General features: G+C 43.5%; 11 protein-coding genes and 1 pseudogene across 25 annotated transcripts; 8 read left to right on the forward strand and 4 right to left on the reverse strand.

Moving 5' to 3' along the window:
- Positions 1 to 1,288: 1,288 nt before the first annotated feature.
- Positions 1,289 to 18,962, reverse strand: LOC112257564 (sushi domain-containing protein 2). 2 transcript variants are annotated; one of them, XM_024431221.2, is made up of 16 exons: positions 18,706 to 18,961; positions 17,740 to 17,938; positions 17,459 to 17,610; positions 17,145 to 17,312; positions 13,896 to 14,070; positions 7,594 to 7,795; positions 5,920 to 6,005; positions 5,562 to 5,830; positions 5,246 to 5,389; positions 4,983 to 5,141; positions 4,346 to 4,594; positions 3,984 to 4,167; positions 3,733 to 3,827; positions 3,441 to 3,617; positions 1,950 to 2,046; positions 1,289 to 1,805 (listed from the first exon to the last, which is right to left on the reverse strand). In XM_024431221.2, exons 1-16 carry the CDS (start codon positions 18,767 to 18,769, stop codon positions 1,745 to 1,747), a joined length of 2,481 nt encoding a protein of 826 aa, XP_024286989.1. In that variant the 5' UTR covers positions 18,770 to 18,961; the 3' UTR covers positions 1,289 to 1,744. The 2 variants fall into 2 exon arrangements, with proteins under 2 accessions (XP_024286989.1, XP_024286990.1); XM_024431222.1 differs by lacking the exon at positions 1,289 to 1,805 and having other exon boundaries at positions 1,959 to 2,046; positions 3,397 to 3,617; positions 18,706 to 18,962.
- A 13,677-nt stretch (positions 18,963 to 32,639) lies between these two features.
- LOC112259325 (polypeptide N-acetylgalactosaminyltransferase 9-like) lies at positions 32,640 to 59,505 on the reverse strand. The gene is made up of 10 exons (XM_024434038.2): positions 58,855 to 59,505; positions 41,766 to 41,955; positions 41,500 to 41,666; positions 40,837 to 41,011; positions 39,299 to 39,496; positions 38,606 to 38,723; positions 36,099 to 36,284; positions 35,746 to 35,979; positions 34,024 to 34,191; positions 32,640 to 33,907 (listed from the first exon to the last, which is right to left on the reverse strand). The coding sequence occupies exons 1-10, from the start codon at positions 59,093 to 59,095 to the stop codon at positions 33,761 to 33,763; spliced, it is 1,824 nt and encodes a 607-aa protein (XP_024289806.1). The 5' UTR covers positions 59,096 to 59,505; the 3' UTR covers positions 32,640 to 33,760.
- Positions 59,506 to 75,166: 15,661 nt separating this feature from the next.
- LOC112257565 (autism susceptibility gene 2 protein) lies at positions 75,167 to 103,240 on the forward strand. 5 transcript variants are annotated; one of them, XM_024431226.2, is made up of 19 exons: positions 75,167 to 76,343; positions 90,116 to 90,322; positions 92,302 to 92,394; positions 92,523 to 92,549; positions 93,606 to 93,635; positions 95,446 to 95,494; positions 97,158 to 97,482; positions 97,588 to 97,802; positions 97,929 to 98,158; positions 99,018 to 99,062; positions 99,283 to 99,387; positions 99,505 to 99,558; positions 99,647 to 99,676; positions 99,776 to 99,847; positions 100,032 to 100,170; positions 100,538 to 100,609; positions 101,146 to 101,229; positions 101,323 to 101,554; positions 101,734 to 103,240. In XM_024431226.2, exons 1-19 carry the CDS (start codon positions 75,993 to 75,995, stop codon positions 102,761 to 102,763), a joined length of 3,390 nt encoding a protein of 1,129 aa, XP_024286994.1. In that variant the 5' UTR covers positions 75,167 to 75,992; the 3' UTR covers positions 102,764 to 103,240. The 5 variants fall into 5 exon arrangements, with proteins under 5 accessions (XP_024286994.1, XP_024286995.1, XP_024286991.1 ...); XM_024431223.2 differs by having other exon boundaries at positions 75,168 to 76,343; positions 97,585 to 97,802; XM_024431225.2 differs by having other exon boundaries at positions 75,168 to 76,343; positions 97,585 to 97,802; positions 100,035 to 100,170.
- Positions 103,241 to 115,604: 12,364 nt separating this feature from the next.
- On the forward strand, positions 115,605 to 133,757 carry foxred1 (FAD-dependent oxidoreductase domain containing 1). 2 transcript variants are annotated; one of them, XM_024431230.2, is made up of 11 exons: positions 115,605 to 115,899; positions 120,699 to 120,832; positions 121,382 to 121,492; positions 121,965 to 122,083; positions 122,991 to 123,085; positions 130,743 to 130,844; positions 130,967 to 131,043; positions 131,548 to 131,708; positions 131,937 to 132,066; positions 132,345 to 132,446; positions 132,742 to 133,757. In XM_024431230.2, exons 1-11 carry the CDS (start codon positions 115,758 to 115,760, stop codon positions 132,994 to 132,996), a joined length of 1,428 nt encoding a protein of 475 aa, XP_024286998.1. In that variant the 5' UTR covers positions 115,605 to 115,757; the 3' UTR covers positions 132,997 to 133,757. The 2 variants fall into 2 exon arrangements, with proteins under 2 accessions (XP_024286998.1, XP_024286997.1); XM_024431229.2 differs by having other exon boundaries at positions 115,607 to 115,899; positions 120,699 to 120,919.
- Positions 133,758 to 135,823: 2,066 nt separating this feature from the next.
- Positions 135,824 to 147,415, reverse strand: cry5 (cryptochrome circadian regulator 5). Of its 2 annotated transcripts, XM_024431232.2 has the most exons (11): positions 147,291 to 147,415; positions 146,607 to 146,839; positions 146,096 to 146,290; positions 145,721 to 145,839; positions 144,054 to 144,208; positions 143,687 to 143,827; positions 143,380 to 143,547; positions 142,986 to 143,126; positions 140,549 to 140,700; positions 137,272 to 137,495; positions 135,824 to 136,058 (listed from the first exon to the last, which is right to left on the reverse strand). In XM_024431232.2, exons 2-11 carry the CDS (start codon positions 146,819 to 146,821, stop codon positions 136,003 to 136,005), a joined length of 1,566 nt encoding a protein of 521 aa, XP_024287000.1. In that variant the 5' UTR covers positions 146,822 to 146,839; positions 147,291 to 147,415; the 3' UTR covers positions 135,824 to 136,002. The 2 variants fall into 2 exon arrangements, with proteins under 2 accessions (XP_024287000.1, XP_024286999.1); XM_024431231.2 differs by having other exon boundaries at positions 135,824 to 137,495.
- A 2,618-nt stretch (positions 147,416 to 150,033) lies between these two features.
- On the forward strand, positions 150,034 to 159,031 carry LOC112257570 (BTB/POZ domain-containing adapter for CUL3-mediated RhoA degradation protein 3). 3 transcript variants are annotated; one of them, XM_024431233.2, is made up of 7 exons: positions 150,036 to 150,616; positions 154,167 to 154,380; positions 154,620 to 154,789; positions 154,931 to 155,017; positions 155,129 to 155,181; positions 156,064 to 156,259; positions 156,403 to 159,031. In XM_024431233.2, exons 1-7 carry the CDS (start codon positions 150,614 to 150,616, stop codon positions 156,619 to 156,621), a joined length of 942 nt encoding a protein of 313 aa, XP_024287001.1. In that variant the 5' UTR covers positions 150,036 to 150,613; the 3' UTR covers positions 156,622 to 159,031. The 3 variants fall into 3 exon arrangements, with proteins under 3 accessions (XP_024287003.1, XP_024287001.1, XP_024287002.1); XM_024431234.2 differs by lacking the exon at positions 150,036 to 150,616 and adding an exon at positions 150,696 to 150,953; XM_024431235.2 differs by lacking the exon at positions 154,931 to 155,017 and having other exon boundaries at positions 150,034 to 150,616.
- A 273-nt stretch (positions 159,032 to 159,304) lies between these two features.
- Positions 159,305 to 177,240, reverse strand: LOC112257280 (annotated as a pseudogene).
- Positions 177,241 to 182,306: 5,066 nt separating this feature from the next.
- LOC112259326 (forkhead box protein N4-like) lies at positions 182,307 to 189,748 on the forward strand. 3 transcript variants are annotated; one of them, XM_042326678.1, is made up of 9 exons: positions 182,307 to 182,504; positions 182,818 to 182,885; positions 186,116 to 186,401; positions 186,507 to 186,617; positions 186,763 to 186,914; positions 187,065 to 187,161; positions 187,279 to 187,492; positions 188,161 to 188,508; positions 188,684 to 189,748. In XM_042326678.1, exons 1-9 carry the CDS (start codon positions 182,469 to 182,471, stop codon positions 188,908 to 188,910), a joined length of 1,539 nt encoding a protein of 512 aa, XP_042182612.1. In that variant the 5' UTR covers positions 182,307 to 182,468; the 3' UTR covers positions 188,911 to 189,748. The 3 variants fall into 3 exon arrangements, with proteins under 3 accessions (XP_042182612.1, XP_024289809.1, XP_024289807.1); XM_024434041.2 differs by lacking the exon at positions 182,818 to 182,885; XM_024434039.2 differs by lacking the exons at positions 182,307 to 182,504; positions 182,818 to 182,885 and adding an exon at positions 183,338 to 183,736.
- Positions 189,749 to 195,397: 5,649 nt separating this feature from the next.
- On the forward strand, positions 195,398 to 221,837 carry LOC112257572 (protein phosphatase Slingshot homolog 1). Its single transcript, XM_024431236.2, has 16 exons — positions 195,398 to 195,491; positions 195,673 to 195,834; positions 197,388 to 197,425; positions 206,006 to 206,106; positions 208,187 to 208,251; positions 208,344 to 208,465; positions 208,560 to 208,628; positions 209,548 to 209,613; positions 210,057 to 210,251; positions 210,451 to 210,544; positions 210,669 to 210,797; positions 210,997 to 211,043; positions 212,715 to 212,861; positions 213,102 to 213,302; positions 219,521 to 220,151; positions 220,450 to 221,837. Exons 2-16 carry the CDS (start codon positions 195,763 to 195,765, stop codon positions 221,542 to 221,544), a joined length of 3,072 nt encoding a protein of 1,023 aa, XP_024287004.1. The 5' UTR covers positions 195,398 to 195,491; positions 195,673 to 195,762; the 3' UTR covers positions 221,545 to 221,837.
- Positions 221,838 to 230,969: 9,132 nt separating this feature from the next.
- Positions 230,970 to 260,259, forward strand: LOC112257573 (coronin-1C-A). Of its 4 annotated transcripts, none has more exons than XM_024431237.2 (11): positions 230,970 to 233,665; positions 239,118 to 239,317; positions 253,962 to 254,084; positions 254,899 to 255,028; positions 255,227 to 255,408; positions 257,119 to 257,238; positions 257,969 to 258,073; positions 258,190 to 258,335; positions 258,475 to 258,532; positions 258,716 to 258,961; positions 259,240 to 260,259. In XM_024431237.2, exons 1-11 carry the CDS (start codon positions 231,070 to 231,072, stop codon positions 259,357 to 259,359), a joined length of 4,026 nt encoding a protein of 1,341 aa, XP_024287005.2. In that variant the 5' UTR covers positions 230,970 to 231,069; the 3' UTR covers positions 259,360 to 260,259. The 4 variants fall into 4 exon arrangements, with proteins under 4 accessions (XP_024287005.2, XP_024287008.1, XP_024287009.1 ...); XM_024431240.2 differs by lacking the exon at positions 230,970 to 233,665 and adding an exon at positions 235,155 to 235,386; XM_024431241.2 differs by lacking the exon at positions 230,970 to 233,665 and adding an exon at positions 237,066 to 237,183.
- Positions 260,260 to 262,571: 2,312 nt separating this feature from the next.
- On the forward strand, positions 262,572 to 265,916 carry LOC112257574 (uncharacterized threonine-rich GPI-anchored glycoprotein PJ4664.02). Its single transcript, XM_024431242.2, has 2 exons — positions 262,572 to 262,723; positions 263,251 to 265,916. Exon 2 carries the CDS (start codon positions 263,261 to 263,263, stop codon positions 264,503 to 264,505), a length of 1,245 nt encoding a protein of 414 aa, XP_024287010.2. The 5' UTR covers positions 262,572 to 262,723; positions 263,251 to 263,260; the 3' UTR covers positions 264,506 to 265,916.
- A 2,298-nt stretch (positions 265,917 to 268,214) lies between these two features.
- Positions 268,215 to 271,544, forward strand: LOC112257575 (transmembrane protein 119). The gene is made up of 2 exons (XM_024431243.2): positions 268,215 to 268,569; positions 270,314 to 271,544. The coding sequence occupies exon 2, from the start codon at positions 270,326 to 270,328 to the stop codon at positions 270,899 to 270,901; it is 576 nt and encodes a 191-aa protein (XP_024287011.1). The 5' UTR covers positions 268,215 to 268,569; positions 270,314 to 270,325; the 3' UTR covers positions 270,902 to 271,544.
- Positions 271,545 to 272,667: the final 1,123 nt, after the last annotated feature.

A 272,667-nucleotide genomic window follows, 5' to 3' on the forward strand; every position in this document is an offset into this window, starting at 1 on the left:
GGCTATGTGGGGTGGCCAGTCCTCTTCTGGCTGTGCCAGGTGGAGATTATAACAGAACATGGCCAAGATGTTCAAATGTTCATAAATGACCAGCATGGTCGTATAATAATAAGGCAGAACAGTTGAAACCCGACACATAAACTACTGCAGCATAAATACTGGAGGCTGAGACAGGAGGGGTCAGGAGACACTGTGGCCCCATCCGAGGACACCCCCAGACAGGGCCAAACAGGAAGGATATAACCCCACCAAGTAGTTGGTGGATGAATCCGGCAACAGCAACAATGGGGTTTATTCAATGATTGGCCTCTGCAGTCTTGTTATATACTGGTGCTCTTTGTCCTCTCCATAGTAATCTTATCGCTCTGCCATGTGCAGGGACAGCATGTGCATTCACCACAGAAACTGCTAAGCAACCCCTGAGTTACAGTATAAACAGGGGGGGGGGGGTTACAGCCTCAAACTCCAAAACATTACCTTTCTGTTTACACCACTGTTGGAGCTTTGGTATACTCAAATACCTAATATGCTCATAAGGTTATTTTGCAGTGACTTCAACTTCTATGTACATCTATGGGCATGTACATTCACTCACATGTTGACCCTGTGGCTCCTACATCTGAGGGAGTGATGGAGTTCTAATAGAAAGACTGACACTATAGAGACGAGGTGGAGAATTTTGATATGATGAGCGTGTAGGTCTGTCCTCTGGGTTTCCCTGCTTCAATGAATCTAATAAGCCTGCGCCAGTGTATCAGATGATCTAACATAATGTCAGCACCTCAAGCCCTCTCCATTCATTATGCTCAACTCCAGTCTCTTGGGTGAAGTTCTACTTGTTTATGTTTCTCTCCCACGTAATCGATAACTCAATGTTATTTAACTAGGCAAGTCAGTGAAGAACAAATTATTTTTTACAATGACGGCCTACCCTGGCCAAACCCTCCCCTAACGTGGACCAATTGTGTGCCGCCCTATGGGACTCCCGAACGGTTGTGATACAGCCCAGGATCAAACCCAGGTCTGTAGTGACACCTCTAGCACTGCGATGCAGTGCCTTAGACCACTGGCCCACTCGGCCCCCTAAACTCCATTTTACATTTACATTTGAGTCATTTAGCAGATGCTCTTATCCAGAACGACTGACAGGAGCAATTAGGGTTAAGTGCCTTGCTCAAGTGTACATCGGCCAATTTTTTACACCTAGTCGGCTTAGGGACTCAAACCAGTGACCTGTCGGTTACATAAATAAAACATCTGTCATAAATAATTCAAACAATGAACCTCACACCTGACTCAATCAGTACCGTGAGTGTGCAGTGATACCATTTATTAGTATGGTAGTGGAAGAGATATCATGAATTTCATTGCTGATATTATTTACATGCAATACATTCATATTTTGCATTACAGAGTTAGAAGTGTGGATATATGCATGTCATTAGGTACAGTACTGTTTTAAATCAACAGGTATTGTGTTTTGCCATATAACCAGATACATTATGGTGCAATTAACTCTACTTTCACTATCAGCAGTAGAACAAATGTATATGTTTGCAACTCTAACCTTGAGACATATGTGAGTCCTTTATGCAAAAGTGGGTTACATACAAACATTTATGGAGTGTGTCTATTGAAGAATATAGCCTAGTACTGAAGTTTACTGAAAGGCTTTCTGTGATGCAGTCATTCTCTGTGCTGGTATTCTTAAACCAACTGTTCTATGGATCCTGCAGAATGTCCATTAGAAAACCACCCTGATCTGATCTTGACCATCATCTGACACAGCAGATGCTGCAGTTTCTCTGAACAGAAAAATAAGAAGACATGTTTAGCTGCTGTAGCATTGAGGTCACAACCTTGAAGGTACATGTATAGTGTTAAAGGTGTATTTTTCAGAGGAAGTGTGTAAACAAAAATGTAAGGCACTGAAGATCACTATACCCTACCTTTTATGTTGTCTGCTGTTGATTATGAGTGTTACCATCATTAGGATTAATGCTAGTGCTCCAATAACTGAACCAACCACAATTCCCCTGAGATTATCTGCAAAACAAAGAGCATATACTGTAGTTTAAGTGTGGCTTTAGAGGGAATGATAAATCATTTTGTTGAGAGAGGGTTGTGAGGGCTTTGAAATGCTTCCCTTTTTGATAAAGGAGGAGCGATTATCAGCTTGTCCACAGTCAAAAAGGAGAATGCAAACCTTTGATTTTCAGATACTCAATTTCATACCTATGTTATTCATGATGGGGGGCCTCACGCACTGTAAATAATAGTATAGTGACTACAGCATCCTTCAGTATCATAACAGTACTTTAGCTAGCCTATGCTGTGGATATTTAAATAATTGTGTCAATTATACTGTATGTGATGATTCAAACTCAGTCTGGTCTCATTGCCATAGCAATATGCTCCCATATCTGTCCCTGCCAACTCATGTCAACGGTATTAGTGGAGAGGTTGTAAAAGGGGTTTCAACAAAGCACATGAATCGGTGGTGAAGTTATGATTTTTTTAATAATTTGGGGAAATCAAAAGACAGGACACGCCGTACATAAAAAGCAGCTGATTTCAAACATTAAGCATGTTCAAGTTGATGTGACCTCACTGGCAATACACCCATGATATTGATCCTCAGCCAAGATTGATTTCATTTTGCAGTAACGTTCTAGTGATAATTTGTTACCAGAATTATAGAGCATTTTGCTGTTGATTTTAGTGATAATTTTTACCAGAATTATAGAGCATTTTGCTGTTGATTTCAGCGATGATAAATACATTTTTACATTTACATTTTTGTCATTTAGCAGACACTCTTATTCAGAGCGACTTCCAGTAGTGAGTGCATACTGTGGCGTACAGCAGGTCAGCCACCAGGGGGAGACTTGTCGAGGCCTGGTGACAGACGGAGTATAGCTCACGAGGCGATGGCCCCATCTGCTGGACGTGACAGGTCTCGACTGGCTCTCCTGCCAGGACTAATTGGGGCTGATTGGGGATTGGTGAGTAATCAAGGGCTGATTGCTCACCAGCTGTACAAGTCCCATAAAGCTGCCAGAAGGGCAGCACACTGGGGAGAGACTGGAGGAGGAACGGACTCCTGTATAGTTGGGGGCGGTAACAGGATAGGGTTCATTTTTTTTGTTGTTGATCGCCACAGGATACAGCTAGACCCGGAGCCCCGGAGAGGGTCTCTTGGGGGAGACCTATTCTTTTGGACTATTATTTTAATAAATACCTTTGAAACTGAGCTAATCCTACTCTGTCCATGTCCGATCTGTGTAAATGTTTTGACCAAACCCCCTGGTCTGCCACAATACATTTTCATACTGGTATTTCCTACATACTAGGAGCATATATCATGTTGCTGTTGATTTCAGTGATGATTCATACCAGTAGCAGAGAATTTTGCTGTTGATTTCAGCTATGGTCCATACCAGCCACGCAGGTCGTGGTTTCACCAGACCATTGACCAGTCCCCAGGCATGTGTGCTCCTCTGACCCCCAGAGGACATAGCCAGAGTCACAGGACAGCTTCACCACAGCTCCCTGTAAATATCTGGTCCCCTCCTTCTTTCCATTTGTGGGTGGAGAAAGCCAGCCACAGGACACCACTGTAGAGAATGAGATAAGATGGGCTTAATTTACTGCTATATTAATTCTATGACTAACGGTGCAAATGTGCTTATGTTCATTGTTTGTTATTTTGTTATACAGTAGGTTACCTACCTGGCTCTAGATCCTCCACTACAGACCTGTGGCTCTGAAAAGATACCCTGGTGGCATTGCCCATCTCCAGACTACGAGCCATCAGCGTATCATATCTACAATGCAATTATGATAAGATATTTCAAGCAATAAACAGAAGAGAACATTATGTCTCTTTAGCTATAAAAAAGTATAGTGTCTCAGTGTACTGTGTGTGATAACAGAAGATGGCAGATGTCTGGCTAGATTCCTCTGATCCATGCTTGTCGTACCTACAGTACAGAGAGCCCTCTCCAGAGCACAGCTCAGAGGCCTGGCTGCCGAGAGGATCATTTGGATCCTCGGGGATGGAAAACACTGGACGGAAACTGGCGTGGTGTTTTGGAGCATGGAGATATGAGTTCAACAAGTGTTCCGAATCGTACGTGAAGAGCGTGGACTCGTTCAATATAGCCCCTGGAAAAATGTAAGTACTGAGTAAAAAATGTATTGACTGCATTTGTTGTGCACATGACAACTGTGTGCAATTGCATTATGAGTACACTGAACCTTAGTTAGTGATTAACAATATCTCTGTAATCTGTCTGGAGAACATGTATGATATTAATTAGATGCAGACTTTGTATTTACTCACAGCTTGCCCCGAAATTAAACAGCCCCTCTGCATTGCCTTGATCAGACTCAGTCTGACCATCACTGGTAACCAGGTCATCTTTGGGATCACCGTTCATCTTTCCTAACAGTCCACGGGTAAAATCCTTAAACACCTCTGGTAGAAGCACTGTGGTTGTCATGGTTCCCCCTCTCAGTCTCAGTTCCACTCCAGCTCCAGAGGGGAACATGACAGTCACATTTGTAGGGTTGGGCGAAAATACAAACACACCTGGGAAATAAGTATGATAGATCCACATCTTAGAATTGCACATTTTTCTTATCTTATCTGGTTGACATTTTAGAAAATAGAATCTCCATTCTAGATTCTACATCCACATTTACAGCTCAGTGCAGACTTGGTGAATACTGATGTCAAACATTTGAACTTGAAATTAAAGTTGAATCATTCTCTTTACGCAGGGAAGCTAGGACTTTAAAGCAGTTGTAAATATGTGTTAGTAATTTCACAAGGGCACAGACAGCCCTTATATCTCTTCATCAGTGAGCCAGCTCAGCCTTATCTCTGCTGCATTATCTCTCCACTGCATTGATTATTTTATGAAAACAATAGCTCTTCCATGAATCCAAAGGTCAATTAAAAAAGCCCAAGGTCTCACCCTTCAGATCCATCCAGCTCTGCTCAGAGAAGGAGAGGGAGGTTTGGTTCTGCAGCACCTGTAGGTGGTCCTGAGGGTTTCCGAGTCGCACCTCAATGATGTCAGAGGTCCCCTCTCTCATGGCAACCGCTGACAGCTTTGTTGCTTTCACCATGCTGCCTGTGAAATTAATGTTTATGAATAATAATCAAAGTAATAATAATTTCTTGATAATGAATTTCTTGTCTCTTTCATTCTAACTATAGGTTTTCTTAAAAACTCACCATTTGTCAGTATTACCGGCTCTGTTCTGCCCTGTATTGTCAGTTCCTTGCTTTCTGAGACCATAATGGTGTATTCCCCCTTTCCATTGAAGGAGTAACTGACGCCATCAAATGTTATGAAGTGGGGGTCTCCAAACACCACACCTAGTGATAAAAATCCAATACCATTATTATAAATTATTCTAAGATGACATTGAAATGATAGTAAATAACAGAAAAAAAGATCTACATTTTAGACACTGTATAATATTATGTTCAGACAGCTGTAATGTCGTGAATCAGACAGTCATACTATAGACCAGAGCCATTTTCTCACCTGCTTTTGGTACTTGGTAGGTCCTGCAGTCACTGGAGGGTCTGCGTTTGAAGTAGTAGTGACAGTTGTCAGACCACAGGCAGCAGTAGTAGAAGCTGAGGACATCGTAGAGCCAGTGGGAGAACCCAGGGACTCTGGGGGGCTTTACAAATGGAGGTGAGCCCCAGTCATGGGCTCTGTCTGGGGTACTCCCGCCAATGGAGTCATCTGTCAAAACCTGGGCCCCCGTGTGGTCATAGCAACACTGCTGTCCTGCTGCAAACTTGGGGCTGTCAACAGTGAATATGAAACACAGGATACAAATAGGCCTTGAGGACTCTTAATGACTGACAAATCATTAGATTGTTATGGGACTTACCTGGCTTGTATGGCCCGCACACAGTGCACACTTCCTGGGTGGTAGGTACACACACTCCCCTTCTCCATATCACAGCCATAATCTGTCTGTGGGTGAAAGGAAAAGCATCAATTAAAATGCACAAAGCAAACTGTATCATACTCTTTTCTTTTACTGGTATCTATCATACATGTAAAGCAATACTGATGTATGCTGTGCCTGCACTGTTGGGAGCACAAACATATTAGCCTTTACTGATCAAGGTACAGGTGTAGGATCTTAATTTGTGCCAGTTTACAGCAGGAAAATAATCCTGCAGCAACAGGAAATGTGAATTATGTGGATTGTAATTAATGGACATATTTATAGAGGTTGATACATTCAGCCGATGTGGGTAAGACCTTTAAAAACAGGTCAACATTCACAAGGCCGCATGCGCTGCCCAACTGGCAAGTGTCTTCACTGACATTTTCAACCTCTCCCTGTCTGAGTCTGTAATACAAGCATGCTTAAAGCAGACCATCATAGTCCCTGTGCCCAAGAACACCAAGGTAAAATGCCTAAATGACTACTGACCCGTAGAACTCACCTCTGTCTGCTCACATCAACATCATTATCCCAGAAACCATAGACCCACTCCAATTTGCATTCCGCACCAACAGAGCCACAGATGATGCAATCTCTATTGCACTCCATACTGCCCTTTCACACCTGGACAAAAGGAACACCTATGTGAGAATGCTGTTAATTTACTACGCTGATCCCCAACACGGGCGAGTGCTCAGTCCCCTCCTGTACTCCCTGTTCACTCATGACTGCACGGCCAGGGACGACTCATAAAATCAAATTCTTTGACAATTATTAGGGCCTTCCTCTGACACCGCCTGGTATAGAGGCCCTGGATGGCAGGAAGCTTGGCCCCAGTGATGTACTGGGCCGTTCACACTACCCTCTGTAGTGCCTTGCGATCAGAGGCCGAGCAGTTGCCATACCAGGGAGTTATGCAACCATGCTCTCGATGGTGCAGCTGTAGAACCTTTTGAGGATCTGAGGACCCATGCCAAATCTTTTCAGTCTCCCGGGGGGGTATAGGTTTTGTCGTGCCCTCTTCACGACTGTCATGGTGTGCTTGGACCATGTTTGTTTGTTGGTGATGTGGACACCAAGAATCTTGAAGCTCTCAACCTGCTCCACTGCAGCCCCGTTGATGAGAATGGGGGCGTGCGCGGTCCTCTTTTACCTGTAGTTGACTAGTAGACTTTTTGCATTGCTCCCCCCCCACCATCTTCTATGCTGCTGCTACTCTCTTTTATTATCTATGCATAGTCACTTTAATAACTCTACCTACATGTACATATTACCTCAATTACCTCGACACCGGTGCCCCCGCACATTGACTCTGTACCGGTACCCCCTGCATATAGCCTCGTTATTGTCATTTACTGAAGCTCTTTAATTATTTGTTATTATTTTCTTACTTTTTTGGGGGGTTGTATTTTCTTAAAACTGCACTGTTGGTTAAGGGCTTGTAAGTAAGTATTTCACTGTTATATTGGTGCATGTGACAAATACAATTTGATTTGATTTGAAACTTCAGAAGCATTTTTAAACCTCAAATACGTGGACTGTTCTCCTGCAACATGGTGATCAAATTAAGATCCTACATCTATACCATAGTTTACTGCTTTGACTTACATGAAACCTCCCAGTGTCTGCTCTAGCCTGAGCCAGTGTGCATGGACAGTCAATAATTTCAGAGAGGAAGTCTGGCAGTGTCTCCTCCAGCTGGTCCCAGGCTTTACACTTATCCAGTGCCCAGACGGCTGAGTCCTGCCTGAACTTGTCCTCCAGATGCCAGGCTAGAGCATGGTCCTCAGTCCACACTGCCTGGACATTCCTATAGGACATTCATATCACGGAGACAGTTTATCTGTATGACTATGTCTGCATACACTGATGGAGCCTACTCAACTTATTTGCTCAACTTTATGTTGAACAAGAACTTTATTTTCTTCATTTTAAGCCAACATGTATGTGGTTGATGACAAGTTAGCTAACGCAGTTACAACAACATGTATGTGGTTGATGACTAGGTAGCTAACGCAGTTACAACAACATGTATGTGGTTGATGACTAGGTAGCTAACGCAGTTACAACAACATGTATGTGGTTTATGACTAGGTAGCTAACGCAGTTACAACAACATGTATGTGGTTGATGACTAGGTAGCTAACGCAGTTACAACAACATGTATGTGATTTATGACTAGGTAGCTAACACAGTTACAACAACATGTATGTGGTTTATGACTAGGTAGCTAACGCAGTTACAACAACATGTATGTGGGTCGGATGGCGCTGTGTTAAGAAGCAGTGCGGCTTGGTTGGGTTGTGTATCGGAGGAAGCATGACTTTCAACCTTCGTCTCTCCCGAGCCCGTACGGGAGTTGTGGCGATGAGACAAGATAGTAGCTACTAAACAATTGGATACCACAAAATTGGGGAGAAAGAGGTTAAAAAAAATATTATAATAAAACTTGTCCTCTTGCTCAGTTGTGCACCGGGGTTACCACTCCTATTTCTATTCTGGTTAGAGCCAGTTTGCTCTGTTCTGTGAAGGGAGTAGTACACAGAGTTGTACAAGATATTCAGTTTCTTGGCAAATTGTCACATGGTATAGCTTTCAGAAACTGAAGATCTCGTACAACGCTCTTCACAGAATAGCACAAACTGGCTGATCAAGACTCCCACACGCTCCATGAATGCCCTCCAAACCTGGGACGTGAACTGGGGACCCCGATCAGAAACTATGTCCTCAGGCACCCCATAGTGCTGGAAGACGTGTGTAAGCAGTGCCTCCGCAGTCTGTAGAGCCGTAGGGAGACGGCAGGACTTAGAAAACCGATCCACAACGACCAGGATCGTGGTGTTCCCCTGTGACGGAGGAAGATCGGTGAGGAAGTCCACCGACAGATGTGACCAAGTCCGCTGTGGAACGGGGAGGGGCTGTAAATTCCCTCTAGGCAGGTGTCTAGGAGCCTTACACTGGGTGCACACCGAACAGGAGGAGACATAAACCCTCACGTCCTTGGCCAAGGTGGGCCACCAGTATCTCCCCCTAAGACCCCGCACCCAATCCCTGGATGACCAGAGGAGGGTGACGTGTGGGCCCACCTGATCAATCTGTCGGCAACACCAAGTGGGACGTACCTCTGACCAGCTGGACATTGTGGTGGAGTAGGTTCTAACCGTGACAACCGCTCAATGTCCGCATCCACCTCCCATACCACCGGTGCCACCAGACAAGAAGCCGGAAGTATGGGGGTGGGATCGATGGACCGCTCCTCGGTATCATAGAGACGGGACAGTGCGTCGGCGGCCTTAGCGTTACGGGAACCTGGTCTATATGAGATGGTGAAACGAAATCTGGTGAAAAACATCGCCCACCTTGCCTGGCGAGGATTCAGTCACGTTGCCTGGCGAGGATTCAGTCTCCTAGCCGCCCGGATGTACTCCAGATTACGGTGGTCAGTCCAGATGAGAAAAGAGTGTTGCGCCCCCTCAAGCCAATGTCTCCACACCTTCAGAGCCTTTACCACAGCCAGCAACTCCCAGTCACCCACATTATAGTTTCGCTCCGTCGGACTGAGCTTCCTCGAATAAGAAAGCGTAAGGGCTAAGCTTCTGTGACGAGCCCGAGCGCTGTGATAACACGGCTCCAACACCAGCCTCGGACATGTCCAACTCCACTATGAATGCCAAAGAGGGGTCCGGATGAGCCAATACGGGAGCATCGGTAAACAAAGCCTTCAGACGACCAAAAGCTCTGCCCGCCTCCGCCAACCACCGCAAACGCACCGGCCCCCCTTCAGCAGTGAGGTAATGGGAGCAGTCACCTGCCCAAAACCCCGGATAAACCTCCGGTAGTAATTGGCAAACCCTAAAAACCGCTGCACCTCTTTTACCGTTGTCGGAGTCTGCCAATTACGCACGGCCGCAATGCGGTCACACTCCATCACCACCCCAGATGTGGAAATGCGATACCCCAGGAAAGACACGGCTTGTTTGGAGAACACTCATTTCTCGGCCTTGACGTACAGGTCATGCTACAACAGTCGCCCAAGTACCATGCACACCAGAGACACATGCACGGCGCGTGTCGGGGAATACATCAGAATGTCATCGATATAAACCACCACACCCTGGCCGTGCATGTCCCTGAGAATCTTGTCTACAAAGGATTGGAAGACGGCTGGAGCATTTTTCAACCAATACGGCATGACGAGGTACTCATAATGACCAGATGTGGTACTAAACGCGGTCTTCCACTCATCTCCCTCCCAGATACGTACCAAGTTATACGCGCTCCTGAGATCCAATTTTGTGAAGAAGCGTGCTCCGTGAAATGACTCCACCGCCGTGGCGATGAGAGGTAGCGGGTAACTGAACCCCACTGTGATGGAATTTAGACCTCTATAGTCAATGCACGGACGCAGACCTCCCTCCTTCACAAAAAAGAAACTTGAGGAGGCGTGGAGGGCCGAATGTACCCCTGTCCCAGAGATTCGGTGACATATGTCTTCATAGCCACCGTGACAGGGGATACACGTGACTCCTGGGAAGTGCGACGTTTACCTGGAGGTTTATCGCACAATCCTCTCGTCGATGAGGTGGTAATTGGGTCACCCTCTTTTTACAGAAAGCGATAGCCAAATTGGCATATTTGGGAATATGCACGGTGGAGACTTGGTCCGGACTCTCCACGTCGTTGCACCGATGGAAACTCCCACACAACTACCTGAGCACACCTCTGACCACCCCTTTAGAGCCCCCTGTTTCCACGAAATTTGGGGATTGTGATAAGCTAACCAGGGAATTCCCAGCACCACTGGAAACGCAGGAGAATCAATGAGAAAGAGACTAATCCGCTCCACATGACCCCCCTGCGTCACCATGTCCAGTGGAACGTTGGCCTCCCTGACCAGCCCTGACCCTAATGGTCGACTATCTAGGGCGTGCATGGGGAAGGGTTGGTCCATCTGAACCAAGGGAATCCCTAACTTAAAACTTATTATGGGCTGAGATCCCGTTAACGGGATTGATATGGCAACAGCCAGTGAAAGTGCAGGGCGCCAAATTCAAAACAACAGAAATCTCATAATTAAAATTCCTCAAACATCTTATACCATTTTAAAGGTAATCTTGTTGTTAATCCCATGACAGTGTCCGATTTCAAATAGGCTTTACAGCAAAAGCACCACAAACGATTATGTTAGGTCAGAGCCAAGTCACCGAAAAACACAGCAATTTTTACAGCCAAAGAGTGGAGTCACAAAAATCAGAAATAGAGAGAGAATTAATCACTAACCTTTGATGATCTTCATCAGATGACACTCATAGGACTTCATGTTACACAATACATGTTTGCTTTGTTCGATAAAGTTCATATTTATGTTAAAAAATCTCAGTATACATTGGCGTGTTATGTTCAGTAGTTCCAAAAACATCTGGTGATACAAGTGCTATATATGGAACTTTAGATACACTTCTCCTTAATGCAACCGCTGTGTCAGATTTCAAAAAAGCAAACCATGCAATAATGAGTACGTCACTCAGAGACCCAATAAGCCAAAAATATATCCGCCATATTGTGCAGTCAACAGAAGTCAGAAATAACATAAATATTCACTTACCTTTGATGATCTTCATCAGAATGCACTCCCAGGAATCCTAGTTCTACAATCAATGTTTGATTTGTTAGGTAATGTCCATCATTTATGTACAAATAGCTACTTTTGTTAGCTTGTTCTGTAAACAAATCCAAAGTCACGAAGCGCGTTCACTAGGAGCAGACGAAAAGTCAAAAAGTTCCGTTATAGTCCATAGAAGCCTGTCAAACGATGTATAGAATCAATCTTTAGGATGTTTTTAACATAAATCTTTAATAATGTTCCAACTGGAGAATTCCTTTGTCTGTAGAAAAGCAATGGAGTGTGAGCTACCTCATGTGAATGCGCGTGACCAGCTCGTGGCAATCTGCCAGACCATTGACTCAAAGAGCCCTCATGAGCCCCTCCTTTACAGTAGAAGCCTCAAACAAGTTTCTAAAGACGGTTGACATCTAGTGGAAGCCTTAGGAAGTAAAACATGACCAATATCCCACTGTATCTTCAATAGGGAATGAGTTGAAAATCCACCAACCTCAGATTTCCCAGTTCCTGGTTGGATTTTTTCTCAGGTTTTTACCTGCCATATGAGTTCTGTTATACTCACAGACATCATTAAAACAGTGTTAGAAACTTCAGAGTGTTTTCTATCCAAATATACTAATAATATGTATATATTAGCAACTGGGACTGAGGAGCAGGCAGTTTACTCTGGGCACCTTATTCATCCAAGCTACTCAATACTGCCCCCAGCCGTAAGAAGTTAAGCGCGAACCCACGGCCCATAAAATTCCCCGCTGCGCCTGAATCTACTAGCGCCTTATGATGGGAATGGGGGGGAAACTCAGGAAAGGAAATCAACACATACATATGACCAGGGAGCTCTGGGTGAGCCTGGTGCTGATTCATCTGGGGTGCCCGAGCAGTGCTCTGCCTGCCCTCTCGACTCCCAGACGAGCTCCTCCAGCACCGGTCGGCAGTGTGCCCTCTCCGACCACAACTGGTGCAGGAGGAGGCTCCTCTTCCGGTCGCCCTAGCTGCAGCACCCCCTAACTTCATTGGTGTCGGAGCGGGAGTGCTGGGGGATGGAACGGACAGAACCCGATCTGGACTTCCGCGAGCAGCCAGCAAGTTGTCCAGTGAGGGTGGTGTCTCAACAAGCTAGCTCCCTGCGGACGTCCTCCCGCAGGCTGCACCTATAGTGGTCCATCAGGGCCCTGTCATTCCACCGGCGGCCAGGGTCCGAAACTCCAGCGCGAAGTCGCTCCTCGTTGCCTGCCTCAGATGAAACAGACATTCACCCTCACTCTGGGTAATGGTCCCTCGCCGAGTCTGGACCCTCCCACACCGCGTTGGCCCACTCCAGGGCTTTGCCCGAAAAGCAGGAGACGAGGACGTTGATACTCTCCCCTCCCGAAGGAGTCAGATGAACGGTCGCCAGGTAAAGCTCCAGCTGGAGCAGGAACCCCTTGCACCCGGCAGCTGTCACATCCTACTCCCTCGGGAGCGCGAGCCAAATCCCGCTGGGTCCGGACGCCGCAGGAGAAGTTGGTGGTGCAGGCTAGAGAGTTGCTGAAGACGGGGTAGGGAGGCCGCTCCTCTCACATCTCTCCATTCTCGCCATCACTTGATCCATAGCCGTCCCCAGACGGTGTAAAACGGAGGTATGCTGGAGCACACGCTCCTCCATGGACGGGGAGGGCGCGTCCGCTCCTGCTGACTCCATGATTTTTCGGTGCGGGATTCTTTCAATATCTCCCTAGGAGAAGTGGGTGTGGAGTCAGGCGCAGGACAGCAAGAATTCCAAGAAGGGCGTTTTATTACTGTCCACCAACAAAACAGGTACAGGACCACAAAAGCAGCCCCTAGAAAACAGGAACGCAGTCCTCTGACTAAACGAACTTGTGGGAAAAACAGTCAAGTGAAATAAACTTGCTTAACAGGGAAAAACGTAACCCAAGCCAACGACAGTAACACAAACAATCCTGCACAAAACCTAGCGGGTAGGGGGAGATGAAATACCCCACTGATTAGCCTAAACTAGACACAGGTGAACACAAGACAGACAAAACCAAACGAAAAAGAAAAGGGATCGGTGGCAGCTACTAGGCCGGCGACGATGACCGCAGAGTGCTGCCCGAACAGGGAGAGGAGCCGCCTTCAGTGGAAGTCGTGACACTTTTACTTGAGTCATTTTCTATTAAGGTATCTTTACTTTTAGTAGGACAATTGGGTACTTTTTCCACCACTGGTAGGTTGTGCTGCAAAAAAAATGCTGTATGGTATTTTTGTTATCAGTTTAAATGTGAGTGTGTCAAATCTTTTGCCGTACCATGCTCCATCTGGGTGAGTACTGGGGCTGATGCGTAGACAGCCGACCTCCCAGTCTGAGAAGGGCTTCCCTGCTGTCTTGGGCACAAATCTGAAGGCACCACTGTTAGGCTGGTCCCTCCCAAGAGAGTACAGGTACTCCCATTTACCCTGCCAGGACTCTGAGTAGGGATCCCCTATGACATGAAACATCCATGAGTATCCTTGGAATGCCAAAAATCCTGAAATTTCTATCCCTAAATTTAAATGGTTTTGACAAGATAGAACTGCCAAAGAGGGCGGAGTTGCAATCTACTGCAGATATAGCTACTATCTACGTCTGTGCCCAAATAATTTGAGCTTCTGCTTTTAAAAATCCAACTTTCCAGAAACAAGTCTCTCAGCATTGCCGCTTGTTACAGACTCCCCTCGGACCCCAGTTGTGCCCTGGACGCCATATGTGAATTGATCGTCCCCCCCATCTATCTTCAGAGTTCTTACTGTTAGGTGGCCTAAACTGGGACATGCTTAACACCCCGGCCATCCTACGATCTAAGCTAGATGCCCTCAATCTCACACAAATCATCAAGGAACCTACCAGGTTCAACCCTAAATCCGTAACCATGGGCTATATCATCCTGACCAACCTGCCCTCTAAATACAACTCTGCTGTCTTCAACCAGGATCTCAGCGATCACTGCCTCATTGCCTGCATGCGTACTGGGTCCCGGTCAAACGACCACCCCTCATCACTGTCAAATGCTCCCTAAAACACTTCAGTGAGCAGGCCTTTCTAATCAACCTGGCCCGGTATCCTGGAAGGATATTGACCTCATCACGTCAGTAGAGGATGCCTGGTTGCTCTTCAAAAGTGCTTTCCTCTCCATCTTAAATAATCAATCCCGTTTCAAACAAATGTAGAGCTAAGAACAGATATAGCCCTTGGTTCACCCCAGACTTGACTGCCCTTGAACAGCACAAAAACATCCTGTGGCGTTCTGCATTAGCATCGAATAGCCCCCATGATATGCAACTTTTCAGGGAAGTCAGGAACCAATATACTCAGTAGGTTAAGAAAGCTAAGGCTAGCTTTTTCGAACACAAATTTGCTTCCTGTATCACTAATTCCCAAACTTTTGGGACACTGTAAAGTCCATGGAGAATCAGAGCACATCCTCCCAGCTGCCGACTGCACTGAGGATAGGAAACACTGTCACCACCGATAATCGATCATTTCAAGAAGCATTTTTCCACAGCTGGCCATGCTTTTCACCTGGCTACCCCTACCCTGGCCAACATCTCAGCACCCCCTGCAGCAACTTGCCCCCCCACCCCCCGCTTCTCCTTCACCTGCTTCTCCTTCACTGGATCCCTACAAATCAGCTGGGCTCGACAATCTCAACCCTCTCTTTCTAAAATTATCCGCAGAAGTTGTTGCAACCCATATTACTAGCCTATTCAAACTCTCTTTCGTAACGTCTGAGATCCCCAAAGATTAGAAAGCTGCCGCGGTCATCCCCTCTTCAAACGGGGGAGACACTCTAGACCCAAACTGTTATAGACATATATCCATCCTGCCCTGCCTTTCTAAAATCTTCAAAAGCCAAGTTAATAAACAGATCACCGACCATTTCAAATCCCACCGTACCTTCTCCACTATGGAATCTGGTTTCTGAGCTGGTCATGGGTGCACCTCAGCCAGGCTCAAGGTCCTAAACAATATCATAACCGCCATCGATAAAAGACAGTACTGTGCAGCCGTCTTCGTCAACCTGGCCAAGGCTTTCGACTTTGTCAATCACGCATTCTTATCGGCAGACTCAATAGCTTTGGTTTCTCAAATGACTGCCTCGCCTGGTTCACCAACTACTTCTCAGACAGAGTTTAGTGTGTCAAGTCAGAGGGCCTGTTGTCCGGACCTCTGGCAGTCTCTATGGGGGTGCCACAGGGTTCAATTCTTGGGCCGACTCTTTTCTCTGTAAATATCAGTGATGTTGCCCTTGCTGTTTGTGATTCTCTGATCCACCTCTACGCAGACGACACCATTCTGTATACCTCTGGCCCTTCTTTGGACACTGTGCTAACAAACCTCCAAACGAGCTTCAACGCCATCCAACACTCTTTCCATAGACTTCAACTGCTTTTAAATGCTAGTAAAACTAAGTGCATGCTCTTCAACTGATTGCTGCCCGCACCCTCCCACCCGACTAGCATCACTACTCTGGGCGGTTCTGACCTAGAATATGTGGACAACTACAAATACAGTTTAACCAGACACCTAGGTAAGATTTATTTTTAAGCATCTCCAATCCAAAATTCAATCTAGAATCGGCTTCCTATTTCGCAACAAAGCCTCCTTCACTCATGCTGCCAAACATCCCCTCGTAAAACTGACCATCCTGCCGATCCTTGACTTCAGAGATGTCATTTACAAAATAGCCCCCAACACTCTACTCAGCAAACTGGATGTAGTCTGTCACAGTGCCATCATTTTTATCACCAAAGCCCCATATGCTACCCACCACTGCGATCTGTGTGCTCTCGTTGGCTGGCCCTCACTACATATCCGTCGCCAAACCCACTGGCTCCAGGTCATCTATCAGTCTTTGCTAGGTAAAGCCCCGCCTTATCTCAGCTCACTGGTCACCATAGCAACACCGACCCGTAGCACATGCCCCAGCAGGTATATTGCACTGGTCATCCCCAAAGCCAAAACTTTCTTTGGCCACCTTTCCTTCCAGTTCTCTGCTGCCAATGACTGGAACGAATTGCAAAACCTCTGAAGCTGGTGTGTTATATCTCCCTCTCTAACTTTAAGCATCAGCTGTCTGAGCCGCTTACCGATCACTGTACCTGTACACAGGCAATCTGTAAATAGCACACCTGACTGCCTCATCCCCATATTATTACTTACCCTCTTGCTCTTTTGCACCTCAGTATCTCTACTTGCACATCATCATCTGCACATCACTCCAGTATTATTGCTAAATTGTCATTATTTTCACCTCTAGGGCCTATTTATTTCCTACCTCCCTACTCTTCTACATTTGCACACACTGTACATATATTTTTCTTTTATTTTGTGTTATTGACTGTACGTTTGTTTATATGTAACTCTGTGTTGTTGTTTTTGTCACACTGCTTTACTTTATCTTGGCCAGGTCGCAGTTGTAAATGAGAACCTACCTGGTTAGATAAAGGTGAAATAAAAATTTTAAAAATGCACTGACAGCAAATGGTAAGATGTTGGAAGGACTTAGCTGTTACTCACCTTTCTCCATGTATCCCCAGAGCTCTATGTTGACCTTTTCTGCTCTGACCTGTGAGGTGTTCCATGTCATGTCCAGCGGGCCTCCAACTTTTGGGGTGCCGTAGTACTGCCACTGGGTTGCGTTGATTATAGTAGCTTTGAAACTGGGATCTAACTTTCCAGGATGGACTGTAGATTAAAAAACACAAACGGAGTATCGATGCATTTTACTGTAAGTTGGTAAGAAAGGGGTATTGACATTTTAAATAAGTGTATCTGGTCGAATTTTGTGATAAATAGCTGCCATATATCCGTGCTGCACAGGCTTTCCCTACCTGATAACCAAGCTCCATGTCTGCTGAAGGTTGTACCATTGTCTGTAGAGATCTGAAAAGGAACCAACCCTGTTTCATACAGTAGAGGTGATATGCAGTGGCCTCTGCTGTCTGTGTCCACATAGCCCACCGTTTTGATTTCATCATTGAACCTTCAATTAGAAAGACAGTTTTCAGTCGATTTAATATGCATATCTACCAGCCATACATTCACAGAACTTAGAATGTAAAACTCAGCAATATGTTAGGTAAGTGAAGTGAAATGAGTGTTTTGCATCTACCAGCAGATTATTTGGGAGCTCTCATTAAAAGTTGCTTTGAGGACAACAAAGTCAGTTCCACCAAATATTGATCCGGAATATGGAGTGACATCGACACAGTACTCCCCATAGTCCGCACAGCAGTTATCGAGGGATACACAAGTGGCATGGCAAGAACAGGATTCTAATTTGCCACCACATTTTCCTTCACATGACTGTCCTGTAAGAAAAATATAAAATTACATGTGAAATGAGAGTGGAGAAAAATAAAGTGTGGTGTTACAGTATAACACAACCAGTGGTGTAAAGTACTTAAGTAAAAATACTTAAAAGTACTACTTAAGTCATTCTTTGAGGTATCTGTACTTTACTATTTATATTTTTAACAACTTGTACTTTTACTTCACTAGATTCCTTAAGAAAATATTGTACTTTTTTACTTCATACATTTGACACCCAAAAGTACTCTTACAATTTGAATGCTTAGCAGCACAGGAAAATGGTCCAATTCATGCACTTATCAACAGAATATCCTTGGTCATCCCTACTGCCACTGATCTGGTGGACTCACTAGACACACAGGCTTCGTTTGTAAATTATGTCTGAATGTTTGAGTGTGCCCCTGGCTATCCGTAAACTTTAAAAATCTAAATAATTGTGCCATCTTGTTTGCTTAATATAAGTAATTTGAATACACTTAAGTATATTTGAGCAATTACATTTACTTTTGATACTTAAGTATATTTTAAACCAAATACTCAGACCTTTACTCAAGTAGAATTTTACTGGGTGACTTTTACTTTTACTTGAGTCATTTTCAATTAAGGTATCTTTACTTTTACTCAAGTATGACAATTGGGTACTTTTTTCACCACTGAACGCAACTACCAACCAAGAACCTTGAGCTGCAACATATTTTTTCCCTTTTCAAGTCGCATGTGGAACCACCATTAATAGATTTAGTATGACAAAGTTTCCACTACCTACCAGATATCCTGCTACTGGAAACAAAACAGATGAAAATCACAGCCAAGTAAGAGGCTCTTCCCATCCTGATGTTTGACTGTTTGTTTACCAACAGCCTGTCCTTGATACTGTACTATGCAATGTACAGAGAGGCTTCCAGCTAGCTGCAAATACTAGATTTTTACCAATATGATTTACGGGTTGTGCTCAACAGTCCAGTGTCACATAACCTTTCGGTAACTAACATTTACAGGCATCTTTGTTGAGAAATGGTAGCAAAGGTCATTATGATTACACAGTTCTGCATGCTTGTCCTCAGTTGACTAATTCACTCAACAGTGTTTGTGTATTTTGGACCCTATTTTCACAGTTGAGTAATAAGGCTGTATGTTGGGCGTGGGTGGCTCTACCTGCCATACAGATTAAAAACCTCACAAAAGAAAAAACATCAGCACCTTGAACTGTGAGTGAGCTGATGAAGAATATCATTACAAACTGTGGAGGTGACAAGTAATTCCCTTTTTCCATGGTAATGCATTAATTACACACCACAGTGAGAATAATACATTCTTCTATTGGCCTGTGTTAACTCAAGTTATTCACAATTTCTCATTATAAATACGATTGATTTGTCACGATCGTTGTCAGGGAAATGACCGGACCAAGGTGCAGCATGGTGAGCGTACATTTTTTCTTTAAATGTCACCAACCACCAACCATCAACCATCAACCAACAACCACCAACCATCAACCACCAACCATCAACCACCAACCATCAACCATCAACCACCAACCACCAACCATCAACCACCAACCATCAACCACCAACCATCAACCACCAACCACCAACCACCAACCACCAACCATCAACCACCAACCATCAACCACCAACCACCAACCACCAACCATCAACCATCAACCATCAACCATCAACCATCAACCATCAACCATGACGCTCCGTGAGACTATACATGCATCAAACGAAGACAACTACCCACAACTAAGGTGGCAAAACAGGCTGCCTAAGTATGATTCCCAATCAGAGACAACGATTGCCAGCTGCCTCTGATTGGGAACCACACTCGGCCAAACACACAGAAATAGAAAACATAGAATGCCCACCCCACATCACACCCTGACCTAACCAAATAGAGAAATAAAACGGCTCTCTAAGGTCAGGGCGTGACATGATTCATAACTTTGGGTGCTGTTAAGCCATCTGTCTCCCATGTGATTGATTGTGGTTACTTAGCACCACCAACACGTTTGGGGCATTTTCTTGTACATCTCCCATACTCTACATAATAGAAATGTATCATTCAGTCGTAGATTGTGTCTTGATCTTTATTTTCTGTCAAATGTATTAATCTCTTTAGCCTGTCGTTTTTAGCAGGCTGTCACGCCCTGGTCGAAGTATATTATGTTTGTCTTCATTTATTTGGTCAGGCCAGGGTGTGACATGGGTTATTGTGGTGCGTTTTTGTCTTGGGGTGTTGTGGGGTGTCTAGCATAGTCTATGGCTGCCTGAGGCGGTTCTCAATCAGAGTCAGGTGATTATCGTTGTCTCTGATTGGGAACCATATTTAGGCAGCCATATTCTTTGAGTATTTCGTGGGTGATTGTCCTTATTGTTCATGTCTCTGTGTTTGTTTGCACAAGATAGGCTGTTTCGGTTTTCACGTTACGTTTATTGTTTTTGTATAGTTTGTGTTTTTGTCTTCATTAAAGATGTATCGAACTAACCACGCTGCATTTTGGTCCGACTCTCTTTCACCTGAAGAAAACCGTAACAGAATCACCCACCACACCAGGACCAAGCGGCGTGGTGACAGGCAGTGGCAGCGGGAGCAGCGAAAGGAGGAATGGACATGGGAAGACGTTTTGGATGGCAAGGGTTGTTACACTTGGGAGGAGATACTGGCTGGAAGAGATCGCCTCCCATGGGAACAGGTGGAGGCACTTAGGAGAGCAGAGGCAGCCGGATATAGGAGCCGGCGATACGAGGGAACACGGTTGGCAAGGAAGCCCGAGAGTCAGCCCCAAAAATGTCTTGGGGGGGGAGCTCAGGGAGAGTGTGGCAGAGTCAGGGTTCAGACCTGAGCCAACTCCCCCTGTTTATCGTGAGGAGCAGCGATCACAGGACTTCTGGACTTGGGAGGAGATATTGGACGGAAAAGGACCCTGGGCACAGCCTGGTGAATATCGACGCCCCAAAGAAGAACTGGAGGCGGTGAAAGCGGAGAGGCGCTGGTATGAAGAGGCAGCACGGCGACGCGGATGGAAGCCCGAGAGTCAGCCCCAAAAATGTATTGGGGGGGGGCTCACAGGGAGTATGGCTACGCCAGGTAGGAGACCTGCGCAAACTTCCTGTGCTTACCGGGGGGCTAAAGAGACCGGGCAGGCACCGTGTTATGCTGTGGAGCGCACGGTGTCTCCAGTGCGGGTGCATAGCCCGGTGCAGTACATACCAGCTCTTCGTATTGGCCGGGCTAGAGTGGGCATCGAGCCAGGTAAGGTTGGGCAGGCTCTGTGCTCAAGAGCTCCAGTACGCCTGCACGGTCCGGTCTATCCAGTGCCACAGGAGACGCTGCCGGAGTCTCCTGCCTGTCTAGCGCTGTCAGAGCCTTCCTCCTCTCCAGCGCTGCCGGAGTCTCCCGCCTGTCTAGCGCTGCCGGAGCCTTTCTCCTCTCCTGCGCTGCCGGAGTCTCCCGCCTATTCAGCGCTGCCGGAGCCTTTCTCCTCTCCTGCGCTGCCGGAGTCTCCCGCCTGTTCAGCGCAGCCAGAGCCTTTCTCCTCTCCTGCGCTGCCGGAGTCTCCCGACTGTTCAGCGCTGCCAGAGCCTTCCTCCTCTACAGCGCTGCTGGAGTATCCTGCCTGTTCAGCGCAGCCAGAGCTGCCAGCCTGCATGGAGCAGCCAGAGCTGCCAGCCTGCATGGAGCAGCCAGAGCTGCCAGCCTACATGGAGCAGCCAGAGCTGCCAGTCTGCATGGAGCAGCCAGAGATGTCAGTCTGCATGGAGCAGCCAGAGCTGTCAGTCTGCATGGAGCAGCCAGAGCTGCCAGTCTGCATGGAGCTGCCAGTCTGCAAGGAGCTGCCAGTCTGCAAGGAGCTGCCAGTCTGCACAGAGCCGCCAGAGCTGCCAGTCTGTAAGAAGCCGCCAGAGCTGTCAGTCAGCGTGGAGCAGCCAGAGCCGCCAGTCAGCATGGAGCAGCCAGATCTGTCAGTCTGCCAGGATCCGCCAGTCAGCCAGACTCTTCCAGATCTGCCAGTCAGCCAGACTCTTCCAGATCTGCCAGTCAGCCAGACTCTTCCAGATCTGCCAGTCAGCCAGACTCTTCCAGATCCGCCAGTCAGCCAGACTCTTCCAGATACGTCAGTCTGCCAGGATCCGCCAGTCAGCCAGACTCTTCCAGATCTGCCAGTCAGCCAGACTCTTCCAGATCTGCCAGTCAGCCAGACTCTTCCAGATCCGCCAGTCAGCCAGACTCTTCCAGATACGTCAGTCTGCCAGGATCCGCCAGTCAGCCAGACTCTTCCAGATCTGCCAGTCAGCCAGACTCTTCCAGATCTGCCAGTCAGCCAGGCTCTTCCAGATCTGCCAGTCAGCCAGACTCTTCCAGATCCGCCAGTCAACCAGACTTTTCCAGATCCGCCAGCCAGCCAGGATCTGCCGGATCCAACTACCTGCCTGAGCTTCCTCTCAGTGCTGAGCTTCCTCTCAGTGCTGAGCTTCCTCTCAGTGCTGAGCTTCCCCTCAGTGCCGAGCTTCCCCTCAGTGCCGAGCTTCCCCTCAGTGCCGAGCTACCCCTCAGTCCCGAGCTGCCCCTCAGTCCCGAGCTGCCCCTCAGTCCCGAGCTGCCCCTCAGTCCAGTGGGGTTCTGGGTGAGGACTACTAGGCCATGGTCGGCGGCGAGGGTGGACTATCCTAGGACGCGAGGGGGAGGAACTAAGACATTGATAGAGTGGGGTCCACGTCCCGCGCCGGAGCCACCACCATGGACAGACGCCCACTCGGACCCTCCCTATTGTTTTGATGTGCGCCCGGGAGTCCGCACCATAGGGGGGGGGTTCTGTCACGCCCTGGTCGAAGTATATTATGTTTGTCTTCATTTATTTGGTCAGGCCAGGGTGTGACATGGGTTATTGTGGTGCGTTTTTGTCTTGGGGTGTTGTGGGGTGTCTAGCATAGTCTATGGCTGCCTGAGGCAGTTCTCAATCAGAGTCAGGTGATTATCGTTGTCTCTGATTGGGAACCATATTTAGGCAGCCATATTCTTTGAGTATTTCGTGGGTGATTGTCTTTATTGTTCATGTCTCTGTGTTTGTTTGCACAAGATAGGCTGTTTCGGTTTTCACGTTACGTTTATTGTTTTTGTATAGTTCGTGTTTTTGTCTTCATTAAAGATGTATCGAACTAACCACGCTGCATTTTGGTCCGACTCTCTTTCACCTGAAGAAAACCGCAACACAGGCAATGGCCAGGGATCTACACATATTTCGTTTTTATAGTTTTCAGAAGCTGTAAGCTTTGATGTATTACTTAATAGGTACAAGGAGATGCTGTTGAAAACCGACTGACCTCCGCTTAAGGTATTCAATTATCCTGTACATGTGTCCAGAGAGTGGTAAACCACCCACCAGACCAATACACTGTAAGACCTCTTTCTCATGAGCCAGTCCCCAGAGGAGGCCAAAACTCCATGCTGAAATCATTGAAGTAAACATACAATTAATGGCATGCCTTGTTTTAAAGCAACAGTGCTAAAAACACTTTAAAGGTTATTCACACAGTGAACTCTGTAATTCATGGCACTCCAAACAGTGCATGAAATAATAAAATTTTTCTGCTGTTTCAAGTGATATGATTGTACTGTTACACCAATCATAAATATGTTTGATTTTGGTTTGTCAGTTAAAATCTCTTATAAAAAACAGGTTATGATGCAACACTTTTCTAATCAGATTTTGTCTCTCAGCCCCTAGATGTCTGTAGCCTACATTATCCATTATTGATCATAATGGTGCCATGTGGGAGTCAGTTAGTTGCCTTGGTAACCTCTGTAGCTAGCGAGCCCTCTTGAGACTTGGCGGGAGGTACAGTTCTTAGACTCAAAAACCTGACTCTGAATTAAGACACAATGATGATGTGTAATTACCAGTGAATAGCTAATGAACTCCCTTGGAAAAATCTGAGACTTAAAGTAATTTTTGTGTCTTGCTTGGATTAATCACTTTTACACTTTCATTTAGTCTGTTTGAAGAGAAGATGCAAACAGCCAACTTCATAAGTACTACCCTCCACTGCTCTTTTAAAGAAGGGATTCAGAGTACAAAAAGACAAGCTCTGCTCACTTACACAAAGGCAAGAAGAAGAACTCCACACTGGCAAATTTTGACTTAATATGAGCTTTCCAAATGTAGCTGGAAATATGATAATATATTAAATTCGGTTTTGAAGATTTAAACAAGATTTGCATGTGAATGTGTCATTCATTTAATATCTTATTTAGGGGAAATCAACAGATCAAGGATCACAACTAATGTAATCAAATGTTCTACATTCAATTTGTTCCTGCAGCCTTTATCATCAGCTACCTCCACATATTCAGAAATGATGAGATGGCAGCAGTGACAGATAGCCTGCTGTTGGAGATGATGAATTTTACCTATGGGGGAAACTGTTGCCTTCAGCAAGGAAATCTAATTAATACTGATAATCAGTGAGTCATTCAGGGCAGAGCCACAACGTTTTTTTTGTTGCCTATTTTGCATATTAGTTTTACATTAATACGTGTCAATCCAGCATGACTTCCAGCATCCAAAAAAAACTGGAAACTCGGGAACTGGGAAGTCTCAGACTTCAGTGAGTTCAAGACAAGTGGGAACTCGGATAAAACTAGCTCCGACTGGGAAAATACAGAAAATTATTTTGAACGGTCATCCAATTCGGAATTCCAAATTGGGATTTCGCTGTAAATTTCAAAAGTGTGAACAAATAGTTATATTGACTACGTCCGTCCGAGCTCACTCATTAATATCTTGATCGAAATTACAGATTGCTTTTTATCTGCTCGCTGTCCCCTTATGCCATAGTTTGTACATCTCAGCTGTCGGTAGAAACCACATTTGTTTAGGCAAGTCAGCCATATCAGTTATGTTTTTTTTAAAGGCAGTAAATGAGGCTGAATGAACTGTTTCGCTGCCAGACAAGGCTCCGCTGATAGACAGGTGTAGCGGTGGTAAGGTGTTGGGACTACTTTTGGGACTCTGCTGTTGGGACAGCTTTATGTAGGCCCTAACAGTTTGTGGGCACCGTTTGTCATCAATAGAGTCCAATTCATATATAGTTTAGTGTTGTGTAGTGGCTTTACTGGCATGCATCTAAAAAATATATCTCTCAAGAGCATATGGTATGTTGACACTTTTCAGAAATTGAACAGTAAACACAGTCCATCATAGAGTTTGGAGCATCGCTCCATCGGGGTAGTGTATGACATAGCTCTAGTCTAGTGTAAACCCATCTATCTGTCAAGTAGAGGGGAATGGGATGATGCTATCCTAATATCAATCAAGGCCAGGAAATTGCTGTGTCTGTCTTCTGTTGGCACACACAGAAGATGTGATGTTACTGGACTTTGATGGATGACATGATGATTCACAGCTATGGACAGGGTTAAGCAGCATGTTGTTTTTGTCACTCATTTTACATTTAAGTCATTTAGCAGACACTTATCAAGAGCGACTTACAGGAGCAATTAGGGTTACATGCCTTGCTCAAGGGCACATCGGCAGATTTTTTGGTCAGCTCGGGGTTTCGAACCAACAACTTTTCTGGTTACTGGCCCAACGCTCTTAACCCCCAGGCTAACTGGAGAAATATCTCAGCGTTCAATATTTCTATACTAGAGGCATTGTACATGTAATTACAAAGTTATTGGCTGTGTTATGTTATTATAGTCAGCTTTCCTGCAAGAGGATGATATTAAAGCAAGTCTCTGTGTATGGGATGCTTAAGCAATAAGGCACGAGGAGGTGTGGTATATGGCCAATATACCATGGCTAAGGGCTTTTCTTATGTATGTCGCAACGTGGGGTGCCTGGATACAGCCCTTATCCGTGGTATATTTGTCACGACTTCCGCCGAAGTTGGTGCCTCTCCTTGTTCGGGCAGCGTTCGGCGGTCGACGTCACCGGCTTTCTAGCCTCCACCGATCTACATCGTTTATGTGATTCTGGATTTTTGTTCTCCTTGTTGGAAGATTATTTTTGAGTAAAGTTACTATTATTACACATCTCTGTGTCCTGCGCCTGAATCCGCCTTACCCACATCACCTAGACTGACAATATTGGACATATACCACAAATCCAAAGGTGCCTTATTACTATTATAAACTGGTTACCAACATAATTAGAGCAGTAAAAATACATATTTTGTCATACCCTTGGTATACGGTCTGATATACCACGGTTGTTAGCCAATCAGTATTCAGGGCTCGAACCACCCAGTTTATAATTTTATTTTATTTTATTTTATTTCACCTTTATTTAACCAGGTAGGCAAGTTGAGAACAAGTTCTCATTTACATTTGCGACCTGGCCAAGATAAAGCAAAGCAGTTCGACACATACAACAACACAGAGTTACACATGGAGTAAAACAAACATACAGTCAATAATACAGTATAAACAAGTCTATATACGATGTGAGCAAATGAGGTGAGATAAGGGAGGTAAAGGCAAAAAAAGGCCATGGTGGCAAAGTAAATACAATATAGCAAGTAAAACACTGGAATGGTAGATTTGCAATGGAAGAATGTGCAAAGTAGAAATAAAAATAATGGGGTGCAAAGGAGCAAAATAAATAGATAAATTAAATACAGTAGGGAAAGAGGTAGTTGTTTGGGCTAAATTATAGGTGGGCTATGTACAGGTGCAGTAATCTGTGAGATGCTCTGACAGTTGGTGCTTAAAGCTAGTGAGGGAGATAAGTGTTTCCAGTTTCAGAGATTTTTGTAGTTCGTTCCAGTCATTGGCAGCAGAGAACTGGAAGGAGAGGCGGCCAAAGAAAGAATTGGTTTTGTGGGTGACTAGAGAGATATACCTGCTGGAGCGTGTGCTACAGGTGGGAGATGCTATGGTGACCAGCGAGCTGAGATAAGGGGGGACTTAGCAGGGTCTTGTAGATGACATGGAGCCAGTGGGTTTGGCAATGAGTATGAAGCGAGGGCCAGCCAACGAGAGCATACAATGGTGGGTAGTATATGGGGCTTTGGTGACAAAACGGATTGCGCTGTGATAGACTGCATCCAATTTGTTGAGTAGGGTATTGGAGGCTATTTTGTAAATGACATCGCCAAAGTCGAGGATTGGTAGGATGGTCAGCTTTACAAGGGTATGTTTGGCAGCATGAGTGAAGGATGCTTTGTTGCAAAATAGGAAGCCAATTCTAGATTTAACTTTGGATTGGAGATGTTTGATATGGATCTGGAAGGAGAGTTTACAGTCTAACCAGACACCTAAGTATTTGTAGTTGTCCACGTATTCTAAGTCAGAGCCGTCCAGAGTAGTGATGTTAGACAGGCGGGCAGGTGCAGGTAGCGATCGGTTGAAGAGCATGCATTTAGTTTTACTTGTATTTAAGAGCAATTGGAGGCCACGGAAGGAGAGTTGTATGGCATTCCAAAGAAGGGCCAGAAGTATACAGAGTAATAATAATAATAATAAATCAAATCAAATCAAATCAAATTTTATTTTATTTGTCACATACACATGGTTAGCAGATGTTAATGCGAGTGTAGCGAAATGCTTGTGCTTCTAGTTCCGACAATGCAGTAATAACCAACAAGTAATCTAACTAACAATTCCAAAACTACTGTCTTATACACAGTGTAAGGGGATAAAGAATATGTACATAAGGATATATGAATGAGTGATGGTACAGAGCAGCATAGGCAAGATACAGTAGCTGATATCGAGTACAGTATATACATATGAGATGAGTATGTAAACAAAGTGGCATAGTTAAAGTGGCTAGTGATACATGTATTACATAAGGATGCAGTCGATGATATAGAGTACAGTATATACGTATGCATATGAAATGAATAATGTAGGGTTTGTAAACATTATATAAGGTAGCATTGTTTAAAGTGGCTAGTGATATATTTACATCATTTCCCATCAATTCCCATTATTAAAGTGGCTGGAGTTGAGTCAGTGTCAGTGTCAGTGTGTTGGCAGCAGCCACTCAATGTTAGTGGTGGCTGTTTAACAGTCTGATGGCCTTGAGATAGAAGCTGTTTTTCAGTCTCTCGGTCCCAGCTTTGATGCACCTGTACTGACCTCGCCTTCTGGATGATAGCGGGGTGAACAGGCAGTGGCTCGGGTGGTTGATGTCCTTGATGATCTTTATGGCCTTCCTGTAACATCGGGTGGTGTAGGTGTCCTGGAGGGCAGGTAGTTTGCCCCCGGTGATGCGTTGTGCAGACCTCACTACCCTCTGGAGAGCCTTACGGTTGAGGGCGGAGCAGTTGCCGTACCAGGCGGTGATACAGCCCGCCAGGATGCTCTCGATTGTGCATCTGTAGAAGTTTGTGAGTGCTTTTGGTGACAAGCCGAATTTCTTCAGCCTCCTGAGGTTGAAGAGGCGCTGCTGCGCCTTCTTCACGATGCTGTCTGTGTGAGTGGACCAATTCAGTTTGTCTGTGATGTGTATGCCGAGGAAATAAAACTTGCTACCCTCTCCACTACTGTTCCATCGATGTGGATAGGGGGGTGTTCCCTCTGCTGTTTCCTGAAGTCCACAATAAACTTTCACCCTCTGGTATTGCACATACTGTGGCATCCTTCTTGACAAAGTTATTGCATTTGCATTGGCGCAAAAGTAATATCCTTTGACACTGCCCATGTTTAATTGATGATGGGTGCAGTGCACATGAAACAGGAATTGCATTGCATCTCAGTGAAGGTGTGCTGTATTCAACTGAAATGGATGGATTAGTGATTTGAAGGCAGCTCTTCCCCTCTGCTCAGCTTTCAACCAAGACCATGTTCCACACTGGAAAAATAACTAACAAAACATCAAAGAAGTGGATCATGACATCTACAGTTTGATAAAGGGATTGTAATGTTTTAGCTAAGCTACTTTATTGGACGTGCTTATTTTCAAGGAAATATTCATTTTGTTTGATTTCATGCATGGTTGGTTGTTTTTTTAATCTGAAAGAGAATAAACAAGCATAAAATTTTGACTTATATTAAGGGAAATGCAATTTTAGACAATGAGCACATCAACCAAATATCTTTTGACAAAAACAATACTGTTGTGCTTTGTGTTCCGTTGCACTCTAAATTTAGAAGTGCGGTTGTATCCAATTTTGATTTCTAGTAAATCCATACACTGTTCCAGACACTTTTGGAAATGTTTTTTTTTTTATTATTCAGTCATTCAAAATGTATTAGCAGAGTTACTTATAAAGATGCAAAATCTCTTATATATATATACACACACACACACACAGACAGATTGGGCTCAAATAGCTGGAGGGGCTTTTAGATGTGGCTCCAGGCTGTGCTGACAGGCTGTGGCCAAGTGGCAGTGTGCCATAGTACTCTGGGTATCAGGTCAGAAATCCTCTCCCCTGTACCCACTAACACTGCCTGCTGGGCACTGATAAGCCTGCTCCAGCCTCCTAGCTGGTTCACCCAAGCTGTGCCCCATCATCCTACTATGGGCAATGATTCCAGGGTTTGGACATCAATAGATCACTGTAGGACTTACCTCAGAGGTGAAGCGCTTTCGCAGAGTTATCTCAAACTGCTCCAACAAAACCACTTGTAACATTTATCACTTTTAACATTTAAGATAACATTTATCTTTTGTAGACTTTGGCTGTTTATGTTTCTTACTGAAATATATAGACTTTCTGGAAAAACATGGCACTGCAGAACAACAGGTACTGAGGAGTGTAAAAGGGAACTGTGCTTGCTTTTATCATAGTGTAAAGATATCCACTGCCAGTTCTATTCTGACACCTTGGATAGTGGGGGTCACGGCCGTCCATTATCAACAGAGACCCTAGAGCAGTTAGGGTTAAGTGCCTTGCTCAAGGGCACATTTTCACCTTGTCAGCTCTGGGATTTGAACTAGCAAACTTTCAGTTACTGGCCCAATGCCCTAACCTCTAGGCTACCTGTCGCCCCTTCATCACAGAATGGAAGTGGAGGCCCCTTCCATATCTTCCAGCATAGCATGATGAGCGATTGCTTATTGTAACGGCTTATCTCCCAGTAGGGAACAAGTGATTAGTCTTCAGTCTGAGGCAGCTTTCATTCCTCTACGCAAGATTAAAGCCCAGCTATCACCCTCTGTATCTCATGATACTCGTGCTTTCATTAACATATCATTTTCGCTCTAGCCTCATTTTAAGGCTTTGTAGAGATACAGATGCAGGAAATGTAAAACTTGTAGTGTATTTGAGGTTTAAAAAGGCTTCTAAAGTTTTTCATTTCCACTTAATTTTCCCCTTAATTGTCCACTTTTTGTCCACACGCAGCTTTGTGTGGGTATGTGTGAATGCACTTGTGTCTCTGTATGGAGGCCTGCTCTTACTGTAAAGTCCAAATAACTAGAGGTGACTGTCACAAGTGGAAAGGCATGGCCTATCCAGCAACCATAAAGAGCCCTTTCACAATCTCAGCCCCTCTCCATCACACTCAAGTGCTAAAAGCAATTACAACAGCACTCTGTTTGATTGAGCTCTCTGTCGATAGCCTGTCAGTCACAATCAACCTTTCCATTTCTGACCCCACTTTTACTCCCCCGCATCACATCCAGACCTGTTCAGATTTGGACACACGAGCAGCCCCTCTCATATAAAGAGATAAGACTTTGCCTTGTAGCACCATTCACTTAAATCAGTTAACTTTAAATGCAAAGTCTGGCCTGTACGTGCTGCATTTATGCCATTAGTACTTTCAGAGGTGTTGGTGATAGGTCTCGCTGGATATAGGACTCAGGGACCAAGACTTTTATGAAACAGACCCCAATAGTGATTAGAAATCTTAAATTTGATGGCTCAGGACTGAATCTCCACTGGTGTACAGATGGTGGAAAATGACAGTTGGCGTAATGAAACATCATCTGACATGACACATCTCATCATGCCTCCCCTGTGCTGGATCACAGAGATAACAGAGCATATTCACATGCTGCCAGACTGAAACACTTACATCTAAAACGTATTCAGAGAGCCTGGAAACTCAAGGTCAGCTATGTGCATAAATTAATGTGGAACCAACTCTGGAGCTGGGAAACCAACACGGCCCACTCCAAAGGACTGTGGGCTCTCATTCTCCGTGGCCGACGTAAGTAAAACATTTAAGCGCGTTAACCCTCGCAAGGCTGCCAGCCCAGACGGCTTCCCTAGCCGCGTCCTCAGAGCATGAGCAGACCAGCTGGCTGGAGTGTTATATTCAATCTCTCCCTATCCCAATCTGCTGTCTCCACTTGCTTCAAGATGTCCCCCATTGTTCATATACACAAGAAAGCAAAGGTAACAGAACTAAATGACTATTGCCCCATAGCACTCACTTCGGTCATCATGAAGTGCTATGAGAGGCTAGTCAAGGATCATATCACCTCCACCTTATCTGACACCCTAGACCCACTTACACTTGCATACTGCCCCAATATGTCCACAGACGATGCAATCGCCATCGTACTGCACACTGCCTTATCCCATCTGGACAAGAGGAATACCTATGTAAGAATGCTGTTCATTGACGATAGCTCAGCCTTCAACACCATAGTACCCTCCAAGCTCATCATCAAGCTCGGAGCCCTGGGTCTGAACCCCGCCCTGTGCAACTGGGTCCTGGACTTCCTGACGGGCCGCCCCCAGGTGGTGAAGGTAGGAAACAACACCTCCACTACGCTGATCCACAATGGTGCGTGCTCAGCCCCTTCCTGTACTCCCTGTTCACCCATGACTGTAAATACTTATTTTCCACCATCATTTGCAAATAAATTCATTAAAAATCCTACAATGTGATTTTCTGGATTTTTTTTCTCATTTTGTCTGTCATAGTTGAAGTGTACCTATGATGAAAATTAGAGGCCTCTCTCATCTTTTTAAGTGGGAGAACTTGCACAATTGGTGGCTGACTAAATACTTTTTTGCCCCACTGTATATATATACTGAGATCATGTGACAGATCATGTGACACTTAGATTACACACAGGTGGACTTTATTTAACTAATTATGTGATTTCTAAAGGTAATTGGTTGCACCAGATCTTATTAAGAGGCTTCATAGCAAAGGGGGTGAATACACATGCACACACCACTTTTCCGTTTTTTTTATTTTATTTTTATTTTTTGCAACAAGTAATTATTTTCATTTCACTTCACCAATTTGGACTATATTGTGTATGTCCTTTACATGAAATTCAAATAAAAATGCATTCAAATTACAGGTTGTAATGCAACAAAATAGGAAAAACACTCATGTACTAATACTTTTGCAAGGCACTGTATTCGTGTTTCAAAAAAGAAGTGTATATATTTGGCCTGGCAAAGCGGTTTTATGCGCTGACTGAATGGAAGCTTTTTAATCCGCTGGTCTCAGCTGGCCTCGGGAAGAAATTAGGAGTCCTCACTGTCCAAGACCGAGTCAAGACCTAGTACAAATATATCCGATATCGAGACAAGACTGAGACACTCAATATGTGGTCTCGAAAACGGACTGTCTTGAGTACTACAACACCACTCTTATTTACAATAAAATAATTCAAAATGACAATACACTATTTACCATTAATTTCTATTGGGCACAAAATCATCTGAAACACAACCAAAAAAACAGCAAATGCATCCAAATAGCATAAAATTAAAGCTGACAGTATGCACTTTAACCTCATAGCCATTGTATCATTTCAAATCCAAAGTGCTGGAGTACAGAGCCAAAATAACAACATGTTTGCCACTGTCCCAATACTTTTGGAGCTCACTGTATGTATTGTATTGTCATAGAGTAAAATTGTAATGATTGCATTTGCCTAGGTACTCACTTGGTGAAAGCCACATGCCTTTAAAATGAAATAATTAAATAACCTAACAAATCACTAACAAATACAGTCATGGGTAGTAACTCTACAATTCACTCAAATAAATATGCAAATTAGGCTTTACACCAAACAGTGTTAAAATCCAAAAATGATATACTGTAACAGTTGTTAATTTCTTACACTGAGAAAGTGTAACAGCATCAGCACAAAGCAAAGGGAGTCCAGTTTACTCTAAATCAGGGCTGTCTAACCCTTTTCCTGGAGAGCTACCCTCCTGTAGGTTTTCGCTCCAACCCCAGTTGTAACTAACCTGATTCATCTTATAAACCAGATAATTATTAGAATCAGGTGCACCAGATTAGGGTTGTCGCAAAAATCGAGAGGACGGTAGGTGTCCAGGTACAGGGCTGGAAAGCCCTGCTCTAAACCAAGTGTTATGTTTTACACTGTTGCGTATTTTTCTACAATAGAGCTATGCAAACACCACAATCAAGTTCATTTGAACACTTTAAGAGTTGAATGGGGAGCACTGCAACAGTGTTAAATCTTTAACACTTTCATAAGTGTTAACTGAACACCAGTTCAATGACACTCATGTCTTCACTGAAAATAGTGTAAATTTTACATTTCATAGTTAAATGTACACCATTGATTTTGCTGTGCGTTTATACTAAATCCTTCAGTATCACAGACCACAAATCTCATTGTCTTAGAGAATCTCTGTAGTGGATATGGTACATTCTATGGTTCTTCGTAGGGATATGTATCCTCCATTCTTTGTGATGACTTGGTCGTGAAGTGCTTGAGATGTTGAAGGTTGGTGTTAAGATGCTTTTGAAATTCCTTGACCTTTAAAGGGACAGACAACAGAGTCTATAGCCTCAATCCAAAGGAACACAATCTTTGTGAAGAGGATAGTACAAGTGCTACAAGTTAAGGATCCCATGTCCCTTTGTAGACATCAGCTGGCCTGTACATGGTGTACCTCCTTTTGAGTGTGAGACCACCCTCAGTGTCGTGGAGGTTTGATCCAGTTCCTAATAGTCCACTTCTGACCAGAGCACCTCTGGACCACCAGGCGCAGGCCGAAGCTGGCCTCTCTGAACATCTCTACTTCCAAACAACGACCAGTGTCTCTGCTGATTATTGGGCCATTCTACAGAGGGAAGAGGAACAAGCGGTGATTATTATTACAGTATGAACAGGCAATATAGATTTGGCAGGCAGGATTCCTTGTTTCCCCCCCCCCCCACAAGCCATGACATTTTTTACCTGAGTAAAGTCCCAAAGCCTCTGTGATGAGCGTGACATTCCCTCACATTTATTTAGACTTGGCGTCCTCCCTCGTCCCTCATCCACCAGACACTTGGTGTTGGGCAGGAACGTAGTGGAGCCCAGGGGACCTAGCTGCAGAAGCCCCGCTGAGGTGTAACGGGCCAGCTAAAAAAAAAATCACGTCAATGCCCGGTAAACGTCAATATAAAAGGTTGTACACAAATTCTTCCTATGCAAGCACCCATATAGTCGTTGGACACAATTGTGTACATAATACTTGAGCTGTCTCATGAGAAAGATCATTCTTGACGCATTGAGTACAAAGGTAAGTAATAGTGCCTCTTGAAATATTTGCTGTGTAATTGGCTGAAATAATAGCTAATGATAATGTATCCTTGGTATCACAGGAATGTGTGCAGGTATCAACACCATATGTATTTGGACAGTAAAGCAAAATTATACTCCAGCATTTTGGATTGGATTTGAATCTGAGCCTCGACACAATCCTGTCTCGGAGCTCTACGGACAATTCCTTCAACCCCATGGCTTGGTTTTGCTTTGACATACTCTGTCAACTGTGGAACCTTATATAGACAGGTGTGTGCCTTTTCAAATCATGTCTAATTAATTGAATTTACCACAGGTGGACCACAATCAAGTTTTAGAAACATGAAGGATGATCAATGGAAACAGGATGCACCTGAGCTCAATTTCGAGTCTCATAGCAGATCCTCATAGCAGGAATCCTTGTTTCCCCACAAGCCATGACATTTTCAAGTTTTACCTGAGTAATGGCCCAAAGCCTGTGATGAGCGTGACACTCCCTCACATAGACTTGGTGTCCGCCCTCCTCCCTCGTCCACCAGACAGGGTCTGAATACTTATGTAAATAAGGTATTTCCGTTTATTGCAATCATTTCACTTTGTCATTATGGGGTATTGTGTGTAGATTGATGGGGGGGGTTATTTCATTCATTTTAGAATAAGGCTGTAATGTAACAAAATGTGGAAAAAGTCAAGGGGTCTGAATACTTTCCGAATGCATTGTATATATGGCGTTGACTGTATGTTCCATGCAGGGGAAAGCTCAATTGTTTATGAGTTTAATGGACCACACATACCTTTGTTTTGAGTGCATGTTTGATAAATGACACCCAGTGATCCTATCTGCCGTGTTAATTGCACACAACTCCTAATATTTAATTTCATAAGCCACACGTTAGCTTCAATCCATTCACAGTGAAGGGCACGGGTGATTACAGAAGCCAGGGTTTAATTATTCATAGTGAACAACACTCAGGAAACTAGATGCCAGAGAGGATGTTAGAGCCCATCACAGGTGCTGCTGCACTATTCTGAGTAGAGGGATAGCCTAACCTTACAGTGTATAATTGGCTTCTGTCAAGCATATTCATTTGGAATTCACAGAAATGCCATGCTAAAGCAAGCTAGATAACATCACAAACAACCACTGTGAGATGAACAATGGAAGGGCTTGAAAGCAAAAGTGCAGGGATGGATGATGTATTGTGGTTTTGTGTGAGGGGGCGGAAGTGATTTACGTTTTCTAATGTAAGCGCTTGTGTAAGAGAAAGCCAGAAGATCATATTTTCCCCCAGCTACATCTAAACAGGAAGAATCCTGGAATATACCCTACTTGTGTCACAGTAAAAAAAAAAAAAAAAAAATTTATAGTTAAACAGCATAAGATCCCCTGACCTGAGATGTCATGCCATGGCACGGGTAGAGAATTGGACTGCTGTCATCATCTGGTCCTTGGTCTAAGCAATAGCCACCGGCCTTGCTGTTCCGCACCTCACCGTAGGTGATGGTGTCGTTGTACACTCGCATCTCTGGATACACATTCTGCAAGTACCACTGGAAACTGCGACATTGTAATTTCTTCCTCAAGGCGATTCTCTCAGAAACATCTCCAAAATCAACCCCAGGGTTCTGATTTGTTAGAAAACAATTCACAGCACCAAAAACAATGACCAATTAAGATCAGAAGTTAGTAGACGCAATTGAGCTGTAAAATATTGTTCCCGTTTAGGGAACTACACTAGACTTACATTGATGGGGATATTCCAGGCCATGTATACATGGGATTTGTAGTCATCCATCCATACCTCGGCTGCCCTCAAGGCATTGCGCTTGGCATAGTAATCAATGTCGTTGTTGTAGGGTTTCTTGGTGCGTTCAATGTGTGCCACCCGAGCACAAGGTAAAACCTCCATACTCCCTCCGCACTGCCATACCTAAGCAATAACATAGACAGTTCAAGAAAGAAAAATAAAGAAAGACCAAAGCCTGCACTGAGCACAATAGCAATATAGTATTGTATTCTAAAAATAAATCTTGTTGAGAGAGTTGCAGAGGCAACTGCCCACAATTGCTTGGACATTTTTCAGACAAAGGGTCACTTTATTGTGTGTATTATACTGTGCTGGTGGTGTTGCCAGAGAGTTGTTTTTTAGAGTACCTCTCCATACTCCAGCGCTGTGAGCACATCACAGAGACTTGTTTTTTAGAGTACCTCTCCATACTCCAGCGCTGTGAGCACATCACAGAGACTTGTTTTTTAGAGTACCTCTCCATACTCCAGCGCTGTGAGCACATCACAGAGAGTTGTTTTTTAGAGTACCTCTCCATACTCCAGCGCTGTGAGCACATCACAGAGAGTTGTTTTTTAGAGTACCTCTCCATACTCCAGCGCTGTGAGCACATCACAGAGACTTGTTTTTTAGAGTACCTCTCCATACTCCAGCGCTGTGAGCACATCACAGAGAGTTGTTTTTTAGAGTACCTCTCCATACTCCAACGCTGTGAGCACATCACTGAGGGTTGTTTTTTAGAGTACCTCTCCATACTCCAGCGCTGTGAGCACATCACAGAGAGTTGTTTTTTAGAGTACCTCTCCATACTCCAGCGCTGTGAGCACATCACAGAGAGTTGTTTTTTAGAGTACCTCTCCATACTCCAACACTGTGAGCACATCACAGAGAGTTGTTTTTTAGAGTACCTCTCCATACTCCAACACTGTGAGCACATCACAGAGAGTTGTTTTTTAGAGTACCTCTCCATACTCCAGCGCTGTGAGCACATCACAGAGAGTTGTTTTTTAGAGTACCTCTCCATACTCCAACGCTGTGAGCACATCACTGAGGGTTGTTTTTTAGAGTACCTCTCCATACTCCAGCGCTGTGAGCACATCACAGAGGGTTGTTTTTTAGAGTACCTCTCCATACTCCAACGATGTGAGCACATCACAGAGAGTTGTTTTTTAGAGTACCTCTCCATACTCCAGCGCTGTGAGCACAGCTCTGAGAGGTACCTCACAATAGTATTATATGGCTTAAATCTCTTTTGATACAATCAACTCTCTCTCATTTATTGTTGTGCTGTCTCCCTCTTCCACTCCCACTGTCTCTTCTACCTGGACCACATTTTTTGAATTTTATTCCCCGCTGACAGTAATAGGTGCAAACATGGGCTCTTCTCCTCCTCTCCGTACCCCTCCCTCTCTCCACATCCATCTCTCTCCTGCTGTCTCCTGTGTGTCCTCTTGTTTCCCACACAATGCCTCTCACGTCATAACGATCATGTCTGGGGCAATGAAGTGTAAAATATGCCAACGAACCAGCCTGTGTGCCAGTGGGACGCTGGTAGGTGACTGCAGAGTTCTGGATCACATTAAATTCTCAAACTGGGACACAACTTCCACACCAATGTCACTGCAGACTTTTTGACTGTCTATAAAACCAAAATAGTCCTCTCCCAAAAACATTAAACTATCTCAGTAATAGTATTGCAGAGTAAAGGAATCCTGGGTACAGGCCTTTTGTGAAATAAAGAATTCACAAATCACTTGACAAATGTTTTTGGTGCACTACAAGGGCATGTTTTTGTTATTCAGCAGAATACCAGGTGCCATGGTGCAGGATAACTTTCATCCATATTCATGCCAACTGGTCTCCCTGTATGCTTAGAGCCTAATGACTACTTAATGTTCTCAGCAGAGCCACACAGAAAACATGATTGCAACATGAAGGGAGAGAAATTAGTCAGAACAGCCCCATATGTTTCAATAACAAGACATTGATGTCAAATCACCGGAAACGATCAGAATTAAGTTATTTTTGGACCTCCTCGTGTCAATGATAGGATGGATTTTTCCATTGTGCTCACTAGTAAAACTGAACTTGTTTTGAATCATACTTCAGATAATGGCAGCTGATCCCGTTTAAAAAGATTTTGAAATCTATTTGGATCACTCAAATGAAAATGAGGCCAAAATCAATAGAATAATTTGCTGTAGTTTACGTTCAAATTAAATCACACCCACATCCTTTTTACTGTGACGGAGCTTAATTGAACTTCATTCATGACTTCCAGCACACAAACACTTAAACTCTCCAGTCACAAAGACCTAATGATTTTCTCGCTCTATAATATATTTGTACTAGGCTAACACATCATGGATCACAGGGTTTGCATTTTACCAAGCTTAAACTAACGGATTACTTTACACAACTTTTCCTCAGTTCTTAGTTTAAGCATGTACCACTTAGAAACTTACCCTCATGCCCAACTCAATGTTCTCTCCTCCATACACCTCCATGCCTGGGTCTAGAAGGCCAATCTCTCTAAAGTATTCTCTGTTCACCACAAAGGAACAGCCAATCATGGCAGGGGTCCTGAACAGGAGAAATCACATCTTGTATAACTGCCCAGTACAAAAGCGAGTTGTAAAATATTGTATATTTTAAGAACATATTTTTCAAGCCCTTTACAGTAAAACAACATACATCAGAGTATTGCACCAGAGTGCTGCCAAAGCACCTGCCCCCTGTCACGCCCTGATCTGTTTCACCTGTCCTTGTGATTGTCTCCACCCCCTCCAGGTGTTGCTTATTTTCCCCGGTGTATTTATCCCTGTCTCTCTGTGCCAGTTTGTCTTGTATGTTCCTGCTTTTTCTATTCTCTTTTTGCTAGTCCTCCCGGTTTTGTCTCCTACCTGTTTTTGGACTCTGTACCCACCTGCCTGACCATTCTGCCTTCCTTGACCTCGAACCTGTCTGCCACTCTGTACCTCCTGGGCTCTGAACTGGTTTTGACCTTTTGCCTGTCCACGACCATGCTCTTGCCTACCCTTTTGGATCATAATAAATATCAAAGACTCAAACCATCTGCCTCCCGTGTCTGCATCTGGGTCTCGCCTTGTGCCCTTATAGCCCCCAATAATATCTAAGATATATATTTTTCCCCATACCTGATGGGGGCCGTCTGATCTCCTCTGTCCAGCCAGGCCTGAGGGGGTATGATGTACATACACCACAGGCCCCAGTTGTAGCCATGGGCTGCGTTAGCATACTGCTGCACCTCAAACGTGTTGTGCTTGATGTTGTCGATCGACGGCAGAATAATACGTGTTCGATCCTCCCTTATTCTTGTTAGGATTGGCTCTGCCCTATCAAAGGAGGAAAGGAGACACATTTTAGTTACATGTTATACCTCTATAAATGTTGTAATATCAGGAGTGTGAGATGTTTACTGGTAACTGTAAAATATCAACCATACTCAACAAGTAGTCCGGATCCAGACCCAGAACAGGGTCAATACGGATGTTTTTAGGAACTCAGTCAGGCTTTCAACTTACTGCTGTTGAGCGTTTTAATTGTACCATGAACAGGGTGCAATTTCACAATGTGGTAGGCATGGGCAGTTTTCCTCTTGTTATGTCATTCTCTGACAGACCTTAGAGAGCTATTTATAGCCTGTCAAAAATGTCCATTTAATCAACTAGCTCATGTTAGATAGGTAGGCCTAACTTATCTTCATCTTGTAGGCTATGTATCATAGCCACATTGGCCAGATTAATTGCCCAGGAGCCTTGCCAGGGGACCCCATTGATTTTGCTGAGTCAGCCAGGTATCATGTCAACACACAAGATACGGAACACGCAAAATATGTAGAATTGCAGGAAATGAGCTTTAAATCTGCAACATTTTCAAACTGGGGGTTTCATGACAGTAAATCATGTTTCTGTCATCTCATCTGTTCCCAGATGGAAAACGGGACCACCGCAGTCTGTTCAAATATTTCATCATCATCAAAACATCCTGACGTCTCACTGCTAGCAGAGGGAGGTGCACTTCTCATCTTTCCTTACACTTGACACCTCCTTTCCCATTTCACGCCTGTTCCAGAGATCAAAACCAAATCAATATTAATGTATGTAGCTAGCAGTTCTCTGTATTACGGCTGTAGTGAAACGCTCAGGCTGATGGCCTCACATGGGACACATGGTTCTGTTTTTTAAGTGTCAAACTAATTTACTGATGCATTCAGAGAGAATTTTCCAATGCGGTCATAACATTAGCAAAGAGTGCAAATAAGGATTCTACATTTCACAGCTGCAATATCATTTTAGAACAAATAGGGATAACCTCTGAGAGTTAGTGTAACTTTTCCTGAATGAATTGCTCTTTCCAAAGTGGCGTGGTGAAGATGGATTGCAGTGACTACTGTACCTCCTTGTCTTTCCATTACTGAAGGAAAGGAATACCTCTGATATGCAAATAAGAGTGCTCTTGTTCTGTCAGACTGTCTTAAGACTCAGATGCACAAACTCTATCAGCAGGTAATGAATTCCAGGCTTATAATAGTACAGTATGTTGCTACATATTGGAGGACATATGAGTGTTGCACCGCAATGTTGGGAAGAATCTGCATCTGATTGATTGATAATGCATGAGATTATTTTAAACTCCTTTTCAATCTGTGGGAAAATGAGAATCTCTTTCTCACCATGCTGTGTTGAACTCAACATGTGCGTCAAAGAAGCCAACAACTGGTGCAGTGGCTGCTTTCCATCCAAGGATTCTGGCCCGTATAAGTCCCTCTCGTCTGCTATTTCTGACAATTTTCACTAGGCCTGGATAATTCTTATTCACATACTGATCCAGGTTCAGCTTTAGGTCCACTGAAAAAACAAACAAAGAATCAAGTGTTGGAGCAAAAACTAGACAACAATAGTTTCAGGTAGGTCTCTCTCACTCACCCTCACACACACACACACACACACACACACACACACACACACACACACACACACACACACAGTCTTGTATAACTAACCTTGTGGGGACAACCCACAACCCACTAACCACTAACCCTAAACATTACCATAACCCAAACCCTAACCTTAACACCAAAACCTAACCTTAACCCAAACCCTAAATCTAAACCTAGCGCCTAACCCTAAAACTAACCCTAGCTCCTAACCCTAAACCTAATTCTAACCTTAACCCTAAACCCCTTAGAAATAGCATTTGACTTTGTGGGGACTACCAAAATCTCCCCAGATGGTCCAATTTTTATTAGTTTACAATTCTTGTGGTCCCTACAAGTATAGTTAAACACGTCCACACACATATATACACACGCGCACTGGAAAAGCCCTTGAGTTACCACTGTCACTGTTGTCGTCCACCAGGATGATCTCCTTGAGGACGTATGCAGGTGTGTGATTGACCAGGCTGTTGACTGACCGTAGGATCACAGACAAGGCCTCGTTTACAAAGATGAATACCACCGTCATCTGAGGGAGGTCTTCTGGGTAAGTCATCAGCTTGCACCTGTCAACACAATTTAGTGAGAAGCTGTCACATCAGTTCCCTAAACTCAAATGTTATCTTCTTTGTTTTCAAGCTGTGAGGGCAGGGTTTAGGACCTACTTTTTCGGCCTGTAGTCGGGAATGGATCTATCCAGAGGGATTTGATTGCTCAGCTGTGCATTGTAGCCATAATCTTTGTACTTTCCCCCATCTGGGTCACGGACAGGGTTTCTCAGGGTTGCAGGGTTCCTGGCCTGCCCCTGTCTCAGACCCATTTGTCCCTCCAGCAATCCAACCGGCTTTCCCAGCCCTGTGGAAATTCAGAGGATAATGTTAGACTCATTTTGCTGCCAGCAAGCTGTTACACCTTTCATCTCAATTCGTCAATCATTTGAGCCGTCTCTTTCCCGTTGAGAAACTAAACCAAATGTGAGCATCTAGATGAATTGGAGAGTTGGCAATAGAAGTGTAGACAGGGGAAATAATTGACATGTCTACTGACTGACTCCAGCACCTTCCCTGTTAAAGATAGGATGCCGTTGGATGAAATAATACTTAAAATCATCTTCAGAAACTCCCAGTCTGACTGACAAAGAGGAGAGCCAGGTAGAAGGAAGCTCAATGTTGTTATTATTATTCTTTATCTAGACTCTACTAGTGGAGAGGAATACACAACAAGGGGACAGGATGATTGACTTGTAATGTGAGTAGAATATCTTATACTGTCAGTAGTACAGCAGGACCTGGCATCTTGCTAATCCAATTTCTGAACTGATTATGCATTTAAACACTGATAATAAGTGTCAAAGTGACATGGTCCAATCTTAATTATTGAATTAATTAATTGATTAAATTCGCTTGTCCCTTGAGGTGGATTTTAGAAAGCAAATGGATCAGACACCACATTGGATCCTGAAGATTAATCTGTAAATGTGGTATACAAATGTAGGATCTTAATTTGACCTATATTGTCACAGTAAAATAATCCTGCAGCAACAGGATTTGAACATTTATTCCATAATGTTGCTTGACCGGTGGTTAGGCCATTAGCTGGCCAAAAGTAGGCTACGTGAACAGTGCAATACTGTTAATATAACCGTGTGTTAGTGCGGGTTTTCAGAGAATTTATGTAAATCCCGAAGCTCATCTGCATATCCTGCAGTTCAGGAAAATTCTCAGCTACAAAAGAGTGATCAAATTATGATCCTACATCCTTAATAGTCAAACCCTTTGGATCCCGCGACGCAGTTAGCATCAGTTGCTGGGACTGCTAATCTCCGTTCAGTGATCCTGCCAATCAAGGACAGGTCTGATGAGCTATTTGGCATTGCAGCTATGTGTTGCAGCTAGCTAGTTGCATATCAAGCTAGCTGGGTTTTCTTGAGGGCTTGAACACAGCCCGCAACGCGGTTAGCCATTGTGGCGGTGATCGTGGAAAGCCCGGGTTTTGTGGCTGCCTAGATCCCTGCTGTTTGTTGTTTTCAATCTTCCCTGTGACCTGCTCTGTCTGGAACTGCGAGGAGTAACAGCATAATCTACCTTGCTAGCTACCGTGACAAAGACCAAGGCCGGCTGGAGTACCGTTGAGGTCAGTGGTGACTCTCTGTCACAGGTGAAAGTGACAAAAATCACAGGTCAAGGTGACAAAAATATAAATTAATTGATTAATGGACAACTGAATGTACATTTTTTTTCTCTTACCTTGCTTGCTCTTTTCAGTATTATATGCTAACATCAGATAACATTCATATATTAGCCATTTCTGAGACTCACTTAGTGTCACGCCTTGGTCTTAGTATTTTGTGTTTTCTTTATTTATTTGGTCAGGCCAGGGTGTGACATGGGTTTATTTTGTGGTGTGTTTTTGTATTGGGGTTTTAGTAGGTATTGGGATTGTGGCTGAGTAGGGTTGTCTAGGAAAGTCTATGGCTGCCTGAGGCGGTTCTCAATCAGAGTCAGGTGATTATCGTTGCCTCTGATTGGGAACCATATTTAGGTAGCCCGGGTTTCACTGTGTGTTTGTAGGTGATTGTTCCTGTCTCAGTGTTTTGTATTCACCAGATAGGCTGTATAGGTTTTCACGTTCCGTTTGTTGTTTTTGTATCATTTCGTATTCATATTCATTAAAGATGTATATTATTAACCACGCTGCATTTTGGTCCGACTCTCCTTCGACGGAAGAAAACCGTAACAGAATCACCCACCACACCAGGACCAAGCAGCGTGGTGACAGGCAGCGGCAGCAGGAGCAACCAAGGTTGGATTATACGACTTGGGAGGAAATAGACAGGTGGGCGGTCGACCCAGAGAGAGTGCCGGAGCCCGCCTGGGATTCGCTGGAGCAGTGCGAGGAGGGCTATGGGAGAATGGAGTTGAAGAGAAAAGCACGGCGGCGCAGAAAGAAGCCCGAGAGTCAGCCCCAAAAGTTTATTGGGGGGGGGGGCTCAGGGAGAGTGTGGCAGAGTCAGGGTTCAGACCTGAGCCAACTCCCCCTGTTTATCGTGAGGAGCCAAGGAGGAGACCAGAACCAGAGCCGGTGTTGGAGGTGAGTGAAGCAGAGACTGTGAAGGAGTTAATGGGGAAAGTGGAGGAGAGAGTTATGAGGGAGTTGCTAGTTTGGTGCTTTAGATACGATATTCGCCCGACGGAGCGTGTCGGGGATTTGATGGCACCTGGGTCAGCGCTCCATACTCGTCCTGAGGTGCGTGTTAGTCGGCTGGTGAAGAGTGTGCCAGCCTCACGCACTAGGCCTCCTGTGTACCTACCTAGCCTTGCACGTCCTGTGCCAGTCCTGCTCTCAGGCTATCCAGTACACCTTCACGGTCCGGTCCATCCTGTGCCACCTTCACACACCAGTCCTCCGGTGGCAGCTCCCCGCACCAGGCTTCCTGTGCGTGTCCTCGGCCCAGTAGCACCAGTGCCAGTACCACGCACCAGGCCTTCAGTGCGCCTCGCCTGTTCAGCGCTGCCAGAGCCTTTCTCCTCTCCAGCGCTGTCGGAGTCTCCCGCCTGTTTAGCGCTGTCGGAGTCTCCCTCCTGTTTAGCGCTGCCAGAGCCTTCCTCCTCTCCATCGCTGCCGGAGTCTCCCGCCTGTCTAGCGCTATCAGAGCCTTCCTCCTCTCCAGCGCTGCCGGATACTCCCGCCTGTTTAGCGCAGCCAGAGCTGCTAATCTGCATGGAGAAGCCAGAGCTGCCAGTCTGCATGGAGCAGCTAGAACTTCCAGTCTCCATGGAGCAGCCAGAGCTGCCAGTCTGCATGGAGCAGCCAGAGCTGCCAGTCTGTATGGAGCAGCCAGAGCTGTCAGTCTGCATGGAGCAGCCAGAGCTGTCAGTCTGCATGGAGCAGCCAGAGCTGCCAGTCTGCATGGAGCAGCCAGAGCTGCCAGTCTGCATGGAGCAGCCAGAGCTGCCAGTCTGCATGGAGCAGCCAGAGCTGCCAGTCTGCATGGAGCAGCCAGAGCAGCCAGAGCTGCCAGTCTGCATGGAGCAGCCAGAGCTGCCAGTCTGCATGGAGCAGCCAGAGCTGCCAGTCTGCATGGAGCAGCCAGAGCTGCCAGTCTGCATGGAGCTGCCAGTGCTGCCAGTCTGCATAGATCAGCCAGAGCTGTCAGTCTGCATGGAGCAGCCAGAGCAGCCAGAGCCACCAGTCAGCCATGATCTTCCAGATCCGCCAGTCAGCCAGGATCTTCCAGATCAGCCAGTCAGCCAGGATTCGCCAGTCAGCCAGGATCTGCCAGAACCACCAGCTAGCCAGGATCTGCCAGAGCCTACTACCTGCCTGAGCTTCCTCTCAGTACTGGGCTTCCTCTCAGTACTGGGCTTCCCCTCAGTGCCGAGCTTCCCCTCAGTGCCGAGCTTCCCCTCAGTGCCGAGCTTCCCCTCAGTGCCGAGCTTCCCCTCAGTGCCGAGCTTCCCCTCAGTGCCGAGCTACCCCTCAGTCCCGAGCTTCCCCTCAGTCCCGAGCTTCCACCTCAGTCCCGAGCTGCTCCTCAGTCCAGTGGGGTCCTTGGTGAGGGTTATTAGGCCAAGGTCGGCGGCGAGGGTCGCCAATCAAAGCACGCGTTACAGGGGGACTAAGACTTGGTTGGAGTGGGGTCCACGTCCCAAGCCGGAGCCGCCACCGTGGACAGACGCCCACCCGGACCCTCCCCTATGGTTTAGGTGTGCGGCCGGGAGTCCGCACCTTGGGGGCGGGGGTTCTGTCACGCCTTGGTCTTAGTATTTTGTGTTTTCTTTATTTATTTGGTCAGGCCAGGGTGTGACATGGGTTTATTTTGTGGTGTGTTTTTGTATTGGGGTTTTAGTAGGTATTGGGATTGTGGCTGAGTAGGGTTGTCTAGGAAAGTCTATGGCTGCCTGAGGCGGTTCTCAATCAGAGTCAGGTGATTATCGTTGTCTCTGATTGGGAACCATATTTAGGTAGCCCGGGTTTCACTGTGTGTTTGTGGGTGATTGTTCCTGTCTCAGTGTTTTGTATTCACCAGATAGGCTGTATAGGTTTTCACGTTCCGTTTGTTGTTTTTGAATCATTTCGTATTCATATTCATTAAAGATGTATATTATTAACCACGCTGCATTTTGGTCCGACTCTCCTTCGACGGAAGAAAACCGTAACACTTAAATAATTAATTTGATGATACAGCAGTAGCAATACAATGATATAACATCTACAGAAGAGACAGAAATGCTTATGGGGGAGGTGTTGCTGTATATAGAGACATATCACTGTAATGCTTAGAGAAGATCTTATGTCAAGTGTTATTGAAGTGTTGTGGTTGCAGGTTCACTTGGCCCATCTAAAGGATTTTCTTTTGGGGTGTTGCTATAGGCCACCAAGTGTGAACAGTCAGTATCTAAATAATATGTGTGAAATGCTTGAATTTATGAAATTGCTTCTTTCAATTATTGATAAACATGCACCTGTTAAAAAACTGATTGTTAAAACTGTTAAGGCTCCATGGATTGATGGATTGATGAGGGATGTTAAACTGTATCGTTGAAAGAGATGGGGGCAAAAGGAGTGGATAATAAGTCTGGCTACACATCTGACTGGCTGACTTACTGCAAATTGAGAACTGATGTGACTAAACTCAACAAAAAGAAGAAGAAACTGTATTATGAAGCCACGATCAATGATATAAAAATATTGGAGTACTTTAAATGAAATTATTGTCGGAAAGACAAATTCAACTCCATCTTTCATTGAATCAGATGGCTTATTCATCACAAAACTATTTGATGTTGCCAATTATTTTAAGGATTTCTGTCACGACTTCTACCGAAGTCGTTGCCTCTCCTTGTTCGGGCGGTGCTCGGCGTTCGACGTCACCGGTCTTCTAGCCATCATTGATCCTTTTTTCATTTTCCATTGGTTTTGTCTTGTCTTCCCACACACCTGTTGTCAATCCCATTCATTACCTGTTGTGTATTTAACCCTCTGTTTCCCCTCATGTCTTTGTCAGAGATTGTTATTGTCAGTGTAGTGTGATTGTTTGTATAGGTGCACGTCGGGTCCTCGTACCCATGTTTTGTGTTTATGTACTTAGAGTGTTATGGAGCATACTCCGTGGACTTTATTAAAAGACTCCATTTTACACTCCATTTGATTCTCCTGCGCCTGACTTCCCTGCCACCTATTACACCTATGCATGACAATTTCTTAATTGGCAAAGTGGGCAAATTTAGGCAGGAAATGCCAATAACGAACTGTAAGCCATTGTATTCATGCATAAAAAAAATTAAAAATTAAAGAAAAGCATTGCAAGTTGGAATTTGCAAAGTTAGTGTGGGATAGTTGGAAAAATTGTTATGACAAACCTCCTGGCATTGACAACTTAGATGGAAAGCTACTGAGGATGGTAGCTGACTCTATAGCCACATTTTTTTTAAATAATATGTTTATTATTTTCCAATAAAATAAAATAATTTTAAAAAGACAGCAATACAGACATTTACATTAATTGTACTGTTGAATGGGATGGCTAATTTAGAGGACAAAACAAAACTTAACTCAGACATATGTAAAATAAAACAAAATCCTATTAGGTGGTACAGGTATAAAAATACAGCATATAGTCATTACAAGTAGTGTAGTTAAGCCAAAAATAAATATTGTGTGGAGTACAGCGGATCATCAACCCAATGAGACCACACCACCCTGCATACCACTGCTGGCTTGTTCTGAAGCTAAGCAGGTTTGGTCCTGGTCCGTCCCTGGATGGGAGACCAGATGCTGCTGAAAGTGGTGTTTGAGGGCCACTAGGAGGCACCCTTTCCTCTGGTCTAAAAGAATATCCCAAGGGCATTGATTAGGGACATTGCCCTGTGTAGGGTGCTGTCTTTTGGATGGGACATTAAACAGGTGTCCTGACTCCCTGAGGTCATTAAAGATCCCATGGCACTTATTATAAGAGTAGTTAACCCCGGTGTCCTGGCTAAATTTCCAATCTGGCCCTGATACCATCATGATCACCTAATAGTCCCCAGTTTACAAATGGCTCATTCATCCCCCTCCTCTCCCCTGTAACTACTCCCCAGGTTGTTGCTGTAAATGAGAATGTGTTCTCAGTCAACTTACCTGGTAAAATAACAGATAAAAAATGTATCCAGTATCAGCTGCCATATTTTGTAAAACATTGGACTTCTATTGGAGGTATTGTATCAAATCTTTTCCATGTGTATTACATTCCCTAAATCCTGTAACCACATTTCAAAGGTAGGTACATTCTCCAATTTCCAACATTGCAATATGAGTCTTTTTGTTTGTAGAGTACAAAAAGAGACAGCCTTTCCTCCTGGTTATTCCCATCAACTGTACCAAACAGAGCAATCAATGGGTCTGGGTCTAGAACTCTATTGAAGATAAGTAATCAAAAATGAGAGCCCAGTAAGCATGTAACTTAGGACATGTCCAAAATAAGTGGGTCAACGTCCCCTCATCCTGCTTGCATCTCTCCCACAGTGGTGAGGTGTCCGGGAATATTTTATGCACTTTTACTTTTGAGTAATGTAACTTGTGTATCACCTTAAACTGTACAAGGTTGTGTCTGGTATTCACTGAACTGTGGTTAATATTCCTGAGAGCTTCTACCCAGTCCTCATCTGGGATTTCTGAACCAAGTTCTTGTTCCCAAGCCCTTTTAATAGTGTCTGTGGATACCTCTATGTGGGCCTGTAGCACATCATACAGTCTAGAGGCCGACCCTTTTGAATGGGGTTTGACAAGGATCAAGCTATCTAATGTAGGACTATTTGGCTTAATGCCATACTGTGGGATATGTGTCCTGAAGAAATTCCTGATTTGGAGGTATCTGAAAAAATGTGTTGTTGGTATGTTAAACTTATCATGTAAGTTGTTGAAATGAAGCTAACTGACCATCGATGCATAAGTTACCAATTGTTGTGAGCCTCTTCTCCCTCCACCCCTTCTCCCTCATCCAATGCAGGGTAGAAAGCGTGATTCAGGCAAATCGGGCTGTCAATGTATACAGTGGGTATGTTAAGAAAATACTTAATCTGTTTCCAGATCCTAAGAGTATGACAAATGACTGGATTAGAGTCATAAGTGGCTTTTTTCACATATGATGGACTATTAACAAGTGCCAGGAGTGAGGAACCTTGACAGGAGGCCTGCTCAATCAAAAGCCATGAAGGCATATCATTCTGTCGCATGCCAGGTAAACTTTCCCTCCAGAAAGACACAATATTCAGATTAGCAGCCCAATAATACAGTTTGAAGTGAGGAAGGCCAAAGCACCCCTCTATCTTGTACTTGCATAAATGCTTCTTTGAATTTCTGGCTGCCTTGTTATCCCATAAAAATGGAATTACTATTGAATCCAGTGTCTTAAAATAGCTTTGTGGTATGAATTTGGGTAGACATTGGAAGAGGTAAAGAAACCTGGGCAGGACAACCATTTTAATAGCGTTTATACGACCAACCAAGGAGATAGGCAGAGTTTTCCAAAAATCTGTATTTTGTTTAAGCTGATACATTTTCATTTCCCAATTCGCTTTCGCAGGCGGAATGACTGCGACATTTCCTGGGTGGTTACCACGGACGCCATTGGATGTGCATAAATAATTCTTATCCAATTAATTAAATTCCTTTCCAAACCCGAAATGCTATAGAACCGTCATCATATACTTCCACTCAATCTGATCAAACGCTTTCTCTGCGTCAAGAGCAATTACCACTGCCTCAACTTTATGATCATGATACATTACGTTGAAAAGGCGTCTCAAATTGTAGTATATATGTCGGCCCGGGATAAAACCTGTCTGGTCAGGGTGTATGATGTCAGAATTTTTTTTTTTTTAATTGGTTTGCCAATATCTTTGTCAACACCTTGTTTTCTATGGGGATTAAAGACACGGGGCGATAAGACGACATCTCCATGGAATCTCTATCTTTTTTCAAGATCAGTGCTATTGTAGCCTCATACAGTGTTTGCGGGAGTTTGGCATTTTCTTTGGATTGTTTAAACATTCGCAACATAAGTAGAGAGCTAGACTGGCGCAGTACTTCTTATAGAATTCTATTGCATATCCATGGGCCCAGCGGCCTTGCTGTTTGGAAATTGTGCTATCGCTATGTTAATTTTCTCTAAAGTTATCCCAGCATCGAGTACATTAGCTGCCCCCCTGTCTAGTTTAGGAAGTTCACATTCAGTGAGAAAGCGTTCCATAGTTTGTGGATCAGTAGCCTCGCATTTTGATTGATATAGCTCTGAATAAAACTGCACAAAGCATTTATTAATATCCTGCGGATTTGTTACTATTTTACACTTCTTGTCTTTTATTTTGTGAATAGCTCTAGATGCCGGTACATGCCTTAGCTGTCTTGCTAATAATTGATGTGGTTTGTGACCCAGTTCAAAATAACTTTGTTGCATTCTAGCAAGTAAAGAGCCCACCCATTTCGGAAGGATGGTAGTGTATTCATATTTCAACTTTGTGATCTTCTCAAGGACTGCATTCGAGGAACCCGTCCTTAAAATGTTCTCCTGTTCCCCTTATAGCCACATTTTAAATCTGAACATAGAGGAAAGTCTTTGTCCTCAGGCCTGGAGGGAAGCCAAAGTAATTCCGCTACCCAAGACTGGTAAAGCGGCCTTCACTGGTTCAAACAGCAGACCTATAATTTTTCTGCCAGCTCTTAGCAAACTGTTGGAATAAACAGAACTTGCTTTTTGGAGTGTGGTGTCAAAAAAGCAGAGCATATCTTTATTACAAACAGACCTCTCCCCATCTTTACAACCATTGAATCTATATGTTTTGACCAGGCCAGTTTATAATCTAAGGTAACGCCAAGTAATTTAGTCTCCTCGACTTCTTCAACAGCCACGCCATTCATTCCCAGATTCAGCTGATGTCTAGAACTCAGGGAATGATTTGTACCAAATAAAATGCTCTTCATTTTAGAGATGCTCGGGACCAGTTTATTACTGGCCACCCATTCCAAAACAGTCTGCAACTCTTTGTTAAGGGTTTGAGTGACTTCATTAGCTGTGTTTGTTGATGCATATATAGTTAAATCATCAGCATATTTGGACACCAATGCTTTGTTTAATGCCAGTGGTAGGTCATTGGTAAAATAGAAAAGAGTAGAGTGCCTAGAAATCTGCCCTGCGGTACACCACACTTTACATGTTTGACATTAAAAAAACTTCCATTAAAGAAAACCCTTTGGGTTATATTAGATAGATAGCTCTGAATCCACGATATGGCAGAGGTTGAAATGCCATAACACATACACTACCATTTGAAAGTTTGGGGTCACTTAGAAATGCCCTTGTTTTTGAAAGATTTTTTTTTAAATTGTCCATTAAAATAACATCAAATTGATCAGAAATACAGTGTAGACATTGTTAATGTTGTAAATGATTATTGTAGCTGGAAACGGCAGATTTTTTATGGAATATCTACATAGGCGTACAGAGGCCCATTATCAGCAACCATCACACCTGTGTTCCAATGGCATGTTGTGTTAGCTAATCCAAGTTTATCATTTTAAAAGGCTAATTGATCATTAGAAATGTCACGTTCTGACCTTAGTTCTTTTGTTATGTCTTTGTTTTAGTACGGTCAGGATGTGAGTTGGGTGGGTTGTCTATGTAATTTTTCTAGGATTTGCTATTTCTGTGTTTGGCCTGGTATGGTTCTCAATCAGAGGCTGCTGTCAATCGTTGTCCCTGATTGAGAACCATATTTAGGTAGCCTGTTTTCTATTGTGTTTCTTTGGTGATTATTTTCTGTTCTGTGTTTGTATTTCACCGTTCAGGACTGTTTTTATTTCGTTCTCGTGTTTTGTTGTTTTTGTTCGAGTATTCGTTTTCATTAAAAGAGAATATGACCACGCTGCACCTTGGTCCTCCTCTCTATCTCCCAAAGACGAGCGTTACAAGAAAACCCTTTTGTAATTATGTTAGCACAGCTGAAAACTGTTGTCCTGATTAAAGAAGCAATAAAACTGTCCTTCTTTAGACTAGTTGAGTATCTGGAGCATCAGCATTTGTGGGTTCTGTTACAGGCTCAAAATGGCCAGAAACAAATAACTTTCTTCTGAAACTCATCAGTCTACTCTTGTTCTGAGAAATGAAGGCTATTCCATGTGAGAAATTGCCAAGAAATTGAAGATCTCGTACAACGCTGTGTACTACTCTCTTCACAGAACACAGCAAACCTGCTCTAACCAGAATAGAAAGAGGAGTGGGAGGCCCTCTCTCTTGCTCAGTGCACAACTAAGCAAGAGAACAAGTACATTGTGTCTAGTTTGAGAAACACATGTTAGTTTAACACATGTTAGACTGAAGTCGAACAAAACAACCCCCACAATCTTTTCATCATCAATCTCTCAGCCAATCATCAGTCATTTGTGTAAGTGCTGTGCTTGTTGAATGTCTTTCTCTATAAGCATGCTGAAAGTTTGTTGTCAATTAGTTTACTGTATAATATCTGGTCAAACTCAATTTTTTCCAAAAGTTTACTAAGGGTTGGTAACAGGCTGATTGGTCGGCTATTTGAGCCAGTATCTTTACGGAATTTAAAATTACAATGCTTGTCTTTCATCATTTGGTCAGATATACTTGGATGTGTAGTGTCAGCATTTGCTGCTAGCATGTTATGCGTAAGTTTGCTAATCTTGCCAATTTAAAAAATCATTTAAAGTAGTTGGCAAAATCAGTTGTTTTTGTGATGAATGAGCAATCTGTTTCAATGAATGATGAAGCTGAGTTTGCCCTTTGATCCAGAATTTCATTTAAGGTACTCCAAAGCGTTTTACTATCATTCTTTATTTCATTTATCTTGATTTCATAGTGTAGTTTCTTCTTCTTTTTATTTCGTTTAGTCACATGATTTCTCAATTTGCAATACGTTTGCCAATCGGTTGGGCAGCCAGACTTATTTGCCATTCCTTTTGCCTCATCCCTCTCAACCATACCATTTTTCAGCTCCTAATCAATTAACAGTTTTGACATTGTAATCAGAGGGCTGTTATAAATACTATGCATGCCAGAGACTGAGAGACTGACTGCATCACTTCTTATTTTTATAAGAAACATTAATGTGTTGAAAATCCAAAATTGTTTGCATAGTCCACTTACACACAGCTCTGACACACACACTTACACCACCAGACATGCTACCTGGGGTCTTTTCACAGTCTCCAAATCCAGAACAAATTCAAGAAATTATATATAGAGCCATTATTGCATGGAACTCCGTTCCGTCTCATATTACTGAAATAAACGGCAAACCAGGTTTCAAAACACAGATAAACCAACACCTCACAGCACAACGCCTCTCCCCTATTTGACCTAGACAGTTTGTGTGTATGCATTGATATGTAGGCTATGTGTGCCTTTAAAAAAATGTATGTAGTTCTGTCCTTGAGCTGTCTATTAATGTTCTATATTATGTTGTTTCATATTTTGTGTGGACACCAGGTTGAGTAGCTGCTGCTTTGCAACAGCTAATGGGGATCCTAATAAAATACCACAAATACCAAATACCAAACCTGCTGCAGAAATGTCACCATCTGGCTTGAATTTCATCACTGATATATAAACTTTATATCTAATACAGTTGAAGTCGGAAGTTTACATACACTTAGGTTGGAGTCATTAAAACTTGTTTTCTCAACCGCTCCACAAATTTCTTGTTAACAAACTATAGTTTTGGCAAGTCGGTTATGACATCTACTTTGTGCATGACACAAGTCATTTGTTCAACAATTATTTACAGACAGATTATTGCACTTATAATTCACTGTATCACAATTCCAGTGGGTCAGAAGTTTCCATACACTAAGCTGACTGTGCCTTTAAACAGCTTGGAAAATTCCAGAAAATTATGTCATTGCTTTAGAAGCTTCTGATAGGCTAATTGATATCATTTGAGTCAATTGGAGGTGTACCTGTCGATTTATTTCAAGGCCTACCTTCAAACTCAATGCCTCTTTGCTTGACATCATGGGAAAATCTAAAGAAATCAGCCAAGACCTCAGAAAAAAAATTGTAGACCTCCACAAGTCTGGTTCATCCTTGGCAGCTATTTCCAAATGCCTGAAGGTACCACGTTCACCTGTACAAACAATAGTATGCAAGTATAAACACCATGGGACCAGGCAGCCATCATACCGCTCAGGAAGGTGACGCGTTCTGTCTCATAGAGATGAACGTACTTTGGTGCGAAAAGTGCAAATCAATCCCAGAACAACAGCAAAGGACCTTGTGAAGATGCTGGAGGAAACCGGTACAAAAGTATCTATATCCACAGTAAAACAAGTCCTATATCGACATAACCTGAAAGGCCACTCAGCAAGGAAGAAGCCACTGCTCCAAAACCGCCATAAAAAAGCCAGACTACAGTTTGCAACTGCACATGGGGACAAAGATCGTACTTTTTGGAGAAATGTCCTCTGGTCTGATTAAGCAAAAATAGAACTGTTTCGCCATAATGACCATCGTTATGTTTGGAGGAAAAAGGGGGATGCTTGCAAGCCGAAGAACACCATCCCAACCATGAAGCACGGGGGTGGCAGCATCATGTTGAGGGGGTGCTTTGCTGCAGGAGGGACTGGTGCACTTCACAAAATAGATGGCATCATGAGGAAAGGAAAATTATGTGGATATATTGAAGCAATATCTCAAGACATCAATCAGGAAGTTAAAGCTTGGTCGCAAATGGGTCTTCGAAATGGACAATGACCCCAAGCATACTTCCAAAGTTGTGGCAAAATGGCTTACAAAGGACAACAAAGACAAGGTATTGGAGTGGCCATCACAAAGCCCTGACCTCAATCCTCTAGAAGATTTGTGGGCAGAACTAAAAAAGCGTGGAGGGAGACCCACAAACAAGGAGGCCTACAAACCTGACTCAGTTACACCAGCCCTGTCAGGAGGAACGGAACAAAATTCACCCAATTTATTGTGGGAAGCTTGTGGATGGCTACCCGAAACGTTTGACCCAAGTTAAACTATTTAAAGGCAATGCTACCAAATACTAATTGAGTGTATGTAAACTTCTGACCCACTGGGAATGTGATGAAAGAAATAAAAGCTGAAATAAATGATTCTCTCTACTATTATTCTGACATTTCAAATTCTTAAAATAAAGTGGTGATCCTAACTGACCTAAAACAGATCATTTTTACAAGGATTAAATGTCAGGAATTGTGAAAAACTGAGGTTAAATGTATTTGGCTACGGTGTATGTAAACTTCTGACTTCAACTGTATATACAGAAGGGAAGAACAAGTATTTGATACACTGCCGATTTTGCAGGTTTTCCTACTTACAAAGCATGTAGAGGTCTGTAATTTTTATCACAGGTACACTTCAACTGTGAGAGACGGAATCTAAAACAAAAATAAAGAAAATCACATTGTATGATTTTTAAGTAATTAATTTGCATTTTATTGCATGACATAAGTATTTGATACATCACAAAAGCAGAACTTAATATTTGGTACAGAAACCTTTGTTTGCAATTACAGAGATCATACGTTTCCTGTAGTTCTTGACCAGGTTTGCACAGACTGCAGCAGGGATTTTGGCCCACTCCTCCATACAGACCTTCTCCAGATCCTTCAGGTTTCGGGGCTGTCGCTGGGCAATACGGACTTTCAGCTCCCTCCAAAGATTTTCTATTGGGTTCAGGTCTGGAGACTGGCTAGGCCACTCCAGGACCTTGAGATGCTTCTTACGCAGCCACTCCTTAGTTGCCCTGGCTGTGAGTTTCAGGTCGTTGTCATACTGGAAGACCCAGCCACGACCCATCTTCAATGTTCTTACTGAGGGAAGGAGGTTGTTGGCCAAGATCTCGAGATACATGCCCCATCCATCCTCCCCTCAATACGATGCAGTTGTCCTGTCCCCTTTGCAGAAAAGCATCCCCAAAGAATGATGTTTCCACCTCCATGCTTCACAGTTGGGATGGTGTTCTTGGGGTTGTACTCATCCTTCTTCTTCCTCCAAACATGGCGAGTGGAGTTTAGACCAAAAAGCTCTATTTTTGTCTCATCAGACCACATGACTTTCTCCCATTCCTCCTCTGGATCCTCCAGATGGTCATTGGCAAACTTCAGATTGGCCTGGACATGCGCTGGCTTGAGCAGGGGGACCTTGCGTGTGCTGCAGGATTTTAATCCATGACGGCGTAGTGTGTTACTAATGGTTTTCTTTGAAACTGTGGTCCCAGCTCTCTTCAGGTCATTGACCAGGTCCTGCCGTGTAGTTCTGGGCTGATCCCTCACCTTCCTCATGATCATTGATGCCCCACGAGGTGAGATCTTGCATGGAGCCCCAGACCGAGGGTGATTGATCATCATCTTGAACTTCTTCCATTTTCTAATAATTGCACCAACAGTTGTTGCCTTCTCACCAAGCTGCTTGCCTATTGTCCTGTAGCCCATCCCAGCCTTGTGCAGGTCTACAATTTTATCCCTGATGTCCTTACACAGCTCTCTGGTCTTGGCCATTGTGGAGAGGTTGGAGTCTGTTTGATTGAGTGTGTGGACAGGTGTCTTTTATACAGGTAACAAGTTCAAACAGGTGCAGTTAATACAGGTAATGAGTGGAGAACAGGAGAGATTCTTAAAGAAAAACTAACAGGTCTGTGAGAGCCGGAATTCTTACTGGTTGGTAGGTGATCAAATACTTATGTCATGCAATAAAATGCTAATGAATTACTGAAAAATCATATAATGTGATTTTCTGGATTTTTGTTTTAGATTCCGTCTCTCACAGTTGAAGTGTACCTATGATAAAAAATTACAGACCTCGACATGCTTTGTAAGTAGGAAAACCTGAAAAATCGGCAGTGTATCAAATACTTGTTCTCCCCACTGTAACTTGGCAGTCAAAACATAATTTGTCCATCTAAGAAACATTGCATGGTTTAAACCATCGCTCTCCCAGCCAGATGCAGAGAAACTCATCCACACCTTCATCGTCTCCTGGATCGACTATGGCAACGCTCTGATCAAGGTTTTCCAGCTAAATCATTTCAGAGGCTACAACTTTCCAGAATAGTGCTGCCAGAGTGCTGACCAGGACCAAGAAGTCAGCCCACATCACCCCCATCCTTGCTGAACTCCACTGGCTACCGGTTAACTACAGGATTGACTTTAAAATCATCCTCCTAGTGTTTAAAGCCTTGAATGGATTGACTCCCACCTTTATCAGCGACCTCATTTCTATAAATTAGCCACCTCGCCCTCTTCGCTCCAACAACTCCCTACTTCTTCAAGTCCCCAAGACACGTCTCCATATTATGGGGGACAGAGCCTTCTGCTCCCTTGCTCCTTGCCTATGGAATGCTCTCCCTGACCATCTGAGAGCTGCTTCATCAATTGGATCTTTTAAAACGGCCTTAAAATCAGGGGCACATCTTTGGTTTTAGAAGTGGGGGGACATACATTATTATTATTGTTTTTTATCCAACCAGATAAACATTCCATACAGCCTACCTCGAGCGCTCTGAGGAGTCCGCATGGTCCTAAAGTACACCGTTGCTTCGTTTTGTATCACATTCCAATGATACAACTGGGCGGGACAAAAATGCAATTTCAGAATGTGGGGGGGACATGTCCTCCCGTCCCCAGTGAAAGTTGCACCCCTGCTTAAAACAACATATTTCTACTGACTTTCTATTTTATAGTCCTAATCTGGAAAGTCCTTTTAGGATTCAGAATTGCTATTTCCTGCTTTGATTCTAAATGTGTGATGTTTATATCGTTAAAAAAAATAGTATTCATTGTTTGTATTTTTGCCTATGTAGAGCTTTGAGATAACACTAATGAAAAGCAGTAAACAAATGAAATGTATTATTATTTATTTATTATTATATAACCTCAGGACAGTGGGGTATAGAGATTTCTTCTTGGGTGACTTTGTTATTCATTAATTTTAGTCCTTAGTCCTTGTGCAGTAAAAGAAGAGGTGATATTGTCCTTTACAATTGTTTGGAGCAAGATTGAGACCCATCTATTAAAGCTGACACACCATCCATTCTTCTAAACTGCTTTGTAATGGATTTTAATTATACTCCTCAAAGAGAATGTTATTAAATATTTTCGGTGCTAAAAAGAGGGACCATGGACATTAACTATGGAGAGCGACTGGATGTGCAGGCTTTTGTTTCCAGACAGTCCTCTAACACACATCTGATTCAGCTAATCAAGCTGCTGATGAGCACCTTATTAGTATCTTCCAGTAAGTATTGGCCACTCCTGATCTAATAAAAAATACATCATTATGGCCAGTCACACAGTGTAACTGTAATAGTTTTAATGATCCACAATTAATTGTTATATAAAACAAACTATAACTCTCCATATGGATTAGACTTGTATAATCCTAGTATTTTGGAAGGAAAACCGCCCTTTGTCTAGGTTATTTTTGGATGATTGAAAAGCAGGGTAGACATGTGGGCTGAAAGTGATGCTGGGAATGGTACTGTAAATATGGATGAGGTAGATGCAGGCCAGGTTGATCAGTTATTCCAAGATAAGAAAAGTACGATACCCATTGGGTTGTATGGCACCTGAGATGCACCTGAGATGTGGCAAATCCATGAAACACTGTCAAATGCATGATTTACTTGAAGCACTATACCATTCATGAATAAAGCCCTGACATGGGGTGAAATAAAGTTACACCAAGCTGACTCTTGATGTTCATGATCACATCAATCAATCATTTACCGTTTAATTGATGGTAGACCACGTCCTCGAGATGTTCGAGCCTTTGAAGAATTGCCTGCTTGTCCACAAAGTTAGTGATTTTTCCATTTCTACGGTTAGATCTTTGCTCAGTAGTCCTGCCGTTTTTCATGAATTCCTCTGAGCGATCCTGAATTCTGCAGTAAATCGAGAACAGTATAATGCCCACAAAAACGCAGATGTTTAAAGTCAACAAAGTTTTTATCCGCCGTGCCCCAGCCATGAAATCGAGAGGAATCCGTCAGCATCTACCCATGAAAGAATAACACGTGCACTCCAAGTTTAATGGCCAATCTTTGTGTATGTGTATTGGCACGTAGTCTCGTCATAGCCACCTCAGTGCTCCCGCGCATCAAAGGAGCTGTCCATTCAGCACCATCCTCGCCGCAGCGATAAGAGTGGGCAAGAAGGCTGTCAAAAACAATAAGCCAACGTAGAATCACATTTCCATTCTATTGCCCAGGGCATCCTCTCCAAATTGGTTCAAGAGAGAATATATTTTCGGGCGAACTCCTGCCCCCCAACTGATAGCTTACTCAGCGACTGATTGCTTACTCCTTAGCAGCATGGCAGTAAATCTCGCTCCAGTGCGCTAAACGCGGGGCTTGTTTCCAGATGTCAGTAGTACAATCGACGACAAAAGAAGCTAGTGTAGTCTAGGCTAATACCTCATCTGGGTCTCCTCAGTCACCCCACTTGAGATCATTTCATAAAATCATGAACAAAACACCAAGGCGTTACTAATGAGAAGTGAATGTAATCCTTAATCGCATGTTACCTTGCTCGCTTGATGAAGACTGTTACGCAAAGATAAAAGGACTGACATAGGCTACCAGTAACCAAGGTATGTCTGATATCGCCCCGATACACTCTGTTTCTGTACAGAGAGATGGAAAGCATCCTTGTTACAGTTCTCTCTCTCTCTCTCTCTCTCTCTCTCTCTCTCTCTCTCTCTCTCAATTGCTAAAATACAATTTCTGAAACCTTGCTCCATTTCCTGAAAACATTAAACACAAAACCTCATCTTCAAGCACTATTTACATAACCTCTGAAAATGAAACATTCGCCTCAAAACAGTTTTTGTTCAAAATCAAACACTGCTCTCAAATCATAAACAAAGTGATCAAAATAATATACACTCTCAAGCAGTCAGTAAACAATACACCGACAAATAGAAAACACATTGTTCAAAACATACAATTCTCAGGGAGAAGTAAAATTTTAATCTAAAAAAAATATTCATATTTTTCCTTCATTGTCTTTTGATGAACGAAAACATGTTCTATCATAGTAGCTCAAAATTGATCAGAAATTACTACTCTGCTTTGCTCTTTGCAATTTTGTTTTTTTGTTCTTCCTCCTCCTTGTACCCCTATTTTTACAGTACGGTACCCTGCATCTCAAAAACTTGTCCTTTGTCACTGTGATACTGTAATTCTTGTTCTTTGTTGATATGAGCCTGCAACCAGTCAAAATCTATTGAGCAGTCAGTACTGTTAATAAATGGAAAGCACAATGTTCAGGGCCATACAATTTGTCCATTGTACAGTATACAGCCTACAATGCACTGTACTACAGTATACAATAATAAAAGGGACAAAAATCAAAGGAGTAAACATGTGATCAATGTGCTTCTTCTTGTCTTTGGGCTGGGTCAGGCCAGAGCACTTCGCCGACATCACAAGCAAATATTGTCCCTCCTGAGGGAAGAAGCCTCTTGTGTGCCGTATCCAGCCCTGACATGATTTCTTACCTATACAGTATCACCACAGGCTAAATCCATGGCTTGCAGCAGATTTACTCTGGTGTAGGGTTGTCTATCATACACTTTCCATCTCCAAGAAGAGAAAAACTCCTCAATCGGATTTAGGAAAGGCAAGTATGGAGGGAGGTACAAGTTCATAAACGGCCCATTGATGTTAAACCATTCCCTTACCTGAGCAGCTCAGTCCCACACTATCACATAGGTGGGAAGGGGATTCTCATTTAGCTCTTGACCCTGCTGCTCTTGAACCTGCTGCTCAAATAAAATATCTCTTAGATTGGCAATAAATCTTAGAAGGTGCTGGGTGTTATATGGCCCGAGTGTAACATGGTGATGTAGAACACCATGGTTGCTGATAGCAGCACAGATTGTGACATTGCCACCTCGTTGACCAGGGACTTCAACAATGGCCCGCTGTCCAATCATGTTTCGGCCTCTCCTTTTTGTTAGATTGAAGCCTGCTTCATCGACAAAGATGAACTCATGGGGTCTGTCCAAGGATTCCAAGTCAAATATTGTCTGTGTAGAAATACAATATACTGTATGTAGGATTTTGTAAGTTGTACAGATACAGTGCTATACTGTAGAGTACAATTAGGCTTCTAATTCACATACATTGTATGTACTGAAGAGTAATGTCATTCACATAGTATGTGTTAGTACTGTAGACAATCTGGATTACAGTAAATGTTTCTGAATGTACACTTACTTGCACATACTGAGCTCGCAGTTCTTTCACCCTTGGTGAGTTGCGCTCAAAAGGTGCTCTGTATACTTGTTTCATTCGCATCCTGTTGCGATGGAGGACACGGTCAATTGTGGAAATGCTCACACTGTCGATTCCCTGGAAGTGTGTGTTGTCTTGTATCACTCGTTCCTGGATTTCTCTGGGTCGTATTACATTATCTTGAAGGACCATGCCAACTATAACAGCCTCTTGCTCCCGAGTGAATATAGCTGTCATTCCTCCTGCATGTGGCAGCCTTGCAATTCTAGAAAAAGTAGTTGTGCTCGTAACCGGCCGCGACCGGGAGGTCCGTGGGGTGACGCACAATTGGCCTAGCGTCGCCCGGGTTAGGGAGGGGTTGGCCGGTAGGGATATCCTTGTCTCATCGCGCACCAGTGACTCCTGTGGGGGGCCGGGCGCAGTGCACGCTAACCAAGGTTTCCAGGTGCACAGTGTTTTCTCCGACACATTGGTGCGGCTGGCTTCCGGGTTGGATGCGCGCCGTGTTAAGAAGCAGTGCGGCTTGGTTGGATTGTGTATCGGAGGACGCATGACTTTCAACCTTCGTCTCTACCGAGCCCATACGGGAGTTGTAGTGATGAGACAAGATAGTAGCTAAACAATTGGATACCACGAAATTGGGGAGAAAAACGGGGTAAAATAAATAGAATAACAATTGAAAAATTGAAAAAGTAGTTGTGCAGTTACAAAACATATTCATGCAGTACAATACATACAGTGATTAACTTTACAAATGTCTATTGAAACAGCTGCATATAGTGTAGTACAGTAGATTTGCAATTACAAATATACAGTAGTATACTGTACCTGTTCTCTTCTCTGAATGTCCTTACTATGGTGGACACAGAAAATCGGCTCAAATTGGGTTGCACTCTAAGTCCTGCTTCCCTCATTGTCAGTCCATGGACAAGAACATGGTCTATAACTGTTGCTCAAATTTCATCAGATATTTCCACTCTTCCTCTTCCTCTTCGTCCTCCTCTTCCTCTTTCTTACCCTCCTCCTCCTCTTCCTCCTCATCACCCACCTCACATGCACACTCGTCCTCATCCTCTCACATTGTTTCTTCTATCCATTCTCAGACTTTCTCCTTCCCACCTTCAACAACCTGTTTGCTCTCTGAACTGGCTTATATTGGTTGTGTCGCATCATTTGAAACAGGTTAAATCAATTTTGAGTGGTTGTGTTCAATCAATGACATGTGTTCTCTATTTGTATTTGTTTGTTGCCACTTGTGTTTACCAGTATGGATGACATGTGCATTAGAGTGCAGAATGTGTTTTGAGAATGAGAATGTGTTTAGAGTTTTGCTGAAAAGTCTAAGTGAGATCTGCAAATTGTGTTTTACCATGTGAAATGGTTTAAGGTATTGACAACAGACTGCATAATTAGCTAAATGAGTCCAGGCAACTGAGAACTTTGTTCAACCAATGGGTTTTAGTGTTTTAGCAATTGAGAAAAACTGTAATCTGGTGCAATTTGTAATTTTGCAGCTCAGACTATTTAAAACTGAGAATTATTTATAGGAAACACCAAGAATAAAGCCAGGAAGGTACACAATGTCATTCTGGGGCGGCAGGTAACCTAGTGGTTAGAGGTTGCTGGATCGAATCCCTGAGCTTGACAAGGTAAAAAAAAAAATAATAATCTGTCGTTCTGCCCCTGAACAAGGCAGTTAACCCAATGTTCCCTGGTAGGCCATCATTGTAAATAAGAATTTGTTCTTAACTGATTTGCCTAGATAAATAAAAGTCAAATCTGTGTAGTTTTGCTGCTGTTGTTTTTTGCTTTATACTAATTTCCCAGGGCACCCCACATAAAGCAGGCGGGTGCTGAATGTGCGTTGCTATAATTACACAATCCACCCAGAGGCCCAAACTGTTCCTCAGGGCAACAGTCAATAGTCTAGACAGGGGGTATGTGGGGCCTCAAATCATATAGAATAAATAAAGCTTGTCCCAGGATATCCAAAGATAATAACAAACATCCAAGGAGGGAAAATAAATATCCCCATGTGTAAAATTGCATAATGCTTTACATTATAAAATATGTCAGCTAGAAGTAAATGACATTGCAGTAATGAAGGACTGAAGCCATGTCCTGTTAAATAATGCTACAGTAGCATTATGCATCGAAGAAGCTAGAATTTCTTTTTTTTTAAATAGAGACATGGCAATACTTCTATTTACTTGACCAGAATTATCCAAGAACTGTCATGGTCTGAGTACATTCATGTCATGGAGTACATTCATGTAATCTTTACAATCTGATAGGTGGATCTGGCAAATCCCTTATTTGCATCTAATGACATTAGTAAAACTGTTATTCCTTTGCTTGGTGAAATTGACCACATGGAAATGCAAACAAACCAAAATTGTCCATAAAGAATATTAATGTACAGCTTAACAACCAGCAGCATAAATCTGACTTCATACGATCGTTTACATGTTGGGTAAAAACTGCTGAGGGCAGCTTAATGTTTCTAACAAAAGTTGATTTGGGACCAAAGCAGTATTTATTTTAAGCAAAGTGATGAATGAAAATGTCTGCACAGAACAGAAATGCCAACTGTTGATATTTTCTTACAGAATCATGCGATGAAGGGCACAGGACAATAGGCTAAGGCAAAGAATCTTCCATTAAACTTGTTGTTGTAAAATTAAATATATAATACACTGACCTTTAGCAACATAAATTGTCCCTTAAGATATATTTCACACTCGCAAAAGGCAGCCTGTCTGCACATTTTACAAGTTGGTTTGGCATTTCTATCTTAAACCATTCAAGAGCAATATCCTGGCCTTTCCATTTAGGAGCTATTCTGTAAACCAAAACTACACTTCATTGCTGAAGAATACCCCATGGAAACTCACAACACCACCCTGAGTATATCTTAAAAAGCCACAGCGGAGGTGACACTGGGTATGGCTGCTCTCTCTCTCTCATTGGCCTTCCCACTGAATCCATCCAAACACATTTCCCAGGCAATCCTGCCTCTGTATTAGGAAATGTCCAAAGCCATCACATCCTATTCAGAGCCAGTGGCAGCCTGAGTGCCAGACATGCTCTCTTAGCCAGATTAACAGCTTCATGAGAGCCATCAGGCTGCAGCTGCTGTGGTCATACAGCACATTATACAGCACAGGCAGGAGAAAGATGGTGTGAATAACAATAAAACAGGTCCTTGCCTCATTGCAATAGGCAAACATTGTTTAGGAAGTCTGCCTAACATGTTTCAATGACATTTTTTTCTTTGAACTCTGAGAAGGGGGTGGGAGACAATTTGCAGACAATCTGAAGTTCTTTCTTTTCCTTGATCAGAGTTTTGTAATAAATGTATTGTTTTTTTGCTTAGAAAATATTTCTTCCATATCGTCCTTAAAGGCCCAGTGCAGTCAAAAATGATTTTGCTGTGTTTTACATACATTTCCACACTTTGAAGTTGAAATAATACTGTGAATTTGTTAAAATGAGGCCTGCAAATTCAGCCTGTTTTGGGTGGAATGGAGTTTTGGCCTGACTGGCATTAAATGAGTTAATAGGCTAATAAGAGAGTTCCAAACTGTTCTACTATTAACAGCTAGTTTTCCCCACTCCGACAGTCCTAGCAAATTTCTTGCTTGCTTTCTTGCTTTATTTTTTACTGTTTTAATTGAACCCTTGTGTGGTGGTCTATGGGACCCATTTTCAATGTTTACTAAAAGAAAAGTGATACAATCAATAATTTTTTTAACCCAGTCTCATTAGCCATTTTCTGTAAAGAACATTTAAAATAACACATTTTCATTGAGTGCACACTGTGCACCCCCCTACACATTTATAGTACATACGAAAGTATTAACGGACCTCTGAGACTATCACAGTGCAGGTGCATTTATACGGAGACTTGATTACACACAGGTGGATTGTATTTATCATCATTAGTCATTTAGGTCAACATTGGATCATTCAGAGATCCTCACTGAACTTCTGGAGAGAGTTTGCTGCACTGAAAGTAAAGGGGCTGAATAATTTTGCACGCCCAATTTTTCAGTTTTTGATTTGTTAAAAAAGTTTGAAATATCCAATAAATGTCGTTCCACTTCATGATTGTGTCCCACTTGTTGATTCTTCACAAAAAATACAGTTTTATATCTTTATGTTTGAAGCCTGAAATGTGGCAAAAGGTCGCAAAGTTCAAGGGGGCCGAATACTTTCGCAAGGCACTGTATGTGGTTGTAACGGCTCTCGTCGGTGGAAGGAAGAGTGGACCAAAGCACAAAGTGTTCATGATATTTATTTTCAAGAAACACTCAAAAAATAACAAATCCCCCCAAAAAACAAAAGCGAACAGTTCCGTCAGGCACAGACACTAAACAGAAAAAAACACCCCGCAAAACCCAAACTGTAACGGCTGTTGGAAGGAGAGGACCAAAGCGCAGCGTGGTACGTGTTCATACTTTTATTAATGGAACTGAACACTGATTAACAAAAATACAACGAGACCGCACAAAACCAAACCAGTTCTGTCTGGTGCAGACACAAAACAGAAAACTACCCACAAAACCCATGTGGGAAAAAGCTTCCTAAGTATGGTTCTCAATCAGAGACAACGATAGACAGCTGCCTCTGATTGAGAACCACACCCGGCCAAACAAAGAAATACAAAACATAGAAACTGAACATAGAATGCCCACCCTAGTCACACCCTGGCCTAACCAAAATAGAGAATAAAATCCTCTCTATGGCCAGGGCGTGACACAAATGGAAAATCACAACTTATATATGATCCCCAATCAGAGACAATGATAGACAGCTGCCTCTGATTGGGAACCACACTCCAAAAAAACAAAGAAATAGAAAACATAGATTTTCCCACCCGAGTCACACCCTGACCTAACATAGAGAATAAATAAGGATCTCTAAGGTCAGGGCATGACAGTGGTGTTCGGGTCTACTGTAACCGAGGGTAATAAAAGTGTGGAAAAATGGGTGTGTAGGTGAAAACATGTCAAAATGAAACAAAAAGGTTTGCTGTGTGCCTTGACTCTTCCTTCCTCCTCCCAGGGCCTGCTGTTTCAACATAGCCCCAAGAACCTGCCTGTCTCTCGCTTTTCTCACGCTCTTTACCCTCTGTAGTATGTGAAACTATACAATATCTTGCGGGAACTGTCGTGGAGGATCGTTACAAAATGTAACACTTACAAGAACTTGTGAATTCAATGTAGGCTTTTAATACAAACATATCAGAAGCCTAGATGGTCCGCGGAACACACCCTTTTCCAAAGCACTGGCTCTGTTTTTATACACATAGAACATATGAGTCCATCCCACATGCAAATTAAGTTACTTCCCTCAGTCCATCTGCCACCATTATACCCCAATCTGTGCATCCTGCTTGTTCACGCCCAATAACGCCCATATCTGCTTTCAGTTAAGTTATAATGGTGGCAGGACCTCTTCATGTCCCAAAAATAATACATGCCCATCTTATCCTATGGGCCCCTTATGTTTAGCTTGGTGTGTTCTTTGGTATGTCTGTCCTTATTAGGACTAGTAGACTATGTGTCTCTTCTCTTCATGTCCTAAAAATATATGCCCTATGTCTATAGTCCATCCGTTGGTCATTTGGCTGACCACCTCCTTTGTGTGTCCCTCTGACCTTGGTATATCCAGCTGTCCTATGCTCTCATGGCCTTACTTTGGTTTCCTGTCCTATACAATAGACAATGCATTTTACCAGAATGGCAAATGCACTCTAAGTGTATCTTCCTCTTGTGGTACAGTATTATGTTTGTCCCTATATGTACAGCTTGCTCCCACAGAACCTGCACAGTGTTATTATAATACATTATTTCAATACATTTTAAGAAAATTCTGTATTTTCCCACACTCTACCCCAGCGATGTACAAATTTGGGGAGGGACACAACAAATAAATAGCTTTGCATGTGTGGCTCCTTACCACAGTCAATCAGTATGGCAAAAATAATCTCTGCTCAGAGGATCTGAGAAATAATCTTTGTAGAGAGAGAAGCTAGTGTGGAAAGAACGTCTTCCACTTTGGAAGATGAAGAATTTTCTGAATATGAGGATCTTGTCTCTGTCAATTCGGAGTCTGACTCTCAGCCAGCCCCAGGACCAGCCCATCAGCAACCAGCTCATCAGCAGCCTGCAGGAGGAGAAATATGGATGTCGAAAAATTGTGAGATTGAATGGTCTTCTAGCCCAAGGAATGAGCCACCCCGCATGGCTGCCAATGTGATAAGGATGCAACCAGGGCCGACGCGGATGTTGGTTACTCATGTGCAGGACATAAAGTCTATTTTTGAACTGTTCATCCCAGACACCATCCAGAAAATCATTCTGGACTGCACTAATATGGAGAAAGTGTGTTTTTGGAGAGAGATGGAAGGAGATGGACCAAACTCACTTTCATGCATACTTTGGAGTTCTTATCCTTGCTGGTGTTTTTAGATCCAGTGGGGAATCCACAGAATCCCTGTGGGATGCAGAAACTTACAGAGAACTTTTCCATGCAACAATGTCTCTGGAAAATCTCCACATTATTTCCAGGATTATCTGCTTCGATAACCGAGACACCAGACCAGCTCGGCGGCAGAGAGACAAGCTAGCTGCAATCAGGTCAGTGTGGGACAAGTGGGTGGACAGCCTTCCCCTGTTTTACAACCCTGGGCTACCGTTACTGTTGATGAGCAGCTTAGCTTATGCCATTTAGGGGACGCTGCCCCTTCAGGCAGTACATACCGTCTAAACCCACAAAATATGGAATCAAGATCTGGGCTGCTTGTTCATATGCATGGAACTTGCAAGTGTAGATGGGGAAGCCAGATGGAGGAGCCCATGAGAAGAACCAAGGGATGTGGGTTGTCCTGGACATGACACAGGGACTCCGTCACATCATAACTTTTTTACTTTGTATAAGCTGGGACAGGAGCTTCTCAAGATGAAGCTGACGATGGTAGGAACAGTATGAAAAAACAAGCCAGAGTTCCAACCTCAGCTGTTGAATACACGGAACAGGCCTATCAATTCCTCTAAGTTTGTGTTCACGGCTGACACGTCCCTAGTGTCCTATGTGCAAAAGAAAGGCTGAAATGTGGTACTCATGAGTACGCTGCATAGGGATGGGATAATCTGTGGCCAAGAACATGAAAAACAGAAATCATAATGGATTACAATGCCACAAAAGGAGGGGTGGACAATTTACAGCTACAGCTGCAAAATAAGAACCCTATGCCACCCACTTGTGATATTCTTCAACATCTTGGACATCTCGGCATACAACACATTTGTCATCTGGATGACATTGAACCCTGATTGGAACAGAGGGAAGCTCCAGAGGAGACGGCTCTTTCTTGAGGAGCTGGGCAAGGCATTGGTGAGACCTCAAATCCAGAGAAGGCAACATATCCCAAGGACCCCAGCTTCTGCAGCCATCACGAGGAGGATTCAGGAGGAGGATGCTGGTTCTCCATCCGCCCAACCCACAGAACCAACAACTCCAGTAATGGAAGAAAGTGTGTGATGTTGTTGCATGTGTGTGTCTTACTCTCCTACCTGGGCCGGCTGTAACAATTTATGTGAGTGAGTGAGATGTTGGTAAAATTCCTGAACTAATTGTTTTGATCATTCTAGATTGTAGCCAGTAGCAACAAGAAGAAGCGCTGTGATGTGTGTGGATCCAAGAAGGACAGGAAGACGCAGTACACGCATCAAGTGCAAGAAATACATTTGCAACACACAGAGTAAAACTCTGTCCCTCATGTCGTGTGTAGACCGGCCTTAATTTGTGTTCTATGTGGCTCATTTATTATTTCCATAAAATGCTGTATATAAAATTTGCCATTCCAATTTGTTCAGTTCAAACCAAAAAACATCAATAGTGATGAAAACCTTGTTTCATTAATATTTGTTCAAGATAAACATGATTTATTGCACCCATGTCTTGATTATAATAGATTTTGTTTACAAAAATCACATTATTTAAAAAAACGAATAGTGGTTTTATTGGTCAACATGATCTAGCAGAGGTAAATGGCAAATATTAACCATGTATGCTGTCTATATTGCTTGTAATTGATATAAGTCAACATCTAAGTATCAAGAATTGTTATATAAATTGTTATGGCTGTAATGTCTTAAAAACCCAATACTGTTGTGGGTCCATCAGACCCGCGAACGTTGCGTGAATAACAAAAACATGAACATCACACAAGGGTTAAAACAATCACAGTAAGGTACTTAATTGTTACCCAGAAAGGATTAGATATTGAGATAAAAACGTCTGCATAGGACCTGTAACTAAAGATGACAACATTATTTAGATTATGTTTCTGTCAGGTATTTCTGATCGATGTTGTGCAATGTGCGCACAAACAAAGGTTTCTACAGGATAGCGTGGAGGCTGTGGTTAAACCATCCATCTCGAAGTAAAATGTACAATTTAAAGGTTGGACAACTTGATCCAACAGCACAATAAGTGACATGGGATAGACCTGTGCTGCCCTCTACTGATAGGCATGTTTCTGGTTACTCAAAGGGTTTTCAAAGAGCCAGCTATTACACCAGCAGAGGACAGTGTAACACAAAATGAAATGGCTGTGGTGACTGGGCCCTCTTAGTAATGTATAACGTTCTGTGCCCTGTGATCCTTCAGGTGTGAAGTACGACAGAGAAAACAAGGCTCACTCCAATGTTCCTTGCTGTTTCTCACAAAAGGTGGTTTCAGCTCTGTCCCTTGTTTGTTCTGTGTTTCATATCATTTCACTGCAAATCATCAGTCAGATTGGATTAGAAAGTAGACAATTGATCTCATCACAAAGGTTAATCTGGAGTGTGCTTTTATTACTAGAGTGTGCTTTTATTACTGGAGTGTGTTTTTATTACTGGAGTGTGCTTTTATTACTGGAGTGTGCTTTTATTACAGGAGTGTGCTTTTATTACTGGAGTGTGCTTTTATTACTGGAGTGTGCTTTTATTACTGGAGTGTGCTTTTATTACTGGAGTGTGCTTTTATTACTGGAGTGTGCTTTTATTGCTTTCACATTGCATTGGCATCTGGGAATGACAACAAGAAAAGGAGACCCTCGGTTGATAAAAAAAAACGTATATGTGAAAGACCATAAACAGTTAGCATCACCATTGCATCCAATTCAATAGAAGGATGGAAATAAGAGTACAAGGAAGCAAATTGACATGAAAAGCCCAGTGCAGTCAAAAAAGTGATTTTTCTATATTTTATATACAGTGCCGGTCAAAAGTTTGGATACACCTACTCATTCAAGGGTTTTTCTTTATTTTTACTATTTTCTGTATTGTAAAATAATAGTGAAGACATCAAAACTTTGAAAAAAACACATATGGAATCATGTAGTAACCAAAAAAGCGTTAAAACAATAAATCAATCAAATGTATTTATAAAGCCCGTTTTACATCAGCCGATGTCACAAAGTGCTGTATAGAAACCCAGCCTAAAACCCCAAACAAGCAATGTAGATCTAGATGGACGTTGGCTAGGAAAAACTCCCTAGAATGGCCAGAACCTAGGAAGAAACCTAGACAGGAACCAGGCTCTGAGGGGTGGCCAGTCCTCTTCTGGCCGTGCCGGGTGGAGATTATAACAGAACATGGCCAAGATGCTCAAACGTTCATAAATGACCTGCAAGGTCAGATAATAATAATCACAGTGGTTGTAGAGGGTGCAACAGATCAGCACCTCAGGAGTAAATGTCAGTTGGCTTTTCATAGCCGATCACTCAGAGTTAGAAACAGCAGGTGCGGTAGAGAGAGGGTCCAAAACAGCAGGTCCGGGACAAGGTAGCACGTCCAGTGAACAGGTCAGGGTTCCATAGCCGCAGGCAGAACAGTTGAAACTGGAGCAGCAGCATGACCAGGTGGACTGGGGACAACAAGGAGTCATCAGTCCAGGTAGTCACCCACCCAAAGGCATGGTCCTGACACCAGGGCATCTCCCCACGGCACAAACCCGAGGGAGGTCCTCTGAGAGGAATGGAAGAGCACCAAAAGTGACTCAGCCCCTGAGGGGAGCATAAAATCCCAGTGGAGAGAAGGGAACCGGCAAGGCAGAGACAAAATCCAGAGCCTTTCCGTTCACCTTCACACCCCTGGGCCAGGACACCGGATGAGACTTAAAGTTTGAGAGAAATAGGCAGACCATTCCATAAAAAGCGCTATAGTAGAAAGACCTGCTGCCAACTGTTTGCTTAGACTGACGATGGCCTATCCCTCCGACCAAATCAGAAAGATGGATAGGAAACTAACTTTGTAGGTCAGCAGTAAAACAGCATAAAAAGCCTGGCTAGTAAAAAGATCACATTTTTTGGTTCTAGTCAAGATTTTTGCAATGTTATGAAGAAGATGGAAAAAAACTAGTCTAATCTAGAAGTAACAAAAGCATGGATTAAATCATTTTTACAGAAAGTTTTGATTTTTATGTTGGTCTTGAAAAAGAGAGATCAGGGTCCAGAGTAACGCCAAGGTCCTTCACAGTTTTATTTGAGATGAATGTACAACCATCAAGATTAATTGTCAGATTCAACAGAAGATCTCTTTGTTTCTTGGGACCTAGAACTAGCATCTCTCTTTTGTCCGAGTTTAAAAGTTTTAAAAAATCTGCCATCCACGTCCTTCTGTCTGAAACGCAGGCTTCCAGGGAGAGCAATTTTGGGGCTTCACCATGTTTCATCGAAATGTACAGCTGTGTATCGTCCACATAGCAGTGAAAGTTAACATGATGTTTCTGAATGACATCACCAAGAGTATATAGTGAAAACAATAGTGGTTATAGTGATTTGTCAGAAGATAAACCATCCACAGAGACCAACTGATATCTTTCCGACAGAAAAGATCTAAACCAGGCCAGAACTTAAACAAATCAAAATATATTTTATATTTTAGATTCTTTAAAGTAGCCACCCTTTGCCTTGATGACAGCTTTGCACACACTTGGCATTCTCTCAACCAGCTTCACCTAGAATGCTTTTCCAACAGGAGTTCCCACATATGCTGAGCACTTGTTGGCTGCTTTTCCTTAACTCTGCGGTCCAACTCATCCCAAACCATCTCAATTGTATTTAGGTTGGGTGATTGTGGAGGCCAGGTCATCTGATGCAGCACTCCATCACTCTCCTTCATGGTCAAATAGCCTTTACTCAGCCTGGAGTTGTGTTGGGTCATTGTCCTGTTGAAAAACAAATGATAGTCCCAGTTCCACTAATATATGCGTATCACTGCATAATGCTGTGGGGACCATGCTGGTTAAGTGTGCCTTGAATTCTAAATAAATCACTGACAGTGTCACCAGCAAAGCACCCCCACACCATCACACCTCCTCCTCCATGCTTCACGCTGGGAACCACACATGCGGAGGTCATCCGTTCCACTACTCTGCGTCTCACAAAGACACGCCGGTTGGAACCAAAAATCTCAAATTTGGACTCATCAGACCAAAGGACAGATTTCCACCAGTCTAATATCCATTGCTCTATTTCTTGGCCCAAGCAAGTCTCTTCTTATTATTGGTGTCCTTTAGTAGTAGTTTCTTTGCAGCAACTCAACCATGAAGGTCTGATTCACGCAGTCACCTCTGAACAGTTGATGTTGAGATGTGTCTGTTACTTGAACTCTGTGAAGCATTTATTTGAGCTGTAATCTAAGGTGCAGTTAACTATAATGAACTTGTCCTCTGCAGCAGATGTAACTATGGGTCTTCATTTCCTGTGGCGGTCCTCATTACAGCCAGTTTCATCATAGCGCGGGATGGTTTTTGCGACTGCACATGAAGAAACTTTGAACGTTCTTGACATTTTCTGGATTGACTGACCGTCATGTCTTAAACTAATGATGGACTGTCATTTCTCTTCGCTTATTTGAGCTGTTCTTCCCATAATATGGACTTGGCCTTTTACCAAATAGGGCTGTCTTCTGTATACCACCCCTACCTTGTAGAATTGACTCAAACGCACTAAGAAGGAAAGAAATTCTGCAAATGAACTTTTACCAAGGCACACCTGTACATTGAAATGCATTCTAGGTGACTACCTCATGAAGCTGGTTGAGAGAATGCCAAGAGAGTGTAAAGTTGTCGTCAAGGCAAAGGGTGGCTACTTTGAAGAATCTTACTACATGATTCCATATGTGTTATTTCATAGTTTGATGTCTTCACTATTGTTCTACAATGTAGAACATTTTAAAAATAAAGAACAATCCTGGAATGAGTAGGTGTCCAAATGTTTCACTGATACTGTATATTTCCACACTATGGGTTTTGGAATAATAATGTGAAATTGTGAAAATGATGATAATGCCCTTTTAGTGTAAGAGCTGTTTGAAAAGACCGCCTGACAATTCTGCCTGTTTTGGTGAGATCGAGTTTTGGCCTGTCTGGTGACATCACCAGGCAGTAAATTAGTTAATTGGCCAATAAGAAAGAGAGTTACAAACCTCTGCCAATTACAGCTAGTTTTCAGTTTTCCCCACTCAGACCACTTCCAGACAGTCCTAGCAAAATTCTTGCTTGAGAAATGGCTCTTTGCTAAGAAGCTATTTTTTTTCTGACCATTTTAATTGAAAACAATCACAGTAAGGTACTTAACTGTTTCCCAGAAATGATTTGATATTTAGATAAAAAATAGCTGCATTGGGCCTTTAATAAGTATTGAATGGACTCCTGGTGCCCTGGGGAGGTTAGAACCTACTGTTCCAGAACATGCATGTCTCATTTATCAATACTCTCGAGCAGCCTAGTGGTGCACTCAACTTACAGGACCTTTCTAAATGGAGCACTTTATTAGGGAAAACCCACAGAATCTGTCAGTGCACCACTAGAGATCTAAGACACTTGGGAATGTAGTAACTATTGCACTATACTATACAAATACAAATATATATCACTATACAAATATAGGAAATCAAAAAGGTTTACTTACACTCAGAGTTTGAAGGACGTTATGTGATAACAGAGCATCATGTAGAACTGCAATCATAAAGCTGTTATCTGATCAACTTTGTTCAGAAAGAGGACAACCAAGAGGATGATGAGAGCATATCCATGCTTCATGCATCTTTTAGCATTCTGCTAACGTTCCTATGGGAGTGATGCAAACCACAATAAAGGCTGGATGTTACTGATAATGGCGACCTGGGGAAGCTTTTCTACTATTTCCAATTCCTAAGGCAATTGTAGCAGGACACTTTGAACACTACTTTCCAGTGAATATGTACTGTAGGTCCTACAGCTATGGGGGGTTGATTTGTTTTCTTGGCACAGGAATGCCAAGCATGCTTGTGCATTAGGATTAAGTCTACCATTAAGTCTACCATATAAAGAATATTAATTTAACACTGCCTTTTAACACACACCTTAGGCTCAATTTTTCCTATTAGCAATAGGCTATTATGCAACATCAATAATGCATATAGAAAAACAGTTTTGTTTGCATTTATTCGTAACGAATTCTGAAATATATGATTCACATTTCCTCAAAACCCTTTGTTTCACCATCATGAACTAATTTTTCCAAGAATCAATCTGTATGCTATTCTCAGCATAGGCTATACTCAGTTGTAATAACCTGGTAGTCATGATAACTTCTATGTAATACTGTAACAAGAACAGAACGAACTTTTTTAAGCAGTTAATATAGTAGAAGTAGAGTTCCATTACTCATCTCCTCCCGTCAGTGTCAAGTCGATGATCATTTCAGACACTTCCGTGCAGAGGTGGCGGAAATACGTCAGTTGTTCAGGGTATTGGGATTTACTCTAGACTACAAACGAAAATGCAATGTAGAGCGAAGTGGGGAGTGGGCTTTAAATCTAACGTGTCTCTTTAACACCATTTACCCAACGATTTACTCAAGCTCAACGGGACATTCGAACCAAGGAACCAATCATATCAACTAAGGAACCACTGAAAGAAGAATTCGAGGCTGGATCTATTATGAAGACCGAACCAGGATAAAGGCGAATCGTTTTCAGGCTGAGGTTTGGTCACTTTGGCGTGAAGATTGACAAGCTTTAAACAAATAGCCTGCGCATGGATGGTTTTATCTGTCAATGGATGGACAATTATTCACTTCACGGAATTGATTGCGTTGTGTGGATTATTAATGTGGGATCTCGTTTGCATTTCAAAGCCCATAAGTAACAATTAATCGGGCAATCAAAATTAAAAAGAGGAGTTATTTGGGCTATTTATATTTTAATTGGATTAACTGGATCCGTCTAGCCAAGCACAACCGTTTTGGGGGAAGGCTATGGCAGTGGATTGACCATGGATTGGGCGGTGATGGAAGTAGAAGAACCGTCGGACATGATACAGCGTCATAGCTTTGTCTGGCAGCTCGCGCTGTAGCAGCCAGACAACAATTGTAACAAAGTTGCAGAACAAGTCAATATTATTGTGAGTCTTGGTGATGCCATTAGAAGGACAGCCGCTGTTCGCATTCTAATCGAAACCATCCTTCGAAAATGTTCTTGTCTGGTTTTGTTATTGTTGGATAGATGATTCTCTCAGATCGTTGTCTGAATTGTTTATTTGATTTGTAAAACAAAGCAAGGGCTCTTCTGCGCACTGTTACTTTCCATGGACATAGAACACATTTCGCACTGTCTTGTGGTATTCGCCTCGTCTCGGAGTTATAAAATGGACGGGGAAATAAAGCGCAGCCGGAGGTCCAGATCTCAACGAGACCGCGTGCGGAGAAGGGATGCGATTGACAGGAATGATCAAAACCGGAGTCCATCATCTGGCACCGACCGGGGGCAAAGTCCGTTCAGAAAAAAGGCCCTGTGTAATTATGGAAAAATGACCAACTTGCATTATGTCCGACCCCCGCGTCCCTCTCGGAGAAAGAGACGGGGGTCAGTGTCTCAGGAGGAAGACATTATTGATGGCTTTGCCATAGCCAGCTTTATCAATCTGGAATCTTTAGAGGTAAGAACGTAGGGCTATGTGTGTGTGCGTATATAGATATTGACACATGTTTGTTTATTTGGACATGATTCATAAGTAAATAAGTCTCTTAAATCACCATGTGTGGGCCTCATGGCTCATGGTCTCTGACAGGTTCATGTGCAGTTTACCCAGTTGTCTCCATTGTGAGTTAATTTGCAAATCTTGTGTAAAGATGTATAATAACCATTGTAACAATGTGTTGGCTGTCTACACTGTAATTACCTACCTGCCTATGTAACAAGGTTTTAGGGACCTTGGATATTGCTGTAAACATACTGGTTTGCAGGGTCAATATGCTGTGAGGGTGACAGCTGATGATATGCTGTTAGGTTACTGTTGATTTATCCCAACATCAACCATTATGATGCTATGAGGTGTCACTCAGTCCATGTGTTTCTATAAATCAGACTCACTTTCATTCCAGCAGATGTGTTTCTGGAATACAGATAATTATGGGTGCACACTGGCTGGTTTGGTCAATGTCATGATAATTGCTAGTGTTTTTCAGAGAAAAACGAGTCGATTTTGAATATGTTCTGATTTGCTGGTTGTACACAAATGGAAAACCAAAAAACTCTAGGCCTACGCTTGACCCATTATAAAGAAAGCTGCTCTCTTGCTCTTAAACGCTCCCAGGTGCTGTATTCATCAGCTGGTTTTAGTTTTAGTGTGCCCCCTCCTGCCTCACGGCATGTCCACACACAGGGACATGTGTTTTGAAAATAGATGCAAAAGAAGCAATAATAAAAGCATCAGAGGCTTCTATGTTCAAGCAAACCAAGTGTGTGGAATGATTGAAAATGACCTTTTCTCTCAGTGCTTTCCGCCAGATGGTGACTACCAGTAAACATGATTAATGGTACTTAAGTGACACTGTGTAAAAGACAAACTGGCAGTAAAAAGCCAGAGCTGACTCAAAGTGAATGGTGCATATGTACCAGACATAAGACTCATTATCATTATGATACTGTCTGAATCCTGTTATGACATTCACATTCTAGAAAGAGAAACCTATTGTTATACCAAATGTCACGGGCAAAAAAACAAAACATAACACAATACAATCAACTCTCATTGATGGTGATGACGATCATTATCTATTACCGTCAACCATTGCTTCTCAGAGTTGTAAACTCAAGGATTTGCTTTGCTACGTGATTACACTAGAGCGTGCCAGTAGAGGAAATGAATGTAGAAAGAATGGAGTTTGGTATAGATGCCGGAAATTAGGTCTGAGGTTAAAACAAGTTTAGGTCTTATACATTTTGTTTTATGAGATAATATCAGTCAGTTAATAGTACCTTTATTAATTATGAAGGCTTTATGTGCTATATGTGCTTGTTCCTCTGTGTCCAAATCACTAAACACTTAAAATGGTCCAAACACACACGCACAGTCGTGAAGAAGGCGCGACAGTGTTTATTCTCCCTCAGGAGGTTGAAAAGGTTTGGCATGGGCCCTCAAATCCTGAAAAGGTTCTACAGCTGTACCACTGAGAGCATATTGACTGGTTGCATCAGTGCCTGGTATGGCAATAGCACCACCCTTGATCGCATGGCGCTACAGAGGGTTGTGCGGACAGCCCAGTACATCACTGGGACCGAGCCGCCTGCCATCCAGGACCTCTATATCAGGCGGTGTGAAAAGAAGGCCCAAAAATCATCAAAGACCCCAAACCACCCAAGCCATAGACTATTTTCTGTGCGGCGCACAGCAAGAAGTACCGGTGCATCAAGACTGACACCAACCAGTTCTTGAACACCTTCTAACCCCAAGCAATACGACTGATAAATAGCGAACAAAATAGCTACACGGACCGAGTTTACCTTGTATCTTTATTGACCTTTTATTTCAGTATTTGCACTGTTGCCTAGCCCCCTTATCCCTATACATATCTACCTATAAAACAACCTCATTCATTTCCCTGTGGTGGCAAACGAGCCATGGCAGAGTTATTGCGTACAAACAGATGCCATTGCTATTACACTCACACTGTAGTGTAGTCACTGTAGCCATGATGGACCAGCTTACCGTACATGAATCACTGTAGAAACAGCTGCTGCATACAGCTGTTGCATATTGCCAACATGATTCCCACAACATTCTGGATGAGGATGACTGTAGACTTATGACTCCAGCTCAAAATGACCCTGACCTGGATTGTAATAGAGGAGGCTTACATAATTGTATAATGATTGTTGCAGTGAGTGAGTGCCGTAACCTAGACGGTGTAACTCACCAGGAAGGGATTCTTGGATGTGCTGGCCCACTGTATGTTTGTTTGACTTCATTAGCTCTGTAACCAGCGTGTCTGGCTTGTCATTAGTCTAGCTTTATGTATGAATGGGTGACGCCTGCAGCCGCTCTACCCTTTAAACTGTGAAACGTTTCTTTGTCACACAGTCTGTTCCCTTTAATAAGGCATGCTTCCTTTCTCTAGCTCTGCTAATAGAGCGACTCTCTCCCCACTCTCCCACTTTTATGATGATTGAGCTTCTAGGATTCCACCAGATAGAATTTCATTAATACTAAATCTAGGATTAGTCATTTATAGTGTGAGCTGTCAGACTGTTACAAGTTTTTAATATCCTACTGCATTAAAGCCCCACGTAGACATTTTGACACCCTGTTTGCGTAAGTAGAATGATATGTTTGATGTTCTCTCGGAGTCCGTCCTTCCGGTCAGGAGTGTACTCTACTGTACACCCCAGAGGTGATGTCCTCTAAGTAGCTGTTTGATAAGCACTACCAGTGTGTCAAAGGCTAAAGGTTAATTTAATAGGCTGCAACAGGTGAGAAACACTGTCACAGAACATTCTACGCCCATAGCTCTAAGTTAATTTAAAAAAATGTTTGTCTGTTTTGCTGTATTCAAGATTACGGCTAAACTTGTACAGGCAGTGGCCACAGTGGTCTAATTTTCTCAAGAAGCATATAATTGGAATATTACAGCTGTTGATAGGTAAGTGCTTCTTTATGACAGCCATGGCCCTGCTGCTTAGTTAATGTGCGCCAGCCTCCCAGTCCTCTGGCCCAGCTCTTCAGGCAGTCAAGAGGGGGAAAGGCTGCTGCTCCACAGCTCCTTGTCTCTTTGTGGTGTTTGTCTGTCTGTTTGGATAACACTCTTTAAAAGCTTGTGTGGACAAGATTGAGGAAGTGATTGGCTTTCAGGGGCCCTACAAGGATTTTTAAACAAGTAGGTGTCACTTGTCTGTGTATGTGAAAGTGTTCACTTGGAGCTGATAATAGGCTGTGCTTTTGCTTTCATCCCTTTTTACAAGTAGAATCAATGTTCAATGTTCTAGTTCTAGGAACACTGAAATGACCTCTCCATGGACATATTCAGTGTGTCTGAATGTGCACTCATTGACATACCCTCTATGTTATCTGGCCTGCCATCCCCCTAGTCGGGGCGGCAGGGTAGCCTAGTGGTTAGAGCGTTGGACTAGTAACTGGAAGGTTGCAAGTTCAAACTCCTGAGCTGACAAGGTACAAATCTGTCATTCTGCCCCTGAACAGGCAGTTAACCCACTGTTCCTAGGCCGTCATTGAAAATAAGAATTTGTTCTTAACTGACTTGCCTAGTTAAATAAAGGTAAAATAAATAGTCTCCACAACAGCTAGCCTCTTATGTCCAAGGATTACCTTCTCTTCTTTTAAGCATGGTGGTAGCACAATGACTTCAGCCAGCTGATGCTGAACGTTTCATGTTTTACCCCTGTTCGCTGCAGTTCCACATAATGGGAAAACTCACAGTTGTAAAAGTGAATGCGTGTGCGTGTGTAAGACAGAAAACAGGCTGGCTCGGACTCCGACTCTTCCTGCCATAAAACCTCTCTCCTAGCCTTTGTTCTGCTGCTTGTCCGCTTCTGCTGTAAATAAACCACCAGTCTGCCTAAACAGCCTGGAAATGACATGGAACACCATAATGTCTGTCTGTTGCAGTGTGCTGACAGACAGAGAGGCAGCAAGTTTTATTTAGAAAGTGAATATGTAGAACAGGGCTGGCCCCAGGCATATCTTTTTTATATATATAAAACATAGGAACTCAATTGGGGACTCAACTTACTGTTGAGTTTAAGAATAGTTTACACCAAGTGCAATTTTGAAATCAGCAGTTTTTCTCTTGTTATGTCAGTCACTGACAGTCACTCAATTAGACATGTCAACTACCAATGTTTTGATTCAGCTAAACTTATAGTAATCATGGCCGAATACCAACCCTGGCACATAGCGCATGTGCCCAGGGGCCCTGACCTCCCGGGAGCCCCCATTGTTTTTGTTAGTCATTCTCACTGAGATATTATATTAACATGGTAGAAGTCATGGCAAACTTTGTAGAATTGTTTGTTATATATTGCTACATTTTCTCTCTGCCTCATGGCAAAATGTGTAGAATTGCCAAAAACTTGCATTAGAAAAACTGCAGCATTTTCTCTACGCCCCATGGCAAAATATGTAGAAGTGCAGGAAATTATCTTTAAAACTGCAAAATGTCTCTCCACCAAATGGCAAAATGAGTCGAATTGTATGAAATTTGTTATACAATTTTTACATTTTCTCTCCACCCCATGGCAAAATGTGTAGAATTGCAGGAAATGAACTTAAACATTTTCGCACCGCCGTCAAAAGGGAGGCCACTAAAATGTTTTGCCGCGACTTGGGGGGCTCCCGAACCAAATCTCACTTAGGGTCCCCAAAAGGCTAGGTCCGGCCCTGATGTAGACTGTGCTGCTACTTACTGCATGACCTCAATCCACTGGCTAAATAATGACTGTTGGCCCCATTTTGTGGCTAGATACTATTTAGCCCTGATAAGTAGGGCTATCTGCTGAATATGGTACAGTTCCAAATGTAGTTTAGTTCCAATTCAGGGGCAGTGCAAACAACACTCTTTTGTTTTACACTGTCTTTCAATCTCTGTCCCTCTGTTTTTGGCCTCCCCTTTGTGTCTGTTGGATGTTGAGCTCTACTGCTTTGTAGTTAGGTTAGGGTTCCACTACAATGCCCATAGCTGAGGAGATTATCCCAGTATAATGTCTGGAGGCCACTGTGAATAGGCTCTCTGAGGAAAAGGCCTGATTAGTTACTGATGGTGTGTAATCTAATTGTCTTAGTACCTGGCAGACGAGGAGAGCAGAGGCATTAATCAAGCTACTATATACAGCTGTCAAGGATAGCATGTTTTATTACATGTCCTTTTTACCCAAATATACACTGAGTGTACAAAACATTAAAAACACCTTCCTAATATTGAGTTTTGCCCCTTTTGCCCTAAGAGCAGCCTCAGTTTGTTGGGGCATGGACTGCGAGGTGTCAAAAGCGTTCTACAGGAAGGTTGGCCCACGTTGAGTCCAATGCATCCCACATTTGTGTCAAGTTGGATGTCCTTTGGGTGATGGACCCTTCTTAATACACACAGGAAAAACCCAGCAGCGTTACAGTTCTTGGCACACTCGTACCAGTGCCCCTTGCACCTACTACTATGCCCTGTTCAAAGGCACTTAGATATTTTGTCTTGCCCACTCACCCTCTGAATGGCACACATACACAATCCATGTCTCAGTTGTCAAATCAAATCAAATCAACTCAAATCAAAATTTTATTTGGCACATACACATGGTTAGCAGATGTTATTGCGAGTGTAGCGAAATGCTTGTGCTTCTAGTTCCGACAATGCAGTAATAATCCAACAAGTAATCTAACTAACAATTCCAAAAAAAACTACTGTCTTATACACAGTGTAAGGGGATATGGAATATGTACATAAAGATATATGAATGAGTGATGGTACAGAGCAGCATAGGCAAGATACAGTAGATGGTATCGAGTAAAGTATATACATATGAGATGAGTATGTAAACAAAGTGGCATAGTTAAAGTGGCTAGTGATACATGTATTACATAAGGATGCAGTAGATGATATAGAGTACAGTATATACTTATACATATGAGATGAATAATGTAGGGTATGTAAACATTATATTAGGTAGCATTGTTTAAAGTGGCTAGTGATATATTTTACATCATTTCCCATCAATTCCCATTAATTGGTGACAAGCCGAATTTCTTCAGCCTCCTGAGGTTGAAGAGGCGCTGCTGCGCCTTCTTCACGATGTTGTCTGTGTGAGTGGACCAATTCAGTTTGTCTGTGATGTGTATGCCGAGGAACTTAAAACTTACTACCCGCTCCACTACTGTTCCATCGATGTGGATAGGGGGGTGTTTCCTCTGCTGTTTCCTGAAGTCCACAATCATCTCCTTAGTTTTGTTGACGTTGAGTGTGAGGTTATTTTCCTGACACCACACTCCGAGGGCCCTCACCTCCCCCCTGTAGGCCGTCTCGTCATTGTTGGTAATCAAGCCTACCACTGTTGTGTCGTCCGCAAACTTGATGATTGAGTTGGAGGCGTGCGTGGCCACGCAGTCGTGGGTGAACAGGGAGTACAGGAGAGGGCTCAGAACGCACCCTTGTGGGGCCCCAGTGTTGAGGATCAGCGGGGTGGAGATGTTGTTGCCTACCCTCACCACCTGGGGGCGGCCCGTCTGGAAGTCCAGTACCCAGTTGCACAGGGCGGGGTCGAGACCCAGGGTCTCGAGCTTGATGACGAGCTTGGAGGGTACTATGGTGTTGAATGCCGAGCTGTAGTCGATGAACAGCATTCTCACATAGGTATTCCTCTTGTCCAGATGGGTTAGGGCAGTGTGCAGTGTGGTTGAGATTGCATCGTCTGTGGACCTATTTCGGCGGTAAGCAAATTGGAGTGGGTCTAGGGTGTCAGGTAGGGTGGAGGTGATATAGTCCTTGACTAGTCTTTCAAAGCACTTCATGATGATGGAAGTGAGTGCTACGGGGCGGTAGTCGTTTAGCTCAGTTACCTTAGCTTTCTTGGGAACAGGAACAATGGTGGCCCTCTTGAAGCATGTGGGAACAGCAGACTGGTATAGGGATTGATTGAATATGTCCGTGAACACACCGGCCAGTTGGTCTGCGTATGCTCTGAGGGCGCGGCTGGGGATGCCGTCTGGGCCTGCAGCCTTGCTAGGGTTAACACGTTTAAATGTTTTACTCACCTTGGCTGCAGTGAAGGAGAGTCCGCATGTTTTCGTTGCAGGCCGTGTCAGTGGCACTGTATTGTCCTCAAAGCGGGCAAAAAAGTTATTTAGTCTGCCTGGGAGCAAGACATCCTGGTCCGTGACTGGGCTGGTTTTCTTCTTGTAGTCCGTGATTGACTGTAGACCCTGCCACATACCTCTTGTGTCTGAGCCGTTGAATTGAGATTCTACTTTGTCTCTATACTGACGCTTAGCTTGTTTGATAGCCTTGCGGAGGGAATAGCTGCACTGTTTGTATTCGGTCATGTTACCAGTCACCTTGCCCTGATTAAAAGCAGTGGTTCGCGCTTTCAGTTTCATGCGAATGCTGCCATCAATCCACGGTTTCTGGTTAGGGAATGTTTTAATCGTTGCTATGGGAACGACATCTTCAACGCACGTTCTAATGAACGCGCCCACCGAATCAGCGTATTCGTCAATGTTGTTATCTGACGCAATACGAAACATATCCCAGTCCACGTGATGGAAGCAGTCTTGGAGTGTGGAATCAGCTTGGTCGGACCAGCGTTGGACAGACCTCAGTGTGGGAGCTTCTTGTTTTAGTTTCTGTCTGTAGGCAGGGATCAGCAAAATGGAGTCGTGGTCAGCTTTTCCGAAAGGAGGGCGGGGCAGGGCCTTATATGCGTTGCGGAAGTTAGAGTAACAATGATCCAAGTTTTTTTCAGCCCTGGTTGTGCAATCGATATGCTGATACAATTTAGGGAGTCTTGTTTTCAGATTAGCCTTGTTAAAATCCCCAGCTACAATGAATGCAGCCTCAGGATGTATGGATTCCAGTTTGCAAAGAGTCAAATAAAGTTTGTTCAGAGCCATCGATGTGTCTGTTTGGGGGGGAATATATACGGCTGTGATTATAATCAAAGAGAATTCCCTTGGTAGATAATGTGGTCGACATTTGATTGTGAGGAATTCTCAATCAGGTGAACAGAAGGATTTGACTTCCTGTATGTTTCTGTGATCACACCACGTCTCGTTAGCCATAAGGCATACGCCCCCGCCCCTCTTCTTACCAGAAAGATGTTTGTTTCTGTCGGCGCGATGCGTGGAGAAACCCGCTGGCTGCACCGCCTCCGATAGCGTCTCTCCAGTGAGCCATGTTTCCGTGAAGCAAAGAACGTTACAGTCTCTGATGTCCCTCTGGAATGCTAGCTACCCTTGCTCGGATTTCATCAACCTTGTTGTCAAGAGACTGGACATTGGCGAGAAGAATGCTAGGGAGTGGTGCACGATGTGCCCGTCTCCGGAGTCTGACCAGAAGACCGCCTCATTTCCCTCTTTTACGGAGTCGTTTTTTTGGGTCGCCGGCTGGGATCCATTCCGTTGTCCTGGTTGAAAGGCAGAACACAGGATCCGCTTCGTGAAAATCATATTCTTGGTCGTACTGATGGTGAGTTGACGCTGATCTTATATTCAGTAGTTCTTCTCGACTGTGTGTAATGAAACCCAAGATGACCTGGGGTACTAATGTAAGAAATAACACGTTAAAAAAAACAAAAAACTGCATAGTTTCCTAGGAACGCGAAGCGTGGCGGCCATCTCTGTCGGCGCCGGACTTAAAAGTCCTTCTTTAACCCGTCTCCTCCCCTTCATCTACACTGATTGAAGTGGATTTGGGACATCAATAGGGATCATAGCTTTCACCTGGATTCACCTGGTCAATCTACATTATGTCATGGAAAGAGCTGTTCCTAATGTTTTGTACACTCTGTGTATGTTGTTGCCCAGATTTACCCTCTACCACAGTAGCATGTGATACTTTGAGGTAAGTTATGAAAATACATTTTTCTCAATAATCTTGTCTGAAGAGTGAGTGTAATGAGGCTCTCAAAAACTCCTGATGTTATGTCGTTGCCTAGATCAGCTTTTGTCAGCTGAACATCTAGTCAAGCTTCTGATCATAATCACTTGTCTGACTGTCTCCATCTCATTTTCCTGGCCTGCCAGTGCAAATAACATATTGAGTTGATGAACAGTAAGTCAGACAGGATTCTGATGACGAATGATATTGACCGATTTAGCGTACCTCACTCTTATGAATGGCAACATCAGTCTATAAAATCAGTGAGTGTCCTTGAATGGGTCTATACTGGGATGAAGAGTTGTAGCTGTGCTGTACTACACAGAGAAAGAGAAGCTCCATGATGAAATCACTAATCGCTTTACACAGGTATGTGGGGAATTTCTTCCTCTGAGAATGGAACACAGCAGCTGTCCAGGGACTGTAGATAGTCTAGATACTGTGCTATGTGGACAGAATGTACTGTAGTGTTTACAAATTAATCTAGGTGATAATAAACTGGATCCATTTTCAGCCCCCTCGTCTTTATCATTACTGTAGGTTGAGACAAGAAAAGTGACATTTATGTTCTATTACAATTTCATAATGTTTATATTTTTGGCCACTAGTACCTCCTTTAAATATGTTTGACATTTATGTGACAAAGTACACATTTAGACTTGTACGGCAAAGCCATGGCAGTGTGAATTTATTCATGACTTAAGTCCATTACTGGTAAATAGATTGCCCGACTCCCATAATTCAGTGGCAGGACCTGCTGTGACCTCAGGCTGTTGGACAGGCAGAACCTGTCGTGGGAATAGAGTGTTAAGTGTCTAATTACCTCTACCACTTATTTGTGTGTCACACACATTGTGGGAAATGACACGCCAACTCCATTTCAGCATTCAAATAATCCAGTCATTATGAACCTATTGTATCTGCAACCTCTCACAGAAGTCAGGGCCATTTAAAGTGAATCATGTACCAGAAGATGGTGGCCTATAGTTGCTTGTGATCGAACAATTCAGAATGACAGAAAGAGGTCTAGCTGGGAATGGATGGAGTGCTTGATCTATGGATAGGCTGTTTGCAGTATTATCTCTGTTGTGGTCAGGAGGATAAAGACATAAATAATCATGCATATCAATTCAGATTATCTACAGCCATGACTGTATCTCCTCATGCCTCTATAGGACTTACGCTGTTTAACAGCTAAGCAGCACCGGTGTTATCTGTTGACCTGTAGCTTTACACACAGCTTAGGAATCCATCATGTACTTTATCTAATGGAGCAACGCCCATGAACATCAGATCTGCTGGGTCCACATTCATACACTGTAGTGCTTTAAAAAATGAACATAGGAAGGAATATATTTCACTATAACAGATCTATTACTCTAATAAAGGCATGTTAGCCGATGCTATTAACTTTATACAATTAACTGACTGACTCTCTGTTGTACCCCTGCATGTGTTGCACCTTTGCAGAGCAGTTAATGGAGGCTGAAGCAGCACTTATTGTGCCATTAGCTGATTGTATGCCCTTTGCACTGTCTTCCCGCAGACACAAATTGGATTTGAATAGCTTAACATCCCCCCTTGTTTGTCTGGCCTCTTGTATGTCATGCCCTTTGTGGAACATTTGCAGGCCATACCCAGGGCATGTTCAGATGCCTAGTGAGAGCTCATATGTAACATCTGACTGCAGAGGCTGTGGAACATGAGCTGTTAATAGCTTGATTCTCATGAACTCTGTTAATTGAGGATAGACTGTGTTATAACATGCATGTTACTGCTATATTCACTGGTGGCTTCATAGATGGTGAGAGGGAATGGATGGAGGTACAGCTGTGATAGTGGAACTTGATGAGAGCCTTCCATCCACTGAATCCTTTGTAAGCCACTGGACTTTACCTGGGATTTAGATCCAGTGTTCTTTCTCAAAGCCATTCACACCCCAAACCCTAACCTGGATTTAGCTGGATTCACCCTATTGTATTCAGTGTAGCTGGCAAAACGTATCTACCCCAGATTATTTTCACCCACACTCTCTCATCCTCCCCTTGTTTGGCATTTGGTTTTGGATATTTCTCTCTCCCTCCTTTCTCCCCCTATCCCCCTGCCTCTCCACAGATGTGTACACCTGATGCTAATTCAGAGTCAAGCTAACAGGGATTGTTTTTATCAGAGTCTTGGTAACAGTCCAGGGAGCTGGAGAAACAGAATAAGACATCATTTACCTCACGCCACTAGTCTTTCAGCAGAATGAATATTAATATCACTATGGCAATGGTTCTGGAGATTAGCTCAAGGTAGGGCTTTACACTTGTACCATTAGATCAGTTGTTTTCAGTTGTTTTCATGGATAGCTGAAGCTGCAGGCAGGGGGGACGCTCAGCGGGGAATGCTCACAGTTCACACTTGATGATTAGTTCGTTTCCATTGAACAATAATACCTAAAAAGCCACCAGCATAGGGGTTAATTTTAGGGGTTAATTTATTGCATTGCTCCATTCAAATTTTTTTATTTTTTATTTCACCTTTATTTAACCAGGTAAGTTGAGAATAAGTTGTCATTTACAACTGTGACCTGGCCAAGATAAAGCAAAGCAGTGCAACACAAACAACAACACAGAGTTACTCATGGAATAAACAAACATACAGTCAATAACACAATCTAAAGTCCATATACAGTGTGTGCAAATGAGGTAAGATAAGGGAGGTAAGGCAATAAATAGGCCATTGTGACAAAATAATTACAATGTATCAATTAAACACTGGAGTGATAGATATGCAGAAGATGAATGTGTAAGTAGAGATACTGGGGTGCAAAGGAGCAAAAAAATAAACAACAGTATGGGGATGAGGTAGTTGGATGGGCTATTTACAGATGGGCTATGTATAGGTGCAGTGATCTGTGAGCTGCTCTGACAGCTTGTGCTTAAAGTTAGTGAGGGAGATATGAGTCTCCAGCTTCAGTGATTTTTGCAATTAGTTCCAGTCATTTGCAGCAGAGAACTGGAAGGAGAGGCGGCCAAAGGAGGAATATGCTTTGGGGGTGACCAGTGAAATATTCCTGCTGGAGGGCATGCTACGGGTGGGTGCTGCTATGGTAACCATTGAGCTGAGATAAGGTGGGGCTTTACCTAGCAAAGACTTATAGATGACCTGGAGCCAGTGGGCTTGGTGACAAATATGAAGCGAGGGCCAGCCATACAGGTCGCAGTGGTGGGTAGTATATGGGGCTTTGGTGACAAAACGGATGGCACTGTGATAGACTGCATCCAATTTGCTGAGTAGAGTGTTGGAGGCTATTTTGTAAATGACAGCGCAGAAATCAAGGATCGGTAGGATAGTCAGTTTTACGAGGGTATGTTAGGGAGCATTGTTGAATGATGCTTTGTTGCGAAATAGGAAGCCGATTCTAGATTTAATTTTGGATTGGAGATGCTTAATGTGAGTATGGAAGGAGAGTTTACAGTCTAGCCAGACACCTAGGTATTTGTAGTTGTCCACATATTCTAAGTCAGAACCGTCCAGAGTAGTGATGCTGGACGGGCGGGCAGGTGCAGGCAGCGATCGGTTGAAGAGCATGCATTTAGTTTTACTTGCATTGAAGAGCAGTTGGAGGCCACGGAAGGAGAGTTGTATGGCATTGAAGCTCGTCTGGAGGTTTGTTAACACAGTGTACAAAGAAGGGCCAGAAGTATACAGAATGGTGTTGTCTGCGTAGAGGTGGATCAGAGAATCATGCACAGCAAGAGCGACATCATTGATTTATACAGAATAATAGACATTTGTGTCTTAGATTACCTGTAACTGATTTTTGTTTGTGTTTATTGCTTGCCTCCACTGTGCTTGATGACATGTGTATCAACACCAATGGTAAACCCCCCCGCAGGTCACTGGTGTTATTCCGGGCACAGGGCATTTAGCTCAGACTGCCAGACCCCACATCCACAGCCTGACAATGGGCAGCAGCTGGCCGCCCACATTCTAGTCTCACAGGCTTGCCTCATAGGATATGAAAGCCTGCTCTCATATACTAGACATAACATAGTAAACATACATCTGGGACACTCAAATTAGTATGATATGTTACATTTGGTGTGGTTACATAAGACAGATGGTTACTTAAGGCAAAAAACAAAAGTAGGGTGGTTAGTCATGGGTGGAGGGGTGGGCGTATAGCACGTACGTCTAGCAACCTAAAGGTTGCGAGTTTAACCCTAACCCTAACTACTTAGCATGCTAGCTAAACCTTACCCTAACCTTAACCCTTTAACCTAACTCCTAAACTTAACCCTAACCCTAACCCCTAGCCTATCTAACATTAGCCAGCTAGCTAACATTAGCCACCTAGCCACCTACTGTAGCTAGAATTCATTAACATATGATACATTTCGCAAGTTCGTAACTTAAAATATGATTTGCAAATACGTAACATATTGTGTGTTTTGCGAATCATAATGTATAATACAAATAGTAATTCTTAACATGTCATACAAAATGGGTAATGGAAATCCACAAATTAATACATACCATACAAAACTTAACATATAATACTAAATGGAGTGTCTCGGATTTACGTACAACATAATACGAAATGCTCTGAGACCAGGTTGGATATGACCTCAATACACAGAGCCATGCCCAGAAGCATCATGAGTATGGTTTTAGTTCCATTTTTTTAAACTTTAAGATTGGTTTTTATTTAATTCTTAGAGGTTTCAGCAAGGATTCCCTTGCCGCCTTGTCATATTGACTCATTCTAAGCATTATCATCATCCACACCAAGGTCTCTTTCTTTCTGTGCTGTAGATATTAAGCCTCTTTTGTGTTTGTTCTTTCGTAGTTGGCTCTGAGGAAGACCTCAAAGAGCCTGAGGTTGCAGGAGGGTAAGGAGAAGTGGGAGAGCCAGATGCTGAAGAAACGAAAGGCTTCTGAAAGGGCTGAGATCCCTGTGAATGTATTCACTGACAATGGAGCTGACTTTGAACATGAGCAGTATGGAGAGAAGGAGCAGGGGAAGGGGAAAATCAACTCAAAGAAGAACAAGCAGGTAGCCTATGGATCTGTGGTATTAACCTTCATTATATTTCGAATGAATATGCTCTACTACAAACCAAAACCTGTCTACCTGGTAATGTGTGTGTCCACATGTGTAAGGGTTTTGCCCAGTGAAGTAATGAGGTCTTACAGTTTGTGTAGCTTAGAGTCTAGGCTTGTTTATTTTGAGTTCTTTCTTTCTGTTGCAAGTCATCCACTTTCAATCCCACAGTTCTATTTTTCTAATGGTGATCCTGTTTCTATCAGTTGTAAACAAACTTTCTCCATTATTAGGTGTTCATTGTTGGCACCAGCCAGTCAATGAACTCTATCAGGTTAATTCCCGAAGCTTCCCATCCTGGTCTAGTAATTGCCTTGCACAAGCCTGTCTGTTGTGCATGAAGTCAGGAGGGAGCCACACAGGAAATGAGGGCCAATAAAGAGCTATGATGAGATAAGGTGCTTTGTGAAGAGCTTCCTCCTCAGCCCAGGATGTGTCTGTGTTTGTAACAGAGAGCACACCAGGTACACACACACTTAGGCTCGCTTCCATATCAGTCTCTGGCCTAGCCAATTCCCCTACCCTTATCTCTGTGTGTAGACCAGATACTACTTGTTGTAAGGTATCGCCTTGTAAGGTATCGCCTAGATGGCCCCTGGCTTGTGGATGTTTCCTCTACTGAACAGTATGCAAAACAGTATGTTGGATAGTAGCCTCCTTTGCAATAGAGGAGAGATCTATGATCATGTTTGTTTCAAAGAGTCCTTTGTTCCTTGAATTGATTGTTTATCTAAGCACATTGTAAGTAGATGGAATCTACTTTACGAAATGGATGAAACACTTGATTCAATCAAGAGCAGTTCAATTGTGTCATTGAAGAAACCTCTAAAGTGTTCTCTAGAAAGTAGAGGGACTTAAGATAACATAATCTCTTCTGTTTCACCTCATCACCAGAAAGATAGTGTATTTTACTACAGCTCATTGCACATTGACAACGCACACTGGCTGTGTCAAATCAAGTCAGGACTTTTTGCTGAAGGATGCTAGTTTGACATATTCGCAGCAACTGTGAAACATCATCTATGCTATTTAAATAAATCGGTTTCACACGAACACCCACACACAGAAATAGACAGTGTCCTGGGCTGGACTGTCAAAGCAGGGAAGTGTAGCAGCCAACAGAACACTACAGGAACGGGCTGAATGCTACAGTAGCAGTAGCTTTAAACCAGGGCTGCCCAACCCTCTTCCTGGAGATCTACCGTCCTGTGGGTTTTCAGTCCAACCCTAATTTAACACACCTGGTTCTACTTATTAGCTGCTCAACAAGACCTTAACTAGCTGAATCAGATATTCTAAATTAGGGTTGGACTGAAAACCTACAGGACAGTAGATGTCCAGGAAGAGGGTTGGGCAGCCCTGCTTTAAACCATCAAACCTCAGATCAATACCACATTATTATACTGTTCCTGTGTCATCATCACCACGTGCTAAGCTTTCAGTCAATATCGTTTCTGTCTTGTTTTGTCCAGAAACAATTAGTTCTTTCCTGAATCAATGTTTGAATATGCATTATGCTTCATGGATCTGTCATTTAAGGTTTCCATTGCAACACAATTGTGTGTGTGTGTGCGTGTGTGTGTGCGTGTGTTATGTGTGCGTGCGCCCATTTATGCATGCGCTGTGTACCTGCACCCATGTTGCCGTCGGCTCTCAGATGGGCCAGAGCATGGCCTACTGCTAATTGCCCATCACGGGCAGTCAATGAGTCTGGGCATCAACTCTGCTTGTTTTAAATCAGGTTAACTGTGTCATTGAAATGGATGTCCTCACTGACGTGTAATCACTCACTGATGTCTGTAATACGATAGTGCCCTCTGGTGGTCCAGATTCTCTTCTGGGCTGATAAATGTACTGTCTACCATTTCAATGTAATATAGATAACCATGGACTCAAAGAACGGAAGATAATTAGTCTATCATGTTCCTCAGGTGAAGGGGCTTCTAGGAAGGCAAGACAGAGCTGAAGTCACCAAAACACAGGGCACACATCAGAGAAGCAACTCCAAAGGACACCATAGTGAGGTATGAGCAGTGTTGTCTGGATAAAGATATGTTTGTGTGCAACAACATCCTATTGAGTGATTACAGAAGGCCTTTATCAGAATCTATCATAAGCCCTTGCTCATTAACATTATCCTTCCTTTCCACAGAGTTCATTCTCTGGTCGGGGATATTCGGTGAGTGACTTCAATTCTTTCTGACAGAATTAATGTCCAGGATCTGCCTATAGTCATTCTCAGAGTATGAGGGCAAAACCGGGTCAGTGATTATCTTTACCATTTTGAGAACAAGAACAGTCTGTGACAAAATGTTCTCAAAAGCTAACAGGCTGATATTTAGTAATGTAGCTAAACAGGTGTCATGTCAACATGGATTAGTGATTTGTGGATCTGAGTAACCTTGACATGTTGACAGTGAGCAGGGCTTGAGTCATTAGGGGAGTGAGGCAGAGAGACACGTGTTGTCAGTGGTTTCAGTATAAATTGACTGGCTGATACAGTAGCTCACAGTTGTGCTGCTGTGTCGTCTGGCATGATGAATCCCTTAGAGCAGACAGATCAGTTCACACAGCAGTTAAACACATGTCTGTCACTAGGAACGAGGTAACATACATAATGTATAATAATATCCTCTCTCTCTCTCTTGATTTGTAAACAGACTGTTTTTGTGATATTACTACTAGACATAACCACAGCTTTTAGTCCTAATCTAACCAGGATTATTAGTTGATCTCAATGGATCTCAATGTTTCTTTATGCATTATTTGTAAATACAGCACATATTTATCAAGATTTCATTGAACATACTAAATTAAATGATTGGAGTCAAGTTTCTTAATCCACAATCTTGTTTTCATGGAATAGGATATTGTAATGAAAGCTTAGTTAATGAAGATAAATACTGCTGTGGAAGCTTACTGTAAACACCCATCAGTCACTCGTATGACTACTGCCTCTAGTCTCGTATCCTCTGCTGTTCTCTCCCTGCCAATAGAGTAGGAGTAAACACGGCAGTGTCACTCAAAACACAGGTCATGACCTTGAATCAAGGTCTCCTTATAATCTCTAGACAAATAATAACACTTTTTGTTCCTGTGGGTAATATTGATATGACTGTGGAGGCAGATAGCAGAAATGTGAACAACTCACTTCCAGTTTGAGTGTTTGTGATTGATGAAGGTGTTGATACATTCTCATGAATTAATGCTGTGTTTTACATCCTTTCTCTCGCAGTGTGACAGTGAGAGTGACATCGATGACAAGGCAAGATAAACATTCTCACTTTTCACAACTGTTATCACTGATAATAAGGTATCAGTGCTCTACTATTCTGTCATTCAGCCATGTGTAACAGCTTCTGTTCCTCTCCTCGCCCCAACCTGGGCTTCAACCAGAAATCCTCTGCACATCGACAACAGTAACCCTGAAGCATCATTACCTATCGCTCCACAAACGCCGCGTCCCTTGTAGAGCAATGGAAACAACTACTTCAAGGTCTCAGAGCGAGCGACGTCACCGATTGAAACGCTACTAGCGCGCACCGCTTACTAGCTAGCCATTTCACACCGGTTACACATGTATTCCCATCTGCGCTGTCAGCTGGCCAGGCTTTATTGTACTGAGAGGAAGGGGGTCCTCCAAATGCCAGGCAGGGTTGTGATGGGAGTCAGGTCTTTTGGCTGACCTTTTTATTTACATCAGGGCAGCGTAAACAGTGTGTGTGATGTCTTTAGTCTTGTGTTTTATTACTGGTTTGTGAGTGTTAGGTTCAGTCTGTGTGTCCCGAGGACATTATACTAATTTAAACTTGTTATAAATATCTATATGTTAATAATACCAGCACTCTTTGATTTCATTATTGGATTTGATCTAGGGAATTTGTGGAAGTTAACTTGATTACACTGTGAACATCATTAGACCTTTTTACGAAAGTCAAGATGTTCTGATAATAACAACTAGTCTCTGTATTTCCTCCATATGATCTATTTACTTTGTCAGCAACCTCAAATTAAATCTGGAGGCTCCAAAACTGAAATTGAACTCATGAGGTCATATAAACCAGATTACAGTATTGTGGCATTTTGCTAGGTTGTTAATCAACTGAGGGATTCCAGGAATAGCTGTAAATAAGGTCCTTACATTTGCAACACCAAAGGAATTTCAGCTGAGTTCAGACCCAGTAAATCAACAATTTGATGTAGCAATTAAGTCTGCTCATTTTGATTCGTCTTTATTTGATTCCATTAGTCCATAATCAGGTGGTTTCACAGCGTCCGTATGACTTTGCAAAGAACATCAAGTTTAAAGATGAGAAATACACAGAACATCATATATTCTCACCACATATATTATTTAAATGAAAATGGCTGATTAGTCTAGTTTGTGTGTGCGTGTCTGCGTGTGTGCGCGTATGTGTGTGTGTCCTTTGCTGCCTGTTATTAGAATCTGGCCAATATTCAGCAATTTAATCAGAAACATACGGTTGGTAATGTAATTTATTGATTGTAATAAGATACTCACTAACTTAATTTGTCTCATCCACTTTCTAATGAGTTTTTCACAAGGTAAATGTCATGGACATTTATGTATATTTCTAGTGAGTGCTCTTACAGGAAAGATATGACTGATTACATGAATTACCTCTTAATATGTAATCTATGTTGAGATGCTTTTTACTATCCTGTCAAAAATATACTTGCATTGAGCTGTCACGTAATACATTAAATTATTTAAGAATGGTTTCGATTGAATCTCATTCAGTTTCATTTTGAAACTTTCCCTCGTGTCATTGGACTGGGTTCACCAAGATTTATGTCTCACCTTTTGTCCCTCTGTTCTCATTTACATTCATTGGGAACTTGAACACACCCCCTTGAGTGACGAAGTGCACATCGAGTCTGGGAGTGGAACAAGAGCCAGTATACAGAACAGTCCTGTTGATAGAGAGCTGATAAAGATGGAAAAGCAACCACTTTTCTGGACAGTTCCACTACCGGCACCTTCAGAATCCTAATTTAGCCTCTAGCTAGGCTAACGTATTTGTTATTTCCTTTCTTTTCTCATTCTAACTCAGGTTTCAGGGATTGTGTCTGATAAACTCTTCACACTAAGGAAAACTACTGGTAAGAATATTTCCTCTGGATTCTGGGGTATTCAGCGTGTTTGCTTTTGACTCTCTGTCCTCGTTTAGCTGTTGCTATTTACAGAATAGATATGTGTCTCTCTTAGTGACATGCTTTTTATGGCATTCCATTTCTGTTCACTCGAATAAGGGAATAATCCTCTTTAAAGCCACACAGTGGTCAAGTTGTTGGCAAAGTGTTATGGCCTTTGTCATTTTAGGATCCTCACACACTTGCTCTTAATTACACAATGTGGGTATAATGTTACTCTACCCTGTGGAAAGTCTCTGCTCTAGATTTATTATATTTAAAGTAAAACCGAATAATGATGCAATGTTTTGTCAGATATATTTGTGCAATTGAGTTGAGTGATTTGAAATAGTTGATAAATGTTTTCTACAAAACATTTTAGCTATGAATTGGATTGAACCTCTACTCCCAGTGGCTTAGATGCTTTGTTGGGGCTAGGAACGGGTTAGTCACACTTCATGCTCAATGAGACTATTGGCTCAAGCAATTTTGTAATCTACTGCAATGTTCCCTATTGTCATCCTTACCATCGCCATCAATTCCATATTGTGATCTAACAACAGCTGAAATTCACAAGAGGTTGGTGGCACCTTAATTGGGGAGAACGGGATGCGGTAATGACTGGAATTAGTGGAATGGTATCAAATACATCAAACACATGGTTTCTAGGTGTTTGATGCCATTCCATTTTCTCCGTTCCGGCCATTATTATGAGCCTCCCCTCTGCAGCCTCCTGTGCTGAAATTCAACAATGAAATACAATTTTCACCCAAAAGAATGGTGCTGAAAGCAACATCACTGAATGGTATTGTTCCCATTCAGCAATCTTTACTGACTGAGGTGTTTGGCCGTATAGGGGCAGCTTGATAGATTGTGTTCCCTTCAAAACCCACGATTTCTCAAACTAAAACTCATTTGGCCTGTAAAAGCCAAAAGGAGACGCACATCCAAGGTCAGGCAGCATAAAACCTGCTCTAATCCCACTGGCTGGCTGGTGGTGAGAACCTTTTAGAGCTGAGCTAGGGGTTTAATATGTCTTGTGTGAACGTGATTAGGAGCTCCCCATTTAACTCTCACTTCCTCCAAGCTGCTTGTGGTGGGCTTTAGAGAGGGCATTTGTTGTTTGCTTTGGAGGTCTCTTCAGTCTCCCAATAAGCCGTCTGGAGTTCAGGCTATTGAACGTTATGATTACGAATAATGGTAAACACACCACTAGTCTCTCCCCAGGGCCCTCAGCTCTTGTCAGAGCTCAAAGACTGCAGGGAATAGAGACTAAGGTTGTGTTTGGTGCTGGGAAAATAGGCCGTTTGTTGAATTTAATGATCATTTTCTGGCAGTGAATGGAAGATCTATTGGTGCAACTAACAAATTGTAAGCACTTTGTAGTATGAACATGCTAATTTTTCCAAGACACACTGGCTGTTACGAAGCTGCTCGTTGTTGCCTCATTGTTGTTTCTAGATGTAGGCCTAGTACAGCAGAGATTAGAAGCTATTCACCACTCTGACTGAAGGTTGTTTCAGCTAAGTATGGACACATCAATATCAGTATTTATCTGAAGTGGGAAAGAACATTAAATTACTAAGTTCTGTCAAACTGTGGTTGATAGCCTATGTTCTCTGGTTGCTAATAGACATAGGTGTTGACCAGAGGGATGAAGCGAAGGTGTGCAGCTCTGCCAGAGTGTCAGGTCTACAACGCAGCCAAGAGCAGAGCAGCGACACGCCCCTCGATCTGCCCGCTGCCAGCCCCGCCCCTGGCGCTCTGACCGATGCCAGCCCTGTCCCTGCAGCTCCTCTCACCACCACCCCACCTCCTGCTGTGTGTGTGAAGAAGGAGAGGACGTCCCCTCACAACCCGACCATGCCAACTCTGCCAGGGCAAGGCCTATCCCAGGTCAAGAGAGAACCATTGTCACATCACCAGGGTCATCCCCTGTGCATTGGTCTCCACAACAGGTAGGACATGGCATTGACCGAACTTGTTCAAACCATTTAATAATACTATATCCTAGAGGAGGTTGATATTTATTTACAACTTTTCCTTCCTCCTCTCCACAGCAGCATAGAGGGGTCCCACAAGCGAACCCTCCCCCCATCCCCCCACTTCGGGCGCCATTCTTCTCCCTTGCCAGCCCTCCCCCTGTCCATCTCAGAGCTGTCCGCACCCCACTTCTTCCTGCCAGGTCATGGGCATCGCCACCCTGCCATGTTCACTAGTCCTGCGGGATTAGCAACCAGCGGTATTGTAGGACGGTCCACTCGAGCAGGCTGCTCAGGTAAGAGGCATGAACAGTAAATGAGATTTAATGTACAACAGGTGTAGGTTGTGAGAAAGGGTGAGTAAAGAGCAGAAGTCATCATAGAGTATGACGTTTAACCTCGCCTCTCTCCCCCCACAACAGAGCATGACCTGCTTCGCCAGGAACTGAACAACCATTTCCTGGCACAGACTGCACTTAGAGGGGCAGGCTCTGAGCCACCTCTACTGAGGGCAGAATTCCACCAGCACACACACCAGCACCAACATCAGCACCAACACCAGCTCACCTTCTCACCCTACCCCAACGGGTTGCCTCCTCCACCAGGCATCGTCTCTACACCCCCAAATATGGGTCGCACAGCTGCCCTGAATGTAAGTCCAGCACATGGCCATTACAAACCTCTTCATATGAGTTCATGTTATTATCAAATCCCACATTCATTGTAAAGAACATTTTAGGTCACCCAGAAACCAGAGAGTTTACAGAGTGCTTTGTTTTTGCTGTTTTCCAAACTCATCTTCTTAATAGTGTAGCCTCAGGCTCAGCATCTGCCTCCTGTACTCTGGGGAAAACCCTGTGTGTGTGTTAGTTTCACATCTCAAATATCACACAGAAATATCAGATACAGTCCCCAAGAGATACATTTTTGCTTTCAGATCCAGTTACACTAAAACATTTTTTTACACCCACCCGGGAACATTTTGAAATATTTCAGCATAGAATTTTTTTTATGTATGATCCCTGAAATGGTTGGCTGTTCCACTGGCAGTTGGTAAAGGCAGTGTAAATGGATCTCATGGCTGTTTTGACACACCAAAACCCTGCTGTCAGGACAAATGACTGTGCCGCAGCAGAAGGAATGAGGTCATTAGTGCTTTTGATCGTGGGTAATTGCTCATGGATGCTTGTGCCGGCCTTGGCAGGGCTTCAGTTAAGGCTTAAGCAGCTGAGATATGGAAACTCTGAACATAGCCACCTGAAGTGTGTACATGCATCTGTTAAACAGTCAATGAGCTGAGATGAATGCACCGTGCTGTGCAGTCGTTGGCATGCATAGCTTCCTGGCACTTTGTGTAATGTGAGGTGTAGAACAGGACGGCCATGGTTAATGTTTTATATTTTTTATAATAATTTGTAGCATTTTTACATTTGTGTCTTCTTTGTGTATGCTTATATTATTGTCTAATATTGTTCATATTACTGACGTGTTCTCACAAAATTGTCTTTCAGTTGGAAAAGTACTCAGCAAAACTGGAAAACCCTTACCTAAGACATGTAAGTTAAAGTACTGTTTTCAGAAAGATGACAATATGTTCCTTTGGATTACCATCAAAGGCATTATTCTGTATCATATTATGGTTCTCAAAGAAATGAAGTTATATGCCATTTACTCACAGATCTACTCTGGGTGTACGAAGTGTTTGTTTAATCTTTTGTTTCCCCTGACGTTCCACTTCATTCATTCTCATCTTAACCTGTGTGTGGTCTTGCCCAGTTCTACCCCTCCTACCCCCCAGTGATGCCAGGCATGCCAGCCCTGCACCCCCACTCAGGACCCCCAGGACCTTTCAGCTCTCTGCAAGGAGCCTTCCAGCCTAAGGTCCATACCACATCACTCCCTCTGTCTGTGTGTCTGTCTGACTGTCTGTCTGTCTCCTTTATGGCCTTGTGTTAACCACATAATAATCGAATCATGTGACTTACCATCCCTCCCTAGTCTATGGATGTAGTGACACGGCCAGAAGTCCCTCTACTACCAAAGGACCCACGGGTAGGCCTCTTCTCTATCCATTAAGTTATGAATAAAACACTGTAGTAAAGGCTCAGATATTAACCCTCTGTTCTCCCTCTGTTCACAGATAGCTGATCCATTCAGATCATCAGCTAGGGTAAGAATATGCCATTCGCTGTCATTCTGTAAGCTTGTCGACAGAATTCTAGCCCTTGGGTTTAAGACTAATCAAATGATTGTCCTTCTATTCTTGCAGAAGGCTGGCAAATGGTGTCTAATGCATGGCCAGATCGCATGGCAGATTCATCGCCACCAGCAGAGAATGAAGGTGCACAAGATGCATTCATTAATTTACAAAATGCATTAATTATTTTCCAAAACCGGTAATCAGTGAAGTAATGCTTTCTGTGTCCTCCCATCTCAGCAACTCCTTCACCTCTCAATCTCTATTAAGCTTTTAATCCCTCTCTCTGTCCATCACTCTCCTCCCCACTTTATCTATCTATCTTTAGCAGAACATGCACTTTGATCCACATCAGCTGAATATGAGCAGAGTGAAGCTGGACCTGTTTAGTCGGCCAGCCGCACCAGGTCTTCCTCCTGGACTATCCTATGGCCATGACATGGCCCGACCTTCCCTGCCCTCCTCAGGTTAGCCAGCCTACTCCATGTCCTATTCATTACTATGTTAAATGAGGATGTATGTGCAGTTATGATGATATTGTACGGTTATGGTTATATTGTACAGTTATGGTGATATTGTACAGTTATGATAGTGTACAATTATGATGATATTGTACAGTTATGATGATATTGTACAGTTATGGTTATATTGTACGGTTATGATGCTATTGTACGGTTATGATATTGTACAATTATGGTGATATTGTACAGTGATGATGATATTGTTACGGTCATGGGAACAACGGCTTTTATTGGTTCCTTAGCTCCTTTATGTCCCTGTATGCCCATGTTAGTGTGGTTGATTCGCTCACTACTGTACCTTCTCCCTCTACAGGTCATTTGTCTGCATCACCATTCAATGCCCCCACGCATCACGGCCACTATCAACATGCTAGCCACCTTACTGGTAAGAGCCATAGGCTGCTGGTGCAGCGTCAAAATAATGAACCCAGAGACTCTGGGTTCGCGCCCAGGCTCTGTCGTAACCGGCTGCGACCGGGAGGTCCATGGAGGCGACGCACAATTGGCCTAGCGTTGTCGGGGTTAGGGAGGGCTTGGCCGGTAGGGATATCCTTGTCTCATCGCGCACCAGCGACTCCTGTGGCGGGCCGGGCTCAGTACACGCCAACCGAGGTTGCCAGGTGCACGGTGTTTCCTCCGACACATTGGTGCGGCTGGCTTCCGGGTTGGATGCGCGCTGTGTTAAGAAGCAGTGCGGCTTGGTTGGGTTGTGTATCGGAGGATGCATGACCTTCAACCTTCGTCTCTCCCGAGCCCGTACGGGAGTTGTAGCGATGAGACAAGATAGTAGCTACTAAACAATTGGATACCACGGAATTGGGGAGAAAAAGGTGCAAAAAAAATAAAATAAAAAATAAATAATGATGTATGAAGTACAAGACAACAGCCATTAAGAGGTGCTCCTCTTGTGATGCTCCTCAGATCCATTTGATCGAGCTAGTCACTATGGAAACCTTGGACAACTGGCAACTAATGCATTTGGCGGCCTGGGTGCCCCATCTCTTGGTAGGTTTTCGCTCTCAGATAGTTAATGCAACCTACTGTTTCAACTCAATTGGTAAACTGATTGATTTGATTGAAATTACATAAATCTTTTAGGCCCAGGCAGCCCGTTTGGTGACAGACAGGGCCATGGGTTGCCAGGTTTTGTCAGCCACCCTCAGGAAGCCTGGAACCGCCTGCAACGAATGCCCCCCTCCTTCCCCACACCTCCAGCACAGTCCAGGCCTGCTGATGTGGCCCGCAAGCTCACAGTCCAGAGCAGTGAGAGGGAAAGGGAAGCTAAGAAAAGGGATCACTCTGCTACCAAGGAGGAGTCAGAGAGAGACGGGTCAGTGACAGCCCTAGCGCAGAGATGGCATTTCCCAACCTGAAAGGCCTTCAAAAGTTGTGATTTTATATTTTGAAACAGCATCTAACATTCAAAGAATTGCCTATTTTTCCAACCACATAGAGGCTAGATATCATATTTCCCAGCTGTTAACCTCCGCACCTCTGTCCTCTCCATAGAAATTCTCTGGAAAGAAGCCATCAATCCACCCACACATCCTCAGGCTTTCAGATTAGTAATCTGATTGGCAGCAGCAGCCCAGAAAGGAAGAGGAGTAGCCCAGATCAGGGTCGTCGTCAGGCTGAGAGGGACTGCACCTCGCTGGGGAGAGTCCAGGTGAAGCAAAGCTCCTCTCCAGCGCTGGAGGTGCAGGATAGGGGATCCTCAAACCCTTATAACACAGTGAAGAATCACCAATCCAGCGAGAGCACACAAACCCTGAAGGGACCTTTAAACATAAAGCAGGAACACAGAGATGAGCCAGAGGTTATGGCTGGGCCACTAGAAATGACCCTCTTACTCCCACCAGGCCACTCTCAGGCTCCACACCCCTCATCAAGGCACAGCCACTTCCCCGTCGCAGGCATGCTTCAGAGCAGCCATCTACCTCACTCTCTACCACTCTCCATGAGCCCCATGCACCCAGTGAGCAGCCTCAGTGCAATGGAGCGAGCCCGTGTCCAGCCCTTCATGGGGGTCAGTCCACTAGCCACAGGTCGAGACCACCGTGTGCCCCTTCACCTCTCAGGCCCCTGGGATCCACTACGAGACCCCTACAGAGGTCTGTACCTGCAGAGCCAGCAGGTACATACGACCTATGACCCTGAGAGAGGCCACAGACAGCGGGAGCAACACCCCCACCCACAGCCGCAGCAGCACCTACAGGACAGTCACCGACAGGCAGAGGAGAGGGCCAGGTTGCACCAGCTCCAGGGGTCTCCCATGGAGGGCCACCTAGCACACACACCCACCTTTACATCCTCCCTGGGTGGGGTGATGTACCCCAGGCTCAGCCCCTCAGCTCCACACAGTGGCCATCTGAACAGGACTCCTCCCACTGCTACTCTCAGTGCCCCACCTCCTCTGGTGCCCACCTCCACCACATCCCCTGGCATACCTTCCACTCCTCGAAACACCACACCCACCAGTGCCCCACCCTCTGGGGACCCAACCCCATCCTGCAATCCTAAAGAAGTGGAGGCACAGTAGCATGGAAGTCTCTCAGATATAAGAGACCAGACTCTATACAGTACACACTCAACTTGATGACTTTATGTAAAAACAGTATATTGTAGATTATATGTTAATAAATAACAAGTTTAAGTAGTGAGTCTGCATAGAAACGGTTGAATAAGTTGAATAACTATTGTTGGATAATGTTATTTGATAGTAATATATGAGTATTTTGTAAGATTTATATTCCCTCTCTGTGTACAGAAATAGATTTTATGAATTTGTACATTTGTGTAATTAATGCATTACCTTTGTTTAATACACATTTTACACATTATTTATCAATAGGTAAAACTGACAAAATGTTCTCCTCTTGATTGATAGTTTTTAGGTTAATGTAACTATGTTTCTTACCTGAAAATGACTTTCACTTTGTGGAAATATTCACATAACCTGTCATTTGTTTCTATAAAGAATGTCTATTTAAACAAAAATGGAATTACTTGGCAATTCATTGTCTTATTTTCACTTGCATTTGCAGTACTCCTTAAATTATCATAATTGTTCTATTTTTTTGTATTATAGTATAATTTATCATAGCATGGGCTTGTATGTACATTGGGGTCCGAATTTATTGACACCCTTGATAAAGATGAGCAAAAATGATTGTATAAAATAAATATTAATTGATATTTAGGTATGGAATGCTTTTCTGCTTATGCATTCTAATTTCTACGCCAAACCCACCAATGGTGTGCGAGGCCAAACTGCTCCATTTTCATGTCATCTGACCAAAGCACGGGTTCCAATCCAAGTGCCAATGCCATTTAGCAAACTCCGGGCATTTACATTTGTTGGACAGCATGAAAATAGAGCTCTTTGGCCACGCACTCCAGTGGAGCCGAAATGAGAATGCATGAACAGAAAAGAACCCCATACCTACTGCAAAACATAGTGGTGGATCTTTGATTTTATGGGGCATTTTTGCTTCCACTGTCCTGGGGTCATTGTTAAGGTCAACTGCATCATAAACTTTATTACCCAGTACAAGGACATTTTAGCCAAAAACATGGTTGCCTCTGCCAGGAGGCTGAAACTTGGCACAAGTAGACGGCCATCTCAATCTCCAGACTTGAAACACATTGAAAATCTGTAGTTTTAATTAAGGCCAGGCACCACAGACAAAAATGGTGATTTTGCTTCCATCTGTCAATTTTCATATTTTGGGAAGTTTTGCAACCTTAACTTCCATACTTTCATAAAATTTACAAATAAATCGGCAATAATGTATATAAATAACTCCGTCAACACCTACCATAAATGTTGTTCTTGATAGCATGTTTTATGTAGAGAACTATTTTCAAAACTTTCCAAAAATCACATTGTAGGAGTTCTTTTAGGCCTGAATTTATTTGAAAATCACAAATTTTTATGGTGGAAAATAAGTATTTGGTCACCTACAAACAAGCAAGATTTCTGGCTCTCACAGACCTGTAACTTCTTCTTTAAGAGGCTCCTCTGTCCTCCACTCGTTACCTGTATTAATGGCACCTGTTTGAACTTGTTATCAGTATAAAAGACACCTGTCCACAACCTCAAACAGTCACACTCCAAACTTCACTATGGCCAAGACCAAAGAGCTGAGAGAGACGGGTCAGTGACAGCCCTAGCGCAGAGATGGCATCAAAGGACACCAGAAACAAAATTGTAGACCTACACCAGGCTGGGAAGACTGAATCTGCAATAGTTAAGCAGCTTGGTTTTAAGAAACCAACTGTGGGAGCAATTATTAGGAAATGGAAGACATACAAGACCACTGATAATCTCCCTCGATCTGGGGCTCCACGCAAGATCTCACCCCGTGGGGTCAAAATGATCACAAGAACGCTGAGCAAAAATCCCAGAAACACATGGAGGGACCTAGTGAATGACTTGCAGAGAGCTGGGACCAAAGTAACAAAGCCTACCATCAGTAACACACTACGCCGCCAGGGACTCAAATCCTGCAGTGCTAGACGTGTCCCCCTGCTTAAGCCAGTACATGTCCAGGCCCGTCTGAAGTTTGCTAGAGAGCATTTGGATGATCCAGAAGAAGATTGAGAGAATGTCATATGGTCAGATGAAACCAAAATAGCATGGGGGTGGAAACATCCTGCTTTGGCGCTGTTTTTCTGCAAAGGGACCAGGATGACTGATCTGTGTAAAGGAAAGAATGAATGGGGCCATGTATTGTGAGATTTTGAGTGAAAACCTCCTTCCATCAGCAAGGGCATTGAAGATGAAACGTGGCTGGGTCTTTCAGCATGACAATGATGCCAGACACACCGCCCGGGCAACGAAGGAGCGCCTTCGTAAGAAGCATTTCAAGGTCCTGGAGTGGGCTAGCCAGTCTCCAGATCTCAACCCCATAGAAAATCTTTGGAGGGAGTTGAAAATCCGTGTTGCCCAGCAACAGCCCCAAAACATCACTGCTCTAGAGGAGATCTGCATGGAGGAATGGGCCAAAATACCAGCAACAGTGTGTGAAAACCTTGTGAGGAATTACAGAAAATGTTTGACCTCTGTCATTGCCAACAAAGGGTATATAACAAAGTATTGAGATAAACTTTTGTTATTGACCAAATACTTATTTTCCACAATAATTTGCAAATAAATTCATTAAAAATCCTACAATGTGATTTTCTGGATTTTTTTTCTCATTTTGTCGGTCATAGTTGAAGTGTACCTATGATGAAAATTACAGGCCTCTCTCATCTTTTTAAGTGGGAGAACTTGCACAATTGGTGGCTGACTAAATACTTTTTTGTCCCACTGTATCATTCAAAAGCTTGTTTCTGGGGAATATCGTTAGCTAGTCCATACATGGCTATATCCTTTGTAGACGTAGTGCTTCGTGCTGAAATATCAGTAATTTCCTGACATCCGATTGGGTACAAGCATTTAAAGGCCCTTTCCGGCAACCTGATTGGTTAAAATGCCTCTCGTGCCGTTTGAAAATATCTCCCGCGAAGAGTCAACGTAAAGAGATACAAAATCTCGAAGAATATACCTAGTGTGTGAATAAAATAGGCGATCTCAGTTAGCCAATGCGAGAAAAGCAGTGAATGAAAGAAAGTGAATGTTCCGCGATCGAGGCAGTGGCAGTACAGGTAGAGGAGGAAAAGGAGGTAGCCCGCAGCAGCGCTTTGAGACACAAATTAGTTTAGATGCAGCCAGCCAACAGTGGCTTTTATTCCACGTCTCAAATAAACCAATTTGTACATGATTTGATTTGCCCTAACAGTCTAAACACTGGACTGAAAATCACCATAGACTTCACCAACCAGTGATTCTGTAATTATGTAATGAAAGAATGTGCAGTGTGAAGGTGATCGTGATGCATTTAGGGGGACTGTTTACACTTCCTCCAGGCTGCAGGAGTGCTCCAGGGGAGGAGTGGCATTCGATATAAATGTGAGGATGATTCTTCTAGCCCACGAACTTGGATTTGGTTATGCAGCTCTAAAGAAAATAAGCAAAGTCCTAGGGATTCCTTCCTTGCTTCTCAGCTCATATCAGAGACATGACAGATAAATAAGAAGGCAGAGTTGCCCATTATTGTAAGGTGACTTGCTGTGTGTAAATAATATTTATTTCCTTGCTTCAGCAAATGTATTCAAAGTGAATAAAACAGAGTGATAGGAAATCATAACTACAATGAGACTGTAACATAGGCCTACAGTGTCATAGGGCTGTAGCCTAATGTGATTAGTAAGAAATTAGCTTGACCTAAAGAAATACATGCTTATATGCTAATATTTACATAGAATAACATGCTGGTATTTAGTCCTGCAGTTTAGTCTGCTGTAATGTCAACAGACACTTTAGTTGCAGAGATTCAGAGAGGGCTGCAGTCAATGGAGAGTGCTAAAAAGATAATTAGAAGAGCATATGCAGATATGGACCCAGACAGAGCAGAGTTGCTGAAGGAGGATGAGGATGCCATCATAGACATTAATGTATCCTTCGATGGAACTTGGCACAAGAGAGGATTCACTTCCAACTACGGAATATGTGTGTGCATTGGTGGTGGTACCAGTGAGCCATAGAAAATGGTGAAGATCCACCCTGTAATTTTTAATAGAGAGGTTGCACAGAAAATGGTACCTGTATATCATAGGATGTCAAATGATAACGTCCTCAATAGAATGTATTACGGTGGATCCCAGAATGCAAATGAATGTCTGAACTCTGTAATATGGTCGCGGCAAAAGCTGCATTGACTGAGCAGCCAGTAGGGCAGTAGCCACATTCAATGAGGGAGCCACATCACAAATGTGATGAACAAATTGTGGCTTGACAGCACTTTGGTGACACTGGAGCAATCAGAGAGGAGTTCTGAGAGCTGATGCTGCTTCAATGGAGTGTGCCAAGCGTAGGCGTAGGACCCATTACACAGTCAAGAAAGTAAAGCGTCAACAGCAACAACTCAAAGAGGGCCTTACATATGTGGCAGGCATAGTTGATTAATGTTCTGCACATTTCAACAGCCATACAAAATCCTTGTATGTGACAAATTGAGCAAAGTGATATGAGGATTTTCCATAAACTGCATATATGCCCAACAGACCAGTATTCAAAGCATATGCTCTATTGCTTGAAACAAATGTATTACATGTGCTAATGTAAAAGGTATATTTGATGTTTATTTGTCAGTTTAGAAGTGATATATGATTAAGAGTTTAATTAATTTGACATAAATTGTAATATTTATGGAAAGTATATTTGAATTGTATTATTTAACCTGTCTTTATCGGCCATTTTCTCAAAATGACATGTTCCCGGTGGGCCAATTCATTTTCTCAGTCTTCAAAGGACGTGCATTCCCATTACACACAGGTTCTTAGATCTTATAGTCAGACTTTTACAGAGGCTTTTTTTAATATCTTGTGTCATTTTTGCAGTCTATTGCAGAGAGAGCCTGCAAAGTAATGTCATACTTTCCAGGTCCATACCCAAACAGTTCGAACTACTAATTTTGAAAATTACTCTCTCCAGAAATAAGTCTCTCACTGTTGCCGCCTGCTACCGACCCCCCTCAGCTCCCAGCTGTGCCCTGGACACCATTTGTGAATTGATCGCCCCCCATCTAGCTTCAGAGTTTGTTCTGTTAGGTGACCTAAACTGGGATATGCTTAACACCCCGCCAGTCCTACAATCTAAGCTAGATGCCCTCAATCTCACACAAATCATCAAGGAACCCACCAGGTACAACCCTAACTCTGTAAACAAAGGCACCCTCATAGACGTCATCCTGACCAACTGGCCCTCCAAATACACCTCCGCTGTCTTCAACCAGGATCTCAGCGATCACTGCCTCATTGCCTGTATCCGCTACGGAGCCGCAGTCAAACAACCACCCCTCATCACTGTCAAACGCTCCCTAAAACACTTCTGTGAGCAGGCCTTTCTAATCGACCTGGCCCGGGTATCCTGGAAGGACATTGACCTCATCCCGTCAGTTGAGGATGCCTGGTCATTCTTTAAAAGTAACTTCCTCACCATTTTAGATAAGCATGCTCCGTTCAAAAAATGCAGAACTAAGAACAGATACAGCCCTTGGTTCACCCCAGACCTGACTGCCCTCGACCAGCACAAAAACATCCTGTGGCGGACTGCAATAGCATCGAATAGTCCCCGTGATATGCAACTGTTCAGGGAAGTCCGGAACCAATACACGCAGTCAGTCAGGAAAGCTAAGGCCAGCTTCTTCAGGCAGAAGTTTGCATCCTGTAGCTCCAACTCCAAAAAGTTCTGGGACACTGTGAAGTCCATGGAGAACAAGAGCACCTCCTCCCAGCTGCCCACTGCACTGAGGCTAGGTAACACGGTCACCACCGATAAATCCATGATTATCGAAAGCTTCAATAAGCATTTCTCAACGGCTGGCCATGCCTTCCGCCTGGCTACTCCAACCTCGGCCAACAGCTCCGCCCCCCCCGCAGCTCCTCGCCCAAGCCTCTCCAGGTTCTCCTTTACCCAAATCCAGATAGCAGATGTTCTGAAAGAGCTGCAAAACCTGGACCCGTACAAATCAGCTGGGCTTGACAATCTGGACCCTCTATTTCTGAAACTATCTGCCGCCATTGTCGCAACCCCTATTACCAGCCTGTTCAACCTCTCTTTCATATCGTCTGAGATCCCCAAGGATTGAAAGCTGCCGCAGTCATCCCCCTCTTCAAAGGGGGGGAGACACCCTGGACCCAAACTGTTACAGACCCATATCCATCCTGCCCTGCCTATCTAAGGTCTTCGAAAGCCAAGTCAACAAACAGGTCACTGACCATCTCGAATCCCACCGTACCTTCTCCGCTGTGCAATCTGGTTTCCGAGCCGGTCACGGGTGCACCTCAGCCACACACAAGGTACTAAACGATATCATAACCGCCATCGATAAAAGACAGTACTGTGCAGCAGTCTTCATCGACGTTGCCAAGGCTTTCGACTCTGTCAATCACCATATTCTTATCGGCAGACTCAGTAGCCTCGGTTTTTCGGATGACTGCCTTGCCTGGTTCACCAATTACTTTGCAGACAGAGTTCAGTGTGTCAAATCGGAGGGCATGCTGTCCGGTCCTCTGGCAGTCTCTATGGGGGTGCCACAGGGTTCAATTCTCGGGCCGACTATTTTCTCTGTATATATCAATGATGTTGCTCTTGCTGCGGGCGATTCCCTAATCCACCTCTACGCAGACGACACCATTCTATATACTCTCGGCCCGTCATTGGACACTGTGCTATCTAACCTCCAAACAAGCTTCAATGCCATACAACACTCCTTCCGTGGCCTCCAACTGCTCTTAAACGCTAGTAAAACCAAATGCATGCTTTTCAACCGATCGCTGCCTGCACCCGCATGCCCGACTAGCATCACCACCCTGGATGGTTCCGACCTGGAATATGTGGACATCTATAAGTACCTAGGTGTCTGGCTAGACTGCAAACTCTCCTTCCAGACTCATATCAAACATCTCCAATCGAAAATCAAATCAAGAGTCGGCTTTCTATTCCGCAACAAAGCCTCCTTCACTCACGCCGCCAAGCTTACCCTAGTAAAACTGACTATCCTACCGATCTTCGACTTCGGCGATGTCATCTACAAAATGGCTTCCAACACCCTACTCAGCAAACTGGATGCAGTCTATCACAGTGCCATCCGTTTTGTCACTAAAGCACCTTATACCACCCACCACTGCGACTTCTATGCTCTAGTCGGCTGGCCCTCGCTACATATTCGTCGCCAGACCCACTGGCTCCAGGTCATCTACAAGTCCATGCTAGGTAAAGCTCCGCCTTATCTCAGTTCACTGGTCACGATGGCAACACCCATCCGTAGCACGCGCTCCAGCAAGTGTATCTCACTGATCATCCCTAAAGCCAACACCTCATTTGGCCGCCTTTCGTTCCAGTACTCTGCTGCCTGTGACTGGAACGAATTGCAAAAATCGCTGAAACTGGAAACACTCTGCAAAATTGTAATTATTCGCCTACCTCCTCATGCCTTTTGCACACATTGTATATAGACTCCCCCTTTGTTTTCTACTGTGTTATTGACTTGTTAATTGTTTACTCCATGTGTAACTCTGTGTTGTCTGCTCACACTGCTATGCTTTATCTTGGCCAGGTCGCAGTTGCAAATGAGAACTTGTTCTCAACTAGCCTACCTGGTTAAATAAAGGTGAAATTAAAAAAAAAATTTAAAAAAAAAACTTTTTTATTTTATTTTAAGTGGCATTTTATGTGTAAATACAAACAAAATATCCATCAGTCATACATGTGAAGTGTTTTTTAAATAATTCCATGAAATTACAATATTTTTGATAAACTGATCTGTAAAAGGATGACCATTGAGTGTCTTGAAGCAATGTGTTGAAAAATAGATTCTCGTAATATGCAACTTAGCACATATTTAAGGACTGTTTGCCTCATTTGCATATTTTAATTTTTAAATAAATAAAACTTGTAATACAATAATATATTGTATTTATGTATACTTTCAACTGGTAAAGTTTCAGTCTGATGTGAGTAAAGAAGAAGAAAAAATCTGGCCTTAAAATGGGCAGTCCATAGGCGAAGGATATCAAGGATCGGTAAGGATTCTGTATGGAGGAATGGTCTAAGAACCCTCTCAATGTGTTCCTCAACTCGTAAAACTTTTTTTTTTAAAAGCTCAGTGCCATTATTATGCCAATACCTTAGGTGAGGTATTGAAATTTATTAAAAACATGTGTCAATCATTTTGACCCACCTTTTTGAGGAAATAACATATTCCTTGTTAAACAAAATCTCTTTCTCTGAGCAATTGTCAACTCAGCAAAAAAAGAAATGTCCCCTTTTCAGGACCCTGTCTTTCAAAGATAATTCGTAAAAATCCAAATAACTTCACAGATCTTCATTGTAAAGGGTTTAAACACTGTTTCCCATGCTTGTTCAATGAACCATAAACAATGGGCAGTCCAATTAATGAACATTCACCTATGGAACGGTCGTTAAGACACTAACAGTTTACAGACAGTAGGCAATTAAGGTCCCAGTTATTAAACTTAGGAAACTAGAGGCCTTTCTACTGACTCTGAAAAACACCAAAAGAAAGATGCCCAGGGTCCCTGCTCATCTGCGTGAACGTGCCTTAGGAATGCTGCAAGGAGCCATGAGGACTGCAGATGTGGCCAGGGAAATAACTTGCAATGTCCGTACTGTGAGACGCCTAAGACAGCGCTACAGGGAGACAGGGCGGACAGCTGATTGTCCTTGCAGTGGCAAACCACGTGTAACAACCGATCAACAACTCTACAACCGATCACTGCCTGCACCTGCCCGCCTGTCCAACATCACTACTCTGGACGGCTCTGACTTAGAATACGTGGACAACTACAAATACCTAGGTGTCTGGTTAGACTGTAAACTCTCCTTCCAGACCCACATCAAACATCTCCAATCTAGAATTGGCTTCCTATTTCGCAACAAAGCATCCTTCACTCATGCTGCCAAACATACCCTTGTAAAACTGACCATCCTACCAATCCTCGACTTCGGTGATGTCATTTACATAATAGCCTCCAATACCCTACTCAACAAATTGGATGCAGTCTATCACAGTGCCATCTGTTTTGTCACCAAATCCCCATATACTACCCACCATTGCAACCTGTACGCTCTCGTTGGCTGGCCCTCGCTTCATACTCGTTGCCAAACCCACTGGCTCCATGTCATCTACAAGACCCTGCTAGGTAAAGTCCCCCCTTATCTCAGCTCGCTGGTCACTATAGCATTACCCACCTGTAGCACGCACTCCAGTAGGTATATCTCTCTGGTCACCCCCAAAACCAATTCTTTCTTTGGCCGCCTCTCCTTCCAGTTCTCTGCTGCCAATGACTGGAACGAACTACAAAAATCTCTGAAACTGGAAACACTTATCTCCCTCACTAGCTGTCAGAGCAGCTCACAGATTACTGCACCTGTACATAGCCCACCTTTAATTTAGCACAAACAACTACCTCTTTCCCTACTGTATTTATTTAATTTATTTTGCTCCTTTGCACCCCATTATTTTGATTTCTACTTTGCACATTCTTCCACTGCAAATCTACCATTCCAGTGTTTTACTTGCTATATTGTATTTACTTTTCCACCATGGCCTTTTTTAAAAACTTTACCTCCCTTATCTCACCTCATTTGCTCACATCGTATATATTATTGACTGTATGTTTGTTTTACTCCATGTGTAACTCTGTGTCGTTGTGTGTCGAACTGCTTTGCTTTATCTTGGCCAGGTCGCAATTGTAAATGAGAACTTGTTCTCAACTTGCCTACCTGGTTAAATAAAGGTGAAAAAAACAACACCTACACAGGATCGGTACATCCGAACATCACACCTGCGGGACAGGTACAGAATGGCAACAACAACTGCCAGAGTTTCACCAGGAACGCACAATCTCTCCATCAGTGCTCAGACTGTCCACAATAGGCTGAGAGAGGCTTGACTGAGGGCTTGTAGGCCTGTTGTAAGGCAGGTCCTCACCAGACATCACCGGCAACAATGTCGCCTATGGGCACAAACTCACCGTCGCTGGACCAGACAGGACTGGCAAAAAGTGCTCTTCACTGACGAGTCGCGGTTTTGTCTCACCAGGGGTGATGGTCGGATTTGCGTTTGTCGTCAAAGGAATGAGTGTTACACTGAGGCCTGTACTCTGGAGCGGGATCGATTTGGGGGTGGAGGGTCTGGGGCAGTGTGTCACAGCATCATTGGACTGAGCTTGTTGTCATTGCAGGCAATCTCAATGCTGTGCGTTACAGGGAAGACATCCTCCTCCTTCCTGCAGACTCATCCTGACATGACCCTCCAGCATGACAATGCCACCAGCCATACTGCTCGTTCTGTGTGTGATTTCCTGCAAGACAGGAATGTCAGTGTTCTGCCATGGCCAGCGAAGAGCCCGGATCTCAATCCCATTGAGCACGTCTGGGACCTGTTGGATCGGAGGGTGAGGGGCTAGGGCCATTCCCCCCAGAAATGTCTGGGAAGTTGCAGGTGCCGTGGTGGAAGAGTGCATTAACATCTCACAGAAAGAACTGGCAAATCTAGTGCAGTCCATGAGGAGGAGATGCACTGCAGTACTTAATGCAGCTGGTGGCCACACCAGACTGTTACTTTTGATTTTGACCCCCCCTTTGTTCAGGGACACATTATTCAATTTCTGTTAGTCAAATATCTATGGAACTTGTTCAATTTGTTTCAGTTGTTGAATCTTGTTATGTTCATACAATTATTTCCACATGTTAAGTTTGCTGAAAATAAACGCAGTTGACAGTGAGGACGTTTCTTTTTTTGATGACTTTATTAGTATAAAATAATATAACTTCCATTTTGTTTAAGCATGCAATAGTTTAGTATTTTAATTATTTATTTCTTAGTCATTTTTTCTCATCTTTATCAAGAGGGTGAGTTTTATTTTATTTTATTGACTATAATGTGACCAGAGGTGTGTTCAGTTCGATTAAACATTTACTACGTTGCATGAAGGTTTGTACTGAGCGACACGTTTCCACAAAATAACATAACATTCTTGAACAGGCTTGTCACGTTCCCCTGCTCAGACGTTGCATGCATCAGCCAATGGTTTTGTACGACGTCATCGACTGGCAGATTGCTATAACATGATGTGGACCACAGTATATGTTACATAAAATACCTTTCCAGGCATTGCAAGATCTGGCATGCGTCAGCAAAGCCTGGGCACAAGAGTGTGCCCTTTATGCTGTGTTTGTAAGTGGGAATTTACCACATCGACTTGAAACAATCCAGTTGAACAGCCATGGTAATTACCCGTGGGAGAATCTTGTCTATTCCTGCGTTCACGTGCTAGTAGGAACTTATTTCTAACAGCATGTCACCTGTGAAACTGCTTGGCATCCGACCGTTAGACGCTACAGAGGGTAGTGCGTAGGGCACATCATACCAGGCGGTGTCAAAGGAAGGCCCTAAAAAGACTCCAAGTCATAGACCGTTCTCTCTGTTACTGCACAGCAAGCAGTACCGATGCACAAAGTCTGGAACCAACAGGACCCTGAACAGCTTCTACCACAAAGCCATAACACTGCTAAATAGTTAACCAATAGCTACCCGGACTATCTGCATTAAACCTTTTTGCACTTTGATTCATTACATATGCTGTTCCTTACTCACTTTGTCCCTACCTATATACAGCGCTTTCGGAAAGTATTCACACGGCTTGACTTTTTCCACATTTTGTTACCTTACAGCCTTATTCTAAAATGGATGAAATGGTTTTCCTCCCCCTCATCAATCTCAAATTAAATGCGATTAGTCACATGAGCAACCAGTGACGTATTTAAAGGGCAGTGGCCATGCTGAGCAGCGTTTCTCAACCGGTCATTCTGTACGGTTGACGTTTAATTAAACGTTCCAGAACCTCTTTAAAAACGTACTCAACACAGCTATTCCTGGTCGTGCAGAACAACACCGTTTCACACCTTTTTTTTAGTACTGAGCCGTTCATTAATACGCTCAGTGTACTAATAATGAACCGTTTTTTGCCACAATTTCGTGAAAGCGACCGAAGCCTTCAGAAAGCCTCGGTTTCCCAAGCACTACTAACTAGGTTCTCTCAACCATACATACTAGTGTGCTGCAAATTCGAGATTACATTCCTCTACCGTGTGGCTCTACGCCCCGAGCCATCTTTCCGCTTGTTGCTAAGGAGACATACCAAGGGGTATGTTCGTAAATTCACGCTGGAGTGCGCTCGGGGCGTTCGTAAATTCATAGCGTTTCGCTCTCGGAACGTTCTGACCTCACAAAAGCAATCAAGCTACTTCCAGACAAAAATGAGAGAACTCCTCACTCTGACCATTTTACTCGGCCTAGCAGAGCTGGTTAGGCTGTTTTCATGTTATCTAGATCGTTGGTGACTGTAACATGTCATATTCAACTGATATTGCGCGATCGTAAATTCCTTATTCTGCGCTCTGGCACACAGACGAGCGGTCTGAAATTGTAGTAGATAGCAAGAGTGAATTTACGAACGCCACCGAAGTAGATTTCCAGAACGAATTTACGAACTCTGACACTAGATTTTTTTTTAAATGAAGGTCGGTGGTCATATACCCGCTTTCACTTGCTAGTTGGAACTCAGGCATTTCCAACTTTCTGAATAATTGAACGCCGCACGGGCGTAACAACCAGTTAGCAAGTAAGACATTTTCAAGTTTTCTAAATCCGACTCGAACATGACCGCGGCATTCATTATATGGCTGTGTCACTTCCGAAGCGTCATACGTCATTACGTGGTATTGTGACGTCGACACGTTGTGTCGAATCGAAGTGTCGCACCAGACAGTGAATATTAATTTCAGGGTTAGCCAACACACCATTTTGAATCTGTGCTCAAAAGCCAGCTAGCTAGCTTACATTAGCATTTACAGTGTGCTAGTAGTGCTGCTAGAGAGAAGAAATCAAGCTCCAGCAATGTCAATGTGGAAGGGACTGCACATGACAGCGCGTGCCGCTCATGGAATTCATATTTCCTCGCGATTTATCCATAAACACATGCGACTCTGCACCCGAAACATCAGCACTAGTAGACCCGTGCAAAATGATTTCTTCAAAGGTGAGATAATCAATTTTGTTTTCACTGTTGCGTTTGTGTCCTACCCAGTAGCGATTTTAGCATGGCATTTTTGGTGGGGCTACAAAAAAATGGTTGGATGCATTCCGGAAAAGCCACAACACAACATTAAACAATACATTAATTGCACTATAACGGCGACAGACGGTGCCCACAAACTGTTGGGCCTATATAAAGCTGTCCCAACAGCAGTTCCAACATCTTACCATCGCTACACCTGGCTCTCAGCGAAACAGTTCATTCAGACTAAAAAAAATCATAGCTGACTTGCGTAAACAAATGTGGTTTCTACTGACAATCGAGATGTACAAACGATGGCGTAAGGGGGGCGATAAGAGGCAGTCCGTCATTTCGATTTAGACATTAATGAGCGGGCGACTACTGACGTAGTCATAACTTTGTACAGCTATAGAATTCAGAGCATGGGCCGTTCTTAGTGTACCCCCTGTACAACAAGTCAGAGCCACAGGATAAATAAAGGGGGCATATAAACAGACAATGAAAGTTCACAGACAATGACTTTCTTTAAAACAGGTTATAGGCTACATGTGCACCACCAAGTTAGAACACATGCATTGCTTGCTGTTTGGGGTTTTAGGCTGGGTTTCTGTACTGCATTTTGTGACATCAGCTGATGTAAGAAGGGCTTTATAAATACATTTGATTGAACAGTAGGTGAAAATAGACCCAAAGGCACATTGAACACAGTTTGGATCTTTGTGTGTCAAAAAAAGATATGTCATGTAACACTTTGATGCATTAAATAAACTTGTTTAATTTGACACGTCAAATAACACTATTCCATTATAGAATGTTGTGTATGATGAATTTGCATGTGCCAGCACTACTGTCAGTAGCACTGTCAAAGCTGTACAAAAAAAGTTGGCAAACAAGCACACACCTGCCACGAAATATGTTTACAGTACTGCGTTGGTGAAAACAATCGTGAAGTGGAACGACATTTATTGGATATTTCAAACTTTTTTAACAAATCAAAAACTGAGGGAATAATTTTGCACGCCCAATTTTTCAGTTTTTGATTTGTTAAAAAAGTTTGAAATATCCAATAAATGTCGTTCCACTTCATGATTGTGTCCCACTTGTTGTTGATTCTTCACAAAAAAATACAGTTTTATATCTTTGTTTGAAGCCTGAAATGTGGCAAAAGGTCGCAAAGTTCAAGGGGGCCGAATACTTTCGCAAGGCACTGTATATGGGGCTCAAAACAGGTGGGACTCAATGACGGTTTGCCACGCGTCCTACCTAGTTAGCTAACTTACAGTGGGGAGAACAAGTATTTTATACACTGCCGATTTTGCAGGTTTTCCTACTTACAAAGCATGTAGAGGTCTGTCATTTTTATCATAGGTACACTTCAACTGTGAGAGATGGAATCTAAAACAAAAATCCAGAAAATCACATTGTATGATTTTTAAGTAATTAATTTGCATTTTATTGTATGACATAGGTATTTGATCACCTACCAACCAGTAAGAATTCCGGCTCTCACAGACCTGTTCGTTTTACTTTTTAAGAAGCCCGCCTGTTCTCCACTCATTACCTGTATTAACTGCACCTGTTTGAACTCGTTACCTGTATAAAAGACACCTGTCCACACACTCAATCAAACAGACTCCAACCGCTCCACAATGGCCAAGACCAGAGAGCTGTGTAAGGACATCAGGGATACAATTGTAGACCTGCAGAAGGCTGGGATGGGCTACAGGACAATAGGCAAGCAGCTTGGTGAGAAGGCAACAACTGTTGGCACAATTATTAGAAAATGGAAGAAGTTCAAGATGACGGTCATTCACCCTCGGTCTGGGGCTCCATGCAAGATCTCTCACCTCGTGGGGCATCAATGATCATGAGGAAGGTGAGGGATCAGCCCAGAACTACACGGCATGACCTGGTCAGTGACCCGAAGAGAGCTGGGACCACAGTCTCAAAGAAAACCATTAGTAACACACTACGCCGTCATGGATTAAAATCCTGCAGCGCATGCAAGGTCCCCCTGCTCAAGCCAGCGCATGTCCAGGCCCGTCTGAAGTTTGCCAATGACCATCTGGATGATCCAGAGGAGGAATGGGAGAAGGTCATGTGGTCTGATGAGACAAAAAGTAGAGCTTTTTGGTCTAAACTCCACTCGCAGTGTTTGGAGGAAGAAGAAGGATGAGTACAACCCCAAGAACACCATCCCAACCGTGAAGAATGGAGGTGGAAACATCATTCTTTGGGGATGCTTTTCTGCAAAGGGGACAGGACGACTGCACCGTATTGAGGGGAAGATGGATGGGGCCATGTATTGCGAGATCTTGACCAACAACCTCCTTCCCTCAGTAAGAGCATTGAAGATGGGTCGTGGCTGGGTCTTCCAGCATGACAACGACCTGAAACACACAGCCAGGGCAACTAAGGGGTGGCTCCGTAAGAAGCATCTCAAGGTCCTGGAGTGGCCAAGCCAGTCTCCAGACCTGAACCCAATAGAAGACCTTTGGAGGGAGCTGAAAGTCTGTATTGCCCAGCGACAGCCCCGAAACCCGAAGGATCTGGAGAAGGTCTGTATGGAGGAGTGGGTCAAAATCCCTGCTGCAGTGTGTGCAAACCTGGTCAAGAACTACAGAAAACGTATGATCTCTGTAATTGCAAACAAAGGTTTCTGTACCAAATATTAAGTTCTGCTTTTCTGATGTATCAAATACTAATGTCATGCAATAAAATGCAAATTAATTTCTTAAAAATCATACAATGATTTTCTGGATGAATTTTCTATGATAAAAAGTACAGACCTCTACATGCTTTGTAAGTAGGAAACACTGCCGGTTTTGCAGGTTATCAAATACTTGTTCTCCCCACTGTAGCAAAGTAGTTTATGACATTTCATATTCCTCTATAGAAGTTGAACTACTACATGCATTTTGATTGTTGAAATTTTGTGCAGTTTGCTATAATATACTTTTTGTTGACATTGTGTTGAAGTGACTCCCTTACATAATTTTTGTATGGTAAACCCTGAATTTGAAATTACACTGCTCAAAAAAATAAAGGGAACACTTAAACAACACAATGTAACTCCAAGTCAATCACACTTCTGTCAAATCAAACTCTCCACTTAGGAAGCAACACTGATTGACAATAAATGTCACATGCTGTTGTGCAAATAGAGTAGACAACAGGTGGAAATTCTAGGCAATTAGCAAGACACCCCCAATAAAGGAGTGGTTCTGCAGGTGGTGACCACTTCTCAGTTCCTATGCTTCCTGGCTGATGTTTTGGTCACTTTTGAATGCTGGCGGTGCTTTCACTCTAGTGGTAGCATGAGACGGAGTCTACAACACACACAAGTGGCTCAGGTAGTGCAGATCATCCAGGATGGCACATCAATGCGAGCTGTGGCAAGAAGGTTTGCTGTGTCTGTCGGCGTAGTGTCCAGAGCATGGAGGCGCTACCAGGAGACAGGCCAGTACATCATGAGAAATGGAGGAGGCCGTAGGAGGGCAACAACCCAGCAGCAGGACCGCTACCTCCGCCTTTGTGCAGGAGGAGCACTGCCAGAGCCCTGCAAAATGACCTCCAGTAGGCCACAAATGTGCATGTGTCTGCTCAAATGGTCAGAAACAGACTCCATGAGGGTGGTATGATGGCCTGACGTCCACAGGTGGGGGTTGTGCTTACAGCCCAATACCGTGCAGGACGTTTGGCATTTGCCAGAGAACACCAAGATTGGCAAATTCGCCACTGGCGCCCTGTGCTCTTCACAGATGAAAGCAGGTTCACACTGAGCACGTGACAGAGTCTGGAGACGCCGTGGAGAATGTTCTGCTGCCTGCAACATCCTCCAGCATGACCGGTTTGGTGGTGGGTCAGTCATGGTGTGGGGTGGCATTTCTTTGGGGGGCCGCAGAGCCCTCCATGTGCTCGCCAGAGGTAGCCTGACTGCCATTAGGTACCGAGATGAGATCCTCAGACCCCTTGTGAGACCATATGCTGGTGCGGTTGGCCCTGGGTTCCTCCTAATGCAAGACAATGCTAGACCTCATGTGGCTGGAGTGTGTCAGCAGTTCCTGCAAGAGGAAGGCATTGATGCTATGGACTGGCCCGCCCATTCCCCAGACCTGAATCCAATTGAGCACATCTGGGATATCATGTCTCGCTCCATCCACCAATGCCACGTTGCACCACAGACTGTCCAGGAGTTGGCGGATGCTTTAGTCCAGGTCTGGGAGGAGATCCCTCAGGAGACCATCCGCCACCTCATCAGGAGCATGCCCAGGCGTTGTAGGGAGGTCATACAGGCACGTGGAGGCCACACACACTACTGAGCCTCATTTTGACTTGTTTTAAGGACATTACATCAAAGATGGAACAGCCAGTAGTGTGGTTTTCCACTAATTTTGAGTGTGACTCCAAATCCAGACCTCCATGGGTTGATAAATTTGATTTCCATTGATAATTTTTGTGTGATTTTGTTGTCAGCACATTCAACTATGTAAAGAAAAAAGTATTTAATAAGAATATTTCATTCATTCAGATCTAGGATGTGTTATTTTAGTGTTCCCTTTATTTTTTTGAGCAGTGTATATCTGAAAGGTAAAAATAACTGTCTGTAACATGTTGAAATTCTTCTTGTAGTTGGTGTGAATGTCATGTATTACCATAAAGTACCTCTGCGGCCAGATATGAGAATTAAGTCACTTTCGTAGTTACAACCAGATAACTAGAATGACAAATTTAGAGTGCCTTACGTCCTAATAGAAATAACAATACATTTCTCAACACAGATCTCGAGAACCAGTTCAAAGCGTTCAGGGAGAAAGCGGCAGACGCCATGCCTGGCAGTGACTGGACTCCGTTTGAGAAGAACTCCTCACTCCCCCCTGAGAGGGCGGACATCGTGATCGTAGGAGGTGGCGTGGTGGGTTGGTCCATTGCCTATTGGCTGAAGCAGAAAGAGATGATTCGGGATGGGGTGCGGGTGCTGGTGGTTGAGAGGGACCCCACTGTGAGTGGCCTAGGCTGTGTCACGTGACCTCACTCACGTCGACTGAATACATTTGAAGCTCAAGCAATGTTCCATTAATCTCTCCTGTCTCTGTGTGCACTTGTTCACTTCCCTTCACTGGTTTTAAAGGACATGACTGGCATAAGAATATGGTGGAAACTCCCTGTACCCATGCCTCTATCAATCCAATGCTTTTAGATTTGTGGGAAGTAGTAAACAAGTGCACATTTCAGTAGAAAATTACATTATTGGGTTGCACCCTCAGGCTTGGGGCTGTCCTAATGGTCTCTGAAATGTTCCTTTCCATATCACCTTTCCTTGATGACCAAGTATAAACAGAGACTGGACTCTTAAGTCATAGATCAGATGCTCGTCAAATCATTAAAGGACTGCTACACTAACACAGTAGTGCACGGACTGAATCTAGGTGTTAATCTGTATCTTCTATCTCCCTGTCTCCAGTACTCCCAGGCCTCCACGGTGCTGTCTGCTGGGGGGATTCGACAGCAGTTCTCCTTGCCAGAGAACATCCACCTGTCCATGGCCTCGGCTGACTTCATGAGGAACATCAATGTACGTCACTGACACTGACCACCAGCTAGTATCAGCCATTGGGTCACTGTGACCACCAGCTAGTATCAGCCATTGGGTCACTGTGACCACCAGCTAGTATCAGCCATTGGGTCACTGTGACCACCAGCTAGTGTCAGATTATTTACTCATAATACAGTTGACCATTTCCCTGTCAATATATGGCCAAGCTGCAGTCAACATGTACAATTTGTAGCTATTATTGGATCCCTATTAGCTGCTTCCTGAATACACAAAAATGTGTTTTTTGTTCTTCATTTAAGGTTTGGGTTATTAAGCATAAGGTTAGGGATAGTTAAACATTTTTTTAGGGCGATATTGTGATACTTCTGTCTTTGCAGCTTGGCATGATGGTGACAACTATACATTTGTTTATGGCATTCCTTAGACCTGTTGAAGTGTTTTATTTATTGTTTCAGTGTAAAGTGATTGACAGTTTGTTGTGCCTTCTCAGGAACACTTGAGTGTGCTGAATGACGACCCCGTGGACCTGCAGTTTAACCACTCCGGATATCTTTTTCTGGCCAGTGAAAAAGTGGCTCATATCATGGAAGAAAACTACAGCACCCAAAGGTAAACACTTGTACCCTACACTTATGCACCATACACACAAATATCCCATCATGCAAATATTTAAATGGAACCTCAAATCAAATCAAATTTTATTTGTCACATACACATGGTTAGCAGATGTTAATGCGAGTGTAGCGAAATGCTTGTGCTTCTAGTTCCGACAATGCAGTAATAACCAACAAGTAATCTAGCTAACAATTCCAAAACTACTGTCTTATACACAGTGTAAGGGGTTAAAGAATATGTACATAAGGATATATGAATGAGTGATGGTACAGAGCAGCATAGGCAAGATACAGTAGATGGTATCGAGTACAGTATATACATATGAGATGAGTATGTAAACAAAGTGGCATAGTTAAAGTGGCTAGTGATACATGTATTACATAGGATGCAGTCGATGATATAGAGTACAGTATATACGTATGCATATGAGATGAATAATGTAGGGTAAGTGACATTATATAAGGTAGCATTGTTTAAAGTGGCTAGTGATATATTTACATCATTTCCCATCAATTCTCATTATTAAAGTGGCTGGAGTTGTGTCAGTGTGTTGGCAGCAGCCACTCAATGTTAGTGGTGGCTGTTTAACAGTCTGATGGCCTTGAGATAGAAGCTGTTTTTCAGTCTCTCGGTCCCAGCTTTGATGCACCTGTACTGACCTCGCCTTCTGGATGATAGCGGGGTGAACAGGCAGTGGCTCGGGTGGTTGATGTCCTTGATGATCTTTATGGCCTTCCTGTAACATCGGGTGGTGTAGGTGTCCTGGAGGGCAGGTAGTTTGCCCCCGGTGATGCGTTGTGCAGACCTCACTACCCTCTGGAGAGCCTTACGGTTGTGGGCGGAGCAGTTGCCGTACCAGGCCGTTTTTTGACAAATGCTATTCATTTTAATTCCAAATCAGGTATGCTGGAGCAAAAGTCTCTCTTCTTTCACCTACACAACTAAAGGAGAAATGTCCATGGATCAACACTGATGGAGTAGTGCTGGCTTCATATGGTGAGTACAGATCTTCGTTGTTCTAAGTGACGGACGAGATAGTATTACCTGAAATGATTAAGGTGGCATAATCTGGGTCCATGCAACAATAAGACAATGAACATTGTCTTCTTTAAAGCAAATGGAGCATATACAGTCTTGGTGCAATGACAGATCCAATAAGCAATATATTCAACATTTCTGAACATTTGTAATATACACGCAGTGGCCAGCTTAATAGTTACACCCAACTAGTACTAGGTCGGATCCCCCTTTGCCTCCAGAACAGCCAGAATTCTCTGGGGCATGGATTCTAGAAGGTGTCGGAAACGTTCAAACTTTGCTCAGTTATCAAGTAACCTAACGTGTGCCAGGAAAACATTCCCCACACCATTATACCACCTCCACCAGCCTGTACCGTTGACAGCAGACAGGTAGGGACTCTGCCATCAGCATGACACAACAGGAACCGGGATTTGTCAGTCCAGGCAATGTTTTTCCACTCCTCAATTGTCCATTGTTGGTTGAGCCGCTTCTTCTTGTTTTTAGCTGATAGGAGTTTATCCCGGGTGTTGGTTGTCTGCTGCTGTGGACCATCTGTGACAAGGACCGACAAGTTGTGCGTTAGCGAGATGCCTTTCTGCACACCACTGTTGTACATAGCTGTTATTTCCCTGTTAGCTTGCACGATTCTTGCCATTCTCCTTCGACCTCTCATCAACAAGCTGTTTTCGCCCCCACAGGACTGCCGCTGACTGGATGTTAATGGTTTGTCGCGCCATTCTTGGTAAACCCTGGACACTGTCGTGCATGAGAAGCCCAGGAGGCCCGGCTGTTTGAGATACTGGAACCGGTGCGCATGGCACAACGATCACGCCACGCTCAAAGTTGCTTAGGTCACTCGTGTTGCCCATTCTAATGTTCAATCAAACAGTAACTGAATGCCTCTGTCTGCTTTATATAGCAAACCACGGCCATGTGACTCGGGGCCCCTGAGTGTATAGCCAGTGTTGTACGCCCTGTCTTCGTCAATGTCTTCATCAATGTATCTCTAAATTCAGTACTGTTACCCAGTGAAGCATGCTTTCAGTGCAGTCCAGACACACATCTGTCAAATAATTCACTGATGAACCTTTTACACTCATACCTGTATATGTGTTGAAAATGTCAGATTTGGACACTGATAAGTGCGTAACTTGGAATGCAGTGGGCAGAGCTCAGGGTCTCTGCTTCACAGCTCTGTATGGGTTTTGACTGAGTCATTCTGAACTTGAGCACTGCTAGCAACAAGAAGTTGCCCCCATGCAATTTTTTTGTCTGAGTGAGGAAATGTTGTAAATTACAAGGACTCTATGTATTTTGAAAGATGAGACGTTGAGGATTATTAAATACAGCTTTGATGTCATACAAGCAAGACAACCACCCGAGTCCAAATTACACATTTCCATATCATAAAACTCATGTAATATAGTGTCAACGTTTACAATCACTATGTTTGATGTTCAGTTACAAGATGACATGACGTTATACCCTGGGTTGTCCTGAACATAATGAGCCTGTTGTATTGTGAAGGACATTGGCTGTGGATCACAGGCGGGGATGCATAACTGTGTTCCAAACAAAACAACCACAATGGCACAGCTAGGAGACCAACAAAAAGCACCTTTATAGTTTGCTGTGAAAAGTACAGTAAATGTAAAATGCACATCAAATCAAGTGTCATGTTTGGATTCCGTCTTGTCAAATGTTGTCCTGACTTTTAGTCTAACTGTTCCCTTTAAATTGCTAATATGGTTATGCATATGCCTTCCATATTTCTAATGCAAGAAACATTTCAATTTATCCCTATCCATATAGGCCAATTCCCACAAGTGTAATGGGGTAAGCTACTGGATCACTAGGGAGTATGTATTGCATAACTTTTCCAGTAATGTTGATCTTATCAGTGGAACAATATAATTGTTATTTAACTAGGTAGGCCAGTTGAGAACAAGTTCTCATTTACAACTGCGACCTGGCCAAGATAAAGCAAAGCAGTGCGACAAAAACAACAGTTACACATGGGATAAACAAACACAGTCAATAACACAATAGAAAAATATATATACAGTGTGCAAATGAAGGAGATAAGGCAATAAATAGGCCATAGTGGCGAAGTAATTACAATTTATCAATTAACACTGGAGTGATAGATGTGCAGATGAGGATGTGCAAGTAGAAATACTGGTGTGCAAAAGAGCAGGAAAAACAAATATGGGATGAGGCAGGTAGTTGGTTGGATGGGCTATTTACAGATGGGCTGTGTACAGCTGCAGCAATCAGCAAGCTGCTCTGACAGCTGATGCTTATAGTTAGTGAGGGAGCTATGTCGATTTATTTTTTATTTTTTTGCGACTCGTTCCAGTCATTGGCAGCAGAGAACTGGAAGGAAAGGTGGCCAAAGGGAGTGTTGGCTTTGGGGAAGACCAGTGAAATATACCTGCTGGAGCGTTTGCTACAGGTGGGTGTTGCTATGGTGACCAGTGAGCTGAGATAAGGCGGAGCTTTACCTGGCAAAGACTTATAGGTGACCTGGAGCCAGTGGGTTTGGTGACGAATATGTAGTGAGGACCAGCCAACCAGAGCATACAGGTCGCAGGGGTGGGTAGTATATGGTGCTTGGGTGACAAAACGGATGGCACTGTGATAGACTGCATCCAATTTGCTGAGTAGAGTGTTGGAGGCTATTTTGTAAATGACATCGCAGAAATCAAGGATCGGTAGGATAGTCAGTTTTACGAGGGTATGTTTGGCAGCATGAGTGAAGGATGCTTTGTTGCAAAATAGGAAGCAGATTCTAGATTACATTTTGGATTGGGGATGCTTAATGTGAGTCTGGAAGGAGAGTTTATAGTCTAGCCAGACACCTAGCTATTTACAGTTGTCCACATATTCTAAGTCAGAACCGTCCAGAGTAGTGATGCGGGTGCGGGCAGCGATCGGTTAAAGAGCATGCATTTTGTTTTACTAGCATTTAAGAGCAGTTGGAAGCCACAGAAGGAGTGTTGTATGGCATTGAAGCTCGTCTGGAGGTTAGTTAACACAGTGTCCAAAGAGGGGCCAGAAGTATACAGAATGGTGTTGTCTGCGTAGAGGTGGATCAAAGAAGCACCCGCAGCAAGAGCAACATCGTTGATATATACAGAGAAAAGAGTCGGCCCGAGAATTGAACCCTGTGGCACCCCCATAGACTGCCAGAGGTCCGAACAACAGGCCCTCCGATTTGACACACTGAACTCTATCTGAGCAGTAGTTGGTGAACCAGGCGAAGCAGTCATTTGAGAAACCAAGGCTGTTGAATCTGCCGATAAGAATGCGGTGATTGACAGAGTCGAAAGCCTTGGCCAGGTCGATGATGACTGCTGCACTGTCTTTTATCGGTGGCGGTTATATCGTTTAGGACCTTGAGTGTGGCTGATGTGCACCCGTGACCAGCTCCGAAACCGGATTGTATAGCAGAGAAGGTACGGTGGGATTCGAAATGGTCGGTGATCTGTTTGTTCACTTGGCTTTCGAAGACTTTAGAAAGGCATGGCAGGATGGATATAGGTCTGTAACAGTTTGGGTCTAGAGTGCCTCCCCCTTTTTGAAGAGCGCTTTCCAATCTTTAGGAATCTCAGACAATACGAAAGAGAGGTTGAACAGACTAGTAATAGGGGTTGCAACAATGGCGGCGGATAATTTTCGGAAGAGAGGGTCCAGATTGTCTAGTCCAGCTGATTTTGTAGGGATCCAGATTTTGCAGCTCTATCAGAATATCACCTGTCTGGATTTGGGGGACGGAGAAGCGGGGGGACTTGGGCCAGTTGCTGCGGGGGGTGCAGAGCTGTTGGTTGGGGTAGTCAAGTGGAAAGCATGGCCAGCCGTAGAGAAATGCTTTCCTAACTGACTGTGTATATTGGTTCCTGACTTCCCTGAAAAGTTGCATATCGCGGGGACTATTCGATGCTAGTGCAGTACGCCACAGGATGTTTTTGTGCTGGTCAAGGGCAGTCAAGCCTGGAGTGAACAGGGGCTATATCTGTTCTTAGTTCTACATTTTTTTGAAAGGGGCATGCTTATTTAAGATGGAGAGGAAAACACTTAAAGGACAACCAGGCATCCTCTACTGATGGGATGAGGTCAATATCCTTTCAGGATACCCGGGCCAAGTCGATTAGAAAGGACTGCTCGCAGAAGTGTTTTTGGGAGCGTTTGACAGTGATGAGGGGTGGTCGTTTGACCGTGGACCCATAACGGACGCAGGCAATGAGGCGGTGATCACTGAGATCCTGGTTGAAAACAGCAGAGGTGTATTTAGAGGGCAAGTTGGTCAGGATGATATCTATGAGGGTGCCCATGGTTAGATTTCGGGTTGTACCTGGTAGGTTCCTTGATAATTTGTGTGAGATGGGGGGCATCTAGCTTAGATTGTAGGACGGCTGGGGTGTTAAGCATAACCCAGTTTAGGTCACCGAACAGTACGAACTCTGAAGATAGATGGGGGGGTAATCAATTCAAATATGGTGTCCAGGGCACAGCTGGGAGCTGAGGGGGATCTATAACAAACGGCAACAGTGGAAAGACCTTGGATCATTGTTACTCTAACTTCCGCGACGCATATAAGGCCCTGCCCCGTCCCCCTTTCGGAAAAGCTGACCACGACTCCATTTTGTTGATCCCTGCCTACAGACAGAAACTAAAACAAGAAGCTCCCACGCTGAGGTCTGTCCAACGCTGGTCCGACCAAGCTGATTCCACACTCCAAGACTGCTTCCATCACGTGGACTGGGATATGTTTCGTATTGCGTCAGACAACAACATTGACGAATACGCTGATTCGGTGTGCGAGTTCATTAGAACATGCGTTGAAGATGTCGTTCCCATAGCAACGATTAAAACATTCCCTAACCAGAAACCGTGGATTGATGGCAGCATTCGTGTGAAACTGAAAGCGCGAACCACTGCTTTTAATCAGGGCAAGGTGTCTGGTAACATGACTGAATACAAACAGTGCAGCTATTCCCTCCGCAAGGCTATTAAACAAGCTAAGCGTCAGTACAGAGAAAGTAGAATCTCAATTCAACGGCTCGGACACAAGAGGCATGTGGCAGGGTCTACAGTCAATCACGGACTACAGGAAGAAATTCAGCCCAGTCACGGACCAGGATGTCTTGCTCCCAGGCAGACTAAATAACTTTTTTGCCCGCTTTGAGGACAATACAGTGCCACTGACACGGCCTGCAATGAAAACATGCGGTCTCTCCTTCACTGCAGCCGAGGTGAGTAAGACATTTAAACGTGTTAACCCTCGCAAGGCTGCAGGCCCAGACGGCATCCTCAGCCGCGCCCTCAGAGCATGCGCAGACCAGCTGGCCGGTGTGTTTACGGACATATTCAATCAATCCCTATACCAGTCTGCTGTTCCCACATGCTTCAAGAGGGCCACCATTGTTCCTGTTCCCAAGAAAGCTACGGTAACTGAGCTAAACGACTACCGCCCCGTAGCACTCACATCCGTCATCATGAAGTGCTTTGAGAGACTAGTCAAGGACCATATCACCTCCACCCTACCTGACACCCTAGACCCACTCCAATTTGCTTACCGCACAAATAGGTCCACAGACGATGCAATCTCAACCACACTGCACACTGCCCTAACCCATCTGGACAAGAGGAATACCTATGTGAGAATGCTGTTCATCGACTACAGCTCGGCATTCAACACCATAGTACCCTCCAAGCTCGTCATCAAGCTCGAGACCCTGGGTCTCGACCCCGCCCTGTGCAACTGGGTACTGGACTTCCTGACGGGCCGCCCCCAGGTGGTGAGGGTAGGCAACAACATCTCCTCCCCGCTGATCCTCAACACTGGGGCCCCACAAGGGTGCGTTCTGAGCCCTCTCCTGTACTCCCTGTTCACCCACGACTGCGTGGCCACTCACGCCTCCAACTCAATCATCAAGTTTGCGGACGACACAACAGTGGTAGGCTTGATTACCAACAACGACGAGACGGCCTACAGGGAGGAGGTGAGGGCCCTCGGAGTGTGGTGTCAGGAAAATAACCTCACACTCAACGTCAACAAAACTAAGGAGATGATTGTGGACTTCAGGAAACAGCAGAGGGAACACCCCCTATCCACATCGATGGAACAGTAGTGGAGAGGGTAGCAAGTTTTAAGTTCCTCGGCATACACATCACAGACAAACTGAATTGGTCCACTCACACAGACAGCATCGTGAAGAAGGCGCAGCAGCGCCTCTTCAACCTCAGGAGGCTGAAGAAATTCGGCTTGTCACCAAAAGCACTCACAAACTTCTACAGATGCACAATCGAGAGCATCCTGGCGGGCTGTATCACCGCCTGGTACGGCAACTGCTCCGCCCTCAACCGTAAGGCTCTCCAGAGGGTAGTGAGGTCTGCACAACGCATCACCGGGGGCAAACTACCTGCCCTCCAGGACACCTACACCACCCGATGTTACAGGAAGGCCATAAAGATCATCAAGGACATCAACCACCGAGCCACTGCCTGTTCACCCCGCTATCATCCAGAAGGCGAGGTCAGTACAGGTGCATCAAAGCTGGAACCGAGAGACTGAAAAACAGCTTCTATCTCAAGGCCATCAGACTGTTAAACAGCCACCACTAACATTGAGTGGCTGCTGCCAACACACTGACACTGACACTGACTCAACTCCAGCCACTTTAATAATGGGAATTGATGGGAAATGTAAATATATCACTAGCCACTTTAAACAATGCTACCTTATATAATGTTTACATACCCTACATTATTCATCTCATATGCATACGTAGATACTGTACTCTATATCATCGACTGCATCCTTATGTAATACATGTATCACTAGCCACTTTAACTATGTCACTTTGTTTACATACTCATCTCATATGTATATACTGTACTCTATCAGCTACTGTATCTTGCCTATGCTGCTCTGTACCATCACTCATTCATATATCTTTATGTACATATTCTTTATCCCCTTACACTGTGTATAAGACAGTAGTTTTGAAATTGTTAGTTAGATTACTTGTTGGTTATTACTGCATTGTCGGAACTAGAAGCACAAGCATTTCGCTACACTCGCATTAACATCTGCTAACCATGTGTATGTGACAAATAAAATTTGATTTGATTTTGATTTGACTTTTAAAAGTAGAAGCTCAAACTGTTTGGACATAGACCTGAATATTATGACAGGGGGGCTAGGGGCTCTGCAGTAAAATAAAACAATGAGAGCTACCCTAAACAACAGTATAAAAGGCATATTGACATTAGAGAGAGGCATAAAGCAATCACAGGTGTTGCTTGAGAGAGCTAAGACAACAACGGGTAAATGGCGATGAATGGGCAGAGAGGATCAGTTAGCTACACACAGGGCCTGAGTTCGAGGCTGGGGCCGGCCGATAAACAAGATAATAAACAAGATAATCCTGTTAGTGTCCTCACACACTGCTTGTGGAAAAATGCAATCCATCAATAAATTGCAACCTTGCACAGACACGCCCCATAATTTTGCTGGCTAGAACCAATTAAATGACTTCCTTTCTGGGTTAAGCATAAACTGTCTCTTCTCCCAAATGACCTCTACTTTTACAACGTCACCTCATCCCTTTGCCCTTTTTACACCCAGGGCTGGAGAACGAGGGCTGGTTCGACCCCTGGATGCTGTTGAACGCTTTCAGACGGAAGGCCATCTCCATGGGGGTCTACCAGTGCTTTGGAGAAGTCACAGGTTTGTGCTTGTGCCAATATCACAGCATTGTGGAACAGACAAGCCATGTACACACTGGTTTAGCTTGGCTCTGTAATCTATCCAAGCTGTATATTGATGATTTTGGCGATGCTGCATTTCAGGTTTTAGTTACACCACAAACACAATGACTACTGCAGAAGGAGACAAGGTGGATTTCAGGAGAATCAAATATGCTAATGTAAGTATGACTCCTGATTTGTGCAAGGACATGTTTCAGTAAACATTAACTCTAATTCAGTTGCTGTGTTTCCCTTGATCTCCTGTGTTTTGAGGGAAAACGAATTGTGTGCAGATCAGAAACTCATTACTGAATCAACATCTTAAGATTAACACCCAGATCCTCACTTCAGTTAATCAACACAGGGTTGAAAGGGAAAAAAACTGAGTCGGGCAAAACATTCTGCAACAGTAAACATCATCCCCCACGAATGATGCCGGGTCTCTGGCAAGACACATCATTCACCCAAGTTTGTGACTAATGGACAAACAGAGACTGATCCACAGTCCCCTCCCCAATTTCATCATAGGGGACAACAATCTGTATTTTACAGTAATTTGGACGTGTTCAAGTAATTCCGCCCCATTTCAATGTCCCTACTGAACGCAACCCAGCTCACAGTAGCTAGGACCTCTCTACCGTTATGGTCCCTTCCTAATTGTCTGTCCCTGGTGACTTGAGTAGGTCCAGATGCCCAACAGTCTGGAGTACCAGCCTGTGGAGTGTGCCATCGTGGTGAACGCTGCAGGGGCCCTCTCCGGTAAGGTGGCAGAGATGATGGGCATCGGGCTCGGCCCGAAAGACACCATCTCTGGAATCCCGCTACCCGTGGAGCCTAGGAAAAGGTGCGTTGGATAGAGGACCACCCCCCGTTGTACTGCATTTGTCAGAAAAAAATCACCATGTTGCTGACGGCTAGCTTTCTTTCAGCCCTTATTGGTATCGGTCATAACACTGATATAATATTCACAGGCTACTCCGGGGAGAAATGCTAACTATATTAGGTCTCTGTGTATTATGTGTTTGTGGTACTGTCTAATATATCAGCGTATTTGTTGTGGGTCTTCGTCTAGGTTCATCTATGTGGTCCACTGTCCAAACGGGCCAGGACTGGACACTCCCTTCCTCGTAGACTACTCTGGAGTATACTTCAGACGAGAGGGGCTGGGAGGAAACTACATTGCTGGGATGTCACCAGAAGAGGTGAGGAAGAGGATTGCCCTATTCCTCTAACTTAATTTTGGAACCCTGAGTCAACTGACAAGGTCACTTTTCCAAAAATTATCTAGATTTTAAATTAGGGTAACCTCGAATAATGGTTAAATAAACAGCATTCAGTAAGCTCAAATGGGAGAAAATGTTTTGAGTCAGAACTCAACCAATTTAGTTTTTGGTTGAGGGATTTCTCCTTTCCCCCGTCTTTGCTCTGAACTTGCCCCAAGAGTCTGGGAAGTGGTCTTCATTATTTGCAACCCCATCAGGAAGAAGAGCCAGAGACCAATAACCTGGAGGTGGACCACCAGTTCTTCCAGAACATCTGGCCTCATTTGGCCCACCGGGTCCCTGCCTTTGAGTGCCTCAAGGTAAATTGATGTGACATTGCAACCATAGAATTACATAGTAATATGGGTCATAATGGTTGCAACCTTCCTCGCCTCTGAAAACTAGGTTGTGTTCAGTAGGCACCAAATGTTATAAACAGGGTGGGACAATCCATATGCTCTAATTAACTTTCCCTTTTCATTGGGAAAGTCAGTTGATAAATCTATTGCTACTGTTTCTGCTTTTGTCCTTTGCTGCTTTCGAATTAGCTCCATATCATTGCCAATAACGTCTATCCCTCAAATTTTAACATTCGTCTCGCATCACTCCTTTCAGGTGAAGAGCGCATGGGCCGGCTTCTACGACTACAACACCTTTGACCAGAACGGCATCGTGGGCATGCACCCGCTGGTCAACAACATGTTCTTTGCCACAGGCTTCAGTGGGCACGGGCTGCAGCACTCGCCGGCAATAGGTCGCGCCATGGCCGAACTCATCCTGGACGGGGGCTTCAAGACCCTGGACCTGAGCGCCTTCAGCTTCAAACGCATCATGACCAAGGAACCCATATTAGAGAGGAACATTGTCTGAGAGGGAGAGTCTGACATTTTTACGAAGGGAGGAAAGAGTGGAAAGAGGAATGCCTTGTCGCATTCTACAGTCTTGTGGGAAATATGGTCTTGAAAGAAGAGTTTGCCAAAGTTTCTGGTAAGGTGAATGGTGTCCTATTAATTTATTCTCTAAAGTGCATGAGGGAGTAACTGCACATTTCACAAGCTCAATTCTGTGGTCTACCGGTGAGACCACATGGCAGCGGCCTCAGCCAAAGTGCTTTGCACTTAAACACAGTCACCCATTGCTTGGGAGTGCTCAGAACTCCGACCGCAAGACTGAATGGGAAAAAATGGGATGCGTCAGAAATGCATCTCAGGAACGAGTGAGGGACTTTGTGGGATGAGGAAGAGAAGAGGGTAGAAGAAAGAGCCTTGACAGCAAACATGGACTTCTAAAGTAAGCATGGAATTTAGGATGCCCAATATCTAACCTACTGTACAAAGAATAAGGTACTGACATACAATGCGTTAGCACAATTAGAAAGGCTTTTAGTTGGATATTGGAGTAATTTCCATTCCTCTGATGGTAAACCTGTATTGAATGGTTTGATTATGCATCTTTTTTATTTTATTTAACCTAGACATGTCACTTTACTCTTGATCACGTAAGCATTCAATTGTATTTGTATAAGAAAAAGTGAAGTTGGAAGTTTAATTCCTGACATTTAATCCTCGTAAAAATTCCCTGTCTTAGGTCAGTCAGAATCACCACTTTATTTTAAGAATGAACTGTCAGAATAATAGGAGAGTGACTTACTTCAGCTTTTATTTCTTTCATCACATTCCCAGTGGGTCAGAAGTTTACTGAATTAGTATTTGGTAGCGTTGCCTTTTAAATTTGGGGCAAACATTTTGGATAGCCTTCCACAATAAGTTGGGTAAATTTTGTCCCATTCCTCCTGACAGAGCTGGTGTAACTGAGTCAGGTTTGTAGGCCTCCTTGCTCGCACATGCTTTTTCAGTTCTGCCCACACATTTTCTATAGGATTGAGGTCAGGGCTTTGTGATGGCCACTCCAATACCTTGACTTTGTTGTCCTTAAGCCATTTTGCCACAACTTTGGAAGTATGCTTGGGGTCATTGTCCATTTGGAAGACCCATTTGCGACCAAGCTTTAACTTCCTGACTGATGTCTTGAGATGTTGCTTCAATATATCCACATAATTTTCCTTTCCTCATGATGCCATCTATTTTGTGAAGTGCACCAGTCCCTCATGCAGCAAAGCACCCCCACAACATGATGCTGCCACCCCCGTGCTTCATGGTTGGGGTGGTGTTCTTTGGTTTGCAAGCCTCTCCTCCCCTTTTTCCTCCAAACATAATGATGGTTATTATGGCTAAACAGTTATATTTTTGTTTCATCAGACCAGAAGACATTTCTCCAAAAAAGATGTTCTTTGTCCCCATGTGCAGTTGCAAACCGTAATCTGGCTTTTTTTTGCCGGTTTTGGAGCAGTGGCTTCTTCCTTGCTGAGCGGCCATACAGGTTATGTCTATATAGGACTGGTTTTTACTGTGGATATAGATAATTCTGTACCTGTTTCCTCCAGCATCTTCACAAGGTCCTTTGCTGTTGTTCTGGGATTGATTTGCGCTTTTTTGCACCAAACTACATTCATCTCTAGGAGACCGAACGCATCTCCTTCCTGAGCGGTATGATGGCTGCGTGGTCCCATGGTGTTTATACTTGCGTACTATTGTTTGTACAGATGAACGTGATACCTTCAGGCATTTGGAAATTGCTCCCAAGGATGAACCAGACTTGTGGAGGTCTCCAAAAAAATCTTTGCTGATTTTCCCATGATATCAAGCAAAGAGGCACTGAGATTGACGGTAGGCCTTGAAATACATCCACAGGTACACCTTCAATTGACTCAAATGATGTCAATTAGCCTATCAGAAGCTTCTAAAGCCATGACATAATTTTCTGGAATTTTCCAAGCTGTTTAAAGGCACAGGCACCTTAGTGTATGTCAACTTCTGACCCACTGGAATTGTAATACAATGAAATAATCTGTCTAAACAATTGTTGGGAAAATTACTTGTCATGCAAAGTAGATGTCCTAACCGACTTGCCAAAACTATACTTTGTTCACAAGAAATTTGTGGAGCGGTTGAAAAATCAGTTTGAGACTCCAATATAAGTATGTAAACTTCCTACTTCAACTGTACATGTTTGATGCAGTAAAAACGTCAATCTATTGACGTCTTTACCGCATCGCATGTGTTTGTATAAAAAAAGTTAACACTTGTGATCAATAGTAAAATGAACTAGTTTAGAAACCCATGGCTTCAATTTCAAAATCTATGTGCAATGGCATATCAATTTACCTCATTGCCGCCCACCAAAATTAGCCTACATTTAGGCTATTGTTTGTATTTCACACTGTTGGGGTAAAAATGTGTAATGCTTGTATAGATGTCAACCCCAGTTCATGTTATCGTCACCAATCAACTGCATTACAGTTAAACAACTACCACCCCCGATTTCTATATGCTAGTTATTCTACCAGCTTATACGAATGGGAAATGGCATTTAGCAGACAGTTTTGTAAACCTGAAACGGACAACTCCTAAATATATTTGGCTGTTTTCACTGCACAATATCCAAATCAGATCTTAGTAACCACCTTGTGGGCCTGTTTATAACATAATCATGATGGATTTGACAAATATCCACTTTGTTAGATCAGCTTTTTGGGTCTGCGTCCTATGTATGGTTGTTTTCTTCAGTGTGTGAATCTCCTATGTGATTTTACAGGCCAAATTTCACATTTACTTCCTTAATATGTAAAATGACTGCCTTGTTTGAATGTTTAGCCAAAGAGTTTTTATTTTCAGCACATACTGGGGGGAAAGCCCACCAATTCCCATACATTGAAAGTCAATGTAAATGTGACATGTAAACCGATAGACAAAATGTAACATGGCAGCTTCCACTCAAGCTCTAATTGGAGTAGATGAACACGTCTCCAAAACAATATCATTTCTTCTTCTTTATCAGCATATCCAATACAGATGGCGCTTTGCGTTTTTTACCTTCAAAAGCAAGAGAAAGAGTTAGTCCATTTCTATAAATTCAAACCATAGCAAATAGGGGTGTGATGTTTTAAATGAATTTGGGATTGTCAACGTTTAGATTTTTTGTGTGCAAATAATGCTACAACAATACTGCAAATAGAAGATGACATGCATCTTTCTAATTGTTTGCCACTGATAAAGCGCTCCACACCTCATTGTCGTTATTAGTTGGGAAAATGGCAGTGAGACATGAAAGCGACAGCAGCTAAGTACTGTATGGCAATACTTTAGTTAAATGAGAAGGTGATGAAATGCTAACTTTGAGGGGGAATTGAGCTACAGTAGCAGTACTGGTGCAATGCCGAAAGGGATGCACCGTGAGACCCATGCTGTTGCTGGCAGCAGTGGGATAAGGGACAGAGTGAAAAAAATTAATGATTGCAACCATTGTCAATGGTAGAGGATGTCTACTTCAATACCCTAATGGCATATCTAGAACCAGACTACAAGATGCCATGTCGAAAAACCACCACAGACCTGATGGAGAAATTTACAACGATTGCTCTCAAACACCATTGTTGGACGTCTATGAACACTCTGCAACGAGTCATCATATTGATGAGAAGTGTGACATGAAGTCCCATGTACTGAGAACATGGAGGAGAGGCACAAAGAGAACCTAAAACTGCATTTATACCATCATTACTGAGTGAATGGGGGACAGCAGTAAGGGGAGTGCCGTTGGGTAGGTAGCCAGGACTGCGTTTAGATTATTATATTATTATTATTTTTAATTAAACGCTTTAATGATAAATGGCAGTTTAAACACTAAGAAAATGTGTACATTTGTCACATCCCTAATTGCAAACAATGAGCTCCAATGAATCATTCCATCAAGTATATAGCAGTACATGTTTATTAGGACAAGGAACAGCTAATCTGCAGTCCCTGTCCTAAATACCGACAATTAGTCCTTTCATCAACAGTAACGTTAGTTGTCAGTACTAGCGATTAAGTAGTAATTTGTAAGGCATTCAGGGTGATATTCTGACTTGGTCCATCCATGTGCACAACTTGGACTTTCGCATATCATTTATTGATATCAATGGGAGATTTGCATGTAAGTTTGAGCATGCAGATCCAAAGTCAGAATATGGCGCTCTGTGTTATCCTATACTATGGTTAAGGTTAGGGGAAGCTGATCCTATAGCTGTACCTAGGGGAAACAAACCTTTCTCCTTGCTGGGTGACACATCACTGGAATGTGGGGATCTCTTTGCGTAGGCTGCCTTCATCCTCTGGATGTTCTTCTTGCTGATCACCTCGTGCTCCACTATGGGCCGCGGGTAGTCCTTACCTACGATGCACCCTGCTGCCTCCTGGACGCTGCGGGGAGCCTTCCACGGCTCGTAGATGTACTGAGCTGGGTACTTCTTCAAGTGGGGTAGGTATTTCCTACAACACAGATGATTGTGATTGGTTAGAACTTGAAGGGGGGGGGGTTGTCCTTCCTATGATGCACAGGTTCATGATTGGTTGTGGTTAATCATCAATTAACATATCATAAATCGCACTCACAGCTTTCCAATCATTTTTTAAAAATGTATGGTCTGTTTACATATTTTAGGGTTAAGGTTGGAATAAATGGGTATAACCTGTAAATTATTTATAATGACTTTTAGGGTGACTATAATTCTATTACACTTTGATACATCACATGCCTTTTTATTTTTCTGCATAAGTAAAAGCAGGAAATGTATCACCTATGCCTTTACTCTCATTCATTCCAATTAGACTGGTTTTGGATTTCTCCCTGACCAAGGTGGCTGCGATTTTTGCCCCATTATAGAACTGAGAGCTTATGACAGCCCCTTTTTATTAATTGAAAAATATCTTACCAGTTTAGGATTCAGATTAGAGGTTGGCCGATTAATTAGGGCCGGTTTCGAGTTTTCGTAATCGGCATTTTTGGACACCGATCATGGACGATTACATTGCAGGCTGACTGCCCTTTATGCGAGTGCAGCAAGGAGCCAGCTAGCATTAAATGTGTCTTATAAAAAACAGTCAATCCTAACATAATCACTAGTTTATCTAGCTTGTCCTGCGTTGCATATAATCGATGCGGTGCCTGTTAATTTATCATTGAATCACAGCCTACTTCACTAAACGGGTGATTTAACAAGCTCATTTGCGAAAAAAGCACTGTCGTTGCGCCAATGTGTACTTAACCATTAACATCAACACCTTTCTTAAAATCAATACACAAGTATATATTTTTAAACCTGCATATTTAGTTAATATTGCCTGCTAACATGAATTTCTTTTAACTAGGGAAATTGTCACTTCTCTTGCGATCTGTTCGACAGAGTCAGGGTATATGCAGCAGTTTGGGCCGCCTGGCTCGTTGCAAACTGGGTGAAGATAATTTCTTCCTAACAAAGACAGCCAACTTTGCCAAACGGGGGATGATTTCACAAAAGCGCATTTGCGAAAAAAGCACAATCGTTGCACGAATGTACCTAACCATGAACATCAATGCCTTTCTTAAAATCAACAGACAGAAGTATATATTTTTTTAAACCTGCATATTTAGTTAAAAGAAATTCATGTTAGCAGGCAATATTAAACTAGGGAAATTGTGTCACTTCTCTTGTGTTCATTGCACGCAGAGTCAGGGTATATGCAACAGTTTGAGCCCCTGGCTCGTTGCGAACTAATTTGACTTTGGGATGCCACCCGTTAGATAAAATACGGAACGGTTCCGTATTTCACTGAAAGAATAAACGTTTGGTTTTTGAAAAGACAGTTTCCAGATTTGACCATATTAATGACCTAAGGCTTGTTTTTCTGTGTGTTATATTATAATTAAGTCTATGATTTGATAGATCAGTCTGACTGAGCGGTGGTAGGCAGCAGCAGGCTCGTAAGCATTAATTCAAACAGCACTTTACTACGTTTGCCAGCAGCTCTTCGCTGTGCTTCAAGCATTGCGCTGTTTATGACCTATTAGAACATCCAATAGTCAAAGGTATATGAAATACAAATGGTATAGAGAGAAGTAGTCCTATAATAACTACAACCTAAAACTTCTTACCTGGGAATATTGAAGACTCATGTTAAAAGGAACCACCAGCTTTCATATGTTCTGAGCAAGGAACTTAAATGTTAGCTTTCTTACATGGCACATATTACACTTTTACTTCTCCAACACTTTGTTTTTGCATTATTTAAACCAAATTGAACATGTTTCATTACTTATGAGGCTAAATTGATTTTATTGATGTATTATATTAAGTTAAAATGGTGTTCATAGTTCATTCAGTATTGTTCTAATTGTCATTATTACATATACAGTGGGGCAAAAAGTATTTAGTCAGCCACCAATTGTGCAAGTTCTCTCACTTAAAAAGATGAGAGTCCTGTAATTTTCATCATAGGTACAGACAAAATTAGGGGGGAAAAAAATCCAGAAAACTCACATTGTAGGATTTGTAATGAATTTATTTGCAAATTATGGTGGAAAATAAGTATTTGGTCAATAACAACAGTTTCTCAATACTTTTATATACCCTTTGTTGGCAATGACAGAGGTCAAACGTTTTCTGTAAGTCTTCACACTGTTGCTGGTATTTTGGCCCATTCCTCCATGCAGATCTCCTCTAGAGCAGTGATGTTTTGGGGCTGTTGGGCAACACGGACTTTCAACTCCCTCCAAAGATTTTCTATGGTGATCATTTTGACCCCACGGGGTGAGATCTTGCGTGGAGCCCCAGATCGAGGGAGATTATCAGTGGTCTTACATGTCTTCCATTTCCTAATAATTGCTCCCACAGTTGATTTCTTCAAACCAAGCTGCTTACCTATTGCAGATTCAGTCTTCCCAGCCTGGTGCAGGTCTACAATTTTGTTTCTGATGTCCTTTGACAGCTCTTTGGTCTTGGCCGTAGTGGAGTTTGGAGTGTGACTGTTTGAGGTTGCTGACAGGTGTGTCTTTTATACTGATAACAAGTTCAAACAGGTGCCATTAATACAGGTAACGAGTGGAGGACAGAGGAGCCTCTTAAAGAAGAAGTTACAGGTCTGTGAGCGCTAGAAATCTTGCTTGTTTGTAGGTGACCAAATACTTATTTTCCACAATAATTTGCAAATAAATTCATAAAAAATCCTACAATGTGATTTTCTGGATTTTTCTTCTCATTTTGTCTGTCATAGTTGAAGTGTACCTATGATGAAAATTACAGGACTCATCTTTTTAAGTGGGAGAACTTGCACAATTGGTGGCTGACTAAATACTTTTTTGCCCCACTGTATATAAAAATCGTCCGATTAATCGGCATCCTCCTTTTTTGGTCCTCCAATAATCGGTATCAGCATTAAATCATAATCGGCCGACCTCTAATTCTGATCAACACATTTATTTGTGTGACAGCAAAAGAATTGGATGCTATGGTATTACAAGGTAATAAATCTAATATTCTGGCTTTGGTAAGGGTTAATGTTCTTACTTGATGTAGTCTCCGTTTTTGTCAGTTTTCTTCCCAAAGACGATGGGCGAGTAGACCCTGAAGAACTGGTGAAAGAAAGTACTAGCAGAGAGCCACTGCCAGTTCCCAGCATTCAGGGACCAGTCTCCATCCAATAAGAGTTCCTCAAATACCTGTGAGGCAAACAAGGTCCAATGAGAATCAACTCAATAATACAGTGGTCAGAACTAAGTTCATCTAAATATTCTGAAATGGTGTCAAAACCTTGTATCAGGCCTATTGATGCCAACATTTTCAGATCAATGCATTCAAAAGAGGATGAGAGAAAGACTCTACTTTCAAGTATTGAGTTGCTCCTCTAATCTCAGCATTTAGCCTCATTCTTACCAAACATGACCATTTTGATCTGGTTATTGTGCTTTTCATTAGACTTATGAGGAATGGTTGAGCATATATAGGGATTATGCCCCAAATGAATAATGTGCAAATGTTGCACAATCCAGGTGTCCAAAGCTATTAGACTTACCCAGAAAGACTCACAGCTGTAATCACTGCCAAAGGTGCTTCTGCAAAGCATTGATTCAGGGGTATGAATACTTATGTAAATTAGATCTGTATTTATTTTTTCAATAAATGTTTAAAAAATATATATTTATCATTATGGCGTAGATGGGTGAGTATCATTAACCCATTTAAAATTCAGGCTGTAACAAAATGTGGAAAAAGTCTAGGGGTATGAATACTTTTTGAAGGCACTGTATCTGTTGTATGGTGAACTTGGGTGTCAATATTTGTGTAAATCTGGCTTTAACAGCCCGTGCTTACCCAGCCACTGCTGTCACTGAATTGCACCTAATAGTCTACAGTAAGTTTCAAACTCTACAAAACAAGTCTGCCAAATAACTGTTGAATTATCAATTGAAAGTTAACCATTTGAGACACACACTAGTAACATGTTGATTGGCAGTAAAAACTACAGTTACAGCTTTCAGACGGCAGTGTGAACTTTAAAACCAATTATTAAAAGGTTTTCTATATTAAGATTTCACTGTAATAACCTTGTCCTTACAGAGCATAACAAATAGAGAGTACTTGAGTTGGATGGTTGTGCTGAGATTAATGGATGGGGCAGGAGCCAGGTTTAAATATCCATCCTCTAAGGAGCAGGACTAATCGTGTCACTTTATTCCATTAAACCATTCAACTCAGTACTAGACACAAGAGAGAGAAAAGTCCCTCAGCTTGAAAAGTTGGACGTAACAGACGAGGCACAAATCGTCTCTCTTAGGGAGACAGGATAACTCCTGAATTATAATTATGATGTAAGCAATGCATGATTGTTAAAGCTCTTGTTTGAGCAGAACATCTGACATGGCCATCAGGCCCTAACTGTAGATACACTTCGGTTTCACAAAGGTTCTTAGACTGTACAGTACATAGGCCTATTCACTGTGGTTTCTTTCTTCTATGCAAATTAGACTCCAGAAGAGAGAAATGCTATATTTCATAGATTTTTATTTTTTTATTTAACTAGGCAAGTCAGTTAAGAACAAATTCTTATTTTCAATGACGGCCTAGGAACAGTGGGTTAACTGCCTGTTCAGGGGCAGAACGACGGATTAGTACCTTGTCAGCTCGGGGGTTTGAACTTGCAACCTTCCGGCTACTAGTCCAACGCTCTAACCACTAGGCTCTGACAAATGATACCATCTAACTCATTATTGGAATAATTATTTGCAGTACACTGTGTTTTCAAAAACCACAGTGGACAATATGATCAATATTTCATATGGCCTATCATCATTTCAGACCAAGTGTCCTACAGTAACGATGAATGAATTAAAGATGGATGAAGAATGTGTTGCCCTTGGTGATACATTTCAATTAACAGTAGCTGGATATGTATGACACTTAATGCAGTGCCAGGCCATATTCAAGTCACCAAACAGGAAGTGAATGATTATATCCATGAACATGAATATTATTTAAAGATGGAATGGATGTGGTGGTTTCACCATTAAGGATTCCAGCTTTAATGTTCATGTTTGACTAATATCAATGATTGGTGGGCTAGGCTGGGACATTCAACTACATCATCCATGCTCTGCAGTGAGGACCTTGTCAATAAAGGGGTCAGACTTGTTGATCAATCTTTTTAAATGTCATTACACAACTTGAACATTGTAAATGTACTAACAGCAATAAGAGTAGGTAGTCTTTTTTTTCTTTTCTTGTGAGGTCCTGTATTTGCCTCACTGAAAAGCATTTTAAATGATCAGATGTCTTGTATTTACAGCATACATAATGGGGGTTCAATGATTACTTATTGTATTATTGCAGTACAGTTGTGATTGCTAAAGGCATGCTAGAGAATGCAGCTAAAACCCACTTGAGGTTATATACCGTAGACGTTAATAAATAACAATAATCCATAACGGCAAGGTATGGTAGTCCATACCTTCTGGCCCTCCTCCCAGCTGATCCACAGGTCTCCTCTGGTCAGGAAGCAGGCCACGGCGTGCCGGGCCAGGTGGTGGATCCAGCCCTCTTGCCTCAGCTGGGTCATGATGGCATCGATGAAGGGGAAACCAGTCCTGGCCTGCAGAGCAACACACGCACACATTGAGTGGATTGATAAACAACAATGTCATGCTTTACTATAGCATCAGATTAAGTGAAATTCTATTCTTCAGAGGTTTATGGTCTGGTTCCCAGACACAGATTGAACCTATTCCCCTGGACTAAAAAGCATGATCACTGGAAAATCTCCATTATTTGCTTTTTAGTCCAGGAGTAGACTTAATCTCTGACTGGAAAACTGGTCCTATGTGTTAGGAGCTCTACAGGCCTACCTCCGCCCATGCAGCCAGATACTCGGGGTTGCTGTCCCAGTCCACCTGTGTACACACCGGGTTTCCCTCCATCTTGTCAAAGTTGGGGATGCCCAGGCCGGCTGTGTAGAAGAACTCTCTCCACAGCAGCTGGCCATGCAGTGAGACGGGAGGCTTGGAGTGCTTCTTCTACAAATCCCACAAAGGTAAGATGTCAGACATTACTTTCCATTTTCCACAATATGACTTCCCATTCTTGTGCATGACCAAACTCTGCAAAACACTTACCCATCAATGGAAGTTGATTGATAGGCTTGAAGAGACTCACCCCTTGGTAGACGTCGGTTAGACTCCACCAGAAGGTGCGTACTGACAGGCAGCCAAATGTCATATAAGGGCTGAGGACGGTGGTGCTGGGGCTCAGGGAGTTTGGGGACGTCTGTGGTTTCTCAAAGCCACACACCCATTCCTGGGTGACGCCAAATAACGAAAATAAATTAAACAAGGAATTCCATTTAACCAACTCCCCCATTGACATCAATGAATGATTTACATGAAAGTCTGAGATAAGCGTGTGAACCTTAAGTCTAAATACTGACCAATGTGTAGGAAGGAAAATGGGTTTTTCCATCTTCCACCCACTTGTCATTGCTCATGTACCAGTAATCAAGATGGCTGCCAAAAGACATGAGTACCTTTCTCTCCATGTGTTGGTCCAGTCTCAGCAGAGCCTCTTGCTCTCCACCGGGGAACAGCTCCTCAGTCAAATACTCTGGATCCTGATACAACTTCTCTAACGTGGAGATGCCATAGTTTTCCTCATGTTTCTCTGAGCACAGAGTCTTTACATCTAGTTGAATGTGAGGAAGAAAGGCAAAAGTTAGGCCAATTCCCACAAGTGTGAAGGGTTTTCTGTATAGGGCTGAAATAATGTATGTTTCTTACAGAAATCTGAAAATAATTTGTATAAGCATGGTAGCAATTGAAAGTGAAGAGTTTGGAGATCATGGGGAAATTATTAGACCACAGTGGATGACAACAGTTGACCTAATACAAGACTAAATCCAAACATTACACTGTTGAATTTATGAGCATTTTACATTTAATGTACTTTTCGCCACATTTGTTGATAACGAAATCTGAAATACTCTGGATACATTCAGTAACATGATAAAAATATTCCTTAAATGTGGGGTAGGTGCAACATAACAAAACTAATTACACAGGTTTGAGTGAGGATGAACTGATGTCCCCAAGTGGCCACACACCTCTCCAAAGTGTAAACAGTTCCTAAGTCATTTCAATGCACTTTTATGACTCAAAAAGTCTTCAACTATAAAGATTTTTTTATTTTTTAGCTCTCCTAGCTGTGACGTTGAGGAATTAGAGCAAGTATACTTGTAGTTAACACAACCCTGTATCCCCGCTATATCACACAATTACTGTTGTTTACACAATCCAAAAACAGCCCATTATAAATTGCAATCTGGGTCAGGTGAGCATCATTTGAAAGCTTGTTCTAATGCCATCATGACTAGCTAAGTTATAAAAGGCTTTCACAAGGAAATTCTTAGAAACCGATCATAATTTGTGCGCATTGAAAGGAGTCGAGTGCATGTTCCGCAGCACATTTTCTTCACAAAAGACAAACAGGCTCATTCTGTTCAGAACAACCCAGGGTATTTTTTTTCTTCCTTGATTTAACTAGGCAAGTCAGTTAAGAACAAATTCTTATTTTCAATGACAGCCTAGGAACAGTGGGTTAACTGCCTTGTTCAGGGGCAAAACGACAGATTTTTACTTTGTCAGCTCGGGGATTCACCTTTCGGTTACTAGTCCAACGCTCTAACCACTAGGCTATGACACCATGTCATCTTGTAACTATACATCAAACAGTGATCATAATTGTTGACACTGTATATGACATGAGCTTTATGATATGGAAATGTGAAGTGCACATTTGGACTTGCTTGTATGACATCAAAGCGGTATGTAATATAATCCTCAAGGTCATCTTTCAAAATACATAGTCTTCTTAGTTAAAGCATTTCCCTCACTCAGACAAACAAAAATGTACAAATGTTGCCCAATTAGCAGGAAGGATGGGGGCAACTTCTTGTCGCTTATCAGTGCCCAAATTTGGAATTTTCAACCCTTATACACTCTTTCTCACAAAGTTAAAAGCGTTGGATTGGTTTTGGCCTAAGCATGGGCTAGAGGAACTTTCCACCATATTTCTTACACATTTTAAATCCATGAAGGGAAGTGAACAAGTGCACGCTTAGGACATAAAGGTAGAGAATCGGGACATGGCAAATATATTCACATGGGAGAACCATTCCAAAAGATCTTTTGGTCTTACCCTTCATGTCATCACTGGTTGGAGCGGGGATAGGCCTTTTGGGGGGACCGATACTACTGACAAGGGTCTGCAGCCGATTGTAGGTCAGGGGAGCCTTCCCGTTGTTCTCTTCAATTATCCTACAAGAATGACAGGGCAGGGATACAGATCATTAGTGCTGCATCCAAGATAGTCTTGCAACTTGAGTGATGGTGTTCATTTGATGTATTCAGACATTTTTCAATTAAGACAATGCCATCATGCATTTCTTTCTAAGATGTCTGTCTCCATATAAAAATAATCACATTTAATTTTATTCTTATTGTGTTTCATTAATTTCTAAGTTGGCAATAAGCTTTCTCTGCACAGAGTAAACACTCGTTAAGGATCGCTCACCTGTCTATGTTGTAGAGTGTGTGGGAGACTTTGTAGATGATTTCTACTCCGTGCTCTTCAGCTAACCGGACCACCTCCTTGTCCCGGCGGAGGCTGAAGGGCTCTGTGTCATACTCGTATGTCAACCGCGTCACCTTCCACTTCTGGAACAGCTTAGGAAAGACCTCCTCTGGCTTACCTCTCACCACAAACAGCCTGGAGAGTGGAGACCCCACCAGCACTTTTTACTTCACTAACTGTAGCATTTTTTAGAAGCACACAACAATAGAATACCAGTAGGGATCCATCTTGGATCGCCACACAACAAACAGCCAAGAAGAGACACCATATCTCATTTCTTTATCCACTCCTTACATTAACTAACCAAAACAATACATGCATCTTTATTGATCCATTACCAAAAAAATATTGTTTTGCTTCAACCGTACCCAGTCCCATCAACACAATATATCCACTAAGCAACTGAAATAGCATTGGACATCATGCTTTTGAGTTGTCATTTTATTCCTACCTAGAATCGAGTTTCCTCAGGCTGCAATCCAAGTCTTTAAGGGCTCCTATGAGGAACTTCCATCGGTTGATGCCAATTTTGACGTTGTTGGGGGCACAGGGGTCCAGAACAAACACAGGGTAGATCTCCTTGCAGTCCCGCAATGCAGCCACAAGTGCTGGATTGTCGTGCAGTCGGAGCCCCTTGCGGAACCAGTGAATGCAAGTATGAGCCATGCCTGTTTGGTGACCTACCTTTTAAGAATAAACGAATCAAGGAGGCAGGATTGTTAGTTCAAGCTCTGCTCCAGTGGTTCCCTCTCAGTCCTTACATGTCTGTCAGAAGTAGGTCTAAAGTGAGGGGGGGTAGTGTAGCCTAGCTGGACATTTATGGCAGTTGGTAGTCCTCTAATTCGGTTACTTTCAATATCTTGTTGGGATGTAATGGACTTCAAAAGGTAAACACTGTGTCCAGCATAGGTTACCTATCTAGGCTTTAAAATATTTTAATAAAAGTAGCCTACTGAATGTCTCTGTATGGGTTCGATTATGCCTACATAGTTTCTATTGTAAACGAATTGAGATACAATTTATCGGTTAAGTTATAAAAGGCTTTTCAATTTTCTCATGTAAACAAATGGCACAACAGTCCGTTTTCAAATAACTATTTTGTGCCTTTGAAACTAGTTTTAAAAACTAGACTTACCTTTATTATACAGTCTTGCCTGCACCAGTAGAAAATATTGACAATTTGTTTTGTAATCAATCGTAAAGAGAGTTACAAAACCTAACACAACACGTGTTACCCGTGAGCAGCCAATCAGACGTAGGTCTAATAAATGGATGCTGTTTCTGGCCAATAAGATCATTGAGACAGTCCGTGTTGTGTGGTGCACTGCCAAGCTGTGTAGTTGCTACTTCTCCATTAGATGGCGCCGTTGCAGCTACATAGCAGCGAGCCATTGCAACACGAGATTGACAATGTATAAGGTGAACGAAATGCTAAGGAAGTGCACACTTCGGGAGAAGGGTAGAAAATCGGAAGCAGACCTTATAAATGGACTCAGTGATAGGGCCTTAACTCAAGTGTTTACTGCTAAACATCCCATGGTCATCAAAGAGCCATCCTCTGTCTAGTTCTGGGACTTTATTTTTATTTAATTTTTTTACTAACAACAAATCAATACATGAAGTACATGTTGGAACACAAGTGTATATATAAATAATATACAAAGGACAATTGGGCTAGGGGGTACAATATCACATTACACAAGGACCTTAATTAAGGGACATACATACACTTAGAATTCTAACAGCTTTTTTTGTTTGTAGAGTATTTAATTGTCTTACAAAAAGAAATGTAACTATATTTTAAGGTAAGAAAATGTGGTGTTTTGTTTGTAATTTTACATTTGTGAATATGAAATCTGGCCAAAATAATAGTTTAATTAATTACATAAAATTGTTTCAGCTTATTTCTATCATAGGTAAAGAATCCAAGCAGTACATCTCTCCACAATAGTGTAAAATCTTCATAAATGTGTTCAATTATAAATCTACTGATGTCTTGACACAGTTTTCAATGCCAGAAAAAGAATACAATACCAGAAAAAGATGCAGCACCATTTCTGGGTGGTCATTACAAAAGGTACAATTTGAGTAACCTCAGCAGCAGGGAATAACAGGGAGGGACAGCCTCAGCAGTCAGCTGGCTCAGGCACCAGGACAACAGGAAGAAGAGGCATCAGACGAGCAGAAGCACCAGCAATAGTGCCACATACGTCTGCTGTTTGGATGCTGTTTGATGAGAGAGTAACTGGGGGTGCAGCACAAAGGAATCCCTCAGCAGATGCCATAATGGAGGTCTGATCCTATTTGCAGGAGCCCCTCCTCCAAAGATCTGCAGATCCTCTGAGCTGGTGGAAGAACAAGGCCTCTGTCTACCCACTGCTTACTAAAGTCATGACAGGGAGACTCTGCATAGTGACCACATCCATTCCCTCTGAGAGGGTCTTCTCGAAAACGGGACAAATAAACTAACTGTCTGTTACATGCAATATGCTTTGAACCAGACAGAGGTTGCTATCCAGTTTTGTGGCAAAACAAAGATGTGGTTGAATTTATTCTGCCAAGGTCTTATTGTCTCGGCCTTAGGCCTATATATCACTGTCGCAGGGCATATGAATTAACAGGATTTATAGAGCAAACACATTTATCACAACACAGATAGTAATATGGCTTTTTTTCTGGCTTCCTCTGTGATTTTTACCCACGCATCACTACTGCAGCAGTCTAAAAAATTGAACGGAAAAGGGAATAGTCTAAAATTGGAGTGTAGGATACGTTTATAAATGATAATACATCGTTTCTTGGTGGGATGCGTATATTGGGTAATTGGGTAATGATGCCCGTTTGAGGTGTTGGAAAATGTGAAGTATGCGCTGGGAAAAGTTGTCTATCAGAGTGACCAGGCGTGGTCTTATTTTGATTAATGATATTTTTGAAGAAAAGAGGAAGATTGCAGTGGGCATCACAAGAATCCGAACAACAGACGTATTGTGCTTTAAACTTCAGAGCCAAGCACCCATCAAAGGAGTCATTTCAGGAGTAACGACGGATGCTCAGGTTGAATACCTGAAGAGGATTCTTGTGGTTGGTGCCCGGCGTCTGACCCGCTGGGTGAATGGAGACAAATAAGTCTGTCGGCCCTGTTTTTTAAACGTTTTATAAAGAGCACCTATCTACGCAAAGATTGGTTATGTATACAGCTTTGTAAAAATGTTTAAGGATTTGGCCATGTTTGTTTCAAGTGTGTGCAGACGGACGGAGTATGCTGAAGAATGGTGTATAGATGGACGATCGGTGTTGCAATTGTGTTGGGGTCATGTTCCTGGTGTGGGTGGGTGGGGTTATATCCTTCCTGTTTGGCCCAGTCCGGGGGTGTCCTCAGATGGGGCCACAGTGTCTCCTAACCCCTCCCGTCTCAGCCTCCAGTATTTATGCTGCAGTAGTTTGTGTCGGGGGGCTAGGGTCAGTTTGTTATATCTGGAGTACTTCTCCTGTCCTATTCGGTGTCCTGTGTGAATTTAAGCGTGCTCTCTCTAATTCTCTCTTTCTCTCTCTCGGAGGACCTGAGCCCTAGGACGATGCCTCAGGACTACCTGACATGATGACTCCTTGCTGCCCCCAGTCCACCTGGCCGTGCTGCTGCTCCAGTTTCAACTGTTCTGCCTTATTATTATTCTACCATGCTGGTCATTTATGAACATTTGAACATCTTGGCCATGTTCTGTTATAATCTCCACCCGGCACAGCCAGAAGAGGACTGGCCACCCCACATAGCCTGGTTCCTCTCTAGGTTTCTTCCTAGGTTTTGGCCTTTCTAGGGAGTTTTTCCTCGCCACCGTGCTTCTACACCTGCATTGCTTGCTGTTTGGGGTTTTAGGCTGGGTTTCTGTACAGCACTTTGAGATATCAGCTGATGTACGAAGGGCTATATAAACACATTTGATTTGTGCCTTGTAAGGGTGAAGGAGATTGAGGTGGCATACATTAGAGCGTTCAATCGAATGCGGATGGAATTGAAAGAGTTGAGAATACAAGCGACGTTAGTGGAGATATCGTAATGGATGTAGCACAGCCTGTAGTAAATATTTTCTGACAGGCTTGGATTTTGTGGCGTTTATTGGCACAATTATAAACTGTACGGCTCCAGTCTCAAAGTAGTTAAACAACTGGACATTATTGTGGCTGCGGTAGAAACGTTTTTTAAGAGACGACTATTTAAGACTTGAAAGTGGTAGACTACTGGCGACGGAAGACGGCCCACCCTCCCATCTCAGATTCGTTTTTATTTTTAACAGAAAGTTGTATGATTCGTTTTTGTTGTTGGTAGTTCAGTTTTTGGGTGATCCTGTTTCCATCCCGATTAGTAAAATGTGCGAACGTCAATATAACGTTAACATAGAAGTCTGAATTTAACACGATCTAGTCAGCAAACTTTGTTTCCAGGCTGACTGACCGGGTCCTATGGTACGTTTTTTTATATCCGGCTAACTAACGTTAACTAGTAACTGGGCGATTCGACTATTAAGATCATGTTAAAGTACACACACGACTAGATAGCTATGTAACGGTTAATATACAGGATGTAGTTAGCTAGGCTTTTGTCGAGGGGAATTCTTGACAGCTGTGTAGCTAACTGTTAGCTAGCTAGCCAACCGTCTTCGTAAAACAATGGATTTGCTAGCGGAGGTCCCTAAAAAAGGAGCTTTCAAGGCTAGCTAGCATTCACATAGTCAGCTAGCCAGACCAGAGTTAGCAAGTTAGATCCAGATAAATGGCTAGATAACTATTCAGTAGCTGTAGTGTAAGTATTGCTTTCTATGTTTAACTAGTAGTTAGATTCCGCTTGCTAGCTAACGTTAGTTAACATGAAACTGCTTTGAACTTTTGATGACAAGCTAACGTTAGCAGGTTAGACTTGTCATTGGCCCCATATATATTGTTGGTTAACTATTTACCCTAGTTAAAGAACCGGGTTTGTTCTGTATTTTTTGGCTTGTTATAAACTGAGTTTCAAACAAACTAGCTAGCTAGTTATGATGGCACCCATATGTATGGGTTTTGAAGTCTAACCTGCTAGCCTGTCATCAAAAGTTCGAAATCAAATTGTATTAGTCACCTGCGCCGAATACAACAGGTGTAGTAGACCTTCCAGTGAAATGCTTACTTATGATCCCCTAACAAACAGTGCAGTTTTAAAAATACGGATAAAAGTAATTAAAGAGCAGCAGTAAAAAAAATATATATATACACACAGGGGGGTGCTGGTACAGAGTCAATGAGCGAGGGCACCGATTAATTTAATTAACAGTGAGGGAAAATAGTATTTGATCCCCTACTGATTTTGTACGTTTGCCCACTGACAAAGAAATGATCAGTCTAATTTTTTATGGTAAGTTTATTTGAACAGTGAGAGACAGAATAACAGCAAAAATCCAGAAAAACGCATGTCAACAATGTTATAAATTTATTTGCAGTTTAATGAGGGAAATAAGTATTTGACCCCTCTGCAAAACATGACTTAGTGGCAAAACCCTTGTTGACAATCAGAGGTCAGACGTATCTTGTAGTTGGCCATCAGGTTTGCACACATCTCAGGAGGGATTTTGTCCCACTCCTCTTTGCAGATCTTCTCCAAGTCATTAAGGTTTCGAGGTTGATTTTTGGCAACTCGAACCTTCAGCTCCCTACACAGATTTTCTATGGGATTAAGGTCTGAAGACTGGCTAGGCCACTCCAGGACCTTAATGTGCTTCTTCTTGAGCCACTCCTTTGTTGCCTTGGCCGTGTGTTTTGGGTCATTGTCATGCTGGGCTGATTCCTCACCGTTCTCATGATCATTGCAACTCCACGAGGTGAGATCTTGCATGGAGCCCCAGGCCGAGGGAGATTGTCAGTTTTTGTGTTTCTTCCATTTGCAAATAATCACACCAACGGTTGTCACCTTCTCACCAAGCTGCTTGGCGATGGTCTTGTAGCCCATTCCAGCCTTGTGTAGGTCTACAATCTTGTCCCTGACATCTTTGGAGAGCTCTTTGGTCTTGGCCATGGCGGAGCGTTTGGAATCTGATTGATTGATTGCTTCTGTGGACAGGTGTCTTTTATATACAGGTAACAAGCTGAGATTAGGAGCACTCCCTTTAAGAGTGTGCTCCTAATCTCAGCTCGTTACCTGTATAAAAGACACCTGGGAGCCAGAGATCTTTCTGATTGAGAGGGGGTCAAATACTTATTTCCCCTCATTAAAATGCAAATCAATTTATAACATTTTTGACACGTTTTTCTGGATTTTTTTGTTGTTATTCTGTCTCTCACTGTTCAAATAAACCTACCATTAAAATTATAGACGGATCATTTCTTTGTCAGTGGGCAAATGTACAAAATCAGCAGGGGATCAAATACTTTTTTCCCTCACTGTAGGTAGATTTAATTAAAGTGACTGCATAGATGACAACAGAGTGGTGTAGAGAGGGGAGGGGGGGTCAATGCAAATAGTTTAGGTAGCCATTTGACTAGATGTTCAGGAGTCTTATGGTTTGGGGGTAGAAGCTGTTTAAAAGCCTCTTGGACCTAGACTTGGCGCTCCGGTACCGCTTGCCGTGTGGTAGCAGAGAGAACAGTCTATGACTAGGGTGGTGGAGTCTTTGACAATTATTAGGGCCTTCCTCTGACACCGCCTGGTATAGAGGTCCTGCATGGCAGGAAGCTTGGACCCAGTGATGTACTGGGCCGTTCGCACTACCCTCTGTAGTGCCTTGCGGTCGGAGGCTGAGCAGTTGCCATACCAGGCAGTGATGCAACAAGTCAGGATGCTCTCGATGGTGCAGCTGTAGCACTTTTTGAGGATCTGAGGACCCGTGCCGAATCTTCTCAGTTTCCTGAGGGGGAATAGATTTTGTCGTGCCCGCTTCACGACCGTCATGGTGTGCTTTGGCAAGGCATTATGGTGGTCTGCTTAAAACATGTTGCTATTACACACTCGGACAGGGAGAGGTTGAAAATGTCAGTGAAGACACTTCCTAGTTGGTCAGCGCATGCTCGCAGTACACGTCCTGATAATCCGTCTGGCCCTGCGGCCTTGTGAATGTTGACCTGTTTAAAGGTCTTACTCACATCGGCTCTGGAGAGCATGATCACACTCGTGTCGTGTCACTGGGCAGCTCTCGGTTGTGCTTCCCTTTGTAGTCTGTAATGGTTTGCAAGCCCTGCCACATCCGACGAGCGTCAGAGCCGGTGTAGTACAACTCGATCTTAGTCCTGTATTGATGCTTTGCCTGTTTAATGGTTTGTCAGAGGGCATAGACATTTCTTATAAGCTTCCGGGTTAGAGTCCCGCTCCTTGAAAGCGGCAGCTCTAGCCTTTAACTCAGTGTGGATGCTGCCAGTAATCCATGGCTTCTGGTTGGGGTATGTACGTATGGTCACTGTGGAGACGACGTCATCGATGCACTTATTGATGAAGTCAATGACAGATGTAGTGTACTCCTCAATGCCATTGGAGGAATCCCGGTACATATTCCAGTCTGTGCTAGAAAAACAGTCCTGTAGCTTAGCATCTGCTTCATCTGACCACTTGTTTTTGTTGATCTAGTCACGGGTGCTTCCTGCTTTAATTTTTGCTTGTTAACAGGATTGAGGAGAATGGAATTATGGTCAGATTTGCCAAATGGAGGGTGAGGGAGAGCTTTGTATGCATCTTTGTGTGTGGAGTATAGGTGGTCTAGAGTTATTTTCCCTCTGGTTGCACATTTAACATGCTGATAGAAATTTGGTAAAACTGATTTAAGTTTCCCTGCATTAAAGTCCTCGGCTACTAGGAGCGCCACCTCTGGGTGAGCGTTTTCTTGTTTGCTTATGGCAGTTTCATGTTAACTAGCTAGCTAACGGAATCTAACTACTAACGTTAGTTAAACACAGAAAGCAATACTTGCAATTTATTTGGGGTGCCTGGTTGATATCAGCTGTGAAGTCCATCATTGTAGCTAATGACTTAAATTTGGACTGTTTTGACTCACAGGAAGAGATGTCAGGAGTAAGTGCGGTGAGCTCGGCGTTGCCTGCGGCTACAACCCGTACCACCTCATTCAAGGGCTCCTGCCCCAGCTCGAAGTATGTGAAGCTGAACGTGGGCGGGGCGCTCTACTACACCACCATGCAGACACTCACCAAGCAGGACACCATGCTCAAGGCCATGTTCAGCGGTAGGATGGAGGTTCTCACAGACAGCGAAGGTATTGATGATGACATGGGTTGACTGCACCAAGGGTTTCCCAAACCTTTGTCCACTGCCAAGTCTTGGCACTTCATGTTCCTTCATGCTGCATAGGATACGATTCTCCCAGGCTAGCTGCCCTTGCATGCCTCCCATCATGTCTTCTGAGATGACGCTATATGAAGACGCACAGTCTACTATCTCCACTCTGTTGTCTCTGCCACTTCTCAATGTAATGAGCCCTGTCCTCTGCTGCAGGCTGGATCCTTATTGACAGGTGTGGGAAGCACTTTGGGACCATTCTGAACTACCTGCGTGATGGTGCTGTACCTCTGCCTGAGATCCGGAGAGAGGTGGAAGAGCTCCTGGCAGAGGCCAAATATTACCTGGTGCAGGGGTTAGCTGACGAGTGCCATGCTGCCTTACAGGTATTGTGTATCACCTTAACATATTGTAAACACTTACCTGTAATTAATCTCTCTCTTGGTGTCTCTCCTTCTCTGTGTGCTTGTGTGGCCCATCATGCCATCATTGAATTATTTGTGTCCTGTTTTCCTCCATGCGTTCAGAACAAAGATATGTATGAGCCCTTCTGTAAAGTGCCCTTGGTCACTTCATCAAAGGAAGAACAGAGACTCATATCTACCTCCAACAAGGTTAAAAGAAAAATCACAATTTACATGTATGATTAGACAGACATGTCACAATATTGTATTCTGTTTGTTTCTCAAGACTGACTGCCTCTGTGTCTTAATTTTGTATTACAGCCCACAGTCAAGCTGTTATACAACAGGAGCAACAACAAGTACTCTTACACCAGGCAAGCTAAACATTGCATATGATTGTGGGGAAAATACTTATAATGAGCACATCACTGTGTTTCTTAAATGTATGTGTGAAGGGGATTGTATCAATTATTTAACTTGTATAGCACTTTTCATTACAGAAAATAATATCAAAGTGCATAAAAAGTGAAACAAATAAACTTAAATTGATGGAGATTAAATGTTTCTATTTGGCTTTTGCTAAATGGCTGGGAGTTGAGGCACTTTGGATTGGAAAGACAGTGTAGCTCCAGCGGAGGGAGCGTCTATGTTTCTCACTGGCTGTACCAAAGACAGTCTGACAAACGGGCCCGGAGCTCTTCATCAGTGCACCACATTTGCTTCTCTGACGGTCAGATTTTTACCACCAGTAAGCCAACCAACATTATCACCACCAGTAACTATACCAGCCAACCAACATTATCACCACCAGTAACTATACCAGCCAACCAACATTATCACCACCAGTAACTATACCAGCCAACCAACATTATCAGTATCCTCCATAGGACCCGGTCCTCCATTGAGGAACATGTAGCACCCACCTGGGGGATGCAACAGCTGCTGAAAAGAGCACGAAAAGCCACCCCATCTTGGCAGTGGTTAAGAACAGTCCCTGAGCCTCTTCTGCCATCTCTAGACACAGTATGCGGTACTTGTTGTAATTCTTCCCGACAGATGAAACGATTATGCCGGGCCGCATTATATGAATCCAAACAGCTAATGTTAGCTAGCAAGTTAAACTTTTCATCGCAATTCTGAAAATCAGAGTCAAGACCACAAGATGTAAGTGATCAACCCTCAGAACAGTCGTGTATAGCGATTTTAAACCGATTGACAACCATACATTAACATCTGGTGTCATTACCTTTTTACAGCAACTCCGATGACAACATGCTGAAAAACATAGAGCTGTTTGACAAGCTCTCTCTGCGGTTCAACGGACGTGTGCTCTTCATCAAGGACGTGATCGGGGATGAGATCTGCTGCTGGTCATTCTATGGGCAGGGCCGTAAGATCGCTGAGGTGTGCTGTACCTCCATAGTCTATGCAACAGAGAAGAAGCAAACCAAGGTAATTGGTTTCCCACAGCAAGAACACAGAAAATGTATGATATGAAAGTTGTTTGCTCTGGCAAAAGCATAGACTAGTCTCCTGTCAGTGAGAAACCTTGTATTTGTACCTAGTGTGGTCGAAGCAGTATAGTCTTTCCTCAGGTGGAGTTCCCAGAGGCTCGTATCTATGAGGAGACACTCAACATCCTGCTGTATGAGTCTCAGGACGGGCGTGGTCCAGACAACGCTCTACTGGAGGCTACAGGGGGCGCTGCAGGCCGATCCCATCACCTGGATGAGGACGAGGAACGGGAACTCATCGAGAGGGTGCGACGCATTCACATCAAACGCCCTGATGACCGCACCCACCACCACCAGTAACTATACCAGCCAACCAACATTATCGCCACCACTAACTATACCAGCCAACCAACATTATCGCCACCACTAACTATACCAGCCAACCAACATAATCGCCACCACTAACTATACCAGCCAACCAACATTATCGCCACCACTAACTATACCAGCCAACCAACATTATCGCCACCACTAACTATACCAGCCAACCAACATTATCGCCACCACTAACTATACCAGCCAACCAACATTATCGCCACCACTAACTATACCAGCCAACCAACATTATCGCCACCACTAACTATACCAGCCAACCAACATAATCGCCACCACTAACTATACCAGCCAACCAACATTATCGCCACCACTAACTATACCAGCCAACCAACATTTTCGCCACCACTAACTATACCAGCCAACCAACATTATCGCCACCACTAACTATACCAGCCAACCAACATTATCGCCACCACTAACTATACCAGCCAACCAACATTATCGCCACCACTAACTATACCAGCCAACCAACATTATCGCCACCACTAACTATACCAGCCAACCAACATTATCGCCACCACTAACTATACCAGCCAACCAACATTATCGCCACCACTAACTATACCAGCCAACCAACATTATCGCCACCACTAACTATACCAGCCAACCAACCAACATTATCACCACCAGTAAGCCAACCAACATTATAGCCACCAGTAACTATACCAGCCAACCAACATTATCGCCACCAGTAAGCCAACCAACATTGTCCGTATCCACAGTGACTATTACCCATCACTGACAGAGAACAAGTGCAATCACACAATACCCACAAGTAATCTCATATCCTTGACATTGACCACAAGTGACCTCTGTGCTTCTGCATCACAGCCACTTATGAACTTTTGCCAGTCTCTAATCATGATTATAAACTGGGTGGTTCGAGCCCTGAATGCTGATTGGCTGACAGCCGTGGTATATCAGACCGTATACCACGGGTATGACAAAACATGTATTTTTACTCTAATTACGTTTTGCAACCAGTTTATAATAGCAATAAAGCAACTCAGGCGTTTGTGGTATATGGCCGTATACCACACCCCCTCATGCCTTATTGCTTAAGTAGAGCATGGTTTGGGTGTTAGTTTGTGTGTTGTCCCAAATGGCTGTATCAGTGTTTTCTAAACCCTTCATGAGAGCTGTTCTTTTTATCAGTGGTCAAAGAAGACTTATTTGACCCCCTGTATTTCCATATGTTTTGTATGTCTCATCTTTGTATGAATGTTGACATGTCCAGTAGGAGATCTGGTGCCTTAAATCTGTGGTCTTGTGCCTTAAGTCTGTGGGTGTAAGTGCAGCTTACAATCTGATTTACTTTATCATGTCACTACAACATTGCTTGGAAGTTCATGTATTGTCACAGAGTAGGTAGTTCAGATCAATTGTATTTCAGTGATTATAGTAATACACTGTGTAACAATACCTTTTCCTACCACTTCAGTTTTTAGAGATGTTTTATGAGAGAGAAAAGAAACCTGTACGCTGCTCTTGCTAGTGTGACTGTTCTTTATTAAGCTTTATGTATTGTCCTCAAGGCCCTTTGTCAGAGCTTTTGTGAGTTTTTAATTTGCACCCTTATGTAGACATTGCTCCACCCAGAGCCGTTCAATGCATCGACTGGGGTTGGAGTGAAGGACAAATATATTCATTAGCTTGAATTGGTGATATGCAAACTGTATCTAGAGGCGAAAGAAACATACCTATTTAGACGAGGTGCTGGCTAGCAGAGTAGAACATTGTCTGTCCAAACGTTGGATATTAGGTTATTAAATTATTGCATCTGAGCTCCTAGAGTGTGCGGCTCTCCTTTCATTTTTCAAATATACAAACTGCATTTTATCATGTTTTAGAAATTTGGTGCTTCTATTTTCTGTATGTTCTCATTTCATCCAGCAGAGGGTGTTGTGTACAAAGACACTGAAAGTGTGCTAAGTTGTTGAAGTTACCCCTAGATGCTGATCTTGGGTCAGTTTTGTTTTTCCCCCACTAATGGATAAGGGTTGGGAAGCTGACCCTAGATATTTGCCTAGGGGAACTTTACCCCAGAGCAATATGTTACAACCCACCCCTGAATTGTAAGTGGAGTGAATACACCCACCTTTTATACTGTAGTCATGGATTAATGATTTTTTTTGGCATCCTAAAGAACCTTTTGAGATGCTGGATGTGTAATTAAATGGATGTTATTGCTTCCTGTTACAATAATTCTTTGAGGGCGACGTTATTATAAGACAACTTGTTTGAAAGACAAGAAATTAAACCAAGCACATCCAGACAGCAAATAATGTCACAATTTAACACTATTTTACCTGGGAAAGGATTGTCTTTTGCACTGTATTTAACATTTCTTACAATAAAGATTTTTATGAATACACTAGTTGGTTTTAATGTAAATATGGTACAGCATCTTTGTGAGAAAGTATACAAATGATGACACAGCCTATTGCTTCAAAATCCATTTTTTACTATTTTATCCATATTGTTTATCTCTATAAAATCTAGTGAAAATATCCCAAAAAACAAACCACATTTTACAAATGAGCCCTAATACAGTAATCACAACTGAGCCCATGTAGGTGATGTGTAGCTTAATAACAGGTGAAGTTTTTGACAGAGTGGAACACCCGTAATTCCTTTGGGATTTTCTCTACAGTTTGCTCTGTAAATCATTGGTCTCCTGGTCACTCTCGACGTCAACAATCCCCTCTCTGCCAGGCTGGATGTCAAACTTAACACTGCAAACGACCACAACATTAAAAAACATTACGTACAATTTTGGCAACAATTTGCATTTTCTTTAGACTACAGTAGTATTTAGTTGAACACTGGTCTTACCTGCCCTGGACTACTTTAATACAGTGCTTCTTGTTGGCCAGCAGACAACTTGGTCAAGGCCTCAAACAGGTAGTCACACTGCAGCACCAGGTCCCCCTGAGCAAATAGACAATGCAACAATAGAAATGCAAATGTTCTACTATTCTATTCTGAAAATAATATGTGCAAAAGCTTAGTAGAAAAATATACATTTGTGCACATCAATGATAAGTGTTTTGCGCAGCCAACCTTTTGCTTGATATCCTCACATTGGACATGGAGGATCAGGAAGCTGTCACTCAGGTTGCTGACTGACACACCTGGAAGAACACACAGCCCAGATACTTAGAACAGTGGTTGAATGAACACAGTGCATTACACTGCGAGAACAAAAGGTGATACATGCACACACACCTAGGCAGCTTTATTCCTCTCCTTGGTGCTAACCTTTGAGGTTGTTGAACTCCACTGCTGTTTGATCTTGGCCTCCGCCACCAGGTAGGCTGCAGTTCCAGTGTAGATCAGCTGTCTGAAGCGAGGCCTGAAGCCATTCCTGTTGTATTTCACCACAGGAACACTGTACTGTGGGAAGGTATGGAGTTTACTTTAATTTGACCTTAAGGTTAAAAAAAAAGTTTAACTTTAACATAGCTTACTAAACTCCATTTGTTTACCTTGATGCGTTCTTGCCAAATCATCTGATAGGCTTTTATGTGGATGTCTTCCTCACCTGAGCAGAAAAGGCAACTGGTCAAAAATGCTGGTCATTATCACAGTGGCTGTCTGTAAGAGGCGCACAATTGGGCACATAATTCATCAGCACAAGGTCTCCGCCTCACTTATCCGGGTGTCCACAAATGATTTGCACACATTGTGAGGGTAAGTTCTCTTTTCTTCCTTTGAATAGGGAACTGGTCAATCCCTTGATTTGTAACTGGAAATGGGGTAAGCAACTGAGATGTATGGTGTGATTGAGGTGAGCCCTATAGTCAAATAGGGTACAAATCTGCATTAAATGACTTGTAGGGTAGGCTTACCTGTGATTCCTTGCACGTACTTCCGTAAAATGTGCTGAGTGTAGAGTTTCTTCAGCATCTGTGAGGCCTACAAGTACAAATGTATATAATGGGTGTACAGTATACTCATTACAGAGGAGGCTGGTGGGAGAAACTATAGGAGGACGGGCTCATTGTAATGGCTGGAAAATAAATGGAACAGACGTGTTTTCCATGTGTTTGATATCGTTCCATTTATTCCATTACAATGAGCCCATCCTCCTATAGCTCCTCACACCATCCTCCTCTGACTCATACCATGACACACAGGTGTGTAAAATAAGTTTAGAGAAAGTATTAAAGCACAGTCAATTCCCTATTGAGACTCACTTCCTGCATAATGGGGGGAGGGGTTAGCCAAGTGTTCTTGTCCAGAACTGTTTTGGGTAGATTCTCCTTGAGCTGTGTGAGGTAGGTTTGCCTGACTAACGCCAAATACTCTGTGTTGTCAACACGGGCTGGCGGATTTCTGGTCATGAAGCCCTTTGATGAACCTACAAAATATGATCACAAAGTACAACTGATTTTGTGGAGTATTTGTGGTAGATGTTGACCCTTTGTCTTTTGAGATATCTTCTGATCTTTGTCTCTTAATGACCTTGACAGCCCAGGCTCTCTTCTCCCTCTCTCTCCTGGCCTTCATGCCTTTCCAGCATGTCTCAATCCTAGTAGCTAATGAGACAACAAGACAGCTGATTAAGTCATAGTCTTGTATATCATATTATGCTAGTTCCAAGAAAGTCAAAGTAGAGACCTGCTTCTCTCTGTCTCATGTAGTCTCCCTTCACGCTGTAGCCTTTGTACTTTGCCTGGATCCTTGTAGCTGTAACATGAAGTGACATGTAAAACCTGACTTCTTTCCAATTCAATGCCATTTAACAATCAAATTCCAGAATTGAGGGGTCTGTCATCTATTGTTAGAAAAGCTAGAGCTAGTACCCACCCAGCTTATGCTTGCAGACCTCAAAGACATCTTCGGTGGCGAACAGAGTTCTGGGGCGGTGTGAAGATCTTGGTCCTTTTGTATCATAAATGACAGACAAGCCAGTGAGAAACAGCCAGACTGTGTTACCAGATGAACCCAAACCCATAATCCTGGAGACCACCTCACCTGCCCATCTTGTACTAATCAGGCTTGTAGCCCAGGTGCTTGATCAGGCACTCCACCCCCTCTGCGTCTGTATCTTTCCAGCTAGGCCAGGTGTCTGAACACAGGGGCTTGTACCTGAAGGAGACAACAGGAAACACCAGAGTGTTCAACAAACTAATGCAGCTATGTATCATAGCAGTTTATGCTGGACAGAGAGCAACTGCACACTATCTACAGAACTGTGAAGTGCAGGTTGTGTTGACCTCTGCAGGAAGATCTCATATCTCCAGCAGGAAGCAAAGCCAGCCCGTCTGACCCTCAGGTGCTCCATCAGCCCCAGGTACTTCACCTGGTGTCTCACCAACACGTCAAAGCGCCCTGCAGGAGGCGAGAGAGGTCACAAGGCTACAGGCATCAGGTCATGCACTATGAATGAATGCACCAAGTAACACTTTGTAGGCCATGCATGGGTCAGGTTCTGTTTGGTGTAATGGCCTCTACTGAGTATGTATGTGTGTTGGGTTTAGGCTAGTAGACTGTGGTTGGTCGTTAAGGTGATGAGGCCTCACCTGGCTCCTTGCCTTCGTTGGGCTTCATACAGCAGACATACCAGGGCTTCTTAGACATAAGCATCTCCGTTAGGCTGCTCTTAAACTGAGTGGCCACTTGAGAAGACAGCCATGATGATAAATATAGAAACTCATGGCAAGACCGGATCACTTTGGTGGCTCGTGTTATCAGAAAGTCTCTTTACTGTTTCAGGTCTCTTCTTGCTGTCTGGCTGAGTGGTGGGAAAGCAGTGTTTGATGATGGCATTCTTAGACTGACGTATGACCTAGTGGAAAGGTGGAAACATCCCCCAGCTAACAAATGGATAAACATCAACGCATCGTTCAACACTACAACATTTTAACAACAATTAAGCTCAACTAAGACTCTGGCACACTTAGGCAGTGTAAAATATGCAGGATGAACGATAAAGAACGGTCTTTTCAAAACCAAGAGGCAGTAGAACAAACACTCCCATAGTCCTCCCCCTTAACAGTCATGTCAGTCTATCCCAAAGCAATGCTTAACAATGAGCTCTTCTATAATTCACAGGTGGGCTTAACAATGAATAATATAGCAGTCGGCAGGAAGCAGATTCCTGACCGCAGCAGTGTCAGTGAGAGCCCTGGACACACCTCTTAAATGTTGCTGTACAGGAGAGGATGATTTTGTCCAGGAATCCTGGAAAAACAGGTATAGTGGAGAGTAAAAAACAGGCTGTTAACAGTGAGAGAAAAAGTGATGAGAAGTAGTGGAGACTCCTGGGAGGCTTATTGAAATAATATCAGAGAGACAAGAAACTGGGTTCATAAATGCTACTGGAATGTGGGGGAGCATGAAGTGTGTGTGAGAGGAAGGGCTGTAATTTTGGGGAACTCATCTCTCACCGACCACACAATATGTGACTTCCCCCGCGTAGTGTAAGAGGCGGGAAGTCTCCTCGATCCAGAGTCTTCCGGGTCGTCCGGTCAGCCAGTCTGTGTCTGCAGGATGTGGACAGAGAGAGAAGAGGATGTTCTAGTCCGGTGTTAGAGGCAAATTGTGACTCCTCCATCCTCAGCTGTCAGTTGTTGAACTCAGCATTGGAAAATGGGTCTTGTTAGGAATGTGTTACAATGCTCTATGTGAGACGGGTGGATGGCGCATGTGACAAAATGGGGGTGATCGCCCATCTCCTCCAGTTTCTCCAGGAAAGTCTCTTTTTTTTTCCGGCAAGTCAGTTAAGAGCAAATTCTTATTTTCAATGATGGCCTAGGAACAGTGGGTTAACTGCCTTGTTCAGGGGCAGAATGACAGATTTTTACCTTGTCAGCTCGGGGATTCGATCTTGCAACTTTTCGGTTACTAGTCCAACCCTTTAACCACTAGGCTACCTGCTGCTCCATGTCTGTGGCCTCCCCAGGACGTAGACACTCTTAATCCTAGTAGAGAGGAGACTGAACGTGTAGAGCTCAACCAATCCAAATCTATTGTCTGCCTGACTACATTTCTGTCTGACCATCAGTCGGTCTATCTACTCACTAGCACTGAAATTATGCCTTTAAATTTCTCCTCCACCAGGTCACAGATTATCTTGTTGTTGAAGTATGGCACTGGCATCCACTGAAAAACAACAATACAAAACATGCTTTATATCTGAAGCTGTGTAGCCTAGGCCAATCTGAGATTTTAGTAAAAGAGGAATATCTTCTTCAATCCCCTCCATCTCGTACTCCTCCTGCTCTGACTTCAGGGTCAACTGGATGAAGAGCTGCTGCAGTTTCTCGTTACAGTAGTTGATGCAGAACTGCTCAAAGCTGAAACAGAGTCAAGTCATTAGGCTCATAATCTCTGACACTCTAAAAGTCACTGTCCAAAACTGACCCGCTGTGTCTCCCCTCACCTGTTCACATTAAACACCTCAAACCCATAGATGCCCAGCAGACCAATCACTGTCTTCCTGGAGCAATCCTACATGGATGCACAATACCAGTCAGCCTCCTATGTCTACTTACTGTATATCCTATACCTGTTAACAGCGTCTAAATTGGTTAGATTTAGTATTAGGGACATTATCACTCATTGGTGGAGCACTGAAGAGGGACACTCGCCTTGTTTGCTAAAGATTCATTGAGCTTGTTGACCAGCCAGGTGAACGTGCGGCCATAGATGGCTTTAGCTAGAGCGTCCTTGGCATATACTGCATGGTCAATGGTGAAGGGTCTGAGCACCTGGCCAGAACAGCAGACAAACCACAGAGATTGGGTTTACTGTGGTGGTAAAGTTTTATGAATAACTCTGCAAAACAGTAGCATCTCCCTCACCTCCTCTAACCTTGCCTAAATCTTCCTGTGGGTCAATCCAACCTGTATCTCCTGTGCAGGAATGCCTAGCAACTACACAACAGAAAAACAACCAATCACACACCACCAAATACTCTCATTGCGAAGGGGATCCCTTCATCTGAAAAGATGTCATAATGTCTGAAAACAGAGAGTACTCTAGCAGTTTTCTGTGGTATAAGTACTGCTAAATTGAGTGACTGTCCATTAGTGTGTAGTTTGCTGTCAGAATATGTCTCACCTTGGACAGCCAATGTATCTCTGTACTGTTGTTGTGAGTGGTGTATCCCAGAGAGTCAGCCACAAACTTAACATTTCCCAGGTGAAGTACACTAGCAATGATTGCAAACAGGCTCTACATCATGGGTCAGAGAAGACACCGGTTGGTCATAAGTGATAATTCATGATAAATGATATGATCTGATAGAGAGATTAGGACTCACCTCTATATTGCTCTCACTGAACTCTATGACACTGAGGTCTTTCCGTACCGTCTTCCAGTCACTCTTGTCATTGATTGAGCTGACTTTGGCACATTCCCCCTGGATGAGACAGGAGATAACTGTCTTGATGATGACGGCCCACTCCATGGAAACGTTGATTGTTTGTCTCTTTTATACATATTCATACTGTTCAATTGTAAAGGTCCTCACCTGTACCAGGTAGCTGTAGTGTTGATAGGTTACCTCTCCCACCTGTACCAGGTAGCTGTAGTGTTGATAAGGTACCTCTCCCACCTGTACCAGGTAGCTGTAGTGTTGATAAGTTACCTCTCCCACCTGTACCAGGTAGCTGTAGTGTTGATAAGGTACCTCTCCCACCTGTACCAGGTAGCTGTAGCATTGATAAGGTACCTCTCCCACCTGTACCAGGTAGCTGTAGCTGTGTTGATAAGGTACCTCTCCCACCTGTACCAGGTAGCTGTCCCAGCAGTGTTGATAAGGTACCTCTCCCACCTGTACCAGGTAGCTGTAGTGTTGATAGATTACCTCTCCCACCTGTACCAGGTAGCTGTAGTGTTGATAAGCATTGATAAGGTACCTCTCCCACCTGTTCCAGGTAGCTGTAGTGTTGATAAGGTACCTCTCCCACCTGTACCAGGTAGCTACCAGGTAGCATTGATAAGGTACCTCTCCCACCTGTGATAGGTACCTCTCCCAGGTACCTCTCCCACCTGTACCAGGTAGCTGTAGTGTTGATAAGGTACCTCTCCCACCTGTACCAGGTAGCTGTAGTGTTGATAAGGTACCTCTCCCACCTGTACCAGGTAGCTGTACCAGGTGCTTAGCATTGATAATTACCTCTCCCACCTGTACCAGGTAGCTGTACCTGTGTAGCTGTAGTGTTGATAGATTACCTCTCCCACCTGTACCAGGTAGCTGTAGTGTTGATGTACCTCTCCCACCTGTACCAGGTAGCTGTAGTGTTGATAAGGTACCTCTCCCACCTGTACCAGGTAGCTGTAGTGTTGATAGATTACCTCTCCCACCTGTACCAGGTAGCTGTAGTGTTGATAAGGTACCTCTCCCACCTGTACCAGGTAGCTGTAGTGTTGATAGATTACCTCTCCCACCTGTACCAGGTAGCTGTAGTGTTGATAAGGTACCTCTCCCACCTGTACCAGGTAGCTGTAGTGTTGATAAGGTACCTCTCCCACCTACCAGGTAGCTGTCCCACCTGTACCAGGTAGCTGTAGCATTGATAAGTTACCTCTCCCACCTGTACCAGGTAGCTGTAGCATTGATAAGTTACCTCTCCCACCTGTACCAGGTACTGTAGCATTAATAAGTTACCTCTCCCACCTGTACCAGGTAGCTGTAGCAGTGTCCCACCTGTACCAGGTAGCTGTAGGTACCTCTCCCACCTGTACCAGGTAGCTGTAGCATTGATAAGTTACCTCTCCCACCTGTACCAGGTAGCTGTAGCATTGATACCTCTCCCACCTGTAAGTTAGGTAGCCTCTCCCACCTGTACCAGGTAGCTGTAGTGTTGATAAGTTACCTCTCCCACCTGTACCAGGTAGCTGTAGTGTTGATAGATTACCTCTCCCACCTGTACCAGGTAGCTGTAGTGTTGATAAGGTACCTCTCCCACCTGTACCAGGTAGCTGTAGTGTTGATAAGGTACCTCTCCCACCTGTACCAGGTAGCTGTAGTGTTGATAGATTACCTCTCCCACCTGTACCAGGTAGCTGTAGTGTTGATAAGGTACCTCTCCCACCTGTACCAGGTAGCTGTAGTGTTGATAGATTACCTCTCCCACCTGTACCAGGTAGCTGTAGTGTTGATAAGGTACCTCTCCCACCTGTACCAGGTAGCTGTAGTGTTGATAAGGTACCTCTCCCACCTGTACCAGGTAGCTGTAGCATTGATAAGTTACCTCTCCCACCTGTACCAGGTAGCTGTAGCATTGATAAGTTACCTCTCCCACCTGTACCAGGTAGCTGTAGCATTGATAAGTTACCTCTCCCACCTGTATCAGGTAGCTGTAGCATTGATAAGTTACCTCTCCCACCTGTACCAGGTAGCTGTAGCATTGATAAGTTACCTCTCCCACCTGTACCAGGTAGCTGTAGCATTGATAAGTTACCTCTCCCACCTGTACCAGGTAACTGTAGCATTAATAAGTTACCTCTCCCACCTGTACCAGGTAGCTGTAGCATTGATAAGTTACCTCTCCCACCTGTACCAGGTAGCTGTAGCATTAATAAGTTACCTCTCCCACCTGTACCAGGTAACTGTAGCATTAATAAGTTACCTCTCCCACCTGTACCAGGTAGCTGTAGCATTGATAAGGTACCTCTCCCACCTGTACCAGGTAGCTGTAGCATTGATAAGGTACCTCTCCCACCTGTACCAGGTAGCTGTAGCATTGATAAGGTACCTCTCCCACCTGTACCAGGTAGCTGTAGCGTTGATAAGTTACCTCTCCCACCTGTACCAGGTAGCTGTAGCGTTGATAAGGTACCTCTCCCACCTGTACCAGGTAGCTGTAGCATTGATACGGTACCTCTCCCACCTGTACCGGGTAGCTGTAGCATTGATAAGTTACCTCTCCCACCTGTACCAGGTAACTGTAGCATTGACAATTCCTCTCCAGACCCAGCCAGCATAGCAGGTCCTCCTCTCCTCCCTCCACTAGCTGGTAGAAGATGTGGAAGTTTCTCTCTCCATGGTTCTGATGCACCACCCGGGACTTCTCCAGTAGATAACTGAGGATGTGGCCACCAACAGCTTCCCCCTAGGGGGAGTACAGACCATTAAAGATCGAACAGTCATTTTTTTATGTTCCTCTGATGTTTTACTATGGGAATTCTGTGCTCAACCTCATGGCACTTACCACGTGATCAAACTGAATGTCTATGTACTTCCCAAAGTGGCTTGAGTTGTCATTCTTCTTCCAAAAGCCTGAGAGAGGTACACACTATATTATCAGTCATTGTATTTGTACATGGCAGTGCAGAAACATAATGTTAATTTCTCATGTCATCACATATGCTTTACTATGGTATTCACCTTAAGCACAGGGTTGGAGAGCAGCAGTCGGTCTTGGACATTGTCCAGCAGTTTGGTACTGGGGCAGCTCACAGCGTAGAACTGCAGGATCTTCTTGCAGGCCTCCGTCTTTCCGGCTCCACTCTCCCCTGAAATCAAGATGAAGTGGTTGTTGGTCTCTGTTAACATGGTGCGGTAGACATTGTCTGCCAGGGCGTAGCTGAAAGGGAGGGCAATGAAGTAGAGGTTCAGTAATACTGCTGATGGATATACTGTAGATACATAGGCAGCACTGTATAGCATATCTTGTGGCGCACACATACAAGCAAACACATATGTTATACATGTAGACATGCAACTTACATATGGGGTGGAAGCACAAAAAAGTACACTCCCTACCAACGTAGGTCTGTGGGAAATGTATTAGAATGAACATTATGAGAGATGTCTGCATGGGTGCAACAAGAATGTAGTGTGCTTGTTATCTACATGACCTTACAGAAAGTAAGGTAGCTCCCCCTGTAGGTACAGCACAGCAGAGCAAAGTGCCAGTTCAATTAGGGGAGAAACACTGTTTTCCCTGGCGCGTTGTGTTCTTGAGTTAGGGTGGCTTTTTGGCCGAGAGGAAGGCAATGGGATATCTCCGGAGTGTGTGTAGGCGATAGACTCATGGAAATTAGGTTCTGGTGAAAGTGTTTCCTCAAGTTGTCCAGGAAGGCACTCTCACTGGTGTAGGCATTCAGCATAACAAAATCCTGGATGTCCATGTGATCCCGGGCCGTAAGGGAGCCCTCCACGTCCCGAAGGATCCGGTTACAGTGCTCCTCCAGGCTCTGACCAATCAGAGACAGGGTCCAGGACAGTTGAGTTGATATCTTATATGCAAATGCCCCCAAAGCACAACATAACAATACTGTCACAAATCCCATCAGGGCATGACAGTTGTAAACTAGTAACGACAACCAGATGACAAATCATTTATCTGCTGTATTCTTTTCAGACCAAAAAAATACACTTTTTTATATTAGTGACATGTTTTCACAGCAATAACTCAAGGAACCTTTCACTGCCAAAAGACTCATGTCCTGTCCCTCTGTGTTCTGTTTTCCTTGGAGTTATCTGCATCTGTCAGGTCTGACACCGTGCCACTCAGTGCTCGTTGACACACAGATACAGGCAATCTTGCCTTAAACCAGTTAATTTCCTCTCAACGTGTCCTCCTCTCTTAGCCTCGCAAAGACGTCTGATCCCGCAAGTTTACATTAAACGCTACGCTTGCGGGATCAGGCGGCTTCGCGTAGCTACTCATCACTGGCCTGTGTGTGGGCCTTGACCACATCCCCTGCACATGACAGATAGGAGTTCCTATCATTCCTATCTAATCTGCTTCCATGTTCCTCAAGGAGCAATCCGTCTCTTGTCACTGTTTACAGAGGATACACACGTCCCCCTCCCCACACAAATATAGTGCAAACTCCACCCATTTACCCCAAAAGCAGGGTCAAAACACAGACCAACTCCAAAGCTGTTGCACTGAAATCAACTCTTAGAAATGCTAATAATGGTATCCCTATGACAGCATTAATAATGTGTAATTTACAATACTTTTGTGCTTCCATAATTTATATTCTGAACAGAAGCCACACGTTACTGTTATGAAAATCCAATTGTTGCTGAAGTTTCATACCCCAAACAATTGAGCCCTTGGACAACAATATGCAGATCTGTTCTCCCTAATTACAGTGCTATTCCTATTTTCTTTTAACAAAGGTGTTCAAAGTAATGCATTTCAAAGTCCCTGCCGTGAGTGGAAATCATTGGTCTCAGACTGCTGTGAGCTCCAATCCCCTTTTATACTGAACATCTGGATTTATTTAAGAGAAAGGACCATATAGAAGGAAACATTGACATATTGCCCCCTCCATTTCCACCAATAGGAAGCCATCAATACACAACAAAATGAGAGAGAAAGGAAGCAGAAATGGTCTGTGTGTGTCTAGGTGTGGAGTCATGTATTTATTAATGACTAAGTCTTACTAATGACATAAAGGTGAGAAACTGCTACATGTAACGTTACAGTAAAGACAATGATTCCACTGTTCTATGGCTACTCTCCCTCCAAATACCTTTACACCAAATGACCCCCTTCTTGTCCTGCTCAGCAAAGCACTGTATGGCAATCTCCCTCTGGACTCTTATTTTTAGGGGAAACAGGGCTATTTTCAGCCCCTCTTACAGGAAAGTAACACTACCAGTCCCAGTTACCAGGTGGAAGATGGCCCAAGGGCACCAACACACAAGGCAATTCATCAATTTAGTTATTTACATTGTGCCTTCCTGATGCCATTTCCCTAGGGAAAGAATGAAGGACATGCTTCCCGCTGGGCAGACATGGAATGAATCAACGTTGTTGCAACGTCATTTGTCAACCTATTGTGATGTGGAATCTACCTGGAAAAACCTTTGGATTTGAAAAAAATAATCAACCAGTTTTCATCTCATTTCAACCAGCATTGTAAACATTGAAATTAGGGTAAAAATATACTGACTTAATCTGACTAACAGGTTATTATATCAATCTAATTTCAACAATCATTTTTATTTTCTTTATATAACCTTTATTTAACTAGGCAATCATCAGAACTATGTGGAAGGCCAGCATCCCGGAGTCGCCTCTTCACTGTTGACATTGAGTCTGGTGTTTTGCAGGTACAATTAAATGAACTGCCAGTTAAGGACTTGTGAGGCGTCTGTTTCTCAAACTAGACACTCTAATGTACTTGTCCTCAACTTAACCCGATAGAAATATGTACTCTCTCAGAGCTAAACTCAGCAAAAAAAGAAACGTCCTCTCACTGTCAACTGCGTTTATTTTCAGCAAACTTAACATGTGTAAATATTTGTATGAACATAACAATATTCAACAACTGAGACATGAACTGAACAAGTTCCACAGACATGTGACTAACAGAAATGGAATAATGTGTCCCTGAACAAAATCAAAAGTAACAGTCAGTATCTGGTGTGGCCACCAGCTGCATTAAGTACTGCAGTGCATCTCCTCCTCATGGACTACACCAGATTTGCCCATTCTTGCTGTGAGATGTTACCCCACTCTTCCACCAAGGCACCTGCAACTTCCTGGACATTTCTGGGGGGAATGGGCCCAGCCCTCACCCTCCGATCCAACAGGTCCCAGACGTGCTCAATGAGATTGAGATCCGGGCTCTTCGCTGACCATGGCAGAACACTGACATTCCTGCCTTGCAGGAAATTACACACAGAACGAGCAGTTTGGCTGGTGGCATTGTCATGCTGGAGGGTCATGTCAGGATGAGCCTGCAGGAAGGGTACCACAAGAGGGAGGAGGATGTCTTCCCTGTAACGCACAGCGTTGAGATTGCATGCAATGACAACAAGCTCAGTCTGATGATGCTGTGACACACTGCCTCAGACCAAGACAGACCCTCCACCTCCAAATCGATCCCGCTCCAGAGTACAGGCCTCGGTGTAACGCTCATTCCTTCGTTGATAAACACAAATCCGACCATCACCCCTGGTGAGATAAAACCGCTACTCGTCAGCGAAGAGCACTTTTTGCCAGTCCTGTCTGGTCCAGCAATGGTGGGTTTGTGCCCATAGGCAAAGTTGTTGCCGGTGATGTCTGGTGAGGACCTGTCTTACAACAGGCCTACAAGCCCTCAGTCCAGCCTCTCTCAGCCTATTGTGGACAGTCTGAGCACTGATGGAGGGATTGTGCGTTCCTGGTGTAACTCGGGCAGTTGTTGTTGCCATCCTGTACTTGTCCCGCAGGAGTGATGTTCGGATGTACCGATCCTGTGCAGGTGTTGTTACACGTGGTCTGCCACTGCGAGGACGATCGGCTGTCCGCCCTGTCTCCCTGTAGCGCTGTCTTAGGCGGCTCACAGTACAGACATTGCAATTTATTGCTCTGGCCACATCTGCAGTCCTCATGCCTCCTTGCAGCATGCATAAGGCACGTTCACGCAGATGAGCAGGGACCCTGGGCATCTTTCTTTTGGTGTTTTTCAGAGTCAGTAGAAAGGCCTCTTTAGCGTCCTAAGTTTTCATAACTGTGACCTTAAGACAGTAACAGCTTACAGACGGTAGGCATTTAACAACCGTTCCACCGGTGCATGTTCATTAATTGTTTATGGTTCATTGAACAAGCATGGGAAACAGTGTTTAACCTTTACATTGCAGATCTGTGAAGTTATTTGGATTTTTACAAATTATCTTTGAAAGACAGGGTCCTGAACGTTTCTTTTTTTGCTGAGTTTATATGTATATCTTCTAAGCTACAGTGAATAGTTTACTATAGGAGCTGTGTGGTAAACGTAGGGGCATGATTTGAAAGCTCATGGTCCCAAGGCTCACACCCAGACCTCCACCATGCTACCAGAAGACATAGAATTCTAAAGCTGCTTAAAACACGAGCCCTCCAGGATGTATTTCTGAGAACACAGGGGGGCAGAGAAGTGCAAAAAAAACGTTTTCAATCCACCACTCTAAGAAAAAAAAACCTTCCTCTTCCAACCCCCATTCTCCCACCCTCTACCTGGCACAGCAACCCATCACATCTTACAAGGTTGCCAGCTCTGCAACAATGAAAACCTCTTTTATTCAATTCTATAGTACTTTTCCCCCTGAACTGCAAGAAAGGCTCTTTCAATGTTCTGTAATGTGGAGAAAACATCCATTAAAAGATGCCCCTCCAATCCATCTTGTATGTGAAAAGCATTTTTGGTCATGTGAATAAGAAGATGGAAACCTTTTTAAAGAGCCGTCTACAATCCAGTTCACACATTCAGCCAGTATGTCTATTCAGTAATTATTCATTAGAAAACATTCAACGTCACAGTCAATTTCACACTCAGCAGTCAAAACACAAAAGAGTTTTGGCCTACTTACTGCAAGCAGGGTAATGCTGAGGGGAACGACAGAGCAAGAGAAAGCACAACAGGGGGTATGGGTGACGGTTGGGTGATGGGGGGGTGTAATCTTCTAATATGTGAACCCCAAAAGCAAGTATTTATATGTCAAGGAACAGACTATAAAGGAGAAGTAATGGTCTCAGACTTGCTGAGCTATGACACCTATAGTTATCATGAGGAACAAAACAATAGAAAATATTTTTTAGTCTTCTGATTTCATTACTACTGAATTGTTATTCCGATCCTCAAGGAATGTGGGTAACTGGGTTAGGGATGTGGAAGAGGTGGGGGGTTGATTTCTCCCACCTTTGAGCTACTATTTATTTTGCACTCTCCTCCCCTCCAGAATCCCTCCCTCCGATCTCCTCCCAGCCCAGCATCATGTTAAACCAATGAGACAGGTGAACAACATCACTGAAGGCGCCCCATTTGAGATGTCAGAATCAATCTGACAAAACAGAAGGAGGCGATGGGGATCAAACCTCCCTTTCTCCCTTCCTTAGCATAAACAAGGGAACTGGACCCTTCTTATCCACATTGAAAGTGAAAATGTCTTGAAATTCCATTCTCTCGCTCTGTGCACGAGTACGTGCATACATGCTTGTGTGAGATAAAGTTTCTCTTTGCACTTGTGTTTGACACACTCTTAATTGCTGAAAATGGAAGGACCATTAAATTATACACATTAATGGAACCTAATGGTAATGGCAAACAGGAGAGAGTGACATCTTTTCAAAAAGTCTGAAACAGGTGATAACTCACACAAAGAATAGAGAGAGAGATGTAGAGAGACAGGGATGTGGAGAGGGAGGGAGGGAGAGAGAGAGGGATGTGGAGAGAAAAATAGAGAGAGGGATGTAGAGAGAGAGGGATGTGGAGAAGTGTGTGTATATATACAATGCCTTGCGAAAGTATTCGGCCCCCTTGAACTTTGCGACCTTTTGCCACATTTCAGGCTTCAAACATAAAGATATAAAACTGTATTTTTTTGTGAAGAATCAACAACAAGTGGGACACAATCATGAAGTGGAACGACATTTATTGGATATTTCAAACTTTTTTAACAAATCAAAAACTGAAAAATTGGGCGTGCAAAATTATTCAGCCCCCTTAAGTTAATACTTTGTAGCGCCACCTTTTGCTGCGATTACAGCTGTAAGTCGCTTGGGGTATGTCTCTATCAGTTTTGCACATCGAGAGACTGACATTTTTTCCCATTCCTCCTTGCAAAACAGCTCGAGCTCAGTGAGGTTGGATGGAGAGCATTTGTGAACAGCAGTTTTCAGTTCTTTCCACAGATTCTCGATTGGATTCAGGTCTGGACTTTGACTTGGCCATTCTAACACCTGGATATGTTTATTTTTGAACCATTCCATTGTAGATTTTGCTTTATGTTTTGGATCATTGTCTTGTTGGAAGACAAATCTCCGTCCCAGTCTCAGGTCTTTTGCAGACTCCATCAGGTTTTCTTCCAGAATGGTCCTGTATTTGGCTCCATCCATCTTCCCATCAATTTTAACCATCTTCCCTGTCCCTGCTGAAGAAAAGCAGGCCCAAACCATGATGCTGCCACCACCATGTTTGACAGTGGGGATGGTGTGTTCAGGGTGATGAGCTGTGTTGCTTTTACGCCAAACATAACGTTTTGCATTGTTGCCAAAAAGTTCAATTTTGGTTTCATCTGACCAGAGCACCTTCTTCCACATGTTTGGTGTGTCTCCCAGGTGGCTTGTGGCAAACTTTAAACAACACTTTTTATGGATATCTTTAAGAAATGGCTTTCTTCTTGCCACTCTTCCATAAAGGCCAGATTTGTGCAATATACGACTGATTGTTGTCCTATGGACAGAGTCTCCCACCTCAGCTGTAGATCTCTGCAGTTCATCCAGAGTGATCATGGGCCTCTTGGCTGCATCTCTGATCAGTCTTCTCCTTGTATGAGCTGAAAGTTTAGAGGGACGGCCAGGTCTTGGTAGATTTGCAGTGGTCTGATACTCCTTCCATTTCAATATTATCGCTTGCACAGTGCTCCTTGGGATGTTTAAAGCTTGGGAAATCTTTTTGTATCCAAATCCGGCTTTAAACTTCTTCACAACAGTATCTCGGACCTGCCTGGTGTGTTCCCTGTTCTTCATGATGCTCTCTGCGCTTTTAACGGACCTCTGAGACTATCACAGTGCAGGTGCATTTATACGGAGACTTGATTACACACAGGTGGATTGTATTTATCATCATTAGTGTCACACCCTGACCATAGTTTGCTTTGTATGTTTCTATGTTTTGGTTGGTTAGGGTGTGAGCTGGGTGGGCATTCTATGTTACATGTCTAGTTTGTCTAGTTCTATGTTTGGCCTGATATGGTTCTCAATCAGAGGCAGGTGTTCGTCATTGTCTCTGATTGGGAACCATATTTAGGTAGCCTGTTTGGTGTTGGGTTTTGTGGGTGATTGGCCTTGTAACTGTCTAGTGTTAGTTTGCACCAGTTTAGGCTGTTTCGGTTTTCACATTACGTTTTCGTATTGATTTGTGTTTACTTTGTTTTTATTAAACATGAATCTCAATAGCCACGCCGCATTTTGGTCCGACTCTCTTTGCCATACAGAAAACCGTGACAATTAGTCATTTAGGTCAACATTGGATCATTCAGAGTTCCTCACTGAACTTCTGGAGAGAGTTTGCTGCACTGAAAGTAAAGGGGCTGAATAATTTTGCACGCCCAATTTTTCAGTTTTTGATTTGTTAAAAAAGTTTGAAATATCCAATAAATGTCGTTCCACTTCATGATTGTGTCCCACTTGTTGTTGATTCTTCACAAAAAAATACAGTTTTATATCTTTATGTTTGAAGCCTGAAATGTGGCAAAAGGTCGCAAAGTTCAAGGGGGCCGAATACTTTCGCAAGGCACTGTATATATATATAGAGAGAGATTTGGAGTGAGAGGGTGGAGAGAAGGATGTGGAGAGAGAGGGGGGGGGAGGAGGGACTGAGGGATAGAGAGAGATATTTGGAGAGCGGGATGTGGAGAGAAATAGGTGTGGGTAGAGAGGGATGACACTAGCAAAGGTGGAAAATGAACAACAACACACCTACATTTAATGGCAGGCTAAAGCGGAACAGGAAAGCCTATCTGACCGAGTGGCAATCACCCTAGAGACCAGCCCATTGTCCCAGGCTCTCCACTTTGGGACAGGATCCTGTTACTCTGTCACAAAGTGACCGTTAGGCTCCTGAAAGAGAGCACTCCTCATGGGCCACAGACTGACACCACACATCACATCACCCATGTCAACACACACATGTTTAGGGGGCTCCAGGTGTCCGGAGAAACCTGAGAGTCACGGTTCTGTATCTCATCCTACAATGGTTCCTTTTTATAGCTTCAATTGTAGAGATCAAATACAGCATACTATAATGTGGTAGAAAACAGTACCATAAACAGTATGTATTTTACCATTGTATTACATATTTTTCCAAAGTCTGGCAAAGGTTGAAGCTCAACGTGGTGGTCTTCATAAGTGGTGAGCAAGGCACTTAGCGCTAATTGCTCCTGTAAGTCGCTCTGAGGGTCTGCTAAATGACAAAAATAATAATAATAACATTGGGGAACAGTCATTTTTTCTATCAAACAGAGGGAAAGCACACAGACACACTAAAAAACACACCGCAGTATTACCACACTCATCTCCAAAGCCATGTGAGTCATGGTTGAATCTGTCTTGTAATGGATCAAACAACTTAGAACTATCGTCCCCGATTTCGCATTAAAGAGGGACTCTCGTCCTGGGGCTGTTCTAGCAACCGAGCAACACTCTCATTCTAGAGCTACTTTTAGCCTCTGGCGACTCAGACGCAGGTATGTCCCTTTGACCGTAACACCTCACTGTCACACTGCTTTCCTCTGTCCCTCTGACTTCCATGCTCTCTGACAGAACTGGCCAGGTTCTGGGGACCAGGGGAGCGGTTCGTGGGGAGTTTCTCCATGTGAACTAGTACTTCCTGCTGGAGCGTTTCTCCGGTCCTGTCCATGCTGAGACCATACATGCTGAGACCACACTGAGACCACGCTGAGACCTTGCTGAGACCATACTGAGACCACACTGAGACCACGCTGAGACCACACTGAGACCACGCTGAGACCATGCTGAGACCATACTGAGACCACGCTGAGACCACGCTGAGACCACACTGAGACCACGCTGAGACCACACTGAGACCACGCTGAGACCATGCTGAGACCACACTGAGACCACGCTGAGACCACACTGAGACCACGCTGAGACCACACTGAGACCACGCTGAGACCATGCTGAGACCACACTGAGACCACGCTGAGACCACACTGAGACCACGCTGAGACCATGCTGAGATCATACTGAGCTAGTTGGCTCTGGATGCTCTAAGATAGTTAGTTAGTTCATCATTCATGAAGCCTAGGCAGGAAGGTCTTATTCAGTGCTTCACATGAGTGTCCATTGACACACAATGTGTGTGTGTGTGTGTGTGTGTGTGTGTGTGTGTGTGTGTGTGTGTGTGTGTGTGGTGTGTGTGTGTGTGTGTGTTTGTGTGCATGGGTGTGTGCGTCAGTGTGTGTATGCGTGCATGTAAAACACAAGGATTCAGAAACTATCTGCTCCAAGCCCCAGTGCAGGTATTGTGTTTACTGATCTTTGAATAGGCAGATACATTTCTGACTAATTATAAACCACTCATAAATACCAAGGTGAAGCTACAGTGACAGGCCTGTTGGGATGAAACTATTGTCCTCTCAGTGCATCTTAAAACTGCTGTCAATACCAGCCTGTGCTTTTCCCTGTCATCTTAAAAATTATATATCAAGTTTGTTCTCATTTTTATTCAAACAGATCATACATGATTTAACTAACCATAAATAAGTTATTGATCGACATTGTTATCCAGAACGATTATTTAAGATTAAGAAAAAACAAAGTATAGATGATCACCTTCCCTGTCTTGTGGATTAGTACGAAGTAATGTGTTATGTTGTGACATGCTTGACAGAAGCGTAACATTGCCCTCTCATTCCGACTGTTTCAAATGTAAAGTTGAGCATCCTGTAAACATTAACAAAGGCATCTTGCATTACAGCCACACTAATTAAACAGAGAGGAGACATTCAAAACAAAGGACATATATTTTAGACACTACTAAAAATCAGAACAGAAGGGATAACTTGACTCCCACTATATCAACTTAAGTTATATACTTCCCAAACAATGTTACAGAGAGGCTTACATTCCCAGAGACTACTGTAACATTTAAGGTAATTTATGGGAAACACTGAACCATTTTGAGCAGTTCATTTTCTGTTTGGTTGCAGCCCCCTACCAAATATCCACCCATATATACCCTCCAGCCTGTGGTTAGACTTGTCTAGCCTTAACAAGCTTTGTGCTACCTACCCACAGCTCTCTGATTTAACATGAGTCCCTGTAAAATCCAATTACACCAGAGTTAGGGGGTTGATTTTCCCATTACAGATTTCATGCTGAGTTTGAGGGCTACGATTTGATAACCCCACACATCAGCCCTCTTTCCCCTCTCTCACACAAACTCTAATTTTCTCCTCTTCCTGACACTTTATGTCTCTGTAATAAGGGGGAACAAGCCGTATACCCTAGTCATCAAAGTCTACTCCAGTCAAGAGGTAAGGTCATCATCCTCAACCAACCTCTGTCCTACCTTACTCTCATTCTATCATTCAATGAAATGGGATATCAGATCCCGTACACAGCAATGGTTTTTCATTGTTCTACCTTATCATCAATAGGGGGCAGCAGTAGCCTTGAAGTTGGAGAAGCTGGCTTTTAACCAAAGGGTTGCTGGTTCAAATCCCAGGGCAATGTGCCCACGAACAAGGCACTTAACCACACAATACACACACCTTTTCCTGCAGCAGGGCACCAATGTACCAAAGACCCCCGCACACCATAAAAACACAGGTAGTTACACATACACACACGCAAAACCAGCTACACCAGCATATTAGGTAACCCCTTAACCTCTCAGAAAATCATGGGTTAACATACTGACCAATTACAGCACAACTCTGCCTCCTTAAAGGGCATGGGACTAGGCATCACAGGATAGCCAAATTAATATTCACCTGCTCAATTAGTCCCATACAACTCAGCATGCTTTATTTATTGGAGCAAATAGATAGCCGAGGAAAGAGCTGGACTCTAATGGTCAAGACTAGCCAGGTTACTGTAGTAGCCTTCTGAATCTCAGCCATGTTCAGTGAGCAAGAAACTTTCTGCTAGGATACCATGGCCAAATGCATACAGCTGATGGCAATACAATAACATGATTCTAAAACGCAATCATTTAGGTTAAATGCAATTTCACTGAGCTATAGTATTGAAATGCAGCTCGGTTTGTTTATCTGAAAACGTGTTATTTTTGTGTATAAAATGTGGCTGTTTGATATAGAAATTTCAATAAAAAGTATGACAATGCACTGATAGAGCATTTCATTGGAGGAGTCAAATAATTTCAAAAGTTTGGTAACACTCAAATGTAGAGATAGTGGAGAAGGTTATTGGAGATATTGAAAAATAGACCAACATGCATTGAAAGTCAAATGACAAATATCTTTGTACCTTTGAGTACATGTACAGTTGAAGTCTTAAGCTTACATACACTTAGGTTGGGATCATTAAAACTCATTTTTCAACCACTCCACAAATTTCTTGTTAACAAACTATAGTTTTGGCAAGTCGGCTAGGACATCTACTTTGTACATGACACAAGTAATTTTTCCAACAATTGTTTACAGAGATTATTTCACTTATAATTCACTGTATCACAATTCTAGTGGGTCAGAAGTTTACATACACTAAATTGACTCTGCCTTTAAACAGTTTGGAAAATTCCAGAAAATTATGTCATGGCTTTAGAAGCATCTGATAGGCTAATTGACATCATTTGAGTCAATTGGAGGTGTACCTGTGGATGTATTTCAACGACTATCTTCAAACTCAGTGCCTCTTCGCTTGACATCATGGTTAAATCAAAAAGAAATCAGCCAAGACCTCAGAAAATAAATTGTAGACCTCCACAAGTCTGGTTCATCCTTGGGAGCAATTTCCAAACGCCTGAAGGTACCACGTTCATCTGTACAAACAATAGTACGCAAGTATAAACACCATGGGACCACGCAGCCGTCATACCACTCAGGAAGGAGACGTGTTCTGTCTCCTAGAGATGAACGTACTTTGGTGCGAAAAGTGAAAATCAATCCCAGAACAACAGCAAAGGACCTTGTGAAGATGCTGGAGGAAACAGGTACAAAAGTATGTATATCCACAGTAAAACAAGTCCTTTTATATAGACATAACCTGAAAGTCCGCTCAGCAAGGAAGAAGCCACTGCTCCAAAACCGCCATAAAAAAGCCAGACTACGGTTTGCAACTGCACATGGGGACAAAAATCTTACTTTTTGGAGAAATGTCCTCTGGTCTGATGAAACAAAAATAGAACTGTTTGGACATAATGACCATCATTATGTTTGGAGGAAAAAGGGGGAAAACACCCTCCCAAGCTGAAGAACACCATCCCAACCGTGAAGCATGGGGGTGGCAACATCATGTTATGGGGGTGCTTTGCTGCAGGAGGGTCTGGTGCACTTCACAAAATAGATGGCATCATGAGGAAAGAAAAATTATGTGGATATATTGAAGCAATATCTCAAGACATCAATCAGGAAGTTAAAGCTTGGTCGCAAATGGGTCTTCGAAATGGACAATGACCCCAAGCATACTTCCAAAGTTGTGGCAAAATGGCTTAAGGACAACAAAGTCAAGTTATTGGAGTGGCCATCACAAAGCCCTGACCTCAATCTTATAGAAAATGTGTGGGCAGAACTGAAAAAGTGTGTGTGACTCAGGAGACCTACAAACCTGACTCAGTTACACCAGCCCTGTCAGGAGGAATGGGCTAAAATTAACCCAACTTATTGCTCGAAGCTTGTGGAAGGCTACCCAAAACGTTTGACCCAAGTTACACTATTTAAAGGCAATGCTACCAAATGCTAATTGAGTGCATGTAAACTTCTGACCCACTGGGAATGTGATGAAAGAAATAAAAGCTGAAATAAATAATTCCTTCTACTATTATTTTGACATTTCACATTCTTAAAATAAAGTGGTGATGGCCTAAAACAGGGAATTTTTACTAGGATTAAATGTCAGGAATTGTGAAAAAGTTTAAATGTATTTGGCTAAGGTGTATGTAAACTTCCGACTTCAACTGTACATGGTTTTATATAATGTGAGCATTCTTCTGGTCAGGTTGTTCTGAACAGTCCAGTCCAGGTCGATAGAAGCTGAATCAGATCTGGATAGGACAGAGAAGGAGAAGGGCAGCTCAGCTGTGTGTTAAGGGATGCTTGCTGAGAAGTGGGAGCCTGATACAAGGGAGAGAGCAGCTCCATAAATGTTACATTAGGACACACATCCTTACCTATAGCACCTGGATTTATGGACATCCCATAATGCAACAGCCCTTGCAAACTGGCTGTCATGGTGTCCTAATTTTCTTCTTCTGTTTTTTTGCCTGTAATGTTCTGTAGAGAGAACTAGACAGAATGCCTAGCAGACAGACAAATCCCCAATGTGATAAAATATTATTGCAATATACATATAATCATACTCTGGGTAGTAAAAAGGCATAAACTGTCATTCTAACACTTCTCTGGCTGGAACTATTGAAAGTAAGCTTAAAGTTATCATATAGGCTACATCAGAATGATAATAATCCACACAATATACAGTTGCCTAATCATGTTCTGCTGTCAGGTGGAGGGGAGGGGCAAGTTGCACAACTGTGTTGGAGTGTGTTGGCATTATTCATTTATGGGAAATGCTTGTTCTGATGTACTTGTAAGAGTTGTTCGGAAGGGGGAGAATGCGCATTCCATTAATTGACAATGCACAAAGTATTCAAATACGGAGATTCGAGAGGAGGGCCTAGGCCAGAGTTCCCCAACTGAATTTGGCTAGCGGGTGGTTTTATTTGGCCCCCCAAATTTTATCGGCAAAAAGAAAACACACTAGGAAATCAGCTCCAATTGAAATCTGTTCCCAAGTATTCCCAATCCCATCCATAATAGAGAGACAGGTGATCATAAACAAACGTAAGCAATGTTTGAAAGTATTATGTTTTAGTCCAACGTGATATCTGTTTGGGTTTCTTGCGGTCAATTTGCAGTCTACAAACTGTTTAACGCCCTTCCCTTAAAATGACCATCATTCCCACATGTCTATGTTGTTGTCTGCTTTCACTGGTGTTTATTTCACGGCTATCATTGAGCCTGAGAACTAACGTTACTGCCTCTCTCCGCGCCTCCTCGACCACCTTCCCGCTGCAGCTCATCAAATCGCGCGGGCAAGCGCGCCGGATCAAAATTGGAACCAGACAGTGGTGCTGATGAACAGCTCCTTGCCAGAGTGGACACACTGGACAGGCAGTCGGTGACGAAGAGAGAGTTTTAAAACGGGTTGGAAGGTTAATGAATGGACTCAAACTCAGCGTTGATTCGTTCAGAACAGGTTAGCAAGGGGTTGTTTACATAGTTGTTTTTACATTTCATATAACGTGTCTGATATCTAGCTAGCTAAGTTAGCTGTCAAAGTAAATACATGTTTCATACTAGCATTATGAGCTAGATTGAAACGAGCTACTGTAGCTAGCTAGTTAGACAGTCAGGTATGGGTCTGGTAACTAACGTTAGTTGAAACAGCTACGTAGCTACTTGTGTAAATGTAAAGCTAGCATTGTCACTGTGGTTAGCTACCTAGCTGTTGGCTGGCAGTGTGCCAGGTTTGTCAACTAAGGTTAGCTAACTGACTATTTATTTTGTAGGAGATGATACCATCGCGCCAGATGATACCACCGCGCCAGCATGACAGCGATTTTCAGAAATTCAGAAAGTAACGTTAACGTTAATCATTCATCACACCTCATCACAGGATGTCATGTAAAGCTAGATAATGATACTTCACCAGGTTGTCACGGGTCTGAATTAACTCTGAAAAGCTTGGCAGGCAAACCTTCAAGTTATGGTTTGCAAGGGGTCTCTCTCTCTCTTTCTCTCATATATATATATATATATATATATATATATATATATATATATATATATATATATATAAAACGTTATATCTTTAACTTTCACACTCTCTCTCACTCCGCCTCTCTCTCTCTCTCTCTCTCTCTCTCTCTCTCTCTCTGTGTGTCTGAAAATATGCACACACAAAAATCATTACAATTAATCATTTTAGGTCTGAATAGATATGTCAGAGCCCATCAGCTCTGTTTTCTGTCCCACTGTTGGGGCAAGGGGAGGGGGGTCTATCCCTGGGTGTCTGGTGCTGGGGACTTGGGAGGGGTGGCCTCAAAATAGATAACAAGGGGACACTGCTTGTAGAAACCCTTAGGGGAGGACTTGCTTGACTGCCTGTCTAATTTGTACTGGTAAGCAAATGTGGTGGACACATCGTTCACACGTCGAACACTTCTTCCAACAGCGGAGAGAGTAAAGAGAGTAAAGAACAACTTTTCTTCTCGTCAATCAGAGCTTAGCTACCTCAGCGACATAATTGCTCAGTGAACTGGACCTGCTTGTCTTTAGCCTTCTCATTGTGTTTATTTGGAGTTCCCCTAGCGACATTGTTGACAGTGAAGAAGGGATTTTTACTTCAGAAGGAATCATTATTTTGTGCTAATCTGAATTGAGGGGTATTCTTTGTGGCACTGTTACATGGATGTTTCCCTCAAAAAGGTTTGTGTTTTTTTCAGATTTTATGTGAAGTTACCTTTGAAGCAACCAAGTTTGGAGATTTCTTTCAGCCAAATTGTAATTGAATAAACTACAGTAATATTTTTCATGCTGGATACTCTGTTCCCACAGTAATGTAACTTTATTGTGATGTTCTCACTGTAGGCTAATGTCTTATGTTTCTTAACTAGTTTCTTATCTTATAGCCTATGACTCATTGATTGAAAACCAGAACAGCTCTTCAGTCTACTTACAATGGAGTTAATTCAAGACATTAGCTAAAACCTGACTGTAAAATGAACCACAATCAAACTTGTAATTGTATTACTACTACAGTTTATAGACTGGGTTTTTACATTATAGAACTTATAGTTAACCATTCCCTTTCTGGTTTGTGGGCATGACATTGACCACACAGGGTCTCCAAGCAACACTTTGTTTTTATCATCTGACGAAACATAAGAATGGGCCAGTTCATTTTTGCACTGCCAAGTTCACCAGGTGGGTGGAGATCTCATTTAAGGACCAATGGAATGGTCTAAAATGTGTAAACTCCACCCACCCGGGGCACCAAGCCATGCAAAATGAATTCACCCAATCTGCCTACTGATAACAATGTGTGGGTGGAGCTGAAATGCTATGTTTGTTACTGTGAGAAAGAAGAGTCCCAGTAAAATACTAACTATTGTCAACTAAGCTAACGAAATGTAAGGTCAGACTGAAATGTGCTTTAGAAAGGCAGGAGCATGCATGTTATTTTAATGTCTGTTTAGAAGAGTCAACAGCATTAAGCCTGCTTTCCAGGCTCTCCTGCACTAGAGCGGTTGGCTGTAGTGCAGAGGGTCTGGTGTTGACAGAGAGGCAGATGGTTCTCGTTTAACTCCCTTGTCAATTAGCTGTCACTCAATCAGATTAATGCAGGCTCTGGTCATTTTGGGGGTGGAGTGTAGGGAACAGCCCTCTGGAAACAATAGAGCCAGGTGCCACAGGGCTGGGGACTGTCATTTGAATAACTAATCATTATTCAATGGCCAGACCAACTGTTGCAGACAATGTGCACAGTGTACCCGACCCTACTCCACACTTTGAATATTGTGGGGGTGCCCCTGTGTATTTGTGATTCAGCCTGGTCCACCTGGTCATGCTGCTGCTCCAGTTTCAACTGTTCTGCCTGCGGCTATGGAACCCTGACCTGTTCACCAGCCCTGCTGTTTTTGACTCTCTCTCTCTACCGCACCTGCTGTCTCTAACTCTGAATGATCGGCTATGAAAAGTCAACTGATATTTACTCCTGAGGTGCTGACCTGTTGCACTGTCTACAACCACTGTGATTATTATTATTTGACCCTGCTGGTCATCTATGATCGTTTGAACATCTTGGCCATGTTCTGTTATAATCTCCACCCGGCACAGCCAGAAGAGGACTTGCCACCCCTCAGAGCCTGGTTCCTCTCTAGATTTCTTCTTAGGATCCTGCCTTTCTAGGGAGTTTTTCCTAGCCACTGTGCTCCAACATCTGCTTGCTGTTTGGGGTTTTAGGCTGGGTTTCTGTATAGCTTTTTGTGACATCGGCTGATGTAAAAAGCGCTTTATAAATACATTTATGGTATTAAATGGAGCCGTGGGCACCGGATGTAACATTGCATTAATTTTTTGAGTATCTGGAACTGGAAAGTAACAGTCATTGAAATAAAAGGGTCAGTTGTGCAAATAGAGTTTGTAAAACTCTGTCCAAAAAGAAACTCAATCAGATTAGACATGCTATTCATGGGTTGCACCTTCGTCAGTCGTTCGTGTCAACATTCTACCGATGCCGCAGCATATTGATGTCCGACGGAAGGTTAATGGGGGCTAGTGAATGTTTCGTCAAAATTACACTATAGTGGACTGGAAATACAATGACATTGCTAAAGTAGACACATAATTAGTAGAAAACAACATTGCCATCAAGGTTACTTTAGAGAGATGGCAATGTTGCTGGCCGTGAGCTAGCAAGGTTTGACAGAAATAGCTAGCAATGGTAACATTAGCTAGCTCAAATGTTGGTGCTCTCCCCTCAATCTTAGATAGCTAATTAAAGTTATACTGCATCTAAAGTCAATCTGGCGACATAGCAAAGATGACAAAAGCTTGTCCTACTAAAAAATATTGACTCCTTTTCTAATGCCATCGTGCTTCCAAGACATGGTAATGCACTTTAGACAGTCTTCATCAGCACCTATTGTCACTGCATTGAGTAGAATGCTCAGCTGGGCATCAGTCCTAAAATGAACATTCAAAACAATTTTGTGATGAAACATGGAATCCATGAATGAAGTTTCAGTTTCAGTAACTCCGGTCCCTTACAGTAGATGTTGAGCAGCTCCTTTGTCTGTCGCTCAGGCTGCTGACCACTGAGCTGTCCCAGCAGAGTGAGGAGCTGCCAGGGGACCTGCAGTCTCTATCCTGGCTCACCACCGTGGACGTACACAGGCTGCAGCAGATGGCCACAGGCAGACTGGCCTTCAACAACACAGAACCCCAGAGCAGCCCACTGGAGCTTCACCCAGGTTCAGACCAGCACAGAAACATGAATACAGCACTAGGACATGACACCATTGTCCCTCCCCATAGCAACATGCAGAACAGTTATATTGGAATGAACTACATCAACAATCAAAATGGAAATGTAAGTACTCCAAAACCTTTTGTTTTTTTTGTTTTGTATTTGTGTTTGTCTTTGTTATTTTTAATCATCCATGTTCTTCCCTTCATATGAGTCTTTATCTTTCAGATGACAGGAGGGTACCCAGGAAGTGGTATGCCTGCCTCAGAATACCAGTCCTCCCCAGCCCACTACCACTCCCCCCAGCAGGCCTACAGCCCAGCTCAGGCTGTCCAACAGGTAACATCCACAGAAATGTTTCTGAACTTTAATGAACAGAAGAGTTTATGACAGAGTGATGCATATAGTATTTCATTGTGTCTCTCTATAACTCGTAATTAATGCAAGGAGGGCCTAATAAGTTTATTGGTTTCATTTTTCCCAGCATTCCCCCAGCAGCCTGTATAACAGCCCCTCCTACCATAGCCAAAACCTGTATGAGCAGCAAGCAGCAGGCATGAGCATCACCAACCCCCACAGCAACCAGGATCTCCTACAAGAACCTAATTCCTTCCCCAAACCTATCTACTCCTACAGGTAGGACACACTAACACATTAACTTGGTCAGTTTACATGACATTTAATCGGTACAGTTTTAACACAGTTCGTAAAGGACCTATCAAAAAAGAAGACACAATTAGAACTGAGCAAAAATGAAAATGGATGATATTTGACTGTTTTTGCCAGCTGCCTGATTGCTATGGCTCTGAAGAACAGCCGGACAGGCAGCCTCCCTGTCAGTGAGATCTATGGCTTCATGAAGGAGCACTTCCCTTACTTCAAGGTGAGGAGCAGGGAGATGCCTCTTTACACACGTGAGATTATCTGGCTCATGGAAGTTTGGGAACATCGGCAACAATGTTTTTATCAGTATGTGTTTAACTGATGGTCTACCTTACAGACGGCGCCTGACGGCTGGAAGAACTCTGTGAGACACAACCTGTCTCTGAACAAGTGCTTTCAAAAGGAAGAGAACAAGCAGGGAGGCTCCTCCTCCACTCGTAAGGGCTGTCTGTGGGCCCTCAACCCAGCCAAGATCAACAAGATGGAGGAAGAGATGCAGAAGTGGAAACGCAAGGACCTGACTGCCATCCGCCGCAGCATGGCCAATCCAGGTGAGGATGGTAGAGCAGACGAGAAAAGACTAGCCATATTGTGGCAATTAGCCATTCTAATGAAAAAACAGCACATAATGCTTATGTACACTGAGTGTACAAAACATTAATGGCACCTTCCTAATATTGAGTTGCACCCCCTTTTTCCCTAAGAGCAGCCTCAATTCGACGGGGCATGGACTCTACATGGTGTCAAAAGAAACCCACAGGGATGCTGGCCCATGTTGACTCCAGTGCTTCCCACAGTTCTGTCAAGTTGGCTGGATGTCCTTTGGGTGGTGGACCATTCTTGATACACACGGGAAACTGCTGAGCGTGTAAAACCCAGCTGTGTTGCACTTTTTGACACACGCCTGTGCACCTGGCACCTACTACCATTCCCCATTCAAAGGCACTAAAATCTTTTGTTTAGCCCATTCACCTTCTGAATGTCACACATACACAAGATTTGTCTCAATTGTCTCAAGGCTTAAGAATCCTTCTTTAACCTGTCTCATCGCCTTCATCTACACTGATTGAAGTGGATTTAACAAGTGACATCAATAAGGGATCATATCTTTCACCGGGATTCAGCTGGTCAGTCTATGTCATGTAAAGAGCAGGTGTTCCTAATGTTTTGTACACTCAGTGTAAGCTCATTGTTTACTGCTAATGTTCATGTCTCTCAGATGAGCTGGACAGGCTGATCACAGACCGACCGGACGGCTGTCAGAGGAAACCTTGTGACCCCAGGATGACGTGTCTCCCTTCTAGCCCCTGTGGTTCCCCTCTGTCTGGGCTTCTGCAGACATCCCTCCCCTTCCATCTCCAGGCCCAGAATCCCACCCTGCTAGGAGACCCCAGCTCCCCTGTTCCCGCCCGGACCCCTCCCCTCCACCCGGTCCCAGACTACTCCCACACCCCCTTCATCCAGCAGCAGCCCTACAGACAAGCCAACAGCCACAGTCTGTACAGCCTCCACCCTGACGTCACAGCAGATGTGGACGCTCTGGACCCTAGTATCATGGAGTTTGCCGGTGGGTTATTATGAATATCGGAGGGATGTTACTGTATGTTTAAAATGAATAATGGCATATTTGTTGAACACCTTTATCAAAACAGATAGTCTTGAACATAACTGTTTTAATCCAAGGATGATTTGGTTAATGATCTGTTTTAACGGGTTATAATGTGTTTGTTTCTGTCTCTCAGGGAGCCTATGGGAGGGGGTGAGAGAGGAGGGCTTCAGCCTGGAGAGTATGTTTAACCACTCTCCTCTGTGCCTGTCTGACTCTGAGCTGCCTGGCCCCACCACTGGACAGCCCCTGGTGAACCTACAGGTTTCAGGGCTGTACACCACCCTGGACCCGGCACCTGCTGTCCCCTTCCAGTACATCACCACCACAGAGGCCGGGGGCCAAGCCGCCGCCCTGCTCTGACTGACTGTGAAACACTGATATACAGTGTATTAATTAAACACTGATATACACCAAGACAGACCACTACTGTTGAACCTGCATGTCCCCACACCTACTGTATGAGAATCCTGAACATTCTCCCACCTGACAGGATGTCTTGCCTCTTTCATGTCAATCAGAGATTTTTTTTTTTTTTTTACTGATTCCTGTTTCTCCACCAAAGCACTTAAGAAGCACCCAAATCAGCTAACATAGACGTGTTTGATTGGGCCTGTCAGAATTTTAGAGTGATGAGGATACAGTGTTTTTGTGTGTGTAATGGTTTAGAGGTAAAATGCAATGCCACTTTATTTTTACAAGAGCTGGAGTCAATGTTGTGACGGTTGTCTTCTGTGAAGATAAGTAAAAGATTGTCGGGGAAACTCATCTGTCATCTATTTCTTGTGGAGGAAAAGTCTTTACTAGCTTGTGCAAACAATCCTTTTTTTGTTACCAGATTTGATTGTGGTATTTTAGCTCAATAGTTTATTTGTAGTACTAAAGTCCTGCTAGGCAGGCATTATCTCAGAGTTTTCTGTTTTGTTCATTTGTATTTATTTACTTTGCTCTGTGTAAACTGTCTAACATGACTCTTAAAGCCATGCCGTACAACAATAATTGTATATTGTAATATAGAGGACTTTAACATGTTAATGTATTTTAGAAATACTAAACATTTTTAACTTAAGATTATTTATGTAAAGGTATTACAGACATGTTAAAAGCCTTAGCAGATTCACCTGTTTTAAACTGACAATAGACTCCTGTGCCTACAAGGTGTTTCTCTAACTGTAAACATTTTCAGAATAAATATTTTCAGATGCCAGATTTATTGCAGGTTTTTCAGTGTTATTCACTTATTCACACAATGCACACCGTGCTGCTGAACTAGAATTAAACGTGTGACACAAGAGCACCGTTTACTGTCAGTCTAGGGTATTACAACAAAGTGTTTATATTCATAGCCGTACTGTACCAGTGGTGACTGGTGGCACTTTAAATCAGAGGATGGGCTCATAGTAATAGGCTGGAAAGGATTGGAATAATTGGGACAGTATCAAACCTACCCAGCACATTTCCATGTTTGATGCCATTCAATTCCATTGACTCCATTCCAGCCATTATTATGAGCCGTCCTCCCCTCACCAGCCTCCTCTGTACTGTACCTATCCTCAAGTACCATTTGTAAAAGGTGTAATCCTAGCCTCAAATTTGTCCCGCACATTGAATATACACTCCTCAAAAAAATAAAGGGAACACTTAAACAACACAATGTAACTCCAAGTCAATCACACTTCTGTGAAATCAAACTGTCCACTTAGGAAGCAACACTGATTGACAAATTTCACATGCTGTTGTGCAAATGGAATAGACAACAGGTGGAAATTATAGGCAATTAGCAAGACACCCCCAATAAAGGAGTGGTTCTGCAGGTGGGGACCACAGACCACTTCTCACTTCCCGATGTCCACAGGTGGGGGTTGTGCTTACAGCCCAACACCGTGCAGGACATTTGGCATTTGCCAGAGAACACCAAGATTGGCAAATTCGCCACTGGTGCCTTGTGCTCTTCACAGATGAAAGCAGGTTCACACTGAGCACATGTGACAGTCTGGAGACGGCGTGGAGAACGTTCTGCTGCCTGCAACATCCTCCAGCATGACCGGTTTGGTGGTGGGTCAGTCATGGTGTGGGGTGGCATTTCTTTGGGGTGCCGCACAGCCCTCCATGTGCTCGCCAGAGGAAGCCTGACTGCCATTAGGTACCGAGATGAGATCCTCAGACCCCTTGTGAGACTATATGCTGGTGCCGTTGGCCCTGGGTTCCTCCTAATGCAAGACAATGCTAGACCTCATGTGGCTGGAGTGTGTCAGCAGTTCCTGCAAGAGGAAGGCATTGATGCTATGGACTGGCCTGCCCGTTCCCCAGACCTGAATCCAATTGAGCACATCTGGGACATCATGTCTCGCTCCATCCACCAACGCACCACATTGCACCACAGACTGTGGAGTTGGCGGATGCTTTAGTCCAGGTCTGGGAGGAGATCCCTCAGGAGACCATCCGCCACCTCATCAGGAGCATGCCCAGGCGTTGTAGGGAGGTCATACAGGCACGTGGAGGCCACACACACTACTGAGCCTCATTTGGACTTGTTTTAAGGACATTACATCAAAGTTGGATCAGCCTGTAGTGTGGTTTTCCACTTTAATTTTGAGTGTGACTCCAAATCCAGACCTCCATGGGTTGATCAATTTGATTTCCATTGATAATTTTTGTGTGATTTTGTTGTCAGCACATTCAGCTATGTAAAGAAAAAAGTATTTAATAAGAATCTTTCATTCATTCAGATCTAGGATGTGTTATTTTAGTGTTCCCTTTATTTTTTTGAGCAGTGTATAATCTGTATGTAAACATAATGCATAATAATGACAATGGTACGAGTAGGCAGTATGAGGCTAATGGTTTTAAGTTAATTGTCTTTTACATTCTTGTTCTTCCCTCTCCCAAAAAGTTGTTTACAATAGATGTAACTCCTCCCTCACCTTCCCTGCAGGCTTTATTCCTATTGGATGACTGTAATTTGAGATACAAGATGCCCCAGCAGATTTAACCAACTCAACAACACGTGTTGTTGGCACCTCAGTGCTAGAAGTGTCACTACAGACCCCTTGGTTCGAATCCAGGCTGTATTACAACCGGCCATGATTGGGAGTCCCATAGGGCGGTGCACAATTGGCCCGGCGTCGTCCGAGTTTGGCCGGTGTAGGCCATCATTGTAAATAAGAATTTGTTCTTAACTGACTTGTCTAGTTAAATAAAGGTTAAATTAAAAAAAATAAAAAGCAGCCTCCGTTGATTATGATAATGATGATTTGTGGCCACAGATGATTTGTTTCCGTTTCTACCGATGTGGTTAGATGTGGTTAGATTATGGTTAGATTACAACAGCTCTATCTAGTGGTCGCGCTGGGGACAACAGTTGTTGACAAACTGTTGTTGACAAACTGTAGCATTATAGCTAAGCCTAACCCTAACATTAACCTAATTCTCCTAACCTGCTACATGAATTCACCTGCGTTAGTTCTGCTGCCTTGAACCCAGAGCTTTCCTGGGTTGAACCCCAAGCTTTCCTATGTGGTTATGTGCAGTGGAGCTGATCAGGCTGAATTAACATAACACACTGTTATTGTAGCACATCCACATTCTCTCTTGGGACAGTTAAATCTGTGATGATAGCAGAGCAACAATAACGCTCCAACCAGGAACAAAACAAGTGTATTTATAGTCCCGTGTCAGTTATAGAACTGGTTCCAGACTCAATTATTCTGAACCAGAAAATACACAGCCTTTTGTTATTAAAATGCTGACTGTTAAAGTAGTAAAAAAAAATGGAATGTAACTGATTCTTTTTCACCAATACCAGGCCTCCCATTGCCAGTATAACAGCTAATGTTCTATGCAGTCTTAATGTTATTCCCTACAGTTGTGCTCTGCATCAGGATTAAAAGTCAGATTTATAGATTCATTAATTGACTTTTTCTTTCAGAGTGACGCTGTACTCTGAGATCCTCATGATGAAGTCAAGGACCACCTGCATTATGCTGATTGAGGTACTTCCTGCCCAATGTCCTTTATCATATTTGTACGATTGCGATTGTTTTATCTCATAGTAAGACAATCAACACTTTTCTTGATTCAGATATTCCGGGCCCTTGGCGCTGTTCGAGGTCCTTCTGGCCATCTGGATCATGCCTACCATTGGCTGGCCTGGCTGCTTGGCCTGTCTACAGCACCCCTGCTGAGCTTTGTTACCTTCTGTTTTGTAAGTATTGTTACACTAGACCTGCCGTATCTATGGTTCTGAAACAAAATGGTTGAAATGCATCACTGAGGTGCATGTTACTGAACACATAGGTAGTGGATGAAGTGCATTTCAGTATATGCATGTGTAAATGTCTGTATTCATGTCTGTGTGTGATACTGTGGCTGCCCAAGAGTGCCCGCTTCCATGTGCTTTCGGGAAATTGCTATGAAATCGTTAAGACGCATCGTTGCTGACAACAGGAAAACCATGCCCCATGGTGAACTTATTGCCAATAAACAGGTGAGACTGTATAATTGGTGTGGTGTGTGTGTGTGTGCATTCATGTTGGAAGTGTTAATCTGAGATCATCTTGCTTAGTTTATAACTGCGTTTGTGTATTCACAACACTTGCTTGGGTGTGTGCATTTTCCATATTTGCGAGGCAGGAGGATCGTGGTAGGATCCAAGATCTCTTAACTCCTCATTATCGCAGAATAACTATTCTCCTGTGGTTTATATGGTAGGTCCATTTTGCTCTCATTATTCTGGTATCTCATTAGCTCACCATCTCGATTCAACCAGTAATCCTCTCCTCACAGTTCTGAAATTGAAAACCATTGAAACTTAGAGTTGGGCCCTTCGTATGCTCTCTGTGTTTGTATGGTTTCTGCCTCAGGTTTGCCAGTGCCTTCTCCTACTATGGCCTGGTCCTCATGACCACTGAGCTATTCCAGGCAGGAGATGCATGTAGTGGTGAGTGATAGATGGTGTGCATGCTACTCTTTAAAATGTTGAAACTTCCCTTTTGATAGTCATAAGCAGAAACTCCTGCACCGCCCTAACAATCAAACATGTAAAACAGTCCTGCAAAACCACGCTCTTCTAGTTGCTCTTCTAGAACCTTTGACTTAATGTAAATGTTTTGTACATCCAGCCATCACACAAGCTGCCAAGATTGAGCCAAAATGCAACCTGGAATGCAACTACTTGACGTTAGACGACTACAAAAACCTACTGTGGACCACCTCCTAAAAGTAATTCAATGGAATGGAAGCTTGTGTTTTGCTGATATGTTGAGTGTGTCTCAATGAGTAGAGCACGACGCTTGCAACGCCAGGGTTGTGGGTTTGATTCCCACGGGGGATCAATTCGAAAAAGTACCTAAATGTACAAAATGAGTGGGATATTCTGTATCTGTACGGCCATATCTGTTCATTTTTTATTCTGTCTCTGCAGGAGTTTTTGTGACGTTGTTTGTGATCGATCGGATTGGCAGGAAGAAAAGCATGGCGATGTGCATTCTGCCCCTGTACTCTTGTATTGGGAGGTAAGTGCTTTCTTCACCTTGGCCAGGTCCAAGATTTGAGAACTGTGGTAATCAAGGGCCTTAACTCTTAACTGACTCGGTTAACCCCTGATTGGCTGTAGAGACTACTCCCTTCTTCATTCCTGTTCTGCTGGCATTTCTCATACTCTCTCTCGCTACAGGGCTGCTCTCACAGTCTTCATCGCCAGAGCCTTCATCACTGGGGGATTCCAAGTTGCTTTTATCTGCACACCTGAGTTAAGCATATTTACATTTTTTCATCAGTAGATACTTGACATCTAAAATCTCGGATACTGCTGTTGAAGACATGAGGACGTTTTGTATAAACTATTGTTTCTTTAGGTATATCCCACAGCCACCACAGGTATGGGGATCGGGACCTGTAGTGGGATGCCCAAGGTGGGTGCCCTCCTAAGTCCATTAACGACACATTTAATAATGACCCGGTTTTAGATGGGGCGGCAGGGTAGCCTAGTGGTTAGAGCTTTGGACTAGTAATCGGAAGGTAGCAAGTTCAAACCCCTGAGCTGACAAGGTACAAATCTGTCATTCTGCCCCTAAACAGGCAGTTAACCCACTGTTCCTAGACCGTCGTTGAAAATAAGAATTTGACTTGCCTAGTTAAATAAAGGTCAAATAAATAAAAAATATGTACTTAATTCAAATCTAAGACATCCTGCTCCCCAACAATGCTAACCTCCAGCTGTTTTGGCCCATAGAGGTGCCACTCAAGAAGTCTGTGTACCTGACACTGTCCATGTACTGCATCTGTTGCCTGCTGGACACAGGAGCGTCCGTGCTGTTGCCCATTGATACCACAGGCCTGGGCCTGCAGGGAACTAGTCAAATCCCAGCTGGTCAGGAAAAGACGTCAAGAGGCTCAGGTTTCACCAACACATGGATAGGATCAACCTATAACAGCTGATGAGGACAATAGGGTGTTGAGAGAAATGGATGCAACTTGATTATTCCCACTTCAGTCTTTTCAAGTCATGTCCCATGGATTCTACACAAAAGGACATTAAATATATATTTTTCAATAATTATTTAGATAATAATAACTTAAGAGAATGTAGATGGCAATAATGAATTCCTCCACATCATCTTCATTATAGCAATACAATGGGTGCATATCTGTGAAGGCGCAATATGAGTTCTAAAATGTGTGTACTAATGTTCCTTGCTTAAATCTGTTTGCAAATAATATTCCCATGGAGACATTTCATAATAAGTAGCCTTTGGTTTCCGTTGAGTGTAGTAGTCTCTAGTCTGGCCAGAGTCACCTTGACGACATTGGCCCAATGATAGCGCGCACGCAAACCGAAGCAGCCAATCATAGCATCCGGCAAAGTGTCAGAACAGAATCGCTTGTCATTTATGCGCTGCATGCAACCTGGCTGCGATGTATTTTGTTTGTCTGCACGATAAATGGTATATGACACAGATGGACAAAATTGCATACCTGCCTTTACAACTATTTACAAATGACTATTCTAAAACGAACTGTGAAGGATGGGCGAGTCAGAAGCCGGTGATGGGTTTATCAGGATGGTGAAATCAGAGGCAAGAAAGATTTAATGCGATCCTGAGCGTTTTCTCCTGTGCTACACAGGGTCAATCTAGGCGCATCTTGGCCCAGAGCAACGCGCCTACCTCCCCCCCCCATTCAAAGGTCTCCTCCTCTCCGTAGTAGTAGCCAGACATGGCTCTGGTAACCCTACAGCGCTCTCCCACCCCAAGCGCAGCATCCACCGCCAGTACCAACGCGGGGGAGGTAAGTGAAACTGCGGTAGTTGTTCGCTACGTAGGCAGCGCCGTGAAGGAAACGCCGGGGATGTGCCCGATGCTCACGTCCCTCATCCACTAGGCCCAGCATTGCAGAGGACGCTTTCAGTTGTCAATATATATTTTTTTGCAATTTAGTGACATATTATATCTAACACGGCAAGACTGTTTTGTATGGACGTAATTTAATAGACTTTATGGAATCCATCCGTTTAGAATGGTGAAGTAGTCCAGCCCCGCGCTATTAGCTTCTAAACAACATCTGAGCTGGTGATTAGTTAAACAATGCATTAATTGCATGTGGCAGCATTTTATTTCTGCCTTCAGTTTTTGTGGTTTAAAGACATATGCGTTTATACAGCAAGGCAATTAATGAAAGCATTATCTCAGGATTTTGCTTAGATTTTTAAGTCATGACATTTGTTTAAATTCCTTGCTTCAGCTTGCATATGGAATAGACTATAGAGTGAGATTCATCAGTATTGTGCAGCTACTTGCCTAGTTATGTACACCATTACATCACTACTGAGTCAGGGATGTTGCTGTTGGTACCTGCTCGTTTCAATCACTGTCAAAATACTACTGTGGCAGGTGTGAGTTTATATTTCAAAACATATGAGATCATAGATAGTGACATGGTATGGCCAGTAGAGAGCGCTGATACACTGTATTCAATATTAAATGCAAGTGTATTACACGTTTTAAAACCTAACGTAAAGCATCTCCTTCATGTCCCATAAATTCAGTTTAAACACTGGTACATCACTCTGATCTTACTAATAAAGCACATGATGACTTTCAAAAGCAAATGAATCCATCATGGCTTGAATTCTATGGAGGCAGGCGCGCGCGCACACACACACACATGGCTGTGTGCTGCAGAAATGATGTCATACTAATTACATCATTAAAGATACTGCTGCAGAAATGATTTTATACAGAGTTGGTTACCTGCGGTACATACGTCTGTATACCTCTCTTTATATCTGAAAGTATCTAGATTACAATTGCTACTAGTGACTGAGTTAGTTTGAGCTGTGCTATTAAATAGCCTCTTTGACATCAGATCCACAGATCAAGCGCAGTCTAGGCCTATGTGCTCTTTTCAACACTGTAACATGTCATGAAACGCAGAGAGAGTTTTATTCAGATCTCCTAATGCAACAAACAACCTCAACTACTCTGCCCTCTGCCCTCAGGGAGCTACAGCATTGCTACTGGTACAGAAGGCCCAATGTCTAGCCTATATTTAGTTACTTGTCCCATGTAGATCAAGAGCATCACTTAGTGATGGTCTATATACCCATAACTCTAAAGGAAAGGAATCTCTGTCTCCACCAGTCAATGGGAATCTTCTGAGTCATTGTACTGTGACATTGTGATTAGGTATGGTAGCAAGGGGAGCATGGAAGGACATAGCAGGGCATACGGGTCATGTGCTGCTGTTGCGCAATGCATCCTACTGTACTGTCAGCACAGCCTTGATGGAAGGGTTTCTAGTAGGCCTACAGTGTATGTAACATTTCTGTCTTTCTCTTGCAGGAATTAGGGTGTGATGATGACCGGAGAGCAAATCAAAGGTAAGCCTCTCCCTCCCCTATTTTCTCCCTAAAAAAAAACACACAAAAAACATATACAGTGGGGAGAACAAGTACACTGCCGATTTTGCAGGTTTTCCTACTTACAAAGCATGTAGAGGTCTGTAATGTTTATCATAGGTACACTTCAACTGTGAGAGACGGAATCTAAAACAAAAATTCAGAAAATCACATTGTATGATTTTTAAGTAATTAATTTGCATTTTATTACATGACATAAGTATTTGATCACCTACCAACCAGTAAGAATTCTGGCTCTCACAGACCTGTTAGTTTTTCTTTAAGAAGCCCTCTTGTTCTCCACTCATTACCTGTATTAACTGCACCTGTTTGAACTTGTTACCTGTATAAAAGACACCTGTCCACACACTCAAGCAAACAGACTCCAACCTATCCACAATGGCCAAGACCAGAGAGCTGTGTAAGGACATCAGGGATACAATTGTAGACCTGCACAAGGCTGGGATGGGCTACAGGACAATAGGCAAGCAGCTTGGTGAGAAGGCAACAACTGTTGGCGCAATTATTAGAAAATGGAATAAGTTCAAAATGACGGTCAATCACCCTCGGTCTGGGGCTCCATGCAAGATCTCACCTCGTGGGGCATCAATGATCATGAGGAAGGTGAGGGATCAGCCCAGAACTACACGGCAGGACCTGGTCAATGACCTGAAGAGAGCTGGGACCGCAGTCTCAAAGAAAACCATTAGTAACACACTACGCCGTCATGGATTAAAATCCTGCAGCGCAAGCAAGGTCCCCCTGCTCAAGCCAGCGCATGTCCAGGCCCATCTGAAGTCTGCCAATGACCATCTGGAGGATCCAGAGGAGGAATGGGAGAAGGTCATGTGGTCTGATGAGACAAAAATAGAGCTTTTTGGTCTAAACTCCACTCGCCGTGTTTGGAGGAAGAAGGATGAGTACAACCACAAGAACACCATCCCAACTGTGAAGCATGGAGGTGGAAACATCATTCTTTGGGGATGCTTTTCTGCAAAGGGGACAGGACGACTGCACCGTATTGAGGGGAGGATGGATGGGGCCATGTATCGCGAGATCTTGGCCAACAATCTCCTTCCCTCAGTAAGAGCATTGAAGATGGGTCATGGCTGGGTCTTCCAGCATAACAACGACCCGAAACACACAGCCAGGGCAACTAAGGAGTAGCTCCGTAAGAAGCATCTCAAGGTCCTGGAGTGGCCTAGCCAGTCTCCAGACCTGAACCCAATAGAAAATCTTTGGGGGGAGCTGAAAGTCTGTATTGCCCAGGGACAGCCCCGAAACCTGAAGGTTCTGGAGAAGGTCTGTATGGAGGAGTGGGCCAAAATCCCTGCTGCAGTGTGTGCAAACCTGGTCAAGAACTACAGGAAACGTATGATCTCTGTAATTGCAAACAAAGGTTTCTGTACCAAATATTAAGTTCTGATTTTCTGATGTATCAAATACTTATGTCATGCAATAAAATGCAAATGAATTACTTAAAAATCATACAATGTGATTTTCTGGATTTTTTTATTTTTATTCCATATCTCACAGTGTACCTATGATAAAAAAATGACAGACCTCTACATGCTTTGTAAGTAGGAAAACCTGCAAAATCAGCAGTGTATCAAATACTTGTTCTCCCCACTGTATTTGAATCTAGAAAAAGTTGTTTGTTTGTTTTCAAAGAACTCTTGCATTATGGTGACGTGATCTATATGGAAAACATCATTGCCCTCCCTAGGTACCTGGCTAAATTACTACAGGCCTCTATGTCCAGCTACATATTGGGGGTCGAAGGTCAGCTATTATACATGACCAAAAGTATGTGGATACCCCTTCAAATGAGTGGATTTGGCTATTTCAGGCACACCCGTTGCTGACAGGTGTATAAAATCGAGCACACAGCCATGCAATTGCCATAGACGAACATTATCAGTTGAATGGCCTTACTGAAGAGCTCAGTTACTTTGAACGTGGCACCGCCCCTGTCAACTGTAAGTGCTGTTATTGTGAAGGGGAAAAGTCTAGGAGCAACAACAGCTCATCCGTGAAATGGTAGGCCACACAAGCTCACAGAACGGGAATGTTGAAGTGCTTAGCGCGTAAAAATCATCTGTCCTCGATTGGAACACTCACTACCGAGTTCCAAACTACCGTTTGGAAGAAACATCAGCGCAAGAACTGTTCGTCGGGAACGTCATGAAATGGGTTTCAATAGCCGAGCAGCCGCACACAAGCCTAAGCTCGCCAATGCGCAATGCCAAGCGTCTGCTGGTGGTGAAAAGCTCGCCGCCATTGGACTCTGGAGCAGTGGAAATGTGTTCTCTGTAGTGATGAATCACGCTTCACCATCTGGCAGTCCGACGGACAAATCTAGGTTTGGCTGATGCCAGGAGAACGTTTCCTGCCCCAATACATAGTGCCAACTGTAAAGTTTGGTGGATGAATAATGGTCTGGGGCTGTTTTTCATGGTTCGGGCTAGGCCCCTTAGTTCCAGTGAAGGGAAATATTAACGCTACAGCATACAATGACATTCTATACAATTCTGTGCTTCCAACTTTGTGGTAACAGTTTGGGGAAGGCCCTTTCCTGTTTCAGCATGACAATGCCACCTTGCACAAAGCGAGGTCCATACAGAAATGGTTTGTCGAGATTGGTGTGGAAGAACTTGACTGGCCTGCACAGAGCCCTGACCTCAACCCCATCACCTTTGGGATGAATTGGAACGCCAACTACGAGCCAGGCCTAATCGCCCAACATCCGTGCCCGACATGACTAATGCTCTTATGTCTGCTGTGAGGACTAGCTTCCATTCAATGTTCCAACATCTAGTGGAAAGTCTTCCCAGAAGAGTTGAAGCTGTTATATCAGCAAATGGGGGACCAACTCCATATTAATGCCCATGATTTTGGAATGAGATGTTCGATGAGCAGGTGTCCATATACTTTTGCCCATGTATTTCCCTGAGAAGCCGTGCATGCACATGCATTAGGTGATACGGTAATGTATAGTAACAATCTGTTGTGCTCCATCTGGGGGAGGGATTGGTATACATTTCTTTGACCAGGGAATCTGAGTTTCCCAATGCCTATGGATATTGACCCCTGGTCCTGGTGTCAGTGGGAATTCCAGGACTGGGTTACAGTAGGCAGCATCTAGGAATGTCCTGAAGAAATAACATGGACACTGGTGCTGAATTACACACATTGTAGATAAAAATATGAAAATATGAATAACGTAATACTAGTATTCAATAAATAGGCCCACACCTTAATGAGAGCTTGCAAAAGAGATGGAACATCTCACACCATTGCAGTCCATTACAGTTCACAAAGAATGTCTCCATCTGAGGACCCTTAAACACTGAGATGTAGGCCTAGTTGTATCAATGGTAATAACGGTCCAACACTCAGTTACCATTCTCTTTAACCACCATTATACATTCCATCAAATCAGAAACACTATCCAGCTGTATTGCAGAGCTGGGAGGGAATAGAGTAGGTGGAATCCTCTACTCAGCTACAGAAGGATGTGATGTCATGGTGTTGTTGTGCCAGGGCTAGTTTTGTTCTGGAGTTTCTTGGTAATAGTTGATAAGACCTTTTTGGCCTTGCTGTTGTAGTTGGCCTAGTGTTGGCTGGACACTCAGTTCTCTAGTCCAGTGGTTCCCAAACTATTTATGGTCCCAGTCCCCTTCAAACATTCAACCTCCACCTGTGTACCCCCTCTATCACCAGGGTCAGCGCACTCAAATGTTTTTTCATCATTTTAAGCCTGCCACACACACTTTGCAATTCATTTATTAAACATAAGAATGAGTGTGAGTTTTTGTCACAACCCAGCTCATGGGAAGTGACACAGAGCTCTTATATGACCAGGGCACAAATAATAATAATAAATCATTTTGCTCTTTATTTAACCATCTTACATATAAAACTATATTTGTTCATCACAAATTGTGAATAAATCACCACAGGTTAATAAGAAGGGTGTGCTTGAGAGGATGCACATAACTCTGCAATGTTGGATTATATTGGAGAGAGTCTGTCTTAAATCATTTTCCACTTAGTCTGTGCCTGTATTTAGTTTTCATGCTAGTGAGGGCCGAGAATCCACTTTCACATAGGTGCGTGGTTGCAAAGGGCATCAGTGTCTTAACAGTGCGATTTGCCAAGGCAGGATACTCTGACCGCAGCCCAATTCAGAAATCTGTCAGTGGCTTCTGATTAAATTACATTTTCACAGAACCGCTTGTTGCAATTTCGATGAGGTTCTCGTTCAGATATCGGTAAGTGGACTAGAGGCAGGGCATGAAAGGGATAACGAATCCAGTTGTTTGTGTCATCGGTTTCGGGAAAGTACCTGCGTAATTGAGCACACAACTCACTCAGGTGCTTCGCTAAATCGCATTTGATATTGCCCGTAAGCTTTTTTTTTATTGCACACAAAAAATCATACAATGATAGATGGAAAGACCTGTGATGTCCTTGTTAATGCAGACAGAGCTCCAACTTCTTAATCCTAGCCTCAAATTTGTCCCGCACATTGAATATAGTTACGGAGAATCCCTGTAGTCCTAGATTCAGATCACTCAGGTGAGAAGAAACATCACCCAGACAGGCCAGTTGTGTGAGAACATCATGCAGGCGGTCAGACAAGTGAAAATGATGGTCAGTAAAAACTTTAAGCTCATCTCTCAATTCAAACGACTGTGTCAATACTTTGCTGCCCCTTGATAACCAGCTCACTTCTGTATGTTGTAAAAGCGTTACATGGTTGCTGCCCCTATCATTGCATAATGCAGAAAATACATGAGAGTTCAGGGGCCTTGCTTTAACAATGATAACGTCTTTCAAGCTGTCAGGCATTCCCTTGGCAGCAAGAGCCTCTCGGTGGATGCTGTAGTGTACCCAAGTGGCTTCGGGGGCAACTGCTTGCATTTGCGTTACCACTCCACTATGTCTCCTTGTCATGGCTTTTGCGCCATCAGTACAGATACCAACATGAGCAGCAGCTACGTTTGGCTACATACGGACCGTGAGTGGAATTCCCGCGAGAGAGTAACGGTTAATGTGATTGGATGTTAATTATTTGCCTAGGCTACCTGTATCTGACATTGTGTTGTTATTTTGCTGAACACTAGATGGTTTAATCTTATTTTGGGCAGTGAAATGAGGCTACTCAGGTGAGGGGGGAAAAAACTCACCCAAATGTATAGCCCCGTTGAAAAATATAAATGGACTGTTAGAATATATATAAAATAAAAATGTGAATCACATTTTTATTTGGCGTACCCCTAACAAGCATTGTGCTTATCCCAGTTTGGAAATACATGCTCTAGTCCAACCTGGCTGGGCCAAGGGAGTTTCAGCCTTACACAACAGTTTCCCCCATCTGCTAGACATGAGACACACACAGGGTGGGTTGAGATTATAACATTGATAAGGTAGATTACTTTCTTGGTGGTACAAGGCAGATAGAGGAATGTTTGAAAGGTGGTATAGGGAGCCATTTTGATTATGTAAAATCTTGCTTCAGAGTTGCTTCTACCTGCAGAAAATGTAGGATGAGAGAAGGTAAAAACACAATAAAAAAAATATTGATATTAGTGGTTTTGTGCCATTTAAATCTTTTGTTGTTTAAAGGCTAAAGCAAAGACATTTAACTTGATAGTGATAGATAGTCACCAGAGAAGTGCTGCAGGGCGGAGCAGTCACACCATTGATTATTGGAAGTGGCCCAGTCCACATTAGCTCTGCTCATCTTGTCCTCTCTCAGACCCTAGGGCCCAGTGATGTCACCAAGTCTACCTCTCTGAGGGCCATACTGTATCAGTCAGGCAGAAACCTGATCCACATTTACCCCCCAGCAGCCCTTGGTTGTCACAGTACCCTGGCTGCCTCAGCCAGAAAGCCCAAGCACCAGACAGGGTTATGCAACAGCCAAGGAGAGAGGTGTGTGTGTGTGTGTGCGCAGACTTCAAAAGGGAAGATGTCCTTGGTGTGCGTCTAACGAGCATCTTGCGAAAATTGCTTCACACTGGCATTGGATATGTGTTCTGTGATGGAGTTATGGTTCATACAAAGTTGAATATGCCACTCAATGAGTAGTATGTTTCCTTTGGCTCAGTGGCTCATCAGAGATCCTCTGGGATCTTACATGTCAAATAGCATCCACTCACTCTACAGACGTGTGCTTTGTAGACTAAAGATGAGGCAAGCTAGATTCCCTGCCACCCAACCCAGCTAACGTGAAACATGCTTGAATGGTGCTTTTGTGTCGGGAGTTGCGGAGGGAGTTATGATTGCTCACGCGCGTGCTGTGAGGAGGAGATGAGCTGCTGCTGATGGTCAGGAGTTGAGGCAGGAGGCAGAGCTGAACAGACACAGCAGAATCTGAAGACTGATCCTCACAGCCCAGACGGACAGGAGAGAGAGACGGACGCACCAGACCAAGACAGGATACATCATCAGACTATTGAACCCAATCTGCACCTTTTTACAGGGAAAAAAGAAACCCAGGGCTATATCAGTTATTATACATTGGAAACCAAATTTGTTTTTGAGGCACACAATGCTTGTGAATGTATTTTTTGCACATGGATGTGCTAAGAAGCTATAAGGGCGGAGGAGATTTTGTGAGGAGGCCAGTAGACTCCAGAGAGCTACTGAGGGAGAGATCCAGAATCAGGATGCATCTTGTGGTGGAGCCTTCACAGGAAGCCATGCTTACCATGCTGCCTCACTTTGTGAAGAACGCAGTCCTGAGTAAGAGAGAGATCTGGCGAATGTAAGTCCTCCACTCACTCAAGGACAGGCAATCCTGAGTGTATCTCTCACTGGCATTTCTACCTTGATAAGAGGTAGCACAATGGCGACAATGGTTTGAATGGTTGTCACTTGTAACTGTGCACCCTGCATTTTCTGTATACGGGTATTGTTTTTATGGCTGTCTATATTTCTTCTTGAGTGTTCTTTTTAGAAGTCTACTGTTCACAGCTGTCCTAATGTGAGTTTACACAGGCAGCCTAATTCTGATCTTTTTCCACTAATTGGCCGTTCAACCAATCAGATCAGCTGTTTTGCCAATAATTGAAAGAATTATCAGAATAGGACTGTGTGTAAACTCAGCCTTAGAAAGATGGGGACATGCTCTGATTGTTTTCAGTAATGGTGTAATGGACGGATCAACAGTAGCTGGAGCCTTTTCCATACAGCTTTCTCTTTAGGTCTATACATCCATCTGTGATTACTGCTATTCAGTTCATCCCATTTACAGTACATCAGACATCTTAAGATGAGCTGTTATGGTACCCTACCCAACTCTCTGACCTCTTGACTGAGGCCACCCTCATCTTTTTCAGGACATTCTGAAAAGGAACAATGCTACGTAACAGCGGGGCAGAAACAAAAGGTCTTGTGATGGACCCACTGTCATACCATGCTTTGTTTGTGGTGGCAGAGCGAGAGGGCAGCCTGCCTGTTAACAAAGACTGGCTCTGTTCCTCCTGGTCAATGTTGTGGCCAGCAAACGCGCAGCTCTGTTCCTCCTGGTCAATGTTGTGGCCAGCAAACACCCAACTCTTTTCTTCCTGGACATTGCTAAGTCCAAGGAAATATTATATTTTGTCCGGGGGTGGTCAGTGCCACGAGCACAGGGGTTAGGGCAGTCGGGAGAGCCCATTCCTGGCCAGAGAAGGGAGGGATAGATGGTGCTGGCTGAAGAAAGGCAGAGGAAATATTTCAGTGGTGGGCTCAATTATCTGCCCCAACGATAGGTCAGGGGACCTAAGCACGTTCTGTCAGTTCATTATCTGAGGGAAATATTTCATAAAGGAAAGATCTGCTCACATTTACTTCCGGATGAATTTGGGAACATCCTTTCCTGCTAGTCACTAAACTTTGGAAAAGCAATTAACAGCCATCCCACCCTGCCTCTTCTTCCCACTGTAGCTCTGCTCTCTGACTATGCGCATTCTACATCTCCAGGTCATTTGTCTCCATTCCTGGACTAAAACAGCCTCACTCATTGACAAGTGAGAAGGATACTGTGGGTTGGACAGTTTCATTGAACCACATCAGCCTTAGAGTCTGCAACAGGGCATCCACATTCCACATGATCATTTTCAATGAATATGTTGCCTCCCTGATGTGAACGCACTGGTGATTGCATAGTCTGTCAAATACATCATGGAAAGGAAAGTAGGCTATGGCTGGGTAGTTTTGTGACAACAGACATACTGTTAATCTGTGGATCTACTTAAATGGAGCACAACAAAACAGGGAAGAGACACCAAGCAGGTGTAGGAAGGAGTGACTATTTCAAATGTCCTCTCTGTTCTAGAGTAGAACGCCATGCTACTTACTATAGGTACTGCGGAGTGCAGTGTGCCACAGACGGTGCTTAAGCTGTTGAAGCAGTACAAGGATTTGTGCAAATCTCTTTTCAGATATGCTGATGATCTGTTGCCTACTTCCAGTACAGTCTGTACTCTTTCTTTCACTTCTCTAATGAATGCTTCCCCTGTGTGTTACAACATCAAACCACTAGAAACTCTATTTTCCTGTCTGTTTCAGCCTCAGCGAGAGCTTCTTCATGGTCAAAGGAGCTGCCCTCTTCCTGCAACAGGGCACCAATTCACAGGGACCCAAGACCCCTACACACCACAAACACGCAGGTAAACACACTGGCACACCACAAACACGCAGGTAAATACACACTCTTGACACACACTGGGCCCATTGTTCATTGGCCCTGTTCACCCTTGACTGCGTGGCCATGCACGCCTCCAACTCAATCATCAAGTTTGCAGACGACACTACAGTGTTAGGCTTGATTGCCAACAACGACGAGACGGCCTACAGGGAGGAGGTGAGGGCCCTCGGAGTGTGGTGTCAGGAAAATAACCTCCCACTCAATGTCAACAAAACAAAGGAGATGATCGTGGACTTCAGGAAACAGCAGAGGGGGCAGCCCCCTATCTACATTGACGGGACAGGAGTGGAGAAGGTGGAACGTTTTAAGTTCCTCGGCATACACATCACAGACAAACTGAAATGGTCCACCCACACAGACAGCGTGGTGAAGAAGGCGCAGCAGCGCATCTTCAATCTCAGGAGGCTGAAGAAATTCGACTTGTCACCAAGCCACTTTAATAATGAAACAATTGATGTAATAAATGTATCACTAGCCACTTTATATAATGTTTACATACCCTACATTACTCATCTCATATGTATATACTGTACTCTATACCATCTACTGCATCTTGTCTATGCCGTTCGGCCATCGCTCATTCATATATTTTTATGTACATATTCTTATTCATTCCTTTACACTTGTGTGTATAAGGTAGTTGTTGTGAACTTTTTAGGTTAGATTACTTGTTAGATATTGGTCAGAACTAGAAGCAGAAGCATTTCGCTACACTCTCATTAACATCTGCTAACCATTTGTATGTGACAAATAAAATGTTATTAGATTTGTTCAGTGAACCATGACAATGCCACTGCTAAAGTTCTATTTAAAGACAAGGTAATATTGTCTGAGGTTGGCTTGGCCTTTGTGATTGAGCCTGTGTTCAACCCATATTCACAGAAGGATTACCTGGCCATTGACTGCCCTCGATGCAGGTACTTGTCTGCTTTTAGCTTTGATATGTTTGTCAAAGTAGGTCCAGATGTGACCCTAGAGCCTGCCTATGTAACAGTTTAACTTTAGTCCGTCCCCTCGCCCCTACCCGGACTCGGACTAGGGAGTGCACACACAGACAACTTGACACCCACGAAGCATCGTTACCCATCGCTCCACAAAAGCCGCGGCCCTTGCAGAGCAAGGGGAACCACTACCTCAAGGTCTCAGAGCGAGTGACGCCACCGATTGAATCTCTATTAGCGCGCAGCACCGCTAACCAGCTAGCCATTTCACATCGGTTACACTCACCCCCCTTTTGACCTCCTCCTTTTCAAGGGGCTTTATAGATCCTGCTTGTTTGATTTCCCCCCCCCCCTCAAGATGTTACATAAACTCAGCTAGACTAACCAGCCTACAGCACATATGATGTCGCCTCCGTGGTGTGTGTATATGTACGGGTAGACCTAGGTGTGTGTGTATATGTACGGGTAGGCCTAGGTGTGTGTGTATATGTACGGGTAGGCCTAGGTGTGTGTGTATATGTACGGGTAGACCTAGGTGTGTGTGTATATGTACGGGTAGGCCTAGGTGTGTGTGTATCTGTGTATGATGCAACATGTCTTATAGCAGAGTTGTTGTTGAGATTAGTTCGATCGGGGAGTCCTAACACACCCCTCTCCTCCCCTGTGATATGCAGGTTAATCACAAGATCAATGTGAGGATCACTCCAGATTTCTTGATTATATCACCAGACGTTCAAGTCCATGCTTAGCTCTGATGAACCTGGCATCCATTTATTTGTGTGTTTACGTGTATGACAGACTGCTTCTGCATGTTTGTATGGGTTTAGCCGAGGGTTGTACTTGGGAATGGTGTACCATAACATCTAATCTAATTTATTTACCCGTCTTGTCACGAGATGTTCAGGCTTTGCTCTGCAATGTGTAACTTCAATACAGACGTGTTGTTATGGCTGGTATTGGATCACCCTGCAGGTGGGCATAATCAGAGGTACCAGTCTAAGTAGGGGCCTGGATAGCAGAGCTGGACACAGTTATACAATATGTCTGATTTATGAGGCTTGCTTGATCTGGATTATGGTATGCGGTTCTCTTATCTCCCAGGTGACTTACCCCGACACCTGCAGGTAATGATTAACACCCTACGCTCTGAGGACCGCATTAAACTGGTGAGTCAAATCCCCATCTCAGATGTACTTACCATCCATTTTTATTGACAAACAAATGCTACACAGTGTAACCTGTTCTTACTGTACCCCAGGCTGTACGGTTAGAGAGTGGTTGGTCTGACCGTGTGCGGTACATGGTTGTGGTCTACACCAGTGGTCGACAGGACACAGAGGAGAATATCCTGCTAGGGATGGACTTCACCGATAAGGACAGGTACTCGTCTTTCCTCCTTAGCCAGCAGTATCACACTACACTATGGTTTGTTGTTATCATAGAGTAATAATCTATTCCGTTGCATAATTCCCAGTAAAAGCTGCTCTATCGGCATGGTGCTACCGCTATGGAGCGATACGAAGATCCATTTAGATGGAGATGGGTAAGTGCTACTCTTCTACACACTGAGGATATAAAACATTAGGAACACCTGCTCTTTCCATGGCAGACTGACCAGGGGACAGCTATGATCCCTTATTGATGTCACCTGTTAAATCCACTTCACTCAGTGTAGATGAAGGGGAGGAGACCGATTTTAAAGAGGGATTTTTAAGCCTTGAGACATGGATTGTGTATCTGTGCCATTCATAGGGTGAATAGGCTAAACAAAAGATTTGAGTGCCTTTTGAACGGGGTATGGTAGTAGGTACCAGGCACACCGGTTTGTGTGTCAAGAATTACAATGCAGCAGGTTTTTCACGCTCAACAGTTTCCCATGTGTATGAAGAATGGTCCATCACCCAAAGGACATTCAGCCAACTTGACACAACAGTGAGAAGCATTGGAGTCAACATAGGCCAGCATCCCTGTGGAACGCTTTCGATACCTTGCAGAGTCCATGCCCCGACATATTGAGGCTGTTCTGAGGAGAAAATTAGTGGGCTGCAACTCAGCATTAGGGAGGTGTTCCTAATGTTTGGTATACTCAGTCTATACCCTCACATAAATATACATGAAACTTTCCACAAAGGTACGGTATGTGTCACAGTGCATCCCACAGACATTAAGTTGCATATACAGTCGACCATGAAGTACCTCTGATCGTTTAGCCCTTCAAACAGCCCAGCCCTGTGACACAGAATGAGTTGCTCTGCCCTCCAGTGGGCAGTCCAGTCAACTACAGGCATTTTCAATTCTCCATGTGGCAGATGAGTTCTTGCTGAGCTGTTAGTCATCCCTCTCTGTGCTGGAGGAATGTTCCATTGGAATGTGTCCTGAATAGTCCCCTAAACCCTTGTAGCTCAGCCCCTGTTCGTGCACCCCGACCTCTCTCTCTAATCCTTCATCTTCTCTCTCCTCAGAGGATTTAGTGTGACCACAGGAGGACGATCGCATGTCTTCAAGCCTGTTTCTGTGCAGGCCATGTGGTAAGTGTCTGGTTGTGTTTGGGTTTGATACTGTATTTGGGTACTTCAAAATATAATTGTCTGATGACCTTTATATTCCCTGAAATCATACAGTGACTTTACTCTACCATGTTGGTTCCATTTTAATATCTACAATCAATGAGTGGAAAAACATAAACTAGTAGATGAATTATTCAGGCTGGTAACACTTTGATACTGACCCCGCTGCCAGTTGTCCATGCACCATCTACTGGTCAATAGATGCTGCTGTCATTACAATGTGCAGACTCATCATTTTTTTCTGGGTTTGACAGGCTTTTAAATGTATTTTGAATTTCCTGCGTCATTAAAAATCAATGATTAAAAGACTGACTCTATAATCAGATAAGTGGAATAGCTTCTGAATAGTTTCTGTTGAGAACCTGTATTAAGACTGGGAGCTACTTCTACCTGTGTGGCTTCAGGTCTGCGCTGCAGATCCTCCATAAGGCAAGCGATGTGTCTCGCAGGCACAACTACTTCCCCGGGGGCATGGCCCTCACGTGGATGGGCTTCTATGAGAGCTGTATCACCTCCGAGCAGAGCTGCATCAACGAGTGGAACACTATGACCGACCTGGAGACCATGCGGCCCGACTCACCTGCCATGTTCGTCGACCGGTAAGACCTGAATCGTCCGTTTTCGTAAGATTCAATTAAGTTGTTTTTCTTATGATTCATTCTAGTTTCAGTACCTTCTGAGATTGGTAATGTATGTCCATCAGGGTAAACCGGGCCTTTCTTGTTTTAATCAAAAGTGCTAAATGTGTTTTATATTCATAATTAATTAATTGATATATTGACATATGTTGTTATTCAGGCCAACGGAGAGAGAGCGAACCGAGTGTGCAATCAAAGCTAAACTACGCAGCATGATGATGTTCCGGGACCTGGAGAATGTCACTTCCAAGGAGGTATGTGTCGCCACTCACCAGGCTTTGTAGGGGCACACAGATCGGTTTGTTGGGGCAATTAACTCTGCATGAGATATAAGTACCATAGTGCAGCCTAATACCGGTTCTGTCCTCCCCCTCTCAGATCCGTGTGGAGCTGGAGCAGCATATGAGTTGTAACCTGAAGGACTACAAAGAGTTCCTCGACAATGAGATGCTGCTGATCCTGGGTCAGATGGACAAAGCCACACTCATCTTTGACCACCTCTACCTGGTGAGAACCTTTCCCTAACTTTACATCCTGATTGTCTCTTTGTATCCCTAACACTAACTAGTAACTACACTCCTCCTCTCTAACCTCTGAACTACTGTCACAACTCTGTTACTGTAACCCTGGTGTAGGTAGTTTGACCTTTGTAACCTGACGGAGTAAGTTGTCTTGATTTTCATTCCTCTGTGTTTGTCTTCTCTAGGGCTCTGAGTGGAATGCCTCCAATCTAGAGGAACTACGGGACTGTGGGTGAGTGGATGTCTCACAAACACTAAAGCTATTTCACTAGAACTGCTCCCTAACCACCCCTGCTCCCTAACCATCAGCACTGGCTCACAAACATAGTGTTGTATTATTCTGTATTCCCATACGAAGGACAATAGATGTATGTCAGGTCATTGATACATCTCTCCTTCATAAGACCTACCAATACAGAAAGGTTGGTTGTTGGAACACGGATAGCACCACTGAACAAGATACTGCCCCACTGGAACGCAACCACTCTTGTCAAGAGGGCGCAACAGCGCCTCTACTTCCTACGGCAGCTGAAGAAATTCAGTATGCCACACCAGGTCCTCTCCAAATACTTCCACTGCACCATTGAGAGCATCCTGACCATGTTGCATCATGGCCTGGTACGGGATTTGCTCCGTCCACTATCCCAAGGCCCTCCAGCGGATGGTGAAGACGGTCCAGTACATCACTGGGACTGTGCTCCCACCCATCCAGGACATCTACTTGAAACTGTGCCTGAGGAAGGCCCACAGCATCGTCAAGGACCCCACACGCCCCTGTCATGTGCTGTTGACTCACTTACCATCGGAGAGACGGTATTGGAGCATGAGTTCTGATACCATCAGACTGCCGAACACTTGAGCTGGACTTACCACCTGCATTATCTTACCACCTTACCATTCTCTGCACCTTAGCACACATGAACTCACATACCCACACACACAGATATATACTGAGTGTACAAAACATTTCCATTCCATAGACTGACCAGGTGAATCTAATAAAAGCTATGATCCCGTATTGATGTCACCTGTTAAATCCACTTCAATCAGTGTAGAGACTGGTTAAAGAAGGATTTTTAAGCCTTGAGAAGATTGAGACATGGATTGTGTATGTTTGCCATTCAGAGAGTGAGTGGGCAAGACAAAAGATGTAAAAGTGCCTTTGAACAGTGTATGATAGTAGGTGCCAGGCAGGCACATCAGTTTGTGTCAAGAACAAGAAAAATAAAGAAAAATCCTGGAATGAGTAGGTGTGTCCAAACTTTTGACTGGTACTGTATATGGTCCACCACCCAAAGGACATCCAGCCCCTTGACACAACTGTGGGAAGCATTGGAGTCAACATGGGCCAGCATCCCTGTGGAACGCTTTTGACACCTTGTAGAATCCATGACCTGACGAATTGAGGATGTTCTGAGTGCAAAAGGGGGTGCAACTTAATATTAGGAAGGTGTCATTAATGTTTTAGACACTCGGTGTACACATCAAAATTGTATTTATTATTGTTGCATTATCGAGAAGGAATCTGCCAGTAAGCACTTTTCGTTGGCCTGTGTATACCATGTGTATCCTGTGTATACCATGTGTATCCTGTGTATACCATGTGTATCCTGTGTATACCATGTGTATCCTGTGTATACCATGTGTATCCTGTGTATACCATGTGTATCCTGTGTATACCATGTGTATCCTGTGTATACCATGTGTATCCTGTGTATACCATGTGTATCCTGTGTATACCATGTGTATCCTGTGTATACCATGTGTATCCTGTGTATACCATGTGTATCCTGTGTATACCATGTGTATCCTGTGTATACCATGTGTATCCTGTGTATACCATGTGTATGTGTACATATGACAAATTAAAACTTGAAACGTGTTTTTTTTTTTCTTGATGCAGTGTGGGCTACATCCTCAACGTGACCAGGGAAATAGACAACTTCTTCCAGGGCACGTTCTCCTACCACAATATCCGGGTGTTTGATGAGGAGGCCACAGACCTGCTGGCCCACTGGAACGAGACCTACAACTTCATCGTCAGAGCCAAGTGAGTGCCTACTTGTCAAACAAACTAAACCCTACTTCTCAAACAGCTAACTAAAACACGTCTTGCAGCATGTGAAGTATTTACTGCAGAACAACAAAGGAAGTGTATACTTAAATAGTGGGTAGTTCCTCTGTGTCTGGGTTATTTTATACACTAAAACTATGTGGAAAGCCTAGTCACTCTGGATTAGACTTCTTCAAAATGAATAGGGTTTTAATGTAAAACATTATTGCCCCACAGAAAGAACCATTCTAAGTGTCTGGTCCACTGTAAGATGGGTGTGAGCCGGTCAGCCTCCACGGTCATAGCGTATGCCATGAAGGAGTATGGCTGGACTCTGGAGAAGGCCTACAACTTTGTGAAGCAGAAGAGGAGCATTGCTCGGCCCAACGCTGGCTTTATGAAGCAGCTGGCAGAGTACGAGGGCATCCTGGACGCTAGGTGAGTCAGGGTATACTGGGGTACTGTACTGGTATATGCAGGTTTGCTCCGGTATGTAACCAACTGTGCTACATGAGGAGCATCTGCCACTTATTCTTACTCCACTGCAGTCATGAGGTATTGGTTAGTGCTATCCTTGGGACGTACCTAGTGTTGCGCATTTTGGGGAATATTTGGAGTTGGAAACTTTCCATGGGAATTAATGGAAATATATGCAAATTAATACCATTTAATTGTAGATGTTTTTTACATTGGATATATTTACCATATCATATTTGTTGTGCCATGGTGTCCTTGAGGAGCAGATTCAATGCATGAGCAGCACAGCCAATGGGTGTGATGTGAGGGTAGGACTCTTCCACTTTAGATAAAGCATGTCTGGTTGGAGGGGTGTATGCTCGGCGAAGAACATTCAGAAATCTCTTCCAATACACATTGCCTGTGAGCATCAGAGGTGAACCAGTTGCATACACAGCTCGAGCAAGACATTCATCAGCATTTCTCTGAATACATTCCTCCATTGAGTCAAACAAAACTTCTGAAGGATGGACCATGAGCTGTTGTTATAGATAAGGTGTCTGATTCATAATTTTCACCTCAAATAGAAGTAGAGGGACCTTTTGTCAGAGGTTGCTTGTTGTGAGCGCTGAGGGAACTTTATGTACTTGGCCAGATGATTCTGCATCTTTGTTACATTCTTATTTGTAAATGTACACAGATTTTTTTTGTCTACATTAGCTGCAGTGAAATGTCTCCACACATCAGATAGTGCCCGTGGCATTTTCCTGTAAAGATGAGATTTTTTTTTAAATGTAAATAAATACAATTCCATGTACAGATAACTAGTTAAGCAGTTAGATTAAACAACTCCTTTGTAAGATAAATGTTTTCAAATGAAACATGTATGGAAACAAGTGAATTAACACTCCTCAGTTGGCAGGCTGAAGCAAGCTTAGACCCACATGGTAGCAAAAACTAGCAAGCAGAAATTGTTAACAAGTTAGACATGATTTAAACAGACTTTGCTGTAGGTTACTATTTAGAAGGTAACAACAAATCATGTATGTTATATAAAATATATTCACCCCACCCAGTATTGTAATCAAAACTTACCAGAAAGCATGTAGTCCGTTGTTCAGACAGAGTAGGTGTGTGGGCTCAATCGCATTTCATTAGTGTGCAAGATCTTGAGAATCAGCTGTACATGTGATGAAAGAATGCACTGTGCATGCAGAGGGTTGCAATTCCATTGAATTGGTGATAGTTTAACCAAAATATGCCACAAGACCTAGAATTGCCTTGTGCATCCCACAAAAGGTTCACTGTTGTAAGCTAACTTTTTGATGAATTTAAGCAAAATCCCCATAGAAAATTTCCGGATATGTGAAGGAAAGTTTGCAACCCTAGACGTCCTTACCGCTTACCTTAACCACTATCCTAACATACATGAAGGGAACATTTTGACATTTGCCATATGGTCGGTGAGAAAGTCCATATGGCAAATGTACGGTCCCTTACTAGACGTCCGCGAACGTTTCTAAAAATTTGCGGGCGGCAGCGGGCCGTGCAGCAGGGCCGGATCTTCCGGGAAGTCATTGAACAAAGTCTCTCGGACATTCGGTTTCCGTTTTATAACATTTTCAAATGTTGGTCATTTTTCCGCTATCCCGGTAAATCCCACCAGAGGGCGAATGGAATCATATTGCAAATGTACAAAACATCACCAATCACGACGTGGCCTTTTCTCCTAAACTGAAAAGACTTCGAAGACGAAACTTGGTGAGCATAGGTTTGGCATAATGGGCAGTTGGCCCCGAACAAGATGGCATCGGGGCCTCACCGGTTTTTGAGTTCTAGCCATTTTTCTGGGATTAAAGGTCAAAAATGAAAATAGAGCGCTAATTTGACCTACGGTGTCAGGAAAAAAAGAACCAGCCATTTATCTATCGTAATTTAAGATAAATCGTACAATATACAATTGATGATGTTCAAAAAAAAATTGTTTTTTAAAAAAGTTACAGATCCAGTTGTAGCGTGTTCATACAAATCTTTTTGAAGTGTGTTTCGGAGCTCTGCGAGATTTCTGTGATTTTCTGTAATAACACACACTAATTCAACCCTCTGTAAATAAGTCAGTTCTTAACATAGACTTAAAACTCAAACTTCTATAAGTGCCTACCCCAAGGAGGATATGTGTTCATTTTCAGCTTCTTGTGTCAACCAGAAGTGCCTTAAAATGGTGTCATAGGTGCTGTTTCGAAGGGTTAAAAAGGTCTGATCTTTTCAAAATGTCATATGTGTGATTAGGCAACACTCATGAACTGTAAGTCAGTCAATTCTCCCAACAGATGTCAAAGACGAGCTCTCTCTCTCTCTCTCACACACACACACACACACACACACACACACACACACACACACACACACACACACACACAGCAAGGATGGAGTGACAAAGTGCGGTGCTTAAAGACACTCAGAGCCTGCAATGGCATTATCATAATCCCTAGGCTGTGCCGAGTTCAACGAGATGCCCCGCTAGACCGTAGCTTGCTCGGTCTGAGCTCAGCGACCATGAAAAAAGTAGGCCCATAATGAAGCCTGGCCCAAAATTGCAGGTGCTTTTGGGTGACAGCAGGAGAACAGTTAGGGTTAGAAGCACAATTCGACCTCGAACATTCCTGAGGTCCTCCCAAGCCTAACCTTGTCCATGTGGCATTAACCCTTAACAGTTAAAAGAAGGTGTTTACATCAAACAGTTTTCAATGACTTCTCTCCCCATAGGAATACATTGCCTGCACCCCTAAATTCAACCTGAAGTCTATGTAGGTTATTAATGCCTTATGAACCTGCCTTTGATGACAACTCATCAGGCCACTATGAGGTCTACCTGTGTCGATTCTAAGCTTCCTGAAGCAACCGGAAGTGATTAAATTCACCCTAAAAGTGTTTTGAGATATATATATATATATATATATAACCTGCAATTGTGAAAATCACTGCATTCAACCCTGTGTAGATCAGTCAATTCTTAACATAAATACTTAAAACTCAGGATTCTGTAAGAGCATACACCAATCAAGATATGTGTTTACTTATAGCTTCCTGTGCAACCCGGAAGTGCCTTAGAATGGTGTCATAGGTGCTGTTTAAAAGGTCAGACCTTTTTAAAAGTTCATATGTGTGATTAGGCAACCCTCATGAACTGTAAATCAGTCATTTTTCCCAACAGATGTCAAAGAAAAGCTCTCACACACACACACAGCAAGGATGAAGTGAAAAAGTCTGGTGCTTAAAGACACACAGAGCCTGCAATGGCATTACCATAATCTCTAGGATGTGCCGAGTTCAACGAGATGCCCCGCTTGACCGTAGCTCGCTCGGTCTGAGTACAGCGACCGTGTAAAAAAGAAGGTCCAAAATGAAGCCTGGACCTAAATTTCAAGTGCTTTTGGGAGACAGAGAGAGAACCGTTAAGGTTAGAAGCAGAATTTGACCTGAGGTCCTCCCGATCTGTGCAAGCCTACCCTTGACCATGTGGCATTAACCCTTAACAGTGAAAACATGTTTTTTTTCTTCTCACAGTTTTCAATGACTTCTCTCCCCATAGGAATACATTGCCTGCTCCTCTAAAGTCAACCTGAAGCCTATGTGGGTTATGAATGCCTTATGAACCTGTCTTCGATGACAGTCCATCAGGACACTATGAGGTCTACCTGTGTCGATTCTAAACTTCCTGGAGCAACCGGAAGTGGTTAAAATCACCCTAAAAGTGTTTTGCCATACCCAACCTGCAGTTTGATAGACATAGTGCATTCAACCCTGTGTAAATCAGTCAGTTCTTAACGTATAGACTTAACTCAGGATTCTGTAAAAGCCTACTGCAATGAGGATATGTGTTTACTTTTAGCTTCCTGTGCCAACCGGAAGTGCCATAATTGGTGTCATAGGGGCTGTTTCGAAGGGTTAAAAAAAGTCTGATCTTTCCAAAACTTCATATGTGTGATTAGGCAACCCTCATGAACTGTAAATCAGTCATTCATCCCATCAAATGTTCATTAAAAACTCACACACACACACACACACACACACACACACACACACACACAGCAAGGGTGGAGTGACACAGTATGGGGCTTAGAGACAGACAGAGCCTGCAATAGTTACCTTTGTTCAAACTATCAAAGAACCGGTAGACCTAGAGTTCTGAATCTTTAGAAACCTGTTCTAGAGCTCAAGTCGATAGTGCACGGTGAGTTATGTGGCTCTAGAAGGTTCTCGGACCGAGAAACAGCCTTGTACATTTGCAATATCTTTAATTAATTTTGACATCATGAAAATGACTACATTTAGAAATGTCCCAGAGTCGCAAGACTAGGTGCATTGCAACCGCCTCGGCCCATAGACGGACCCTCACGTTTCTTTCCGATAGCTCATTCAAGGACCCCGTAGCAACGCCTGGAAAATGTGGATTTTCAACACCAATTAAGGTCGCTACTGGGGCTCCAAATGACCTATCGAGCCGAAACTTGGTATTCGGGTTCGTCTCAGCTAGGCCTACACATAATATTAGAACTGGACCCGCAGCTAGAACGTAACTAAGTGTTTTAGGTTTTTATTGTGGTTCGAACAGAAGGCGATGTGAATTTTGGGCCAGCTCTGAAATATGTGATAGTTGGCTTCTAAACGACTTGGAAAAAGTGGGTGTGGTGTCAGTTTGTATCAGTTTGGTGTCAGAATGATATCTTATTGACTGGTGGACTGTGACTTGCTGGCTGACTTTTGTCCATTTGCATGCAATATGTTTAAACAGTGAGGTACCATCACCAAAGTGACATTCTGAAATCAACCCCAACGAGCGATGGAGAGGAACCAGAATCACTACCCGGCCATCCCGAGTTCATCGGGCCAGTCAATTTCGCATTCCTGCAGTATTTTTGAGCATGTCAAATTTGTGATGGTAAATGCACATTGAAACATATTGGAAATGGATAGCCGTGCACCTGGTGATTGGAACAGGTTACCAGAAGTACATTTTTAAAATGGTTTTTAATGTCATTACGAGGTAGCAAGGGGTCCACTGTTCGGTAGAGAGCACCCCCCCACCTGTGCCCATCCAATAGGGAGCACCCCTTGTCATTTTGGACGTTTTTCAAAAAATCGTTAAAAATCAACAGTCCCACTTCTCCCTCATCATACATGACAAATAGACCGTCTAGGTTGATTCATGGCTTAACATAGTGCTATATATCATTTGGGCAGTATAAATGCCTTTTGGACATGATTCGCTGACTTTGGGTTTGTAAACCGACTTCCATTGATCATACATGGCAAATGGACATAACATCCTGATTTGGCACTTTCAAAACTTTTATATTGCATTTGGAAATTTCTTATGGCATTTGGATTAAAAAAGGGACTTTTGACTTCCTATGAAATCATATTGCAAATGGACCAAACATATGCCTTATGGACAAGTAAAGTTTTTTTTTAAATGGTGATATTCAACTATGACAAAAGTTGTGTTGTTGATACAGTTCTTATACTTGTGTAATTTACAAAAAAATCGAAAGAATTTCGAAAAACGGTCCAGAAAGCGGGGTGATAAGTTTTTGATTTTTTTTACTCGTGTGTCTTGACATTTGCAATATGAAAAATTACGGTGGAGCGCACTCGCCATCTATTGGATTTTTGCAGTGTTACACTTGGCATTTGCTATATGGTATTTGCAATCAACTTTGAATGAAACGACGTCCAATTGAGTGGTATTGGACATAGTGTATATGTTTTGTACGGTGCCGATATGTTCCCATTCATTTTTGTCCATTTCAGGGGGGTGTTCCCTTACTATAATCCTGACCTAACCCTAACCTTCATTTCAACTTCAATGGGTTAACATCAGAGTTGGGACGTCCCAAGGATCACAGGGAGCAAGGACCCTGAGATATTTAACCTCATTATGCTCAACCTAACTCGCTGCTTAGAGGTCAGGTCAAATGTGACAGTTAATTCACCACAGTGGCTGTCTAGAGGGGGTCAGGTAAGGTAAGCAGTCTAAGGTTATTAGCTTATAATTAGGTTGGTAGATAGAGTGCAGGTTATTGTGACTGAATGATCCTTAAGTTTTATTAGTGGCTAAGCATCTCGTTTTGTCTGTATAAAGTACATGTACTCTGTACATAGTGATGGGTTTACAATAACCATAATGTGTTCCCCAGTAAACAGCGCCACAACAAGCTGTGGAGGCCCGAGGGAGGGGAGGACATCCCAGATGAGGCATCTGGCCAGTGTTGTGGGGGAGAGGATACACCCGTGGAGGATGAGGCCTGGGGGGGAGAGGGCTGCAGCGCCTCCCCCTGCCGGGGCCTGGAGGTGGACGCCCTGGACCCTCTCAACTACAATTACTACTTCAGACGGCTGTCGGACACGGCCCTGGACAGCGAGCCCTCCACCCCAGTGCGCGGCCCTCCCCTGCTGGGCATGGAAAGGGTGTTCATCGAGATCGAGGATGTGGAGAGGGACGCCCTTCTGGAGGATGAGGGCTTCCCCATGGCCCAACTGGCTTTGCCCGGGGAGGGCACTGCCGCCCAAACCTGTGGGGGCCGCCTGGAGCCCCTGGAGGACATGAGGCTACGCCTGGAGTTCAGCACGGTGGAGGAGGAGGACGAGGAGGAGGCACAGAAGGAGGAGGCGGAGATGGCCGCCCTGGCACGGACACCTGCAGGAGGAGAGGGAGTGACGGAGGACGAGGAGAGGAAGGATCAGGCCAACGTAAACCGCTTCAACAACGAGAACGCCAACAACAGTAACCGCCTGGCTGCCAAGCGCAGCTGCCCCGCTGCCTTCGACGTGAGTAGGACAGTAATTAATGCCTGTTTCTATAAGAATTATGCTGGTTTGTTTACTTTTAACTTGAACTGGTTTGGGGTTAGGGTTGAGATATTAAGCCTATAATTGTAATTCTGTAAGTGTAATATTTCTGTCATTATTTGATCCCATTTCATTTAAGGGATTATCATCTTGTAGGTGTTATAATCTGTTTTATTTGCTTCAAGACCTTAAATCAGGTAATGTCCTTGGTCCGTTACCCTGTCACTCTCTGTGCCTGACCATGCATTCCCTCCCTCTCTCTGTTTCTTCTGTTTAGGACAGTGCTAGCACAGGAAACCCTTACAAAGTGAAGCCCTCCTACCAGTCCTGTAAAGACTGCCTGCGTCTGCCACCAGGGCGGCGCTGTGAGCGCCCGGCAGGAGGCCGCAACCACCGCCTTAACCCCACACGCCACTGCGGGGTGGTCCCCACTATCTCCATAGACCCCCCTGGCACCCACTTCACCAACACACCCACCCCCCACTCACCCTGTGCCCTCCCTGCCACCATTGCCCGCCTGGAGGCCTACCGCCAGCGGCTGGTGTCGCCCATGAGCTGCGAGGAGCTGCCCCGAGACAGACACTGCTCCCTAGAGACGGAGGACATGGACGAGCTACAGGAGGAAGAGGAGGAAGAACAGGAGCCAAAGCCAGGGAGGGAGGCGGGGACTGGAGTCATCACAGAGCTCACTTTTATGAAGCTCAGCTTGGAGGGGGAGAGGCCAGTGGGTCAGCCTCCTGGTGTGGAGTTGCAGCCTGCTGGGGTGGAGGTGGACCCTCCTAGTGGTGGAGTGGAGCCACAGCAGGAGCAGGAGGCCCTGGCCCAGCTACAGAGGACAGGGCTGGAGCTGGGGCTGGTGAGGCAGAGCGCGGACCAGCTGGAGAGGCTCTCAGGACTGGCCATGGAAGGTCCACTCTCAGGGGCATGGCTGTCTGAGCAGATGGACCTGAGCTTGGCAGTGGAGGAGATGGAGGTGGAGGGGGATGTAAGGGTGCATTCTGAAACCCACATCCCTTCTACCAGCTGTGTGGTCACAGCCGCAGACCCCCAGATGAACACCACCCCAGTGTCGTACCCCCAGTGGTCCACCCAGACTTGGACCCCTGTGTCCTCCCCCCATGGCTCCACCCTCACCCGGAGCTTAAGCAGTGTCAGCCTCGACAGCAACTGCGGGGGACGCCCAGGCCTGGTCAGGCCGCGCACCCAGGAGATGGAGACCCGCATGAGGCTGGCCGGCCTGACCGTCCCCTCCCTGCTCAAACGCTCTAGCTCCCTGGCCAAACTGGGAGGGCTCACCTTCTCCACCGAGGACCTCTCAGACCTGGCTGATGATCAGGCCCAGCTGTTCTTCACCGTGCCCCCAGCCCTCTGAGTCCCCATCCACCCCCTGGAGCTGACTGTGTTTCCAGTGTCTCTCTTCCAGTCAGGTTCCATGTGTCTGAACCACCTGACCGTGTAAGAGCAGTTTGAAGGAGCAGGGAGAAATTTGCCAGGTGTCCTGGAGACATGCCTGAGAAATATTAGCAGCATGTTGGCTGGAAGAAAGTAAAATAACTAAAGATTTCCTATTCCTATTATAGACCGTATACAAAACATTAAGAACACCTTCCTAATATTGAGTTGGACCCCCCCCTTCCCCTTTTGCCCTCAGAACAGCCTCAATACGATGGGGCATGGACTCTACAAGGTGTCAAAAACATTCCACAGGGATGCTGGCCCATGTTGATTCCAATGCTTCCCACAGTTGTGTTAAGTTGGCTGGATATCCTTTGGATGGTGGACCATTTTTGATGCACACAGGAAGGAAACTGTTGAGCGTGAAAAACCCAGCTACTACCATACCCTGCCAAACTAAAAAGACAAACTTTTACATTTATTTTTATTTTTAGGGGAATCTTTTGTCTTGCCCATTCACCCTCTGAATGGCACACATACACAATCAATAACTCAAATGTCTCAAGGCTTAAAAATCCTTCTTTAACCTGTCATCCGACCCTTCATCTACACTGATTTGAAGTGGATTTAACAGGTGACATTAATAAGGGATCACAGCTGGTCCGTCTGTCATGGAAAGAGCAGGTGTTCCTAATGTTTCGTATAGTCAGTGTACATGTACTGTCTATTTATCAATCCAAATAAGAGATGCTATTGGAGAAGATCCACTCAAAGGAGCTCAATGAATGTGTGCAACTGAGCCTCTGTTTTGATTCATGTGCCCCTGAGCATCTCATGTGCCCCTGAGCATCTCATGTGCCCCTGAGCATCTCATGTGCCCCTGAGCATCTCATGTGCCCCTGAGCATCTCATGCCTCTGTGCAGACTGACTGTTGAAGATTGAATCCTCCTTTTCTGTATATTCCTCCCTTGCTACAAGCTGATTTTGTGTCACCGAACAACAACTTCATCATATGAGCAGCTTCCTGCCTCTTCAAGCAAAGCGGGGTACCTCAGTCAGAACACAAGCATCTCAAGACTATTATGGTCCAATACTGTTTTTGTTGGCTTACCTCTCCTCAATGATTGGCTCAGCCAGCTCTCCTCCATTGAGGTACTTAATTTAATAATGTCTTGAAGTGGTCAAAAGTCCATTCATAACGGTCTAGTGTTACGCAAGCTGTCCTCATTGTCACAACTAGAGCTTCCTCATGGGAAGCAGAGCAGTAGACTGACTGGACTTATCACACATGCTATGGATGATGGGAAGAAACAGAAGAAATATTGAAATTCTCTTCTGGATTAATTTCTGTATCTTTGAGGTAGTTTAGAGGGAGCATATACACTTTGGTTTAGTTTTGCCACAGCTGAACTTTCACTTCTGTGCAATGGTAATAGGTACAGTACTTCAATGATCTGATTTAAGAACTCATCATGTTTGTATGGTTTGATAGGATTTGTGGGCAACTGAAAGAGTTCAAATGGTTTTGGGACTGGATTTTACAACACTGCATTAATCTAATGTAGCACTGATAATCCTCTGCTGCCCCCCTCGTAGACCAGCTGTAGTCAAAGCCATAATGTCTGACCCCATGCCTTTTATCCATCGTCCCTGCATCACTCTCAAAAGGCAATCAAATACAGTAGGTTGATTTTCTAGCTGTTTAGTTTTGGCATTAACATGCTAGTACATACTCTCCTCCCCTTCTTGTTCACACCTTTGTGATACTGCACTGTAGAGGCTTTGTTAACCGGCTTTATTCAACTGTCAATGTGCCACAGCAACAGAGTAACATTAGACTACCTTTCTTTGTATTGCTAAAAAAAATACTATTCCGTTGATCTGCATAAGCTACACAAGACAACACCTTTGACACTGAAGGCCCAGGCATAAACCTGGTACTGTAAAGTGGCCACTGGGTCGTTGCTATACATTGAAGCAGAACGACTGTTTGAACAGCTTATTTTTGCTCTCCCATTTATTGCCAGACCTGGGAGTGTCCCAGCAGCAAAGCCTAATGTGATTTAGCTGGAGCTGTTTGTGGCAGGAAGAAAGAAGCAGCTTTTCTCAGCCTTTTCCATTCGTATGGCAATGCTATCAGCCAAACTAGGAAGTTGGGACTAAAACAAGCTGAGGCGTCGGAACAGACTATCTATAGTTGCTTAGAAAGGGGTTACAATTCTGGTTTCTGTGGCAGTCTGTGGAGAGAATATCACTAGCCACTAGGAATTGTTTTGTTTACAGCAGACATGAGCAACTTCCAAAGCTGTTGTAGAGCCGCAGTACAGTATGACTGGGGCCACTGCCATCATCCCACATGTTGTATCACCAATGTTACATTAACTTATCTTCCTTATTTATGATTGAGTATTTATTTGTACATGTTTTAATTATATAATCTAATATGCATTTGGTTGAGTTCTTTGTGGCCAGCCTAAGCTTAATTTGCCACACGGGTGTTATTATGCTTTGAAGTTGTTTTGTCTGTTATAACTACTGCATTTGGCATGTTGAGTGTGCAAGGATAATGTGTGATGGCAGTGTGTGTGCAGGCGCATGACAATATATAGATTTTATTACCACCATGGTTGTAATATGAGTGCGATGGGAAAGTTACTCCTTATATGTCATTGTCACTGATGCAATGGTCTATACTGTACATCATGTAGACTGGATTGCTCTTGATTTGGGATAACAAAGAAAATGAAAATCACTCTTAATCAGCTGATTATCGCGGCATGTGTTACATGAGTAACTTTTGTTAGTGTTTGTAACTCTGAGGTACTGGTCAAAGCAATTTGCAATTAATTTATGTTCAAGTCACAATAATGGCTTGTGTTCTGTGGTCAATGAACACTGGCTGTGCTTAGACAGGCAGCCCAGTTCAGAATTATATATATTTTTTCTCACTAATTGGTCTTTTGACCAATCATGTCAGATATTTTTGAGAGCTAATTTGATTGGTCAAAAGACCAATTAGTAAAAAAGAGATCAGAATTGGGTTTCCTGTTTGAACGCAGCCCTTGTGGCTTTTGAGTTATTGCACTGTATGAATTTCCCTGTGTTCACTGGTGGGTTTTCAATGATCAAAGAGATTCCCTCACAGGTAATACAATTATTTGAATGGAATAGGGATTTGTCTCAAACTGATCCCTGTCCCTTCACTTTTAATCCAGTCTACCACTTGTGGTTAGTGTGGTCACCATTTAGGCGTGATCATTTGGTGCACGTTATTCAAGCCTACTGTTATACTACCTTCATGTGGCTGTTCTAAGCTTGATGTAATTTATGACATAATGGGTTATAAAAGTTTACAGAATATCCTATAAGTTCAACTTTTTATTTCATGATACTGTGACGGGGTTGTGATGAAATTATTATGTTTGGTTAGCCAGTTGTGCTCAGCTTTAGGCCATGCTCATGGCAGTGAACAGTAGGCTGTGTGGTGGATTTAAGTGCTGTCAAAATGAGCGTCTTCACCAAATGCTCCTTCACCACTGATGCTATGCTTAAAGCTACTGCACTAGGTTTGATTGTTTGCATCATTTGTTTTTGAGTGTTTTATATTTCTACATACGTGCCTTAACCATGGCCTTAGCTCTATCTGGCCTAGCTACATCGCAGGCTTAACCCTGGCCTTAGCTCTGGCTGGCCTAGCTGCATCGCAAGCTTAACCCTGGCCTTAGCTCTGGCTGGCCTAGCTACATCGCAGGCTTAACCCTGGCCTTAGCTCTGGCTGGCCTAGCTACATCGCAGGCTTAACCCTGGCCTTAGCACTGGCTGGCCTAGCTGCATCGCAAGCTTAACACTGGCCTTAGCACTGGCTGGCCTAGCTACATCGCAGGCTTAACCCTGGCCTTAGCACTGGCTGGCCTAGCTACATCGCAAGCTTAACCCTGGCCTTAGCGCTATCTGGCCTAGCTGCATCGCAGGCTTTGCAGAGTCATTGTGAATGGAAAGGCCACTTGCCCTCTGCCCCCATAATAATAATCCTGTTGCTCACACAAACCCACAAAGTACACATGTTCTCACACAAGCTCTCTCTCCCACACGTGCATATGCTTGTCAAGCTCATCAGTTGCTAGGGTGATCTATTATTGAAACCAAAGTTTGAGGGGTTTATTTGGACATATAAGCACAGAACCAAGTCTTATCTACATTGCCAGGCATCTTAGGGTTCATTCACCTGCCCTTACTGACAATCCTTTAACTGGTCAATGCTTTGAGAGCGATGGAAAAAGCTGGATAGGGAGACATAGGAAGAGGGGGATAATTACAGTAGTTCATGTCAAGAGTACAAGTGGCCATCTTTCCTTGATGTTCACCCCTTACAATAAGATGTTTTTGCATATAAGCCAAGGCATGAATGAGTGAAACCACCTAGAACATACATAATCAACTTGAGTGATTTTTGTAACATTTTTATTTTTTTAAGCTGTGACTTATTGTTTGCACTGGCTGTTGTGTGATGCCCTTTTATCTGTTTTTATTTATTTTTTAAAATACATTTTGTTAAGGATGTCCAGTCAATGTGCATCATGGAAATAAATAATTTCCTCTCTTTTCTGGCCTGTACTGGATCATACTGAATGGAGAGGAGACAATCATCATGTAACACTTGCATTGCAAATACATGCACACAGACCATTGGTGTATTTATTGAGTTAGTCAAATTAGGTCATTGTGATATCACGGGATGGGCAGGGAGGAGAATGGGAGACTGGTGACAGTGGAAGAAGGATCCCTCCAACAAAAATACTCTGTAGTCCTTCAGAGCAATAGGCTAGACAGACAGGCCAGCAGGCCTGCCGCTTTCACAACTGACAGGTGAGTGCCTCCCTACCTCTGCTCCTCAGATGACAGGAAGCAAATGCTGTAACATAACAGACATAGACTTTATACATAGGTGAAGTTGTGTGTGTGTGTTCAGTGTTGCCCTTTTTATTCTACAAAATAGTGTATTTTGTGGAATGTGAAGCTAGTCAGGTGATGTGTTGATAATACTGGACCTGGGTTTGGGTTAGACAGATGAGAAGAGCAATGTTAGTCTGAATTCTCTGGGGAAGCGACCAGAGCAGCATATTATGTGATGCTATTCTGAGTGACAGACACATATTTTAGCATCTACGTGTCAGTCAACTTGGTGCATGTGCCTCAGTTATTTATGTCATGATGTAACTCCTGGGTAAAGGTATCGACACACTCAACCATCCACTCTGTCCATGGCCGTGATGTTTCAGAGCTATATTCAACTCCATTTTTGCACCTCGATGGGCTGTTCTGAAGTTGGCCACAAAGGTATGTGTTCTCTTATTTGCTATTTTGAATGGTGCATCATACTAGGCACTGGGACTGTTTTTTTTTCTTCCCCAGAACAGTTTGTTGGGACTTTCAGGAGTTGCTAATAGTTTGTTCTCTCGGAGTCACACGTCTCTCATAAATGCTCGGTGTCCTTGCATGATAGTAGAGAAACAAAGAGGGGGATATTTGGGTGAGGCTGTTGTCACAGATGCCTCCCACAGTTGCCAGCTGCTGCCATGAGAAGATCCTCTACCCTGCACACATCCATCTCAATAACACCTTAGATACAAGCCTGTAATGTTATCTAGTTGCGATAACATCCTACCAACATTGTGAGAATATAATAAATTAATTGAACCACTCATTCCCTTTGATACAGTACAGTATGTTACACACAGTGGGTGGTCATGATTACTTAAATTAACTGCCCAGTGAAAATATAACTTTAAAAATTTCTCATTCTGTTAACTCATATCCAAATAATGTTGTTGATGTGTACTATACCAAAGCATAATTTGGTATAGGACAAGAAAAAACACTTTAAAAACCCAACCTCAAACCTGTATCTCAAACAGGCTGTCTAAAAAAAAAATGCTATTTCCTCATAGAATATATAATCACTCTGAGGTGGATGAGCTGGCCAATCAGGGGTCTAGAGGATGAGCTGGCCAATCAGTGGACTATTTGCATGAACATTTTTAATGACCAGTATACTCCCACACTATTCTGTTGTTTGGGTACGCCCACACCATTCCACAACACAGAAAAGCTGATTTTTAAAGGTGCACCTGGCAGGAATCACTCCGCCATTTCCTGGTTGCAAAGATTTTAATAGTTTTCCTAAATTCAGTTTGTGACAAAACAAGCAAGTAAAGTGTAGAGAATCATTGTACCATCTAAACTGCTGTAAAATATATTTTCAGCTGTTTGAAGCTGGTGTACAAAAGAACGAGAAACATAGAAATGGCACACATAGAACAGATCTACCACTTCTTAGACTTGTTTTAAAAGAGAATGACAGATCATACGTGAATTTGATTGGGTCGCCCAAAAAGTTAAATATTGCAGCTTTAACATTCTTAATGACCTTTTTTTTTAAGGAAAACTATTTCACTCGTAAGTGATAAGTTCTTATTTCATAGAAATCTGGAAACACTGGGCAGTTACTGACATAGATGAAGGTTAAAAGTTGTCAGACCTGTTTAGATCACTTACTTCACTTAACAGCTGAGCCTAAATCAAATACAAAAACTGATTTCATAGCAAATTCTACCATTATTAAAACATTGATCACTGCAGGCCTGGGTTTAATGCAGTATAACTGATATTGTCTGGGGGGCTTACTGGAATAGTCTCTCAGCACCACTTAAGCCTGAAAAACCTGAAGATACCTGAAGGATTAGTTATGCAGGGTCAAGAGGTTCAGTCACCTGTCTGTCCTCAATCACTTCACCCTGCGGAATCAAACAGAGCCTGGAACATGGACATGGAATTAAAGTCTACAGGGTGTCTTCGTTTTTGGTTTCCTTCCATTATAAACCATTAGAAACGTCCCTTTTTCAGGACCATGTCTTTTGATAGATAATTTGTAAAAATCCAAATAACTTCACGGATCTTCATTGTGAAGGGTTAAACACTTTCCCATGCGTGTTCAATGAACCATAAACAATGAACATGCACCTGTGGAACGGTCGTTAAGACACTAACAGCTTAGGAAATTAAGGTCACAGTTCTGAAAACGTAGGACACTAAAGAGGCCTTTCTACTGCTCATCTGCGTGAATGTGCCTTAGGCATGCTGCAAGTAGGCATAAGGACTGCAGATGTGGCAAGGGCAATTAATTGCAATGTCTATACTGTGAGATGCCTACAGGGAGACAGGACGAACAGCTTGACAAAGTGGCAGGCCACGTGTAACAACACCTGCACAGGATCGGTACATCCAAACATCACACCTGCGGGGCAGGTACAGGATGGCAACAACAACTGCCCGAGTTACACCAGGAACGCACAATCTCTCCATCAGTGCTCAGACTGTCTGCAATAGGATGAGAGAGGCTGGACTGAGGGCTAGGGCCATTCCCCCCAGAAATTTCCAGGAACTTGCAGGTGCCTTGGTGGAAGAGTGGGGTAACATCTCATAGGGGCGGCAGGTAGCCTAGTGGTTAGAGTGTTGGACTAGTAAACCGAAAGGTTGCAAGACCGAATCCCCGAGCTGACGAGGTAAAAATCTGTCGTTCTGCCCCTGAACAAGGCAGTTAACCCACTGTTCCTAGGCCGAGATTGAAAATAAGAATTTGTTCTTAACTGACTTGCCTAGTTAAAGGTTAAAAAAATGTATTTAAAAAAGAACGGGAAAATCTGGTGTAGTCCATGAGGAGGAGATGCACTGCAGTACTTAATGCAGCTGGTGGCCACACCAGATACTGACTGTTACTTTTGATTTTGTCCCCCCCTTTGTTTAGGGACACATTATTCCAGTTCTGTTAGTCACATGTCTGTGGAACTTGTTCAGTTTATGTCTCAGTTGTTGAATCCTGTTATGTTCATACAAATATTTACACATGTTAAGTTTGCTGAAAATAAATGCAGTTGACAGTGAGAGGACGTTTCTTTTTTTTCTGAGTTTATGTTTAGTCACTGTCCATGTTGTAGTCTACCAAATCAACACCCTATGAACATAAAACATGTATTGCTACATATGCTGTTAAGGGCAGGGTGTCACATTTCTGTGTCATAGTGCCAGGCCACCAGTTACTGTGAAGACACAGTGGGCATTCATATTTAATAGGCCTATGCACATTCCAGGTTTTGCCATGGTATAAATGACAAGTGTTTACTTCAGATAATAAACCGACCTTAGTGTGATGGTCAGTTGAGAACATAATAATTTCTATTTTTGTTTGTAACCTAGAACTACTAAGAAACAGCATGCCATTTTAATGCCTGTTGAGCTTTGTTCCTCTCAAATAATCTCGCCTCGGCCATCCATCACGTCAGTCGTAAGACTCTGTCCTGATCAGTTACCAGACTGACAATCCTGTTCCAAAGTCAAAACCCTTATGACTGATCTGTTTTCAAGTTGACCTTTCCCTAGTCCTCATTGTCATAACAATCATAAACAATTAATTGGTTTAATTCTGTCGAATGCCTTACTGTAATATTCTAAGAGTGTGCTTAGATCATGCTCTTACTGAAGATATGATATCTCAGTATCCCTTACTGATTAATTTTCAATGGGAAATGGACATCAGTTTTGTTCTGTTCATGTTCCAAACAGCCCTCAGTGTGTGACCTTGGCATCAGGCTGGTGACTGATCTATTATCCCAGTTGTCCTGTTTCCTTTTTGGCCCTGGCATGTGACTCACCGGCAGCAGTGAGAGCCACTTTAATTATAGCGCCACAACATTCCAGCAGGACAGAATGAGGAGGGATAGAAATAGTTAACTGGAGAGAGGGGGGGGTAATTTATTTTATTCCTATCATCTATTTATATTCAGAAATATGGAAAGTGATCGAGAGGTACGGGGTGAGTGAGTCAGACAGGGAGAGGCTTGGCACAAGGCCTTATGTCAAATTAAGAGATACACAAGCAGCATGCTACTGTTCACTCCGAGTCGTTCCTTGACCACTGCTGTGTCTTGACGTGTATCTCTCTTCTCCTATAGAGAAAAAAAAGAACAACAACGAATGGGTCAGAAACTGAACAAAGGGTTGGAAAAGGAAGGAGTCTCAACAAATGCCTACAATGGAGGAGAGCAGTCGAAGCAGGGGGGAGAAGAGGGCCTTAAGGCACAGTTGGAGCCCATCGAACAGGGCAGCGGTTGTCGTAGCGCTGGGACTGGGAGCTATGGGATAGCAGAGCAACTGATTGTCAGCAGCAGCCTGGCCACTGAGCAGGGAGACGATGAGCTCACTGCGACCCCTGCCCTGACAGACACCCTCATTAAGGAGCCAATGAGCCCCGCTCTAGGCGAAGAACAGAGCCCTTTGACCATGGGGGGAGGGAATGAGGGAGGGGACAGAGAAGACAGGGCTGTCACACATAATACAGATATGCCAGAATGTATCCTGAGCTCTGAGAGGAGCACACAGTGCTCAGAGCCCAAGAAGAAAGCTGCGGATAGTAAGAAAAGGGTGAATACTGGGACAGGAGCTACAATGGAAGTAATGAGTAAATGCCCTGCTGGTGGTGGGCACAGAGACTCAGATACAGAGGATATGACAGATAGGTCTAACACAGAGGACTTGATCTCAGAACCTACCAAGGAGGTCTTCGTACTTCTGGAGAAGGATGAATCGGGGTTATCGTGTGATGTGAGCAGCGCGATCGCTGATAGCAGGGACAAAGAGAAGGAAAAGAAACAGCCTTCTGTAAAAATAATCGTGGAGGAGGATACGACTTCTGCCGCTAGTGTGGATAAACCGCAAGACCTTCCAATGTTGCCTACTGACCCACAGAGGAACGTTTATTCTGCTGTGGATGATCTGAGGCTCAGTGAAGACAGACTTCATAGCGGAAAGAAACAGCAGGAATCACAGACAGCCTCATCTTTGGGCACCGAAACAAGCAAAACACAAGTAACATGGGATGAGGATACAAGCAGCACTGTAAACACTTATTGTGTTCTTTCCGGTAAAGGCAGCAGTGGTTGCGAGGCACAAACCTCACGTTCACAAACAGACTGTTCAGAAAGAGCAGATCTACATTTGGCTGAACCGGCAGGCATCGGGTGTCCCCCAAAGAAGGCTGAACGAACTGAGGCCGTCAAAGCTATTTCGGAGAATGAGTCTGGAATTACTGCAGTTTGTGATCTCAAAATGGGCATTCAAGGCAAAGAACCAGACCTCTTGAGTATTGAATCAACTCGTGCCAATTCCAAGTCAACTTATATAAATAATACATTCTATGATGATATAGACTGCACTCATGAGGATTTGGTCCACTTGAATATAGAGGAAGAGCTTGATGAGAAAACAGAAGCATTAATTGCGCTCAACACAAAAATGAAGCCGGACAAACGCTGGGAAAAGACAAATCCAGTTAAGAGTGGTTCACAAACTGAGAAAGAGCAGGCCACAGCCCCAGATGAGCATCCACAGGTGAAAGACACACAGAAAAGGGAAGTAAAAAGAGACTGTGTCACAGAGAACAGGATTGGGCCATGTGAGTCAAACCAGTGTGAACCTGAACTACACATGTCATCTTCAACAGGTGTCCCAGGAAATCTAAAACCACCACATCCTCCTCAGCCTCCACCAAGGCCAAACGCCAAAGGTACAGACAAAAGACAAAAAATAAATTCTATTCATTCACAGTTTGATAATGTAAAGCGCAATGATGGAAGTGTCTCCTTACAACAGCAGACTACAACTTATTCTGGAAAAGCAAAACCAGTATTCTCTTCCCCTGACACATGCACCTCCATCACCAACCATCAACATTTAGCTGATGACTCATTAGAACAATGCAATGTGATTCCCTCCCCTCCTCTCTCTGTGCCAAAGCTAGAGGATAGTGATGGGCAGAGACAGGTTGTTCCCATGCAGAGGGAGAGAGAACCTGTCTGTTACACTCATGTCACCACCCCACCACCCATCACTCACCTTCTGCCTGAGAGGGAGATGGCGAGCGCAGTGCCAACACAACATAACAACAGTATGGATTTCACCCAGACAGAGGACAGAACAACAGGTGCCTCTATAGATCCATCTGTTCCAGTAGAGAGGCCTAAACCGAAGGGGCCTCCACCACCTGTCCCAAAAAAGCCCCAAAATCCCTTTAAGATTCCAGCTACAAAAACAAGCTCTATGGATGAACAGAAAAGAGGTGATGATTATCTTCACAAAGAGGAAAAGAAGAGGAGGAGACAACCACATCAAGTCAGCAAAGGAAATACTTGCGACACAGCTTCTCGGGATATGTGTGTGTTATGGGATGACACAGGTTCTTCTTACACTGTACCATCCAACATGTACACACGAGATCATTTTGATTCATTGGATGATTTTTCACAACAACAAAGGGCACCAACTAGAGAGGAAAAGTATAGAAATATCATAGATTTTGATGCTTGGGCAAGAATGGTGAAACTTGCTGCGGAAGAGGAGAAACCAAAACAACTTGACATGTTGGACGGACGACCTTTTTTGGAAAAGCAGGCTAAACTCAAAGGCCCACCACCTCCTGTACCCAAAAAGCCCCAAAAGCCATTTGTTCCATTAGAAACAGTTCCAATCTCAGAGGACATAGCTTGGCCTTCAGATGACGAGGAGATACGAGAACTAGAGCTGGCCTTGTGTGAGAGAATGGAAGAGGAAGATGATGACCCTGAACCCCAACCTGACACGGTCAGCACAGATGTCCGTTGGAAGAACCTTGGTGACCACAGAATCCATAGTGGTCTTGGTGAGCCTACCGATCGTGAGTCTGTGGCTGAGCTTGAAACTGAGACATACAGGCCTGTGGCTGAGCTCATAAAGGAGACCAACCAGATGCACCAGAGAATCAGGCATGCAGACCAGACAGAACCCCTCATGGCCAAGTCCATGATCAGGCATGCAGACCAGACAGAACGCTTCATGGCCAAGTCCATGATCAGGCACGCAGAGCAGACAGAACCTCTCATGGCCAAGTCCATTGACGGGGCTGTGGACCTGGGCCAGAGCCTGAAAGTATCACAGATGAAGAAGGCCTTCGATTTCACTAAGAAGCCTGCTGAAAAACCACCAGAGACAAAGCCTGAACCCAAAAAAGGTAATAAAGTGCTTTGGATCAAATTCTCTCTCTGGCTGTCTCTTAATTTATATGTGTCCCTCCCTTCTGTTTCTTTCTTTCTTTCTCTCTTTCTTTCTTTCTTTCTTTTCTCCCTCCCTCACTTCCTTCCTCCCTCCCTTACTTCCTCCCTCCCTCCCTTACTTCCTCCCTCCCTCACTTCCTTCCTCCCTCACTTCCTTCCTTACTCCCTCCCTCCCTCACTTCCTTCCTCCCTTACTTCCTCCCTCACTTCCTTCCTCCCTTACTTCCTCCCTCCCTCTATCTGTGTGTGTGTGTGTGTGTGTGCCTCTTTCTATCTCACACACACAAACGCACACACAGCCATGTGAGGATCTTGAGTTGTAAAAAGCTATTGGAGTCTGGTTTTGAGCATTGCTTGCAAGTCAGTGAGTCATACTTGTCCTTTGTAACTATGGAGCGTACTGTACGCATGAAAATGTGTTAGTCAGGCCTTTGGGTTCAGTCGTACTGTAGATCGAACAGTCCTGTGTCCCGTGTGGATCAGTTCATAGAGCATGATGCTTGCAACACTAGGGTTGTGGGTTCGTTTCCCATTTGGGACCAGAATGAAAAAAAGTACACAGAGAGTATGTACTCACTACTATAAGTTACTCCGTATAAGAGCATCTGCTAAATTACTAAAATGTAAATGTAATAGAGTACCACAGTATGAGTCATAAAACCCATAAAACCTAGAGGTCAAACAGGGAAATGGTTCCAATTGTTTTTCCACCGTTCATTTTTCCCATAGGGGATTTTAGAAACACTTAAAATAGGTCTGTGTTTTGTGTAGGCTTACCTTGGTGTGACATCTGATAACTGAGTATTGTTTTTCTTGAAAATAATGGCACATTATTGTACTCTTTTCTCTAGGACAAGATTACTTTTATCAATATAGTCGCCTGTATTTACCCCCCCAAAATTAAATGCTACAATTCTGTGAACTGTCTTGGCAAGTTTTAAATTGACACATTACCTGCTGGCAAAGATATCAGCTAGAGGTGAGGTGCAGGCGCTTGCAGGGATTTAACGTTTTGCATGATGTCTACTTTGATCCTAATTAGCATTTTAAAATCTTAAGAGTAAATAGAGACGAATATATTGATAAAAGTCACCTTGTCCGAGAGAGATTTACATGGTTAGCAAAACATCACGCCAGGGTAAGCCTACACGAAACACAGCCCTTATTTTAAGTGTTTCTAAAATCCCCTTTGGGTATTATGACACCTCCACTGTGGGATTCTATTGAACAAATGTACATTGAACAGGCGCAAACATCTGAGAAATTTGGTAAACTGGGGAGATTTTTATTGTATTTTTATAATGTGGAGCTGCCTGCCTTGCCATTCTCAGAATCACCACTTACAGGCGCACTAAACATTATTATTATAAGCCTACTTATGACAGTGTTGGTGATGCTTTCATAGACTCACTTAATAATTTTCAATGGAGAAAAATAAATAATAAAACGGTATCTTTATCATATAAATAAGACAATTGTACTCGTATGTAAGAGGCGGGGATGGAACAGGGCGTTGCTTCCGGTTCATAGAATTACAGTCTGGAGGGAAAGAAGAATACTCGAACGGCTAAACGAGTGTAACAAGGGAAAATCGTAACGGACGAGGGCTAAACGACCATATTCATGTGTTCATATTGATTACCTCGCTTTCACGGAAAAGTTCGCATAGATTTAGGAGGTAAGGAAAATAGACCGCTCTGTATTTGCAGTAAACATGTTGCTGCTAGCTAACCAACCCGGCTGTGCACCGTTAATGAATGGTAACAGCCTGAGCCATGGATAAAATATGCACTTTTGTTATAATAGCTCACTGGCGGTGTCTATCATGCTCCAAATTCTAGCCGATAGTAGTAAATAGTAAATTCATGAGTGTCTTTATCGATACATTCCTTAGACATCGCTTTAGCAAGTCTTGTTAACCTGTCATTTATCCTCCTGGGTGATGATCTGCCTTTGAAAATTATTACTAATGAATTGCACATAGGGAAGTAGCTAGCATTTTTGCTAGCCACACAATGCATGGCTATTGTCCACCTTTAGCGTATGGAATCAAGAGTAGCCTGCCTAGCTATGCTCTATGGTCAAATCTGTTGGTTTATTATTACACTGTACTTCAATTTCTGCTTTGACCAATCACCTGTATTAATCAGAAGCATACAGATTACAGTAACCTACAGGACCCAGTCATCTAGTTAATTCAATAATAGCTAGCTAACGTTACACGTTGCTTAGATCGCTAGCTGCATTCTCTGGCAGCTGCTGTTAACAACGCGGGTGTATTTAAATACACTAGCGTTGATTTCAATTGTATTGGGTTGCACAAAAACAGTCCGCGTGAAGCCAGAAGTTAAATACAATTCAATTTCAATTTACTGTGCCAGTGGGCAGGAGGGTTGGTCATTATGATGGGGGAATTTGATACAAAATATTTAAAGGAACATATTATTAAACAGACTTTCCAAAGCTGGTCTGTTGTAGACCCACCTCTTCTCCTGATTACCTCATGTCAAAATAAAAGTTCTGCACATGCGCCATAATATGTGGACAAAAAAGGAATAACTTGTTTTGCCATGAGGTAAGTAGATAGGAAGTGGGTCTACAAAATAACCACGTTTGGAAAGTCTGTTTAATAATAGGATCCTTTAGATATTTTGTCTCAAATTCCCCCCCTCATAATGACCAACCATCCTGCCCACCGGTACAGTAGGTTGAAATGGAATTGTATTTAACTTCTGGCTTCCCGCACACTAGCGTTGCACAAAAATAGTGCATGTAAATACGGTTGTCTGTGGCAGTCAATTGTGTGTCCAATGATATCCAGTCTAGTAGGTCATACACTGATAATAGATGCCACTGTGGTGTTGTCGCAGTTTAATCTGAGACTAGAGTTATCAGTCTGTCTACTGCACCTCTTTTCTTGCCAGGAAAGAGTAAGCATATGGCCTACCATTGACTGACCACAATTGTCATCATTTTGAACACGAATGCATACCTTTTATTACATAATATTGTCATATGGTCTACCTCACAATACCTAGGGCTTACTATTTTTGCATTGCTCGTATAAATTGATCATGATCAGTTTCTATGGGTTTAGTTGCACTTAGACATTTATCTATCATCTATCTACATCCTATCAGGGGTGAGAAAATACATGATCCACCTCTGTTTAGCAGCAGAATATATTTGACACAAGAACTGGCTGACAGTTTTACAACATGTCACAGTTAAGTCTGTCAGCCAGTTCTAATAATGGACCATTGTGTTCTGTTTTTCAAACCCTGCATGTCCTTCTCTGGCTGCATGATGCAGTTGTAGTGATGCAGGCTGTGGTCAAATAGCCACAGTATCATAGGAATAGTTTATGTCCTGTACCCAAGGCTTTGACCCAGGAGGATATTTGATCCAGGAGAGATGGGTCTTGCTGTGGTTCCTGCTCCGAGAGGGATTGATGTGTGACTAGAAGGGTCTTCAGGTAAAATGGATGCTTGCCTATGTTTTGGCTAATGTGATTTATATGAAATATAAATAAATAGTGTTATTTGCTAGGCAGATGTTTCAGTCACTGGCCCCATTTCTTCAGAAGGATGCAAACCCATGACCTGAGTATACTTTATAAGCTGGGAGATGGGCTTGGTTGAGCTCAGTCAGAAGAATGTAACTCCGTAGCTCTAGAGCGAGGACAGCCCATTGATACATGTACCAGCTCCTTAATAAAAACGACTGATTAAACACTTTTATGACTAAAAGACTATCTCTTCCCTCAACATGTAGTATTCTCTGATTTATCTCTCCACCACAGGGTCAGCTTCTGTGTTATTCAGACCAGTTCTTTCTGTCTGTACTACCATTCAAAATGAGAGTGCAGAGAACCCAACAACAAACTATCAGATTCTACCCAGTGCTTACATCTGGTCAATTGATGGGCTATTCACTACATTCTGGTTATCCTTACAAGATTGCGAGGCCATCAGTGAACATTCTGAATAGATGTTGAAGGTAGCAGCATGTGGGTTAATACTAGTGCTGGGAATTGCCTGGGATCTCACGCTATGATGTGCCGATACGATATGCATTATGATTCTCACAGTTCTATATGTATTGCAATTTGATGTTCCAAACATATTGCTCACTATATTTCTGCTGCAGAGAGACTAGAGAGAGCATGAGAAAGAGTTTTGTTATGTAATTGAAATAAAAGTGCTGAAAACATGTTGCCCCCCCCAATCACTAGTTAATAATACTAGTAGAATGACTCTGATGGCGGACATTTGTGCTGTCCTATTCCTTATAGTCTCGTCTATTATCACAGTCTGCCATGCGCATGGGCTAAAGGAAGGATAGAACTTCTGCATCCACTTCCTGTTAAGGGAACAACGCTATGTCTACAGGAAACCATCACTCATCAAAAAACAACATTCCATATGAAGTATGGTGGGAGGATCAACAATTATTCAATCCAAATGCCAACAATAATTCATGTTTTTACATGGGTGGCACACTGGCAAAATGCCTACTGCACACTCCTCAAGAGGATCCACCAGGTCAAAGTTTTTGATTTTTACGGTGCTGTATTGTGGCTATGGACTGCTTTCTGTTCGGGGCTATGGGAGACCGATACAAAGAAGCCTTTGATGCTGAACTGTAATTGATTAAGTTCTTCCTGCAGTAGGGTCAGCTCCTCTGATTGGAGCCTGCTCCCTGTGAGGTGTGATGGGAATCTATCATCTGTTTTGTTTGGAAACCAACCAATACGCTAGCTAAATTGAGCTCACTTGTCAAACTTTTTGGCCAGCTTACACCAACATTTAGCCTGCCAAAGTGAACATTTGGGAAATGTGAATAAAGGCTGGCTAAGTAGGCTAATAAGAAAGTTTGTCAAAATAACTATTAGGCTAATGCGGCAGGTAGCCTAGTGGTTAGAGCGTTGGACTAGTAACCGAAAGGTTGTACGATCGAATATCCGAGCTGGTAAAAACCTGTTCTGTCCCTGAACAAGGCAGTTAACCCACTGTTCCTAGGCTGTCATTTGTGGTCTACCATTTGAGGCAGAGATGGGTACGTTATGAGACATTAATTAGTCAATGGCAATGTCCCATTGAGCTTTTAATGTGTTCTGTCTGGAGTGGCTTCACATCAACTGAGCATCAATTTGGGTAGTGAACAATGACCACACCAGTTTGTTTTTAGTATAATGTACACTCATAAGAGGGGGTCTAAAGATACATTTGTAATGAACAAATACATGTGAACTAGTGCTGCTGAAGTGTTTAAAGTAGCTACTGAGAGGTCTGTCAAACTGTGTCACTATCTGTTGCCTTTAGTACGCTGTTAACTTTATGCCCTTAGTAACCCTGTTCTAGCATCTGTCTGACATCTCTCCCTGTCTGTCTCTCCTTCTGATGGCAGATATGTTCAGGCGAGTGGTGCGAGCGAGTAAGTTCCGTCATGTCTTTGGCCAGGCGCTGAAGAACGACCAGTGCTATGATGACATCCGCGTCTCCCGGGTCACATGGGACAGCTCCTTCTGTGCCGTCAACCCAAAATTTGTCGCCATCATCATCGAGGCCAGTGGGGGCGGAGCCTTCCTTGTCCTCCCTCTGCTAAAGGTGAGTGTGTCACTATCAGCCAGCCAACTAGGCAGCATCATGGCTTCTTCTGTCTCATCAGGCTTCGAACACTTCTTCTCACTGTTGGCCTAGATCTCAGTATTAGTTACATTCAATCGCTCCATTCTGTTTCGGTGTGATTTGATTATTTGTTATTTCCTATGTTTTTGGTTACTGACAGAGCCTATATGCAATCATGGAAATGAGAGAACAAAATTAAATTACTATGCTATTTTACTATGCTGGATATGTATATGTGCCAATCAATTCATTATCTGTTTAGCAGAATGTGAGGGTGCATTTTAGTATCAGGGCAAATGGACTTGGCCACCTTTTTGAAAGACCAACAATTTCAGGACTATAGTGCTGTAACTGAATGGGTTTTAGATAACAACATTTCTAAGAGGTTTAATTTTTGTGACAGAAAAGTGAATATGCCGGGGATTGATCAGGCTGACTAGAGAGCGGGTGTTGTTGGGGTGTATAGGGGAGATGTGTGAACAGCCTCTCTTTCCTCTATTCAGTACCCAAGAGCTTGCAGCTGTTGTCAGCAGGTTTAACCATATATGGTTGTCCAGCATTTCAGGCTGCCCAGGGCTCTACACTGACCTTTGTGCGCCTATTTTGAAAAATGTAGGCACATGCAAATACATTTAGGAGCACAATGAAAAATATTTGAGAGATTAAAGATAGAATCCTTACTTTTTCTAGGCACGCTCGTGCTCCTAAAATATAAACACAATATGTAAAGTGTTGGTCATGAGCTGAAATAAAATATCCCAGAAATTTTACAAATGCACAAAAAGCTTATTTTATCTCAAATTATGTGCACAAAGTTGTTTACATTCCTGTTAGTCAGCATTTCTCATTTGCCATGATAATCCATATACCTGACAGGTGTGGCATATCAAGAAGTTGATTAAACAGCATGATCGTTACACAGGTGCACCTTGTGCTGGGGGAAATAAAAGGCCACTCTAAAATGTGCAGTTTTGTCACACAATGCCACAGATTTATCCAATTTTGAGGGATCATGCAATTGGCGTGCTCACTGCATTAATGTCCACCAGAGCTGTTGCCAGATAATTTAATGTTAATTTCTCTACAATAAGCCACCTCCAATGTCGTTTTCGAGAATTTGGTAGTATGTCCAACCGGCCTCACAACCGCAGACTAGAGGTCGACCGATTATGATTTTTCAACGCCAATACCGATTATTGGAGGACAAAAAAGCCTGTACCGATTAATCGGACGATTTTTAGAATGTATTTGTAATAATGACAATTACAACAATACTGAATTAACACTTATTTCAACTTAATATAATACATCAATAAAGTCAATTTAGCCTCAAATAAGTAATGAAACATGTTCAATTTGGTTTAAATAATGCAAAAACAAAGTGTTGGGGTAGAAAGTAAAAGTGCAATATGTGCCATGTAAGAAAGCTAACGTTTAAGTTCCTTGCTCAGAATATGAGAACATATGAAAGCAGGTGGTTCCTTTTAACATGAGTCTTCAATATTCCCAGGTAAGAAGTTTTAGGTTGTAGTTTATTATAGGAATTATAGGACTATTTCTCTCTATGCCATTTGTATTTCATATATCTTTGACTATTGGATGTTCTTATAGGTACTTTAGTATTACCCGTGTAACAGTATAGCTTCCGTACCTCTCCTCGCTCCTACCTGGGCTCGAACCAGGAACACAACGACAACAGCCACCCTCGAAGCAGCGTTACCCATGCAGAGCAAGGAGGATGCATCACTCACCGCGAGTGATGTTTGAAATGCTATTAGCGCGCACCCCGCTAACTAGCTAGCCATTTCACATCACATCGTTACACCAGCCTAATCTCGGGAGTTGATAGGCTTGAAGTCATAAACAGCAGAGCTGCTGGCAAAATGCATGAAAGTGCTGTTTGAATGAATGCTTATGAGCCTGCTGGTGTGCCTACCGTTGCTCAGTCAAACTGCTCTATCAAATCATAGACTTAATTATATTAATATGACCATTAATATGGTCGAATCCGGAAACTATCATCTCGAAAACAAGACGTTTATTCTTTCAGTGAAATACGGAACCATTCCATATTTTATCTAACGGGTGGCATCCATCAGTCTAAATATTCCTGTTACATTGCACAACCTTCAATGTTATGTCATAATTACGTACAATTCTGGCAAATTAGTTCGCAATGAGCCAGGCGGCCCAAACTGTTGCTCATACCCTGATTCTGCGTGCAATGAACGCAAGAAAAGTGACACAATTTCACCTGGTTAATATTGCCTGCTAACCTGGATTTCTTTTAGCTAAATATGCAGGTTTAAAAATATACACTTCTGTGTATTGATTTTAAGAAAGGCATTGGTGTTTATGGTTAGGTACACGTTGGAGCAACGACAGTCCTTTTTCGCGAATGCGCACTGCATCAATTATATGCAACGCAGGACACGCTAGATAAACTAGTAATATCATCAACCATGTGTAGTTATAACTAGTGATTATGATTGATTAAGTTTAATACTAGCTAGCAACTTACCTTTGCTTCTTACTGCATTCGCGTAACAGGCGGGCTCCTCGTGAGGCAGGTGGTTAGAGCGTTGGACTAGTTAACCCTAAGGTTGCACGATTGAATCCCTGAGCTGACAAGGTAAAAATCTGTTGTTCTGCCCCTGAACAAGGCAGTTAACCCACCGTTCCTAGGCCGTCATTGAAAATAAGAATGTGTTCTTAACTGACTTGCCTAGTTAAATAAAGATTGAATAGAGGTGTAAAAATATATATATATATTTATTTATTTAATGGCTAAATCGGCATCCAAAATTACAGATTTACGATTGTTATGAAAACTTGAAATCGGCCCTAATTAATCGGCCATTCCGATTAATCGGTCGACCTCTACCGCAGACCACTTGTATAGCGTTGTGTGGGGGAGCGGTTTATCAATGGCAATTGGATTGTCTCTATGGCATGATGGATGCCATAGATAGAGACATGATCCTGAGGCTCATGGTCGTGCCATTCATCTGCTGCCATCACCCCATGTCGCAAGGATCTGTACACAATTCCTGGAAGCTGACAATGTCAGTTCGTCCATGGCCTGCATACTCACCAGACATGTCACCCACTAAGCACGTTTGGGATGATCTGGATTGACGTGTACGACAGCGTGTTTCAGTTCCTGCCAATATCCAGCAACTTCACACAGCCGTTGAACAGGAGTGGGACAACATTCTACGGGATTTAACCAACAGCCTGATAAACTCTATATGCGAAGGAGATGTGTCACACTGCATGAGCCAAATGGTGCTCACATCAGATACTGACTGGTTTTCTGATCCACGCCCCTACTTTAAAAAACTTTAATTAATTTTTTTATCTTTTACCAACAGATGCGTGTCTGTATTCCCAGTCATGTGAAATACATAGATTCGGGCCTGATATAAATAAATAAATTGACAGATTTTCCTGTATATGAACTGTAATTCAGTAAAATGTTTAAAATTGTTGCGTATTGTGTTTTAGTTCAGTATATTTTGGTCTTTAGTGCAGGGCCGACAAACACATTTTTTACCTTCTCCCCTCCCTCTTGCCTCCATTTTACTGTAATCAGTTAGTTGTAATTTTGGATAGAGCAGACATTTCCATATATATTTTGTTAGCTGCATGTGTGACAGCTCCCCCAGTTCTAATTATGATATCATTTACAAAGATTATATATTTTTCCAAAGATAATATATTTTTTTTTTATCAATTAGTGTATTTGTTTTGTCTTTTCTGGTGGATTAAACTGCAGCTTGTATTAAAAGTAGTCATATTTTGGAGATTTCATTTTGAAAGAAGTAAGAGGTTGTAATCTGAATAAATGGGAAAAGGCCCTTTTTGATCATAGGGTGAGACATTTTTACTAATCTGCGGGAGAACCAGTTCGGATTTAAGTATAACTTTTGTATGACTGAAGCCTTTAATGAGAGGTTCAATGCTTTAATATTTAATCATTTTAGCCCTCCGAATTCATAGTCATTTATTTCTCCCATCTCTGTGGAGATGGGAGAAACTTCCAGAAGGACAACAATCTCTGCAGGACTCCACCAATCAGGCCTTTATGGTAGAGTGGCCAGACGGAAGCCACTCCTCAGTAAAAGGCACATGACAGCCCACTTGGAGTTTGCCAAAAGGCACCTACAAACCATGGCCTGCTCAGACCATGAAAAACAAGATTCTCTGGTCTGATGAAACCATGATTGAACTCTTTGGCATGAATGCCAAACGTCAGGTCTAGAGGAATCCTGGCACCATCTCTACGGTGAAGGATGGTAGTGGCAGCATCATGCTGTGGGGGTGTTTTTTCAGCGGCAGGGACTGGGAGACTAGTCAGGATCGAGGGAAAGATGAATTGAGCAAAGTACAGAGAGATCCTTGATGAAAACCTGCTCAAGAGTGCTCAGGAGATCACACTGGGGCGAAGGTTACAACCCTAAGCACACAGCAAAGACACATTTTCCAAGATAGCGTAGCAGTGGGATGTCTGTTTTGATTGTCCTGTCCCGTGTATATATCGTTTTTCTTCGTATATACACTGCTCAAAAAAATAAAGGGAACACTTAAACAACACAATGTAACTCCAAGTCAATCACACTTCTGTGAAATCAAACTGTCCACTTAGGAAGCAACACTGATTGACAATAAATTTCACATGCTGTTGTGCAAATGGAATAGACAACAGGTGGAAATTATAGTCAATTAGCAAGACACTCCCAATAAAGGAGTGGTTCTGCAGGTGATAACCACAGACCACTTCTCAGTTCCTATGCTTCCTGGCTGATATTTTGGTCACTTTTGAATGCTGGCGGTGCTTTCACTCTAGTGGTAGCATGAGACGGAGTCTACAACCCACACAAGTGGCTCAGGTAGTGCAGATCACCCAGGATGGCACATCAATGCGAGCTGTGGCAAGAAGGTTTGCTGTGTCTGTCGGTGTAGTGTCCAGAGCATGGAGGCGCTACCAGGAGACAGGCCAGTACATCAGGAGACGTGGAGGAGGCCGTAGGAGGGCAACAACCCAGCAGCAGGACCGCTACCTCCGCCTTTGTGCAAGGAGGAGCATAGCCAGAGCCCTGCAAAGTGACCTCCAGCAGGCCACAAATGTGCATGTGTCATGTGCATGTGGTATGAGGGCCCGACGTCCACAGGTGGGGGTTGTGCTTACAGCCCAACACCGTGCAGGACGTTTGGCATTTGCCAGAGAACACCAAGATTGGCAAATTCGCCACTGGCGCCCTTGCTCTTCACAGATGAAAGCAGGTTCACACTGAGCACATGTAACAGACGTGACAGTCTGGAGACGCCGTGGAGAACGTTCTGCTGCCTGCAACATCCTCCAGCATGACCGGTTTGGCGGTGGGTCAGTCATGGTGTGGGGTGGCATTTCTTTGGGGGGCCGCACAGCCCTCCATGTGCTCGCCAGAGGTAGCCTGCCTGCCATTAGGTACCGAGATGAGATCCTCAGACCCCTTGTGAGACCATATGCTGGTGCGGTTGGCCCTGGGTTCCTCCTAATGCAAGGCAATGCTAGACCTCATGTGGCTGGAGTGTGTCAGCAGTTCCTGCAAGAGGAAGGCATTGATGCTATGGACTGGCCCGCCCGTTCCCCAGACCTGAATCCAATTGAGCACATCTGGGACATCATGTCTCGCTCCATCCACCAACGCCACGTTACACCACAGACTGTCCAGGAGTTGGCGGATGCTTTAGCCCAGGTCTGGGAGGAGATCCCTCAGGAGACCATCTGCCACCTCATCAGGAGCATGCCCAGGCGTTGTAGGGAGGTCATACAGGCACGTGGAGGCCACACACACTACTGAGCCTCAATTCAACTTGTTTTAAGGACATTACATCAAAGTTGAATCAGCCTGTAGTGTGGTTTTCCACTTTAATTTTGTGTGACTCCAAATCCAGACCTCCATGGGTTGATAAATTTGATTTCCATTGATAATTTTTGTGTGATTTTGTTGTCAGCACATTCAACTATGTAAAAAAAAAAATTTTTAATAAGAATATTTAATTCATTCATATCTAGGATGTGTTATTTTAGTGTTCCCTTTATTTTTTTGAGCAGTGTATTTCAAATATGTTTTTAATATTTTTAATCTCAATTTCCATCTATGGACTGAACATACACTCCTGCAACCCGCCTCACCCAATGTGTTATGGATCTGCTATTTTTTATACTTTAGAAACGGAACCCCCTTCAGAAGCATGCCAGCCAACTAGCTACTCACTAGAAGTCAGTTAGCACTGCTAGAGGTAATCACCGTTAACTCTGACATCTGCCAGCCTCAGCCTGGTCAAATTCCTGCCAGTCTGCACAGCACGATATCAACCCAGAGCATATCGGACTGCTTTTCTCTACCGCATCTCCGGATTCCTACCGCAAGCTTTGAACCTTTACTCCGGATAATCGCAGCTAGCTAGCTGGTATCCGAGTGGCTACTCCTGGCTAATGTCTCTGTCCTGAAGCAAGCACCAGTTAGCCTGGATCTAGGCCCAGCTCCCGGCTAGCCGAAGAGATCCATCAGACTTCAATACCTCTTTTGCCAATTGGCCTGGCCTGGACCCTTTGCTGCCGTCATGGAGCCCAGCCGATCCATCACGACTGGTCTGCCGACATAACCGTCCGGGGCGTTTCAGCAGGCTCTCCCATTGCGACGTCCCCCTGAGGCCCATCTGCTAGCCCCGGTCTGCTAGCTGTCTGTATCGCCGTGCCTACAGCTCACCTAGCTACTCACTGGACCCTATGATCACTCGGCTACACATGCCTCTCCCTAATGTAAATATGCCTTGTCTATTGCTGTTTTGGTTAGTGATTTTTGTCTTATTTCACTGTAGAGCCTCCAGCCCTGCCCAATATGCCTTAGCTGGCCCTTTTGTTCCCCCCCCCACCCCACACCCCACACACACACATGCGGTGACTGCACCTGGCTTAAATGGTGCCTCTAGAGACAAAACCTCTCTGGTTTTTGGTTTCATACATGTTAACATTAGGAGCCGCCTCCCTAAGTTTGTTTTATCCACTGCTGTAGCATACTCCACCAACCCGGATGTCCTAGCCATGTCTGAATCCTGGCTTAGGAAGGCCACCAAAAATCCTGACATTTCCCTAACTATAACATTTTCCGACAAGATAGAACTGCCAAAGGGGGCGGAGTTGCAATCTACTGCAAGTATTTAGTCAGCCACCAATTGTGCAAGTTCTCCCACTTAAAAAGATGAGAGAGGCCTGCAATTTTCATCATAGGTACACTTCAACTATGACAGACAAAATGAGAAGAAGAAAAAATCCAGAAAATCACATTGTAGGATTTTTTATGAATTTATTTGCAAATTATGGTGGAAAATAAGTATTTGGTCAATAACAAAAGTTTATCTCAATACTTTGTTATATACCCTTTGTTGGCAATGACAGAGGTCAAACGTTTTCTGTAAGTCATCACAAGATTTTCACACACTTCTCCATGCAGATCTCCTCTAGAGCAGTGATGTTTTGGGGCTGTTGCTGGGCAACACGGACTTTCAACTCCCTCCAAAGATTTTCTATGGGGTTGAGATCTGGAGACTGGCTAGGCCACTCCAGGACCTTGAATGCTTCTTACAAAGCCACTCCTTCGTTGCCCGGCCAGTGTGTTTGGGATCATTGTCATGCTGAAAGACCCAGCCACGTTTCATCTTCAGTGCCCTTGCTGATGGAAGGAGGTTTTCACTCAAAATCTCACGATACATGGCCCTATTCATTCTTTCCTTTACACGGATCAGTCATCCTGGTCCCTTTGCAGAAAAACAGCCCCAAAGCATGATGTTTCCACCCCCATGCTTCACAGTAGGTATGGTGTTCTTTGGATGCATCTCAGCATTCTTTGTCCTCCAAACATGACGAGTTGAGTTTTTACCAAAAAGTTATATTTTGGTTTCATCTGACCATATGACATTCTCCCAATCTTCTTCTGGGTCATCCAAATGCTCTCTAGCAAACTTCAGACGGGCCTGGACATGTACTGGCTTAAGCAGGGGGACACGTCTGGCACTGCAGGATTTGAGTCCCTGGCGGCGTAGTGTGTTATCAGTGGTCTTGTATGTCTTCCATTTCCTAATAATTGCTCCCAAAGTTGATTTCTTCAAACCAAGCTGCTTACCTATTGCAGATTCAGTCTTCCCAGCCTGGTGAAGGTCTACAATTTTGTTTCTGGTGTCCCTTGACAGCTCTTTGGTCTTGGCCATAGTGGAGTTTGGACTGTGACTGTTTGAGGTTGTGGACAGGTGTCTTTTATACTGATAACAAGTTCAAACAGGTGCCATTAATACAGGTAACGAGTGGAGGACAGAGGAGCCTCTTAAAGAAGAAGTTACAGGTCTGTGAGAGACAGAAATCTTGCTTGTTTGTAGGTGACCAAATACTTATTTTCCACCATAATTTGCAAATAAATTCATTAAAAATCCTGTGATTTTCTGGATTTTTTTTTCTCATTTTGTCTGTCATAATTGAAGTGTACCTATGATGAAAATTACAGGCCTCATCTTTTTAAGTGGGAGAACTTGCACAATTGGTGGCTGACTAAATACTTTTTTGCCCCACTGTATCTGTCACCAAACCCACTGGCTCCAGGTCATCTATAAGTCTTTGCTAGGTAAAGCTCCGCCTTATCTCAGCTCACTGGTCACCATAGAAACACCCACCCTTAGCACGCGCTCCAGCAGGTATATTTCACTGGTCATCCCCAAAGCCAACACTTCCTTTTGCCGCCTTTCCTTCCAGTTCTCTGCTGCCAGTGACTGGAACGAATTGAAAAAATCTCTGAAGCTGAAGTCTTCTAACTTTTAAGCATCAGCTGTCAGAGCAGCTTACCGATCACTGTGCCTATACACAGCCAATCTGTAAATAGCACACCCAACTACCTCATCCCCATATTATTACTTACCCTCTTGCTCTTTTGCACCCCAGTATCTCTACTTGCACATCATCATCTGCACATCTATCACTCTAGTATTAATGCTAAATTGTAATTATTTCGCCTCTTTGGCCTATTTGCCTACCTCCCTACTCTTCTACATTTGCACACACTGTACATAGATTTTCTTCTTTTTTTCTATTGTGTTATTGACAGTATGTTTGTCTATCCCATGTGTAACTCTGTTGTTTTTGTCGCACTGCTTTGCTTTAGCTTGGCCAGGTCGCAGTTGTAAATGAGAACTTGTTCTCAACTAGCTTACCTGGTTAAATAAAGGTGAAATAAAAAAACTAAGCAGGAGTGGATTCGAGACAAGTCTCTGAATGTCCTTGAGTGGCCCAACCAGACCCCGGACTTGAACCTGATCGAACATCTCTGGAGAGAACTGAAAATAGCTGTGCAGCAACGCTCCCCATTCAACCTAACAGAGCTTGAGAGGATCTGCAGAGAAGAATGGGAGATACTCCCCAAATACAGGTGTACCAAGCTTGTAGTGTCATACCCAAGATGACTCCAGGCTGTAATCGCTGCCAAATGTGCTTCAACAAAGTACTGAGTAAAGGGTCTGAAATACTTATGTAAATGTGATATTTCAATTTTTTTTAAATTAAATTAGCAACCATTTCTAAATACCTGTTTTTGCTTGTCATTATAGGGTATTTGTGTGTAGATTGATGAGGTGGGAGGGAAACTGTTTAATACATTTTAGATTTAAGGCTGTAACCTAACACAATGTGTAAAAAGTTAAGGGGTCTGAATACTTTCCGAAGGCACTGTATACTGTCTCAGAGTACTGTGTTTCCCCGGTATTCATTTAGCAGCGGCTGCTGCTAAATAGTTGCCGCCGCACCCAACATTTTTTAAATGCGTTTTTTGGGATCCATTGATTTTGTCATAATGTTTTAGCATAAGAATACAGAATTGGCCATTGCCTGCGTGACACCTTTCCACAACCTTTGCCACCACTGCTAAAAATGTATCTAGGGAAATGCTAGAGTAGAGTGTGCGCGTGTGTGTGTATACAGTTGAAGTCGGAAGTTTACGTACAACTTGGCCAAATCCATTTAAACTCAGTTTTTCACGATCCCTGACATTTAATCCTAGTAAAAATTCCTTGTCTTAGGTCAGTTAGGATCACCACTTTTTATTTTAAGAATGTGAAATGTCAGAATAATAGTAGAGAGAATAATTTATTTCAGCTTTTATTTCTTTCATCATATTCCCAGTGGGTCAGAAGTTTACATACACTCAATTAGTATTTGGTAGCATTGCCTTAAACAATTTAAACTTGGGTCAAACATTTCAGGTAGCCTTCAGAAGCTTCCAAAAATAAGTTAGGTGAATTTTGGTCCATTCCTCCTGACAGAGCTGGTGTAACTGAGTCATGTTTGTAGGCCATGTTTTTTCAGTTCTGCCCACAAATTTTCAATGGGACTGAGGTCAGTGCTTTGTGATGGCCACTCTAATACCTTGACTTTGTTGTCCTTAAGCCATTTTGCCACAACTTTTGAAGTATGCTTGGGGTCATTGTCTATTTGGAAGACCCATTTGCAACCAAGCTTTAACTTCCTGACTGATGTCTTGACATGTTGCTTCAATATATCCACATAATTGTCCTACCTCATGATGCCATCTATTTTGTGAAGTGCAGCAAAACACCTCCACAACATGATGCTGCCACCCTTGTGCTTCACGGTTGGGATGGTGTTCTTCGGCTTTCCTACAAACATAATGATGGTCATTATGGCCAAGCAGTTCTATTTTTGTTTCATCAGACCAGAGGACATTTCTCCAAAAAGTATGATCTTTGTCCCCATGTGCAGTTGCATACTGTAGTCGGTCTTTTTTATGGCGGATTTGGAGCAGTGGCTTCTTCCTTGCTAAATGTCGATAAATACAATTGTTAGACATGGAAATATAGATATACCTCTCCTTAATGCAACCGCTGTTTCAGATTTCAAAAAAACTTTACGGAAAAGCAAACCATGCAATAATCTAAGATCAGAAAATAAATACAGTTATCAACAGAAATCACATTATAAATATTCCCCTACCTTTAACGATCTTCATCAGAATGCACTCCCAGGAATCCTAGTTCCTTTGTTCGATAATGTCCATTATTTATGTCCAAGTAGCTACTTTTGTTAGCGTGTTTAGTACACAAATCCAAACGGACAAAAACTTCAAAGTTATATTACAGGTTGAAGAAACTTGTCAAACTAAGTATAGAATCAATCTTTAGGATGTTATCATAAATCTTCAATAAAGTTCCAACCAGAGGATTCCTATGTCTGTAGAGAAGCCATGGAACTCAGGTCGCTATCATGTGAAATGCGCATGCCCAGAACCTGGCTCTCTGCCAGACCACTGACTCAAACCGCTCCCATCCGGCTCCACCACACAGTAGAAGCCTCATTCAAGTTTCTAGAGACGGTTGACATCTAGTGGAAGCCTTAGGAAGTGCAACTTTATCCATATCCCACTGTGCATTCAATAGGGGCTGGGTTGAAAATTGGCCAACCTCAGATTTCCACTTCCTGTTTGGATTTCTTCTCAGGTTTTTGCCTGCCATATGAGTTCTGTTATACTCACAGACATCATTCAAACCATTTTAGAAACTCCAGAGTGTTTTCTATCCAATACTATTAATAATATGCATATATTAGCAACTGGGACTGAGGAGCAGGCCGTTGACTCTGGCCACCTTTCATCCAAGCTACTCAGTACTGCCCCTGCAGCCATTAGAAGTTTAAACAATTGTTGGAAAAATTACTTGTATCATGCACAATGTAGATGTCCTAAGCGACTTGCCAAAACTATAGTTTGTTAACAAGGAATTTGTGGAGTGGTTGAAAAATGAGTTTTAATGACTCCAACCTAAGTCAAATCAAATCAAATTTTATTTGTCACATACACATGGTTAGCAGATGTTAATGCGAGTGTAGCGAAATGCTTGTGCTTCTAGTTCCGACAATGCAGTAATAACGAACAGGTAATCTAACTAACAATTCCAAAAAACTACTGTCTTATACACAGTGTAAGGGGATAAAGAATATATACATAAGGATATATGAATGAGTGATGGTACAGAGCAGCATAGGCAAGATACAGTAGATGATATCGAGTACAGTATATACATATGAGATGAGTATGTAAACCAAGTGGCATAGTTAAAGTGGCTAGTGATACATGTATTACATAAGGATGCAGTCGATGATATAGAGTACAGTATCTACGTATGCATATGAGATGAATAATGTAGGGTAAGTAACATTATATAAGGTAGCATTGTTTAAAGTGGCTAGTGATATATTTACATTTCCCATCAATTCCCATTACTAAAGTGGCTGGAGTAGAGTCAGTGTCATTGACAGTGTGTTGGCAGTAGCCACTCAATGTTAGTGGTGGCTGTTTAACAGTCTGATGGCCTTGAGATAGAAGCTGTTTTTCAGTCTCTCGGTCCCAGCTTTGATGCACCTGTACTGACCTCGCCTTCTGGATGACAGCGGGGGAACAGGCAGTGGCTCGGGTGGTTGATGTCCTTGATGATCTTTATGGCCTTCCTGTAGCATTGGGTGGTGTAGGTGTCCTGGAGGGCAGGTAGTTTGCCCCCGGTGATGCGTTGTGCAGACCTCACTACCCTCTGGAGAGCCTTACGGTTGAGGGCGGTGCAGTTGCCATACCAGGCGGTGATACAGCCCGCCAGGATGCTCTCAGATTGTGCATCTGTAGAAGTTTGTGAGTGCTTTTGGTGACAAGCCGAATTTCTTCAGCCTCCTGAGGTTGAAGAGGCGCTGCTGCCGCACCCTTGTGGGGCCCCAGTGTTGAGGATCAGCGGGGAGGAGATGTTGTTGCCTACCCTCACCACCTGGGGGCGGCCCGTCAGGAAGTCCAGTACCCAGTTGCACAGGGCGGGGTCGAGACCCAGGGTCTCGAGCTTGATGACGAGCTTGGAGGGTACTATGGTGTTGAATGCCGAGCTGTAGTCGATGAACAGCATTCTCACATAGGTATTCCTCTTGTCCAGATGGGTTAGGGCAGTGTGCAGTGTGGTTGAGATTGCATCGTCTGTGGACCTATTTGGGCGGTAAGCAAATTGGAGTGGGTCTAGGGTGTCAGGTAGGGTGGAGGTGATATGGTCCTTGACTAGTCTCTCAAAGCACTTCATGATGACGGATGTGAGTGCTACGGGGCGGTAGTCGTTTAGCTCAGTTATCTTAGCTTTCTTGGGAACAGGAACAATGGTGGCCCTCTTGAAGCATGTGGGAACAGCAGACTGGTATAGGGATTGATTGAATATGTCCGTAAACACACCGGCCAGCTGGTCTGCGCATGCTCTGGGGGCGCGGCTGGGGATGCCGTCTGGGCCTGCAGCCTTGCGAGGGTTAACACGTTTAAATGTCTTACTCACTTCGGCTGCAGTGAAGGAGAGACCGCATGTTTTCGTTGCAGGCCGTGTCAGTGGCACTGTATTGTCCTCAAAGCGGGCAAAAAGGTTATTTAGTCTGCCTGGGAGCAAGACATCCTGGTCCGTGACTGGGCTGGGTTTCTTCCTGTAGTCCGTGATTGACTGTAGACCCTGCCACATGCCTCTTGTGTCTGAGCCGTTGAATTGAGATTCTACTTTGTCTCTGTACTGGCGCTTAGCTTGTTTGATAGCCTTGCGGAGGGAATAGCTGCACTGTTTGTATTCAGTCATGTTACCAGACACCTTGCCCTGATTTAAAAGCAGTGGTTCGCGCCTTCAGTTTCACACGAATGCTGCCATCAATCCACGGTTTCTGGTTAGGGAATGTTTTAATCGTTGCTATGGGAACGACATCTTCAACGCACGTTCTAATGAACTCGCACACCGAATCAGCGTATTCGTCAATGTTGTTGTCTGATGCAATACGAAACATCTCCCAGTCCACGTGATGGAAGCAGTCTTGGAGTGTGGAGTCAGCTTGGTCAGACCAGCGTTGGACAGACCTCAGCGTGGGAGCTTCTTGTTTTAGTTTCTGTCTGTAGGCAGGGATCAACAAAATGGAGTCGTGGTCAGCTTTTCCGAAAGGGGGGCGGGGCAGGGCCTTATATGCGTCGCGGAAGTTAGAGTAACAATGATCCAGGGTCTTTCCACCCCTGGTTGCGCAATCGATATGCTGATAAAATTTAGGGAGTCTTGTTTTCAGATTAGCCTTGTTAAAATCCCCAGCTACAATGAATGCAGCCTCCGGATAAATCGTTTCCAGTTTGCAGAGAGTTAAATAAAGTTTGTTCAGAGCCATCGATGTGTCTGCTTGGGGGGGGATATATACGGCTGTGATTATAATCGAAGAGAATTCTCTTGGTAGATAATGCGGTCTACATTTGATTGTGAGGAATTCTAAATCAGGTGAACAGAAGGATTTGAGTTCCTGTATGTTTCTTTCATCACACCATGTCACGTTGGCCATGAGGCATACGCCCCCCTAAGTGTATGTAAACTTCCGACTTCAAATGTATATAGATGCCTTTTAACCTAATGTTGTATTTTTATTCCTTCACAAGCCAACCCTTGGTCTTTGCCAGTAGGACTAGGGGGCTCACAGTTCATCGTTTCTCCCGTCATTGTTACTGATCTCCATCAGTCATACTGAATGTCCTCTTTCTCTCTCCAGACTGGTCGCATAGACAAGGCCTACCCAACAGTATGTGGTCATACGGGTCCTGTCCTGGACATCGACTGGTGCCCTCACAATGACCATGTCATCGCCAGCGGCTCAGAGGACTGCACAGTCATGGTACATACAGACAGTTTTCACTGCTTACATCTTTAAAATGGTGACATTATGTTCAAGATGCTGTCTAGGCCCAGGTATGAATACCTACCTACTACACATGTTCGGACTCTGTGGATGCACCTTACGTAATAAAGGAAAGCTCTTTACCCATATAGATTTTTTTTCCAGTGAACTCTGACATCTCTTAAGAAGACTATGATCAATAGCCCTGTCTGGGTCTGTCAGTGTGCTGCACATGCTAGTGCTGCAACCTTAGCCTCCCTGGTGTGCTCTATACACAAAGCATGTGTCATAGCGTTATCGGATCCACAGCCATAACTGGATGGTGGGGCAGTGAGGTCATCCTATCAGAATGTCTTGTGTCCTTATTTGGTCTTAGACAAATAAATAATGTCTGCAGCAAGAGACGGACAAGTCCACAGAAGGGTCCATACAATATTTTATCTAAATGTATTTTATATGATAGACCTTAAAGATGGAATACAAAAACATTTTAGTAAGGCCTGCTCTCTGAAACCTATGTTATGCAGGTGAAACATGAAATGTTATGCAGACCTTATTCCTTTCCCATCCTTGTTTCTGCCCCCATCAGCTCTCTGCTGCCATCCTTAGACTAAACACTGTTAGTACATCCTGCTAACATTAGACAAGCACATCCATAGTATACTGACACCTAGCTAAGGCTGATTGTCTCAAGGGGTTGAGGAGAATTGACCTCTTGTTTTTTCATGTCCGTAGTTATAAATGAGAAAATGGATATAAATAAGTAGAAGGCAATGGCATCGTGACTAACTTCATCTCTCGCTGTCTCCAGGTGTGGCAGATCCCAGAGAATGGGCTGGTCACCCCGCTGGCTGAGCCTGTGGTGGTGTTGGAGGGACACTCGAAGAGGGTGGGCATCATCACTTGGCACCCCACGGCCCGGAACGTCCTCATGAGTGCAGGTAGATACAGGTTTAATACCCTGCTCTCACACGAGTATAGTGTCTGCAGGAGTATGGCACTTTCAGCAGGGAGTTAATTTGTCACAACAGCTCTCAGAATACAAGGCATTTTATATCTTTTCCACTCTACTGTGGGACTGTACTCTGCTACGAGGCAGTGGAATGTGGGTTTCGACTGTAGTTTGTCTGTCCCACCAGGCTGTGACAACCTGATCATCATCTGGAACGTGGGGACGGGCGAGGCCATGATCCAGCTGGAGGACATGCACCCTGATGTCATCTTCAGCGCCTGCTGGAGCCGCAATGGAGCTCTCATCTGCACCGCCTGCAAGGACAAGAATATCCGTGTCATTGACCCCCGCAAGGAAAAGATTGTGGCTGTGAGTGGGCTGGACACTCTAGGGGAGATACAGTGCCTTGTGAAAGTATTCACCCCCCTTGACGTTTTTCCTATTTCGTTGCATTACAACCTGTAATTTAAATTTATTTTATTTGGATTTCATGCAATGGACATACACAAAATAGTCCAAATTGGTGAAGTGAGATGGAGAAGAGAAAAACCCCGGAAAAGTGGTGAGTGCATAAGTATTCACCCCCTTTGCTATGAAGCCTCTAAATAAGATCTGGTGCAACCAATTACCTTCAGAAGTCACATAATTAGTTGAATAAAGTTCACCTGTGTGCAATCTAAGTGTCACATGATCTGTCACATGATCTCAGTATATATACACCTGTTCTGAAAGGCCCCAGAGTCTGCAACAATACTAAGCAAGGGGCACCACCAAGCATGTGGCACTGTGAAGACCAAGGAGCTCTCCAAACAGGTCAGGGACAAAGTTGTGGAGAACTACAGATCAGGGTTGGGTTATAAAAAAATATCAGAAACTTTGAACATACCACGGAGCACCATTAAGTCCATTATTAAAAAATTTAAAGAATATGGCACCACAACAAACCTGCCAAGAGAGGGCTGCCCACCAAAACTCATGGACCAGGCAAGGAAGGCATTGATCAGAGAGGCAACAAAGAGACCAAAGACAACCCTGAAGGAGCTGCAAAGCTCTGCAGCGGAGATTGGTGTATCTGTCCATAGGACCACTTTAAGCCATACACTCCATAGAGCTGGGCTTTATGGAAGAGTGGTCAAAAAAGCCATTGCTTAAAGAATAAAATAAGCAAACACGTTTGGTGTTCGCCAAAAGGAATGTGGGAGACTCCCCAAACATATGGAAGGAGGTACTCTGGTCAGATGAGACTAAAATTGAGCTTTTTGGCCATCAAGGAAAACGCTTCGTCTGGTACAAACCCAACACCTCTTATCACCCCGAGAACATCTCCACAGTAAAGCATGGTGGTGGCAGCATCATGCTGTGGGGATGTTTTTCATCGGCAGGGACTGGGAAACTGGTCAGAATTGAAGGAATGATGGGTAGCGCTAAATGCAGGGAAATTCTTGAGGGAAACCTGTTTGTCTCTCAGACATTTGAGAGTGGGGCGGAGGTTCACCTTCCAGCAGGACAATGACCCTAAGCATACTGCTAAAGCCACACTCGAGTGGTTTAAGGGGAAACATTTAAATGTCTTGGAATGGCCTAGTCAAAGCCCAGCCCTCAATCCAATTGAGAAACTGTGGAATGACTTAAAGATTGCTGTACACCAGCGTAACCCATCCAACTTGAAGGAGCTGGAGCAGTTTTACCTTGAAGAATGGGCACAGTGGCTAGATGTGCCAAGCTTATAGAGACATACCCCAAGAGACTTGCAGCTGTAATTGCTACAAAGTGTGGTTTTACAAAGTATTGACCGTTTTCTTTTTTTTCTCATTTCTTGTCTGTTCACAATAAAATATAGTTTGCCTCTTGAAAGTGGAAGGCATGTTGTGTAAATCAAATGATACAAACCCCCCAAAAAATATTTTTTAATTCCACGTTGTAAGGCAACAAAATAGGAAAAATGCTACGGGGGGTGAATACACTGTATTTTGGCTTGATAATCACTCTTGTAGCACTGTCTCTCACATAAACACACACACGCACACGTCATTGGTGCTGAAACATGCGATCCTCTCTGATAGATGTGTTGTGTTTCAGGAGAAGGACAAGGCCCACGATGGAGCAAGGCCCATGAGAGCCATCTTCCTGGCTGACGGAAACATCTTCACCACCGGCTTCAGCCGCATGAGCGAGCGGCAGCTAGCCCTCTGGAACCCCGTATGTCACCTCCCATCCAGACCCACACGAACACACACACATGGAAATCTGCCGATGTGCCCTTGCGCAAGGCACTTAACCCTAATTGCTCCAGGGTCGCCGTTAAAAGTGGCAGACCCTGGCTGTGACCCCACTCTCCAAGGGTGTCTCAGGGAGAGTTGGTATATGCAAAAATAAACATTCTCAATTCACACGTGTAAAATAGGACAAATATTAGCACCCACCAAATTATTATTTGTTATACACATGCAGACAGACATTCATGCACTCATAGATGCACAAATACTTATCTAAATCAAATCATAGTTTTTGTCACGTGTGCCGAATGCAACAGGTGTAGACCTTACAGTGAAATGCTTACTTACAGGCTCTAACCAATACTGCAAAAAAGGTGTTACGTGAACAATAGGTAAGTAAAGAAATAAAACAACAGTAAAAAGAGGCTATATACAGTAGCGAGGCTATGACAGTAGCGAGGCTACATACAGACACCGGTTAGTCAGGCTGATTGAGGTAGTATGTACATGTAGATATGGTTAAAGTGACTATGCATATATGATGAACAGAGAGTAGCTGTAGCGTAAAAGGGGTTGGCGGTTGGTGGGACACAATGTAGATAGCCCGGTTAGCCAATGTGCGGGAGCACTGTTTTGGTCGGCTCAATTGAGGTAGTATGTACATGAATGTATAGTTAAAGTAACCACATGAAATGTATGTTTTGTGTTGACAGAAAAGCATGGAGGAGCCAATATCAGTCCACGAGCTGGACACCAGTAATGGAGTGTTGCTGCCCTTCTATGATGCAGACACCAATATAGTGTACCTGTGTGGGAAGGTGAGGATGATATACTTGTTAGAGATGTTGTCTCCCATCTGGATAGAGGATTAGTGTGACTTTGGTCTTTCTGGGAGGATTTCACAGATTTTAACAGTAACCTCTCCTATGTTCAGGGTGACAGTAGCATCCGGTACTTTGAGATAACAGACGAGGCTCCATTCGTGCACTACCTCAACACCTTCTCCAGCAAGGAGCCCCAGCGAGGTATGGGCTACATGCCCAAACGAGGACTGGACGTCAACAAGTGCGAGATTGCCAGGTAACAACCATACACTCAGTGATGGCTTTGAGACCTTGTCCTCCCTCTAATGGACAAAAGGAGATGTTGCAGTATTTGAGAGAACAGTCCTAATGCCTTTGATTCTGTGGCTGTACATCCTCATCATGTTTACTTGCAGGTTTTATAAACTACATGAGAGAAAATGTGAGCCAATCATTATGACAGTCCCCCGAAAGGTTTGTGTCTTTCTTTTACTCTTTGAATATTTTTTTTTACATTTAAGACATTGATGCTGTAGAAAAGAGTGCAATTGTTGTTCAAATCGGGCAAATCAGGCAATATTAAGAATAGAGCCACTGACTAGAGTACAGTCCTAACTGATACCATTACGTCTTTCCTTCTCTGTCCCACACATTCAGTCGGACCTGTTCCAGGATGACCTGTACCCGGACACAGCAGGACCAGATTGTGCCATCGAGGCGGAGGACTGGTTTGATGGGAAGAACGGCGAGCCCATCCTGATCTCCCTGAAAAACGGCTATGTCCCCGGCAAGAACCGCGACCTCAAGGTGGTCAAGAAGTCTAATGTCTTGGAGGGCAAGCCAGCCAAGAAAGCAGCAAACACCTCGCCTGCCGAGAGCAAGGCCTCTCCACATCCATCTATAGTGAGTAGGACTGAACACTTTCAGTAACAACTGTCAAGCTATATTAAGACAATATAGTGAATAAAACTGTACTTTTAACACAGGCAATAGACAAGATGTGTTAAGATAAACTAAGAAAATCAGCTGCAGTAACACAGTGAATAGATTTGATTCTCAACGATTGATATCAGAACAGTACTGGAACATTTTCTGTTAAGTCATTTTAGCTACCTTATGGTTTGTGAAACAATATATCTTGTCATTATTTAACTGGTTGTCCTTTCTATGCTTTATTGCAGCAAAATGAAGGGAAACTGGAGGAGCTGCTGCGAGAGGTCAAGTCGCTCAGGGACCTCGTCACCCTACAGGACCGTCGAATTGCCAAACTGGAGGACGAGATGTCCAAGGTCGCCATCTAAGACTCAGCCCCCGCTCAGGACCATTCATTGATTGGGAGATAATCGAGTGAACAGGGCCAGTCACTGCCAAAATTTGAGAATTCGGCTTCGTCATTCCGCTTGGAATCTTCCCAGCGACGATCCCAAGCACACATTCCAAGACAAACTTTGTTTTTTATCATGTCTACCCCTCACACTTACCTCTAAAATACTTAGAGAAACAACTGTTGCAATTCATAGTCCACCTTTTTACTGGGGATGAAACGCATTTGAATAACTGCCATTTTTTGGTTGGTTGAAAAGTCTTACCATTTTGTTATTGTTTTAAATTGTGGTCAAGAACATTCTGATGGGAAGTTTGTACTTACTGCAATACTCTCAACAATCGTATGTAGCCACCAGTATTGCCATATTCCCTTGATTTTTGTGCTGCCAAAAAAAATGTTTGTGTGGGTGTGGGTTTTCCTTTATTTAGTCTTTTCCCCTTTTTTGCATTCCAGTTACAGACTATAGGGTAATAGAATGATTTAAGCAAAGAGAAGAATTGTCTTTGAACCAACTATAGCTGTTACACTGTTGCAAAAGAAAGAGAAAGATATCTGAATTTTTCCGCCACGCCAGCTGCTCGTATTAAGCATCAGGTCACTGAATGTGAAGGAAGTCTGATGATATTGTTAGTTCTTCTGGGTGTAGATTTTAACTGTGAGGGTGTCGGCAGGCAGTGGCGTAAACTGCAGCTCTCGCTGGCATAAATGTAGTGGTGCCTCTGTCACGCTGTGGAGGGTAATTGGGGCTCAATCTGAGGTCACCCACTCCGGTGCATGTTGTGGCATTGGAAAGGGACCTCTTTCAGCATTTCTTTCGCTCAACCATCTAGTTCATGTAGTAAGGTGCATGCAATAAAGATTTTACACATGGAAATGTCTTCTCCACAATCAATCCCTTATTCTTTGTTTGCGCTAACCTCTCTTTCTACCCTTTTCACCTCTGTCTGTCTTGCTGGCTTGAATTAAATGATTCACACACTGAAACCGGCAGAGCAATGCACAGTCTGATAGACAGATCTCAAGTGGGATTTTAGAAACCGTTATGTGAATATACAGTATAACATTATCTTTTGATAATACCACATAATTTCATCATAAATGACAACCAGGACAATTCAAGATCCAATAATTAGTCTTAAGTACAATAATGAAAGATCCTTTGTTCCATCAGCAGAGCACCAGTGGCACAGTCTAGAGGGGAAAAAACATTTAAACCATGGAGTAGAGGTTTTCATTGCTTTGGCGGGCCCATAAAAGTCATTTTCTGCTCCTGGCTTCCTGTTGGGGGTTGTTCTCATCACACAGCATGGAGGGAAGGGGGGTCAGAGGGGCTGTGTCTGGCATCCAGACACACCGGCAACCAGTGGGCGGATGAGGGGATGAACGTGGACTATGGGGATTTTGTAGATTAGATGGAGTTAGATGAAAGGCTAGAAGTGGAGGGATAACAGTTCAGGGAAGATTTAGTGGATTTGGTGGGAACTTGTTTTTTGGGGGATATGTTACCTACTGATACAGCATTTACATGAGTTAATGGATAAGGATTACTGAAAGGCTTACCAGCACACATTTTACTCCTGTATTTCCTCTCTCTTGACCACCCACCTCCTAAAATCATTTGCTGGGAAAACAGCCAGTTTGAAGGTCACTGTGGGATAAACGTCCTATTTTGTAGCTGTGTTTGTGTGGCTACTCAACTTTGTGTGTTAAAATTCTGGTGTATCAAATTCCCATGCTGTCTTTGCAAAATAACATTTTGAACAGTTTAGGTTCTGTGGGGGAAATATAATTTGTTTTTAATGGATCAAATGTCATGTTTATCAGTCTGACAATTTAGTGAATATCGTGCTCAAACTCCATGCAGGCAAGAATATTTTGCTTTACCTGTCATGAATTGTGTGATGAAGTAAGCCTATACCAAGAAAACTATTTCAGCCTGCAACTAAACTAGTGGTTGTGATTAATCCATTATCCCTGAGACAACTACCCCTGTGAAGGGGGTTAGAGAGACCAGAGCAACATCCGTTCACAAATTACTCACAAGACGAGAACAGGAAGTGGTGGTTTCTATGGAGACAGGTTTCAATACTTGCTGCCACATTTCCACAGGAGGTCTGTAGTTTACACTGCACAGCAATGATGCTGGTTACAGGAGGTCTGTAGTTTACACTGCACAGCAATGAGCCTGGTTAGAGGAGGTCTGTAGTTTGCACTGCACAGCAATGATGCTGGTTACAGGAGGTCTGTAGTTTACACTGCACAGCAATGATGCTGGTTACAGGAGGTCTGTAGTTTACACTGCACAGCAATGAGCCTGGTTAGAGGAGGTCTGTAGTTTGCACTGCACAGCAATGATGCTGGTTACAGGAGGTCTGTAGTTTGCACTGCACAGCAATGATGCTGGATACAGGGGGTCTGTAGTTTATACTGCACAGCAATGATGCTGGTTACAGGAGGTCTGTAGTTTACAGTGTAACTCTCCCAAGCACCACACGTTCTTCCTTATTAGACTCCAGACACCTAGCGTCTACCACAGAGGGAAATATCTGAGACACACCCATTCCACTTAAATATGACTCAGCACCTCAGACACTTCTGTTGATAATTCCATTTCGAACCCACTTCAACTATCATGTGAGAGAGAGAAACTTTGATATTTCCAAAGTATGATATGGACTGTGAATTGGGCAGATTTTGGGATGTAATGAATTATCTACTTTTGTGTGGATAAATGTCTGCTGAATGTAGTTCTCTGAGTTTCACATTCTTAGAGCACAAACAACATTTCATCTTGATGTTCTGGTGCCATTTCGGAAATGTTATGTATTGATTGGGGACTTTTTTCTGGAGGAATGTAACAGGGTTTCTGGGTGATTTGTGATGTTTTACTTGTGCTACCCATGTCTGTATTTTTGTATTTTAATCTGTATATGTTTGGGTATAATGTGTATATTTACTTTGTATATACAGGGCACATTTGTAAAAGAGACCTAGGTCTCAATACGTTTTCCCTTAAAATAAAAAATAAAAATGAATTAATACAAAATAAAAACTGTCCATAAATGCACTATAAATTGAATCAGATTATCCCCTGAACCACTTCAAATCAGGGAAAGGTAACAAACCTCTGGGCTTGTCAGTTTCACACTTGAGTCAGTGCGAAAAATGTAACTTCTGCAGAACAGTGCGCATTTCCTGTTTCTTCATATCAGGTAGAGAGCTCTGTTGTGCCTCTACCATCAGCTCGTCAAGGCATGCCAGCATGTGCTTAACTCCAGCATCACCAATTTGAGCCTCCTATCCTTCCACGACTTCTACTACACTTCCCCATCAGCGAGGTAAGACTTAAGAATTACTGACAGTAAGTGCCTGGGACAATAGAGAGGTTTTGAATACTGGATGTTGAGTGTAAAATCTGCCTTTTTCATTGGTTCCAGAGTTTGAAGATTTTTGCTTTTCTTGAGGTGCCTCCGATTTGTTTTATTCTTTAAATTATTATTTGTATTTTATTGATGCTACCAGAATTGTTTGTAAATAATAATACATACTTTAAGTCTCATTATAAAGCCTATGATACCTTTGAGTTCCTGTTTCATCCGTTGCGTGGGTGTGGTGCTAGTTATGAGTAACATACTGTTTCACCATGACATGTTGACGATGTCACCACCCACAGTGGCATGTCGCTTTGTCACAAACAACAGTTTCCTTAGGCCAGTTAGAACATCCATTAGTTGCATTCCACGTCAGCATTGATAGTCTGCTTCCTGACGCCCCTGCCATATCGCAACAGATCTTCGGATATAATTTGATATCCAATAGCATACTACATACAAGCAGTAATTTGTGTACTGATTTCTCATTTCAGAGTTGGCACCATGATGTCATGGTATAACAAGGTGTATCCTGTTCTGTTGTGGAGCCTGTTTCTGTTGTATTCTGAGGGATCTCAGAACTTCACACTCACAGAAGACAGAGGCAGTAATATGAGCATCAATACAGCAGCAACACAAAAGAGCAGTTCGTCTATGGTGGAAACCCATACGGTGATGTACAACAGCAGTACCCGTGAGGTAGGCGGTGCCATTACTGTGGGTGTTAATGCCTCAGAGGCAACCTTGATGACCAGCTTGGGTCCAACCCTTTCTCCCTTAGCAATGCTCACTTCATCAGGTACAACCCCATCTCCCCTCACCACCAACCAACCCACCAGCCAGACGTCCTCTTCCCATGGGCCATCTAGCACATCTGACCTCTTGTCCACCACCACTCCCAGCTCTACCATCTGGTCCTCCATCACAGAACTTAACACCACATCTGAGGTGTCCTCCACCACTGGGCCCTCCTCCATCTCTGGACCTTTCTCCACCAATGTCTCAGCCTCCACCCCAGGGCCTAGCTCTACCATTATCTCATCCTCCACCCCAGGGCCTAGCTCTACCAATGTCTCATCCTCCACCCCAGGGCCTAGCTCTACCATTGTCTCATCCTCCACCCCAGGGCCTAGCTCTACCATTGTCTCATCCTCCACCCCAGGGCCTAGCTCTACCATTGTCTCATCCTCCACCCCAGGGCCTAGCTCTACCAATTTCTCATCCTCCACCAATGAGACTTTCTTAACCACTTTTCCACCCATCTCAACCACTGACAATTCTACCAACTCCTCTTCTGGGGTCCTGATTCCCAAGATGAAAACAGAGAAGGTCCCCATCTTGATCACCAAGACAACGACCACCATGACAACGTTACCTTCTAAAAAAGATCCATCAGGGGGAGGGGGTCTGCCCTGCTCTCCTACCCGACGGGATGGTCTGGTGAGCCAGTGTCTGATTGCCATTGCCTCCCTGGCTGCAGTGGCCACCTTCTTCATGGTCAGCTGCATCATCCTCTGCACCAAGTACTCCTCCAGGAAGCATCGCTACAGAGTGGGCACAAACAATCGGGGCACTGAGATGGTGTGTATCTCTGCCCTGCTCCACGATGACAATGGTCCCCATTGGAGACCCCACATCCCCAAGAGCAACGGAGCCCTGCTGCTTGGAACAGAGTTGGATAGTGACGAGGAGGGGGGAGATGATGTAACCCTCCACAGCTTCCTCCCAGACAATGAGCAACGAATCTAGAGTGTAGATATGCAGACTGTGTCAGACTCTGTGAAGTGCTATATGGTCCAATTACACAGGGTACACAACTCCAGGCCTGAAGGTTAATGGTCATCGCAGCCATCTTAAAGTTCATCAAGGGAAAGGATTAAAAACAGAGACTGTGGGGGCGTATAAAACCTTTGTAGTTTTCCTACTTACTCTGGGTTAAATGACCACTTTTCTTCAATTGATGAGACTTTGAATTGTACATCTGACTGGTGGACTGCTGTCAATATACAAACTGTTGCTCTTAGAATATATTTTAGCGTCCTCTTTGAAGTTGTTGGTTGGGCCTCGCTGCACATCCATCTACTTCAACCAGTAGAGGAAGAGACAGAAACCACAAATGGAGAACCAATGATACGTTACTTTATTGTGACATGTTTACAGCAAACAGTGACAAAGTTTGGAGAAGTCAGGTGGTCAATCATCCTCAAACGTAACGCAACCCAATGCAGCCTCTGAGTAGTTCTGAGTGAGATTGAGTTTTTGCACCATTTGCACTGACATGATTCTGTTGATAATGAAGTTCTGCTACACAGACAGTTTATTAGAGAGGTTTAGGATTCTACAATTGATTTATAGATCTGGAAGTAAAGTTCATGTTATTTTTTAAGAGAATCATTCCTGCACATACACACTTATAGAGCTATAAGAAAACCTAGACTGCTTATGATGACTCACTGTTCGTTTGGTCACTGGGTGGATGGGGCTATTTAGAGTTGTATGTGGTCAGAATTTTATAGCCTTCAACGTTCTGAGTGGAAATACAAAAAACATTATTTTATTTTATACATGCTTCAGAAAATATGTATCCTTGTGAGCAATTTCATTTATTTGTTTTCTGCAAAAAAGCTTATTCTTCTGGAAGTCTTGTTAGGTCTTGATAACAAAACCATCTGCCTTGATGTACAGTGAGCCAAAACATAGACTATATGAAGTATATCAAATATGGTCAGGGTCAAGCGAATGTGAGATGTGATGAACTGTCCTTTACAGGGTGTTAAATAAGTCTGTAACCTTCTGAATTGAGTGTCTGTGTAGACAGTCCCAGACGTTCGGCAGATGTTTCTTGTGTCCTTGTCATGCCATAATATGTCATAATACAAAGATACAGTATCATTGCTAAACCCAGACCCCCTTCAAACCTTTCAAGCCCTCAGATGTTTGACTTTTTTTTTTACTTTTTGGGGTCTTCCCTCCGTGTGAGAGAGGGACAGGTTTCCTAGAGACACCACATGTCTGTTTATCTCTGAGTCCAGTCAAACACAATGAAGAGGCTCCACAATTTAACTGAAAATTGATCACAAAGGACTGGAACAAATGAATAGATCATAACGAAACTGTAAAGAAATGACAAAGTGATATTAAACAATGGGCAGCTGGCTAATGACTGTGTCTGTGGTGATTCAAGTCCGATGACATTTCCGTTTTTCAAACATGAACCCTCTAGATTTGTCACTATAAATCTATGCCCTATGGTTTGTAATATGCGCCAATATTTCCCTTTGTTTTACTATGTACTCATAATAAGTAGATAACACAAGCAAGCAGACCAAATAAAAGGCTGGTTTATTTTTTTACATGCATTCAAGGCCCCTTTCTGGCATCAATACCAAAGTTCATTCTTTGCAGGAGCAGAGATTTACATCTTAGTCCACATGCTTCATACAAATCAAAAGGGTGTATATAATAAAACTGGAATCAAATGTTCATGCCAGGGAAAGCTGACTCTGAGGGATGTAGACAGAGCATATAAGACAAATGGAATCATAGACCAGAGACTAGACTAGAGTATGTACTCCGTAACCACCTCACTATCATTATGACCAAATAAAGGTTGGCCAGTCTTGATGAATCATCTCAAACATTCTGAGCTGTAGCTGTGTTTACTCTATTAACATGAATATATCTCTGTGTGTGTGCTCACACACACACACACACACACACACACACACACACACACACACACACACACACACACACACACACACACACACACACACACACACACACACACACACACACACACACACACACACACACACACACACACACACACACACACACACACACACACACACACACACACACACACACACACACACACACACACACACACACACACACACACACACACACACACACACACACACACACACACACACACACTTGCTAGCTCTTTCTCTCTCAATTGTGGCTACACATTGAGCATGTTTAACTATTGTAATGGCTATATTTATGTTTTTCTTTTATCCAATTGGTAGTTACAATTTTATCCAATTGGTAGTTACAGTCTTGTCCCATCGCTGCAACTCCCATATGGACTCACAAGAGGTAAAGGTCAAGAGCCGTGCATCCTCCGAAACAGGACCCAGCCAAGCTGCTTCTTGACACAATGCCCGTTTCACTCAGAAGCCAGCCGCACCAATGTGTCGGAGGAAACACCGTACACCTGGCGACCATGTCAGCGTGCATGCTCCCAGTCCACCATAAGAGTTGCTAGAGCGTGATGGGACAAGGACATCCCGGCTGGCCAAACCCTCACCTAACCCGGACGACGCTGGGCCAATCGTGCGCCGCCCCATGGGTCTCCTGGTCGCGGTGGGCTGCGACAGAGTCTGGACTCGAACCAGGATCTCTAGTGGCACAGCTAGCACTGCACTGCCACTCGGGAGGCCATGTTTGTGCTTTTGTAATTACCCATTTCTGTGTTCATGTAAGTGACTGATTGAACACCTGGAAGAAATCCTCACTGTAATATCTGCAATTTGGCAGTACGCCCAGACCCTTGTTTTGAGAACGATTCCATCAATAGAACACCCTGCTCATTGTTTTTGGCAAGGTCCTTGGCACGTGCCCCAACCCCCCTACCCTCTTACTGGGCTGTTAATGGGTGGTATGTCCACACAGAAAAAATGGACCCCTTCCTGTGAGAGACAATCACACTGTGGAGCTGCATGTCTGTTAAAGTGGCTGGTCTGCTGTAAGTCATCAGGGTGTCAGAGGTACAGTGTCGGGTCCAAAAGAACTTTAGCCATAACTATAACCACTTGGGATCGTCACTATACTCTTGGAAAAAAGGGTTCCAAAAGGGTTCTTTGGCTGTCAGCATAGGATAACCCTTTTTGGTTCCATGTAGAACCATTTTGGGTTCCATGTAGAACCCTCTGTGAAAAGTGTAACCAAAAGTGTTCTTTCTACCTGTAATCAACAATGGTTTTTCAAAGGGTTCTCTTATGGGAACAGCCAAAGAACCATTATAGGTTCTAGACATAGATAGCCCCTATCTAGAACCTAAAAGTATAGCTTCGGTGAGTAGAATGTGTATAATATGGGAGAGTGAATAAGGTACAGTATGTGACAGAGTAAGGTATGTGACAGAGTAAGGTATGCGACAGAGTAAGTGCAAGTGAATTCAATAAATTCCGAAAGGCCTTGACAGAGTTATTGTTAAGGAGGCCCAAAATGTTTCAGGGGGTTAAGTGCATGTAAGAAGACAGAGGGGGCAAGCCAAGTGACAAACAATTTATCCAATACAATGTCTGTGGTTAGTCGAGTCTATTTCCCAGTTAAAACCCAGAGTGGTGATTGTCTCCTCACTCTGAGCTCAGCCAGCCTGCTGCAGTGTTGACTCTGGCCTTGAGCATCCAGAACAGGGACCGGAGAGCCGAGTTGATCCAAGCCCCTAGGCCCTGCCCCCCCATCACATTAGAATACTGCCTAACAAGAACAATCTGTGTGGAGCCAAGGAGCCCAGTCCTTTTCTGGGAAGCAAGGCAGCCAGAGAGGGAGGAGGGGAGGAAAGGAGAGGGGGAAGGAGGGATTTGTCCCGATGGCAAAGAACTTTACGTTTGATTTTTTTCTGTGCCGATCAGAGAAACCTCCAGTCTGAAATCTGAAACTGTAGAATTATTGTTGGAGGAGGTGAGTCAGGCGCGTTTTCCCATCCTCTCAGTTCATTTTCCCATCCATTTTCCTCAAACTCAAAGCATCCACAGTTCTAGAGGAGCCTTTTCTGTGTGTGACCACTTCTGTGGATGGTGAGTACAGACACTTTCATTTATTCACTTTATTTTATTCTTCTTTCTTTACTGTACATTTTACCCCATAGGGTTTATTTCCAAAAGAGAAATAACATTCTTATCAAATATGAGTTAACTTTAGTGGACAGATATTACCTCACATGATTGCAGTGCAGTTTAGCTACCGTGACAGCATCATGACTTATGTCTCCAGGCTAGCAGCTTGCCAGCAGGGAATCAGGATTGTTCAATAGAGTTCTCCAATAGGTTCTCTGAATCCAAATGGGTTTCCCATATTTGAATGAGTTTGTTCAGATAAATGTGTGGTGAACAGAGATTTTATTTTTGAAAGAAGGTATAATTTGAAGTCTGACTAAGTCTTGCATTATTCAATAATTGTAAAATGTTTGTACGCCATTGATATTCGACACAATGGCTGCGCTAAATATAGGACTGTTCAAAAATGTCTGGTCATCTCCAACAAATGGCATCTTGAACACTTCCATAGGGACTAATTCCTCTGTAACCATTGTGTGTGCACGCATCCGTGAATGTGTGTATGTGTGTGAAAGTATACACTGAGGGAAAGGGGGATACCCAGTCAGTTGTACAACTGAATGCATTCCTCTGAATCAGAGAGGTGCAGGGGGCTGCCTTAATCGACATCCACGCCCGGGAACAGTGGGTTAACTGCCTTGCTCATTTTTACCTTGTCAGCTCAGAGATTCGATCCAGCAACCATTTGGTTACTGGCCCAACACCCACCAAGTAAATGGGTGATACATTATAAAGGAACTCCTACCCCCCCCTTTCCTGAAGAGTGCAATGGTTCATGTGGCACAACTTGCACACAGATGGAGTGGAAAAATGGGGGGGAAGGAGTGGGTCGGCTGGGATGATTTAGAAGGACCAGGCCATCAGTCAACTCCTGGGCCACATTCAGCAGGGCACAACTGTGGAATGTTCAGATATAAATATATTGTGTAGAGCAGACCTGCCTCTCTGACATGTTGAGTAAGGATTCATGACAGCTCTATTAATGACATTTCTATCTGCAATGTTCAGTTAGTTTAAAGTTTGGCTATTCTCTGTCATTGCAAAATGAAAAGGAGGTCCTTCCTTTTATTGCTACCATACACTGTGCAGGGCTGTTTAGTTTATTGCTTTAAGCAACATTTAATTTCAGGGAAATAAGAGGGTCATGATGTATTTCCGGGAACCAGCATGAAAAGGAGCTGCTCATCGATTTGACAGCTCCAACGCAGTTACATCTCTGAGATCGACTTAACAAAAACAAAAATCTGCTTTACAGTTTGTGGTTACTGTGGGTTAAGGCAAAAAGGATTGAATTCAGGCCTTTGTGTGCATATGTCTGTGTGTGTGTGCAAGTCATGTGTGCATTGTGTGTGTGCCTGTGTGTGACATGCTATGATTGGAATTCAGACCTTAAATTCTGTCTGCCTTTCATCAGCTCTCAGCTGCTATCTGGGTCTTAAAATGCCATCTACAGTTATAGACATTCTATCAAGAATAGAAATGACTCAGAAGGCATTTTCATTCATTGTTGATGAGTGAAGCCTTTACAATGTATTGTGCAACACTCACAAAAAAACTCTAGATGTTAGCTGTCAATGTTAGACACAAGAACAGCTATAAGAATCGAAACACCTGTCGATCGAAATCTGTGCAATTTAATAACAGTGGAAATGCAATTTGACAACAGCCACACTGACACTGTATGTTCTTGTTTTGTTTTCTGCAGGTCCTATAGGAGATGACGTTCCTCATGGAACTTCATCTGATTGGTCTGTTGGTGACGCTGTGGTCCAGCAGCCCCAGTCTGGCCACACCCCTCCCTTTCAACATTTCATTGGAGGGAAGTGCAGAGGGGGAGGAGCTAGACATCCTCATTGACACGCCTTCCCCACCTGCCACCAGTGGCCCTGCCTCGGAGTCCTCAACCACCTCACATGGCTCCACCCACGTAGAGCACTTCTTGCTCAGCCAAATGGTTCACTTCCTGCAGGATAACCTGTTCCTCATCCTAGTTCTCTTCACACTCTTCATCACTATCTTCCTCATCCTCTGCTGTGCTTACATCATGAGCCGCAAACGAAAGATCAATGCCTACTACCCCTCGTCCTTCCCCTCTAAGATGTACGTGGACCAGAGGGACAAGACCGGAGGTACCAAGCTTTTCAATGAGTTGCCAGAGAAACCCTCCAACCGGCAGCAGGCTGAGCCAGTCGACTCCAGCAAGAAGCTCCATCATGACATCATGAAGGCAGCCAGTGGGAAAAGAGGGAAAAGACCCCACACAGATATCTGCAGCAGCAGAGAAAAGTCATGAGGTGAATGTTCAGGCTGTGGGAGAAATAATAGAGAAAGACAATCAGTCATCAAATCCACCAGAGCTGAGTGAGGAGGAGGTATGCCAGCTCTCAGTCAATGAAGCCCAACATAGCAGCTGCCCTGAGCAGTCAGAAATCCTTCCGGAACAGACAGGCCTAAAAAAGGATGATGAGTCATTCACATGAGCTGAGTCTCCATCTGGCCAAGGGCACTCACAGGCTCAGCATGAAAAGGACAGGCAAGAGGACTCCACTGTCACACCGTCTATTCCGTTGATCACTGGAGAGAAAACAGCACTTTTGCAGTGCTCTCGACACTGTGTTTGATCTCAATGGTTTGGACCAATTTTGCATGAGTGACAATCTTTAAAGGCAAACCAGTCAGCTTTGTTTAGTGCTCTTTGGATTTAACAAATGTCTGTTCAGTTATATGTAATCATATACTTGATTTACTTCTGTTTCCCAGTAGCCATCTTTCAATGAGTCTCCCTAAAAGTACAACACTATGTAACCTGCCATCTTTCAATGTGTCTCCCTAAAAGTACAACACTATGTAACCTGCCATCTTTCAATGTCTCTCCGTAAAGGGTTAACACTATGAAACCTGACCACACACCCCTATATATGCTGTCTTGTTTGATGTTTCTGCGTTGTTTTTATTTGTACAATGGCCAAAGTAATGGTGCTGCATCTTGTTTTTCTCCCTCTACCATTCTTTGGTAGGTTAGTGAGGTGTTAATCCTAGGTTAGAGATCATTTTCAGGGCAATTTGAGGTTGCTTTTTCTTGAAGAACAAATATGGGTAAGTACAGGGCAAGTTAGCCTATTTTAGAATCCCAGAGTTAAATACTTACACACTCCTCTCTAACATGTAGGCTCAGCATTCCCGAACAGTCCCATTACAAGTCAGAATGTTGAACACACTTTATTTAAATTTACTTTACTTGTCCACCGATTTTGTCCTTATGTCAGAGATAATCTGATACAGAATATCCACATAGAAGCATTATCAAGCTTGTAGAGACTATTGCATATTTTGTTTACAGCGACTGAGTAACCATGGTAACAGTCTAATGTTTAAACCAAGGTTAAGTTCACCATGAGCACCTCATGGTGCAGCATCTGCCACAACTTGAACTCAGACAGTATGTCTCCAACATTAAGGGAGGTATATTTACATTAGAAAACCTGTGTGTAGTTAGTCAAATGTTTATCCCGTCTCTTGAAACATTTCCATTAAGGGCCAATCTGGAGTTCAAAAAGCTGTCACCCCACCATTGGTTTTGGTAAAGAGCTGAGAGAAATAGAACCACTCAGTCAGACAGAGCTATGGAGACAAGGACTGGACATCCATAAGCTCAAATCGATTGTTTTAACCCTGTTTTGAAGCTATACAGTATGTTTACATTTACAAACATTGGGAGTTAAACAAGTGTATATTTTGGGTTTTGATGGGGCGCAACAGTTGAACTAAGCTCATGAAGTATTTATAAGTTCTAATCATCAATGGCTATATATGTATATATATATATATGAATCATTCATTAAAGCTGTAATATGTAACGTTTTGGGCAACCTGAGCAAATTCACAGAAATGACTTTGTCATTCTCATTGAAAGCAAGTCTAAAAAGCATCAGATCTGTTCTATGCTTCCCGTTCTTAAGTTAGTTTTAGAGGCTTTGACTTTCGGTTTTGTACAACAGCTTCAAACAATATTTTTGCTTACGGGAAACGTATTTCACAGCAGTTTAGATGTTACAATGA

This window comes from Oncorhynchus tshawytscha, linkage group LG09 (genome assembly GCF_018296145.1).
Source record: "Oncorhynchus tshawytscha isolate Ot180627B linkage group LG09, Otsh_v2.0, whole genome shotgun sequence".
Taxonomy (NCBI): domain Eukaryota; kingdom Metazoa; phylum Chordata; class Actinopteri; order Salmoniformes; family Salmonidae; genus Oncorhynchus; species Oncorhynchus tshawytscha.

Bases quoted from the DNA above. Each gene is read 5' to 3' on its own strand.
- LOC112257564 (XM_024431221.2), bottom strand. From the start codon at position 18,769: ATGGGAAGAGCCTCTTACTTGGCTGTGATTTTCATCTGTTTTGTTTCC. The intron at 7,796-13,895 runs GTACGGCAAAAG...AATGTCCTATAG, and splicing joins ACTCACCCAGATGGAGCATG to GAATGTCCAGGCAGTGTGGA. The intron at 6,006-7,593 runs GTAAGTCAAAGC...TTTCACCCACAG, and splicing joins CAGACACTGGGAGGTTTCAT to ACAGATTATGGCTGTGATAT.
- LOC112259325 (XM_024434038.2), bottom strand. From the start codon at position 59,095: ATGGCTGGGGCACGGCGGATAAAAACTTTGTTGACTTTAAACATCTGC. The intron at 41,012-41,499 runs GTAACTCAAGGG...TTGTTTTTTCAG, and splicing joins GGACGACAACAGTGACAGTG to TGGACCTAAAGCTGAACCTG. The intron at 33,908-34,023 runs GTAAAAAATGTC...TTCCCTCTGTAG, and splicing joins GGCTTTGGGACTTTACTCAG to AATGGCCCAATAATCAGCAG.
- LOC112257565 (XM_024431223.2), top strand. From the start codon at position 75,993: ATGGACATAGAACACATTTCGCACTGTCTTGTGGTATTCGCCTCGTCT. The intron at 92,550-93,605 runs GTGAGTGACTTC...TTTCTCTCGCAG, and splicing joins TCTCTGGTCGGGGATATTCG to TGTGACAGTGAGAGTGACAT. The intron at 97,803-97,928 runs GTAAGAGGCATG...CCCCCACAACAG, and splicing joins CACTCGAGCAGGCTGCTCAG to AGCATGACCTGCTTCGCCAG.
- foxred1 (XM_024431229.2), top strand. From the start codon at position 115,758: ATGTCAATGTGGAAGGGACTGCACATGACAGCGCGTGCCGCTCATGGA. The intron at 130,845-130,966 runs GTTTGTGCTTGT...GCTGCATTTCAG, and splicing joins GTGCTTTGGAGAAGTCACAG to GTTTTAGTTACACCACAAAC. The intron at 131,044-131,547 runs GTAAGTATGACT...TGACTTGAGTAG, and splicing joins GGAGAATCAAATATGCTAAT to GTCCAGATGCCCAACAGTCT.
- cry5 (XM_024431231.2), bottom strand. From the start codon at position 146,821: ATGGCTCATACTTGCATTCACTGGTTCCGCAAGGGGCTCCGACTGCAC. The intron at 143,548-143,686 runs GTGAGTCTCTTC...TGGGATTTGTAG, and splicing joins TAACCGACGTCTACCAAGGG to AAGAAGCACTCCAAGCCTCC. The intron at 143,127-143,379 runs GTAGGCCTGTAG...GTTGCTCTGCAG, and splicing joins ATCTGGCTGCATGGGCGGAG to GCCAGGACTGGTTTCCCCTT.
- LOC112257570 (XM_024431233.2), top strand. The intron at 154,790-154,930 runs GTATTGTGTATC...CCATGCGTTCAG, and splicing joins AGTGCCATGCTGCCTTACAG to AACAAAGATATGTATGAGCC. The intron at 155,182-156,063 runs GCAAGCTAAACA...ACCTTTTTACAG, and splicing joins AACAAGTACTCTTACACCAG to CAACTCCGATGACAACATGC.
- LOC112259326 (XM_042326678.1), top strand. From the start codon at position 182,469: ATGGACTCAAACTCAGCGTTGATTCGTTCAGAACAG. The intron at 187,162-187,278 runs GTGAGGAGCAGG...TCTACCTTACAG, and splicing joins AGCACTTCCCTTACTTCAAG to ACGGCGCCTGACGGCTGGAA. The intron at 188,509-188,683 runs GTGGGTTATTAT...TCTGTCTCTCAG, and splicing joins TAGTATCATGGAGTTTGCCG to GGAGCCTATGGGAGGGGGTG.
- LOC112257572 (XM_024431236.2), top strand. From the start codon at position 195,763: ATGGCTCTGGTAACCCTACAGCGCTCTCCCACCCCAAGCGCAGCATCC. The intron at 210,252-210,450 runs GTAAGACCTGAA...GTTGTTATTCAG, and splicing joins CCTGCCATGTTCGTCGACCG to GCCAACGGAGAGAGAGCGAA. The intron at 212,862-213,101 runs GTGAGTGCCTAC...ATTGCCCCACAG, and splicing joins AACTTCATCGTCAGAGCCAA to AAAGAACCATTCTAAGTGTC.
- LOC112257573 (XM_024431237.2), top strand. From the start codon at position 231,070: ATGGAAGTAATGAGTAAATGCCCTGCTGGTGGTGGGCACAGAGACTCA. The intron at 233,666-239,117 runs GTAATAAAGTGC...TTCTGATGGCAG, and splicing joins AAAGCCTGAACCCAAAAAAG to ATATGTTCAGGCGAGTGGTG. The intron at 255,409-257,118 runs GTGAGTGGGCTG...GTTGTGTTTCAG, and splicing joins GCAAGGAAAAGATTGTGGCT to GAGAAGGACAAGGCCCACGA.
- LOC112257574 (XM_024431242.2), top strand. From the start codon at position 263,261: ATGATGTCATGGTATAACAAGGTGTATCCTGTTCTGTTGTGGAGCCTG.
- LOC112257575 (XM_024431243.2), top strand. From the start codon at position 270,326: ATGACGTTCCTCATGGAACTTCATCTGATTGGTCTGTTGGTGACGCTG.